The sequence below is a fragment of the Anopheles coustani genome, chromosome 2 (assembly GCF_943734705.1).
Source record: "Anopheles coustani chromosome 2, idAnoCousDA_361_x.2, whole genome shotgun sequence".
NCBI classification, from domain to species: domain Eukaryota; kingdom Metazoa; phylum Arthropoda; class Insecta; order Diptera; family Culicidae; genus Anopheles; species Anopheles coustani.
Window position 1 is genome coordinate 86,105,164 of NC_071289.1, and position 232,166 is coordinate 86,337,329.

The 232,166-nt window shown below is 43.6% G+C and overlaps 12 protein-coding genes and 1 non-coding gene across 14 annotated transcripts; 7 read left to right on the forward strand and 6 right to left on the reverse strand.

Moving 5' to 3' along the window:
* Positions 1–1,459: 1,459 nt before the first annotated feature.
* Positions 1,460–111,847, reverse strand: LOC131266317 (neurocalcin homolog). Its single transcript, XM_058268782.1, has 5 exons — positions 111,704–111,847; positions 9,657–10,381; positions 4,650–4,768; positions 2,696–2,884; positions 1,460–2,544 (listed from the first exon to the last, which is right to left on the reverse strand). Exons 2-5 carry the CDS (start codon positions 9,724–9,726, stop codon positions 2,350–2,352), a joined length of 573 nt encoding a protein of 190 aa, XP_058124765.1. The 5' UTR covers positions 9,727–10,381; positions 111,704–111,847; the 3' UTR covers positions 1,460–2,349.
* LOC131266318 (neuronal calcium sensor 2) lies at positions 18,003–111,797 on the reverse strand. 2 transcript variants are annotated; one of them, XM_058268783.1, is made up of 6 exons: positions 111,704–111,797; positions 78,542–78,600; positions 51,406–51,519; positions 40,080–40,223; positions 24,906–25,034; positions 18,003–18,751 (listed from the first exon to the last, which is right to left on the reverse strand). In XM_058268783.1, exons 3-6 carry the CDS (start codon positions 51,514–51,516, stop codon positions 18,575–18,577), a joined length of 561 nt encoding a protein of 186 aa, XP_058124766.1. In that variant the 5' UTR covers positions 51,517–51,519; positions 78,542–78,600; positions 111,704–111,797; the 3' UTR covers positions 18,003–18,574. The 2 variants fall into 2 exon arrangements, with proteins under 2 accessions (XP_058124766.1, XP_058124767.1); XM_058268784.1 differs by lacking the exons at positions 78,542–78,600; positions 111,704–111,797 and adding an exon at positions 105,190–105,267.
* A 1,668-nt stretch (positions 111,848–113,515) lies between the features above and the next one.
* LOC131262889 (probable small nuclear ribonucleoprotein Sm D1) lies at positions 113,516–114,289 on the forward strand. The gene is made up of 2 exons (XM_058264980.1): positions 113,516–113,657; positions 113,792–114,289. Exons 1-2 carry the CDS (start codon positions 113,644–113,646, stop codon positions 114,156–114,158), a joined length of 381 nt encoding a protein of 126 aa, XP_058120963.1. The 5' UTR covers positions 113,516–113,643; the 3' UTR covers positions 114,159–114,289.
* Positions 114,273–114,799, reverse strand: LOC131262890 (uncharacterized). Its single transcript, XM_058264981.1, has 2 exons — positions 114,691–114,799; positions 114,273–114,627 (listed from the first exon to the last, which is right to left on the reverse strand). Exons 1-2 carry the CDS (start codon positions 114,715–114,717, stop codon positions 114,364–114,366), a joined length of 291 nt encoding a protein of 96 aa, XP_058120964.1. The 5' UTR covers positions 114,718–114,799; the 3' UTR covers positions 114,273–114,363.
* A 900-nt stretch (positions 114,800–115,699) lies between these two features.
* LOC131265217 (anoctamin-1-like) lies at positions 115,700–119,039 on the forward strand. The gene is made up of 6 exons (XM_058267479.1): positions 115,700–115,746; positions 116,218–117,257; positions 117,321–117,553; positions 117,628–118,246; positions 118,318–118,523; positions 118,584–119,039. The coding sequence occupies exons 1-6, from the start codon at positions 115,700–115,702 to the stop codon at positions 119,037–119,039; spliced, it is 2,601 nt and encodes an 866-aa protein (XP_058123462.1).
* A 293-nt stretch (positions 119,040–119,332) lies between these two features.
* On the forward strand, positions 119,333–120,795 carry LOC131266882 (26S proteasome regulatory subunit 8). Its single transcript, XM_058269557.1, has 2 exons — positions 119,333–119,387; positions 119,450–120,795. The coding sequence occupies exon 2, from the start codon at positions 119,456–119,458 to the stop codon at positions 120,665–120,667; it is 1,212 nt and encodes a 403-aa protein (XP_058125540.1). The 5' UTR covers positions 119,333–119,387; positions 119,450–119,455; the 3' UTR covers positions 120,668–120,795.
* A 543-nt stretch (positions 120,796–121,338) lies between these two features.
* On the forward strand, positions 121,339–124,589 carry LOC131262859 (cleavage and polyadenylation specificity factor subunit 5). Its single transcript, XM_058264942.1, has 7 exons — positions 121,339–121,416; positions 121,509–121,655; positions 121,881–122,019; positions 122,089–122,214; positions 122,816–122,981; positions 124,029–124,143; positions 124,222–124,589. The coding sequence occupies exons 2-7, from the start codon at positions 121,528–121,530 to the stop codon at positions 124,241–124,243; spliced, it is 696 nt and encodes a 231-aa protein (XP_058120925.1). The 5' UTR covers positions 121,339–121,416; positions 121,509–121,527; the 3' UTR covers positions 124,244–124,589.
* Positions 124,590–124,596: 7 nt separating this feature from the next.
* LOC131265218 (neurogenic differentiation factor 6-like) lies at positions 124,597–125,292 on the reverse strand. Its single transcript, XM_058267480.1, has one exon. The coding sequence runs from the start codon at positions 125,290–125,292 to the stop codon at positions 124,597–124,599; it is 696 nt and encodes a 231-aa protein (XP_058123463.1).
* Positions 125,293–126,397: 1,105 nt separating this feature from the next.
* LOC131265780 (enkurin) lies at positions 126,398–127,357 on the forward strand. The gene is made up of 2 exons (XM_058268090.1): positions 126,398–127,038; positions 127,107–127,357. Exons 1-2 carry the CDS (start codon positions 126,427–126,429, stop codon positions 127,296–127,298), a joined length of 804 nt encoding a protein of 267 aa, XP_058124073.1. The 5' UTR covers positions 126,398–126,426; the 3' UTR covers positions 127,299–127,357.
* A 274-nt stretch (positions 127,358–127,631) lies between these two features.
* On the reverse strand, positions 127,632–130,232 carry LOC131266711 (uncharacterized). The gene is made up of 3 exons (XM_058269324.1): positions 130,111–130,232; positions 129,833–129,938; positions 127,632–129,768 (listed from the first exon to the last, which is right to left on the reverse strand). Exon 3 carries the CDS (start codon positions 129,762–129,764, stop codon positions 127,761–127,763), a length of 2,004 nt encoding a protein of 667 aa, XP_058125307.1. The 5' UTR covers positions 129,765–129,768; positions 129,833–129,938; positions 130,111–130,232; the 3' UTR covers positions 127,632–127,760.
* On the forward strand, positions 129,847–131,077 carry LOC131266712 (acyl-coenzyme A thioesterase 13-like). The gene is made up of 2 exons (XM_058269325.1): positions 129,847–130,079; positions 130,587–131,077. The coding sequence occupies exons 1-2, from the start codon at positions 129,993–129,995 to the stop codon at positions 130,929–130,931; spliced, it is 432 nt and encodes a 143-aa protein (XP_058125308.1). The 5' UTR covers positions 129,847–129,992; the 3' UTR covers positions 130,932–131,077.
* A 392-nt stretch (positions 131,078–131,469) lies between these two features.
* Positions 131,470–160,573, reverse strand: LOC131265219 (peroxidasin). The gene is made up of 11 exons (XM_058267481.1): positions 160,356–160,573; positions 153,344–153,559; positions 152,970–153,041; positions 149,447–149,685; positions 148,540–148,926; positions 148,234–148,419; positions 146,690–146,890; positions 138,398–138,601; positions 137,984–138,156; positions 135,333–135,508; positions 131,470–135,265 (listed from the first exon to the last, which is right to left on the reverse strand). The coding sequence occupies exons 1-11, from the start codon at positions 160,571–160,573 to the stop codon at positions 132,514–132,516; spliced, it is 4,824 nt and encodes a 1,607-aa protein (XP_058123464.1). The 3' UTR covers positions 131,470–132,513.
* Positions 160,574–193,195: 32,622 nt separating this feature from the next.
* Trnas-cga (transfer RNA serine (anticodon CGA)) lies at positions 193,196–193,277 on the forward strand. The gene has a single exon. It is a non-coding gene; the product is annotated as a tRNA-Ser (tRNA).
* The last annotated feature ends 38,889 nt before the right edge of the window (positions 193,278–232,166 follow it).

Genomic DNA, 232,166 nt, shown 5'->3' on the forward strand with positions numbered 1-232,166 from the left:
GGTATGAACGTAAACAAACGTCCCACATGGTCCGTTGGATGGTGAACCAGTTAGTTCGTATAATTATAATGTACGCAGGAGGGAAGCAGCAAATACTTTCTGTCGCTAGATCGTTCATATTAGTTTTTGAGATAGGCGGTCCGCTCAATTTGGATAAACTTTCAATTGGTGCCAGAACCAAACAAGTTTATGTCTGTGTGCGAATTAGGAAGAAGAGATGCAGGAGAAATAAATCTAGCTTCCAGCTAAACTTGCCATCGGAAGACCGGATCGTGTACCGACGCTGGCTGGTTTGTTGGTTTGTGTTCAGTCCATTATTTTTTTCCATTGTTTTTGCTTTGTCCTGATCGACAAGCTGTGCCAAGCTTTGCATTTTAGTTCGCTTGAAATTAAACCCTTTCGTCTTCTGATCGCATGTTACGCATGTGTAAGCATAGAGTCAATTCCGTAGGAGTTGTTCATTCCGAATCGTCCTCGTTCGATCTATAAAAAAAAACACAAGCCTTCGAAGACAAACTAAACTACACCACGTTGGCGTTTCGACGTTGCTAAACAAATGTTTTTTCTTAAAATCTTTCACACACGAATTCACGCATAACAGTCACGCATAACCAACGATTAGTTATTCAGCTCAACACTCAAATGTTCCGTTTCTTAACGCTAGCTAGATCCCTTGTGACATAAGTGACACAAGTGAGAGTGAGACGATTTCAGCTCACTTGAATCGTCTCACCGGGCGTTTGCTACGTGAGTTCGCGGGAGCAGCGAAAAATTCCATTTAGTTTTGTTTTGCGTGTGGAAAGTTCGATCGTTTTTGGTTTGGTTAGTTTGAGTATTTGTGTGCAGAGAGTGTGTATCGGGGGGGCCTGTTGTGTAGTTCGATCTCAGCTCACTTCCCTTCCCTCCATCGGGCGAATACACCTTCCTCCCAAGGTTATCCGGAGGGGTGCGGTTTTAATTCTGTTTATACTTCTATTTAGACGCTTTCGTTTGTTTCTGTTTGTGGTGCTTTCGGTAGACACGATGCGATTGATTTGCATTTGGACAGCGAAACGGTTTGATGGGCTCTCGCGGAGGATTGCGGAGCAGATAGCGTAGGACGCCGTGTCCCATGAAACCGTTTCGGGCCAAGCATAGATGGCGCACACTGACAACCTAGACCGAAGCCGGAAAGAAGTGCAAGGACAAGCGAGAAATGGAAGGTGGGATCTCTGGAGCTTAAATCACACCTCCCAGACGCTCGAGGCACTTACGTTCCTCTTCGGGGCCGTTCGACATCGTTCGGAACCCAAACTTAAGGTGGCTGGAAAGCAGCGGCAAACAGAAGAGAAGGAGGGTTTACACCTGCAGGAGAAGCCATCTTCTGAGATCTTGTGTGCATGTGCGTATGTTAGTATGTGATTCGAGGCAATTATTTGTGGTATAGAAAAAAAAAACATTTGAAAGTGGTGTAGGTTTTACAAAAATTGTATCGATTCAAAGCATTCTAAAGTTTGTCAACAATCTTTCAACGCAACTGTAGCTGACTGAGAATAAAAAAACTATTCGTAATGAAAAGAAGTACAGCAAAAAGAAACTACAATAATTTACGAAACTAAATGCTATGTAGAAACCGATCGTTATTAGAAACGAACGTTATCAGATGTTTAGAAAAAAATTCAATTATATACATGTTTCGAGCGTTGATTCATCTTCCATCGCGTAAAAGTCGAATGGTTTGCTTTTGTGGGGAGTTTGTTTTGTTTTTGTTAAACGATACGTTTTCCTATTTAGCTAGTTTTTCATCCATCAACGATTTACGATTTGGAAAACATAGGAAATAAGATTCAATTTTTTTGTCGTCGACTTGTTTAATTTTCTTCCCATTGCTTGTTACAAACATTTGCTTTCCAATTGTTTTTTTTTTGCAAGAAAATATAATAGTTTGATGTCGAGAATTACTACTTGTGAAGATTAATTTTAAATTCATTTAAATTTTAAGGAAGTTTCATTAGTATTCACGCGTCTCCCAAGTTCACCATGATGCTTGCCTTTGTTTGTTTGTTTGTTTGTTTGTTTCATATCAACTCGCAACTTTAGATGCTTTAAGTCTGAGTGTCTAAAGAAAATAAAGGGAGATATTTATGTTTGTATATATATTTTCTATAAGATTGTAATATGTGTGTTTGTATCGTTTCTGTTCTATCTCGTGTGTGCGTGTTCTGGATACTGTTCTCGTGTGTCTGTGGGAGCAGATTATTGCGTTAGTGCCGCTTGTGTTTGTCTGTTGCAAGCCGCCCTTCCGATGCAGCGCAGCGCTTGCAGCGTGTTCAGTGTTGTGATGTGGTAGGAGTGTCGGCATGGAATTGCTCACTGCGCCTGCGGATCACATTGCAACAGCCGCACGATCGACGGGTCGCTTTTCGCTCCCTCGATGAACTCCTCCAGGCTCAGCTTGCCGTCCTTGTTGCGGTCCATCTGGCGGAAGATTTTGTCCGTCCGCTTCTCGGGCGTACTCTCGTCCTCGGGCATCTTCATCACGGAGCCCACCATTTTGTAGATGGCCTGTGGGGAAGTGGGAGAGGAAGGGGGATGAAGAAAACACACACACAAAAAAATGGAAATCGAATCAGAATCGGAATCAAATTGGGCTGGCGCATCGGTACGGATGGTCGAATGGTGGACAGCGTCGGCGTAATTGTGTTTCCTGACTTACGGTAACAATTTCCAGCATTTCCTGCCGCGAGATGTATCCGTTACCGTCCAGATCGTACATCGAGAACGCCCACTTCAGCTTCTGCTCCAGTTTGCCGCGCGAGGTGACGCTCAGGGCGCACAGGAACTCCCGGAAGTCGATCGTACCGTCACCGTTGGCGTCGAACGTCCGGAAAACGTGCTCGGCAAACTGCAATGGTGAACGTACGCGCACATCCGGCGACGAACACAGGAAAAACGTTTTCAAAGGATAAAAAGACAATAAGCAATGGTATCAATTTATTTATTTCAAAATGTTTTTTTCTTCAACCCGTTTGATCAATCTTCATTACGGAAGGCTATTATAGTCGATTTTCTTGTTTTCCATCACCCACCGAAAAATGGTACGGCGCCTTCGGGCGATTTTGTGCTTTCTGCATCGGTGGGTAAAATAATGTTTCATTTAGCGAACATTTGTGCAAAAATTAATGGACGATACTTGGGGCTCACTCATTTAGCGAGCAATCACATGAAAAACTGAACGGGGAAAATCAAAGGTCAGCCTAGTGAGTGAGAGAGAGCGAGAGAGCAAAACTACCAACCTTAGTACGTTTGTGGCAAAATCACAAGCCATTAAAATACAAAAAGGAAAAAATATGGAAAGGTGGAATCGAATAGGCCGAAACGTCAAACAAAGCCTCTGGTGGGAAGGCTGCCAATGACCCGAGACCATTGGCGGATTTATGAAGTTTGCCCTTTTGGCTAAATCATTCCCTTCCTGTATCGCAACAACGCAGGGGGCAACGCTAATGACCGGCGAGAATTGCGTGAAAAATGTTGTGTTTCCCTTTCATCCACCTCGAGAGAGGGAAGAAACAAAAAACAACCAAGGGAAAACGGAGAAAAAGTAATGACTCCGTACGCACACATTTACGCTATCAAATCGTTTCTTGATGAGTCTACTTTCCAAAAAGTGTGGGTCGCAATGATTGATTGTCCGCGATATTTCGTTCGTTCAAACATTATGCGGAGTGTCGTGTACAACCCCAAAAAGTAAATTTTTTATTTGTTTTTTGTTTGTTTAAAAATGCTTGCACGATAAAAAATCAAATTCAAAATCCAAATGGAGACGCCTGGTGTTTCATGCGAAGGATGGAGACGCCTGGTGTTTTACAAAAATACGTTAGAAACAATATTTTGTAAATCAAAGCTACTGTTTCGCATACGAAGTAGATCCTGGCTGTGGGCTATCGTCCCAAAAATAAAAGGGACACCGCAAATCATGATACCTTCCACGAATCGTTCGAAAACTCAAGATTAATTATCCTGTGAATATAAGCTTTGTAGGACCCTTCCCGATGATACGTTCCGTAACCAACTGGTAGGCCCAAGAGGCGATAAGCAGCCTTCCGGGGCCAGGAACTCTCGAACATCCTGTTGCCATCGTTTCAGCCCCAAAGTGCTTCAAAAAAGAGACCGCGCGTTTTCTACCTCCTAAAACTCTTCTATAATCGGTGGTCCTAATCGAGTGACTGGGACGAGAGCTTGTATCTTGGTTCTCCAGAGAGGAAGAAAGAGGGGTCGTGGAAAAACAGGAAAATTTGATTCAATTTGCAGCAACTCCGGACGAGAGTCTTGCGCACAGGTAACTGATGTTGCTACTTTATAAAAGGGATTTTGGTGGCCGTACGGATCAAAGGCCTTGAACGCTGGGAATGAGCGGGGGGTTTTGAAGTGGGGGCGGGGTTGCGGAAGCAGCACTCGTGGTAATGTGGGAAGAAGTTGCCATTTGCATATTTCATCGGTTTGTTTGCCAACATTTCAACACCGTCTGGGCTGGTGAGAGATGGTGGTTGCGTTATTTACTGCAGATGTGATGATATCTTTGCCGTACCTTTTACTTTGTCGAGGGCAGAGGGAAACAAAAAAAAAACGCACAAAAATGTGGAAAATGCAAAGAAAGGAAGGGCGCTTACCTTGCTGGCGTCGCCGTAGGGGAAGAAGTTGCCGTAAATTTTCTTGAATTCCTCCACCGACAGGTGACCGCTCGGGCAGTCTTTCAGGAACCCTTTGTACCATTCCTGTATTTCAGCGTCTGTGGTGGAAAAATGAGAGGAGAAAGAAGAGGGGGAAAAAACAGAGATGAGGATAAATGTCATGCGTGTGTCTGCCCGATCGCCACGTGTAGGGGTCGAAATCCATTAAAATGTGACAATAAGCCAAACGACGAAAAGCATCAGAGACGACACACGTCGTTAGCGTCTTGAAGGCGGCTGGAGAAGACGATGAAAAAAGCATTGGCCTCGATCGGAAAAGCGCTCCCGAGAGCGGCACTATGTCTGGAAAAGCGTAGGACGCAGCGACGTTTCACCGAAATGTCTAAATCTAAATATGATTTCCGGTGTTTGTTTGCGTTTCGGCGAAAGCTCCAACTACACGCTTGCCTTTGGATGCCAAACATCGTCAAATGCAATCGAAATCAACATCTCGTTTCGGAGCAAACGGAGCTGGTGAGACCAAAGACAGTATTCGTGTGACCCCGGCTAGGAACCGGGTTTGACGGCTGCATGGATCGACGTGGCGGAGGCACATTAAGACGTTCGGGAAATCGTTTCGAAGCGGAAATTTATTGTTTCGAATTCGATTATTTATTTATCCGCATTCGCAAGCTCGAAGAAAATAACAAACAAACAACGAAGAAACAACTCCACCAACACCAAGTCCAAGCTTTCGGCCGGCGTGCTATAAAGCATCACTTTTCCATCGCTTGTCCCAGGCGGGCCGAGCTGGAAGGGGCAACATTTCCGCTTCCGAAAAGGCTGGAGCTAAAACTCGTCCGCAGGAAGTCGCAAACACACGGCGAGGAACAGGGAAAACAAAATGAACCAGCAAAGTGGCGGTGTTCTTGAGCGAACATTTTTTACTTTTATTTTCGCCCGCTTCACTGAGTTTGCGTCCCGATTCGAACATGCTACCGTTGGTGCTGCTGATTTTTAGTTTTATTTCGATGCCCAATCCAATCCCACATCGGCTCTACGGAGCGTAATCGAATTGCCCGAATGTCGAGTGAATGAGAAATAAATATGTTATGCCGTTCGTCACGATCCAAGCTACCGAAAGGTAAAAGCCAAGCTGCTAAATGATGCGCTTACTGTTGATGGTAACTGGCTTATGGTGCTGTTGTGCTGGCAAAATGTTGGAGAACTGTACATAAATCCAAAAGTACTTTAACGTAAGCTTTTATTGCAATTAATTAAAAATAAAAGGGGATAACAAAAGGATGAATGAATAATGCAAGTTGCATAAATCATACTGCAATAGGTTTTGTGCAGCAACTATTGATTTTGGATTAAATCGGGGCATTGTGACATGTAATTTTTTCCAAAGTTGAACGCCATAAATGACGACCAATTACTTTCTGGTCGCGTCATTTTTCAAAGTGAAATGATGTGAAACATTTTAACGCACCCTCACAAAGAACATGGGAAAAGGATTTACTTAGGCATTCCATAGAAATCGCAAAATTAAATCGACCATTAAAATGCCACGGAACATAAAGGCTTGATGATGTGTACGTACGGCCGGCGAAGCGGAAGTGTAATCCACGCGATCAAACATTACCTGCACTCGGCGCAACAACCGAAGACAAAGCGCTCGTCGGGTTGCTTCAGTCAGCGCTTTTCGTGCACTTAAACAAACGGCAAATTAACACGGGGATCCTTGAGAGCCGCGTTGTGAAAAATGGTGCTCGGAAGTGGAAAGGATTAAGAACAAGAACCAAAAAAAAAAACCGAGCTGATATCGGTGGTCTTGAATCTTCGCTGCAGCCGAACAAAGCGACCTTTTCTCGCAAGCGGCTGGGCAACTCCCAAATTAGTATTGGTGAAGAAAAATAGATGCCAGGGCGTGATTTATCCTCTTCGTAATGTAACGGATTTTCGGCCGGGGAAATTGCAATCCTACCGGGAAAACCGGGCCAACGAACGAAGCTTCTCGGAAAGGCAGCTGCTATGGGGGGGACGCTACACGAGGGACGCTATTTCCCAGGCTCAGATTCATTAATTTTGGCTCCCACCATTAGGCAGGCAGGCAGGCAGGTTAATTTACCCGCCGTCTCCCGTGGGAAGCCTTCACTTACCGTCCCTTCTCAGCCCCCAAACTGGGCTTTTGCCGGAGCCCGAAAAAGGCAGATCGTCTTCAAGTGGGTCAAATCCGGGCTCAGTACGTCGGAGATAAAGTGAACACCTTGGGGAAAGTGTGCGGAGAATGGTGGCAAAGACAGAAAAGTAGTCTCCATATTCCTTCGGAAAGGAGTTACTTTTTTTTGCTGGTCGGTCCCTTTTCCAACCGGCTTCTTCTCACGGCGAGTCTTACAAAGCAACAGATGCACAGTGCCCCACTCTCTCAATGAGGTAATTAAGTGCCAAAAGTACGACCTCTCGAGGGTCCCCATCGTGATCTTATCCGACAGCGCCGGCATACCCATTGTCCGGCTGGGTCGGGGGTTTTTGATCCTTGTTTTAACGGCACGATAAGATGAGCCCCATTGAACTGCGGAGTCAAGCGGAGGGGTGGCCTCCAAAGCGCGTTCAAGCTGTTGCACAGAGTCGATAAAATCTTTCTCCCTTTCCGGGGGGGCAAGTGTTTGTTTGGGTCCGTGGCAAAAGCCGCCATCCTCAAGCCAATCTAGGCGGTTCCGTATCGATGGTGGTTCCGTGTTTGATGTTGGCGATAGAGATCGCATCCTGTGTGGGACCGAAAAACCGAGCGCGCTGAAATAAAGAAAGTTGATGGATGATCAATAGGAAGAGCAAAATGAAGTCATTAAAGGCAAATCAATACGGATACCACCCTTGAGGATGCACAGTCCGAGCCGGGCCGAGCATAATCAGCAACAACGAAGGCACTTCAATTATTGCAACGCTTACGTTGAGCATGCGGATCGAATGATTGGCCTTACGCCATAAATAGAATTGATAGGCCTTAACGTTGATCCCGACCAAGCGAAAAGGAAGCGAAATGAAAGATGGATAGTATCCCAACGGCCAGGCGGGGGTTACGTTTTCGCCCAAGAATGTAATAATCAGTTGGAGTCGTAAACTACGCGCCAGCTCCCAGGGGTAAGAAAAAAACGGAACACACTACAGAATGCTTCCAGACGATGGTTTGGCCAAGGACGGACGAAGTGACACCCACCCAAAAACCAACACCAGCCCTGTGAGGTTACGGTCGTCATTGTGTCGGCTTTTATGAGGCCCCAAAACGTTCGATTTAATGAGCCGTAGGTTGGGGAAGCCGCTCGCACGTCGGACCACATCACGACCCCCGGATTAGCCAAAGGGTGCGCAACCAAAACCGAACCCAGAACTCCCCGAGTCGGTGTGCGTGCGGGAAAGGCATGGAGTGGAAGAGCCTATGTCGGTTGGCCGTGATTGATGACCGGCTACGGCTAAGCCTTCCTCTTAGCGCTCGTCTTTCTCGCTTGTGTCTTTGCTTGAGACACACGCGGGGTGTTGTGTACGGCCGAAAGCTTTTAGCCGGTGTGAAGTTACTTCCGTTGGCCGACGGGGTTGGGGGCACCCTGGTCGCCCATGCTCGTGGGCGCGTTCGCTTTCACCGCAACGAACGGAAACCGGATTTATTTGATTGGAGAAGAAGATGTCGCTTCGGAGACGGAAACCTCCGACCTGATGCGATACCGATATCGGGGGGGCGAAAACGAATCCCGGTGGGAAAAGGGACAAAAGAAACGGGATGTGGTCAACGGGTTGGGGAGGGAAAATGTATTTCCTGTTGAACGAGCCGTATCACGTTGTGCCGTGCTCGGCCGTGAGGATTTCTTTCCCATGTTGTTGATTTTCTATCGAATCGTGTTTTTTACGGCCAATTCCCGGACCTTCATCTTTTAAAGTGTCCATTAAAGATGGCCATTTGCGATGGACGGGCAGATGCGTCACATCACACATTGGAACTTTTTAATTACAAATTGATGATCAAAATGATCAACTGGTCGATTCAATTACGATGGACCGGCTTTATGTACATACGGTTCCGTGATTTCGTACAAACAGTCAATTATGCGATCCAATCTCGTTGATAAACACAAATAATATCTGAACGAGCTCAACAACGTGTATTCCGGATAATTGTAAAACAAGTCCAGTGATGTATTGCTGAGGAAAAACTTTGGCAAAATCGGGTATGATTGTTTTAAATAGTTTCATGTTCAAATGCGCAGCATGAATTCTGTTAGATTTGAGTGAAGGGATTGTCAAAAACATTACGGATGGCATTCCCAAACAGTATCCTAACAAATTTGATAACATATAACAATTAATACATGCGAATTAATATTCAAGAAAAGTTACTAAAATCAACGTTTGACTCAAGCTTTTGTACAACAATTTGTACAAGTAGGAAACCCCTGGTGAGATTTCTACCTGATTCGATACATCACTTAATAGCTTTTAATGTGACGTGAAAAGCCCGCATTGATGTCTTCCATATTTTTACACCCGAGGTTTATGAGAATTCAATACATAAATGACAAAATGAAAAGTATTGACAAAACCAGCCGGATGAAAAACATTGGGGTTTATCAAAGCTATGCTTTAAATCCGTTCGCAATCCGGAATTCCGATGTTTTTTCAATCTCCCATACTGCGTATGTGTGTGTTTATGAGAAGGTGATTGCAGACCAGGTACCAAACCAGATGGTTATCGTTTCAAGGACAATTGGTCTTATTTCCAACGCCTGCCAAGACCGGTTCCTTCAAAATACGTTGGAATGCGAAGCGCTTGAAGGAAGAAATACTCGCCAACTAGGATGAATGATAATAATGGCCCGAAATGAAAGCATTTTTTTCTCTAGGACGAATTTGGGAAAACCACCACGCAACGAAACGCTTACTACTGTATGGAATGTAGAACAAAAAGAAATCGTGAGAATCAACCACATCATCATCGTCATCCTCGGAACCTACCTGAGAATTCTGTGTTCTGCTTCAGGTCCTCCAGCACCTCCGGCTTCAGTTTGCTGTTTTGCTTGCCCATTTTATGTTTGTGTGTGTGGGGGGGCTGGAAATTCGGGGGACGGGGTAATCGGAGGCGAAAGGTGTACCACGTTCACGCTGAGCACGAGTAAGCCGCGTCCTTGTTCGTCTTCGGTTGGATGCAGGAAGAGAGAAAATAAAGAAACAGCCGACCGGACCGCTGGCTTGGCTGGCCCAACAATCACCTCGAGACTGTTGCTGCTGCCCGCCCTAATCTAATACAGCACAAATAAAAATGATTAGAGCACCCGGAGCACGGTTCAGATGCGTTCTGCGGCTAGCGTCCTTGCGCTGGGTTGGTGCTCCAGTTTGTCCGGTTTTGCCTCTCGTAGGTTGTTGTCTTTCAACGAAGTTTATGCGTTTGCACTGGTTGTTTTGGAGTTGCCCGTGCGTCTTCTTTCTCTCTGCCTTACGCTGACGGAACCAACGTTACACTTTTTAATTTCTTAATTAGAACAGAGCTGGATGGGGCTTATCTCGTCCGCTCGTCCTTCCAGTTCTGCTTCCAGTCGGTTGTGTGTGTGTTCGGAAGCGCTTCTTGGTTCGCCTTCCACCAATCTCCCGATTGTATCGCCGTGCGATGTGTAGCGTAGATGTGGAGTTAATCCGCGTCACGGGCTAGCAGCTTCTCGTAATCGTTTCCAGCAATTTCCTCGCTGCTTGAGTTTAGCCGACAATGATGGCCGACGTTCCGCCGAGCAATGACCGGAAGCGGTAGAAAACGAAGAAAATAAAACGAGGAAACGGGAAGAAAGAAACGAAATAAGGATAAGAAAGCTTGCTTGATTGGTACTTTTCTGTTATTATACTGGTTATTAATGATTTTCTTTATATCCACTGGCAGCTCTTTATTAGTGGGTTTTTTTTCTCCGTTGCTGGATCCTTGGAAAAATAAAAACTCCATCTCCAGTCCTTGGCGAACAACGGTTTTGAACAGGTTTATATTTTGCCCTTCCCCGTTGGTACTCATTACGTTCAACGCGTTCGATTCGGTTCGGTTTGACCTCGTTCCCTCTCCCTCAACCCACCCACGCGAACCGAGTGGCATGATTGCTGATTTTCTTTCATCGTCCATTTGGCTTGTCCGGGAAGCTTCCGTGAGCTTCACGTACTTTACACATCCACTGGCAGAGGAGCTGTCGGTAATTGACCTTTTCGCGTTTAATCATCGTTCGTTTGCGAGATAATGGTTTTTCGAGGAGTGCTCTCCGAGCCACACGAATCCAGCTGGCAACGGGACGCGGGGGTCGGGCTAACGATTTGATTCGGACGATAAGAAAGAGCCAGAAGAGGAGCTAGAGTTCAGGAGTGAATTCAGTGGAAATTATTTCCGTTTAATCTTTAAAGTTGTAACGCTTGCCGGAAAGTAGAAGGCGGAAACGCTTGAATCATTCGAGTACTAAATAACATGGAACAACGGGGAAACTAGAAAAATCCATTAAAGCTACTTCCACGTGCTTTAATGAGACCCTCGCCAGAAGCTTATGACACCATTCCGGTGAACCAGTTTCTAAAGCCACTCTAGCTGCATCAGACGAGAAGTATCTTGGAATGAAAAAGTGTGGAATAAGTATGTATATATTCTGTCATTTCTCATCATCTTCTCCATCATCCCCATGGTTCGGTCCATCAGGAGGACAAAAACAATGACTAGAGCAGGAACAGGAAAATGTCATCAGTTCCTCACCCTCTCTCCCACGATCCACCGTTCCCTGCATTACGCAGACAGCGACCGATGATGGATCGGATGTCGCATCCGTTCGCCGGAGGTGTCGTGGTTGTATGGAATCGCTCCCTACATCATCCGGCGCCCCGCAGGGAAACATGACGGATGCTGTGCGTTTCCTGCACTCTCGCCATCTTGGCCCCGTCATTCCGATTTCCGGTCCCGGGGCTAATATCTCTCCCTAGGCATGCGGCTGCCGATGGGTAGGTTAATTGAATCTTCGCTACAATTCTCTCCCCCCGCCACGGGGAGTACTGACACTCCACCTCAGCTTGTTTGCCCCCCCCTTTGCCCGGGAACCCATCCAACTATCCACCGGTGGGAAGTGCAGCATCACAAATAGCTTCGGTGGGCCTTTCCCTACCCAGGAACGTACACAAAACAAAATCAAAGACCTTTTCTCTCTCCCTCCCTATTGGCCGTTCATTAGGTTAGTAGTGGGCCGGGCTTTGAGCTTTGTGCAGTTGAAATTCAATTTCCACTAATAACAAGGGACACCTCAACCGGGGGGGAGGCACCCAATCAATTGCTAATGCACCCACCCGGGGGAGAGTTGGTGGTGGGCTTAAGGGAAATGGTCGTCCATTCTTTGCTGCTTCAAAGCCCGGCCTTGATGGGAACAACAAAGTTTCGCAGTTGAGTCTACAGTGAGGTACGAACTAGGTGGTAGGGGATAAACTCGGGCACTCGACAAAAGAACAGAAAATGGTAACCTGGCAACTCCCCTTTGGCCGTTAGGCAAAGCAAATCCTTTTAAAAATCAATTATTTTACCACCACCCCCGCGGGAGGGGCGGGAGTTTCACCCGGGATAAACTGATAAACAAACACACGACGAGCCGGCGCGTACAGGTTGTCATTCGATACTGACTACATGTATTTCTCCTCATAAGCCATAAACAGTCGGGGTGTGTCCATTTGGTTTGTTTCCTTGTTTGTTGGTTTGATTAGTTTGTTTTGATGCTTGCCTGCAACTCCAGCGCCCGGGGCGGACAAGAGGGTTTAAGCTTTTATCGCCCCTGCTTTCAACCGGTGAACGATACGATTGATTAGATTTAGTGTTCGCTTTTCATCGCGCGCCCCCCGTGTAGCACCTTTTCGTCGGCATGCCTACCTTTTGCCGTCAACTAGGCTTTCCTCCTATCCTTCCTGGTTGTTTCTTGTTTTTCATTATCCTCCTAGCTTGCCCCATCCCTTACTAATTGGTTTGTATTGGTTTTCGTTTGTCGTAATTTAAATAAAGCATAGCATTACTCAAAGTTTTCGTTAACTATTGGGTGTTATTGTATAACTTATTGTTTGCTCTTAAACGTTTGCCACAGTTCCCGGTCACCATTTAAAAAGAATGGATTACTTTTGCCTGAACATTTTCTTCGATTGCAAATCAAATCGATACAAAACAAACACCATAAAACATGTCATTATATCCCTCTTCCCAGGAAAACAAAATGTAAAACTATGGAAAAACAATCTAATGTGTAAAGATTAAATTGTCTCGTATGTTCTTGTTTTTTTTAGTTAAAACATGTACTTTATTTCGAAAAACGATTGAAAACAGGCATTTATTCGGAAAAATTTGTGGGGAAGGGGAAAGGGATGTCCGTACAGGCGTACAGTAACGAGTAAGTTCCGGAGCGTAGGAATGCTGTATGATTCGAAAACGCTTCATTACATTTCTTTATTTTTTTTTGCGGTTCCTGTTGCTGTTGTGCTGCTTTTTTTCGGGCAGGCGCGAGTTTGCGTTTTTGGTTGGTTAATTACAAGAAAAAGAAAAGAGAGAAGACAACACAGCCAGTAGAAAAATGTAGAAATCCAGCGAAAGCGCGCTTTGTTTTAGGAAAGACTTTCCTTACCATTTTAAGCTTGTTTGCTTAGTTGTATGATTTTGTATGTTTTTTGTTTGTTTGTTTAATGTTCTTCTTTTACTAATGCTTGAAGTTTGTTTCGTTTGTGTACCTGAATGCAGTAATGCTCTGTTCTTAATAGAAAATGAAAACATTCCACGAACGAGTGACAAATCTTTTTTTTTGCTCGCTTATCGCAGGTTATGCACTCTATTTATGATTTTAGTTCACAAAAGGGACTCCGGTGGAGTTTTGGATGCGATTAGTTGTCTCTGGTTTTTTTTTGTTTGTTTGTTACTTCTTTTGGTTTTGCATATTCGCGGTTGACGCTAGCGGTTTACTATTTAGTTACGTTCACACTCCCACACTGCTTACACATACCAACACTAGCAAAATGTTTCGTTTGTTTATCCCTCCTCACACGAAGCTCCACAGTACAATCTCGAATGGAATTTTACACATTTAGAGTGAAGAGAGTGTTTTTCGTTATAGCTGTATGGGTGTGTGCTTTTTTTTTTGTTTAGCTGGGTTTTTTTCTTTTCCAGGAAATGTATCCTGCTGATGCCGGCGTGTTTTCGCTCTGCTAAGTGCTGCCAACTATCGCACCGTCAAATGACTTGCCCTGTCTCAAACGGGAATAAGGGAAATGTTTATCTTTTTTTTTTCTTCTTTTTGCCAGCATCGGGAAAAGGGTATACTGGGGGAAAATATGTTTGCAGTTGCTGCTGCCGCACGCTCATATTATGTTTCTTTGTGCTAGTAGACACCAGTTAAACTTGTGCAAAAATGAATATTTTGTCTTCTCTTGTTTTTTTTCTTTCGTTTACCTTAGTATGAGTTTGCTCTCGAATTTGACATCTAGTATTATCTTTTCATTGTTTCTTTACTGCTTTGTTTTGCTTTCGTACGTGAGTGCATATTTTCCACCGCAGCGTTGTTTTCTAATTGCGTTTTCGCTCGTGACTGTAGGTCGTTTTTTTTCTCTTCTCATTCCATCTCCGGCTGCCTCTCATCCAGCTTTACACTCTATGTTTACACTCTACTTTTTTTCTGCTTAATATAAATGTATCAACAGTAGTGCTCTTAGTTTCAATCTTCGTCCTCCTCTCTGGTGCAGGTTTCTGTTGTTGTTGATGATTACCGTTGGATCTGACTACAATGTTACTTATAAACGTCGGGTGGCTGCTGTTGGATGAGGTGGATGTATTTTAAATGTGGTTATTCGTTTTCGTTTCCATGGGTTTCATTCGGTTTCTACAAAGCTCTATGCGCGGTCGCGGCGGTCCATTTCTCATATCATTGGGGGAACAAATGCACCTTTCGTAAACGAGCGAAGGGAACGGACCGAAATCGAAGCAAATGGTAGTAGTACGCAGCCACAGGCAGCTCTTACATGATACAAAAGTTAGACTAGATTAATGTATTAAACAATCAAACGATCTTGCTTGGAGCATGGCGCTCATTGCTGAAAAAATATTTACATCAAACAAGTGGACTCAAATAATGCTATACACTTGGACTAGTACACCGGCAACTTCCAAGCGCCGAATTACGGGCGCACGGTTCAAAACAATGTCATTGTCAAAACCCAACGTAGTCATTGGGGGTTTAAAACGAAAATTAAACATTACCCACACGCCAAAGGTCGGTATTTCTTGTTTGATTTTTTCTTTCTTTGATGAGGGGCGCGCAAAAATTGGACGTTAATTTTATAACTTCGTCATCACTCAATCATCGCCGTCGACCAAAGCTCGTTAACTTCTCCGTTAGTCCAGAGAGAGAAGAGGGATGGAACCCTGCGAACGATGTGTATGCATATTTCTTTTTAAAAAAATATGAAACACACTATGGAAAATGGAACAATCAAATCAGCTTTTCTTAAGCTCTTCTCGACGTGCACCACCACAAGGGTATTCGCACCGACAGGATCGACGGCCAAGTGGCCACAATTTACAAAATGGCCACCATAATCCGATTACAGTTAACTGCTCTGGGCGAATAAAGAAAAAATCCATTTGGTATGTTCCGCTCTTCAATCTTCTGCGGTGTGGTGAAGTCTTTTTTACAGAGTTATTATTATGAGTAAAATCAATGGCAATCAACAAAATGTAGCAGAAAAGGAGCCGTTCCTCACAGATGTTTACCCTCGCGAAAAAAAAAACTGGCACCCATCGGAAGGAAGGCCCGATTCCATGGGGGGAGGAACGCGCTTGGCAAATAATCACGGTCCATTTTCGCAGTTCCGCTGATTCATGACGATGATATACTTCGGCGGTGCGGTCTTATGCGCCGGGTGGTTCGGAGGGTGGGAGGCCAAAAGTGCGCAATGATGGCTATCGTCCGTCGTCGTAAGGATACTTTCGCATTTCGCGCGATGATTTGTTTGGTTCGCTTCATTGCGCTTGATTGGGTGCGCTCGCGTATTATTTTGCTTCGGCGAAATGACGGGGCCGTTTTATTTTCCTAAACAGCGAGCGCCAACCACATCCTCCCCCTTACCCTCACGATGGGTAGAATTTCTGAGTTAGGGGTTGTTTTTTTGTTTCGAAGAAGTACTCACTCCGAAAGTCGGGCTGCGTTTTCATGCGCTGACAAAACAAACGCCAAAAACCATACATGCTTTTCTAGGCAATTTTCTACTTTTTGGGATATTCTAAGGAGCCAGCATTGTTCATAACGATTTACATTTAAAACATGTTTTAAGAAAAGAAAAACATATTATTTGTATGTAACATTCGTAAAATAATGAAATGAAACAAACAAAAATACAAGTGTACTTTACACAATAGCATACAGATCAGAGTATGGAAATTTTGGCATTTTTATGTCAATGCTCCGTTTACGAATATATAAATATTAATGAACTACGTCCTTCAGGCCGCGCGGAACGAGACAGATAAAAAGTACACAATTATTATTCCCCAGTCACGATCGCCACACACACACACACAGAATTCCGAGCGCCAAAACGAAATGACTTTCTTTTCTCCGGGGCCCAAGAAAACACCCACGCTGCTTCGAAAGGAGTCATTTTGTTTAGCAAGCAGTCACTGTGGCAGAACGCATGCCGTTTCTTTTGTACCTCGAAATATATTGACAGCGAGTGTGCGACAGTCTGGAGCGCCGTGGTGGCGGAATAAAGCAATTGTATATGATTTTCCACCATTTTCCTCCCGTTGGGTGCGTGTGGATGCGGTACATTTGCGCTTATTTTCTCCCAACCGAAGATATTTTCTTCCCATTGCTACCGCAGCTGGAAAAGGAAAACAAAAATTTGGTCTTTATTTTTCCATTGAAATGATTCGAATTCTTAGAATCCTTTTTACGTCCTTCGGTTCTGTTCGTCCGATTAATCGAGATAACAGCCGCTGGCAGGCTTTTGCCGACAGCCTACACACTGCTACGTGGAATGTGTTTTTCACGGCCTTCTGGCCATCACTTGGCGGTGCAGCCCAAAACACTTTTCCTTTCGTGTGGCTGGCACCCGTCCAAACAAGTACCGACTCACGGAGAGCGAAAAGAGGATAGGGAAAACATATGTTTTCACCCTGGGACGACAGTTTGGTCTGGTATTGATGTTCTTCATTCGCTCATTACATGTAATGCCACGATTATCACCACGTTTCGCCGCTGATAAATATCATTCTGATCGATAACGGAGCAATCGGATACCATGGTGCCATTATTTTGTTCCTTTTTCTTCCTTCGCAGGATCCACCCCTCGCCTTCCAACTCACGCAACTAAAGCGATGCTTCGACGAGATGCTTTAAAAGTTTCGATCCTTCATTTAATTCTTCGACACGAAAAGGAAAAACACGTCCACGGTAGGCCCCTTATCGTGTGGCTCGTCCCAGAAACAATTGCGTTCTTTTGTTGATGCCGTTCGAACGTTTACCCTAGATAAGATCATAGCTCTTGTAGAGAGGCATTTTATACCTTTCGATTGACGTACGCTGAAATGTTGTGTACGTGCGTCTGTGATGTTGAATGTGGTGAAGATGTGGAGGGAACAAATTTGTTGTCCTTTCCCCACCATCGACGCACAAACACGCACATACACATAGTTAGTCAGTTTTCTGTATCAAATTCTCATCAATATATCATTACACCGTTGCTCTATCGCCATCATCGTCATCATCATCGTCATGAGCAGCAGCAGCTTTTGGTTGGTTGGTTGGTTGAACGCTTGCTGGGGCAGGAGACGAAAGGTGCCATGACAGCGAAATGGTACGCATAAACTCCCTAACGGACGTCTAACGTCTTCAGCCACCGACCACGGTTTCTCTCTCCTTCCACCCGAAACTTAACGGCCATCAAGGGGTAACGGTTGCATATCAAATGCTTGCGTGTATGTGTGTGCCATGCGCGTCTCCGCGTAGAACACCGAGCGTATAAGCAGTACGGCAAAATTGTACCAATTTTACAATCCCCATCCTCCATCCCGGTGTACATGGGGGGGGGGAGGATTTTTACCCTAATAGCTTATAAGGAATCAGATTGTGTGCAGTTAAATGTTTCTTTCTCCCCCCCCCCCCCCCCCCCCCCATGCTCCTCTTCCCTCTATCGATCGCTCGTCGTCGTTTCGTAGCAGCAGGTTATGCGAGGAGGGATAAAGCAGCAGCAGGATCGCCGCACACAGGGCAGGGATAAGACAAGAGGGAACGATTCTAAGCATCTAAGAGAACAGTATCCGCTCCCGCACGTTGATCGGTTGTTTCGGACGCATTTCTGAGTGTTTGAGTTCTCGCGACGCCCACCCAGCAGTTTCGGCCCATTGTCGTAGGCATTCCTTCTGGTGCGAGTCGCGCGCACTGGTCTATCATTTTGTATGATGTTCGATCGTTTTGCTTCGCTAATTTCTTCTAAATATATATATATATGTGTGTGTGTATATATATCTATCTTTTATATATAGTACTTCATCTCTTCTTTTAATTATGCTTTGCTTCGCCTCGTCGCATTTCATCATTTCACAATAATCTATCGTTTTGCTCCTGGATTGTTTTACTTTTTCCCGACTCTTCTTCATCCCTTATATTTATTTCTTGTTCTTTCTTCACTTTTTTCCGCTTAGCCAGTGCTGTATGCCACCGAGAATGAATGTTGCTTCACTGTACGAATTTCTCCGCATTGTATGTTTCTGTCCGCTCGTTTGATCGTGTTTCGTGCGCTACGATGTGTTGTTGTGTGCAACGACAATTGAAAAACAAAAAAAACAAGAATGATTGTATGGTGTCTTATGTATGGCAATGATGGGTCCGGTACGCAAACGGCCCGCCTTAGGGTGCCAGCATCTTGGAAAGTTCCTCATCCTGCAGGCAACCCTTGAGGAACTCGTCCTGCGTCAGCTGACCGTCGTTATTTTCATCCATCTTGGCGAAGATGTTTTTCGCGCGCTCCTCCGCCGAGTCGGCCGGTTTGTTCGACGAACACGCGCCCAGCATGTCATATATTGCCTGTGGTGAGGGAGAACAAAAACACAGAGAAAGAAGGGGAGAAGGAAAACGTTAGAACATTAGCTTTGTTGTTGTTTTTCGTTGTATGTTTATGACATCATCTAAAAATTTGCTTTTGAAAGGACCATTTCCATAAGAGACGTTGGCGTAAGGTTTTACTTCTGCTTCGAATGCTGCCGCTATCAATCAACTTCCAACTTTTGAATTCGCCCAAACGGTGTTGACCTTTGCGCGGCTAAAGCCGCCCGTTACGGCGACCGAAAGTCAAATGTTCGACATCGAAAACACTATCAGCCCGGTGTTCGCCGATCATCAATCATGGTCGCCATTCGTTCGGTCGTAAGGCAAAATGCTTGGAAGTCATCGAACTGAGCACCCTCTTGTCCTACGGTCGGTCAAGCCTATGGGATGGTAGTCGTGGCGTTCGCGAAACTTTTCTTAACCATTCAACCGCAACCAGTTTCCAGTTGATCCTCCCGGCCCAAAGTCGCGAAAAGTGATGAAAATGAAAGCAAGCGTGCGCAGTACATCATCATCTCCCACCGCTCTCGAATGGCATGTCGGAAAATGTTGCCAAAAGTTTTCCCTAACATCCATAACGTTCACCCGACTGCACTTGACGTTGGCGCCCGTGTCTGAGAAGATGATGCCTTGGGACGTTCCGTGTGAAGCAAGGGAAAAGTATGACTCGATATCGAAGCGTAAGCCCAAAGTGCATTCGTTTGGAGCGGATTTAAAGTGATTTTGAGTAGCAAAAAAGGAGAAATGATGAACGTAGCAAGGAAGCTTATATGTCGTCTCTTGATATGCCCCTCTTATCAGAGGATAACCAATATAATATAGTTCAAGTGAATGGAACTAAAGCCACCAATTGTAGGCAGCCGGGTATAACATTCCTCGCGTGGAAACACGGAAAACCACCGACATGCAGGAAGCACAATTTGATTCGTTGCTAACGGTGCCGATTACCAGCCGGAATGTCGACTTACACGCAGATTATCCCTGCCGGGATAACCACGTAGGGTACCATCGTACACCAATCGATTGGTCGCGTCGTCGTCGTCGTCGCGAGTTGATGGTTTGACATAAAGCATATCCAAACTGGCATAATATCGCGTTCCGTGATTCCCACGGCGTGAGATTCCAAAAATAGGGAAAAGGTATTGATTTTTTGAAATTATTTTTACGCCCTAAGGTAACCAGCGGGCATGTTTTAACGTGTCCAAAATAAACCGAACCCCCCTCCAAAATCCTTTCCGGCAAAAAAAAAAACAAAAACAATGGGATCACTTTCACGAATCATTCACGGAAAACGCTCAAGATTCCGTACATGTGCGCAAAAAACCAGGTCGATATGTGCTGATGTGTGCAAGTTGCACGGAAAATATTGAGGGGCGCTGGAGGATAGGAGGTGGCCGGGTTCCGGGCACGCCAAAACGAGAACCATGATTTATGATCGCTGTTTGTCTTAATTACAGCGCTGCGAAGTGGGGCTATAAGCGAGTGGCAGGCAACCGGTAGTGGGGAACGCCCCACTCGACGTTCATGCCGCTACAATACTTGCATATGTTGTACTTTATAAAAGGGCTTTTTGCAATAAATTTTCATCGTCTTCATCGATACACGTCTTTGCGGGGGGGAAACGGAAGGAGACTGTGACGTACCGGAACAGTGTGGGTTTGCTAAAATGAAGTACATGCTACGAATGTTCCTTCCCGAAGGGAGGTTTCACTTTCCGGAGCCAGCCCGAACTACTGCGGCAAACGAAAAGAGGAGCACGATGTTACAAACCTCCCCTTTTGAGGTCTACAACGCTGAGGGAACAACGCTGGTGGAAGGCGCATTGCTCTAACAACACACAAATAAGTTCTGAGGTTAAATTACAAGCCATTAAAATGTTCGCCGTTCGGAGATTCATCCCTTGAGAGTGCCGACAGATAGACGAATGGATAGGGACCTACACACGTGCGCGTAATGATGACGAACGGGAATACGAGCTGCAGGGCAATGCAACGGACTGGGAGGACACTTTGAAGTGTGCGGGAATGCGATCAGTTTCTTCTCAGAAGACATGCTCACTGACGCTCAAGGCCTATGTACAGTTGGTGATGTCAGAATTCGCTATAACTAAGTTAAATAACGACTGATCATAATTCAAAGACACTCCACAAAAATTCCAAGTAAATGAAGATATCATAAAGGCATTTAAAATCTTGATTTGTTTGCGTGCTTTTGTGCAGTATTTCATCGGTTGGAAAACACGTACCAGGCATGCATTGGACCTACCCTCCGCATTCCACTAATTGGATGAGATGGCACACAGTTAGCAAGAACCACGAGGCAAACGTAAGTAAAGTGCTTTTATTTGACTACCAGCCTCATTCGTTTTAAAAAGTAATTTCCTACGCTCGTTTGCTCGAAAGCATTTATGTACGGCCAGTCACGCAACCGAGCGTGCAAAATCCGGGAGAGTACTTGCCGATTGATCGTATGGATTAAGTTGTTGTCCTCAGTGGTGATAATAGATTTCAACGGTCTTCCCTTTCCGTTGAGGGTAACATTTATTATCAAATTATTATTTCAGTAAGCTGATAACGAATCAACAACACTAACTTATGGATCTCCTGAACGTTCTGAGGAGAAGATGGTATCAAACATCTAGACAATCAGGTGAATCTATAAATCAAAACACACTCCCAAGAAAAAGGCGCCATTTTGTTTTCTATTCCATGATGGGGTTAATAGTGCCAACAAGGCGTGTGTTTGTGTTTTCTTCCAAAGGCCAACCGCAATTTAATGAGTTTCTGAACATCCGGCTAGCGTCACAGTGTGAGTAACGATTGATTTTATTTCTCATTCTAGCTAACTATTCCGATATACCTAAGGTGTTAATGGTGATACGATCGTTAATGGTAAACGATAAAAGACAGATGAGTACAGTCAGCACCAAGCGCCAACGTATGTCATTGGACCATTCTACAGGGATTAATTTACATTTGATAAAGATCGCAGTTCGTGAGACGTCATAAAATGAACAGTCCTTTTCCAATTGAAAATAACGACTTTGTCAACCCGTGTGACGGCAGAAGCGCCATATTACGCGTGGAAAAACAAACCCCAAAAAAGTTTTCATTCCCTTCGAAAAGGGATAGATTCGTTCCGCACAAGCACGTAGAGAATACTCCGCCGGTTGAACCAATCATGGTGGTGCTGTCGTGAAATTCTCCTTCAACCCATCCCCTCTAGGGCCACCGTGCAGAATTGGCCTCAGAAGGGTCCACTCAGTGGCGAAGCTTTTTTTTTCGACAGTTCACAGTTGATTTTATTCCATACTCTCATTTTACCATTTCCTGGTAGGTGATCCGGAGGAGGAGGACCGCCGGAACGGAGGCAACAGAAATGGGACCCCGACATGCCGACATGCTATCTCGCATGGCCGGTGCAATTACAGCCCGTTAGCCTCGGGGTTTTGGTTCTCGGTCCATTTTGCGAATGAGAGTTGTAGCGGATGCCCCCGCCATCCACCGGACCGGCAACGGCGGATCGCCCTCCGATTGAACGAATGTCTCCGTAGTCGAAACTGAAAAATTGAGGTTAGCCCACAGAAGAAACGATCGGGAGAAGTGGGAGGACTGGCGGTTGTGGAGTTTTCGAAAGGGATAAACCCTCACGCCCTTAGGGCAATCTGTGTTTGTTCGCAGTTCAACGAGTTCATGTATGTGTCCAGCGATAGGAGGTTGATGATTTCGGTAAGATGTTCGAAGATTTCCTCTCATCCCGTCTTAAACCGAACCAAAAGTTGCCGGATGGTTTAGAAGAATACATTTGAGTCGCTTTCAAAGTTCATTAATTCCTTGAAACACTCTAAAATAATATTGAAACTTTGAAATAAGATGATCTCAAAAATATATACATGTTGCAAACAGTAAGCTACAAAAAGTAAGCGACCTGTTCAAGAGTGAAACACGTAAAATTATGTATGAAAAATGTTTACCAGCCTCTAGCAGATACCATTACGTAAATTGGCAACAATCAATACATATCCCCACAAGTTCAACGATCTTGCAGAAGAAACAAGATATCGGACCTTTTTCCCATCGGCTTTGTCCCGTCAATCTGTGTATCTTTCCAATACTGGAAGCATATTAAAAGTAATGTTGTTCCCCATAAGAAGCATAAGCTCTCGACAAAAAGTTATGTGGAATGTGGAAAAATGTTTACACAAAAAATACCGAGTAACGAAAGGGTTTGGGTTCTGTTTATTTAGTACCCGGTAGCCTGTGGCTATACATCGGTGCGTATTTTATTTATCAATATTGATTTTGTTTTTCCTTTCAACATGCAACAGGACGACTGATTTGACAGAATTATATGGTATTGTAAACATTTTCTCGAACATTTCACGGGAAATATAATTTCAAGCCGAACATAACAATATTTAATTCAATCTCCGTGTCCGCTCGCTACAAATGACCAGGCTTTGAAGAGAATTTAATTCCAGCATTCCCTCAAAATCTCTGCACAAAACCCGGGACCCATACGCAATAACCTTTCCCGCGTTCGTTGAAGGTCAACAATAAAAGATTCCATCAACGGAAAGGTAGCAAATGCTTCTTTTTCCAAATCGACAACCCCGAGATGCCGGCACAATAATGCCGGAATGAAATTATCCTTTCCTGCCGGGGGTTGAATTCCGCCGAAAACATTTCTATCCCCGCAGCAAACCACCACCCTGAGTAATGGGTGGAAAGTGAAATCCGCAGAAAATGAATTTCTTTCCCTTACCTGGACAAAGGAATAGGAAGGAAGTTTGTTAGTGCGGCGAAATGAATAGTCCTGGCCCGGGTACGACGAGCCGCAGTCACCCGCGAAGCGATGAATTTCAATGAATCCCATTCGATAACGACCGCGTTCGATTCTGCGTTCGTCAGCAGATGCAGTTAATGGTGAAAAAGTAATAAACTAATGAATATTGTACGATTCCAATCGCGTTCTACTTGGATCTTCGAACGACAGAGCCATCGATCGGACTGAGAATTCTGGTCGTTTGCTTGCTTTAAAAATAAATCTATCACCAACCGTCTGACAAACTGCCAGCTGATGTTTCTTCTTTTCTTTTTACGGCAGCCATGTCTAAAGCAACGAAACCTTTAGGGCCCACACGGAGCAGTGGAAAGTGCTTACATCCGCTTTTCCGCACCAACTTTCCATTTTCCATCGCCTCCAGTCACTAGCTGCTCGGTTTTTCACCGGTCGAGGTGAATAAAAATTTACTTCCCTAGATTCTAGATTTATTTTTTTTCTCTCTTTCCCCTTTCTCCTCTGACCAGCCAGTGAATCTCGTATCTTCTTTCACATCGGCACTCTACAAGGCAACGTCTCGCCTCGGGAAAGCAATCACACAGGACTTACGGAGCGGAAGAAAATTCAATAAAACCCATTTTCTCGCCGTTCATTGCTCATGCTAATGTTATGCTAAAAAGTGCATTCTAGCGTACTCGGAAAGTCGCGCTCAATCCGGGAGCTGGGCCTTACTGCCTGCCACTTGGGGCACGCATTCTTTGTGCAGGCCCTTTAGCCGTGATTGCTTGGGGCTCCCCAGTCCGCGGATCGTGCCCTACGTACTACATTTACAATCGTGCGCTCAAGAAACGAATGCATAAATTTTGTAGCATAATTTTGCACGCTGAAGAAAAACGCGAAAAGGGAAATAGGAATGCATTTCTCCACAAAAAGTTCCTTGGGGGATTGGGAACATAATAACTCTTCTCATCGCTTTCACTCCGAAGCTCATATAGGAAGTGAACAAAGGTGAACAAAAGGTACGAACAATTGTTCGTACTAAAGAAGAAAAAGTAACATGCAACAAAGCATAAACAATTATGTCCAGCAGTTGATTGGGTTTCACCTATTATTCGTTCGTAAAAAAATGTTAAGATGAATATTCCCACTCTTTATTAGGGATACAACAACAACGAAAACAAATCATCGATTGGTGCCAAAGTGTTTCCTCGACTATGTTTGTTAACAACTTTTTTGTTCAGTTCTAATCCCTAACGATCGCATGGCTCCAGGTACCATTCTTGATCGCTTGTTAACTTTTGGAAGTGGTCCTTGAGCAAAACAAAATAGATTGCGGCGTTAACATGCTTACCTGTACTATTTTAGTCATTTCTTGGATGTCTATTACGCCGTTACCGTCCACATCGTACATTCTAAATGCCCATTTTAGCTTCTCTTCCGGTGTGCCGCTTGAGGTTACATCAATAGCTAACAAAAATTCCTGCAAGAAAAATGGAGAAAGAGGTTAATGATGAAGAGAACATTTTGCTATCCGTTTCTTAAATTAATTAGTCGCCAAGTAACGAATCCATCCAGGCGAACATACATCACAACGTTCGCGAGTTGTAAACAAAAACCCCTGGAGGGGGTTGAAAAATAATCCACAGAGAAATGAAAGAATGATTTTAATGTATAATCAGGAGAGAGAAATCCAATTAAACGAATTCGCTTTCCGTTAATTAGAGGCAACCACTCAATTATGCAAATGTTACATCTTCGTTTTGTATCTCTGATTGCTGTTTTCGCACAACGCTACGATGGGGCGAAAAGTGGAAACATCGCTTTGCATACTACTTGGGCCGCTTATGGCCTGCATAATGCGCGAGTCGATTTGTTGTTTGTCAAAAACCAAGCCCGTCCAATTCTTAAGCAACGTTTAAAGCATGCAAACCGAGTGGGTGTGATTCATTTAACCCCTCAACTCCTCGTTCTGGCATCTCTCCGATGGTTGGGCGGAGTGTTGTTTGAAAATCGTTGGCAAGCACAATCGAGCAACGAATCTGTGCAAACACAAACTCCACGACCAAACACTCCGGACGAGCATCAAAGAAGATTTGGAAACGTTCTTCCCGGACGACGTAGCATGGCTTCATCCTTAGCCGAGAGGATCGCCCGTTCTTGCCAGAACGCTCGTTGGTTTTCCACCAGACACACGAAGAAACGTTGATTCGAACACGAATCATCCGTCTGTTGTTTGCCATCGAGGTAATGGGCGGCTTGCGGTTGGTTCCCGGCTGCGACGAAAGGCAACTCAGCGAACCGGAGCGCACCAATGGCCCCTTTCATTTGGTTTTCTTAAATTTTCCGCCTTTCTTCATTCACTCAACCAGGCGTAGCGGTGCCCGCAGTGGTTGTCTGTGTGTCACTTCTTCAATATGCTAATGTGAATGTGCTTTTCTCCCGCATCTCCTCCCCCCACCCACCCGGTGCGGGAACGGAGGATAGTCTTGGCTTTCGTCGTAGATCGACTTTTATTCTCCGAATCCTCGCAATGGGGTAATGTCACGGCCATTCGGAAGCATATTCCAACCGATTGAGATATTTGTATGGGGGGGGGGGGGGGGGGGTGGAGAGGTCGAAAGATCGAGCAAATTTGATGTCAAAGACTGTCGTAGAGAAGAGCTTCGACGTCGTTGCATTGCTGGTTCGGGTTTTCTTTCCGCCGAACCATCGCGCGGTGGTGGAAGATAGATTTTTCCAATTTCCGAACAAAGCGTCATTGAGGGCGAAGCGAACGAGGTAAAGTGAGTTTTCGATGAGATTCGATGGTGTGTTATGCAATTTCGATTTGACGATTGCTTTCTCGCTCCGAAACCGTTATGGTGCCGAGATAAGCTGCCGTCTGTTTAGAGGAGTTTTGTTCTAAGAGTTCAACCTGCGTGTGTGTTGGAAAATAAAAACCCTCTTCTACGACGACGCTAAAGAAAATGCAATTTCTTCTACATCCGGATGAGCCGACAAGTGTGTCAAAGTTCATCCGTTTCCCATATGGTGATATTGGTCGAAACACAACGAATGTGTATCGTGGAAATGTGGAACTCAAACATGAATAACCGGGGCTGTAGTTTGCACACCGCTCACCCGTGTGCACACAGTCTCAAGTTTAACGTTGCATATTTAACATTCACATTGCCGGATCATGGAGCATTCTTTCCCGCCTTACTAACTCATACGCCATACACACCGAACGATGGTAGTTATTCGCATACAACGAGAAGCGGGACGAGAGCAAACAGAACGGTTCACAGGACACGCTCGATACAAGATAGTGTTCTGCCATCTGAACGATTCCTGAGGATTTTCCCACCGACGTGAGAGGCATGCCGTCTGGCAAAGGCTGGTCTCCACCAGATGGTGGCAAGCTTTGAGTATTTATGTTTATATTTTTATGCACACATGCGCCTGCATCGGTGGGGGGAAAATACGGACGGGCTTGAGATATTTCATAAGATCATTCTCATATCGGTACCGACGTTATGTTTTTCCAACGCTCGAATGGCGGTGCACGGTGGCCTCAAGTGCTAGAAAAGGAAACCGAAATAAGCTGGGAAAGTATTAAGCCAACGACAACTAATCCAACACTCCCGCCACACTCCACCGGCCGGTGGGAAAACTTTACTTGTTATGTGTGTAGTTCCATCGGTTAGGTTTATTGACTCACTTCTCTTTCACATTCCACCGGACTGCTGGCAGCGCACCGAGCGAGCGTTGACTGTTGGCCCTGAGGATACGTTCCGGATCGAAATATCCGTCCATTCTATCCGACCAATCTTTTTCACCGGGTGCAGTAGTATCGTTCTGGAACATTTTTCACAAACTACTCAGGTTCGTAGGTTCCACACGAGGTAGATATTTTTTTCCCGCCCGTAAGTACAGGCACCCGGAATGTTCGCAGCTGTGCGCTTCGGCCGTAGGTCGTACACGGAAAATAGTTCGGACAGTTTCGGAGAAGCCCTTTCCCGAGTACGGTGCTGCCGGGAAGTTTTCCTCCCATCTCCCAATGAATATAACTATGTGCCACATACATGACCTGCACGTGAAGAAAAGACACAACAGCGTTCTCACTCGTAGCGAGTGGATTTTTCCCCGTGAATCCTTGAGAGCCCGAAGGCATCTGCAAACATGAGCTACGATGGCTTCTCCTCAGTGAAAGGCAGCTGATTCGTGCTAATGGTGGAACCCGTTTACAAACTATTTGGCCATTTTCATCACATTTGGATCGGGTTTTCCACCCACGCTTTCGGAAGGCAAACAAACACGATGTAAATTTTTGAGACAGTTTCCGATTAAAATATATTAGCTTGAACAGGCACCAAAAAAGGAGGATAAAAAACGAGGAACGTGACTTGACTTTCCCTTCCAACCGACGTCCAATGCAAATTGCCCCCTCTTGTTAGCCGATACACCAGCGTCCTTGTCACCTTACCCTCATCGGGTTTCACAGGCGATATTTGGAACCAAAAACTCTGCACCCACAAAGATCAAGAACTCGTGAGAAAAAAAACGGTAGGCCACAACAACAAACCAACGTGTGTGTGGCGCGTGCTAGTTCGAAAACAAAACGTAACTACGCGAACGGATAACAAGCATGCTCAAGAGGGCATTCTCCCGCTTGTCCCGAGAGCCGTGGTGTCGTCTTGTTGCGAGTGAATTTGGAGAATGACTACACCCATCCATCCATCTTCACCCATGCCCCGCCTTCATTGACACGGTCGACCGAGGAACAAGATATGGAACACGACGCCTCAAAACCCCGGCATGCAGACTGCCGGGTGTGCAGCAGAGATTTCCACTCAGGGGCTTTCCACACCCAGAAAGAAAAAGCCCACCCATACCCTGCGCTGGGCTGGGGGATGACTGCTTATTAGCGTCGAGTTGTTGGTTGGACCCGATGCGAAACAACGAGGATGAACCTGACTTTTCACGGTGCCTTCTGACACAGAGTCAACCCCCGAAGCGAGTGGGAGAGGACACCACTCTCATGCCTACACCAAGGGCCGTGGGAAAGCTGGCGGAAATAAAAAAAAAATGTGCCCGCTTATTTGCTAAGAGTGTAAAAATGCTCGAGACACTAGAACCTACCTAGCTCTTCTGAACGGCAGAATTCTTTGGCTACTCGAGAACTAAGAAACGAGAGCATGACCGAGAGGAAAAAAGGCATCCATCACAAGGGGAGATAAATGGAGGTGGGTGGAGGTAGGCGGGAGGGCATTTGTTTTCTTTTGTACCATCGCTCCACACGCGGACGTGGTTTCACTTGTTTTGTTTGACTCCTCCGTTCTATTCTGGCCCGTGACTTGTAAAGACCTTTTAGAGCCTTGCTTGTTATTTGTTGTCCAAGGGCTCTAGGTCGCGGCACTAGAAAAACTGTGTAGTACTGGGAAGGCGAATAATAATAAATATGGTATGTGTACGCCATTACGCAGGCAGTTTTGCTTAGTAACATTCCTCTTCGAGTCCTTGCTTGTCGACTTCTGTTAGCGGATGAGTTTTAAAAAATAAACTGCGCATCTACTACTTCGAAGGCACACGAAAGACCAGAGAGAGGGCAGTGAGTCGGTGTAACATTTTGTATTAAATTGAGTGCTCTGCAGGAGGCATCATCATTAGCCCGAATCCAATCCATTCAACACCGCCGTCCGAAAGTCGACAAGTTCCTAAACGAGGTCCCTTTCCCAAAATACCAATGCAAATTTTTCGGGTAAAAAGAAAACTTTTTCCTTATCAGCAACATAGACGAACACCGAGGGAGTGTTGACTTCACCATTATGCCACACGCAACAACACACCAGCCTGGATATGAATGTCCTTATCCGTCAGGCACGGAGGGGCTCATCGGTGAGGACACATCGGTGCCGGGGGGCGGTCAGTACAAAAACTTGCCGGAAATCCTTTTTGAAGCAAATCTCTTTTTTTACCACCACCACCTGTGCCGTAAATTCCCAATCTACGCGGTAAGGAATTTCAATCTTCGGTCGTGTGCTTTTCCGTTTTTTCGGCTGACACAAGCGAAGAGCATGGCACAAAAAAATGGGTCATCCTGAAAGGTCCTCCCTCACCCAGCGCCAGTGAAGTTAACACGCCATTACGATGGCACACCTTTTCCCTTTTTTTTTTTAGTTCGGATGGAAAGAACCTTCGACTTTTCAGGACCGGAGGAGAGTTTTGTTGAATACTGTAGCTTTGTGGAAGATTATAGAACATCAAGAACTAGAAAGTCGCCCATACATAGTCTGACATGGATAACGCACGTGTGCTACTTTGAAATGAAGGCTGATGTAACGCCGGTCAATTTTAATCCATCTTGTGAGCTTTTCCTCCACCTGAACACAACACGGTGAACATGAACATGGTTTCCTAAACCCGTTGAATACATGGAGATAATTAATTTTGCGTACAGATCAATCCCGGGTAGGAAGTATCAATCTCATAGGTACGGTAGGAGAACTTCCTCTCCAGGACGCTTGTTAACTTTATTTTCATTTCATTCATATGCCCAAAAAAGCAACATAGGCTTTAACATGATTTTAAGCATCCACCAGATGTCAATACAAGGCACAGAAAGTAATAAAAGGAAGTAAAACCTTCATTCAAGATGATCGAGCGTATAAAGCTAGTTGTCAAATCATTTGTTAAATTTTAAATCAGCCAAGAAGAAGTTGATTTTTAGCCATAAATCAATACTTTGATAATTTATAAACTCTGAATTATGACACATAATTCAGAGTTTATAAATTATCAAAGTACTTTAATTAAAACTAGTTTTGTGGTGAGATTGCAATACTAATTTAAAAAATGATTTTTTTTCTACGTAAAATCTCCTCAAAGTAACACGCTTAAGTTTATCAAAAACAAAATTAACTTTCAATTTTAAGAGATTAAACTAACTAAGTATAACGATTGTAGATGATTATATTTTTATTTAAATAAAATATAATAATAATTATTATTATAAAATAGATGATTATATTTTTATTTAATTAAAATATTTCTTTCATATGCCTAAAAAGCAATATAGGCTTTAACATGATTTTAAGCACCCAAAATATGTCAATACAAGGCACAGAAAGTAATAAAAGAAAGAAAAATTTCATTCAAGATGATCGAGCGTATAAAGGTAGTTGTGAAGTCAAAGGATTTAATCACCCAAGAAGAAGTTGATTAGTAGCCATAAATCAATACAATGTGTCATAGTTTAGAGCTTTATAAATGTTCAAAGTGCTTTAATTAAAACTAGTTTTGTGGTGAGAATAGTTCTTAAAATTAAACTTTTCCTACGCAAAATTCTTATTTATTTAAAATATAATCATCAACACTACAAATGTGTACCATTTTTGATGTTTTTGTTTGCAACATCGTACCGTTTGTCGGGCTGCTAGTTTTCTGGAAAACTAAACGATGGTTTCGCACTGAAACCAATCCCACCTTTCGTGCCGTAGTAAGCAGGCGGGTTAGCGAAGCTTCTTTGCCGGATAAATAAACAATCCTTCCCAAAACCATCCGGCCCGAAAGTCGAAAGGGCTTGGCCTTGGAAAACGCCATTTGAGACGCGACCTCTACACACACACACACACAATCACGTCACCTCCAGCAATCGGTTGTGTGATCTATATTTATGAGCCGCGTTTGTTCCTCAAAGGCCTCTCGAATAAAGCAATAACGCACCAAATGTGCGACGTCAGATTGGGTGACGAACAGCGTGCGTGCGGTTGTTACCGATCCCGAACCTAAACCCTCGCGCACATCGAATCGTGGCCGATCGAAAATGGTACTTTTATACGTTCCAAACTCGAAGAAAATATGTCACGTTACGAGTCCTCTTCCGCTGGGAATATTGCTCCTGTCACCAGAAGACACTCACACACGTAGACCACTCCTGGCTACCGACCTCACCGGGGGGTTCCGCTTCGAAGCTTATCGAAAAGTAATAAAACTTTCCTAATCTGCGATTCAAACAGAGGCCGCTGAAAGGGGACCCGGGAGGAGCGCCATTTCTCGAAAAAGGGAAAAACTGCTTCGTTCCTTCGAGCTCAGACGGTACACGATGTGCCTGTAAAAGTTGCTCTTTGTCACGATCCATTACGAAGCCTCATCCAGCCGGGGGGGAGGGAAAGTGCAAAGAAAATCATTCCCGGCCATGGTTATCATTGGCATGTGCTGGATGAAGCGGATATGCTCATATCCTATATCGTCCTTACAACAAAGTGCTTCACCGTGGAGTCTCATTGGAGACCATCATTTTTGGGCAACCACTTTTGCCGACAAACCCCTGGGAAAACTAACGACAAAACTATTGAGAAACTTGGTAAATTTTGATCAGTAACGGTCAGGAAAGTTAGCAGCAATTGTTTAACATTGGTGAGCGCGTTAGGAATCGATAGCGAGAAAATGAGGAATAATCATTCCATAGAAGATTCTAACGCTGAAATCCAATTATTCGTATCTTCAAATTGGACGTTTTCGGCTTTTGTTTCCTGATTGCGTTTGCAGGTATTTCTTCAATAATTTATTTTCATGGCTCATTTTTATTTTTCAAATATGATACCAAACCTAGATACAGAGTTTTTCAGATGATATCATAACTTTAGCAGTATTTATTCCAACTGCAGCACATGATATTCCAACAGCGTCAGTTGATTTAATAACGCAATCATGTCTGTGTCAGTTGAAATCAGAATCGTATCAGTTGATATTATAATCCTCCTGGTACAGCAGCTTGAGCGAAGTACGCAACTAGCGAGTGTAAACGTATCTCGCACGAACGACAGCCCAAGGTGGATCTACATAGCAGGTGGGTTCATAAAGAATTAAGGTTTTCGATTTCATTGGAACGAAACTGCTCACAAATATAAGTAAAAAAAAATGACATGCAGTCAACATGAAAATTAATCAACACCGGTTGTTTAAAAATTCCTTTCGTTTTCTGATGAAATTAAAGCGACACATGCGAGATAAACTCACCTGCTATGTTGAACTACCTTGGAGTCTCATTCGTGCGATATACGTTTATACTTGCTAGTTACGTACATCGCTCGACCTGCCATACCGACTTTATAATATTAACTGCTACGTTTCTGATTTAAACTGACACAGTTATAATAAACATGATTGCGTTGTTAAATCAGCTGACGCTGTTGGAATATCATGTGCTGCAGTTGAAATAAATACTGCTACAGTTATGATATCATCTGAAAATCCCTGTATGTTTTTACTCCATGTCCAACTTCGCGGAATGCCATTTGGCGAACAAAGCACAACGCATAGATGTACCTCTCATGGGTAGGTATTTTTCAGTATATGAACCACACTCTACGATAACATAAAAAGCTTGTCTGGTGGAGCCGGAAAAACAGTTATGCTCCGCGAACACTCTTCGGGCGAGAAAAGATAATCGTCTGGTACGATACCCGAAAAAGTCGTTTTAACCGCCACATTTATTACAGCATCCAGCGAGCGAGCACGATACTTTGCACCACATCGCGCCCCATTTGTCATAATAATTTGTGTAGCTTTACGGGAAGAGTTACGACCAGCGACAGGCTCCCGGTTACCAACCCGGCTGGTGGTGTGTCTGTGACAATCGCGAGTCATCGAAGTAGAACCGGGCGGCGGTGGCGGCGGCAGGCGGTTGTTCGGGGTCATTCGTTTCCATTCGTTTGGACATTTATTTGAGCTTTCCCAAAAAATGGGGGAAAAAAAATAAAAAAACACAAGCGACCAACTCCGGAACCCACCTGGAGTGAATGAGTACGGGGTTTTTGGTGTGATGATGAATGGACGAAACGAGACCAGTCGGTGAGAGTGGTTGGCGAGGGGGGAAAGGATGAAATTGGGACGTCGTTGGGACGTCGTTGCCAAGGGGGCGAAACCTCCGCGGACAAGTCCACCGAGTCATAATTTTCCAATGCCTAACGGCGACGGTCCAACCGGTTGCCCCGAGATAGGATCACGGTGAAAAGATAGGCGGTTCCTTGCGTCCTCCCCATTTCCCACCGTCCGGCGAGATTATTTCCATCAGTTTCCATTCGGCCTAAAATGCGAACATTAAAATATTGTCTACACAACAAGCGCCATGTCTTTCCCCGTCCGCTTCACAGACGCTTTTTCATTCCTTTTTGCAAAACCTCTCGGTTTGTGTGTGAGTGTCTCCATCTTCCCCGCTCACAACAGAGCGTGCTCGCGTTTTCCCTACCGTCGCACAGCGAATTGAATAAATTAAAAGCCCATCCTGGAATAATAAATGGTGATGCTTTTCTGATGGAGCGTTTTATTTCCCGGCAGGCGTAGGCGGACGGGCGATTTAAACGATCGAGAAAGCCGACAGCAGCAGCCCCAGAGCCTTTCCGGTGAAGCATTTCTTCCACCCCCCGGGGCCGCTTGCAAATGGGGTGCGGGAGAGGTGCGCTCAAACAAGAAAACAACACATGGATCATAAAATTTCCTTTGATGTTGTTCCACGAAGCACGGCCCGGCCGGATGCCGAAAATGGGAAACCGATTTAGGCGCAGCGGGACGCTGTGCAGCATTTAGCGCCACGCGCCACACCGGAGGGAGACCAGAAGGGCGGGCTTTTCTATCTTTCTCTCTCTCTCTCTCTCTCGCTCCGCCATTGCAACCCACGGAGTGTCCTTGTCGAGTGATGGCTTTTTGATCGATGTGTCTCAGAGCCACATTATCTTTCAAAGGCACACGAACGTCCCAACCTGGAAGGTCTGGGAAAACTTATGGCGACGGGGAGCGGGGGACAAGCATAGCATAATTGAACGGGGCGAAAATGGGTTGGAAATCGGCGGGCGGAAGGAAAAGCTTTTCTCATCAACGGAATGTTGAGAAAATGTGTTTCGCGAAGCGGTTTTGTGCGTAAACAAAACATAAAAAAGATTTTCATTTACGCTAAACAATTTATCATTAAATGATTTTTTTTAAATATTTCTAATTGAAAAGAATCATTGCACAATATTTAAATAACACATCATTTGCTAAACTTCAATTCAAACGTCGACGAAAACAAATACTCAAAATGGCGGCTATAGACAAATGAACTATAATTCTTTATGGCAACATGTACGACATGCGACAAAAAATCTGTGGAATGTCATTAAACGTTCAAAAAGCATGAAAAATTTACAATTCAAACTGTAGCACAGACTTTTCCGCTCGGATTGAAATCGATACTAAACAAAGCGTCCGCCAGCGACCGGTCGAGTCGTTCGTCCCATCGTAGCTAATTGATTCGTTTTTAACAGACAATGAATTATTTATGGATTATTAAATGAAGATACTGCGGCAAGCCCTCCGGTACGTTGAATTAATGCACCGAGTTGCTCAGTGTCACGAATAGGTTGAACTCCGCCCGGCACTGGTGATGTAAATGCCACCGGAGCAAACAATACCGAATAATGGAAAACAACGACATTGACATAAAAATGCGAGTAAATAATGCCACCATGTCGTCCGTCCGTTACGAGGCGTCGGGAGAGGAGAAGGAGAGGGCCATAAAAGGGGAACATCAACATTTTTCATCGATCGATTCCCACACGACATGATGTCCTGATGGTTTGTGGAGGATAGCAAAAGGACTCCTCTTCTCGAAACATCCTTTCTTTGTGCTGATGTATTGGATGTTTACAAAACACTGTGGGTGTTGCAGTGATCGTAGAAAAAAAGATGGATTGTTGTCGCGTCCCATTGACTTGCACTACCAAATATCTAAGCGAAACTTCCTTAGCATTAGGAACATCTGTTTTACTGCAAAAACCTTACATATAAACTAATGAATATTAAGCTTGTTAAAGTTTCAGACTATCTGTATTCGATTTTATAGCTACTATTACTGAATTTTGGGCACTTGCACATTTCTTTTATCAATTTGACTGCCAATCTGTTTTTGTACATTTGTTTATTACAATCATTGCGGCCAAAATTTGTTCAACACGTTGATTGCCAAGTGTTTTTAGCACACTTTTATAGTACAATCTTTTTTAATAAAATTCTTTTATAACATTTCTTAAACCAACGGTTATTGAAGGCTAAGAAAAAAACTTAGCTTCCCAAGGTATTGATATTAAATATTGCTACAGTTTTTATGTTGCATTTTCATTTATTTATGGGGCTAAAACTTGTTAGAACTTATGACAGCTGGCTATCAAAAATGATAGCCATGGCAGTCAACGTGTTAAAACATTTATTAAACCTGCGATTTTCGAAAAGCCAGTAAGGACAATGCTTTCTCAAGGATGAATTTTTGTAATTATTACATCTTTTATGCATCATACTTTTTCTATGTTACAACATTTAAAACCTCATTTAAAATGACAGCCATGGCAGTCCACTTGTTACAGACACTTATCTTACTTTCGTGTTTTTTTTAATCACCAATTCAGAATATGTTTATCTTGTGTAAACACTAATATTTAAACGAGTTTGGTTTGTTTGGTTCATATCAATTTCTTCATTCCAGAGAATGATCTGAAAAGGAGCGAAATGTGACACTGTCAGACTAAAGTGTCCTTCGGTTAGTTTCTTTTTTACATCCCAATCCATCAGCCAAAACCCCTTTTCCCACATTGGACCGCACTCCTGGCTGCGCCCCCGAAAGTCCAGATTGCGCACTCGAACCTTCCCTTCTTTCCCCGCAGCTCAGAAACCACGAGGGTGGCTCGAGAGCGAAAGATAAACAGCCCAAGTTCGGGCGAACGGAGCGAATTATTATTGTTATGTTGCAGCCGACCACAAAATTAATTAAACTTCTCCTTGAGAGAACTCTCGAGGCAAGATTAGCTTTTGTCGTGGACTCCCCCGCTCCTCGTCTGCACTCCTCCACCATGTTGTTGCTGTCACCCGCCCGGTATCCCATCAATTCCGAGTGCGGGCCCCAAAGTTAGCCTCCTCTCGAACCGGGGCGACGAAGCTAATGGAAGCAACTTTTACTTTCACCACAATCCAGAACTCAAAACGTTGGTTTCTTTTTCACCGTTGTCCGTACCGCCCCCTCCCCTGTCTAGCTTACCACTCTTCTGCTACTAATCCACGCGGGTTTTTCCTCGGCTTGGTGGTTTTCGAAGCACACATCCGTGTCGGTATGTGTGCGGGTGTGGGTCTGCGGAATATGTTGCGGTGGAAAACTTCAGATTTGCGCTCCATCCACTTCGCAGCGAGCGCAAACAACAATGGAAGCGATGGGGAAATAAGTCGGGAATTTTTCTACGAGAAAGCCCTCCACACGCCACAAGCAAATCTCGGACTGAAAATGTCCCAACAGTAGTCTCATACACCACTGAAATGGCTCCGTATGACACAGGCCGATGGTGAGTCTTAAAAGTGTCTGAAGCGGGGAAAAAGTTGGGCTTTTAAAGCAACCATTCGGGGGCAGGCAAAACGTTGAATTAGCATATTTACAGTTGTTTAACTGCCCGCATTAAAGGCATGCTTGGAAAAATTAGGGCTCGAGGCAAGGTGATTTCAATGTTTGAAACACTCTTAACCATTCTTAATGCGTTCCATATTTCGGTTTCGTGCAGTGACGAACAGTAATAACCGCAAACGATGGGTGGTTTTCGGAGGCGTCAAACGAGAAATGGGTACCTGTCACAAAAGAAGGAACACAAAAAACGCGCCATTTTCCGGGAATGAAAAACTCACCGAATCACATTCATTTCACGACCGCATTCGTTAAAAAAAAAAAGGAAAAAGGAAGTAAATTAAAAGGCTCCGAATGCGTGCTGTCAAATTTCGGTTGCGGGCGCGCTCGTCCTAACGCCATCCTATCGGCTGTTCGCAGTTCGTTACCATTAAAAAACCGAGTCGGGAATAACCACATGTGCGTTTTATTTTGTCCAAGCTGCGCGTTCATTTTATCTCGGATGTCATAAAAACACACTTCCGCGAACGGAATTGGATATATTGACAGGGGGATGCCGAGCATTCAGTGCTGCATCTGCGGCTCATCCTTTTCTGTTCATTTTCATTTATTGTATTGCAATTGCAACAGATTCTTGTTTTATTCCGCACACAAAGGCTTAACGGAACGCAACTTGCACACAAGCTGTCAAAACAACTTGTCGTGGTGTGTCCGATAGATACGGGCGCGAGTTATCCACATTTTCCGTCTCCAACTAACGATGAAAGTTTATAAAGAATATTAAAGTGAAAATAAAAATCTCGAAACGCTCGCTCGATGTGACAGGATTTGCAGGTTAGTTTTTATATAGAAAACACTCGAAAGTATCCATTTTCTTCCCGTTCCTGGTTAGGGTTCGTCCCCTCCAATAATTTAACGCCTGCTGCCGTGTACGTCAACGGCAAAAATGTCGCATAAACTTTTATTGCATTTCGTTCCGGCGAATACCACCAACTCCAATCCAAAAAGGCGCGTTTGGCAGCTTGTCACCTTTTGTCCGGTTTTTCCTATTCGCTTCCACCCTCCTCCTTGACTACGGACGCGAGGAAAATAGGACGCGGCGGGACGCGAGAAATACGGTTAACAAATTTTATAGGCCTCAACACCGCCCCCATCATCCTCCTTACCCCCAAAAAAGCTTGATGTAGAGCACCTCTCCCCGCGTCGAGGAAATTGAGGAAGTAAAGAAAAATGGAAACAATTCCTAACCCGATTATGAATAATGGCAGAACAACGATGGTGGGCCTTTGGGGCATCTCTCCCCGATCGCGCTTTCGTCCTCGTGGCCATTTTGAACTCACACACCCACAGGCACCGTGTGATATCATTGCGAGGGGAAAAAACAAATCCCAGTATTGCTTGGGGCTTTTCTACTCCCACCGTTCTTTCACTTGCGGAGTGGTTTTTCTTCCTCCCGCACTCCACCCCCCCTTCGACGCAATATGTATTCAAATTATCCTGGGACTTTGGCAAGGTGTCGGCGTGGCCGGCCGTAGTATCCGATAGAGCGGGTGGAGTTGATGAATTTGCAACTCGACGAAAAATGGTTCCCGTTAGCGTGTCAGCACAATTGCAGCACCGTTTGCTGGCGCCGGTTAGCGCCATTTGCTTTTGCTTTGCCGCCTTGATGAAAGTCATTAATCAACGTAGACGACACGCCGTTGAGTTTGCCCTCGTTCGCAGCGCGGTTGGCGTCAGCTAGCACCAAAAGCCGGAGGTGTCGAAAACAGTTTTCCCACGCTTGTTGCGTCGAAGAGGGTTTCCATAGAAATATTTCATCTTTCTTCAACACAACTTGTCGGTTCTGTATGCCACAAGTACTTTGAGCGGAGGGGAAAAACTGTGTGCGTTAGGACGGGGAAGTTACAAACTACATGTCATAACGATGCAAAATAAACTTTGATGACCAACAACAATATAATTTCTACGTAATTTAAATTATTCATTAACGCCCTTTATTTCGTTTCCTGACATGGAACGCATACTATAAAGATCAGTTTAAGGTAAAACATAAAATTCCATCCACTCACACCAGGTGGGTACCGAATGTAGCGTTAACAGTATGTCGCACACAAGCAGATAATTAAAATCCATTGCGTGTAAGAAAGGATAACATCCCATAGTTCAATCCATTTCCTGAGCACGTCGAGGCGACAAAAACAAGTGAATTGAAAAGTGGAAAAAATGACGCATACAAATACAAATTGAATGGAATATGCATGAAAAATTCAACACCGTGTTGGTAAGGAGTTTCCGTGCACCAAATAGAAAGGAAATATTTTACAGCGAGCATATTGATTTTTTACGATGATGAGTTCATCGCTGTTTTATGACATTTATAATTCATTCTTATGTATCCGTTTCGAATTTTCCTGCCCGGGGTGGAAAGGAAAGTGTCACAGACGGCGACTACGAGGCGTTCGCTGAGGGGTGAAAGTTTTCCCACAAACACACACACAAACAAATACACACAGTTCAGCCGATGCAACCACCACCTGGTCGAAGGATGGTTCGGTGGATTTTTATGATCGTTCGCACCGATACACAAACATCGGAAAATGTTGCACACTTTTATAGTGTCAAAAGAGCAGGAGGAACCTGCTTGGAGGTTTTAAGGGGTGGCGGGCGCGGAAAACATCTTCCATTGTGCCGTCACCTGATGCCCACCCCCCTCCTCCTCCACCTTCGCATCCTTCCAACACTTCCTGCTCACGGCATTTTCGTGCCATTTTATACTGTGTATCCATTTTTATTGGTCGCCCATTTGCACTTCTCGCTATTCGAATAGCGGGAGGAGCAGCAGCAAATTTGCCGGTGCGAAAGTCGTAAAAACTTTCCGGATCATGTGTTCCGCATGTGGCCAAACACTGGCGAGCTGCATTGGCAGCAGGATGTTATGTCGTTTAAAATGCAACCATTAAGTGCAGATGGTGCGCAATCTTTTACGTCATCGTGTTTTGTTTTCTGTTTTCTCTTCTTTTAAGGTGAAACGTTGCAAGGAAACATTGTTTTCCAATTGATCATTCACACAATAAAAGCGTTGAAAAGGAAGCTGCAAGAATAAAATTTGATACAATTGTGACTTACCTTAAAATCGATATAACCGTTTTTATCCATATCGAACGTTCGAAACACGTGATCGCAAAACTCTTCTGCATTTCCAGACGGGAAGAACATTTTGTACATATCTACAAACTTCGCTGGCGTTAGCTTGCCATTTGGACAATCTTGCTGCAAAGAGAACCGTGGAGAAGAGCAGAGAGAGAGAAAAAAACACATTAAACACGATATTACCGCAGGCAGAGTACGGAAGGCGATAGCCATCATCGTTATTTTCTAGATGCTTGTGGAAATTCGCGTTGTTTTTCTTAACGGTCATTGGGCGCGCAGCAGCACAACGTTCTTCGTGGGGGTCGGGTAAAATTCCGGAAAGACAACAAAACCATTTACAACCCCCCCCCCCCCCCCCCCCCCCCCCCCCAGAACCGAATCCGTCCAATTTTCTCGCGCACTGTATACACTTCTCAGTATTTGTCCAATTTCGCCTCCTGCTTCTTCCAAACGATGCAACAAAACAACGTCACTCGAAACACTTTCGCCGGTAGTGGATTGCGCTGGCGGAAAACTTTTGCCTCCAACACTGCCTCCAAACCCAACCAGCACGTAAAAGTTGCGCCACCGACAATAAAACGAAGCAAAACGGACAAATTATTGTGAAGGAAAACGAAACGATGGGCCCGATGATCGAAAAGTTTCGCCCGCTAAAACAACATTTTCGCAACAACTTGCAAACTCTGGATGCGCTGTGTCGGACGGGGGAGGGGGGGTTTTATAAAATTCTTCTCCAACTCAGCTTTCCTGAAAGCATATTCTTGCGCGTTTTGCTCTGTGTCTTTCTTGTGTCGAGCTTTGCTCATGCCTTTTCCAGCGCGGTTGCGCTGTAAAATGAGCCCGAAGGAAATGAGCAGCGTTAGGGTCCAACAGTTCACCGCGCGTGGTTGGGCCCACATTTTACTTTTCTTTACACGAAAGTTTTGCGTCACGATCGTTTGCGGTTCGAGGGTTACCACATCGAAGGGGGAAGGGAGGAAAACACATGGGAAAACACCGCTGGATTCGTTTCGGCAGCGAGTGGGGTCTTGCTCCGGCATGCTGGCGGTTGATAAAAGCGTTGTTTCCAAAAGTTCATAGTTTCCCGCTCGGGTGGTGCTAGGCAAAGAGGTAACCCGCCGTAACGCCTACGGCAATTTTGTAGAACAACGACGAGCGAAGACGCTGCCCTTCGGCACGATACTATGATTTCACAGCCCGCAGGGCCGCTTCCGATGGGGGTGGGCAATTATCTTCCTTCACAATGTCATAATAAATCACAAAGTGAGCAACAGACGCACCCGAAACGACTTAAATTTTGTGCTCAAGAAAATAAACTGCCAAGTAATTAACGAAGAATCCGCCGAAATCCCACTTCCACACGGTGGCAACACGCAACATCCCCCCTCGACGGAGAAGTAACGGTGGAGATAAATTCGATTGGTTGATGTACGGAAACTTTACTGTCCCCAAACTATTTACGTTGAGGAACTTTCGAGGCGCTTCGGATTGTTCGCAATTCCGTGCCTGGCGTTACAAAAGTTGCGTTTTCTTCCTCCTTTTTTTCGTCTTCCCTTCGCCCGCCTGCGCACCTGTACCGATTCACCTTTGCAACAGGGCAGAAGTTGAGTTTAATGTCATTAAGGATTACAGCGTTCACAAAAGCCCGCAAACCGGGAACGTTATGGGGTGATCTAAGCGAACATAAAGTTTTTCTTGTAAGCCAAAGATTGACCTTTTGTCCCGGTCGCAGGGGAGCAATTAAGTTACGATTTTCTTTTGTTTTGCTCCAAGAAACCTGAGCCAGGAAAGTGGAAAACTTTTTTTAAATATATGACCAAACATTCAGTAACGAAAGAATAAATTGACGATACAAACGAAAACAGCCTTAAAAAATCGATAGGGATGACAGCAGAGCAAAATCGCTTAGTGAATGTGTTTTATAATCGAAACATCGACAAAAAGTCGTCTAGTTTATGTTTATCCGATTTCAAAATTGAAATGATAAAACCCACGGAACACTGATAACATTATGTTAAGACAAATGAACACAGATCGATTCCCGAAGTACACACTACCGCAACAAATGTACCGATCATGTTAACAATTATTTAAGCACACGCAACTACAAACAACGGTTTGCCACCAATAACCTCACCCTACGTCACGAATCAAGGACGCAATGTAGTTGGGAACCATTACCCATTACCCTTCCGAGTTCGTCACCCGCACAAACACACAAACAGTAATCCAACCCGATGAGCAGCAAAAACGGACCGTAAAACAAAGCATACATTAACGTACACTTTATTGCGCGGTAAACAACCCGTTGCGCGGGAAAACAGCACATTTGAAGTACCTGTCGGGGCAAATAAATGGAAGCGGTTGGTGTGGAAAAAGGCATGAATCACCTTCCAAAACAAGCGGGGCTAAACACGTGTATGGGGCCGTACAAGAGTCATCAATCAATTTCGGAGTGGATGGTTCGGAAGGCTCACGTTTGCTTTATTTTTGCTCGGATGGAGTTAGCTTGCGTGTTACTTGTTACGCTGTTTAATAAAACTCTAATGTTGGCACAAAATTTAAACGAGCCTTTGTACTCGTTCTAAAAATAGGTTGTTTACGGAAATGGTTTAAAGAAGGATTATTTAGGAAGATATCCGAAAAAGTCAATCACCGAAGCGGACATTGTTGGGCGAGATAATACATGATATATTTAATATATTTACATTTAAATTACGCTTTGATGAAATACCGCTCCCGTCGAGTGAACCCATCAAACCCTCGTCATCGCCCGGTGAGACGCTTCAACCACGTCAATCACGCAATTATGAACAAATTCATTTTTCCTCATCACCACCAGGAATCTGACCTCCTTCGCTTCGCCACCACAAAGCACCCCATCCGCGTACGCAAACAGCGGGAGGGTTCGGTAATGAAAAGTCGGTAGCAGGTTGTTCATCAACTTGCCGAAAAAGCTCATCTCGAACCAGTTTTCGCTTTTGTGGTTCGGTGAAAAATTGTTCGAGAGGGAGCGACAAATAAAATTTGAATAATGTTGATCGAAAAATCCATCTTATTTCTTGTTTTATGCTTTGTTTCGAAAGTATCCATCGCCAATCGTTTCAAAGCGTGAAAATGAGATTGATTCGCACTGGGAACGGAAAAAAATGGAGAAGCAACAGCGGCCGATCCTGGACGGCTATATTTTATTTTCGCACCCTCCGTAAGACCTCATCAGGGCCGTTTGAGGTGCAGTAGCAGTCAATCTACAGGTGCCAACTGGTCGCATGCGTGTTACGCACCCGATCGAAGCCACGAAGAGGGTTTTCATCGCCATATTCCGGAAGCAACATAATCGTCGTCACTCTCGTCGTGTCGTGCCACCGTGCAATAGTGTCCTTCTTCGTTTCGTTGGTACTCCGGAGAAAAAAACAACACAGGTCGTTGGCCGAAGGAGTTCACGAATGCGTTTATCAAAGCGTTCCTGTACCCTTCGGTCACGTTATTGACGACACGCAAACAACCTGTGAAACGAAAGGAAGAAATGCAAACCTTCCTTGCTAGCTTCCTAAGCATCAGCATCGATCGTTTCAGCTCGTGGTACACAGCAGTTTCACTCCACCAACATACGTCATCCGTTTTCCACGCTACTTCATCTGCTTTTCTCACGCACAGAAAATTGAGCGGTGCGAGCGTTTTTCGACCGAAGGTGATTTAGGATTTTCGATTGTGACCTGCACTTGGATACTCAATACATCGATTTTCATTCTAATTTTCTTTTATTGGTCTCTTCTGTCACAATCATTATCTACGAAATTACAAACTTTCATCAACTAGGTAAACAAATTAGTTTTTCCTGCATGCAGCAGATAAATGATAGTGAGTCCATCGGTAACATTTGATGAGCAATGAGATAGGCAGATTCGAACCGACGATTTCTTTAACTACAAATATACAAATGCATCTAAAGTTGCAGATGAAAATGACAGCAACTTGCATGCAACAGAAACTTTCAGTCGACTTCATTTCAGTGGACTGAAAGTTTCTGAACGCATCACGCGTTTACACGACTAACAACAAATTAACGCTTTAACTGTCAACCGGCAATAATGAGTCAATATACAAACTTATTAAAGAATTATAAATGAAATGTATTATTTCATCTCTAAAACTACTAATAATACTCATTTAGCGTTGTGAATCATGTAAGTGAACTTAAATCGCATAAAATGACTTTGTTTATTTCGTTTAACGATCATTTTAAATTGTTTTATACTGTTGACGCCTTCTAAAGCTGTCAGTTGCACGAGCTATCAAGCTACTTTCATTGCTGTGAAATAAATTTCTAGCCCGGCTACATTAAGTGACATTTTAGTTACGCAACTAAAATTGTTTGTTTATTTCACGTTTAGAAGCAGCCCGCTTGAAAGTGCAACCGTTTAAAACGCCTTTAATACTCATCTTAACTAAGTTTCTTTTAGTTGCAAACTGTGTGCAGTTATTATGACCTTGTGGTTTTTTGTAACAAATGCTTGATCAGTTAATCTTAAGTAAAGTAGTTGAAAACCAAATTGTAGCATGGACATTTGTAAGCAATTTGATTCGACAACCACTTGTATCAAAACTTTACAATAATAATTTTAGTTAACAAAATCAAAGCGAAATCCTATTTAAGAGAAGATCCTAATATCCTATAGAAATTCAACTGTTTTATCGTATAATGAATTTATTTGTCTGAAATATCATAACTGCTTGACTCTGGGTGCCGTTCAACGTAGTGTTCAACATCCATCCAATGATGAAAGCACAATTTTAAAACGGGAAACCTCACAAATTGTTCTCAGCATGAAGCGTGATATAAATTAAGCCAGTCAAGTCTGTATGCCGCAGCCATTTTGTTCCCGAAACAGTTTGACATGGCTATTTGGACATTTCCGTTCCGCATGCCAAAGCGAATCCCAATGTGACAGCGACGGTGGAGGGGTGAACAGTTCACAGTGTCGTCACACAAATTGGATTTTGAGAAATGAATATAAAACAAAACGTGAATGTAAGTGTGCAGAGAAAGTTTCACTTTCCCAACATCCGGCCGCCAGCGTCCTAATGGAATGAAACGATGCAACGATGTCCTCCTCCTCCTCCCACCCGAGACAACGTGAACGATGTTCGAAGTGTGAGTGGGCCCGTCGGTGGGCCGGAAACACATCTCAAAGTGCAAATCGAGCATCATGTGCTTCCTTACCACGCCACGTCAAGCATCTCTATCTCTCTCATGGAGCGGTTTAAGCTAGGAAGGAAAAGCCCGGGATAAGGTCCGTGTGTTTCTCCGTGTGTTTGACAACATCGAACCAGTTGGGGACAAAGTTTGCTGCCACCGGCCACAAGGACGACTCCTTTCGCGCGAACCCTGAACGACGGATGGAACGGTCCACATTCAGCTGCACGCTCCCGAGAGCAGCTTTGACGTTTATGATTATCATTGTTTTCCCTCCACGCTTCCGGAGAGCCGGATGTGGCATTCTGCAACCCCTTTGGCAGAAGGGGAAGCGTTAAATGTGTGATGTAAATTAAATAAATCTAATAGAAGCGGTAACCCAGCATGGGACGTCTTTGGAGCGGTCGAGAGGGCAGAAAGGATGTGTGATCGGTGTGGTTTCACCAGTCCAGTGGAAATGTGTCGGCCGACACAAGAGCAAACCTGCGTACGTGTGCAAACTGTGGCAACTGTGTAGGAGAGAGTTTTCCTTTCAAGGAAATATTGCCCAGTCCACATGTCACAGTAAACTTCTTGCCGATTGGCACCCGGCATCCTGAATTTTTGAGATGCAATCCGAACTGAAGAAGACACACTTCGTTTGTGGAGTACCTTTTGATTGAAACCGCACGGACGGAGACCAACAATGGACCTGAGAAAACTTTCACCGAAATTGTCCTTGAACAGTCCTCCACAACAACTAATGGACAAAACGGAACCATAAGACCACATCTCCCAAACCATCTTTTAGTACGGTACGGATTCGATCAAACTTGTCGCCAGTGTTGTAAGTGGTTAAAGCTAACGAGCAAACGTTATAAACAATGTGCCTGCCCAGACTCACACTTGAATAATCCGAAGTTTCTTCGAGTGCGCTCTCCAAACTCCTGATTAGACAACGCCGGTCGTTGTAAGGGTTTTGCAATCTACCTTCCGACACCAGACAACGAGTCGTGTCCCGGGTGTGTGCAGCCAGTTTGAGGTAAGCAACTATGCAATTACATTTTACACCAAATTAACGAGATGGGAAATGCCATCCATCGACACCGACGATGTCCTTGGGTGATACTCCGTTGGGATTCGGTAGAGATAATCCTCTATCTCTCGCTTCGGAATGGTGAAACCCTTGGCAACTATGCAAATTTTATCCTGTTGCATGATTTGTGCAGATTGACCTTAACGAACAATTGGTTTCTTCGTTCTGACACCTCCCAACCCCTCCCAGTCCCAGCGTGTTTATATTGCCCACGTGCGGAACAAATGTTGTTGTGGTAATGTTTCACCCGAGCCATAAATTATTCCATGAAAAGCCATGACCAAATGCAACGGAGCGCATCGACGTGTGAAGCGCCCAGCTGCCAGCAAACCGAACCGGTGGTTTACCAACACAAACAAAAGACCAAATGCCCGCAGATGCTTTTTAAAGTACCATTAGAAGATCTGATGTCACCACCAATGAAATACGAGGTGTACTTTAATTGCAGTGAAAAATATTTAATTACAAAATATAAATCTGGAAAGAATCTTATTTCACTCAGAAGAAATATGTTGGGCTTTATGTAATCTAATTCATTTTAAAATGTATAATCTCGATTCAAAATATACCCCACTGGTTGTAATAAATTAGCCATAAAAGCACTTTAAGTCAAAATACTAAAAAAAGACAAACACCCTCCCCAATAGATAAAACCGGCGATCGTGCAATAATGGGTGCCCTAACGTTGGTCAACTCCGGTTGAGCGTGGCGGCGTTTCTTAATTAGCATACCGTAACATGAGCCCAACTTTGGCTAAATAAATTAAACAAGCAAACCGTTCGCCCCTTACAGAAGGGTTGAACATTAAAGCCTTCGGGTAAGGATAGGAACAAGAAAGAAGACACAGACAACATGGCGGCAAGTACCGGACGGGATGGTTTAAACGTGGGTTTTTTTTTGTGTAGTTAATCATTAAACATTTAACTCACCCAATCCGCGCTTCGCCCGACCACGAAGGAGCGGCCCTAAAGCTGGCCATGCGACTCCGGGTGCTATTGTGGTATCAAATTACATTTAATGCCTTCAACAAACACTTTTTGTGTCGTCGTTTTTCGCCGATCGACGGGTACGGAGGGGGGAGGGCAAAAGATAGAGTTACGCTGAAATGCGCGATGCAAAGTTTGAGTTTAACGCGAACTGCCAGTTAAAACAGGAGGATCAAACCAACTTTTAAACACCTCATCGGGCAATCGATTCTACTTTCAACCATCAGTGGTGTTTTTCTTGCCTTTTTATCCATTTTGTGAGAAACTTTTGCCCGTAAAATTTGCCTCAAAAAGTCCACCGGTCAACCAGTCACTCGGTTGGGCGCGATTAAGGACTTAAGTCTTTACGCTGTGTCTGTGGGTTTTCATTTTCCGTTCCGTTGGCTCAGGTACTAAGGGATTAGTTAAATTGATCCGAAATTGCATTAACGATAGCGTACGAACACAGAATGTTTTAAACGGTTCAAGGGAAACGAATATTCGGTGTATTTTAACCTATGCCTAGAGAAGAGGATTAAAAGAATTGAATATTTCGATGTATGTTAAGCAAATAGCTTGAAATATAACCACATTTTATATGAATTCAATTGAGTTTCAACGGTCAAAGCATTTACCTCAAGTTTTGAAGGTTTTTACTTCAGTTTACTATTGAAATTCCACTCGAGTCTACGACAAACAATGATGAATTTTGTATTTCACAAAAAACAAAACCCCCCCATCGTCAATCATCGACAGCAACAGCTGCAAAAGAAATCCTGAATCGACCGACGCAAAAAAAAAGTATCCCAACCTGAACAGGTCTGGGGATGGGATAGGGAAAAATTAAATTTTCATTATTGAACAGAACGAGTATCCGGCAGCAGTACCACCAGCAGCAGAGCTCAACAGTTTGCCATCTGCTATATGTGATTGCTCTGCCCAACATTTCAACCGTCTGCTTTGCCACTCGTCGCACGTTCCCGATCCGGTTCGATTTAGCATCGCCACAACGGGGCGATCCGATAAGACTCCCCGAACACACCGCCATCGATCGGTTGACATGAAAATTTAATCACCACCTCGAGTACGGCGAGTATCATATCACCATCACCGGTTTGGCGCTGATGCCTCTAATGCCTCTGACCCGCCGTGGAAAACGGACCAACGCGCGCCAGATGTGACGAGGAGACGATGTTGGGATAAACACTCACATATGGGAGTGTGTGCTCGTATGTTCCGGAATGGTTGAGGAAATTTCTGACGACGAGTGACATCCTGCCAGACAAGTGGAGTTTTGGAAACCTCTCAATTAGTAGTTTGTTTGATTTGAAAAAAGGTTTTAAATCAGCTCACCAAACTTAACGTGTATCATAGAAAATAAAATAATTAAATTCGAATGCCAAAAGCTATCATTTTGATCGTTCATAGCTGTGAAAAGTATAAAAGAAATTGCAAAAAAAAAAAATGTTAAGTGGGTAAACAATATAACATCGAAACGGAACAAAAAGGATGTAAGCGAGAATGTCGGGAATTGTAATTAAATCGATTGTGCGACTGTCAGAGATATGAACGCTTTATTGACGAAATGATCAATCTACTGAATTAAAAAACACAAAAAACCATAAAATGGTCGCCGGATACAGATCAAACACAGAAACATCAAGTGGTTACACGTTCATGGTGCGATATACGTTCAATTTTTTACCAACGGTAAAGCGTAAGCAATGAAAGATGAATCAATGAAGAAAAAAGCGTTAAAACTGTTTGCAAAAATTGATCGATGAGAATGAGGTTCAAAAAATTACTTAAGTCCATCAAAAAAGAAATCTCCAACAGAGGGGTAAAGTTCGTCGAGGCATTGCTTTTCATCAAAATTCCATTACAGTTTTTCATTCACCCCGTCACCTTCTTCCACGATTCGAGTGGTAAAGAGTTTGTTCCTGTGAGTTTTTCACGTAAGAAACCACGGACGAGCTGTAAAGCACGGGTGTGAATTGAAAGACTCTAAACCGTGAGGAGAAAAAAAAGAAACCGATCGTGAAGACGACGAAATGGGAAAAAGTTTAATCTTCTTCCCACACCACACTTGTCACCGTACGGATCCTGCAGAGGGTTGCAAAAGTTTTCGATGCTCAGCAGCCGCCCATGTGTGTGTGTGTGTGTGTGTGTGTGTGTGTGTGTGTGTGTGTGTGTGTGTGCAGTGCCCCAGGCAAAAGGATAGTCAAAAACGAAACTTAAAATCATCAGTGCCGCTGCTGCTGAATATGCAAGCAAAACTTTTTGCACCGGTTCCTGGTCTTTCCATTTTAAAATTTAAAATAAACAGAAAAAACTCCTTTATAAAGCTATGTACTCTTCGAGATCGACCTTAGGCCCCTGGCTGGCGTTGAGGTAGGACCAGTCGTACCTGCAGGATATGGAGTACCGTGTTTCCACGCTTTTATGCCGACCGGAAACTTTTACTCCATAAAACCAAACTTTGCGCAACACAAAGCCCAACTCCCGGCGGGATTTCCAAAGCCTGCCGACGCCGTACAGTAATGAACATACTTTTCTGCTTAACCGGAGCGTCCTCACACAGCGTCCCGGGGACCGCAGCCGAGAAATTGCAATCGTAGCGGAATGCGCCTCGCCAGGTGGGAAGGCTAGCCTTCACGCGCTGTAAGCTAGTTAGGTGCGCCCTCTGGTAGCCTTCCGTGCGAACTTTGTTAATTGAATAAGAGTTCTTCTCGCTTCGTCTGGCGAGAACGGATGCGGGACTCTCTGAGCTGGGACTGGCATCATCTTCACATCATGGCTCTACGCTGCTCCTCGCCGGGTTTTGGTTGATTGTGGCTGATTATGTTTGCGACGGTGCACGGGGCCCCTTCCCCGCTGCCAGCGTATCGACACGACACTGAAGGGAATTGCGCAAATAGGATCCGAAGCCGATGCCGAAGCATAAGCCTTTCGCTACCAGCACTTATGGAGAGTCCTCCACGCAATGGAATTACGTTGCTGCGGTTTGGAGCGCGAACTCCGTCAACCGTCGACGACGGTGCAGATGAGAAACGGTGTTCTGCGTGGCTGAAGAGGCCTCTGACTTTGCACAAGAGGACCAAAACACACATCCCCATACGGTGATGTGCGTACATCCGCAAGGAGCGAGTCGTGTAATTTGATTTATGGTTTCAATTAAGTGATATCGAAAGGATTAGACATTTATCGCTGGGATGCTGCGGGTTGTATCACCGAGTCCCGGGGGTTGATATTAATTATTGCGGATGCGCAACTACCAGCTTACGGATATGGCTTCACTTCTCTCGACGCGGCGAGAAAGTTTTTCATCCGTTTGCCACAGCCATACGAGTGCCTCGAGCTTGCTGGTGATGAAATATGACAACCAAATCCCAAACGGCCCAGGCCAACTTCATGCCATACCAAAGGAAACCGACGACACCAATAAGGCTTCGATTAGACTCTTCCCGGGACAAGGAGGAAGAATAACGTCGGTAGCTTCCTTCAGCGCCCTCTATAAGCGAAAAAAAGGCCTTGGATGGGGCCCCAGCTGACGCAATTCACTGACATCTCCGTTAAATGAGGCCGGCTAGCTAGGATGTACGCATCAGGACGTCCTGTATTTGTCCCTTTGATGAAAGACAGTTGCTTCCGTTCGCGCGAAATTCAATTACGGTCGCGACCGGACCGGAGACCGACGCAATCGTTCGTTTCATCTGGCACACGAAAAACGAATTCAAATACAATCTAAATCAAATGAATTTTCATCAGCCAGCTTCTCGAAGGACGGTAAACTCGAACGTACCTAGAAGGACCGAGGAAATTGTAACACAATGAAAGCAATGGGGTAGAGCAAAGAAACGATTACAACACTGTTATCTAATAATGCCTCCAAAGGTTGACACTACGAACGGTTTCTGGAAACGACGAACGTCTACTAGTTCGTTTTTTCCAACGAGAGAAGAAAGTTCAAACACAAAATAGATTAATTTTTAAAAAAGTCATGTACCTAGAAATAATGTTCATTTTATTTTATTATAAAGGAGGAAATATAAAATAGTTACATACCTTGAAGCCTTTGTACCACTCCTTAATCGTAGACTCATCGTATCGAGTGTGCGATTTAAGAAAGTCCATGTCCTCCTTGGACAGCCGGTCTTTACTACCTAAGCAGCCCATATCCTGTGGCATAAAAGGAAAGAGATAAGAAAACCGAAACACGTTAGAACTCAGTTTGTTTGCATTGATTTAAAATACAACAGTGAACAGTACGAATCCCAAAAAAAAAAACTGGTAGCCGAATATATGCCAACAGACACGGTATGAAGAGAAGCAAAAGACGAACTGAGGTAGTGAAAACATAACTTAGTCAAAAAAAAAATCCAAATAACCCAGATCACCAGAACTATTCTTCCTCGGTTTTGGTATAAATTCAACTGAATAATTTCACTCTTTTCAATTTTAGTAAACGCAAACTAAAATAAAACAAACTGCAAAGAACAACCCGAAAGTGCATGCCAAATTTGCAAACGGAAACGAATGCCCAGCATTTTCCGTTAAAGCGTCCGTACTGATGCGATGTTTTTCCCCACCTTCACGCAAAGCAACGAATCATCGTCTTCGCGTGTGAATGGATTCGTGAACGGATTGCCGACCGTCGGCTCGGCGGTGACGTCCGCGACGGGCACGAAAAGAATTGCACGATGGAGAAGCAGAACCACGTGCGGCAGTAACGATGGCAGTAACGCATGTAACGCCGTCGATCGTACAACTCGTCTGGTCGATCCCAGTTTCCCTCCAATGAAAATGTGCATATTGTGCGTAGTAGGCTGAGGGCGGATGGTGAATGTGGTGTGCTGTGGAGTGGTGTGTTGATTATGGTGCGATGTCACGACGTGCACTGGGTTCGTTCGTGTGTGTGTGTGTCTGAGCTATCTTTTTGCTTTGGATTGCTTGCTTGATCAGTTATCGTGTTCGAGGGAAATGGTGAAACGGTGAGCGTGTGTTAAGCGAAACCAAAAACCATATCACTGCAAGAGGACAAGAAAGAGGGAAAGATAGAAGAGAAGAAAGAGAAAGGTGTCAAAGTAAGAGAAAAACGAATCTTCTTAGATCAGGTTAAGCATGGTGAAGGAACAAATACAGTTGGCAAATAAAAATGGTAAAGCAAAAACGGCTCAGGCAAATCAAGAGAATGCGAACAACAAGCGAATATGAAACGTTTTTTAAAATTGCAGAGAAAGTTTATAGCTTTTTTATCACAACTCAACAAAAACACTTTTTGTTTTGTCTAGAATCAATTCAATTTCTTTTGTTCAATGCACATAACAAATGCTCCCTTGAGGCGTTTCTGGCACACCTGCTGGAAGCTTTTTCATTTCCTTTTCGTTCCATACCAATGAACCGGACGAAATGAGGACATTTGAAGCGATAGTAGCCAACCCATCTCTCCCCCTTGCATTGGGCTTACCGAGCAACCAAGATTGCTTTCCCGCCCCCAAAACGGTACGATATCAAACGAAGCGCAACAGTATAATGGGCCCGCTTTAGTGTCGGCTCCTTGGAGACATAGAACAGAACACGTTGCTACGACAAACGAGATCGGATCAGTTTCAACGTGTCAATAACGTAAGTTGCGTGACGTGGCGAGAGGGTACAGCGTTTGCAACATAAACGAGGTTGACGAGGTAGGAAGAGAGCAAAACAAAGCCCAAGAAAAAACCATCTTTGGACAAAGATAGATGTTTTCTCGCCTGCCAGAGTTCGTTCAAACACAGCTGGCTTTCGTAATCGGATTACGGCGGAGATACACAATGGTGTGTTCTGCGTATGCCGTGTTGATCACCACTTTATAGCTCGATGGAAAGAAGCGTTAAAGAATTTGATCGGTGCAGAACAGTGCAGAACTGTTGAAAAGAGTTAAAATAATAAAATAGTGGAAATATGGAGAAAGTTATATTTATGAAAGTAAACTAAATCGCATGCAGCGTAGTGCTATACAAATAGACACACATGTCGAAAGAACTGAAATAATTTCTAGACATCGGAATTCAGAATCATCGCTGCCATTTGCATCTGCATTTTAGACATTTAAGGCATTTTAAATAAAGTTTTAACGCAATAAATAAAGTAAGTAAGTAGTATTTATTTTTATTATTCCTGTCGAACTCGAAATTTTAATGCTTTCAATAGTATAAAGCTTGATTTGATCAACACAAATTGGTACAAATCAAATTAATTTGGCAACAGAACTGTTACTCCACTTTGTGGCATCGTTAAGAACCACATCGGTTCTGACTAATCATGATTTGCGTGGACACAAACACACACACCAAAACAGCTGGAAAATGGAGGAGCAAAATAAAATATTAATCCACTACAATTTGGCTTTAGTTGCATAAAATAAACTCTCTGACACACCAAAACCACCACACCGAGAGAATGATGGTAGTGCGGTGGGTGGTTTTCGGTTTCGATTTGCACTAATGACCTCTGTCAGCATAATGAATTCATCTCGAGCGCCAGCTTTCATCGAACCGTTGACGAAGCGATCGAAGCGGGAGCCGTGATAGATTAAATGAATTACGCAAAAGCAACAGTAGCACACAAAACGCCAATCGCAACGCAAGGCGGAGGGAAAACTAGCACCGCACCGAGTTAGAATTTTCCCGGGAAGGGTCCCCGTGGTTCGAGCGAATGGAAATTAGTGAAAAACGAAAATCTGCTGGGATTAGAGCGAAACACGAACGGCGTGCACAATTTGCGTTTCCAGCAATCTGTCCAGCTCGGCAAAAAAGCACCCGTACCGACTCGGGTCGACCAAACCACAGCCGCAAAAGCTGTCCCAAAGGGGAAACCCGGGCTCGGGCTATGGCGCCGGTTTAAACGGCCCGTCGCAAACCACGTCAAAATGGAGTATGTTTTGAATGAAAAATCGAAACGATTCGTAACGAACTACAATTCATTTTTCAATGGGTCTCCCGATGACCTGAGGTGCATTCTGGAGGTTCGTTTATGCATGTGGTCTCGGAAAAGTCGTTTCGGAAACCCCTCCGGTATCGACGAATCCAGTTCGGAAACTGTTGCAAAATTGAAACCCCTTTCCCCCCGACAGTCCCATCCATGTTCACATCCAACCTGCAGCTGTACATTCAACCGAATCGCCACCAATCAGTGTGCATCCCGCCGCCACCGTCATCCCCCCTCTTTCCACTGTCGATCGAGCGTGGTTGAACCTCGGTCAGCCCATTTGGGATTATCGTAACACGAACGCAACCAGACGCGTCCCTGCACGAGGAAGCACTATCCAATTTGCAAACCGTAGGTAGGTGGACAACGAAAGTTGCTGGTCGATGGTGAAATCAGCTGGGATTTAGTGCAGAACAACAAAACTTAATCTAACCACAGGCTAGAGCCACCTTGACAAGGCGACACTCAGATAGACAACTCTCACATACAACAAAAAATATGCTAACTAACTCTACGTCGAGCGGGGGGGTTTTTTTGGCGTTCCACCACTTTTAACCATCGAAAGCAACTCGTTGTATCGCCCATCACCATTCAACGCACCGCTGTTTTCGATGGTTGATGGCGATAAAAATTCAATTTACTCTCACCTGTAAGCTGCAGCGGCGATCGAAAAAAAAATACAGTTTTCCCTCCTGCAAAATGATATTTTGCTTTGTACGAACCGATGCTCAGTACATAAACCTTATCGAAAAGGTGTATATTTTACTAACTTGGTGTCAAAACCACGTTCAATCCAGATTTACTTCCGTAACAGTAATAAAAACCAAACCTAAATGTGAACCACCAGGCGTCTCCATCACAAACCGAAATGAACATATCAGTGCCAAAGGACATCTTTTAACCAGAAATATTATGAAACGTATAGATTCACCTGTGCTTTATATTAATTCTAACCAACCGCATCTCCAATGTATAAAACTTTGAATTGAAAATAAATGTTTCTCGTGAACGACTAGGCGCCTCCATTTGGATCAAAGTAAGCGTGGCATTTTACTTAAGTTTAATACCCATTTATCTCCCCGAACATTACGAATTTTTAACAACGAATTAAAACAAAACAGCAAATTTGTTGTTAATTTTTGTCTAACAAATCTAAATATAAAACTAAAGCTATTGGATTGAAGGATTATTCATTATCGAGAATAAAACGTCATTTGCATCTGAAGAATAATTTACTTTGCGATTCTTTTAGAATGAAATGATATGCTCTGACAAAATCTTAGCAAAGCTATTGATATGTTTTTCATCCTCTCGATTTGTGGTAATAAACAACCGGCTAGATACTGAAGAACATTTTAGGTAACATGGAATGAACGGAACAATTTATTCTAAACTGGTCCAGGTATCCCCGGTGAGTATCTACAAAAACCTTCTCTTCGCTTCAAACCGAACTCGACCAAAGCAGCATGACCCTATACTTCTCATTAGCATAGTAAATAAATAAACCATCTAAATATCGCTTACAAACGGCACATCCATCTTGATTATCACCCATCCGTAGGGACAAACCGAAAGCAGCACCGGTGTTCGTACCATGAAGCTTTAGCTTTTTCGGTTTAAATAATTCTACGGACCAATTTCGCCTCGATACACCCCGACCCCCTTCTCCCATCGTCGCCTTCGGAGTTTGATCAATCTGAATTGTCGAAACCACGTCGTCCCATGGTGACTTCGAAGGGTTACGCTGTCCGTCTCAGATGGGACCAAGGGTTCCTCCTAATGGCGGGAATGGAACCCCAAACGGCCCCACAATCATCGGGGTTCCAGCGGTGGAAAGGGTGATTAGTGGTAGGCAGGGGTCGGCGGCGGCCATCGAAACCGAAAACATAAATAACCGACACCAAATGGAGCGTACGACCACCCTCTTTCCAGTGAATAGCATATTCCTGCGGTTCTGTTGGCTTCTTTCGACGTTGAAACCAAAGACAAAATGGCCAACTAGAGACCAACTACCCTTTTCCATCGGTAGGTACGCACCCCGGAACATCGTTATCGTGTAGCCGATGATGGTGTTGTTGCTGGACTTCGAAACGGGAGAGAACGGGGTTTCTTCTTGAGATGGCACTCCGTTCCAGAACGATCTCGCATCATTTTCCCGTTCATTTTTCCCGCCGATTTATGCCGATCCCAGCGACCAAGTGTCAATGATTGTACGTGAGTGGAATTAAGCAAGCCACGGGCATGCAAACCCTTGTACTACGAGGGTTAAGTTCCGCATCCCTTCAACTATGTTCCAAGCAGCTCATGAAAAGGATGAAACCGGAAACCAAAATTCTGGCGCCGACCCGTCCTTTGCGGCTAGCCAAGGCTCATGACGGCCGAAGCGTCGGGAAATTTTCTGGCTTAGCACTTGACAATCCACTTGATCGTGGGTACGCCCGGGCAGCCCTTGCTTATTATAATAATGTTCCACTGATGTAGCCGAATGGCGTGGCATCGTAGAAAAAAAAGGACGCAAAAGTGAATACTAAAACACGTCGGATGAGTATTATGTGCTGAATTTGTTCTTGAGCAAATAAATAGGCCTTATCTATGGGATCACTCGGTTTTGAAATAATAATTTTCACTAAAAGGCCCTAGCCATTACGGCGGGCAGGGGGGAAAATATGCAAAAAAAAACTTTGTCCACGTGATGCAAATAAAATAAAATACGTTACGAAACGAGCGGAACCGAGAACGGGCACAAACAGAAGTACCCGGACGTGGCGGATGGTTTGCCCTTTGGCGGTTGTCTGTGTTTGAGCATATTTCAAATTGATTTACACGCGCTACAGTTCCACCGTTCCATGTACGGGAATTTCACGGAGCGGAATGTGTAAGGGACTATCATAGATTAGGGACAAAAAAAAAAACAGCACGTCTCGTGATGAATAGTCGACGGTAAAATACAGGCCCCTCCTAAACGACTCAATGTGGGCAACCCCGGACAAGTTGCTATTTGCATTTTTAAGCAAGCGACGCGCTAATAGTCGAGGATGATTCAATTATCGATGCTGCTCATGTAGTTTCCATAAACATTGGATTTTCCACCAAACAACATGAAACGTGTCTGGATTGGTGGACGTGGATAGAAAACAAACCCGTTTTGTAACCCGTTATAAAATGTAACTAAATCGATAAAATAGTTTTCTCTTTGCAACACTTTTCTATCTCCAGATCATGGCTATAAATATAATCACGTTTGTTTCATACATTGAGGGATTTTTGTGAAAATTTGCTACTTATGGTGCACAAAATTTAATTTCGGAAACATCTGGAACCGAACGGGAAAATATAACGATAACGAACCGAGCGCCATCATATTTTACCATACGACTAGAGCGCTCCAAAGGAAGGCGCGAGCATAAGGTGCATCCGCCCGGAGGCTAAGGTTTCGCATTTTGGATGCATCTGGCAAGTATCGATCGTCGATTAAATTCAATTCAAGTCGATTTTCGGCGAGTTTTCCCAATGGAAACCACCCGGCGAGCGCGTTAGAGAAAGAGGGGAAAAAGATACTCTTGCTCTTTTGGGGGCATTACTTTTTTCGTACGCCACTGGAGTGGAGTTCTTTTTTCAGAAATAGCTTTATCCTGTTTCATGCAATTGTAATCCCGTATCGCACTTCATCGAAGCTATACCATCGAGCGCGGGAACAAGCAGGCACAGTAACGTTGTCTCTGTTGCTCGGTTTCTCTATCTACTATCTTCGATCGTTTCCCTTCCATTTCCACCTGCTCCGAACGGAACATGGTTTTTCCATGATATTTATTTTTGAAACTCACATCAAACCGTGTTTATGTTTTACCCATATTCCAATAAACGATACGGTATGCAACAGAGGTCGCTAGAGTGTGTGTTTGTTTTTGGAAAGATTAAACCAATGTAATCGACCGTAAACGGGTTTCGTTTTCGATCAAAAGAAAAGAAAAAAAGGAGTACAAGCGTTTATGTAGAGTAACATTCAGCTTTCAAAATTGAGTACGATGGACGGAAGTGGGAAAATTCTAGTGGATTAAAAAAATCTAATCTGGTGTGATATAAAATATTAGTCTCAAAAATATCAAAGAAGATTTATTTGAAACGGACTGGCTAAACGTGTTTTTTAGAAAGCAGCGCTTTCATTTCGGCTCTCGCAGTTTCCCTTCACAGCCTCACGATGGTTTGTCGTTTACAGATTTCCGACCAACAACTTAAAACGTGTTGAAAATTTTCCAAAATCCAACCCACGCGAAATGTGTTTCTCTTACTTTTAAAGGCACCGATCAACATTTATTCAACGACTCACGCTCAGATGGAAACAGATGAGCACTTTGTAATGTCGGCGGGCCCGAGTGTTGTGTTGATGGTGGATCGACATCCACTCGTCGTCACCTTCTCTTGGCCGAACGCCAGTGACGAAGGGAAAATATGTATGCCAAGCCGCAATTTTAGAATGCGGTTAGCCGACGCCAAGGTGTTGATTCATTGAGTGGAGTACAACATTTTGCGGCACCACGAATGAATGGTTGTTTATTTCCCGAATAACGTGAAAGCATGAGGGGAAAATACAGAGTAAAAAGTGATTGAATTGATGGCCATTCACGAACCAAAGTTTGTATTGCTCGATTGAATTAGAATGCAACGACAATGCTTCGATGACGCCAGGAGAAAATCTGCGCAAATAAAGCGGGATTGTTTTCCCACTGAACGATTGTTTGGACAATTGGACGGCAGGTGGCACGCCGTCCGAAAATGGACAACTTTCCAACCGCGACCCATGGAAGGAAACTCCCACACCCGCTACCTACTCTCGGCGGGATTCCGTTTAGCGGGTTCAGATTTCTGCTTGCCCACCGTGTGGAGCACTTGTTTACAAAAGGGAATAAAAAGATTTTTCTCCCCAAACGGCAAGAGCCACTTCAAACGCCTCGACCTAGCCAAACAACGTACCAAGCTCACGCAAATGGGTTCGCAGCATAAACAATCCAACATTCGCCACGCGGCCAGTGCTGTGTTGCCTTTACCGTCCCGCACATGCTCAAGTACCGGAATGGACATTTTGGAAGGAACTATTTTATTTGAAAGTACAGTAGAACGACCCAAAAAAATGGCTCAAATAAACGCTGGAAAACATGGTCCAGCAAAGTTTCGTAGCGGAATTCATTCGGAAAAACTGCTAAGCAAACACTGGGTTGGTCGGGTCACGGAAATGTCCAAACATGGACAAAAAAATACGCCGAACGGAAACCTCATAATTGCTCCATGCAGCAGCAAAAACCCCAAACGGAAAAGATAATTCCATCTTTATGCTGCAAGAGTTCGTAAAAATTAACCACTCAGCCTAATGGAGCCGCCGAACAGCGGGAGAACGAAGCACGTAAACATAAAAAAAGTACCAAAGAAAGAACTTCGACAACCATCGGTTGCAATTAGCAGCACGACAGGCAAGTCGTCGACGTTGATGGTGGTGAAGTTATTGATGTTGATGATGATGATGATGATAGTGGTGGTGGTGATATTAATAATATTAGCAATGAGCATTGCAGGCGTACACACCATTGCCGTGTACAGGTGTGGGCCGAGCATGAAGGAAAGTAGACGTCCAAAGGACTTCATTTATTAAACGTTGCTTTTGGTTGCGTTTTTGCAACGAACTATCTGCACGGCAACCAACACACATGATGACGATGGGCAGAAGGACGGGTTCGGTTTTTGTTTTTCTAAGCTTAGTAGAAATTACATTTATTTCTTCCTTTCCTAAAAGTTGCCCAACGTTCGCTCGGAAATTCGCTCGCGCCCACCGGCGAGAAAGGTGGTGCCGGTCGACAACACCGACCCTCCGAGAAAATGGGCCACCCATTCGCGTGAAGTAGCGAGCGAAAGCCACGGTAGACGTCATTTAAAATTAATTATCCACTAGCCTCCGAGCCTGGTGCACGATATTAAATTAGAAGCGCGCAAAAAGTGGATGCTTAGCGCCCGAGAACACTTTGCGGACGCGACCCGGACAGTGACGGACGGCTCGGAAGGATGTTCAAGCCGGTGCTGGAGGGGGGCGCACGAGGACCTGATGAGGGTTTTGCTACGGAAAACATCATGTCACAGCTCCCCAACCGGCTGCCTGACCTCGGATCGGATCGGTACCAAACACCAACACGGCGTCCGACAACTTCATCAACAGGACCTCTGGTAGGGGTACATTTCTCGGAAGGACTACACCACCCGGTTTCTAAAACTCCCCTTATGCGTTACACTTTCACGCCGTTGAGTGGCAGTTCTGGCACTGTGGACAGGTAAAGTTAGTGCTAACGGAAACAAAAACCACACATGTCGATCGTCGGTCGGTCTGGGAAGAACCAGCAGAAGGCGCTTTAAAGGACCCAAACACCTAGAGGAACTGCCGAGAAGGATGTCAACTGGTTGAGTACATCGAGAATGAAACTATTAATAGAATTATTTTTAATTTCTATCACCAACATCTTGCTTACAATGATTTATCAGGGCAATTCAACAGCATCTTGTTTCCATCAGTTCTATAAGCTTCATCCAGGGAACGTTCTGCGCTTCATTGACTTCCCTTTTTTTACTTCATTTAAATTGTAATCTTCATCGGAAACCCTCAAATGTTCCATTATGCATCAAAACCTAACCCAAACCTCCATCCCAACACGGAAAAACCCCAGGCCGTACTTATTCCCTAAACCAACACACTGCCGCCTCCCAAAACCAGAGCCCACCTAAAGGCAACGCGGCGTAAAATTGTCCTCGACAATTGAGGGAAAACTTTGCCAGCCCGAAACCACAAACCACGGCGAGGCGTCGGGGCTCATTTGAGGAAAAACTTTTGCCAACCTCGCAAAGAAAGGGATGAAAAAAGGCACGGCGCTGTGGAAGGATTAAAATGAAGAAAAACCAATCCATGTTCCTTGTGGCTTCGAGTGGGAAATTCGAGTTTTCCTTCACGACATAATTGAAGCTTGGAGAGAGAGAAAGTGCGCGCAAAGTAATTGAATTAACGTACCGAAATTGGTTCATCCCTTTGCGGTTCGGTAAATATTTATCTTAAACCCTTTCCCGCAGCGAATGCTTTTGTCCATTCCCCCATTGGCCTAACCACCCGCACAACTAATTCGGAAAGTGTAAAAAAAGAGCATTAAAGTGGCATTCTAACATCCCATGGCGTAACGCCAGCAGTTTTCCGCAGACTAGCCCCGGCAAACAGTCCGAATAAATTTAAAAATTCTGATTGCCCATTTTCATAATGACTTATCCCGGGTTAGGGTAGAGCTTTTCTTCTCGTTACACACGCCACAAAGACTGACGTCAATGTCGTCCAGACTGTGATCGAACATCGTAAAGGTCATACGGCCGACGATGCCCAAAACTTGTCCCTCGACGACCTGGGCGGTTATGTCGCTCGCCTCAAGCAAATCATAATCCAGCCTTTAACCGGGGACTCATTATCGAGGGATTTTGCGTACGACCGACTGTTTCGTTTTATTTCTTTCTTCTCAAGACTTCCACAGCACTTAAACGAGATTCCCAAGCGTGCCGTGTGACAGTAAAGCAGAGAAAGAACAATTACTTATATATTTTTGGGATTACAAAGTACAAAAAAAAAACGCTTGTAACTTTAACGGCGAGAAAAGAACTGGACAAACTTGGAAAACACCTTCCATAACCCGAGTGACCCCCCGGTAAAGGAAGTGTCGAGGGGGGGTGGGTTTCCCATGAAAAGAGGGAGCCGAATGGAACCGAAAGCAACAGGGAAACGGTGCGAGCAAAAACAGGTGGGAGAATAGAGTTGTTAATTACGAAACACGGTCGAAAAGGCTCGTGCTGAAAAGTTGTGCACGACACAACGAAAACGACTCCTCTCACGGCGGAAGGGCCGGGGGGGGACGAACGGCGCCACGACGCCGGCGAGGCTTCGTAGGCGAAAGTTTATTTTGCGTTCAACCGGGAGGGAAAAACAAATTAGACTAATGAGCCTTTTTTCTCTATTTGCATTTTGCGCCCGAGGCAACTTATTCGTGCGTCGTTGCAGGGGCTAAAGTTACATTGGCAGGCGAATTTTATTCGGTTGCCGTTTTTCCTCTCCATCTTTGCGATCAAAAAACAACGCCTAACGGTTTGCATAAACTCCACGAGGCAAACACATTGCTTATAAGACAACGCAATTTCTATCGGAAGGTGCCATGAACACAACCAACTTAAGTTAAAGAGATTTAATGGATTTAAAAAATCTCCTTTTATAGCTACAGTGAAAATATAATGGGTTTAAAATAATAAAATTAGCAATTGAATTACAAATTACTAAAGGAAAAACATAAAACATTAAAGATTAAGGTTAAACAAGATCAATAACCGATTAAATATCAATCACCAATGTGTTATCAACGCGTTTGAAAGGAAAACATGTAATAGCTATCAATATATCGTTCGTTAGTGGTTGTTTGCTGAAAATATATTACCGATTTGTAATGCTCACAGGACAGGAAGCAACACGATGCTTCGAAGAACACCTCTAATAATGGTGACTAACACTCGCGGGCTCGGCCGTGGAAAGGTTGCCAATAAGACAACACTTGCGTTCTCACTGCACGTTTAATTCAACCCGATAGCAACTTTTTGCATAAACTTTCACGATTTCACTAAAATGCTGTAAGGGAAACAACTAACATGAGTCACTCGCGCTTTTCAACCTCTTCTACTGTGATTTTTCATTGTACTTTGTATAACTGTCATTGCATTTTCAAGGGTCTCAAGTCATCGTTTAACTGCACGATTTTTTTTTCCTAAATTCTTTCCGATTGCGTATCGTTGATCGCTAGGAAAAATTCTTCAAATGCATTATCCAGGTCGTTCTATTTTAGCACAAAAAAAAGCGCCAGTTCACCACCGTTCACCGCACCAACAATCTCGTCCGTCTCGCCGCAGAGCGTCGTCCCGATGTTATCGAAGATTTATTTTTGCACCTTTAGTATTTATCCGACGACCGTACGCCACACAGCCGAGCGAATTCCGGGCACAGGAACGTTCTCTTTCCTTGCCTAAGACGGTTGTTTTTTGTTCGATTTTGTTTTTGGAATGGAAAAACGAAAAGCAGGAAATTGTAGTCGGCCCGTCGGCAGCCCAGGCAGGCTGCAGTTTGGCAAATTGTTTCACTTTTCCGTTCCTTCCGGCCCAAGGAGAGCATAGGCCCGATTCGTGCAGTTTCCTTCGGCACGGAGAAGAAAGCTTGAGGAGGTGAGATTGGGGGAGGGGGGCTGAAAACTCTAGACACCAGAACGCAAACCGGTCGACAGTATGGCGTCGAAAATAGATTAATACCCGCTGCACGCTCCTTGCTTGCCGGGCTTGAGGTGGGGACCAGGCAAAGGCAACGCGCCCGAACATTCCCGGCCCCAAAACTTTTGAGGCCAGTCACGGTTTATCGAATCGCCGTCGCAGTATCAACCTCTGTACTTCTGCCTGGCCGGCCAACCAGTCGGACGGTCTTGGCAAGGCTCCGGATCGTCGTGACCTCATCCTGGACCGGTCTCCTGCGGTGTGCCGGAGCCAAACAGAGATGGCCAGTCGAGGGCACGCGAGGGCACGTTTGGACACTTCAGATGCAATGAAGAGGAATAGAAAAAAAGAAAGCCAGGGGTACAGCAATGCCCAACATGGCTGGATTTACCGCTGGCATTTCATTTGGTAGCGAAGTCTTTGGATATTAACTCGACCAACCACAAAAAAAAACAAGAGCGAAAAGGGAGCTGAATACATAGTTCCGCAGCAATCGAACATGAGTGCAAACAAGGGAAAGCAATCCTTGGGAAGCATTTCTATAGCACGAAAAACGTTCCATCCATTACCTCTGCGCGTCCTAGTTTTGCCAGCTTCAGTGACTTTCCTATTAGTGTGTGGCCTTTTCGGACACACAAAAATTGAAAACGCTGCTTGTTGGCCCAACCGTTTTTACGAGCCTTCTGCTTTGGTTGCAGAGGAACACAGCACGCGAAACGTAGGAAAGAAGACAACATTGTTAAACCCGAAAGGAAGAAAAACAAAAAATACCGAAACGCTATTGGTCGAGTTTGTAATACGGCACGATTCGGAGATAAATTGAGTTCAGCAAAACGGCCCAGATAACGATTGGAGATTAAGAAACATTCTATGGATAGAAAGGACTGCAAAGATAAACAGTTCGGGGGCAGAACCTATTCAATTTCCACTGGCTTTGACAAGGACTCGATTATTTCGAGTTGTTGATCGGATTGAGTTATCCCGAGCGAACCAAACAAAGCGTTAAGATAAATGGAACAAAACGATACAGGTGTATTCGCTTCATTGGTCGGGTAAGTCAAGGTTCATTTCACATGAAATTCCTTTTCGAAAACTTCTTAGAACTAGCTTCTGTAAAGCACCAGTTTATACAATGTATTACCAACACGGAAAAAACCATCGCACAGGCGAATGGAATCACGCTATCCTTGTATACCTCTGCCTCTCTCTTTCCATCAGCGTAGGCGTCACTCTGAATGGTACTCGAAATTAAAATACCTTTCGCTGAGCAATTCAAAACGTCCAGGTTCACGATACGTGTCACATGAAATTTTCGCCATTAAAAGTGCGCGTTGTCCATCACACATCAGCATCCCCTCGGGGAAGTTTGCAGGAGACCACACCAACACCAGGACACAACGCGGAGAATCCTTAGTGTTTTGTCAATCGTCCATGTCTAGCGTACGCGACCCGAGGGGGTTTGCCACCAGTGACGTACTGCTTCCGATATCCCTTGTACCATTTTTTTGTATTTAATTTTTTTTACAAATACTTTCTCTTGTTTCTTGGATCACTCAACATTCTAGATTTTTAATAGTAAAAAATTGACAACATGAATTTTGTTTTTCAATTATTACTTTCTACTTTGTTGTACAATCTACTACATATTTTAAGCTTTTTTATGTATGGAGTTCTGTGTACTCTAAAAACTCAACCAATACTGAAACGTCGCTTCTGAAACTTTTCACACATTAAGGTTAAGTATTGCAGATGTTGTCGAAGGTTTGTTTGATCATTATTTTTTGATAAAATCATCAAAATTTTACAATTTAAACGCAGTTTTAACAGAAACAAAACAAGCATGTAAACAAATGTCAAGGTGTATCCAACATAGTTATCCACAACTAAGGTTTATATATGATGGGGAAATTGATGAAATATCAAACATTTTAAATATGTCGTTATTGTAACTATTGAATTCAAACATATCTTTCAAGTATTAGTTAAAACCATAATTCTTCTCTCAATCCCTTCGCCACCGAGCAACGCCGGGGCGTCAAGCTAGTTTATAATAAATTTTAGATATTTCATAAAATGTCGTTACAAAAAGATATTCTATAGCCTTTTTCGTGACCCATGTACTTTTTTGTAGCGTTTTATTTGATCGATTTTAGATGACGACAATATAATATATTGTTTTCATTTATTTTTTTGTCGTACATCAAGAATATCTAAATCCCGAAAATTCCATTTAACAGCGATACCAAAGAAACCGATTCGGTACATCACTGATTGCCACCATGTCCCTTTTCGTACCGATCTCGCGAGAGGATACGGAAAGCGAGCTAGTTTCGTCCACCGTCGTGCACCGAAGCGTTACAGCAGTTACGTAAGTGGCAGCCCTGGGGCCTCGGGGGCCATCGTGAGTCCCGCACCGTGTTCGAGGCATTCCACAACACGGCACGACACGGTTTTGTCGGGAATAATCAAGTGAAAAGAGAGTGTACGACCCACCTGGCTGCCCAAACGCCCCCCACGAAACGGCACAAGTATGCACGAAGGTGGCGCAATCTGGGTACACTTCAAAGCCTTCTGCACACTCTCCGCGGTCTCTCACTCGCTCTCTCTCTCTTTCTCTATCTCTTTCTATAAAGTCCTGCTGTGCAACGATTTTTGCCTACCGGGTCTTGCGCAATAAATCTTCATCGTGTCGCAAAAGTCCTTACGGTAGTATCTTGCGGGTCCCAGTCGAGCCCATTAGGGAGAGGGTTCCTTGACGATTGGCAGTTGACTTTGGGCGACGCTTACGTGCGCCGAAGAATTTTGTTCAGTGGAACGATAAAAAAAAGAACGGTGAAATACAAAATTCTTCACTGCGCTCTTGCGCTCTTCTGCCGGTCGGACCGACGATGATGAGGACGAATCCATCATCATTCTCCGGCAACACCTTCATGCCGCTGGTGCGGTACGTGCCAAAAGCGGTGACTTTGTCACACCGAAACGAGGCGGAGATACATGCACAAGCCCACGACGTTCCATGCAATAAGGACACGGGCTTGACGGACGGGAAAAAATGTCCCTCACAGTCCAAGAAGCCGGCATACTTTAGCGTGAAAAATAAAGCAAAAAAAGCCCCCGAGAACTGAAACGCCACCCTCGGTGTACATGACGTCGGCGTGCCTTCGGGTGAAGAATGCGGTGGAGGTATTAATGCAAATTTCTGATCGTACCATCCGCCTGCAACCGCTCGGGACTTCGGTATTGTTGTCGGCGATACGGGATTTTAAAACTCCCACCTCACTTCCTTCGTTCGCCGAGGTAGGAAAAGTAATGGGGAGTTGCTCTCCGGTTCCGTTTTGGTCCACATTCACACTGCGCAAAAATCCCATTTGAGAAGGAACCGCAGGAAACCAGGTACCTTTGTTCAAAGACCATCAGGGCGACACAGAAATGGGAATACGCTGTTCGAGACACAATCGTCAACGGCGATGTCCGCGCTTCAGAGCCGGTTGGCCATCAAACGTCTCAGCTTCGCGTGACGGGATTTCGGAGTTGGGAAAAATTGTGTGCCCACCCTCCGGTAATCGCAAAGCTGGAGCAAAGGGTGGGAAGGCTGGGGGGGAAAGCCTGCAACAAGATCGATTTAATTTGCACGCCCGGCTGGTGTTGAATTTTTCATCCGTTTCCAACCTCCATGACCGTGTCCTCGCCACAATAATTTGCTTTCATCGCGAGGTTCTCCTGTTCGCATCTTGATTGTTTGTCCAAAATTAAACAAAAATGCTTATGCTGAATTCCTCCGCATGGAAGAAAAAAACAAACAAATTCACTCAATCGGTCAACGAAACAGCACACTCATTTGCCGGATCAAATGGGCGCGAACCTGATAAGGCACTCAAAAAAAAAGAAAGACGTCGAACGGCGCGCCAAAAGCAATAATTTAAAGTACACAAACAACATCGCACACGTCATGGTTCACAATCGCGGGCCAATCAGGAATGTTTACCATACATGCTCGAAAACCCGAACAACCCGGCCGCCGTTCGCTAAATCCATAAGGTCACGGCAGTGACTCCCCGCTTCTTAACCGGTCAGGTGAGTAGCAGACGAGAGAAAGAGAGAGAACGAGAGTGGGGGCAGAAAAAGTAAAAGTCCCAATCACCCCTCGCACTGGAAACTGGTCAGTAGAGTATGACGCGAAACGTCAAGGGCGAACACAACCAGGCTGATGTAGCGCTCTCCAGGCCAGCCAGTCAACTTTCAACTGACCGGGAACTCACTCCAGTTCCAGACCAGAGAGGCTGACCAGAGGCCGCCGGTCGGAATTGAACCTTCATCGAATGCCAACGACGAATGTCAACTGCGGGGCAAGTTTGTGTGCCTTCCGATTGGCCAGCTCCTGTTACACCGGCTTCTATTCGGTTGGGTAAGAGTAAGACGTTGGGGCACGAAGTTCGCGGTCGTAGGTCAATGGAGCAATAAGCTTATTTCGTGTCGTTGCCTAAAAGTCGTAACCAATCTAGGAACATTGTTCCCGTGCGTGCAGTCACCACCACCACCGTTACGTAGTTAGGCTGCGCGATGGAAAGCAATCTTTTTAAAGGCAAACCGATCCTGCCGATTAACCTTTTGCCGAACTTGAGGGCGGCGGTCCTTTCTCCCATTTCGCCTGCTTGAACCAAAGAGTTCAAGAAAGAATCGATCGGAATCGAGCGCTTCCGTGGCCCGAGGAAGATATTGATAGCGTAGTAGCAGGGTCGTATGCAGGTACACTGGACCTAAAAATAGTGTGCCCTTCCGCGTCACAGCCTGCCTTCTCTTCGAGCTTCCAAACCAGGTCCGTCCCCCTAGAGGAACGCATAGCTTCGGGGCTCCCATTTGGGACATCATCATGCCCTCTCTCAGCCCTAACGGCGGCTTCATGATGTAGCCGTGCTGGGACTTTCTTTATAGACTCCGTTTTCACCATCCCTACCGTTGCCTGACTCGTTGCTTCGCTTCTTCGGAACGTCTTCGATCGATTCCGCGACCGACCAACTCCAGTGTGGACCAATTCACCTGTTCCTACCTCGCCCTGGACTCGGAAAAATATCTTTTATAGATGGAGCCTACACCGCCTTCGAACGTTTTTTGGCGATGGCGCACACATACCCTAACGAGTCGTGCATTAAAAATGGCAAAAGGAACAACAAAGAGGGGGGGTATGAAAAAAAAAACCCACCAACACGAGCTCACTAATCACGAGCGAGCGAAAGGACACGGCGTCCTCGCGCTTACCTTCATCGAAGGTTGTCAACGTTCGATAGGTATCTTCGGTTCCGCTCGGTTCTGCACAGTTTACAAAGCATGACACAAGCTGCCTATAAGGACCACGAGCAATGCGGACCGAAAGTGTGTATCGAGAAAGACAACGGACCGACGAATACTGAGAAGAAGAATGGTATTTGGTGAGGAGATGCTGCTGAGGCGGTCGGTGGACTGAGCTGGAGTAAGAAAAATCAATTTCAATAACTTGATGTAGTGACGCCCGCAGCACGGGACGGTTACCATTCCGAGTGAAACCACGTTCGGAGCGCGGGCGTTCATGTTTAATAGCAGGAGGATCCGCATAGACGATGACTTCAGGCACTCTTTCGGTCCAGCGACATTCCCGTGGGATGTGAAACACAATCGCCGGCACGTCGGAAAAGTAAGCTTCTGCCACGGCGTGGAACGTGACAGGGATGACAGGCTTCCGATTTACCACCACCAAGGACGACTGTGTGCACAGAAGCAGCGCCAACGCAAAGAAGGAATAACGAATACACTGCAGAGTATTTTAAAGATGCATTGTTGGGCTCATACCGACAATAACAAATCACAACAAACCGTTCCCTAGCTGTATGAGGATAGTAACAGTATTTACCATAAGACTTTAATCAAAATCAAGAGGAACAGGAACATCCTCTTCCGACCGGTTTATCCTTTGAACATAGGCTGAAACATTCTCTGATATTACTCCGAACATATTTAAATTAAAGTAATATCTTTAAATAGTATAGGCCGGAAAAAAAGGAATCGAAACGATCCTTCTGAGAGGTACGAAACCTAACATTGGACTTGGTTAGAACTCGTCCCACTGTTCCAATTTGAAAGGCGTAGAAAACATAAAAGTCAACTTGGAAAAAGTACTTTTCATTTCACCACTGAATCATCCACTCTCAGCCTGTTATCTGCTCGGGTCCCAGTGTGACCGGACAGCATCCCTCTCTACGTGGAAACCGAACAACTGTCCGACACCGGACACGAATACGACAGCTGGCAGTACACGCTATTTGAATAGCGCCCCATAAGCCTTTTATCTGCCTAGGAAAGTATTACAGCTGCATGGCATGCAGGCAGGTGGCCATTATCGTCGCCGACCGAATGCCCGCATGAACAACCGAGTTCCAACCTCGGCAGCTGATCAGAAGAATCCAAACCAATTCTGCAAGGGCAGAATGTGAACATCGTACCAAAAGCTCCGTACGGAATGATAACGTCCGACGTGTTCGTCTCCCGGAACCAAAAGGTTGGTGATGATGATTACGTACTCGTAAAGGGAGAAAAGAAAAAAAACCCTGTTCAGAACATGTGAATGTGAATCGAAATGAAGCCAGCCATTTCGAGGTCGTTCCACATCCCGAAATGAACCAAATCAAAGGGAGTTTCTGTTTGATGGGTTCGAGTCACCCCCTTCCCTAATGGCGTTGTTCTGGAGGAATATGGATATCAATCAACGACTGATCTCTGAAGATGGTGGAGAGAACAAACAAATGAGTGAAGGATTATAGACGTCCACCATCAGCGCCGCCACCGTTTAAGCGCGCCGACGTAATCTAAACGCTACCGTCCAGAGATCCAGATCGGAGAGTGTTGCGTGGGCATTCCGGTGCGTTGGGGGAGCCGCTCGGGGAGAAGAGGGAAGACCGCCGCTACCCAATTGCCACGCGCAATACCACAGACAATAGCGCGGAAAGTGAGGTTAATTGAGGGCACTTTTCTCAGCCCTCGGCGCGATAGGCCGGAATCGGGAAGAGGCACTCTATATAGCGCGCGCGCTCCTAACCTCGAACCTGTCTACTATCGCGAGCCGAAGGCGGCTAATTTATGGTCGGTGGTAGCGCAACGAAAACAAAAAAACGGTTTAACGACCGTAACAAATCGCCGATATAATGCTGCATGTGTTTCGCATTCATTCAGGTTTGGTTGGGCGGTAGAGCTTCTCGTCGGAGTGCTATCAGGTTTGACCTAGTGAAGTTGCTTCAGGTTACCCGAGGAAGCCTCGTTCGAATGTCACGTACTCAGCACCGAAAGTACCTGTGGGCACCCCGAAAGGAGTATTCAATTATGCATGGCACACCACCATCCACCCACACACACACACAGTCCGTGCCGTCATCCAAGGGTAAGATGTAGCCGACACCTTATGGCGAGCCAGTAACGTTCGCCTGTGGTTATTTTTAGCCACCAAAGACCTACATTCGGACACTTTGGAGTACAGCAGAAAAATAAAACTTGGAACCATGTGCGTACTTGATCGACTTGGAGGTGGGTAAAACAATCGACATACACACACACACACACACACACGCACATGCACACACCTGGTGAGCAAGTATGTAAATTGTGGAGGAGATCGGTGTTCGATTGGATTTGCGATCGATGCACAAAACCGATAGCAACACATGACCGGGGTAGAAAGGGTGGGTGAGCGGCGTGAAGTTGTTTATGATTCGGAACCCTCCGTCTTCGGTGGTGTGGGGGGTGGGAAATGGATTCCACTTCCGACCGATGGGGGTGGCCGTGGGATGCACACCTTTCAGTGGCGATACCATCTGGCGGAACGAATCGAAACAGATACGTCACCCTCGGGTGTTTATCGCCGGCCCTCGTCGGTCTAGTGACACATCCGTCAAATCCGGCCCGGGGAAGCATTGGGAGCACCATACCATTACCATTCCGCAAAAACTCTCTCTTCCAGTTTGCGTTTGATTGATAGTATCTTCGAGGGCGGGACTACTATCAAAAGGTAAACCCGTTCCCGTCGGCTCAGGAAAGGAGAACCGCGCAGTGAGGGTGGGAGGGTGCACTTGAACTTGTTGGCTGTGAACATCTCCAACGTGCGCACCGATCAAAAAAGGGGAGCAACAAATTACAGTGAAAAAGCGGCAATCATACGCCATCCGCAAAACGTTGATCGTGCCATAAATCACCCCCTGCTTAAAATCCAATCAGGGAATCCACAACGTGGTTTTCACTTCGCGGGCTGGGAGGAAACCGGACAGGAGAGGAAAATTTCGAGCCAGCAGGTGGCCGAAGAAAATGCTGCTGCTGAAATAAACGGTGATAACATCTGCCCATTACAAGAGGGTGCTTTTGCAAATGGTAATGGCGAGCGCTACGCGATCTATCATAATAATTTTATTACAATTTACTCGCCCCAAGTCCGGTTGATCACATTCAAATACCGTCGTGCTTAGGAAAAAAGAACGAAAAGGTTATCTAAAATCAATCATACTGTAGAGTCACAAATCGTGGCTTACAAACGTGAATAAAAACCCTTCATTCGCAATACTAGAAATCGTGCATCATTTACATACATCTCTGTGGGTAAAAATTAAGTGCAATTATACCGAGCCAAGCGCAAGATACCATCGGAACGCGTAATACGTCATCATTCCACCCACCACCCGCTCTCGATGTGAGGCGACCTTTGGTGCAATTGCGGAAGGAAAGGGCACCGGTCACTCATCGACACTTCATCATATTACCGCTCGGCAATCAAACGTCAAACGATAGCGGTTTAACCCTTTCACGACCAAGGGCAATATGTTTTCCCATCTCCAAACTCGTTACTGTTTGTTCAACTATTATCAAAACGATACTTTTGAAACGAAACATCAAAGAAAACATTATGTCAAAGGTGGCAAATGTCTTTCTGAACGAATAAACAAAAAAGAACTATCAAAATGAATTGCTCCAAAACCAAACCGTTCGTGCGATCAATCAACAACAACAACTTAGTATTTGGGAAGTTTATTAGACTTGATTTTTATAGAAATTGCTAAAATCTTTTTTTTTTTAAATTTTTTTTTATGTAATTTTTATTGGAAAGCAAATAACAAAAATTCCGATATCATCACTATACTCGTCATTTTTTTACTTTTATGGTTCATAGGGAAACATATTTTCCATCAAATTATAAAAAAAACCTACACAGACTGCTAGGTTTTTCCTGCTGACATTCTCTTATTTTACACTCCAAATAGCCAAAATATTGTGTTTTATTACCAGTTTTAGTCTTCAATAGCTTTTGGTCCTGAAACGGTTAAACGACAACAAATTACGCTGGGCTTTTGGTCTTTTTTTCCTACAACCTACCGACGGTCGATAGATAGGGGAAAGGTTGTTTGCGGTTGCGACGGCTGATTCAGCATCGGTTACGCCATCGTTGGAATTTTTTTTTCGGCGAACCACCTTCCCTTATCTACGCGCGGATCGGAAGCAACCCTCCGATGTATTACATCTTAGCGACACACGACGCGCGCGGGTTTGTTCGATTTTTTAACAACACTCCAGCTACAACTGTCTGCACCCCAAAAATACCGAATCCGGGCAGCGTAATCAGAACGTGTGCTCCACCATGGACCAATTTCGGGGGGTGAAAAAGAAAGGAAAAACCCTCCCTATCGCCAGGCACGCAACATGATAGTTGACGATAGGCAGCCGATAACGATGCGTACTCCGCCGCCTATCAAAGTCGAAATCGCACACTCGATTTGTCCGCCGAGGCTCATAAAAAGGTTCGCTTCGGGAGGGGGTGGGTGCGGGACGTTTCATAATTAACTTATTCCGTGTTTTCGGCTGGCCCTTTATCGCCCAACGGGGAGCTAAGGCTAAGTGGAACGGAATCGGTCCCGTTGAGCACGAAAGGCAAATTAAGTTTGCCAAATCTGTCAGTGGCAGACCAGAAGGGAAACTTTCGGCCCTCAGGACACTCCCGGGGAAACGAAATAGGGAAAAAGAAATTAGATGTGATCGAAAGTATTCGCCGAATGACGGTTTGGTGTCGAACAAAGCATTCGCATTCCAAGAAAATGGTATAGGAAAGAACACAAGACAACAAAACACTTCATTTTTCATGGATTGTCCAAACAAGACGACGGGATGGACCAAAAACGCAGAACTTTTATGCGAACAGCGCCAAATAATTACTTCCGGCATTGTTCGGGCGTAGCATTCCTGTTTTTTTCCGAGACGTCTGGATAAGACACAACCCCTCAATGGTTGTGATAAGCATTGTGTTTCCCAACACCAACAACCGTTCCATCGTCGATTTTCGAATCGATCGAGCTAGACGCGGTGGTAAATGGGCTTTGCCGAAACCCCGTTTCGATTATCGCGCATTTCTTTATCAGACAAATAGTCTTGGGCTGCTTGTGTGGTAAGCAATCGATTGCTCAATTAACAATCGTACTCAAATTGAGTAATGTTGTCGAATCATTAAATAGGTTTCCTTGGTCTAAGGTGAAGTTGAATACAAGTTCCCAACATTCCTAAAACAAAACTTTGTTTCGATAAAAAAGGGGCCTAGTGAATAAAATTAAAAATATTATGTAAAGGGGAACAAAACACAGAAAACATTTACATCATACACACACATACAACCTATGAGGCCATAAACAGCGGGGCGCGTGTATCGACCCTTCCGATACGAAGGAGCAGAAAATTAAAATATGCCACAGGACGGCCGAGCCTGTTAGGGAGCCGGTCGCGGAGTAATTTACACACAAAGTGATTTAATTTTGTTTTATGTATTCACCACCACCACCATTTCCCTCGCATTTCCACTGCATGTTATACCACCGGAATGAAAAATCGATAGAAGAAACATTAATTTTCTACTTCATTGGCGATGGCTCGGTGGGCTCGGGGGGATCCCGGAGGGAATGGGAGAAAGAGAGCGGAAGAAAAAAGAAAAGAAAAATACGAAGGGGGAAAACCCCAGCCAACATATCACACCCGCCATAATTAACGGCACGGGCGGGCAAAGTCCTGGCAGGTTGAGCAGGTCGAGGTTTGACAATAAAATATTTATCGATGTCCGACTGCGCTTTCAGTTATTTATAATGAACCGTCGTGCGGTGCGGGTGGGTTTCCACCATTTTGTCTGCTCGTCCGGCGACAAGGAGAAAGATTTATCCACCCTTCGGGGTGCCCTTCCCGTATTGTAGACCTCCTTTTCTCCGTCCGGCTATCGACCCGGGCGAGGTACCACATCCGGTCGGAGGCAAGAGGTAGAAGCACACATCACAAATCACTCTCGCACACACCAAGCGCCTCCATCCATCGCCAGTGGCCTCGGGCTGCCAATAATCGTCAAGAGGGCAGCGGCCAGCAGCGATGAACAACGTTTTTTTTTTTTTTGCTCGGTTCTTCCAATCGCTTCGGAACACGTTTCACTTGTTCGTTTGTTTTCTTTTGGAACATTTTCTCCTTGCTCGCTTCGCTGCCTTAAGGACTTTGAACGGAACGGATCGGCACATACACAACCAGGGCTAGAACTAACGTACACGAAGGCACCTGTAACAAAAAGGGACCAACAGGACGGAGGAAAACACCACACGGCGACACAAGGATATTTGTTGTTCCAGCGTGCCTTCGCGAAGAAGGCCAACAGTTGCTTTGGAAGTTTGTGTGTGCGGGTGGGTGTGTGTGAGTTTTGTTTTCCTTTGCTTTGTACGTCCACGAATCCTACCAGCAAACCGATCGGTTCGATGGAAATTCGATATAAACGAACGAATTCAAACGATATTCAAACGGTGCACACCTTTTCCTTTCTTTCAGGCGTTTTCACTCCACCTGGCGCTGGAATGAGGCGTCGGTCAACGACTTTTCCGCCAAAGACTGGTCGCTGGGTCGAGAACACGGGGGAAGGAGGTGGAGATCGGAACCACTTTGCACAGAACGCGCACCGAAAGGAAAACAGACACACGACGAACGAGCAGCAGCAGCACACACCGACCGACGGGTTTCACCGACTAATGGACGCTCCAGGCCGACGCGTACAGCACAACGCTACTGTGAACACAGCTCCGTCCGATGCGAAACCTCCTCAAAGACTAAAAATAAAGTGCGTACCGTCGTCGGCGGCCTGCCGGACGGCGTCGCGGCTTTCTCGGAACCGAACCCGCGTGTGCCGCCACATCGGTAGGTGTGTGTGTGTGAGTACGTTCTCCCGCTCGCGGTTATCGGACGCTGGAGGGGGGTAACTTCACACAGAACAGCCCTTTCAAGCGAAATTGAGCTTTCCGAGTAGTAAAAGAGTAGAAGACCGCGAGAGTGAGAGAGTGAAAAGTTAAGTGCACGGCGAGAAGTATCAGAACAAATCGAGCGGAGATTCGTAAGCTTTCGCGAACTTCTGAGTACTACTCTCTGTAGTACATTTCGCGTGCCGAGAAAACGGCTATTGTTTGTATGCTCTCTTACCTAGCTACTTAAGGGAGCAGGATAATTGAGCACACCAATACACACTCACAAATGACCACCTCGGCAGGAGAAAACTTGGAGAAAATATCCTGCCTGGAAGGATCTCTCCACCAAAGTCTCTCAAACGTAAGCTAGGTTTTCCTCGCCGTTTTTAAAAAGCTTTTCGCAAACAGCAAAAAAAAATACACGGGAAAGGAGAAGCATTTTCCCCACCACCTCAAAGCGAGGGAGGGAGGAGAGGGGCGGCACGGGAAAAAGCGCATGCAAACTAGCAATGAATCACGAACGGCTAACCTTTGTGGAGTTTGGCGATGTATGATGATTCCGTCACCGATTCCGTCTTCTGCGATCCGAACTGTTACTTTGACTGGTTCCGTCCGGATTTTTCACGTCTACAACAGTTGCTTACCCTCGCAGAATGTCGATCGCAGATGTGCTCTGTGCAACGGAGATTGAAACGTGGATGGTAGCTAACAAACCGAACCGTCGTAACCGTACAACACCAGACGAGCCGAGGCGTACTACTGAACGCGGGCTTGTGCTCACGAATATTTCCAACACGTTCGCCACGAACCCTCGACACACGAAAGCAAACTGTGCCGCGCCAAACTGTCGTCGAAGATGTACCACACACACACACACACAACAACGGCAACAGAAACTCAGTGTCGGCTGTGCAAATATCCAGCATCTGGGCGCATACAACTACCACCGTGCCAGCGTAAACAGGACGTGCTTTTGCTTCGTTGCCGAAAGTCTCTCACGAGAGCAACGATTCCCCGAACGGAAAGGACGAATTTTCCCCCACCGCGTGAAAAGCGTCCCCGATGTGGGAGAAGCTTTCCGGGTTCGCGTAAAAGCTGTAGGAAAATCTTTCTGCCTGACGTTTCGCGCGACTGCGCAATTCCAACGTTGAACCCCCATCCACCACCTCCACCCTATCGTCCTTTCGATTCGAGTTCACTCGTGCGAAGCCGTGTTTGACGAATGTCAGGCGAAAGCGAAACTTGGAAAAGAAAATGACCAGCTTTTTTCTCCCTATTTCGCCCTTTTTTTTAATTTTTCCCCAAACACAGAATGAATACCTTGAGCAAAATAAAGATGGTGCCATTTTTCGCCGGTGAAAGCTTGTCCGCTGTTGGGAAAAATGAAAAGCTTTCAGCACCTTTCCTTCGCAAAAAGCCTTTTCGGGAAAAGGCTTTCTCTGAGTTCCGAGGTTTTGTTGAGCACCGATCCGTTCGTGGAAATGGAAAACGAGGAATGTGGTTTTGGTAAATCACATATTTCTTCTCTTGTTCAGCTTAAAATTGGAACATTGGAAAAACCAAACAATTGATTAAATTAACAGAAGTCCATTTGCGCTCGGAAAACGTTGTTAATATAACCATAAACCTCCAAAGCAAGTCATTTTTCATCTCAAAACTTCCCAACTCAATTTAAATCCATCTGTTTTGTGTCACGTTTCGGGTTGGTGATTGCTATGAGTAAACGGAACCACAACTTTACCAGCACCTCCTAAGCGCCCGGGCAGCGTAATTATGAATATAATTATAAATTCAATTCAAATGGTACCACAAGAAAAATGATTCCAGCTACACACTTCGTTCCTACCGCTTCCCTCCCCCCCACAGCACGGGCTGGTTAGACACTTTAGCCAGAATGTTAATTATACGATATTTGCTGAAGTAGTGCAGCTTTTTAACCAGTGGTTGCGCAGCTGGGCGAATGACCAGGCACCTCCACCATCGTCCTTCGTCAGCCGACCAAACCAATCTCGCTCAGCCATTCTACGGCGCTGTAATGAGTCGGTCCGACCGAGGTGATGATATTTCAAACTTTGCTAATGTGTCTCCGGAGCCCACTGGCGGTATTAATTTTATTAGTGCCCACGTGTCCGGCACACGGCAGTAACGGGACCGTCCAGCGGTTTGACTTGACTTCGACGTGGATTCGTCTGCAGACGGATGCTGGGAGCGAGAATATTCTCCCCGGGGTGAGTTCGATCGGGCACCCGAAGGTCCGTCAGAAATTGTTCAACATTTTCGAACCGAAGCAGCCGCTTAAAACGACTCAAAATGGCCGTTTGGAAAGCAGGACTTTTCAAACAGTATGGAGCACAAATGTGTTTAAAAAAAAAACATGAATGAAACCATTAGTGGGTATTTTTCTGTTTTTAGTCGAAAACTTGGACAACACTACAAATACAAACAAGAAACCAACAGATATGACGCTTAGTTAGGATTTGTATGCTTCGATTTTGAACTGGAATACTTACACATTATATGCATGAGGTCAGTAGAAAATTTTCAATATACACATAACGGACAGTTCCCCAATATTTAATAAGCACCTGAGTCTGCATTTGATACAAAATTGATTATAAAGCATTCACATTGCAAAATTTAAAGAATTTTCTATAACCAATAATATTTACCGAACGGGAACCAGAAAAGATGCATTTGGTGTAAGTGATTCATCATTGTCGGGTCTTACCTGAAAAAAATGTAAAAATATTTATTAAAACCACTTGTTTAGACCACATGAAAAGAAAAACTAAGCGAAACAACAGGATGTGTGTGATGGACAGATGAATCAGACATATTTATACATTTTTTGCAGAAAAGAAATAAACCAGTAAAATATTTCAGATTAAAATCGCTAAAATAAATTCAAACCAAAAGGTTTTCAATGTATCTGAAATAATCGATTAACCTGGTGATAATAAATATGATTGGAAAGAAAAACCATACACTACCCTAAGCTGGTATCAGTGCATCTAACGTTGAATGGAGATTTAATGCAAGCACCGCCGAAGAGACCTTCCGTTCTATTTAGATAGCTACAACACAGCTCGATTGACCAACAGCTTGTTGGTTGGTTCGGCCAACCGCAATGATAATGATGTCATCGAACAGTATGCACGGTATGCATTGCTGATGAATGCAGCACACGACATAACACGTCGCAATGCCGCCAGCATGCACAAAACCCACCCACAACCGGGCACTGGGTTTCAATGCTTACGCCAACGACAACGACCAACCAACAATGGTTGCCGTGAAAGTGTCCCTGGCGAAGGTTGGATGTTCAAGGCACTGATTGATATGCAGCGGGAGGCGCCTGGAGAGTCGTTGATCGTCTGCCCAACACCCTCACCGTCTTCCGTCGCTTCCAACTGTGCATGCGGTCAGCCATCAAACAACACGCGTTCTCTAATTACGATGCGTGTCACCAACCGACCGGCCAGCTGCCATACCATGCCCGAATCAAGACTGACCTCCTCCACTATGGAATCGTTCCCTTGCCCAATGGCATCCAGACAGCGTATGTAAACCATGGCTGCATTTATAACATGATGTAATTATGTCCGCTCGAAGAAACTATTTTACGGCCCGTTAATGGATTCTCTTCCCCGCGTCCCCGACCAGCGTAAAACCAGCGGGAAAAATCAGCAGGCCATCAGGCCATGCCACGCTGGAAACTGTAAACCACGTGAAATTTTCTTTTTATTGAACATAAACGATCAAACATCAACGAGGACATGAAACGAAAGAACCGCGATGACGTTTCGTCAACCAACGACGGGGCTTTAATGTCTCGCTTTTGAACTTCCCTTCTTTTAGTGCATTTCGATTTATTCTCGTTTGTTATGCAACAAAACAAATATTTTTTGTTCAAACCATGTTATTGGCATGTTTGATAAATTGGTTTAAACAAATGTATCAACGTAGTGTACGCACACAAAAATAAAACAAATCGAACAAATTAATCAAAACATTACATTCACTTAGAGCCAACCGAACCAACCAATCAATCAATACAACTAACGGACATTAATAAATGGACGGTACAACATTCAACTACGTCACCAATCCCCACAGATCCCCCTTTCTCCATTCCCTTTCCGATAACGCACCGGCCGACTGCCAAATAGGGAAAGCATAAAGAAAAAGTCACTGGCCACTAGGTTTTTTTTTTGCTGGCAATTGATCAGACGACCGCCGCTGTGACCATGAAAATGGAAAACTCACAGTAAATCTCCATTCGACAGCGCCGACAATGGAGCCGACGGGGCGAAGCATAAATCGTTGTCGATAAATTTTGTTTTACAAACGACAAGCTGAAACAAAACCACAACCACAACACTATACACGGCAGGGTTTGAAGGTGTGCAGCGGAGCGAGAGGACGCCGCTTGCGGAACCCATCGATCCTGAGTCCTGTTGTTTTTGTTTTGGTTTTCTTATTGCTCGTCCACCGCAAGGTCCGATTCCGGCACATGGTGAGGAAAAGTGTATGAATGAATAAAAGAGTGAAGCTAGCAACTCTAAAATATGGGTGTCCATAATCACACGAGAAGCAAGTCTCAATAGTTCTTTTAAACTGAAACATCCCAGAGTACGGAGTGCGCAGTCGAAAGCGAACCCGCCTTGAAGGCTGGCGTAGAAATCATGGGAAAATAAATAACCGGATGAAGGTGGCTTTAAATGTCAGCTCCACTACGAAAACAGCAAGCAGCCGGGGAGGAGGACGGCAGGAGCCGAGTGTATTCCCATCCATAAATCGTTATTATAAACCCCATGAGTAGTTCCAGAAACGATGCAATTACTTCACAAAAGCGAAAAAGGGCAGAGCACAGGAGGGGAGATGTGAGAGGCGACAATTAAGTGGAATCACCATCACCATCATCAAAACCGACACCGAAAGGAAACGGCCAGGAAACGAAAGTGACACACACACACTTGGGAAAGTTGCGGCGAGGCACGCAAACTATAAACTTTGACAAAACATTGTCAAAAACAGGAAAAATTAAGTGAACATCGAGGATTTTCCACCGTCTTGGAGCATGGGCTGGTTTTTGAATGGAAAATAAATTCACGATGGAACAAACTTAGGAGCGAATAAGGAAGAGGGAAAAAATCCCCAAGTAACTTCCCCTAATTCAACCATCACCAATTAACTTCCGCCCTCTTTTCACCCTCCCCCCCCATTCGCATCCCTTTTGCTGGCCGTGATTTCTAGTGACTTGCACGAGAGCTTAATCAAAACTGTCCACCAGTAATCCTTCGGTTTGCCTTCTCCTGGGGCCGGACCACCATCAAGGTTTACCCATTTTACAGCGCTAATTAACATTCCGGGCTGTAGTCGTTCTAGGGGGGCTGGCGTGGAAAAGCCTCTCCTGAGTGACCTCTCCGCGAGGGAGGTGCGTGCCTCAAGGAGAAGGTTGAAGAAAGTTCTCAAGGATGACGGAAAACCGCGCGCCACGCTGTCCATCATTAGTGAGCAGTAATAATAATTTAAATCAACCTCTCCGGTGGTGGAAGGATTCGCTTGGTCGCCGGTGGAACCGTTTCTTTCTTCCCGTTTCTTGTTTTTTTTTACGCACGGGACACACAAAAAAAAACCTTCGCTGAAAAAACCCTTCCCAGTCCCACAACGAGCTGCCATCTTTGGTGCGTTCGTTCGAGGAAATCCGCTTTGGAGCGAATGTTCCTACTGCTAACCACAATTAATCCATCAAGCAACGCGTTCCATCGGTCCATAACAATCGGCCCGGTTTTTCGGAGGGAGACGATCAGTCAGGCGATGACAACCGTCACCCAACCCATCGACACCATCGAACAGAGAGAGAAAGAGAGTGGGGTTTGTAGAATCCAACACCGTCGAAGGAGCCATGATTGTTCTTTGCTAAACCGTGCAACCACAGGACCTCCCCGCGGCACAGTGGTTCAGAGTCCGGTCTATTGGTTTGACATTTCATGAAACCAATTTTCAAAATCTTTCGTCTATATGAAAAAATAATAGTTCAATGAGAAATTTCCAGAATATTACTAGTTTTAAAGCACAATTGCGAGAGCTATCACCCGCGAAAGTTGCGCAAAGTGTGAAAAATCAAGTTTTCTTTCAAATATTTGCATCATTTTGCATATTCAATTCAGATTATTTATAAAATGTTTTCTCACACATTGTTGCAAAGGAAATTTCGTAGGTTTTCTTATAAAATTATAAAAATTAAATTTATCAAAATATACTGTCATTTTTTTTTAAATAAATGAAAAACTCACACAATAGGTGGAATCGCATACGGATTTGTTTATTTAACCATGGTTAAAACTGCCGTCTAGCGTTCATTTTGGATGAACCGCGTTCATTTGTCATTCATTTGTGTCAAATTAAACCATGGTTTAAAACTAAACAAACCATTGTCACGCACCCTAGGGTTCTGCGGGTAAAAATTTCGAGCAGTATAATAAACCATCGTTTCTGGCATCGCATACGCTCTGACTTCAGCGTTGAAGATGGTTTATTATATGATGTGTCTGGGGTAGTTGTTTAATAAACAAATCTTCCGCGCAAGATATTTTATTGTAAAATATCCTTAGGGAAGTCGATATTTTTGTGAAACTAGGCACAAGAATATACATTTTTAAAATTGAAGAGGATGAAAAAGCATTAATAAAAAAGTAAAAACACAAATAAATACCGGTTATGTCGCTGATGGGCAAATGAGTGTTTAAAGAACATTTGGCAATTTAACACCTAAGTTACGAGGGGTAGGATTAGTTATCGAGCATCTTTTTTATATTTATTAGCTTAACGAAAAACACATGAGTTTTTTTTAAACAGATTTGGTTGGATTACGTGGCTTAACGAACCGAACTATATCCGGTTGTATGGCGAACGAAGGCAAAAAATGGCGTATTCCTCCTAATTTTTATAATAATTGAGAGATGTGTATGTACGTTATATATTTTAGCATTTATTTATAATTTGAATGCAGTTTACAGTTGAGCCAAATGCCTTGCTTCGATACGAATCAGTCGTTATAATTTTCTACGATATGGAAATTCACTAGAATATTTTCTGTGGCTAGAATTAGTGGCAGAAGATTTACTTTGCATTAATTCCCGTTGTAAAATGTCCCACCTCTTGTGGGTCAATGGCCAATGTTTTACGAATTACACTAGGTAAAAGATTTCACAGGTTTGTGTTTTCCTTATCGTGTTGTTATTTGTTCATTTGTAGTCAATAAAAATGTACCAATGCCAAGAAAAAAACTAGTAACAATTTTAATTAATCGCCGCTGCCACACAGACCGCGTTCCGCAGCGCGTTGTCAAATTTGACAACGCAGAAACTACTCGATTTGCTTGATCCTAGCGCGTTTTGCGTAGCCGCGAAGCCTCTCGCTCTATCTCAAAGATGTCCCGTTCTACCGAAAGCTCTGATTTGTCTTTTCAAAACAATTCAAATATTCAACGTTAACTATAACGGACAACTAAACGAGTGTTCTAATATTCTCGTTTCAATGATAGGGAAACTGTATTAGGTCGTTATAAATTTACACTTATATATGCGACGTTATATTTTCCATTCTAAGAAGACATTCTACAACGTTTACTGATAATGGTTTTATTATATTGGTAAGACGTGAAGGAAAGGAACGGATGGAGACGTTGTAGTCAAACAGGTGGCTAGAGCTATTGAAGGAAGACATGGTGCAGACGAAATGGATCATTCTGGGAGAAATGAGTACGGCAGGTGGGAATACCTTTGGTGTTCCTGGGTGGGGTGACCTTTCCAGAAGGATATAGGAAGGGACAAAAAGAGGAATATTGGACAGGAGTTTCGGAGCGTCAGGGGAGTGCAGGAGAAGTTGGGCGATGAAAGTAGCTTGAGTGTTCCAGTGGCGAGTCTGAATCGTGGATAGCCCCAACAATTGACACCGCGACTCGTAAGCCAGAAGGGAGCAGGAATTGCAGCCGAGAAGACGCCTTACGGCTCGAGGCATTGCAGCCGAGAAGACACCTTACGGCCGCCTCTGAACCCCTCACACCGTCCCAACGCAATGACACCTGTTGGGGTCCATACCACGGAAGCATACTCAAAGATCGGTCTGACCCAGCAACAGTAAAGCGCCAGCAAGCAGCGCGGGTCCCGCACCTCCGACGCTAGCCGAGAAATAAGCCGCAGCGTATGGTTGGCCTTGAATACCTTCAATCTGCACGCAGAAGGAGAAGGTGACGTCCAGCCATACCCCAAGATCCTTGATAGCCGACACCCGCGACAAAGCTACGCTACCAATACAGTAGTCGTGGTGGGTCACCCCAGCGAATCGACTGAAGGATATGACACAACACTTCGATGTGCAGAGAGTCAATCCATACGCGGAGCACCAGTCGGAGAAGCGGTGGAGGGATTCTTGAAGGAGTAAGAAGTCGGAAGGAGAGGATATGGGAAGGAATAATTTTACATCGTCAGCATACAGCAAGTGCCTGTTATTATGCACCACACCAAACACCCTCACTGATCTCCAGCAGGTTGCAAGTGAGAATGTCACGGGAGGTATGAGCAAAGCCCGTAGGGCCAGGGGCCGCCGACTAAGCCTGGCCAAAGAAAACGCTAGGAAAGTGCGTGGCGAAAAGTTTACAGAAGCCTTGAGGAGAGAAAGCGGTCCCTGCGGTGAGAGACATGGAATGGGAAAGGCGGGAGGAACCGCGCTGGGTGCCGGATGTTAAAGTATCCCCAAACAAGAAAACACATCGAGGGAGTTAAATAGTTTCTAGAAGTATTCCTTCCATCCTTTTCACCATTGTCAACACGGGAAAGTAAAATCAAATTAAGAAACATTTATTATTCACATGGAATTTTGGAATAATAAACAACTAAAAATATCGCGAATAATGAAAACCATCTTAACACGAACAATAAACAATAACATGGTATCGTTTATTGAATAATTAACTTCATATCAATAGTTGTAACGTCCCTTTTTTTTAAATTGAAGGCATTTCTGGCGTTCAAAAAAGTGCTCGGTCCAAATTTTTTGACAGCGCGCTGCGTTGTCATTCCCATACAAAACGAAAAAACCCACCATTTCTGGGTTGAATACTTGACGCGGTTTAAAAAGCTCTGGAGCGGTAGAGCTTGAGATGCTGCGGCAACCGCGGTGTGTGTGGCGTGCCCGAATAATGAATAACAAAAAAGGAGTTTTTTTTTATCAAAAATTGTTTTGAAAACGTTCAATTCAAATTGTTTGTAATCAAAGCGTCAAAGTAGGCTTTGTATCAATGGTTTAACATTTAACCATGGTCAATTGAAACAGTACGCGATACCAAATTCGAGCGGCTAAAATAGACCATTGCTTAATTTAAGCCATGGTTAAAATTAAACAAATTCGTATGCGATCCCACCTAATATTTTTGATTTATAATGTTTCATAAGCCAGTACTTTCTTGGAACTAAACGGAACTCTATGAGACCATATCAGGGCATAGATATAACATCTTAAGAAGACCCCTTCCCACTCTTTCTTATCATTAAACTATCCCATGATTCCAAACTTTCCCAAAAATGTAAACCTAAATTAAGATAGAGACGAATGTCGCCCTTAAGGCGCAAAATCTCTTAAATAAAAAAAACATCTTAGGAAGATATGCTGAAAAAATTTACAGCGACTATTTGCGACTCTGGGAGATATGGGTCTTTAAAGTTATAGGTATTTAAATATTACACTTCAACTGTGTTCTTGCATACAAAGCATTACTGTATGTTATGGAACGTTGTACGGGTGCAGAATTGACGCAAAAACGTACATGAAAAAAATATTGTCAGGTGGATGTAGTAATAAGGTTGTCTGGCGTAAAATTCTTGCCAAAATCATAGTTAAGTGGACGGTAGCTGCAGGCTTGGATCCAGATTGGAAAAATTTAATTCACATTCTTGGTTAATTATTTTCTTGAAAACAACGAAAATCTGTATACAAAATTTGGACGACCGGATCGCCGCTCTAGCCTGAACCACTGTGCGCCGCCTCCGTTTTCACACCGAACCCGCGCGCACGCGAACGTTTCAGCGACGATGATGACAATATTTATCGTCACCCAACATGAAACATCAATAATCCCATCCTGTCAGCGGCAAACCGTGCGAAAATGGCGTGGAAAGGACGTGGGGCGCGACGAAGCGGGAAGGCATCAAAAGACTTACGTGGCGTACCAAAGCTTTGTGCTCCTGCTTGTATGGGGGGGTCGCTCTGTTCGAAGTTACACTACCATGGACTCGCTGTCCATTGGCAGGATAAGGACAATCCTTCCATGCCTTTTACAGCAGGCCTTTTGATAACTAGAAGGGAGGTTAGGTTAGTTCAGTTCCACTGACATGGATTGTCTTTCCGTTTGGTTCCGTCAGGCAGGAAGAAATAAAACGCTGCATCGAGTACTCCCCCGTGAAAGCCTGTCAGTCGATTGGCGTCGGTCCGATGGGTTGTGATGGTTTAATTGGTACACCATACTGAATATCATCGTCCACTGCAGCCCGGAAATTGACAGCGAACGATGGTCCCCCTTCCATCTGTAGATAGTTCCATACTTTCAAGTGTTCATAGTGAACGTTAGAGTGCACCCAACCTGGGTGTCAGTTATCCCTTTTCATGCATTTTTCGATGGCATCCCGGGCGCGTTCGGTCCATTCCTTCCATCATCCTGTCGGCTCAAATCCTAGTGGGATTTGTTTCACACTCCAAGTTGCTGGACCAACTGGAGCTATACAAACAGCGCGCCTTGTGCACCTGGGCCTAACGAACGAGAACGGGAGCCATTACAGCCAATCCAATTGTGAACTACCCTAGCAGCCCATTTTGGCATTCGAGTTGACGAGCGGATCTTCATTTTGATTGCATTATGCCAAAATCAATCGACCTCCCGGTCCGATTCGTTCGTTCGAACCTCGTTGAGCCAATTTCGACCGGAGACTCGTGAAAGCGTAACCGAGGTGCTCACTAGAGACGGGGGGTTGGCGCCTGCAACCGTAGCTGTAAACACAATGGATGCAGTCGACTAACCGAAGCCCAACGCTTCCCACCCAACACGTTCCTCGCGTTCCGTTGCATAATGCGCTCCCCCGCGAGGTTAAGAAAGGGTTGGTTGCTCGTACGCAAGCAAGCAAACAAATGCGCACGTCTACGTACGCGCCAATGCTAATGGGCGTTGCACCTTCCGATGGACTGCGTGACGTCGGCTTGGAGGACGGATCACAACGGTGGCGTTGGAGTTTTGGCTACCGAAGGACACTTTGCCCTCCCATGACGTAAGCCGATCCATCCGCCATGGACGCAGAATGGAGCGATTAAAATACATCGAATAAAGTATGATAATGGATGGGGTTGATGCCAACCCATAAAGGGCAATCGGTGGCGCATCCGTTCGGGTTGGTTTGTTGTCATCATCCACATCCCGGTGACGCATGCTTCGAACGTGGAGGAATTCGCATTCAGACCCTGCCAATGGAAGTATCTAGGTGCGGGTGATAGTATCGATGTCTAAAGTAAACTTTTAATTGTCCATTTTACGCCACGTTTCACCTGCCCTGATTGAATAATCGGAACAGACACAAGCAAAAGTGGAAAACAAATGAAACACGCATATGATTTAGGGGAAAACCAACAATAATTCAACGCCGGAAACCAACTACATGACATGGTCAGGTAATGACAATGTCGAGAAATTAGCTACTTCCTGCTTACCCTAACATTAAAATTTGATTTTACTCTTTACAAACTAACTCAAACAATCATTGAAGTCATTTTTAATTTAATCGCTTTTATCACACAAAACTATAAGGAAGTACAAAAATGCATTCGTTACTCGAAAATAAATCGACGAACTAACTGTTGCATACATTACGGCGCATGCATTTAAACTTCGTTTCCATATTTTATGGCCCTTTTTGAGTTTATCGTCAAGATTTAAGTTTAAAACAACCTTATTTATAGCTTACCATGACGACTGGAAGTTAAACCAATCGGGTTTATTCGATGATCGCAAATACCAAAAAGAAAAACTGGTCAATTAACCCTACCCAGGAACGATCCGTTTTCCAGCAGCTTTCCGGTTCGCAAAAAAACGAACAACGCTAAAACGGAGTGTAATTGATTTCTAGCCGGGAAACTTTCGTTTACAACCGTTGCGCCAAACTCACTGGTCAAAGCAAACAAAAATCGCACAAGATAAACACACAAGTTAGCGCGCCGAAGAGTGGATAAAAATGACGCCGAAGTCAAGCGGAGTGTGAGGGAGAGAGAAAATGCTGAACTTGAACTGTCCGATCGACCGAACGAACTGAAGCCCGGGGAATGGAGAAAGATTTACATGTACGCTGAGCAGAAGTTGGAAACTTGACTCGCGCACACCCATACACACACACACATCGATGTGACCCCTGGGGGTTGGTTTCTAGAGCACTCGCTCATACTTTCCCTCTCCTTTTCGCGATCTTTATTTTCCAGCGCGGTGTGTGTGGGTTTTTTTTTCGTGTTTTCTCTAATCGCCTCGTTGATTGAGGAAAAACGGAGTGAACAAGGCCATTCTCCAGCATCTGGATCCCCCCCCCCCCCTCCCGCTTCCTTTTCTCCACACAGGCGACGAGAGGGAACGGGGCTGGATGTGTGCGGTCGTCGGGCGGGGAGACATACTTTTGCCATTTTCCACAAACCGCGAGCAGGCCGAGGCCGCCGGCGGGGTACAAATGACGCGTCGCGCACATACACAACAACGAAGAAGGGTCCGCACGTGGGAGGAGGATGTTGCTATCGGGCTTTTATTTCATGTTTTTGTGTTTTTTTTTGTTGTTTGGTTTTGTTTTGCCCGCGCTGATACACATTACTACTATAGGTCCGATCCATTCGTTCGAGTGACGAGCGCAAGCTCCCATGCCCCCCCTCTCCCCTCGAGCCCAGCCACTGCCGGCGCCTCATCATATTAACGATTGTTTCGGATGATGTATGAGATGTGAGGTTGCCGGTTCATCCGCCTCGGGGGATGATGATTTGGCACACGATAGGGGTACACGGGGTCCCTTCACCCCCTCCTCCCCTCGAGGGCCCAATAAATACATCATGGCAAATACGACGAACATGAACAAACGATGATGATGATGATGATGATGTGGTGGGATCGAAAACGAAGTACGGCGGAGGACGGCAAGCCTACAAATGAGATAAATTTAATCATCAACCACAACCCGTTACTGTGAGTTGGTAGTCTTGAAGGATCGACATAAGAGCACGCGGCCCTGGGAAATGGTATCGCCAAACCCAACTGGAAGTCATGAATGCGCCACATCCAACACTCACTTAGCCGCGTGATTGCAGTCGACAAACGGGAAAGTCGTCGATTATGGCGTAAACGTAATAGCGCGACCGGACTGCGGAGGATCCTCCCGACTAAACTGGCTCGTAATCGGCACCTGATTGATTGGCCACTTTGTCGCTACACTGGAGAGGAGCAGCGCACTAATCGCTACGGTCGCATGAAGTTGTCTGAAAGGCGTCCATTAATTATCGGATTAACCGCAGCGGAAGATGAGTCCGCGGGGTGCGGAAGGGGTGACACATTGGTCTTCGCAAAGCCGTTGCTCATATGAACCGGATATGAGATGATCATTTTCCTAACCGAACCGGGTAGTGAAACCCTCGGTATAGGTCACAACGACACGCGTACCGAAGTCCATCCGAACAACTCCTAATGCATGATTAGTTATCGGATAGTCGGAGGCCAAATTGACCTTCATTTCCTCCCTCCCCGGGGGTGGTTGATACCGAACGTGTTCTTCAAATGAGTTAACAAGATGCGAACATATCCGAACAGAAGCATTAGAGCGACCGGGCGTAACATTTACGTCGTGTAAATACCAATCAGCGATCGACTAAAACTAAACATCCGAGAACAAACTCGGTCGCAAACTATATCCCTGCTGGGACAATAATCTTCCCAGTTGCTGTTTTAAAGTGAAACAAAAAAAACCGTTGGAACCAGCGTGAACGAGTGCAAAGATAAATAATGATAATGTTCTCTTTACTCGGTGTACTAACTGGAAAAAGAATGGCAAAAGATAAGCCGCTCGAGTAATTCTCCCATCGAATAAAGAAGGCAGGAAGCTTGGCATTTCAAATGTGCAAAGTATAACGACATCGGAATAGAAAACATTAGCAATTTCATTCACGATGTAAGAGAGTGAATTTCCGTGACGATTCGTAACTCGGTGAGTATGTTCGTGCAGTAAGAACGCATTTTCGAAATTAAAATTGCATTAACGCAAACAAATCGTAGATTAACGATATCGTCACGCAATAATTCTTCCAAGAAATGTTTTGAATCGAAAATCCGTGCCTAGTAGGGTAAGTGCTCCTATAGTGGTGCTAGTACTAATAGTGGATGTAGTGGAATAAAATCTTAACTCTACGACGAAATAAGTACAATGGAGATATTTGTTCTTCTATGAAATGTTCTTTGATCTTTTGCGGAGTGTTCAGAAGATGAACCATCCCATTCCATTCCATTTTCCGAACAGGTTGTACTAATATGCTGGATTTCTTAAGAATTTATCAGCTATGCCATGATTTCCTTAAGGCTATAAATCACTGCCAAATGCATTGGTTTATGAGAGTTCTTTGAGGCCAATGCATTGGTCTATGAATATTTTGGCCATTCTGTTTTAAATATTCTTCAAAAATAAGTCACAGTCAAAATATATTCAGTCATTTCCAAGTACTACCACCACTATAGGAACACGATACCACAACTATAGGAACCAAAACCACCATTATAGGAGCAACCAACTCGGAAGAAATAAACGCTTTTTCGTCTATTTTTAATGTTTTACGGTGAAAATTGATGTTTTACAGAAGAAAAGTCGTGTTTCGATCATAATTGGTACAAATATGTAAAATATTGTGTGCTTAACACTTATAAAGCACATCGTATTGTTAGTTACATTACTAAGTGCACCACTATTGGTACCGTTACCCTAAACGACTTTTGAGATACGATAAAAACAGCAAAGTAAAACAAAACTATAGGCAATGGTAATTTCTAGATGCCCAATGTATGTGTATCTTTACATTTTTGGTATGATCATCTTTCTAAACCTACTAAAATCCATGTTACATCTTCTAGCCTTGTTAATAGGCCATCTTTTTCTGGCTTAACAAAAACCGCAATACAACCAATAAAATTACGGTGACATAAGACCCGAATATCAAATCGTCTCTGGATCGTCGTCGGCGAGCTCTAAAAATAATATTGCGCACTCCACCGTGTCAATGGATGCACGGATGAGAAGTCCGACGGTAAACCATTGTGGTCTCGTGATTGGAAGGAGGTTATTTTTGTCACCGAGCTTCGGCCCCGTCGGGTTGGGTGAACTTCGCTATGACCAAGGGGGGTTGAGGTTCGTCAGATCGGTGCAGTTGCACTTTTCATGCACACTTCGACACTGGCGTTTTAAGAGCAATACAATTTTAAGTGGGATTCCCCAAGAACTGCGTTTATTTTGGAGACAACTTTTGTTTCCACACAACGTACGTATCTTTCAAGTCATTTATCGCTCAACGGACGAACCTAACCTACATCCACGAATTCGCCCATCTTCTTCACGCGGTGGAATATTTCTTATTCCGTTGTTAACTGTGCCACAAACCGATCTTTCTGCACCATCATTTGCTCATGTTTTGATTTGTACGAAACAAATGCATTTTTTCCGAACCACGTCTCCCCTTCACTTTCACACACACACTGCTGATTTTCCTTTGTGCACCCCCCCTCGTACTTTGTTGGGGAAAATATTTGCAGCAAAATATTTGCCCCGCATTCGCCGCACGAACTGCTGCAATTGGTGAAATTGCAAGTGTTGTGTTAAAAATAGTTAACAACGATTTGTTGTTGATGATGTTGGTTCTTTTTTTCTCTTTTTCTTACATTTTGCTTTGGTTTATTGCGAGCCGCATTTTATCGGTCCCGCTCCGCGCCGCGCCCGAACCGCCCTAAAAATAAATCCCACCACGAGCTCAATGAACCACGGGGTTTGCAACATTAACCCTCGGTGGTGTTCCATCGTGTTGGTGTTGCGCGGTCGAAGAGAGGACCGGAGGCAAGCGGGCAGGCAGGCATATCTGAAGTGGTAATAAAACGGATTTTATGCCGTGGTTTTGTAGCATGCTCCATTGTGGAACAGTTCGCGAAAACAAGTGTTTGGGAAATAGGTTATTACTTCCCCTTTTTTTTTGCACTTCTATGCCGTACTTCCGGTACGGCCAGGGCCAGTTATCAATGGCGCAACCCTCCGGCATCGATCGGTGAGTATTTAGGAAACATTATGCAGCAAACTAATGAGCTAGAACGGAAGAAAGAAATTCCATTGTCCGCCGCGATAACCAGCATCCGCAATCCGAACTGCGTACGAAAAAACTCGAAGGGAAAGTACTTTTCCGGCGTGTCGCGATCGAAGGCCCGTTCGGACAAGCCCAAACGCGGCGCCAGCAAAACTAACCAAGAGCAAGAGAAAAGAGATACGGCAGATTGGGTGCGCGCGGGCCCAGATGCCAATCGGGTCGCCGTTTGTTTCGTTGCCGGGTTTTTTTTATTTTGCGTTCTGTGACTTTGGGTGGCGATAAGAGGAAGTGCTTTTAGGAGTTTCAAGGGAGTGTAGGGTAGGAGGACACGATCGTACCATTAATACCGGAGCAATCGTCGGCTTAGATAACGCACGTAAAGGCGATAAATCCCGGGGTCAGACCCCTAGTGGTTCCCCTTTCCAATCCGCCGCTTTATAAGCTGCTTCACAACACTCCGAGAGATAGGCTGGTGGATATTCTGGCTTTGGCCAGGGGCTCACAAATTTAACTTTCGATAAAATTACAAACCTCCCCGGGGAGGGGAATTTCTCCACAACCTTCCTCCATCCATATCCACCGAGTCAGTTTATGTGTGTACGATTTATCATTTTAGGTAATTTCGATTAGCCCAAGTGACAACACAAATTGGTTGTGGAGCTCGCGGCGCCTCGACCCCTTTCCCGGGGGTAGCGGAGTTGGCACGGGGAGGCACGACCGGAAGAGATAACCGAGGCCGGGAGTAAATATCTCTTCATCAAATAGAAATACACACCACCCCACCACCCTCGAGAACCAGAACGAACCTTTGAAGGGACTGAAGGCTAGCGAGTGGTTACCTGTTCGAGGCAATACATTCAAAGTGGTTCCATCAGGTTACGCAGTTCTTCACGGGAAGAAGCAGCTTTGACGGGCCGAACTCCATGAACGTCCAAAAACCGATGACAGGTGTGCTGGTCGTGACCGCAAAGCCTCTTACGGTGGGCAGAATCACAAATTGCTTTCCACTATTTATATCCGGCGGGGTTGGGGACCGGGCGTTGTCCCAACGGGAACGTTAGGGGAAGCTGTGACAACTCAAGGACACACACCCGTCCTCAACTTCTGATACTGAAATTGTTTTACCAATCTGGGAGACGTTTCGGTGGTCGACCGGAGAACCTCCGATGTGCAATATTGTGCTTCACTACTTCCGAGAGGTCCAGAACGAAGACACCGTTAGGCCTATCCTGATACTGCAGACATCAGGGAGCACGAGCCACAGGACGTCGTACGTGCCCTTCCACAACTAGTAGTAGTGTGATGGCCGTCTGCTAGTGGTTACCAATTGGATTATCGACCTCCAACATCATCCAACACCACCGGATGTCCTTGACATCGCAGTCGATGGTCTGCATTGACTACATCGCTTAAACCACTACAATCCCAACAATGGAAGCACTCTAGAGGGACATTCTTCTGGAGCCTAAATTCCGTATCGTGTATTCTCGTCTCTCTCACTTACTCCCTATCTCTCTCTCTCCCACACACACACTCTGTGTCCTTTCAACAATTTAGCAACTTCAAGCGTACGAGCTACGTGTCCATAACATCCGGCCAGAGCCGGTGCGCCGATGCACGCATTGCTTCTGGGGATATTTCTGATGAGAAATTCGTATCTTCACATGCCATCGATGAAGGCTGAGGCGATGCTGTTAGCGACTGGCCATGAACGCAGCCATGTACATGACAGATCCACTAACCAGTACCACCCCACCAAACCCCGCCGGCCAGCCTGTCCTCGGCTAAGGATTTTGCAAATTTTCCGACCAACACACGCACGCACGCAAAAGGACAAAGCGCAGCAGGACGACACTCTGCTCTGTTACTCCACTCCATCGCCCCCACTCCCGTTTGGCACCAAGGTGGTGATTACGGTAATGACCGGGGGGGGGGGGGGGGGGGGGGGGGGGGGGGGGGGGGAGTTTAAGGATCGGCTGGCCGAGGAAAAGGTAGAGAGATGGTAAAGGCCAGCGCGCGATCCGGAAGACCGCTTTCGATTGCTGGCGATTTTAATTAACGATACACGACCCGGCCACGTACTGCGCGACCAAAAGGGTAAGGATAATTTATCGATTGTTGAAACTGTGCAACAACCTCCCACGTCCTTCCCCATGTGGCAATATTAGGACAATCACGTTTTCGGGGGGCGGCAAACGAACGGTAAATATAAATAATGCTTACCGATGCAAAGCAGATCCCACAAATCAACGCTTCTCCATAAAACGTGCAGCCCCAAAAAGGCATTAACGCGTGTTGTGATTTATGGGAGCGAAAGGATGCAACATTCAAATAGCCGGGATAAGCACATAGGATAAGCCGGGAGGTTAGATAATTGCAAACAATTACATTCTATTCCGTAGCGGGTTGAAAGAAGACTCTCTCGCGCGCACGTTTGCTTATGTTGCCGTTTTTCATTGGCATTTGGTGTGGCTTTTCAATAACGTCCTTTCGACAGCCATTTTCTCGACAATTTATTGGTATCGAAGTTAGTTTTTTCTTTGGCTTTAGAGGCTGCACATAACAGTCGAGGGCCCTTTTTTTGCGAATCGATAATCGAGTGATTATTAGCAACACTTGAAAGTGATCGGCTGTCGGCGCTTTCTCCAATTGAAAGCGTAATCAAACCGAACCATCAACACAACGCTCTGGACGATTGTGACGGACGGTGGCAAATCTAATTTAAGTCTAACAAATGCGAGACACTTCACGTTGGTAGGCCCCCGAACGAGTTGGGAGGCGAAGAGCGGGGAAGCACTTGTGCAAATAAACGAAATAGACAACACACTCGACTCGACTCGGGTGGGCGGGGAGAAGGCACGGTGCTTACTTTCAAGTACGGTGCCCCCCTTCCTCTCCACACTTTGCTGGGAAAATGAAATTTCCTTCCGCCCCAAAGGCAATAAAAACAACACGCATGCACCAGCGTCATTTCAGCGTTCGTGGCCGTTTCTAAATTACTCACTTAAAAATTCATTCGTGACTGCCTTCGAAAACCAATGCAATGACGAGGTGTTGTTTGGTGACGTTCCGCCCGGCCCCACACGACGCTCCAAACCCTTCCTAACGGTGGCAAGTGTATGTGCAGAGCATCATTTCGCGTGCCATTTCAACCCCGGACGGTATTCACACATTAGCGCACAGTGGGGAATCTCCATCCAATAAACGGACAAAAAACTAATCGTTTTTTTTTGTTGGCATTTTTGGTTGAACATACCGTATGCGTGATAATGTATGCACCATTTAGCAATTACAAAATTTGAAATAACCTTAAAATTGTTAGGATGTAGTTTTTTTCATTTTTTTTTCTAAAGCGACGTGTTTGTCGATATTGTTAAGCATGTAAGTCTTCGATTGAGTTGCCATTCGTGGCCAATATAGTCTGCATGCGCTTGCGGAATGCACAGCAGGTCATAAAAATGTAGGTTAGATCTAATTCTCTCCAAAAACTGGTCAATGTTTTCCGGAGGCTTGTCATACATACGTTTAGAGTAAGCATTGACCTTCATAAAGCGCCATATTGAGTAAGCCGGAATCCAGTATGGTGGTCACATATCTTTCATCCAAAACGTAAGCTGGTCCTGACCCTAAATTTGGGTGACTTTTCGAGGGATGAGACGGAGCCCCATGAATAGTTATCCAAACTTATCCCTGTCCAAGACCTTTTCCACGGTCCACCGGGATATTCCTATGGCATCGACAATATGGTTTTACGCGTGTAACAAATCGCGAATACACTGCTGCTTGGTCATGGTGCGGGGACTATATTAGTACGATGGTGCAAACATTATCACACATACGGTAAGTAAGTTTGTCAAATGAAAGTTATTTTGAAATTACAAAATGGAACCCGACATTTTTTGTAGTTTACAAAATTAAAAACTCTAATATTATACTGTTAGTCATAAATAGTTGGAAAGTCCTGATCAAACGCGCAAGTACCCCTGTAAATTGAAACTAGCAATAAACATAAAGTTGGAGTGAATCAGAAAACTGTTACTCATAAAGCCTCCAAGATTCGTTTTTCTTCCAGACAATGTAAATATCGCCACTTATACTTGTTATCAAAATTCTTTGTTTTTTGTATTTTACTCCACCAATCAATCCCACTGTTCACAGTCGAGTGTTGTGTGCAATAAAATATTTGCAAAAAAGTATATAGTGTAGTGATGAAGAGAGAGAATGCCGTGCCCTTCTTTTTCTGTTGTGCTACTGCCATTGTGACGGTACTGTGTGTGTGTGTGTGTGCCACTCGGTCAAGTGTCGCGTGAAGCAGTGGTGCATCGCAACCACTTGCACTATCATCGGTCCTTTCTCGCTCAGCGACAGTTCTCGTCAGCCCTCGAGGATCATCGTCCGTCACACACACACACACCAACCGTTTCGGAAAGGGTTTAAGCCAGCTCGAGCTTTCGAGTGCTATAATTGCCACCCGCCTCACGTGAGCCGAGCACCAAAGTGCCCCATTCTGTGCCCCTTCCTTCCCGCTTCCCCATCGGACGGGAACGAGAAAAGATTATAAAGTAGTAAATAGAAAGCCTTTCGCTCGCGTGACAGTCGCGCTTTCGTCATTCGTTTCGGGCCGTGGGAACCTTCCCCCCAGGACCCAGGGGGGCAGGGCAGGGTGAGATTTGTTTTTCACAGAAAACAGTGTCCAGGACCTGCTTGTGGCCTACACTAGAGGGCATGCCGTTGCAAAGGCAAAAAGAGCACGGATTTGGGTATTCGGATTCAGCGACCCCCTTTGGTTTGTGTTGAAGAATTTTTTTTTGGTAGTCCAAAAATGTCATTCTTAGTTTCACTCACACCATGCATACAGTTTAACGTGACGTGGAGTATCCCGAGTTCATGACAAGATTATTCCAAACAACTGATCCTGCCCCGGTCCGAATCCTTTCACTAGTCCACGCCGTACGTTCACTAAAGAGGAATGAAGTAAAACGTAACTTCTGCATACGTGCAGTGAATATACGTTGAGCACTTCGCATTCATGTAGCAGAGAGAAGTTCTGCGACGAGGGACAAAACCCTCCGCTATACTTTGTCGTCGCACCATCCTTTCTCATCATTATATTGTGCTGATGATTCAAAAGGTTGTGAAGGTCCTATCGCAACAAAAGTTCTGCATATTCTACCAGTATTTGTGGGCAACGATTCGGCTCCATAATTCCACTGGAGCGAGCTGGTAAAGATCAGCGACCAGCTGAAGAGAACCGCGTCCTGGAATCCTACATTCGCCCGAACTCCTGGGGTAGAAGATCCCGGGGGAAAAGAAAATCCAGACTGAAACCAAAAGCCTCCCCGTGGACATTCGCTAGTCGTTCCCTGTGGGTTGGCTATAAAACCGACCAAAGGATCTCTCCGGCTGTCCCGCTCCCCCCCCCCCCCCCCCCTTAATCCCGATTCCATTGATTCCGTTTACCATGCCCGGATGTTTTAAGGCAAAACGACATACCGTTGTGCTGTCCGTTGCTAACGCGCTTCGCTTCATCTTCCCCTTCGGCAAAACGAACGGGAAACCAGCACGGGAGTTCTCGGGCCAAACCGTACGAAGCAATATGCTCATGAATAACGATTATTAAATTCGGTTTTCATTTGCTTGCTTTATTGTATCCTTTTCGGTTGGAGGAGCAGGTTTTTTCCTGCCAATAGGACGACGATTTGCATTCGACGACATAGCAGCAACGGTCATAGCGCTCATGGGCGGAAATATGACTTTCGTGTGGTTTCCTTTAAAAATGCTGCTACCTTAGAGCGCCGCCATTTTTGCGTTTTATTTTCAGAACTTTCTCCGAGGGACTTTAAACTCGTTGAACTTGTTGTTTTTGAAATGGTTTGGGACAAATTCGGTTGTCGAGTCATCCGGACTTCATCAATCAAACCAATTCTTCAAAGGTCATTCGCTAAAAGTATATTTTCACAAACAATTTATAGGTACATATCAACATTAGCAGAGTAATCAATCTGGTACACGCAGATTTAAGTTTTCAAAGAAAAATGTTACAGTATACTACATTTATGGAAATTTAAATCTCCAATCAAACGGAGCGGTACTAAGGCTTCAGTCGAGAAGTTTTACCCCCATTTTGTTTTGTTCTCTCGCCAAGAAAGGCCATCGCAAAAAGCATCATATATGAACCGCCCAGTATTAGCGTACCAGAACCAAACTAGTCTAGCATTTTTTTTCTCCAAAACCGTTCCCAGCCAGTTACTCGCAGAGCCTCCATTTCTTGCTGTCGACGTTTTTTTGCGGGGAAATCCTTCTTGGCCACAAACGACCTCCCCGACCGAATGCGGGAAAGTTTTTTCGATACACATTCCGGTAACGAGCGTCCTCGTCGTCGCCATCAAAGTGTTTCGATTTGAGTTGAAACCAAAAAAAAAAAACAGAAAGAAATACACACTACAAACCCATAGAGCGGAGCAGGGATTATCTATTTGTGCCGGCAGAACACACATGACAAACATTGAAAACAGCAATTTGGTGGCGCCCGGGCTTATACACCAAAGCACTGCTGCAAATATCCTTCGCACTCGAATGTGGCAAGGCGGCAAACATGATTGAATTAATCAAGTGGTGGAAGTTTCCCGCTTTATCCGATTCGAATTCAAATCATGCCACTGGTTGTACTGCAATGCACACAACAGCGCGTCGATCTCGTCCGATCGCTAGGACTTTTGCCTTTACCGTTCGCGAATTTTTCCAACATGCTGCACAGGGTGTTTGAAGTCGATGTTTGTAGAACGGACCAGGGACGAAGCCCCTGCATAATGTAGCGATATTTTTAGACATCACCAGCGATAGTGCAATGCCAAGCGTTAAAAGCTTTCCCCCAGCAGCTCGGGGAGAGATATGGAAAGGGGTGAAATAAAATTACTCCTATGGACCAACTCCACCCCGAAAGGTCCACAAATCTCGCCCACAACGGAGAGACCGAAATCTCCCAATCCATAAGAAAAGTGAAGATGAAAACAACGACCAAAAGGAGCATCCTGTTTCTTTATTAATTGTATTCGTCTCGCCATTCATAGCACGGTTTGTTTGCTACGTATCCATACACACGGGGGAAAAAAGATTGGTTATGCGTTGGCATGGTTCCTGAACCGAGGTGGTACAACATTGCCCTGGGCACGGAGAGGAACGCTCGATAAGATACGCCTTGGAAGTTCAGCAGTTGATCCCTATTGTCGCAGCCATTATATGAAAAGCGCTTGCCTCTCTCTTGCGAAGGTAGCTGGAGCCAAGGCATCGGTTCGCCAAACAATGTTATTCGCTCCGGTAAAGTCTATCGAATCCTCCTCGCATACACTTTACCTTCGACAAAGAAAGTTCCCGCTGCCAGCGCCGCCTTGAAGCACGAAAGATAATACAATGCCTAAGAAAAAGGGTTAGGAGAATATAAGGGAGTCCACTGCCAAAAGTATTGCGCTCACGAAGGTGGCTCACAGTTTGGACCGAACGACTTTGCACATCATCGACGCCGGAGAAGAGTTTGCAGCGCGCACTTGCCCGAAGAAATTTCCTTACCTTTTTTTTAAGGACTTAGTTAGGATGCTTGCGGGCGCTGAAGTGCACAACACACACGCGTACGCGCGGCCGTCATACAGGGGTTTTCGAAAACAAAACTAAAACTTTGGCCACCATTGGTGCAATTTTTGGACACACTCCAACGCGATGGGAAGGCCAAAGAAAGGGTTCCAGGACAACAGCGGATGAGAGGACAAGACACGCTCGAACGTACGTGCAGATTACCTTTCGGAAGCTGTATCAAAGTCAACCGGGCGCCAGAAAAGGCACGCCACAATGTCGCATAATCTGGCACCAAAGGCCATCAACAACGGGACGGGGAAAAAAATGGAAGATGTGACTTAATAAAACATCTATCAACTAAGAATCTTGGGTTTGTTCTATATCCTTTAGCTACAAACAACATATTAAGATAAAATATTAGAATCAAAAACAAAATAAAATCAAGACAAATGATCATGTTCATTTTATCATCGCATGTCTTAAGGTTAAAAAGATTTGGAACATTTAAACAAATAGTTTTCTTATCAAAACCTCAAGCTCGTAGTTGAACCTTTTAACAGATGAGTTAACTTCTGGAACACGCCAACAAATCGATACTGGAAAAGTGAGTAGGCCAAAGGGTGATGCAAACCATGCGTGTAAAATTATAAATGTTGTTTTTTTAATGTTTGCTGCAAACTCCATTAAAACTAAGCTCTCGTTGGGCTTAACGGTTTTACATGCGCACCTTCTAACACGCACACCTTCCAAAGACCAAGCGGGCTAAAGGTCATATGTGGCCACCAAATTACCCTACCAATCAACACGGAACCTACCCCCGGGGGTAACCAATACCCGCCCCAAGTCATCGGGAATTGTAATCTACCACGTGATGTCGTCGTCCAAGCCCAACGGAGCCCTACGGAAAGTAACCGAATGTGAAAGAAATTGCTGCACCAAAGCAAATCTCACTCGTCGTGAGGATCGTGTGCAGGGGCAAAATTATGCAAATAACCAATCACCAACCATTCGACTATGCGCCGATTTGTATGCTGCAAAAAAAAAAGAAAAAACGGGACCAAGTGGGGTGCGTGCATGTGGGAGCGGCGAAAAAAAACTCTCCGCAAACAATTTTCACGCACCTTTCCAACCGTTTCCCCACACACGCATGGACGTGAAACAAAGAAACACTTACTTTGCGGCGCAAACTTTGCCCTTTTTTGGTTTGGACTTCTTTCTGGCGCACGAAAAAAAAACACTCCACACGCGGAGTAGGTTTTCTTATGTCGGCTCCACCCGGTCTGCTGGAGTTTGGGGTGCGTTTCGCTGCGAGACGCGCGCTAACATGGCCTCAAGGATGTCAACGCAGCAGGACCCCGGCCTGAAGCCTTGCAGAAAGCAGCAGCATCAGAAGAGAAAACCCCAGAACGTTAATATGCTGCAGCGAAAGCAAAGCGCGAGTTGAGAACAAAAAAGGGAAGGAAACAGAATCTAAAGCTCAACGCTAAAGGGTTGCCTCTCGCCCGGGGTAAGGCAATTCGGGCAACACACATGCGAACATATCGCCCTTGACCGGCTTACCGGAGCCACGGAAGGACTTTACTGGCTCCGACAATGGCCCCTCCCGATGCTCCGCAGGATATACCGTCGTGCTTCGACCGTGTTCCGGTGGTAAAAAGTTGGATTAATTTTCTGAATTATAGCCGCCATTAATTTCCATATTACGTAATTATACGCAGAGGATATGGAAGCGAGCAGTGAAGGAAACATTGGCATATTCGCACGTACGAGCATATCATCCTGCCCAAGAACACCCTCCCGGAGCGTATCTCGGTATCGGTATGTGAGCTGGGAACCGGCAATTTCTAAACTGCATTCTAACTGGTTCCGGTTGCTGCTTTCGGTTTCGAATCACGCTGCGAAAACATTTTGCTGCGATGAAGTTGACTTGAACCCGTGGCAAAATCGCACGATACCGCGATATTGGGATGGGGAAATGAAACCATAGAAATACACACACGAACACGCCACAACAATTATTTGCGTGATAAGTTGGCTGAGAGGGAATAACATTTTCGCTATTGCTAGGGATATTATTGGGTTATAAGAAGTGAGAGCGGAAGAAAAGTAACCATAATAATAGCTCTGAAGGAAGCAATAAGTTTATAACCTTCTACTTTACGACTTAAGATTTTTCTTTACTTACAAGCGTGAGTGTTTTATTTAGTTCTTTTTGTTGACGAATTGAAAAATTCTATCCATTCGTGAAGTGTTGTACTCCGAGACACATATTTGCACAATCAGTATGTGGAAATAATAATAGTTAAGCTCCCTTCTAAGCTAACTTTGGAACAATTGGTTTGATAAAATCAGTAAATTTTTATAAAATCATTAACAAGCTGTAAAGGTGCAGATAAATCACAGCAACTTCCATGCAACAGAAACTTTCAGTCGTCTTCATTTCAGTGGACTGAAAGTTTCCGAACGCATCACGCGTTTACACGTCTCACAACAAATTAACGCTTTAACTGTAAACCGGCAATGATGAGTCAATAAACAAACTATGTAGAATTATAAATGAGCAGTATTATTTCATCCCTAAAATTACTAATAATACTCATTTGGCGTTGTGAATCATGCAAGTGAACTTAAATCGCATAAAATGACTTTGTTTATTTCGTTTAACGATCACTTTAAATGGTTTTATACTGTTGACGCCTTCTAAAGTTGTCAGTTGCACGAGCTGTCAAGTAAATTTCATTGCTGTGAAATAAATTTCTAGCAAGGCTACGTTAAATGAAATTTTAGTTCCGCAACTCAAATTATTTATTTATTTCACGTTTAGACGTGCTAAGTTGGGTTTCACATGAGTGAAATGAGTGTTGCTGTTAAATGAAAGTTGCAATCGTTAAAAACGCCTTTAAAAGTCGACTGCTAAACAGATAAATATGCAAGTACTTGTTACACACAATTAAAACTACTGTAATGTTTGAAAACAAATGTAGAAATATGTATAACACCGGTTAATTGGACTTTAACCCATTCGCCACCGTGTGCTAAATTAAGTTCCGCTTCATCGAAGCACATCCTTCCGTTTTAACTTATCGTCTCCAATTGGAACCGACTTTCGATATATTTTTGTGTTCCTAACACATCCCGGTCACCTAATTCTGCAGCCGGAAGCAATTTTCGGATGACCAACCAACATCCAGTAACCGACCCGACATGGGTTGTTGCCCATGCTAATGAAATTGTCATTCAATTAGAAATGGAATTCACAATAACTATACGGTAGCATACACAGAGGAAACGACGATGCTTGTTTGTGTGATAGGAGCATCGAAGTCACAGTTCATCGCTTCCGTTGGTTCACCAAAGATCAGTTTCGGATGTGAGTTCATTGAACGACGTTCGGTTTAGGGAAAAAAAAAAAACTTTAATATGAATTATTTCCGAGCGAGTAGAAAACCTGCAACGAAGCGTATTTTCAACAGAGCGTAGTAAAAACTTCGCATGATCCACGATTCCGCTTCGCATGGCATAAATCGAAAATAATACCGTTAAAGCATGAATGTCTATATTTGAATCCAAAATTATTGACTAATAAACCTTGTGGGCGGAAAATTATTTAACCACTGGCACACCCTTCGGCTGCTCGGATCGCGAACAAACTTTTCTCCATAGAACTAGAGAACTTCGCTCCGCACGACGGGAAACCATGTGGAGCATTCGAGGGGGAAGGGAAAGCAAACGATGGATTAAACTATTAAACCGTCACACGACTCCCCGGGCCGGCCGTGTAAGGCTCTCCATGTCCTTTCATTCGTCCTTCATCGTATCATTAATCAACATCCCTCTCCGCTTTTTTCCACCCTCTACCCGCACCGCGAACCATCGAGGAAAAAACTTCGCCTAAGGAATAAATATAAAACAGTGCCACCAGCGGCGGAGACAATCTTGATAAGCGACACGCAAAACTTCCGAAAGCTTCCGAAGCTACGGCGGAACAGTAGCATTTTCCTCCCATGGGTTTACCATTTCCCCCCCTTTCGCTTGGTTTTCTCGAACACACTCTCAAGGCAGGCTTTTCTCCAACGTCGGAAAAGCAAGAGAAAGGCGATGGAATTTCCATGCTTGCCGAAACTAAAGCGAGTCATTTTTTTTTTTTTGGTTCAGGGAAGTCCTCCCTCCGTTGCGTCTTTGCCCTTCACAATTAAGCGATGGTTGGGGAAGGGCAACGGAAGGACGCGTCGAGTTTGCCAACCCACCCCAATTTATGCGTTTCGGCAATGTTTCCGTTCGGGGGCTAGATTTAAGAACCCGATAGACACCAAACATTCTTTGGGAGAAAGCAAACCTCGGCCCGGAAAAGGGGGAAATCCCCGAGTCGAAAGTTCACCGAACAAAAGGTTTTTGGAGGTTTTCGAAGGGAAGATACTACTCCCCCCATGGCACGTGGTTTTCATTAGCATATTCCAGAGTCAGAAGCTTCTTGAACCGGCGAGACATGGGACAAAGAGACATACTCCAACTCTTAAGCAAGGCAGTACTTTTCCGATGTTAAAAGAATTCAACCGAATTGTTAACACACAATCCACTTCTCTATTAGTTTAGCCGATTCAATCAAAATTCTTGTTCGTCAAACATGTTCCTTTATCCGCCTCATCGATGTTTTGGCTAAACCAGAGGTTCTCAAACCACTCTCAGGTGTTAGTTTAGCATATGCCTATGCAAATTTACGAACCAATTTACAATTGATAAAAGAGACGTCTTCTATCGGTCGCCTTGTCATTTTCAGATCGAGGCTTGACAGTTGTCAAGTGTCACCTGTCGTTGGAGCAGCTCCAGCGGGTAAACATAATTTACTATGACTACTAACAAAACTAATGGTTAATTACACAGTTCTAGGAGCAAAATTCTTAACATGCTCAATATGCGAGATTTCACCCAGTAAACAGTAGTATTTTCACAGCATTTGTGGAAAATGTTTTAGAAGACGTACTCCTATTGGGAACCGCTGGAACCTAGAATGAAGAAAACCCTCCAAAAATTCATAAAACTATAAAACAACAGATCTCCAAAGAGTCTCAACCGAAATTCTGGCACATTCCACACCTCACTATATCACTCGTTAGCTGAAGAACAAGCCAAACCAAACCGAACCAAGTGGACTGTTCCCAACGAGAATGTGCTCTATGAATTAAAATAAATAAACCGTCTTCCGAACCACCCTCCTCCCTTGCAGAATCGGGCTGAAAAATAAAGGCCCGGCAAGGGCGTGTTACGAATCCATTCCATTCGAAGCAGAGAGGTGGTGCGAATAATGAGCGCGATGAAATATCGTAAGTATGTAAAACTATTAACTCACCTGCGAGGGATCGATGGGCTTCGGCGGCGGCGGCGGCGGCGGCGGCGGCGGCGTGTGAAAGGGCGATGGCGTAACGGAGGCGACGGTAACGGAGACGGGCGTGCAGCAGTCGATGATGTGGATGGATAAAAATAAACGACGGTCACATAAATCACGAGCCGTGAGCCAAGCCGTGCGACTTGGCCCCCTTCCGGTTGCTGACGGCGTCGGTGCATCGTTAGCTTCACGATAACGACGACGATGGCATCGTCGCGAGCCGAGATGAGGAACTTTGCAGCAGGATGCAGCGGCACGCGGAGTGTAATGTGTTTTATGAATGCTTGGTGGAGAAATTTCGTTTCTTCGGCGTAACTTATCGTCTATGTACGGAGAAAACATCCTTTTTTTATGCTCTTGATATCCCTTCTTATGCTTGGATAAATTTCCTCTCGTTCTTTTTTTTTTTGTAGCAAACCATTCGTTTCAGAATAATATAAATTTCATTTTCCTTCTTCAAACTTCTGTTTCCTGTTTTTCATTCTCTTGCCTACCTCTCACTTATGCTTGATTGATCCCTGCTTTTCATCTCCACTCCTCCCCGAGACAAGACACTTCCGACTCGCCCGGTCATAATCCATCACGGATGGCGCACATGGCAGCTAGTAAACCCAGAAATGGAAAAAAACGAACTACGATCGTGGAACGCGTTGGGTCAAGTGAACGAGAAAAACAAAACGGAAGCAACCGTTGATGAAGTATTTTAATTGGCATCAAATTCCACCACCGCACACGTCCTGGGTGTGGGTGTGTGTGTTACGAGAGGACGGAAACGGGACAGTACCGCCCTGTTCCGAGGGTGATGCTGCTGGCCACGCCAGCAAGGACCGCAAAACGCACAGCTGATGTGCAAATATGGAAGCGCGCGAATGGAATTTAGAAGGAAAGCAAAGGAAAAGAAAAATATAGAATCGAAAACCACCACTTACGGTATTTGAAAAATTAAACCAAACTGACTTTCAATCCGGCCTTCCGACCGGTGGGGTGAGGTTACTCCTTGCGGGGGAATGTATTTTAGATGTTTTTTGCTGATTTTTCTTCCTTCACTCGCAATTCCCTTATCCCACCGTCGTGCTCAGATTTATAATCCCGGTCTCCGCAACAAACTGTGCGGTTCGTTGCCAAGGTCCGTCGTTTCAGAGGCCTCGATTGGCCCAGGGCCAAGCTGATAGAAAATTTGCGAAAAAAGAAACACTCCAAAAGCAAGCAAAAGGCGCGCAATGAAACCCACCTCCCCTCCCACCTTCGATGCAAGTTTGGGAGGGAAATTTAAGCCGAAATATACGAAGGATCACCAGGAAGCAAATTAAAATGCACAAGTACGGTACGGACCTTCGCGAGTGGGAAAAACGAGTAAATAAAATATATTTGTGCATCGAACCGGAACAGATGAATCGGCGTCGGTAAGTAAAAGACTTTTGGATCAACCAACCGAAAACAAGACAAGACACCAACAATTTAGTGTCCGTGAGATATCTCGAAAGCTCGAACGGGATGAACTTACCAAACCGCCAAAACAATCGAATCCCGACGGGGAGTGTGCGGTAAGGTTTAACGCAATTAAAACATTTCACGCTACTAACTCGATAATGATGGCGGACGGATCGGCTTCGTTCGGCCTCCACCTGGAACACCGACACCACCCTCCGGTAGGGCGCGAATGCAATTAGGTGGGAGTTGCTGGTCCCCCTCTCCCCGGTTGGACCAAGCAGCAATTAGCAAAGTTTTTATTCTCCCGTTATATTTTGTCCTCCAACCTGTTCCGGTTTGTCGCAAAGACGGTACGATCGACTGCAACCGAGCGGAAGGGAATGGAATGAGATTAACCATCGTGGAAATAATATTGAACAATTGGCACTAATTGTCTTTCGATTGGGAACTTTTCCTTTTCCGCAACGGAAAAGTCACGATGGTAGACATTCTCCGAAAAAGCCCTTCCATGCAAAGATTTTTTTTCCCCCTCGAAATCTTCAAACGGTTTGAAGCCGGGCGGCAGAGGATAAATTATGGGAGTTTCTCAAACTTGTCCCCTGTCCTCCCCCTCCCACCGAGACTGATAGTTCCGGAAGAAATGGAACAAACTGAACCTAAAAAAAGGGTTTAACCGTGTGCACGTCACCTTTTGCTCGAGCCCCAGACGTGGACGGGGAGACTCGAAACACTTTTATCGGAAAGGAAACACGGAACAGAGCATACCAATTTTTGGCAATCGGAAAAACCCCGGTCCACTCGAAGGAAAAATCATCGATCGGACATAATAATCAACAACAAAGGAGAGAGAGAGATATATTGGGAGAGGGTGGGAGAGAAGAAAAATGGCTCGCCGCCAGCTAGCAAAGGAGGAACAGTGGCATCCCTCCATTGTCGGACTACGCCGAGGGTCCTTACACTTCTCTCGTGATGGGGGGGAGGGGGGGGAGCTCGGACGCCCGAGCTGAGGGGTTCGATATGGCTCCATCATGCAGGATGACGAAAAACGGGCACAAACGTTCGATAAGGCCGGTCGAAGGGAAAAAGGCGGCCCAGGTTTTTCGTTTTCTCGTTGCTTTCTTTTTTTTTCTTTTACTCCTGGCGACATTTTTCCCAATATCTCTTCTTCTTTACGAGGGGCATGCGGAGGGGGGTGGTGGGGAGGGCTCTTTCCTTCCGTGTCTCTCGCGGTGACTCCGGGACGGAATTAGAATGCCACTGATTGGAGCCGGATTATTGATGTTAACTGGGGGTCGTCGTCGTCGTCGTCGTCGTTGTTGTCGTCGTTGCCGGGCCAGCGTTTTTAGCTGCTCGTAAAGATGATAAACGGAAACGGGCAACGTCGGCCCGGGCAGCTTCTCACTCGTTCGCACCGACCGAGATGATCCCGCGCGAAAACGAAACACAAATACCATCTCATAATCCAGCGGGAGGAGTGGAGATTCCGGACAACCCAGATCCGTCCCAATCCAATTCGTCCTCGGAACGGTGAGGTCCTCACCTTCACACACACACACACACACACACGTGCGCACACCGAGAACTGAAACATGACCTCCGACCCGTCTCCCCTCCGACGGGGATCGAAGGCGAAGGACGGATCGAACCAAAAAATCAATTCCCTTTTCACACATGTGATGTGATTTACGTGCGTGCCGCATTTTCGAGTCTCTAGTTAGGACCACCCCCTCCCCTCCCCTTCCCCTGCGACTCCAGCATTGACCCAAACGCCATGGCGGTTCTCTTTTCTTTTCTTTTTTTTTTTGGAAAATGCCTAAATAAGCCCTAGATTTGGGGTGGCCCTTTTTGTTCGCCCCCACCAAGGCGGGATGCTGCGATCGTAACCACATTCGTATTATTGATTGATTATTTAAATTCGCAACAAATCTTTTCGCCCTACCACCTGGGCACCGGGTCGACGTCAACAGCGGTTATATCTTTTTAGAATGATATGTTGGATTTGTCTGTACTCTTTTTCTTTTTGTACAAGAGCGTGAAGTCACGCCTCGTTCGGAGTTGGAAAAATGTAATGCAATATATTTTCTCGAATTTCCAAAGCACAAGATTAACTATATTTTAAAACGCAACCAGCTGCGAGCACCAGAAATGTTACATGTATAATAATTAGGGAAAAAATGAAATACTTATCAAGCAACAATAAATGTATAATGTTATCAAAAAAGTTGTGCATTTTTTAACAACTAATCAAAACACTGTAGACGCAGTATTTTTGAAGTTCCCTGAACAAAAGAATAACAAAGGAAAGTGTTTTGTTTTACGTAATCCGATGGGCATAGTAGCAACATGCTTTCAAACTTTGAATTCCGATGGAAGCTAATCTCCACCACTTTCAACCTATCGAATCGAATCGGGGATATCTCGTTTCCATCAGCGGTGTTTAATACAAAGTTAGCTACTCTCGGCGTGGAGTAAAGATGAAAGGATGGTAACCCAAAGCCACGAGGGAGAGAGAGAAAGAAAGCAAGAGAGCCTGAGTGGAAAGATAAAGAACGTGGCGGGAAGGGATGATTCGGGATCCACGTCCACTTACGGACCTAATTATCCAGGGAAAACCCCATTTAACCGTTAGACCGGTACTAATGAAACGTCAACATGCGTCCCGGGGCACAAGCGGAGGGGGTTCCAGTTCACTGGCGGGCGTTTTCGGATTCCAATCGCATCCACTCCGCCGCCAGACACGGTGGCACTTTTCAGCGGTTTTGCACCATCCGAATCAGTAAAACATTGATGGATAATCCCAACAGGGACTGGCGCTTCAGTCGTGTTCTCCTCCAAAACGTGCACACCCCCACGGCCCCTCCCATGGGAGGCTGATTTTGGGGGCTTCTTCTATGACCAGCGTGGCGTTAATGCGAACCCTTCGGTTGCTTTTCCCGTTTTACTCACTTTGACCGATCCATTCCCAATGCAGTGTTTCATCCATTTCCTTTTCTTGATGCAGTGCGAAGTTTTTGTTTTACTTTCATTTCTTGTAATCACTCTTGTGGTGTTTAATCTTTTGCTTCAACTTAAGCCTTCATTTAGCAGCGATTACTCGTTTCGCTTGTACATTTTTTACGACTATTACTCATTCTCGTTTTATCAACGTTCTGTTGTTTTTGTGTACTGTTCGTTCTTGTGTACTTTTCTTCTACATATAGCTGATGTGTTTATACTTTCTTTTTACTTAATCGTATTTTTTTCTACCACGTCATTTCATCTCATCGGTATTAGATCTCATATTCCACTTGCGTTTGATTTGCCCTAAGCGAGTCGGTTCGAGAAATGTATCTCCTTTCCTTTTGCATTGCCGGCAGGATTTCTTGTTTATTATCCTTCGGTTTGTTTTTTTATTAATACACTTACACATTTTCCATTTCCCATTGCCTCGTTCTAAAACCGCGCTTCTGGTACCCCCCACACCTTTCCCCCGAGAAGTCATCAGAGTTGGGTGGCGCGCGCTCATGTGACTGTCGCCTGCGGCCCGAGAAGAAAATTACTCCATTCACCCAACGCACCCACCCACCCTCCCTTTACCTGCGGCGCTTTCTTCTCGCGCGAGTTCCAACACCCGGGCGGATGTTTCAATATGTGCCCGGCCAAGCAGAGCGCTATGCCCTCGCGGAATTAAATGGTCGAAACGAAAATTTGCTTTTCCCACCCTCGCTGCCTTCGCTCCCTCCCCATGCGGAGGGGCAAACCCAAGCGGGTGGTAGTCGTGGTGGTTGTTGTTGTTGCTGGTGGTGGTTCTTTTGCACACGGGGAAAACCCCACTGGCTGCGCTCTCATTCTCACCGCAGTCATTTTTGTCGCCGCCGTTTGCCGGCTAAGTTTAATGTGCACTCTCATTTTTCCGCCACCCCGCCACCGAGTGCGGCAGTGCACCGCGGCCACCCCGGCCCTCCCCTCGTGCGACTTATTGGAGTGAGGTTAGGGAGGCATATTCTTCGCTCTTTTTTTTATTTATTTTTGTTTGGCATGTCACTTCCTTGGGGCAAACTGCTGCACAAGACGAAACCGGCGGACGAACGACGACGACAAAAATCGACTATGACGATGACGATGATGATGATGATGATGATGATGAGGATGAGGATAAGGTCGAGCAGGGAGGCAGGGTGTCCCGCGGCGGCATGCGCCGTTCGGAATCGGAGGTTGGAGGTTGATGTTGCTTAAAATGAAAAAGAAATCAACCTAACCGACCGCTCCTGGCCAACCCTCGCCACGACTCCCTCCGGCAGCTCCCTTTCTGCCAAACACCCAATAGGCACCCACATACATACACACACCGAACGCACACATACAGGCCGCCGTAGAGTAGTAGCAGGCGCAACCAAAACACGAAATTTTCCTTGATAATTATAGAATTGAGCGAAAAATTTCTCTGTGACATTTTGGCATTTCGATAGCGCGACACCGAACCCCCCGCGACCGGCGACCACCGGTAGGTTCTGGGGCCGTTTTGTTTTGTGACCCCCGTGTGAAAAATTCGATAAACCACTGGGCCCCGACAGTGCGAAAGGAGGCGGTATACAGATATACGCCAGTGATCTACCTTGCAGAGAGGATGGAAAAGCTGCCATGGTTCTCCATAAAGCAACCCCGCGTATTTGGGGAGGGCGGGATGTCGGGCGCTATTATAGTATTGTAGTTTATTTTGGGGTTCTACCCACACCTACAGAAACAGGAAAGTGCCCCAACGCGGAATCTTTACACATGCCACCGGATTTATCGAACATAAGTAAACATGTGTCTTTGCATTTATTTTAACGTAGTAATTCGCAAGCGGTTGATTTGATCGCCAACAATTAATGGATTTGCAAGACCTGTTTTTGTAGAGGACTTTCGATGTAATACTTAACCGAACCGAACCGAACCGGACCCGGAACCGGAACCCGAAACAGGACCTCGATGTGGATCCAGCAATGGAAATGGCCCGGCACATAGTGTTATCCCTTTTTTTGTGCCGACGTAAGGGAAAAGTAAAGAAAAGCCGCGAAAAACTTACGCTGCAGCTATGCATGCACTGACGCATACACACACACACACTCACGCTCACAAATGCGTTTTGTTTGTGTTGTTTTATGTTTCTACGCTCCTCCTTTTCGTAGTCGCCGTTGACTTCTGGCTGCTGTGTTTGCTTTTTATTTTCTATTTTATGTTTTCGTTGATGCTGCGGATGGTGATGAGTTTCGCAATTCGGCGGTGATAAGACGGCACACTACACTTTACACACAAACACACACGCACGCACTCGATGCACGGAACAATACGCGAACCGAACAGAACACCCTGGGACGAGAAACGCGCGCGCGACGATGGAAAACACTTTTCACGGACAACAGGGCGGACGAGGGTTCACACAGTAACGCACTCTCACTGGGCTGCAGGGGAAGAAAAGAAAAAAAACAGGATACGCAACGTAAAATTACACGACTCGAGCAGATACACAAGCCCTCCTCCGGACCGTGGCTGGTACGGGCAATCCTGGGCCTGGGCGGGCTGGTGCCGCAGCAAACCGAGGTCCCGCAGACAGCGAACCGAGCAAAAACACAAATCCCCGGGCCGTACGGTGGTACGGGACATCATCTTGAGCTGGTGCAGCCAGCAGCAGCAAATCGAGGCCGCCGCGAGTTGAGTTATTTCGACGAGATGTTTAGCTATGTCACCGTTTTGCGACAGGCAGCAGCCGGGCTAGTTTTTTCAAGATGTTTCTAAAACTAAGTAGCCCGGATTTCACTAATGTGGATTTGTTATGTTGAACGAATTTTGCTCCACTTGGTGGAGTCTCCCGCAATGGCCCTACTTTTGCTTTTTCCTCACAACATCTGTAACAAATGTGTTCAAGTAGGACCTGCCTTTAGTTGTTAATACGAAACAAGTTGATTTCTACATTCGAGTGGTACACAATTTAACTGAGCAAGGCAAAACCTGATAAGGTAATGGCATCTTTCATGTCGAAAGGCCACCTCTCTTCCGGATGGTTTGCCAGTAATGGGCGAAAACTCGATATAACACTTGCCCCAGAACCCACCTATGAAACGACACAAACCACTAGACACTGAGACACCAGAATAACTAGCGTAGATTTCTTATTTTGAAAGAATTTCGATTGCAAATGCACATTTTCTGCTCCGCGTTATCCAAGCTTCACAACGTTTATGTGAATCCCACTAGTGTTGGCAGAATGGGGATTCGGAAGATTCGAAGATTCGATCCCTAGACGGATTATAATGATTCGAATCCCTTTTGACAGATTCTAAAGATTTGATTCGATTAGGATTCGAATCTGATTTGAGTCCAAAGGGACTCGATTTGATTCGATTCTGCTTGATCCTAAACTCTTTGAATCGACTCACAATGATTTGAGTTGAATTAGTCACATAACTAGTCGATCTAGAGACAATGTAATTGATTTAAGTTTACTCAAATCGAACGCTGGGTAGAATGGTTTATTGGACAAAGATGAAGTTTTTTGCGCGATTTGCAAGTTAGGCTCCAGAAAAATTCCTGGTACCTATTTTTTACAAAGAAATACAGTAGAATGTCCATTATCCGTGCTATTATACCCAACCAAACCAATTTAGCTCACGGAATCACAATGGTTCAGACCAGGACCGGACCATTTTTACTGGATTCTGAATAAATCTATCACTCAAAATTGCTAATCTTCTTAGGACAGTGTTATATACAAAAATAACTGTGCCCGATTTGGGAAATAAATAAGAATTAGAATAGCAAATAGAAACGTCAAGCTAAACAGTATAGCCCAACCTCGCGAAACAAGCATTGCTTCTTTTAAGCAACCTTGCGCTGGTGATATGTTTATATTCTTGTGTCAAAAGGAACGCAACATTTCGCGTTGTTTCTTCCCGCTTGGAGCAAAAATCTAAATAGCATACTTTTGGATTGGTATAAGCAATTGAGCAGTGTTTAAAACAATACAACATGAAACTAGTGCGGTAAGTAAAGCAAAGTTACTACTCTACATCGTGTCGATACGTTAGTTTGGTGGGAAATCAACGGGCAGGGATTGACAGGACGCTCGCTATAACCTCAAAGAGAAGCTAATATACCGGTGATTTTTATTTTGCAGCTTTTTGATGAAACTCAGCCATGAAACGGTAACCATTGAGTTGAAAAATGGAACACAAGTGCATGGCACTATAACAGGTGTGGACGTTGCTATGAACACTCATTTGAAGGCAGTGAAGATGACGATTAAAAACCGGGACCCGGTTACACTGGATTCGTTAAGCATCCGCGGGAACAATATCCGATATTACATTCTGCCGGACAGTTTACCATTGGAGACACTACTTATTGATGACGCTCCAAAGACACGCGCCAAGAAGCGTGAAGCGAACCGCGGAGGCCCACGAGGACGAGGCAGAGGAACTCGTGGAGGCCGCGGTGGTCCGCGCGGAGGCCGTGGCGGTGGACGCGGACGTGGACGGCGTTAAATGCGATGACCGCGGTGCCGATCGTAACCTCCTCAACATCTAGCCATAAGCAAAAGTTTCATTTACTTTAGGAATTTGAGGCATTTCCAGTGGACACTAAGAATGCAGCGGAAATACACTTGTAAAAATGATACGACGAATTACTCATTTACCGGTTATCAAATGGTGAGTTTGGGTAGAGGTGTTTTAATTTAATGCTCAATAGTCACACTCCGTTTACTAATACGTAAAGGCCGTACACAAGAAAGCATATGAAAAACAGGCAGGCAGCGACAGCGAATGACTTCGAATTTTCCTTGTGCATCTTCTTCAGCAATTCCTCGTTCGTTTCAAGTAGTTTCGAAATTTCCTTCAGCTCCAGCGAAAGTTCCCGCCTGCGGTCTTCTGGTAAATTTGGGTCAGTCAAATTTTGTTCCATACGCCGGACCCGTTCACGCAAACCTGCTATTGTTTCGTTGGTAGTAACGATCTACGGTACGGTAAAGAAAAATATATTCGTAGTTATGTAAAACGGTTCACTTTAACATACTACCTCTTGTTGTATAGGACACGGCTTCATTTTTAAGTTCAGATTTTGTTCCAATATTGAATTACTCTGTGATTTCTAAACGTTGTACTGATTGTTTACGTGTTGGCCAAGGTGCTGAATCGTAACAATCGTGCTTCTGAAGGTTGGATCATTACAGCTTTTGATGGCTTTTTAGCTTGATTTTACCGATTTGGCGGTTTCCTCTGTTCGAATCGTCAGTTGATATAGTTCAGCGGATAGTAATATATTTGGGAAATATTCTTCTTCTTCTTCTTCGTGGCGTAACGACCTCTTGGTCATGCCTGCCCGTTAAGGGCTTACGAGACTTGTTTCCCTGTTGTACATGGATAGTCAGTCCTCTCGTACAGGGGAGGGGGGGAAATGGGAAATATTAAATATTCTAAATAGACTGAAACTCTTTTTTTAGCACGAAGCCATGAATTATTATCATTTATACCAATTTGACGACCAATGCTTGAAGATGTGTTGAAATCTTATCATACCCTTGAGCGCGAAATGCCCATTCCTTACAGACACTTCCGAACCTGTTTCTCTAAACTGGATGATCTAATCAGTGCAGATCATTCACCTAGGTTATAGTAACCGCTTATATCAATAGATAAGCAAAAATCATAGATATTGTGGAGTCAGTGTGGAAGTCGATGAATATATTTATCAGCATTTTATATCAACTGATACCGCGGAGAAAGATAAAATCCACTCCAGGAGTAGGTGCTACTGCAAAGTAAGCGGTCAGTGTTAAACAATCTTCCAGCGGTTGTACAGTGCCGGAATAGTGTTATTTACAAAGTAAAGATATTTTTGTACAACGTTTCTTTAGTTTATGATCAAACAGTTCCAAACGGCTTGAAGCAGAATAATTCTCTACCTCATAGCACGAGCCTACCATACTATACAATTTATTGGGCTGACAACTCTTCTATTTATTAGGTCACTAAAAGAATTATGTTTATGTCAAAGTTAGAAACTGCTACAAACGGGGAAGAAACCTATGGCGCACGTGAATGTTTCACAGTGCCACAGGATTACTGTCGAGGGGTAAGTAACTATACTTAGACGACGGTTGTTTCAATAGATTGTAAATGGGATTCGTACATAACATACCTTAGCATGGCAGTCGTATCGTGGTGATTAGCCAAAATTACTATCCAATGAAGGAAATAGTAAAGGTCTCATTGTATCTTCTTGTAATCGTCGGATGAAGCTTTTCCAAGCAAATAGTTACACTGTCCCAATTGGTCGGCAGCTAATGGAATATTCAGCATTACGTCAGACCACGTTGTTACAATGTAGTCACGAATAAGTAAAATGCGTTATCATCGTAATCTTATCTTTTTTTGGAGATAACGATTGCAACGAATTAATCGAATTAAAAAAATTAAACAAAGTAATTAATTTGTTGTCGTTTATTACGGTTCTCAGTAACGATTTCGTTTTATCTTTAAGCTGATCGTGTATCTCTGCTTCTTATTTTCTTTCCCTTCCAAATAACAAATATCAGTGTTGTAGATATTTCGACGATCAAACCACCATAGTCGACTTTGTGCTAGCGTATAAGCCACAGAAAAATTCGATCAACAATGAACGACGGGGGAAATTCATTGATAAATTAACCAAAGCCGGCTTGATAACAGAGAGAGATACATCCCAAAATGATACTCACTACGTGAAGATCAACGTGCCCGATAAAATTCTCAAGAAGTATTGTGAGTTTATGAAAATGAAAATGCCAATGAGAAAACTCGATGGCCAAGACAAAATAAAACCAAAGGTTTCCTATCGAGGAACGCTGGAAAGCATGATACCGAACTGCATAACTAAACGGTTCAATCACACAAAACCCGCTCATGTGGAGTACCGTTTGTTGCATGAGTACTCTGAACCTAAATCGTACCTGTTCGAAGAGAAAAGAGGAAACTTTTTTTCTACTGGCATTCGTATAGCCGTCGTAAATTTCATCCTGGAAAGATCGAGTTTCAAGGAAAAGCCCAGCCTCGATAGTAATCTCTTCATACCTTGGGCATCAGAACAGCATTCTGCAGGAGCGGATAATGCGGAGGAAGTGAAATACTTTGGCATTCGCCAACTTTTGGAAGCAGTAGACGGAGAAGGCGAACATCCTTTCTATGCCGCATATCCGCTTCATGATGGCTGCGTTAAGCACAAGGACACAACCCGGAGTATACGTGCACGGTTGCTGGTCGATTGGGCGTCGGTTAAGCAGTGTCTTATGTACCAACCACTCGATGATATAAAGGAATACTTTGGTGTGAAAATTGCGCTGTACTTTACCTGGCTCGGGTTCTACACGACCATGCTTCTTCCAGCGGCATTGGTTGGGTTCTTTTGCCTTCTATACGGGATACTTACGTTTTCTACAAATCGTATCAGTCAGGAAGTCTGCAGCGACAACACTACCATCATGTGTCCGCAGTGCGACAAATATTGCGGCTACTGGCATTTGAATTCGACCTGCAAGATCTCAAAGATCGCTTACATCTTCGATAATGAGGCAACTATATTTTTCTCCATTTTCATATCAGTTTGGGGTATGTGAACCTTAAAGCCATTTAGTTGTTGATTCATTGATTATGCTCCCTTCTCGTTTAAAGCGGCACTGTATCTTAAGCTGTGGAAGCGATATGTTTCACGGATCCAGTACCGTTGGGGTGTATTGGATTACTGTTCGATGGCTGAGCCGCCGCGTCCTGAGTATTCGGCCCGTGTGAAGGATTACAAACGGAGGAAGTACAACTTTTACACCAAAGTTGAAGAACCATCACCGGCGTTCTGGACTCAAAAATTACCAACCGTTATTGGCAGCTACTTTGTGGTGTACCTCTTGGTATGTATTATTTTCATGTTCAAACTTTGCCATCTTTATCTAATCGCCGTGGTTTTATTTCTTTCAATCGGTAGATATCCATGACAGTGGCTACAGTTTTTGGTATCATAGTGTATCGTATGTCGCTAAAAACATCGGAAAACTTGTACGGTGATAGTGCTAGTGTGTCGGGTAAACTGATAATTTTCCCAATGACTACCGCCACGATCAATCTGCTCGCCTCGACCGTTCTCACGCAACTGTACAACAAAGTGGCCAAAAAAATGACCGACTACGAATACCGGCGTACGCAGTCGGAGTACAACGACAGTCTTAATGTGAAGCTGTTCCTGTTTGATTTTATCAACTACTACAGCTCCATCTTCTACATTGCGTTCCTGAAAGGAAAACTTCCCGGTTACCCGAAGGAGTACAATCGGATTTTTAGCCTACGGCAGGAGGAATGTAGCACGGGGGGATGCATGGTCGAGCTGACCATTCAACTAGCGACAATTATGATGGGAAAACAGCTCATCGCAATCATTAAAGAATATTTTATACCTTTTCTGAAACAAAAGTATAAAAACCTCAGTACCTGGTACTATACCAACCAAAAAGAAATGGAGTTGCCGCAGTCCAGTGGCCAATGGATCAGAGACAATAAGCTACTCAGTTGGGGAGAGCTCAGTTTGTTTAAAGAATATCTAAAAATGGGTATGTAACTAAGAAAAGAGTTTTGTTTCTCATATAAATTAACGATTTTACGCACATGTTCCTCGTTGCAGTCATTCAATACGGTTTCATCACCATATTCGCCGTAGCCTTTCCACCCGCATCCATCTTTGCGTTGGTGAATAATATGATAGAAACTAGAGTGGATGCTAAAAAATACCTTCAGTTTTACAAGCGCGCGGTACCAACACGTGTACGGAACCTTGGCATGTGGTATAATACAATGCAAGTGATCACAAAAATTGCAGTTATTTCAAATGTACGATAACTCGCCGAGGTTTGTACCATTATCGTTGATGCTAAATTTTTTTATTTTTAGGCTTACATCATAGCATTTTCATCCAACATCACCCATCGACTTATCTACATGCTGTTTGTAAATCCAGCTTATACCGACGAAGGTTTTGTTAACCACACTTTGGCCTACTTCAATACATCCCACTTCGAAGCGGCTGCTAACCCCGATCCTTCCCTGTACAAAAACATTACGGTAGAGATTTGTCGATACGCTGAATATCGTAACCCACCAGAGAGTGATAATCCGTATGAACGGTCGTTGCTTTACTGGAAAATACTTGCCATACGGTTAGCATTGATGGTGATCTACCAAAATCTAGTCGTTGTAGTACAGGCGCTTGTCTCTTGGGCAATTCCGAACATACCAAGGCAACTGCAGCTTCAGATTAAAAAAGAGCAGTATTTTACGAATGAATACATCATCAAACAGGAAAAGAAAAGGACTACCGCCATTACCTATGTGCATATGGAAAGTTAATGACGCTAGGCCTAGCCAAACAAAAGGATCAGTTATGAACTTTAGTTAATTTGGAAAGTTCAAAAATGTACCTAATTTAACGCGAATTTAAAAGATTTTATTTGTTTTTCAAATATAAATAATTGTGTCAACAATCACAACCCCTTTTTGGAATTTTGAATTCAAATGGTAGGAAGTGTATGCTAGCTGATGGGTACGTTACCTTGTGTTACGCCGGAACCAAGGTGGATGAATGTACCTCCCAGGACTCGACTCACCTTGGTCGTAACTTGACGTCTCTACTCGAGCTGTCAAACAAAAGCAGTCAACTTGATGAGTTGCATTATTTGGTACTGAAACGGAAAACAAGTAAGTCGTAAAAACTGCCATGAAAAATACCCTTTTTCAAACAAATTTTGTGTTTTCTCTAGTATAAAATGCGTGAAATTAGTACCATGGAAGTAGATCCCCCACGGGGAGAAGGATTTCGGTCGTATTATGTGCAGAAGATTGAAGAGCTCCAGCTTATCGTGGCGGAGAAGAACCAGAACTTGCGGCGTCTGCAGGCTCAGCGTAACGAGCTGAACGCCAAGGTAAGGATGCTCCGCGAGGAACTCCAGCTCCTCCAGGAACAGGGCAGCTACGTTGGCGAGGTGGTGAAACCAATGGACAAGAAGAAGGTGCTCGTCAAGGTGCACCCGGAGGGCAAGTTTGTGGTAGATATTGATAAAAACATCGACATCAACGACGTCACACCCAACTGCCGTGTGGCGCTGCGAAACGAAAGCTACACCCTGCACAAGATCCTACCCAACAAGGTGGATCCGCTGGTGTCGCTTATGATGGTGGAGAAAGTTCCGGACTCGACCTACGAGATGGTCGGTGGTTTGGACAAGCAGATCAAGGAGATCAAGGAAGTGATCGAGCTCCCGGTGAAACATCCGGAACTGTTCGATGCCCTGGGAATCGCTCAACCGAAAGGAGTGTTGCTGTACGGTCCGCCGGGCACGGGTAAGACACTTTTGGCCCGTGCTGTGGCACATCACACCGAGTGTACCTTCATTCGCGTGTCGGGTTCCGAGCTGGTCCAGAAATTCATCGGTGAAGGTTCTCGAATGGTGCGCGAGTTGTTCGTGATGGCTCGCGAACATGCACCCTCCATTATCTTCATGGACGAAATTGATTCGATCGGTTCGTCCCGTATCGAATCGGGAAGCGGTGGCGATTCGGAAGTGCAGCGTACCATGCTCGAGCTGCTGAACCAACTGGACGGCTTTGAAGCAACAAAGAACATCAAGGTCATCATGGCGACCAACCGCATCGACATTCTCGACCCGGCACTGTTGCGTCCCGGACGTATCGATCGTAAGATTGAATTCCCGCCACCAAATGAGGAAGCTCGTCTGGACATCCTGAAGATCCACTCACGCAAGATGAACCTCACGCGTGGTATCAACCTGCGCAAGATTGCCGAACTTATGCCAGGAGCATCGGGCGCCGAGGTGAAGGGCGTCTGCACAGAGGCCGGCATGTATGCTCTCCGCGAACGCCGGGTGCACGTCACACAGGAAGACTTCGAAATGGCCGTGGCCAAGGTTATGCAGAAGGACTCGGAGAAGAACATGTCCATCAAGAAGTTGTGGAAGTAGTTTTCTTTCACAGTTTTCAATAGATTTAAATCACCTCTGGCAAATTCCGCACTTCGTATGAAATAAAGTAAATTTGGCGGTATATTATAAGTACGAAAAAGGTTTTTTGTTTCATTTACTGTGGTAAATGAGTTCATAGGAAGTAATGTTCACAATTTAAGTCATTTGGTAGACGACGTAAAACGCTTTGGCATATTGTCTAATTTTAGTGCATATCCTTTCGAAAGTAAATTGTATCAGATTAAAAATTTAATTCGATCTGGATATAAACCGTTGGCACAAATAGCTTTTAGCGCATCAACGAAATCTATGAATTCGGTGAACAAAAATTCCCTACACAATCTTCAAATCCACAATTGAAACAGCCAATTGTGAAAAAAAGTAATATCGCTAGCAATTCAACTGATATTAATATCGCCAAATATGTATGCGTCGAGTTTGAGGATTATTGTTTGAAAAATGATAGCAAAAATAAGTGGTTCTTAACTAAAGAAAATGAAATAGTAGAAATGAAATATGGTTTGGAGTCCAATGATACTATTTCAATTCACGGAATACCAGTCAACGATCAGAGGTTATTTTTTGAAAAACTAATAAGATGACTGTCAAATGAAGTTTGACAGCTTGTCATTCAGCGAACCTGACGCATAAAATAGGCAGTTTTGGTTCTGTGCTTTACAAACAATTTGCTGCTGCAGAAAAGTGGAGTAAATTATATTAATTTATATCTTCACAACACACACGTCTCGGTCAGTTAAAGTGCAATACCGCACACGCGTTATCAACGTTTCATTTCATGCGAATCAACGCAGCTTTCGTGTGGATTTGACTTGGTGCTCAGGTAGACAACAGCAGAAACAATGGCATCACAGGCAGTAAACAAAACCGGCTCCGGTTGGCCACGCCGGAACAGCCATGGCACTGGGCTGACGGAAATGAATAAACTACAAACAAACCAATCCATGACATTAAACCGCACGATAAATCTGTAAGTATTGCGCCCGGTCACAGCGTTTCCGTGGCTCAACTTTTACCGTGTTTCCTTGGTGGGAAGTTTCCGTTCCAATATGGCCGACTCGAAAGAGGAGCAAGGGGCATTACCTTCCTCCGGGGCAATATATTGTTTATTTTGAAATTATTCTTCGCGCTTCGATAGAACTGAAAAATATGCTGATGTGTTTTAATTTTGATGTATGTTTTCTTTCCTACATAGCTACCCACTGACTAACTATACCTTCGGCACGAAGGAACCCCTGTTCGAGAAAGACCCATCGGTGCCGGCCCGGTTCCAGCGGATGCGTGACGAATTCGAGAAAATTGGAATGCGACGTTCGGTTGAAGGTGTTCTGCTGGTAAGAACGAACTAAATCCATTACCGGAAGTCATTGCAAATCAAACAAACTCACTCCTCATCCGACCAGGTTCATGAGCACGGTCTTCCCCATGTGTTGCTGCTGCAGCTTGGTACAACGTTTTTCAAACTGCCTGGGGGAGAGCTGACGGCCGGAGAAGATGAAGTCGATGGACTGAAAAGGCTTCTGACCGAGGTAAGTGAAACTTTATAGACTAGAGAAGCGCACTTGCTGAGAAAATACAACGAAGTTTGTAAAACGGAGAGCAAAACCGTTAACCGAACATAGTCGTGGTGAGATTTTAGAAACAGAAAAGAATCGAGAAACATTACCATCATTGTATTATTAATTTTAATATCATACTTATTGTAAGCAGACAATGTTCAAATTTTAAAAATGCTAAAATATTAAACACAACTGGTGCAAAAATCAAAATGATACGGTTGGTGGGTCATATGCCGTATGAATAAGTACTAAATTTAAATCGTTTTCATTCATTAAGAATTTGATTAAAATGTATCGTTACGACGTTCAGTGAGCATTGAATCAATTGCGTCGAAAGGTCGCCATGTTTCATGTATCTAGAAGATTTAATATTAAACCCTTCTTATCCTTTAAAAGGATAACCATCGACGCAAAAAAAAAAACATAAAGGTGCCAAAACAAAATTGAAATTCCCACCTAATAAGCTGTTGTTCAACTCTGTTTGTATTTTTGTATCCTGTGTTGTGTGTATCTGCAATATTTCCACACCTTCCAACCCCAACTCCGGCCCCTCTCACAACCTATCTATTAGACTCTAGGGCGACAGGATGGCGTAAAGCAGGACTGGATTGTAGAGGACACGATCGGCAACTGGTGGCGCCCGAACTTCGAACCCCCGCAGTACCCGTACATCCCGCCGCACATCACGAAGCCGAAGGAGCACAAGCGTCTGTTTTTGGTGCAGCTGCACGAGAAGGGTAATGTGTGACTAGAACCATGATGATCTTACGCCATATGTTGCGAGTAGTAGTTGGTATTATTGAAACCGAACACTGTCGAAGTGTTCTTTCCCTATGGAATGTGTGTAGTGTGTAATGCCACAGAGAAAACAGAACAATACTATTTAATTGTAAAGGCGTGTTTTTAAGTTTAAGAACCCCAATACCAAGTCCAGTGGACTTTTTTTTACGCAGCCAAAGCCCTGAAGCAACAATGTTTAGAATACCAAAGATACAGTAGTTAGATAGGCAGATTGAAGGAAAAAGGGGCTTTCAAGATCAATTTGTAAGTGGGCGTTATTGGGGTGAACTTCTTGCCCTCACCGCACGCGCATACAAACGCCTAGGACGGAGGATACTGCTTTTATCAATCTTGCCCAAATTGTATTGTTTTGTGTACGCCGAGCTCAACATGTAAATTGATAATGCTGTCCTCGAAGGAACCTAGCTGAGAGAGTGAAAGTCTGTTAATTAAATGTTAAACGTTTACTCTATTTTGTAAAGCAAAATAAATATGATCCAATAATTTTGTAAACCAATTGTAATGCGGATCATCTTATCCCCCGATTCGTAACATGGATGAGCTTAAGTGTAACATGGGCCACCAAAGTCCAATTTGGTTGGTTGAATTTGTCATTGTTTGCCTGGTAACCAGTTTATCCATGTTGCGAACCTTGGATCAGGTTGGGCTATTGTAAGGCACCAATGAACAAACGATCAAAGCATACTGCGTCAATACTAATGCTCCCTTTGTATACGGCCCTCCGAGATTGTACTGTTTTGGTTGTATAAAGATGTAAAACCTTTCGAATCCAATTCGGTAGAGAGAGTGATTCGTCGCTTGTAAATACATTTCAAAAGCTAAAACGGAACATCTATATCTGTTAAGGACATAGAAAAACGACAATGTAAACAAAAGCGATGGAAAGTGCCAAAATGTAAATTGGTTTACCCATTTCCCACCAACTTCTTGCACATCCCAGTACAGCAACAGTTGAATCATTTTCAAATTTCTTTGTCTTGTAGCATTATTTGCCGTACCTAAGAACTACAAGCTAGTGGCGGCACCTCTGTTTGAGCTGTACGACAACTCGCAAGGCTATGGACCGATCATATCATCGTTGCCGCAGGCGCTTTGCCGGTAAGACCGTATAGTTTTGTATGCTTTTCATATGAACATTTTTTGAAATATTTATTTTCTTTTTTTGCGTTTGAACAGATTTAACTTCATCTACATGTAAGGAAGCTGGTGCACTCTAGTCGAAGTTCTCGTGCAGGATCAGCCCGGCGGGCGTACCAGTACTGCACAATGGGGCTAGTTGGTCGTCACTGGTGGAATCCGCCGATAACTGATGCCGGGCAGTCCTATGGCCGATGACGTCGCGAACGAGCCTCCTTTTAAAATGGTAGAAACGAACGGGAATTATATTTAGTGAGGACATTATTTTACAGTACGTACAAGAAAGATCTTTTTTGTCGGCTACTTTAAACCTAACTTTAACTGATAACAAATGTAAACACAACAAACAATAAAAGAAAATAACTCACCCATGTATTAAGTAAAATCTAACGAATGAATTCTTTTGGACTGTTGTTAGAATTCGAACATGGCGTAGCTAAAGCTTCGAGGGTCCTCTTCCTCCTCGTTGTTGTATCCGCACAGAGAGCAACCGTAGCTGGTGGGCCACGGACTCTCTTGCGATCGGTAGGGCACGGTGACCTGTTCGACATTTGACCAGTTTGAGGGGGAACACAGATAGCACTGGAACGAACGATGGTGCTCTTCATGATCAGTCCGCGAGGAACGTATCTGGTGATGACCGCCGGACTTCTCTAGCAGACCCTCACGCAATTCACGATCAAGATTCAACTTGGTCCGCAGCAAGTTGACCGTGTTTTGGCTCAAGCGATTTGCCAGTGCCGCTATCAGTCGATCGACCCGCATCCCACGGCCCCCGTGCAACACCTCCAGTAGCACCAGGATGTAGTTCTTCGCCAGTCGAAGCGTATCAATCTTGGACAGTTTCTGGGGAACCGTCGAGGACTCCGTGCGTTCGTCGCCGTCAGCGCAGCTTTGCGTTGTGTTCGCACTGGTTAGATTCAGCGGAAGCGGAACGCACATACGCAACCGATCGAGAGCATCATTTAGTCCGTGCATACGGTTCCGTTCACGCAGGTTAGCCTTCCTTCGCTTGACCAACGAAAGGACCCCACCACTGCCAACACCACTTGGGGCATTTCTTCTTTTGCGCACTTTTTCACCAACGGTCAGCGATACTTTCGGTGCCATCGTGGCGCTGCTATTAAACGCACCGTCGACCCAATCATGGAAATATATGGTCGCATATATGGCCAATTTTCCAGCTAATCTAATTTCCTTTTCCCGTAGCTGATAAGGTATGCTGATTGTTCATCGACAGGGGGTATGGAAAAGCGATGCCATCAAAAGCTTATCGTTATCGTACTCATTGTCAATATGGTTAAGGTAATTTGCCTCGAGAGTTTTCCCGCAGGCAACGGGGCGCAGTGGATTTCTCGCTGGCAAAGTAATTTGCCATCAGATATATCTATTTGTATTGATTTTTTCATGTGAAAAGTTTGTTGAGCGCCTTTCAAATCTTCAATTAAAGTTCTCCATTGGAGGAAAGAATGACGAAAAGTTTGTCATTTGCTTATTCCTAAAAGACACGCTCGAATGCGCCAAAGTATGCTCTCATTTTTTTAACCCATAAAGGCACACGATGAAGTCGTTTTTAGGGAGCTTACACAATTTAAATTATTTTCTCTAAGATACTAATTGCGTATTTATTTTTTTAAATTTTTAACAGCGTTGTGCTTATTTTTTTAAAAATAAAATAAGGTTAATTCTTGATAAGGAAATTATATCAAGCATTTATGCATTATTAAAAGCATTCTACTATTCTCATTCATCAGCATTTATTCAATCCACGTGGAATCTAAAATCAGCGTTGAAAAGTCGTTTGAAAATAATATTAAGCCATGAGGGATTAAATTCCCCCAGAACAGGGACTAGCGCAATCCATGCGATACATCGCTACTGGTATTTTCCATATCGACAGGGGATTTTCCAGGATTCCCCAATAACCGTTCCTCGGAGTCGGCGCAACCGTTCCTCGCAATCGGGTTTCTTCGGGGCGGTTGCGTGCGGGAAAACCATCGCACACGTTGTTGCCGTGGTGTTCGCTTGCGGTTTCGCATGCTTGGAATGTTCGCAACAAAGGCACCGGTTGCTACGATCGAATTGCAGGTTGTTTGTATCAATCAAATAGTTTGACAGCAGGACGTTCACAGAACGAAACTCGTTCGGCGCGTTTCAGTTGAGCCTTCGACGCGGTCAAGGATTCCAGTCTGTGTTAGCCAGCGATTCCGTCCGTTTTGCCGTACTAAACTTTCCTACACCGTCATGTCGATAGTAAATATCTACTTTCATGACGAGAACATCTACAACGTCGAAAAGAAACCACCGGAAAAGCCCCCAAAGCCGCCCCTCTACCACTCCCGTTTCGAGCGCCAGGTCCGCCAGGAGACCAAGTCCTGCAAGGATGCTCACCGCACCATGGGCTTCTCGAAAATTCCCCTCCAAACGCCGAGCGAATTTTTGAAGAAAAACTGTGGACCACGGTATCGGGCCACAAAATCGGCCCCGGTGCGGCTCTGCACCGGCCACAAACCGCCCGTCCCGAAGCCAAACGAAACGGCCAGCGGGGAACCGGTCGGGCAGGTGATGAAGATAGTCGACTTCAAGAAGGAGAACATAAAAAAGGTCGTTACGGCCAGCCCGAAAAAGGTACGCCCACGGTATGCCGATACACGCAAGGGGGACTTTCACGATCTGGAAAAGTCGGGCCTGATGCCGATCTACGTGTGCAAGCCGAAGTTTGGCAAGGTGCCGCAGTATCTGACCCGACGCAAGAAGGACTTGACCGCGCAGAAGGAACGGCTGATCGAGCAGCAAGCCCAGCAGAAGCCACGCTGTTCGTACATCTCGCAAGAGGAGCGCGTCGAATTGCTGAGGGTAAGTAACGTTCAAGTTCCATTTGAACATTTCATTCATTTTTCTTTTCCACAAATCTTCCTTCACAGGGTTTGAAACAAAATTGGGAGAAATTACAGCAGGAATACCAAAGCCTTCCACTACTGACCGACACTGTTCCAAAGATGATCCGCAAGGCAAAGCTGGAGAGCACTCTTAAGCGGCTGGAAAAAGACATTCTGACGATCGAGAACAACCCGTACATCTACATCTATGACGACGATCACAAAGAAACAGCATAACATCCCTAAAACACAGCGTGAACTACACTAGTATTAACGGCATCGTGTGGAAAATACTCCCCTATCTTCCTATGTTTTCGATCAAAGCCAAAACCCGCTCTTATTATTAAACCCAACGTTTGACCAGTAGCTAACTAGTAAAAGCAATAGGTGCACTATGGTATGATAATGTGTGGAAATAAATTGTGTGTGTGTTTTATAAAATTATGTGTTGATAATTTGGTTTCAGTTAGTTAAAACTTGAGAAGGTGTAGCTAACATGTGAACAAAAGTAGATTGGGAATGTGTTTTCGCATAAAAATGAAGTTTAATGTTGACTCGTTACAATTATTTTTCCTCCATACCTTGCTTTTGGATTCGAAAGCTTGGTAGACATAAGAGTTAAAGATTGTTTTATTTATCTTGAAAATAATTCGTATGTAAAATAAAATTATTTGATCTCAGGTTTTTAGATATAGACACCTAGCTAGTGCTCCTAAACGGAACATCACAAAGGCAACAATTTCGATAATCAATGGGACACTTCATACTCCAAAGCTTTTGATCTTCAAACACCAAACTGAGCATGGACAACTTGAGCGAATACCGTTGACACATTTCGCACGTAATCTCGTCCCCGTCCAGGGGGATTTGGATTTTTGTCGTTACACACCGGAACACCGGATGGTCCTTCCGGCACGTGATTCGGCCCGGTGCCATCTCTGCGTCGCAGAAATTACATACCTCGTACGGAATCGTGGGAAGAGTGGACGTCTTACTCAGTACATTCGATAGCTTCGCTTTCAGCCCCTGGTGCACATACTCGTAATCGCCCGGGAAAGCATCTTCCACTATGTTGTCGATGAAATTTCGTAAGCACAGTACGGCATTCTGCTGCAGCGGATTCAGTGACGATTTACACTTGGCGATCTCCGCCAAATAGCACAGCACGTTTGCGGCGTTGATAACTTCGATCATGGTGCACAGAAACTGTAGCTGATTGTGCAGGATTTCCGTGGTTTGCTTGTTTCGTCGGCTCTGGTGTGTCATTTTCGCACCGAGGTAAATTAACTGCAGCTTCAGCTGGTAGCAAAAGGCCGTGTCCAGCTCCGGATGAAGCACGACCGATTCGAGCTGATTGAAAGTGTCCGGATTTTTACTCATATTGTAGCGTGCAACTTCTGCCGCATCGTAGTGGTCGGTCATCTTGAGCGTTTGGTTGCTCTGCAACACTTCCAGTGCCTGACGCATTGTAAACTTGGTGAAGAACACGCAAGTGGGCGTGCGGAGTGATAAATGGTCGTATCGTCTCGAGGGAAAACCCAGGAAAAGCCAGCAGGCGCGGGTGCGCGTCGCTGTTACGCCATACAGCGCGTACGAGGCGACGTTGATATCCGTTTTGATTTGCTCACAGCGAAATTTTAACTCTCCATGGTGCGTACGATCGATGACGACCAGGAAAATGGCCCCTTCCATTGTGCAGGCGATATATCTTCCCTTTTCAAGCTGCTTCAAACCGGTAATCATAAAGTGTTCCAAATTCAATACTCCTGTGCCTAATATTTTGGCATTTAAATTAATATGCAGGGCCAGTAGAAACGAACCCTTCACAACGAGCAGCAGTAGATGATCGTTAATACTTTCCAGTTCATATTCCAAAATGGAGGCTGTGAGATCTTCGTCCAAGAAAGTGGCAACGCGTCGAATATTTTTGTTGCATCGGAACAAAGTTACCTGACCACTTCGTCCACCCACCAGAAGGAAGTTTTTTTCAGCGTTGTACTTTAGCACAGACGCTGCTTCCTCATACTGATAAACATCCTCTATCTGAGGCCCTGCTTCGGACAGAGAGCAAATCACAATCTTTCCAGACTTAGTACCGAAGGCAAAATATGGCGCAAATGAACTGTTTGCAGCGTCCTGCCAGCAGAAGGACGTGATTATGATTTCCGATGCCATCGTTCGCAGTTGCTCAAACTGTTCGATTGCTTCTCCTTTGTAAATATGCTTAATCCATGCTGCAGAAACATCGACATACATGTTCCAACTCGATATCCATTGTTCATCTTGTCGGTAGATCGTCAACTGGCCCATGTTGGTAAGGTTCGCTATAAGATGTCCGTTGGCGCTGTCCGGAATTGCTCCCGGTGGTGATATCCATGATTGCACGTTGTTTATGTAAACTTTTGTAATGTTCGGAATGAGCGTTTGATCGAGCATAATTATTTTCCGCTGCTCAGTATCACTGGCATTGTAGAGGTTGGTTTCGTGTGTCAACAGTTGACCGGTTGGCCGGGCGGAGGAACATTTGAATCGTGAAAGCACATAGTTGATGGCACCATCCTCCGAGAATGGTTTGTACTTCAGCCGCAACACGAACGTCTCCTCCTTGCAGCTGACCACTAGCATATCCCCAGCGCAGGATATTGCGTATGGCTGGACAATTTCATCCGGCAGTTGGAACGTTGTCATCTCCTGCATTTCCATCTTGCTGTGAAATATTTCTCGGTTAAATTTCATGCGCGTAAAGTAAACACACTCATGTACATGCTTACCCCGTTGACAAGCAGGTAGTGAACAATCGAAGCAGCCGACAAGAGGTTTTGGCGGTGGATTTCCTTACTGTTTCATACGTATTCCTTACTCGAGGTTCCGAAGTCACTACCGGTAGTCCTTTAAAGATCAGTGTTTTGTGCAATCAAACGAATTTCGACGATGAGTGGAAAGAAAGGGATCGATTTACTGCGAACCATCGCCAGCGTCATGACCAAAACAAACGGCTACGATCGATGTCTGCAGCAGGTATGTACGATTAATGTGTGGCCATATTTACCTCAAATTCGAGTGCGCAGTGAACGAATGAACTAAACACTTAATTCTCTAACGCGAATACCTGATGCAACGTAGTTTTACAATAGAAACTAGCAGTTTTTGGTTACATAAACATTGTTGTTGCGTCCCGCAAAACACCGCAAACTTTGACAGATGCATTAGGAAGTGTCTCGCCAGCTTGGAAGCGCATCGATTTCGTTATCCTTGCTGCAGTAAATATTTGAATTGACCGTTGTCCTTACTAGTTGTACATGTTGTGTGGGATGCATCTATTCAATGAATCGCTTAACTGTCAATTCCTATTAAATTGTACAATTAAAATGGTATTCAGCCAATAGATGGGCTTAGAAAAGAATATTATACCTACCATTGATGAACATCTTTTGTGATAGGGCATTACATCATTGTAAGATACGTTACAGGCATAAGTAAATCACATGTACAATATAAATTCTCTTCTTCTTTGCCTCATTCCAGCTGGTTATGGTCAGCGGTGGGGACGGTCGCTGTTTGGCCGAGTTCAAGGTACAGGAAGAGCACCTCAACCGGGCCGGAGGATTGCACGGTGGGTTCACGGCCACAATTGTGGACGTGGTGACTACGTATGCCTTGATGACGAAGGAAAACGCCGTCCCCGGTGTGTCGGTTGACATCCACGTGAGCTACCTAAAGGGCGCACGCCAAGGTGACGAGGTTGTCATCGATGCAAACACCGTACGGGCGGGCAGGAATTTAGCTTTTCTCGAATGTGAATTGCGGCACAAGAAGGATAATTCCATCATTGCCAAAGCCTCGCATACCAAATATATAGGTAGTAGTTAAACGGCATATAATGCTAGAAATTTTATCTAGAAATGTAGGTGTTGGGGAGGCGGTGTAACTTGTTTTAGTCTTCGTTTTACATTCAAAGGCTCTTTCGGATAGGGTTGGAATTGAAATACAATCGCAATAAACAAACTTGCTCGACACATACTATTCAAATCCGTTCAACACAAGTAACGTTTCGTTTGAAAAAGAAGAGTAGCTATTAAAGATCGATTTATTTGTCCTCCAGTGTTCTCAACCGCTTCTCGTAATTGTTTTGATTTTCCCCTCAAATGTAACCCGGCTTTCAATAATACCCATCAAGTTTAAGGACAGTTTTTGTTTCGAGTAAAATTTATTGTAGAGCTTATCGATTCCACCTGCTATCGCTCATCACTTCCGACCTTTTTCTTCGATTCACATTTTCCGCCGTTTCCGATCTTTCGGCCGAACAATAAGATACCGAACCGATTTTCCCATCTATTGTAGACCTACAAGAACGTACCTGGTGCTTTCGCTAGTTGGTGAAAAGTATTATGTCCCTCTCTCTTGCTCCGGATGCCGGTTGCGGGTTACAGTTTCTAAGATTTTTCTCTTTGTTTTTTTTTTTAAAGTTAATGGTAATTTGAACGTTTAAAAAAGTATTTACAGTAAGTAGTTGTCGAGTCGATAGAGTATGCGGAGTTCTTGCAGCCGGTACAGTCCTACGATATGCACTGTGCCACAGTGGCAAGGTCAATCGTCCTCATTTGGCACCGAGATGCGTATCGGTTTAGTGAGTGAATAGGTTTTTTTCCTGTCCTCTCCACGCACGAATGGCCACTACTTTCTATCCTCACCACTGCCTTTATATCCTAAAAATTTGACTTAATGTCGAGGACTGCGTTCGTTTATCTGGGTTTGTTTTTAGTTCCCCACTGCCTCATGGTATGATGGATAATTAATCCGCAAAAATGTGTATCATCAACGGAGAAATGTTATCACTAAAGGTTGACTCCAAAAGGTACTAATATTGCTAAAACCTAGTTTCGCAAAACTGCAGTAAATTGTTGGCTACGTGTTTACTTGGTTTAACTATGAACGTACGTGAATTGGATGCTGTTTTGTGCTCAATCTGTGAACCGGCATGGTCACAATACAAAAAAAGAAAGATGAAAACACAACTATTAAACGATGCATGTTTACAGGAAACTTATTTTTGAATGGAAAATAAGGAAAAACTTCATAGTCGAAATTTAAATAGAAGCAAGGGCAAGGGAGAAAATCAGATTTCAAATTAAATACAGTTTCAACCTACGGTTGGGAAGGGAAAATACTTGTTTAAATAACACTTTTCTAGAGCGAGTGAACTAAACTTTACGAATCACGAACCATGCATCATGTTTGGAGATATATTTTTTCGTATCTATGAATTAGTTTGTCTAGTTTTCATGCCGACATTCGGACCTGGGCCGGAACGAGTTTTCGCTATTACCAGCTATATAGCTTCCACTCGTGTCCAAGCGGGAAGGATGGTCCATGGCATCCTTCGATGGAAAGAGGTTTGATTTGATCAATTCTTCCAAACTCACCATAAAAGACCCGAGTGAGTGTTATCGCCTCACTGCCCATCCTTACTGATCGTGGCCACGGTGCCGTTATCATCCGCGACGGCACAGGCCGCGCAGCATTTGCCCTCCTCCTTCACCAGCACCAGATTGTTCTCGCAGATCAGCTCGGCGCACTTTTCCGTCTCGCAGCTGATCTGGTGATGTTCGCACTCGCACTTGGTGCAATCGTCTCGCATCCAGATTTCGTTGTTCAGCCGCTTGATGCCCTTGCTGTCGACGCAATGGCCGTGCGGTTTCCCTTTGCTCGGGTTGGCTGCGCCCGGGGCCGCGTTACCGTTTGTGACCGCCGCCACCGCGAGAACCGCGGCCGAGCACTGCTGCTCCAGGCGTCGAATTTTGCGGCGCATCTGTTTCATCGATTTCTGGAAGCTTTCGATCAGCGCCTCCAGACCCTCGATCCGCTCCTCGTTCATGTCATCGTCCACGAACGAAGTATCGTCCACCGGTGGCTCGAGATGGTTGTCGTTTAAGGCGTAGTGTTCCTGCTTCGAGCCTTGCACCTGCAGCTCGTGATCCCGCAGTACGTCACCGCCCGTTTGCTTATCGTTCAGAGGTAGGGCACGTCGCACCCGTGCCACCGAGCGACGCTTCCGTTGGGAAGGAGGCGTAGGAGTGCACTGGTCGTCCCGCGCGTCAACCCAGTGGTCGAGATTGAGCTGGGGAATGTCCTTGCACTGCTGGTAGCCACCCTGTTGGGCTGGCAGTATGAACACGTTGCCGGTGACGGTGGTAATGTTGTCACCATTGTCACAGATGACACGGGCCAGCGATGCACGTTTGATTTCCGCCAACTGCTCCGGCCGGAACACGTCGTTTTCGTACCAGAAACGATCGCCAGCACGGAGCGCCCGGAACTGGCGTACCAAGATGCACGCGAACAGTGGTCCCATCTTAGCGCGGGGAAGTTGATCTTCCAGAATTCCACCCACCCAAAGGTCAATGTTACCCGGGTGTCCGTACAGCTGCTCGAGCTTCTTTCGCACCGCCGGGTCGGAAATTTCTTCCCGCAAATCGTCAAAATCGGTGGCCACCTTTAGGCCGCACAGCTTCCGGTACTCGTTGTAGCCGGGGATGGCGTGATCGCGCGCCCGCTGGATGTTGATGGCTGCCAGATCGAGTGCGACAGCATGCGCCACCTCGAACAGACGTTCCGTGAGGTCGGTGTTGAGATTCTGGTCGGGTTTCTTGAGCTTCGCCGCCACGCTGTAGAGTCCACGCAGCAGGGGGTCCACACCTCCCTCGTACATCAACCGCCAGGGGGCGAAGAATGCCTTATGCAAGGGCAGGTGACCCTGCGGGACGGGTTGGTAGGATTCATTCAACCGGTGCAGTATCGGGTTGATGAGACTATGGCCGAAACGGAACGCGGCCGTTGCGAACTCGTTGTAGATAGCTGGATATACGGACGGATCGTAGCCTTGGTAAGGGCCGAGTTGGGCCATACCCCGATCGCCAATCACCAGCGGCAGCCAGTGACTGTAGGTGATGTGTTGCATCGTGGCGCCCACAATCTTCCGTGCCTCGTGGTACAACCGATCGCCATCCCAGTGTGGATTGACCCGATGCAGCTCCTCGGCCAGTCGGTTGTGTTCACGCATCCAGATCACGTGCATCGCCGTCAGCCCGAGCTGTTCATTCACCCGGATATCGCCGGCGGTGAAGCAGTTGATCTGACTCTCGTCCAAATCTCGCCGGCAGTCCATACCGTCGGTCGGTGCGGAGAACGGTAGCAGTGGCTTCTGGCCGGGGAAGTGGGCACCATCACGCAGCAACCCACCGTCCGTGGTGAGGTTCCGTAGTTCCCGGGCGAACAGTTCCGTGTAGCCGTACACTTGCGAGGCGTCGATGAACGCGGTCAGCTGGTTGATCTGCTCGCGCGGTTGTACACTCCCGAAGAAGATGGATGTCATGCCGGAACCACAGACGGCACTCGAGCGCACGAAATCGATGCACCGCCGATTGCGGATGCGTGGGTCATCGGCCGGAACGTCGATCGGATAGCAGGGTGCGGCGTACTCGCACGTCTTCTTACAGTCCACCCCGTCCCAGCTTTCCGACGTCACCGAGGGGATGGCATGGTCGAGGTCGTGATCGAGAAACTGGCCCCACTGCATCACCATGTGCGTGATACGGTCGTCCGGTGTTACGCTAGCCGTCGCTATCAGACTGGTCGAGATGAGACGGGCACTCGGCTTCGGGTGGCCATAGTACCGTGCCGTTCGGTTCCATCCCACCGGGCTGTTGAACCCGTTCTCGTACGTCGGTGGCAACAATCGCTGGAAGCCGGTCAACGAGGATCCCCAGGTCGGATGCTGGTAGTTATTGCACGTACCGTCGAGCGAACGGAACTTGCCGTGGAAGCATCGTTCCGAGCAGTTCGGGGTAACTCGGTGCGCCATACACCCCGACAGTTGCTCTAACAGGTCCAAATATTCCGGCGAAAGCAGATCCCGGTAGTTGAAGTCCGTGGTGTTGGTGGTAAGATTGGCGCCCGCTTCCACCTGCCGCCGGATGATGACCAGCGCTCGCTCGTACACCTCGGCTGCCCGCGCCAACTCCCGGGCCGGACCCGTCGGGAAGCGCACGATGCGGAACAGATCCCCATGGTAGCGGACGGTAGCGTTCGGGCCCGCCCCAAACATTCGCCCGATGGTTTGATTTATGGCCATATCCACCTCCCGCGAAGCCTCGGCAATTGCTATGCGCACGTACTGATCTCCCGGCAGCGCTTCCGCCTTTTTCCTACAAAGAACCGTACACACCAAACGCGTTAGGGCAGACATTTGGCGGAAAGCTCCTATACACTTACTTCACCGTCAGCATGCCGCTAGCCGTCGCTCGGCCATATTTGTTCAACAGCGAGCACTCGTACCGTCCGACGTCCAGCTCGGTGATGTTGGAGACGAACAGACTGCCGGCGGATGATATACGGTACTTGTCCTTGTCCTTCGGCGTTATCGTTCGACCTTCCTTCTGCCATTTGATCTGCGGGAGAAACGGGAGGTAACGGGGACCGAATGTTAGCCGGGGTGAAACTCGAACAAATCGGTTCATTTCGAACGCGATAAGGATACACGACGATCCACAGTTGTTCTCTCTGTGGAATAAACCTTGATTGTGGTTGTTCTAGTCTCGCACAGTAGCGCTTAGTGTTGCCAATGTGTGGACATCTCATTTGTTTATCTACTTAACATAAATAAATGCATAAATATGTATTTTTATTAAGCCTATTATAAAAAAAAACAACACGTAAAATTGTCTATTAAGAACAATGTAAGAGCCTTGTAACAATACAGCTTTTGAAACGCAAGTATAAAGGAAAACGATTTTCAAAAAAAAAGGTCTACAGAAAGTTTGCAGACTGTTAAACATATTTTACATTGGGAAATCTTTTTACAAATATCGCACTATTAAGTTGAAAAAGAAATATATAATGATAATTAGAATAATATAAACGTTAAATCGACATAATTCAAGATGAAAATGTACACCAATTTTATGTTTTGTACGAATTTTAATTTGTCAGGTGAAAATTTCCAAATCATTTCAAATTACTTTGGAAAAAATAATTAGTTAAAACATCTACTCATTTCAAACAACTTGCTGTTAGAAAAAAATATGCAAATTCCTTCATTGAAAACCGGTCATTGAAATTTAAATGTTAAAACCAAATACTATACTCTCCCACCGTGCGCTGGACGGTTTCATGTTTTCCATGAATGCAGTTTATTACAAACAGGTCTTCGACCGAATCGACCGTTGGGTAATCTGCGAATGAAATTGTATTTTCGTGGTTTTCCGGCGACCCTCGGGCGGGCACATTCTGAGTCCCTTGACTCGAAACAACTACCCGGCGGGGCAATACCGACAGCGCAATTTACAATTCCCATTGGACTCACCAAATGATTCGTTGCAGTTGTTGTTTAGATAAGCGAATATAGGTGCTTCAAACCAATGGGTATGAAGATTTTACCTCCTCCGGCGGGTAACTCGGAATCGAGTTCAAACGAAAGGCAGTTTGAAGTAGCACGTATTCATGTTTAAAATTGGCCTCTTGCGCTCAAAACACTGTAACGCACCACTCGTCGGGCAGAAATTCTGGTAAATGTGCTTTAATCATGCATTCGGGGGGTTTTAAATTTTGCAACCATCTCGGTTCCCCGAACCGGATGCTCGACAGACAGGAATTACGCTCAAATGGATCCATAAATCTCCCTTTTCCATGCCGGCAGAATATTGCCAACCTACCAGTCGCCGCCTTCCGCCCATCGATCGATCGAAAGGCGTTCACACTTTGCTGCACCGACCAAGACGGAGGGTGAGAAAGGCTGGGGGAAATTATTTTCATCGAAAATTTGCATAATCTCCGTCCATCTCAGAAGGAGTTCCGCATGGGAAGGGGGCAGGATGGGATGTAGAATGTTGTTTCCAGTGTTCGGTTTTGTGTTTTCCGGGTTTTCCTGCTACACACGGTATTTGCGGGCGACCTCGAGAGAAGGTAAGCGATCGGAAGCGAAAAGATTAGCACGTTCTAGCTGTTCCTCTGGCTATTTATACCTCTGTTGCTGCTGTCCTTCACGATGATGATGATGATGAGGATGATGCTCAAGCCTGGACGCATCTGAACACTGATCTCGCTACACTCAACACCGTCCAAGAGAGCCACAGATTAGCCCTACGTCCACCATTAGACCTTCGGATCGATTGAGTGGATTTTTCGATTTTCATGTCGTACCCGTTGTAAAAAGAGGCTGTTTACAGATGGGCGGATTTGCAGGATTTCGATCCGGTCCATCAGGTTACTTATTTATGATCCCTCCACTCCTTTTCGGCCGAGAAGGGATAGTGTACGGGTGCAAACTAAATACGGGATGATTGATTTAGGAAGTTGAAGAAGGTAGCGAATTGTTTTTCAAGTTAATATTTAAACATGTGTAGTGCGACCGGCAGTTTGTTAACCAACGATAGAGTTGAAAAACAAAATTCCTAGGTATAACCTGGTAACTATGGTGACGGGTATGGGAAATATTAAAATGGTGAGATTTCCATTTGAAAATACTTGAATAAACATGCAAACCATTCGAAGGGTTTACGAAAAACTTTTGTTAAAGCTCGAAAATCCCGCAGTACAATGTATAAGATAAAATAATAATTCTATGTGGGGAACGGTGGAAATAAAATATCTAATTTCCATATTACTTCTCAACATCCATCGTCCGTTTTACAACAAATTCCGTAAGTGTTTTAAAACAAGTTCCTGCTCGTGTTTCTCTCTCATATATAAACATACGAAAGTAACATGCATTCACTAACTTCATGCATTTTTGCACGTTGTTGGGGAACATTATCACGGTTTAAAAATAGATGCCATAAGCCGCCATGTTGGTCATGTTAATCTAGGAAAACTTCAAAGAAACGGTGCATGTGCATCCGGCCAATCAGGTGGAAAATGGAGCTTACCTGCAGTATATCGTCGTTCTCCGCCTTGCAGGGCATCTCGATGGTGGTGCCCTCGATGGCGTCCAGATCGTACGGCTCGAAGAGAAACCGTGGAGGACCCTCGTTGATGACGACCACTTCAGCCTCGACCTCGGCAATGCCCAGCTCATTCTCGGCCACGCAAACGTACGTACCTGGATGGGATGGAGAAGGACCAGGACTAAGTGAAACTCCGAAAGGCTGCCTTTAGCGTTTAGATCAATTAAAGATTACAGTAATATCCCAGCGCCATCGTTCGGGAAAACAAAGGGAATGTGCTAAGGGTGGTGGCCGACCCGTGCGCAACAGATTACATTCCGAACTGACCGCCAACAAAACCCCGCTACAGGCGAAAGGAAAAGGGCTTAGTGCACCGAGCGTACATTGCAACCTTACCTGAGTCCGACTCCTGCACATGGTCAATCGTTAGCTCGATCGCATCGTCGCTGAAGAAGACTTGGCTCGTTTCGTTCACCGGAAGGCCGTCCTTTTTCCACCAGATGTGCGGCAGTGGGTTTCCGTCCGCCTCACACTCCAACGTCAGGGTGGTGCCGATTTTCACGTTTTGATTTTCCGGCCCGAGGACGATTCTCGGTGGCGCTAAAGGAAAAGGAAGGAAAGGATGGAATGAGCACCGCAATCACACATAGAAGTACAAGCGGGAAGTATAATATTTTTCCCAAACGTCGGACTGCTTGGTCAGTGCCAGCAGACGGATTTGCTCGGAGGAAACCAATAACCGAGAACCATTTCCACAGCAGCTAAAAGAAATTGCTTTGTATTGCAATGTTGGTCGGACCGGCTCCTTCTCAGGATGCAACAGCCCGATTGTGGTACTTGTGGTGTTGGTAATGGTGGTGGCGTTCGTACGGTTGGATGCCACAATCTCGATCGTCTGCAGTTTGAATTGCGTTTGTGTCGGCTGGTTGGTCGGTTGGAATGGATTAATGTCTCAGAGAGTTTCCACCAGGCGCCCTGTTCGGTTTGCTTGGAAAACCGGATGCTACAAAACCGATCATTGTTTGTTGTTGTGGTTTTGCTCGAGTTGTTCCCCCTTTCCGGTGTTTAAATCATTTGGTTCGGAGAAAAACTTTCTCTCGGTTAGATACAGATGGCGCATAGCCACATCAGATTAGGCTTTAGCTTGACACGGATAATGTATATAGGTCTGCAAATCGCAAAAAAACGAAGTCGCTTCTCACGCTCATACTCGTAGTATAACAAAACCTTTTGAGTCGGAGTGGTTATATCTGAATTGAAGGCTTTCGTCTTTCAAATTCGAAACGTGTCGCAATTGTTGCACTCGAACAGAGATACCACCGAAATATGAATCAAAAATGGAAGAAAAATTACACAAGCATTCCTTCTTCTTGGAACTTGCCAAACGCATACCAAAGAAAGAAGTTTATTTTGATGCAATTGCGGGTTGTTTATTTTCCAGCGCTATTTTTACCTCCAACAGTATAAGAATATTTCAAATTTCGATTCGAAAAAGGTTCATTTGATACAAACACCGTCCTGACATTCATTGTTTTACCCCCCGGTGTTTGGACCGTTGTCGGAATGGCAGAGAACACTGGCGGTAGAAATATGTCATGTTGGACTATTATTTATTATGTTGAGGAATTTTTTCCTACTTTTTTTCTTGCATTTTCTGTTGGTCCAAATTCCACAACTTTATTCTACGGACTCGGAATTATGGTAGCGTCTCTTAGTTTGGCCCACCACCCCGGTAATTGGACTCCTAGAGGTTGGGAATTCCCGATGAGAATGTTCGAAATGCAAGCCTTGTGCTTTCTTGTACCGTCAATATTGCAATGATGTTGTGTCTCTGGTAGCAGCCTTCTTCAGCTCCTAGGAAGGAAACCAAGGACTATTTGTCAATGTTGGAGGCACGAAGGAGTGAAGGGGCAAGCGGTGTCTGCTTTCTTTTGCTCAAAATTGAACTGCAACAACTAGAGCTTCGGTCCCGGGGACACAGCCCGTCTTACCGGTTTCCTGCAATAAGCTCAGCACCAGCTGCCTCGTGGCACAAATCGTGTCGACTTGCCAAACCCGCCAGGAAGTGCCAGGTGATGTGCTGTTCCGAGATTCCCGGCATCGGACCGGGAAAGGTACCTCGGAAGGATTCGATGCGCGTACGTGGAATGGATTGCGGTTCGGTGCAAAAGGCACTGGCTTGACTTCGATTTCGAATTTATGAGAAACAAAAATGGGTTTATCTCGTCCGTCTAAGAGCCCGGCATGACTACGCCATAAAACCGGAATGTGTGTTTTTCGAAACGGATTGAACCGGAGATGCATTTTCTTTCCCCAACCAATATTGCTTCCCTCTGTAGAAAATATTCTCGATCAGACGTTGGTGGAAACCGAAGAAGAAATGGGTTTCGAGAGAGGATAGGATAAAATAGCAAATGGGATGGTGCACCGTTTGCGGGCCGCACTTACAGATTTATTGGTAAACATTTTTCCTTCTCGAAAGCATCGTGGCTGCCCCACGTTTTCGATTTTCCCAGCTATAGAACGGTGCCGGAATCACGTCTTTAGAGTTATACAAACACTAGGAACGGGGATGAGATGCTTTAAGAAAATTTAAATTTAATCCTTAAGCGATTGTCTCTTCAGTTGGCTTGACATCTGTGTTTGATTCACTTTTGGATTTAGTTGTTGTAATGTGAAGAAAAGGCACGAAATGGAAATTTTTCTGTCACTCTGTTTCTTTTATGTGTCTTCTTTTCGACAAAGAAATCAGTTTAACTTTGACGACTCCATTGATTGAAACAAATTTTCAGACGAATGGAAAAGTTTTGAACAACTTTTCAATGATGAAATTCGCTTGAAACGCGTAAAAGACCTAACTTTGGGATTAAAAATGAATCGACTTCAGAAACCGGTATTGATGGAAATAAATTACCTTTGGAATTCCATTTTCACGCACCATAACTTCCAATTAAAGCATCCACCGTGGGAAACCACAATTTGTTATGCAACAAGTGCCTTTCTCGGATGAAGAGAACCATCTTCAACCAAGGAACCAAGGGAGTAGAAGACGTTCCTCCTCATGGCAGAAAATGCAAATCAAACTTCAACAGCATCGGAATAAGATATCAGACCGCCTAAATTTGGCCATCAACCGGTAGAAGATGGAGAGGAGGGCAGAGAATGTGGGTCGTGAAGCCAATATATTTTAGTCCCACGCTTTTTATGTGGTTCGATATGTAAAGTAGAGGTCTCGTGTCTCGTTCCTTCGTTCACTCCCTAAAGCTTGGTAAAGTACAAATTCTCTACCTCAAGGAACACTCCAGAATTTACTGTTGAAAAATTGATCGCAGAATATGATGAAGCTTTCGTGCAAAAAAGTGTAGAAAGCTTAAAATAACCTCTCGCAGGAAGCGCTCCAAACGCCATAAGCCTCACTTACCGAACATTATCCCAGGTCGTGGCCGACACGTGGAAGAACATCGTGTTAAATGGCCGACTTCCGTTCTGGGCCACAGTGCCCCTAGGGAAACCGACAACCCTTAGCAACTGGGAGACGGGATCAAGTGCAAATGGCAAGCGTCGGTGATCAAAAAGTGTGGGTGCTTTTTTAGTGTGTTCTCAGTTCGTTGTAAATTATGCATTCAATATGCCAACGGCCGTCCAAAGATAGAACGAGAAAGTGCCAGGCGGAGGAATAGAGCTCCACGAAAGATTTCGTCTGGTTGACCCTTTTCTCATTTTCCAGCGCCATACGACGGGCCAGAATATGTCATTGACGTTTGGCAGTGAACTCTCGGTGTTCCGGATATATCCTCGAAAATACGCTCAGCTCTACGGGTCGGACGAACGACGGATTCGGAATGGAATTAAATGGCACGACAAGGTGGAAGATAATTTGATTGGATCCATTTAACCGTCCACCGGCAACGGGGAAGTTGAATATTGTATGCCATTGCCAGCCGTCACCTCGTTCGCAGTCGTCTTTATTTTTTGCCCGAATCGAATTACATTTCTAGAACAATTTCGAAAGGCGTTGCTCGCATCGTATTTTAAGCGGGTTGAGCTAGATCCTCGATCGGATTAAAACGTAGAAAGCAGCTTCTGGCGACTCAAACTCTGTGAAGAAACTGAGAGTGTCCTCAAGTGTTTATAAGTACATAGAAACGGAATCAGCAAACTTTAAAGCTGTCTTCATTTAGTTGAAGCTATTCTAGATGTACGATTTCGAGTTTGTTAAACACGAGCTGTCAGAGGAAATACAAAATAATTTCTACTATTTGATCCAAAACCTCAGTAATAATCTCAGTATTAATCAAGACTAGATAACAAATTGTTAGGGAAAGCACCATCGTCAGACCCTTGGATTAATTCATGTTTTTGGTCCATCTCATTCGTTCAATTTATTTCTTTTATTCAGTGATCGTGTCCATTTCCATTTCCATTCCCAACGCCCAGTGTCAGCTTCCGTCACCGTCAATCTCGGAACTCCCCAAGGACGGAACGGATTTGACAGCCCAGCGTGGCCTAAACTTCCTCCCAGGCATGTCCATACACACACACAGACAGCCATCGGGCAAGCAAATCGAGGGCGCGAAAGCAAATCGGAAATAAAATTACATTCCATTCATTACAAATCACAATCAAACGGTAATTTCGGCGGACGTGCTATCGCTCAGCTCTGGGAAAACACAGAAGGTCCCACAAGAGTGTGCCGAGTGGTTGGGAGGGAATGAACAACCGTAGGCCACATGTATCCTGACCGTCTATCCATTTCGCAGCAGCCGAAATTCACGCTGCTTCGAGTGCTCGAGCATCGGTTGAATGGTTTTTCGTTTTCGACTGAAGCACGGCCAAGTCGGGTTTTCTTTTTGTAGTCCGTCCAGATGAACATCAGGAACATGTGCGATGCATGTGTAGTTTTCACGCGGCTTTTCCTTGCCCCAAAGCGTGTCGTGTTCCACCGTCGTTTCCGTCAAAAACAAACTCGTCGAAATGTCGGTTCCGTTTTCCTAGGTCCGCTTGTCGACGTTGGGTGATGATCTAAATCATGTGTGCCAGATATCGCCATCCGCCGTTCGTTGTGGCGTTTGAAATTCAAATCACATCTTCTCCCCACCCCGACTCTCCGCCACACCTATCCTTAAGTTGAAGAAACGATTCGGCAAGTTCTGCCATTCCTTTGACTGACTGACTTCGAGCAACGCTATGATATGGAACCGTTGGCGCCGGGTTTTAGTGGAACCGCCATCGGTGCGTGAAATTTGTCAATCTGATTATCGTGGTATCGAACACTCAAGCCTCAAGGGGTGTCCAGGGATTCCGCTGGCATCAGTTGATTATGGAAGCCGATCTAGGGCCTTGGGTAGAAGTGTAGGGATGTACGCCGTCACCGTCTACTCATAGGAATGTCAGGTTCATTCGAACTTTCGTTGAGCGACATCATCACACAATCTCTTTTTCCCAATTTTCCGCCACGTGTGCTTGCCTAGAAAAACCATTAAACAGCGTCGATTGAATTTTCTGCAGGAAGGGATCTTTCGCATGCGGACTTTGGGCACTTGGAATCGAATTCCGGGAAGTCTGAATTGTAGCCAGGGATACGTCCACAGGATTGCAGCATTATGTCAAGCACAAGCATTTTCTCGAAGTTTCATCGTTGGTCCGAACCAATTGAAAATTTCCGTCAGCAATCAACAATCGGATAAATGTGGGTTTGACGAAGCTGTTCGATGTATTAAAGACATTTGACATAGTTCTTGTTCTATTTAAAATAAATATCTGATGTAAAAGAACCATTCCATCCATACTTCTGTGCTTTCGTAGTAGTGCAACTGCATCCAATCAGAAATCCACTTAAATAGCGGACACACTGTCCCGGGATACGAAATCCTAATCAAACAAGTTTCTGGAAGGTTGATGAAGAGCTTTTGTTTTAGCAAAAGCGCCAAAAACGATTCGATGGAAAAACACCATTCGTTAAAATCCTGATCCTTCCCAGCAGAGCCGCGGACAAACAGCAAAAAGCACCAGCAACATCTGATTGCGCTTCAAAGATACCCGAAAGAGTGACAATCTGTTTATCCACCGGCGATCGTTGATTAAACACTCCATAATGGATGCGTCAATTTCATCTTCTTTTTTCAACGAGAATGACGATCGTTTTTGTGGATCCGTCCAGCATTGAGTTGGAAGGTTTTGCTCGCAGAGGAAAAAAAGGACAAGGGGTGGTCTGTGCTTTTTTCCGTGTCGAAATCTACAGTCCTTCAATCAAACTGGCTCGTGCGGAAAAGAATGTCTTCGTGTACGTTTCGCGTTGGATGACCAAACACGGTGGATACAAAGGAAGTTCGCGGAGATGCTTATCACTTTTTCGCGATGTTTTTCGTTCGCTCGATAAAACTGTTTTGCATAAATTCGCTTTTGTACGCAGCCATGCTAGCATCTTTTAGTCTTTATCGCTACATGCTCTTTTGTTTTCGGAATTTCTTCTTCATCTTATAATTTTAACCACCAGCGGAAACAAATAAATCCCATTGTCAGCATTTAAAGAATCCAAACGAATCTACGTTTTCCGAAACGGAGCGATATGGTCAGCGAAACGTCATCAAAAGCAAACTGTTTTCCAACCATTCTTTCTCGGGCGCATCCGAAAAGACGAAGCAGGAAGCATATAAATGTGTCCGTGAATGACGTAGTTACTGATGATAAGTAGCAGACAAGCCGCATAATGAGAACAATTCATTTACTTATCATTCTTTTTTCATTTCCTCTTGTGGATTGGGACTAGTTTAAGCTTGTTTAATTGTTTATATCCTTATTTTGACCATCTCTTAGAGCATCATTTAATCTCCTCTCTAACGGTTAGGTGGCTCAATAAGTCTCACAGGATTTGTTTTGTTATTGAATTCATGAAAACAGGTATAGGACTAAATGCACTTCAAAAAGAAACGTGTTAGTAGACTGAACTACAATATTTGCTCTGCATGCACCATGTTGTTCGTCAGCTTTTGCAAAACCTGTAACATTTGCGTGGTCCATTTGCCAAGGCAGGTACGATATTTAATTAAATATCGATTGTGTGTACTGCGCCAGGTATGTACGAAAAGCTAGAACGTTTGTGGTTCGATCGTGTATGGCGCATACAGCATGATGCACGCTGCCAACTTTGCCCGGATCCGTGTTGTTCGGTTCACTTGAAATAGCCCATGAAACACACATTGGTACGGATGTGTTTACATCCTCCGTCCTTCCCGTGGATTTTATACCTGCGTGCGCAAATACTAGCATGGACGCATTGATAAATAACTGAAATGGGCAGCCAGCCATCAAAACACCGGTTGTGGGAAATATTTAATGACAGGTAGCCAGAGAGAAGCAGACCGGCGCTGGATAGGATATATTAATTTGTCGCAATGCTCAATGTCCTGTAAATTGAATGTTTGTTTTATAGTACCAATGAAAACTGCATTTAGTTATTATTTATTTATTATATTTGGTACAGCATAGTATACTTTTGGGGGAAAAGGAAAAGCGTGTTTCTTATTTGAGGAACACTGCACATTAGTGAATATAGTTTATAGTAAGGCTTTTCGACATTCGTAGTAGCATTTGCATAACTATCGTTCAACGTATGAACCAATTGGTCTCTTCCTGTCACTTCCAAGAAGGACACATGACTACATGACACATTAGAAGCAGCTCGGTCCTGAGGAATCTCATCAATCACCCTGTCGAATAAATTACATTCCTTGGCGAAAGCCGTGTCGGCTTAGCCACAGTAAATAGTTAGCCTATTTTAACCCACACTGAAACCAACCATAGCTGGAATGGGATATGGGAGATCCAAAACGAAAATTAATCACACGCATGCACTTGACAGCACCAGGAACAAATCGATGTAGCAAAAAGCATCAAACAAGAGCTCATCGCAAATATTCGTCGGTTAGGAACGTTCGTGGGATGGATTCTGATCCCAAAGCCAAGGAAAGTAGATTTACCGACAGCTCAACTAGTGCAAACACGGGTGGAATCCGTTAGCCTGCTTTAATCCATAGTGCAATAGTTCTAAGTTTTTACCCAAACCATTATCGGGTTGTAATGTTGGTTTTGACTGGAAATGAACCACAATGAGCTTTCAGAGTTTACCACCACACATAACCATTTTACTGTTCAAAGTGATAGAGCAAAGCTTAGTTAGTGTTGCAACATTTCAGAGTAAAATATTACTTTGTAACGGGGCTTTTCAACAACAACAAAGGTCGGATTAGATTTAAATGTTCACAATCAGCATAAAAAGCAGTTATATTGTATCTTTCATTATATCTAACTTTTGCTAGAAAACATTTAAATTATCTTGGACCGTTTAAGGTTTAGTTTTGTGGTTACCATTCGACTAGGGATTGGTTTAGTGTAGTTTAGAGCATTATCAATTCTGTAAACTAATCAAATTAATGCGGCAATATTATTCCTTTCAACAGTGTGGGTATTAATATCGTTGATATCCTTGTTTAAAGATGTTTAAAGATATTCTGCTCAAGGCTCGGTATTTATTATGTATCAAGCAAATTCGCGAACCCACCATCAGTACCGGGAGCCCTCGGGCAAACTCTAAATGCGTCATCCTTATTTTACAAAACCAGCAAACACGCATACAAACATTTCCTGCGAGATGGTGCGCGCTTGCAGGAAGAAATGAAGCAAACTCACCTTCCGGTTCTGCATTGGCGGCCCCCGTCGGAACGGGTTGGCCGGCGTCGGTCGGTTTGTTCGTCGGTTTCGGAAGCGGGGTAGCACTGTTAGTGGATGGCGTCGATGTGGCGGCGGCGGCGTGGTCCGGCGGGCGTACTGTTACCGGGGAGTGCGTTGTTGCGGATGCTGCAGGCAAACTCGTGCTGGCAAGCGGTCGAGCTAGGGAGTGAGTGTTTGTTTGTGTGGTACGCATTTGTGCGAGTGTCAGGAAAAGTGTGTGCGATTACATTAGCATCCGTGAGAACTTATTCTTGGGTTTCGGGGCGTTAGCGCAGAAGCGGTGGAAAATTAGCGCCGGTCCGAAGGGATGTCGAAAGCAATTAGCGATTTGTCGGTGTGAAATGTCAGACATGCTTAACGGTTGTTTTGAATGGTTTTATTGGTTGCGGGGAAAATGTTCGTGCTGCAGTTTCTTTTCCTCTGACAATGTTAGGAGGTCTCTTCAAAATGATCGCGCAGGTGTTAGAAGAATTTTTCAAATCCAATTCAAAATATAAAGTCGCACGTTAGTTAAAGAATTCAATCCAACATTTTTTTAAACATTCGTCAGATTTAAGGGCATTACAACATTGAAATAGATATACTTTGACTAGTACTTTGTTTAATCTCTCAACAAATAGGGAGCTTTACGTCACTTTCACAAAAGATACCTCAGAAAAGTGGTGTCTTTGCCTGCAGCATACAAAAGATACCTCAGAAAAGTGGTGTGGTCTTTCCAGTGTGTAGGACATTTCCAGTTAGCTGGGTCCTTATGTTTCGTAATTCGTATCCTAAAAGTTCTTCCACTGTGTTCTCGCACCAACCTCAAAGACTGAGGCGAAAGCCCTTGAATCCGTACCAAGTTCAAAATACCAGGTACGACCCAAGTATGGACGGAAACCGGTGCGGATGAAAAGTTTCACCAGCTTTTGGGTGGCGGTTTGCCCTGCCAAACTTCCACCAGGATTGTGTGCCCCGTGGCCGTGTGCGATGGCAAACCACTACACATGCGGTATAATTCGTTTAATCGAGCAAGAGATATCCTCGTGTACGGTTGGTTAAACGTGAAGAGCTTCGAGCTGCCGTCGGTTTGGGGAGCTCTCTTTGGAATACATTACAGTGCCAAGGATATTTGGGTGAAATTGTGGAGAAGGATGGCGTTAACTGATTTGAACGGAAATGGACCACACCGTCCGATAAAAGGTGTCTCGTTCAGTTGAAGACAACGAACATGTTCCTAAGTTCTACCGGCGTTGTTCCCAACTTCTTGAATTTGGGAAATGTCGCTTTGTAACACGATTATCCTAATTCAAAGATGTCATTCGTAGAACAAACTTGAATGCCTTCAATTCGACAGACCGTGAGAAAATCACGCGTGAGTCTTCTCTTACTCAGCGCAATGAAAATCGAATCAAAGGCATTCAGGCTCTTCAATGTATAATTGCAGATATAGGGAATTAGTCGTCGTCATATAACTGTCCGTCTAGTGGTTATGTTTGGTTGCCCACTTTGGTCGTACCTACCGTTCACTATGACCGTTACGTTTACCGATATGTTGCCGAGAGCGTTCCCGGCATAGCAAGTGTAGACGCCACCATCGTCAAGTGTCGAAACCGGTAAAATTAGAGACCCGTTGCCGAAGAGTTTGATGCGTCCGTTCTGGATGTTGTCGCCGTTGAATTGCCATAGAATGCTTGGCGTTGGGGCCCCTTAAAGAGTGAAAGAGAAGCGAAGAGTTTTAGATTAAAGCCAGCAGGTTGCGATACCTCTTCTACAAATTTGGAACTGGAGCTTTCGATGTTGGGTTCCAATTTGGAGCTCAAACCTACCGGTAACGACACAGTCCAGCACGATCGGGTCATCCTCGAGCAGCTCGAGGTGGTCGGTCGGTGTGCGGAGGAACTTCGGGGCCTCGGCCTCACTCTCCATCACCTCGTTGTTGACCGTCAGTCGGGCGACTCTGGAACCTGCCTCACCAAGAACGTTCCGTGCGTTGCACCGATACTGGCCGGCATCGGACGGCACGACCTCGTCGATGCGCAGCGAGCCATCGGGCAGAAGTGTTATCCGGCTGTCCGAGTCCGGTCGAAGCTGGTTGTCGTTCGCCAGCCACACAATATCCGGCCGGGGATCGCCCGATGCCTTGCAGCTGAAAACGGCCGTCTGCCCGTAGCTTATCTCGATGTCCCTCGGTTGGGCGACAATTTCCGGTTTGGCTGTGGGGGGAAAGGGGAGCACATTAGCTTACAGGGCCAACAAAAAAGATACACCGAAGGAAAATCTTCGTCGTGATTTAATCGGATAGAGGGGATCTAGTTTAATAGAATGATAACATCTGGTAGGGGCATCGTAAGAGCGGGTTTACACTGAGAGTTAGTGAGAAAGCATATTACAAAACGAAGCTAATCGTGGTTCAAAGGCTAATCATTTATAAAAACCTCAAAATTTTAAAATACCTATTAGGACACAATGACAAATGGAAAGAACATGAAAAGATAAACACCAATGGAAAATAGTTAAATGCATCTTTGGTATGTCATGGTATAATATTTATCTTTCTACAGAACAGAGTTTTCTATTTTTTCGCAGTTCAGTAGTTTGCTTCGAACGAAAACAGAACTTGGACCCATCCGAATGAACAATTGTTTATCCGAAAAAGACGGGTAATTTGTGAAATTTTAGAACCTCCTTTTTATGCCTTTTTACCCCGATCATTAATAACGAAGCGAAACTTACCGCATTGGAGATCCTCCTCCTTGATGGTGCTAATTGGCCGGGCCTCGAGGGCGGGTGGCGTAGCGCAGGTTGCACCGGCCACCAGCGACTTCCGGTTCGGTTGCTGCAGCGTCCGGAAGAACCAGAGCAGCGAACAGCCGCACTCGAGGGCGTTGTCGTCGAGACGAAGGCGCCGGAGGGCCGGCAACAGACCGAAGCTTCCCTCCGGAATGTGCTTAATTTGGTTACCATGCAAATAGCTGCAAAAGGAAGGGGAAGGTGTTTAGGGGATGATGCATGGGACGTTCTTTTTCCACCTCTAATTCTACTGCAGTTCTCTGCTTCGTACGGTGCAGGCGCAATCAACCTTGTAGTTCGTCCGTGGAGGAACATCTTTCCACTCAACCGGGTTTGGTATCGGGTGAAGGAAGCAAGCAACAAAATACAAATTATCCTGACCGAACTGAAAAATCGGAGAAGCGAGGACAATTTACGGCAAATGCATCTTGCCCAATCAAACAAGGATGGGGGCCACTCGGACGTTGTCGTTGTTGATTGTCACGTTGGCACAACGAACGATAATTGGAAAAGGAACACAACAATATTATCAGTGGCACAAATAAAAATATAACATAGCAGACGTACAGAACGATGCTGCTCTTTTGGGAGCGAACATAACATAGCAGACGTACAGAACGATGCTGGGCGGGAATAATGACGCCTACTCGATTGGAAAACATATTCCTGACATTATTTGTCCGTTTTGACATGCCCTATCATCGGAGGGGATGAAAACTTTTTGTTGTCCTCCATCGAAACAAATGAATGATAAATATTTGCAGTGAAAGTTTATCCTCTCGCCGGTGGCTGAACGATGTAGCAAAATAATGTTTCCACCAAAGTTGTAGTCTAATTATCCATGTTCATTAAAGTTGATTATTTTTGCATTACCTTCCTGCTCGAGAACAAAAATAAACGATGAAAACACATCCACAGCAGCCGCAAAACAATCCAAACCTCGACGAAATGGCAACGATACGGAACAGAGTAAACAGCAGTCAGCAGAAGGTAAATAAACATTCGCTTTTCCTTCCGGAGTCCTTCCGGGGCAAAGCGAACCTTAGTGTTTGTTTATAATTGCGCTTCATTCTTCGTCCTGTAGCGCAAAGTTTACCAACACAAACACGAAGTTCTTCGATTTCCCTTCCCGATAAGTCAAGAAAATTTCTTGTCGTGCCTTGGCCGAAATGGCCAATTTGGACAATAAAGGAGTTTTTATGAGTTGATCGGTTATATCAACCACAAAAGTATACAACCACGTCCGAGTTTACATTGGAATATGGAAGCGACAATTATCTCTAATTTTGATTACGGAAACGTTTTTAACATCTTGCTCGAATGTATGTTTTGTACATAAGAAGCGTGCTTTTCCAGCGAGCAACGGATATTGATCGATCAGAAATCATTTTCGATTGATTGAAAACGATCCTTTTTTATCCCTGGCTTGGGCACGATGACACATTAATTTTTCATTTCCTCTCCATAGTTTTCCCGAGCAGCGCTCGATTGTTATTGCAACAAAGCGGACATTTTATCGAATAAATTTCTACTATTTCCGGTCCACTAGGTACAGTTGCGGACATCTCTCTTTTCTCTCCGTTGCTTTCCGACTGGATAGCCGGAAGATATAGTTGTCCTGACTTGCGCCAAGCATCCATGGTCCTTTTTTTTAAACAAGAAAATCCTTGTTCTGTTTCCATAAACAACCAAGCAGTGGGGACGCTGTTGTTTGTTTCGAAACATTTCGCTCAAGGCTCGTTGTTTGGCTATCGTTTTGTTGGAGGAAACCCCCCCCTCTGATCCGTCGTTCATGCCGACGGAGACGTCGACGTAGCCATGGCGGACGCCATTGTGGCGCATGGTACGTTCCACAAAAAAGGATTAAAACTGAACTATAACTTTCCTCTTTATTCTTCATAATTTCCACTTTTCTCTTTCGCTGTGCTTCGTGAGGCTCGTAGTAGCATCGTCAAACAATCTGTATGGTATATTCCTTGGTTAGATCCATCCATCAAGGTGGATATACCCACGACACCGTTCGCCAGGCTGTGGTAGATTCTCCAGTTCAAAAGTCGAGTTTCGTTTTATTTTCAACTTTTTCTGCTCGCAATCCTCGTCGGTTGGACGAATTCAAAGCAAATGCATCCGGTTTTAATCAAAAGGTTGATATGAAAGTACCCACGGGGCGTTTCGATTAAATTTGAAACAAAAACCAATTTTTGAAAGTGAAAAAGTTTTCATACATCACATTCACTTCATTCACAGGAGAAAAAAGCGCTAGCTATCGGAAGCCACATTAGTTAAACTCATTCCATCTGTAACAGTTAAAATTAATTCAAGACAGGCAAAGTTTGCCGAACAGCAGAGCAGGCCGGATGAATCAACCAAGATAGTTGAGGTAAAAGTTTAGGCAGTTTTAGTTTTGGTAACCCCTAAAACTTTCGCTGCAAATTAATCCCTTTCCAATCAGGTAGCTGTAGCGCTTGGCGAAAATTCCACAAAACAGAGGTGGAAAACTTGTGATAATTGAAAGTACATTCTTGAAAAACATCCGCACATCCTAGAAGGCTTATCCACTAATTAATTTTCCACCCAGTTATGATTCGTGAGCGGAATAACGATCTAACCCGGCCATCCTTCACCGAGATTCGCTGCGATGTGAACGATGTTTCAAGAGAGTTTACCACGGAAAAAATCAGCTGAATCGACATGCCACTCGACCAACACTTGTGTCGATGTGGAAATGCGATGCGATGTTGTTGCGCTACCAGGCGCAATGGTGAAGAAAAAATTCGGCCTCCCCTTGGCGCGCGAAATGCCGAAATGGGTTCGTTAGCTGAAGGAATCCGTCCACCGGCAGCACCAACGAGGTGTCGCTGTAAGCTTGTTAAATTAATTATCCACCCACGAGCGTACCGGCAACGTGACTCCAAGAACGTTGGCGTCGCTGTAACGCTAATTAATCCGGAAGTAGAATTTATGTAACGCTCTGTGCAAGTTTCTGCCTTATTACCCGTCCTATTTATTCGAGGTGTTGGTGCTTTCTGCAGCTCGGTGTGGTAGGCAATAACACAAATTATGTTTTTCTTGAGAATCTGTACTTTTGTGTGAGTAATGGTTTGAGTTGAAAATTTTATGAAATCGAAATTAAAGCGCTGTTGCTCGTTAATTACAGTTGAATTTTTAGTAAGGGGATCAAACAACAGTATGCCTTTACGGAAACCTCCTGAAGACCTCCTGGCCTTGGGAATGCGATAAGTAAAGTGAGATCTCAAATAATCGGAACACATTACACAAAACACAAACAAGGTTACATCACTGTTAGATTAATAAATAAGACTGCGAAAGTTATTTAAGTAAGAGTATGAAGAAGGTTATTTTCGCTCGATTACTTTTCAAACAGATTTAAATTCAACCAGAGTTTAAGTTGAACCATCAATGACAACAAATTTACACATAGTACGGCTTCTCCTCGTATACTTACAGGCGTTCCAAGGTCGGCATATCGGTGAAGGTTTGTGGTTCCAGGCTTGTGAGATTGTTGAAGTGTAAGTACCTAAAAGATTTCCGTTTTGTTAGTACTCTATTCATGTGCAACATGCATCGTTACTCTTAGGTGTATGAAGGCAATTGAACCGAACGGCATCCTAGTGAAAATAGTTTACAGTCAGTGGTTTAAAAAATATTTCGATTCTCAAGAGTTTTCAACAACCGGTTGGAAAAATCAACATGCCAGCCCGTTGATGCATACAAATGTGCTTTTCTCTTGGAGTGAAGGCTTAAAAATAACGAACCGCAGATTCGTACACTTACGCAGCCGTTCATACGTTTTACGCGTTACGGTATTTGCATACTTACATGCTGTGCAGACGGTTCAGCGAAATGAATGCATCCGGTGCAATGGCGGCAATACGGTTACGGTTGAGATACAGATACTTGAGCGATGGCAGCTCCCGGAATGCACCGGAGTGGATCCTCGTCAGCTGGTTCTCGTTCAGGAAGATCGTATGCAAATGCTGCAGTCCTTCGAATGCACCGGTTGGTACCTCTCGAATGTGATTGTAGCGTAAGTCTCTGTTGAAGGGAAAACGGAATATTGAAACCAATGAATTTTAACTTGAGTGACGATTAATCATTGGTATGCAGAATGTTTGCAATAGGAGATTGCTATTATTGAAGCCATATGATTGGCACATTTCATTTTATCCATCGTTATCAGCATTTTAATTACATTCGATAAAATATTCTATTTAACAGTCTAATAGTTGCGATTGTTACATAAACCATTTCACATTACATCCACATCTTCAATACTATCCAAATTTTCTGTTGGAAATGGAAAAATGATAGCGGGCAAAAAACTTATCCCATGACGTGTCTGGTTCTGAAGCTGCATCGTTGGAAAATTAGGTCCGTTCTCTTATGGCACTTTTTGTTCAACTTCCCGTAGGAAAACCTTGTCGGCAGGAACTCATCCGAACGGTAAGTAAAAGCAAATCTAACTTTGCTAACGAAATATTCATATTTTCATTTCGGCTGTGACGCAAGTTATAGCTCGAGGACGAAACGGCTGCTCGTTCCGTGCCGCTTGTGAAGATGAGTTCTTCGAGGACCAACAATTGCAAACGTCCGTCAGTAGGGTAAAAAAAAACACGAAAGTGGGTTTTGATAAAAAAACACGAAAGTAGAATGAGAAAGATTTACCTACGATATCAAAGAGGAAGCGACAAAACAAACGGAAAGCAAGAATAGCAACGTAAGAAGATTGAATACATAAGCCCCACCAAGAGGAAAAGATCGATCTTAAGAGAGCAAAAAGTTAGGGTACCTTTTCCCATCTTCTTGTCCTGGTTTTTTTTATCGCAAACGAAAGCATTTCCTAACGTTATTTGACGCTTTTCCGTCCAATACCAAATGTAGTGTAGACAAGGACATTCCACAGGTAGGCAACCGATGTTATCACTCTCGCTCTCTCTTTTTCTCTCTAATAGTTGCTTTTCGGAAACAGTTTTTTTTTATTCACAGCATATTTCGATCACTACTGTGTATGTTTTTTGCACAAATACTCGGTTTTCATCAAACGTGAATCGTGATGTCCCGAACAAAACTAGTATATGAACATCGTTGCGAAGCTATTCGAGCGCAACGAAGAAAACTCCTGTTGATGATAAACTTTTCTTGGAAAATGGAATTTGTTTGTCATCAAATTCTATTCACTAAAGATGGAGAAAGATCATCCTGGAACTGCGGAGAAAGTGATAGCAACTGCAATCTGAATACTGTGCCGTTTATTTACTCTTACCAAGAAAACGCTAAACGTGTGGGCGGTGGGCCCGTGGATTGGGAAACTCCTTTCAATATGGCGCCCAAAGGCTACTCGGATGGTTTCAACATGGAAAACTTGATCTCATGGAAGGAAAGGAGGAATGAATTTCGTGTTAAACGCAGCATGATTCCTTCTTTGCTTTGTTTGGGTCATCTTTGGATTGTGCAAGAAGTTTCTACCGGAAAGCGAGTTATGGTTTTCAGTCAATCTTTGAGCAAAGTTTTGGAAAAGTTTGCATAAAACGAATGGACTTAGGGGAAAACTTTATAGTCACAGCTTGTTGAATGGAGATGGTTCCTCGAAGAAAAACAATTGTTGAACTGAAAATAATACGTGGTCGGGTAACGAAGCAGAATCTTGCCAAACGGAAGGGGCAGGATCGCATTTCAAATTTCACATCGGAGCATTTTCCGCGAATCGCATCTGAGGCCTTTTAACTTTAAACTTCTAAAACCACATTGGAGCTATCTTCCGTACTTGTGCTGCGGTTGGAAATTGCATAAATATGTCGTACCTAGACAAGTTTATGTTAGGAGGATAAATTATTTTAACTGGAAACTCATAAAGGTATTCTGCTCTTTCCGCTGTATCGTGGCCTTCTGCGTTTCCTTAGTGTAGTGTGGAATTTTGTTATACCATCGATGGATTTCTATGATAGCATCAAGCTACGGTGGCCATATAAGGCTTCCGTCCGTTATTCTCACGGGAGCATTCGATGGTGAAGGGAAGAGAACTTTCATTACGCCTGGGCCGCCTCTTGATAGAACCAATAAGTCCCCCGCTTGGCAAAGTGGTTCCGATGAATGGAAGAGGAGCTTCTGGCGGATTGTACCTCTTCACAGATTTTACCATCTTCAACCAGCAGCAACGCGGCGCACAAATTGCTCCTGGTGCTTTAGGGAAAAGAGTCGTCCGTAAACCTGATACGATGTGGAACTCCACGGTGGGGGAGAGATGAAGTGGAATCTCTTTGTCGTTTCGTGGGGAAGAAATGTGTTCGCTTTCTGCTTAAAGAGAATCTCATGGTCCACGACGAGGGAAAGGACGCTGGCACACGATGGAAAGTGCGAAAGAGTTAGAACTTAATTTACGCTTGCATAAATAATTAACTTATCGTTTGCCGGGTTTTGAACTCCAGCACTCGTGTTGCATCGAGGGAGAACTCAGGAAGGGATTTATCCCCTTGAGAGGGGGCGATGCCGATGTTCATGGATTGTATATGTTCGAGAAGGGTCAATGTTGTGTGGATTGGTGGACGTGTGGTGCAATTATGGAATCACTCGCTTATGATTAACGTTTCGAGCGAGTCTCTTGTCGTCCCAACATAAAGAACGTCACTGTTGTTAGGAGGGAGAGGTAATGAAGACTGAGGAGATAGGGAAGTAGAAATGATATCGCACAAAAATTAATTATTTTGCAGTCATTGAAGCAAACTCTGTGACGACTGACTTTAAATTACTTATTCCCTACTGTCTTTTTCGTTATACTACTTTGTTAGTCAATCTTCAATAGTCAACGTTTTAAAAATCAGTAAGTATAATATACTGATATTTTTCTAGAAGTGTACAGAATTATGTTGCCATAATAAAAGTATTCTAAGATGTATTAAGTTAGACGAAATACTAAAATACTGTTCTGTTGTCCAACAACTTGGCGTTGGTGGAAATCCGTTTCTACGCTACTCAAAAGTACTAAATTCCTTGTCATTGCAACACTCGTTTGTGGTTATTAATCCCTCCAAATTTGCATAAAGCCATATTTGTTAAGCTGTTGAAAACGTGTTCTGCTTGTTTAGTACTTGTATATTTTAGTTATATTTACCCTCAGCAACCCAACCTCGGCATTAACATCAAAGCGCAACTCACGATTCTGACTTGGAAGTAAATATAAATTCCTTTGAAGAAACAATTTCGAAAACCCCTTTGAAATGGCAAATGCGATTGTGTGTGTTCCGTTTTCAACCCTTTTAACACGAGCGGGGCAACAGCTGAATCAATATGTTCCGGCTGAAAAGAGTAAAACCAAATCTCCTACCTCACAACATGCGCTCGCAAAGGAGCTGGGATGATATGCAAATGCAGCGAATGCAAAGAGAATTGCTACTCGGTACCGTCCCTTTGAACAACAACCAGAACTGCATTAATGCGGTTTATCTCATACCGATTGCCTGCATAGCGAAGGAGAACAATTCGACCAAACTACTCCGGGCCAATCGAGGACCTATGAGTACCTTCGTTGATTATTTACAGTCGGGTCAACCACTGAATCGGGCACAGTGTACTAAAAGGCGAGCCAGCTGGGTCTCCGGGGTCATTTGTTTACTTTATGGCAGGGCAAAACAGGGGGTGAATGCCTGCGAGACAGAGAGTGAGAGTGGACAAACATACCCCAAAGTGTTTGGTTACGCCGGTCGGCATGCTTGTCCGGTTCCGATAAACAACCGGCACCATCTCTCTCTCAGGCAACGATAAACATTACCACAGACTCCCGTGTGTTCGCCCGGGGTGCTGTAGGGATTCGGTTCCCTTTTTCCGGACGTGCAAAGAAGGATGGAAACACACAAAAGTAACGCTCCAATACCTAACCGTGTGTCACCTCGTGCGTACGTGTGTCTGTGTCGAATGGGTTTTGGGTGACCGGAGCAGTGTAAATGTAATTAAAATTATCCTTTAATTTATTGTTTCCCAACAGACTCGCCGCTGGCCATGTCTGGAATGTTCCGGAACGGTTGACAGTGCTTTTCCCCTCGTAACGGGAAGTGGGAGAAAAATGTAGTGAACTACAGTTATTCCGAACAGTGTAGTACACCGTTTCTCGTTATTGAAAGCTTCCTAAAGGGAAGGCTTACGACACCCGTAATACTTTGTCGGTTTTTCTGGCGATGGAATGGTTTTACCCACCAAATGACAAAACTATTTTACGACTTTTAGGGGTAGATGGTCTAGATTTTATTGCGATATTTATAATTTCTGTAGGGAAGCGATTGCTCAAAAGCCCTTTATAGATTGCTGTACCTATTTGTAAATAAAAATGACGGAAATATGTAAACTCACTGCCTTCCAACAGCTTGTTATGTTACTTTTACGAAATACTGTGATTTCAATAAGTATTTAATATTTGTATATTAAAGTTACTGGTTTACATTTTATGAAATAGCACAACCGATTATGTACATGATAAAATATATGCTATAATTGAGAAATTCTACTTCGGGTGGGCTTTTTTTGTTATCAGCCAAAACGTGAAGATTAAATTATGTTTTCCTAGTCTAACTTACGCACACAGTTATCTCAATTATTTATTTTTGCACCTTAATTTTTCCATTCCCGCTCGTGTCTCCTCATGAGAAAATTAATCACTACACGTCAGACCATACGATCATAAGCTCTTCAAAGCTTAACTAATCGGCTTAACGACGGAAAAAATAACGTTGAATAATGTACATAACGTGTATCCTTATCAACGGTCTATCGTATTTTTCACACTCAATCTCTTTCCCGTCTTCCTCAATGCTCGTGAAACACATGCAGTTGAAGTGTCGTTGTAAAATGAGTATTATTTTCCAACGTATTCTGTGTCATTCGTCAACCTCTGGACAACACACGCCCCTGGTGCTGACACTGGCTGGCAAGGGAAATCAGGCTACCCATGTGGGAAAAGTCGGGCAGCGTTACGTGAGTGTAAACATCAACAATATCGAGGTGGAAAACGATGCTTCATTTTGCACCGGATCCCACCCAAGTACAGCTCCCTTTGCGCAACGTGAGAGTATCCCTCATTTGACGAAATGCCAACGTGTCATGCAAGTGGCATTTGTTTCTTGCCTCGAACGTCAACTCGGTAAGGATATTTTCCAGCACGAAGAAATCGACAAAAGCAAAATTTAAAAAAAAGGATAAACCTCTGTAAACAGCAAAGTAGCAGGTACTTCGTGTAGATAAAAGCCAAGTTTGAAATTATATCGGATACCAGCGTGTGGGTGAGTGAACGAGAAAGTGAAAACGTGGAAAAATGTCATCAAGCAGGCATTTGAAAATCTGACGATGCCCATCTTGTGAGCTGGTAACAGTGAGAAAAAGCACGCAACAATAAGATCTCTTAAGCCAATTTCGCTTTGAAGCTTTTATGTAATTTCATGAACAGAGGAACAAAGTGTTGGTGATACACTTTTGTGCCGCGCTGAATTCAAACGAAATTACCTTCATTCACAACTTCACTTTGACGAAACATAGTGAAAGGTAAGCAAAATAGTATATAATAACAAATCCTGAGCGGATTAACTTGTGTAGTAAACTATTGAAACATTCGTAGTACAAAACACCAGGCGCCTCCTTCGTATCAATTCTAAAGTGCACTTCGAAGAACTACTTGTCGTGTTCGTATAGTGTTTTGTTGGACGCTAAAAAATTGTTTTGTTCATTTGAATAAAAGTTTGTGAAGAATTTTGGAAGTTTTAATTGAGGTTTAATCTTGGAAATATGCAAAAGAAAATGTTTGTTAGCAAAGTGATGCAATTGATTACGAGACGTTATCCATGGTCAATTTTCGGTGGCAACATACATACATGTATGTATGTCAAACTATAAAACCCTTCCTTCCCAATTCAAGTCCATGCTGCTATTATGCTCATCCTTGCATTAGTTTTCTGCACGCATTAGTTGCAATTATTGATCTTGTTGAGCAAATGACGGAGCCTAATTTTCCAATTCCGCCCGCATAAAATCACGTTCAACGTTCGAATGAGGCCACGATTGACGCAATTTTCCTTAATCATCCGCTTTGTGCTCGATGATACTCAAATTGAGGAATTTTAGCGCCCACCTCTCCAACCCTTCCTTGCGTCATCTTGCTATCCCCTTCGTATAGAACGTGGTAACGATTGATGAAAGAAAATTAATAATGTTTGGCCGAACGCCAAACACTAACGAGAGACGACGGCAGGAGAGGAGAATCACTTTGATCAAATTGTTCGAATGGAAAGGCCTTCGCTGAACGCAGATTGCATTATGATGAGTTTAGTTTCGATACCATTTCGATTGAATTAATCAAATAAGTGACGAATGAATGCACACGAACATTTTTGGGAAGTATTTTATGCAAGTTTTTCTTAGTGTAACACATAAATTATAAAAATTTCAAAACAGAAAAACGACACATCTAACTTGATCAAGGCATATTAAAAAGCTGTTAGCAAAATGGTTCTTCGAAGAAAAAGTATAAGTCAACATGAAAACATTTCCGAGGCAAACGACGTTCGTTAAATTTGCATAAACTCAAACCCCTCAAAGTGAGTCTTAAGCCGAGGTAAAAAGCTAAAAGAATACAACATCTGTCAGCGGGATTTACATGTCGACACATTAAGGCTGACGATAGGAACCTAATGGAGGTTGGGTTTAAAGAGGAGAAAAAAATCACACATAAACAGAATGCCAAAATAAGGTTTCGTACCATATGGCGTTCAAGCGATATGCGATGCGTACCGCACACCAGAACAAGAAAGAACCTTCTACCAACCGCAACGAAGGCAAGTTCTTGGCTACTCACATGATGCTCGTATCGGGCGGCATTTCCGGGACGTTATCGAGCTGCTGCTTGACGCACCGCACCGTCCGCTGCTGGCAGACACATTTCTGTGGACAACCGAGCCCTTCGACCGCCGTCACCATGACAACGAGGGTCGCAGCGACGATGGCAATTAGCAACAGCCTGCTGCTTCCGTCGGCTCTAATCAGCCGAGGCACTCGACAACGCCGTCTATCCATCGTTGGTGCACTTTCCTTTATTTCTATCCACCGTACGCAATCACCACTATCAATCTTGCCGGCTTTCGCTTTCTTCTACGGTCAACACTCTATCTTTCTGCTTTTACTCTTTTGTTTCACGCACACGTTTCTTCACTTGGCGATAAGCATATGTCACTGACATTTATACCAATGCACGTGCCGTAGGGCTGTCGGAGAACTTGATGCTTTAGCCTGGGCTGATACGCCCACACACACTTCTAGGTCTGATTAGTTTAACACATGCTTTTCACACTGCATATTAAGGAATCATACTTTTAGCATCATCACTAAACTATTGCATGGGAAAGATTAAAAGCATAACAAAAATATAAAAAGGAAACTATAAACACACGTTTCTTGACTCCTTTTTCAAACAATAAACCATTAAACTAAATATTTTCTGAATCGATTAAATCATGACTTCAACATATTAAATTGAGATTCATATTGATGAAACAGAAAAGTGAGAAGATTCCGAATGTAGTTATCTTTCGCACGACCTATTACGAATTTGTTTTAAGGATTACAAAATATTGGTTGAAAGTATTTTCAATTCCGTACAACAAACTTAATTTTGCTATTCATAAGGTAAAACTCTCGTGAAACTGCATTCCGTTTGACAATACTCCCATTATATATTGCTCCACTTTTCCTCATGAAACATTTTAGTGAAATTAATTTAATTAGCAAATTTGGTTCGTTTGTTTCAGCTCCTGCCTTACAGATTTCACCAACATTGCATCATTTGTGCATTGTCTAACTCCCACACAGCCATTTTGTCCTTGTCCGGGAATTAAACTGCAACCTTCTCTAAATCAGCGACTACGGCAGGAAAAGTTGTCCGGTTGTTTTCTGCCGATTTGGTGGGTTGTTTTCTTCTTTTTTGAGAGAGTGTGGCTTATTCCTCGACGGTCACGTAGCATTTAGAATGGGACGCATAATGCGGGTGGTTTAAAATCCACGCTCCAAAACTCAAACCCGACCGAATCGCGACGACAGGATCAGTGTGGAGAGGTAAAAGTTTGTCTTTTTTGTCGACCTCCTGCGAAAGGCAAATATTTCGGGCGACCCTTTCTTGCCCCTGGAATACTTTCAATGCTTCTTGCAGGCGGAAGCGTTCGTTCTGTTCGCTGTTCGTTTTTAATTAGCAAAGTTTAGGTGCAGCAAAATTGGATCCTCCACCGGGATGCGAGGATTGCGATCTGCCGGGCCGGGGAATCTCGATAAGGTGGACTGCACGAAAATAGGAAAATTGTCGACGCTGTGTCATCGGATGAAACTGATGGAATGGGGCCGTGGCGAGGTAGTTTTTTTTTTAAACATTAGACGCTGACTCCGCTTTGTTTGATCATCTTGATTATTTGTTAGAGGAAATTGTTATTTGGTCTGGGAATGATTTTCTTCATCACAACGACCATTACTTGTTTTGTTTCAAAACTTTCAATTACCCCGTGATACCAAATAGATTTGGTATGATTGTAATATACATCCGCTTTGCCCATTCCACATATTTAATACAGTGGTCACAGAGTACATTAAGATAACACAATTTTAAATTTACTTATCTTATGAATATATGAGCTCAAACAAAAATTCGTTTCAATTAAAGAAATCGAAACCAGAGTTTAAAGCATATTTAGGGTTTCTTCACAAAGCATTTCTCTACTTTCGGCTAACTCATTCCCCTCTAATGTACACGTGGTCACGATTGATTGGACTCTACTCCTCAGAGGTTTCCATGGTCAACCACAAGCCATCTTAATACCGAAACGCTCGACTGGAGCCACTCTCATCAGAACCCTTTCAAGGGACACGAGTTCAATCAACGCAAGAATGACTAAATCAGAACGAGAAAGACGACCCCAGCATGGCGCATGCCGGAAGCCGGGCCGGTCGGAGCCTTTGCGACGCCATAGATCTGGGGCAAACACTCGACGACAGCAAGCGTACAACTAAGTATTTTTTCTGTCCTCCTTCTTTAGTTATCTAAAGCGACGCGATTGTCAGGAGCTGAATGATAAAAAATATTTTCATTCTGCATGAAGTAATGCATAACGAATCATGAATGAGTAGAAAAGAAGCTTGGCATTAGAAATAAAATAAAATTAAGAATGAAACTATTAGAGTTTATACGCAATATCCTACAAAATCAAGTTCCGGCATTTCGTACAGAATCAATTCCTCCATTACCTAAGTTTCTTACACTTTATGCCAAGCTCGATACGGATACTAAAATTTAAGAATGATTTTTGAAGAAATAGTTTTGATCGCCTCTTTTCTCAGTATCGTAGTAAGGAACTGGAAATGGTACGGCTTTTACTGATATCAATCATATCCTCACCGAGTTCACATGCCTTGTCTATCACAATGGGTTTGAAGTTGATCACACTGATTTTCAGAATTTCTTTCGGCTTTTCACAGCACAGGATTATTTTTTCAACCGTCTTCAAGTTGTAGGAGTTTATCCGAGAAAGGTTTTCAGTCACTAAGCAATCCACTTTACCTTATCCACATTGGCCATCGTTGTTCAGGATCGAGACACAAGTTTTGCTTAGGAATAAGTTAAAATCTTATTCATTATACACTATCATAGAACTGAACCATACACAGTCAGGATTCGCTTCAGCTTGCGAAAAGACCGCACAATTTTGTTGACACACACGCTCGCATAGAAGCTCCATCCACAAGCATTCCATCCAAATGAGGTTAATTTCTTAGCTACCTCGTAAACAACTTGCTCCACCAGATTTAGCTCTTGATTGATGGCCGTGGCCCAAAAACGGGTAAGCCATCCGCTCCGGAAGGCACAAACTAACACACACATGCACTTAAACACCCGACCCGTGTGACAATTAATTGTGATGATCTGGATCGTTTAGTTAATTTTGCTCTAACTGCCACTTGGAGCCGCCGTAAACATTCGCGTCTACGACATTCCGTGCAACTCACCACTCCTTGGCAGCTGCTCGCCCTTCTGTGATGAAGGAATCCTATGGTTAGAACGAGATGGACTTAGCACTTCATTTTTCACACCTCACAAAATGTGATACACACGCGGGAGCCTGCAAGGACTAACGTCCAACTGCTGCATCGGTTCGCGACGAACTGCCGGCCGGAGCGCAGTCTCAAGGAAACTTCCCGTGTCCCAGATGACATCAGCGCTCTTTCTCAGCGTCTTCATCTCACTCGCGAGCTAGACATGTTGGGACGGAGCACTCTCATATTTCACCGGTCATGTGAAGCGAGCAAAGCAGCCGGCAAACATATCCGGAGCAAAACAACGTCCAACTCCGTTGAAATGATGCCTAAATTGCATCCCGCACGACCGAGCACAGTCAGCTGAGAGCGTCGTGTGCATCTCGAGTTTTCAGTGCACCGGCGCGCGTGTCGCCATTCCGGCCGGGGCTCCAAACCCAAACAACTCTTTTCCATTTTTCTCCCGGTTTTGACACATGACCGGTTCCAGGGTTGTATGTTGCAGCATCAATACGATCCAGTCGGCAAATTTATTCGGTATCGTTTTGTCTCACCAACCTTTAATACTGTGCCTCACGTCTCAAGGAGAACGTATTTGTTTTTCTGTACTATATCATTTTGTGTACCATAGATTCTTTTAAAATATCTGCTTTCAATTCGATACTTTCAACAATATTTATTATCATTTTTATACTTACCAAACTTATTGAATTTGCAATTTTTTTAAAATTTTTGTGGTTTTCAAACATACAAGCATTTTATATTCAGATGTTTTGAAAAGTTAAATCTGTCTTGATCTACCTTAAACAAATAAATTGTGGTTATTTACACCCTTATAGAAGATCATATACAATTTAAGTAAAAGTTTCTGTTGCACTGGATCAAATATGAAATTTAAACTATAGCTTTCAAATTACTTGAAATGCAAACCATAGTTTCCAGTACGCTTGGGCAGACCAGGAGCAACGCAAAGATATGTTTATTCATGAAGCTTACACTTTAGACAAATGAGTGCACAGTTTTGTGCCAACGGCAGTCGCCTGGAAGAGCTTTTCCTTTCGTTTGATGTGCATTGTGGCAAGTGAAAATCGATACGGTGTGCGGAGAATGGTGCAGGCGTGCATATCAGATACCCATACCCACTCCAATTTATGAATACGCTTGCACGGGACCGTTTTAACCTCTTTTTCTCGCAGATTATTGCAACCAAGGTTGTCTTCGTGTTGACCTTTCGTTATTTTTCTGCGCTTAGGATAGCGTGCTTCAAAACTAAATCAGATCTGAAAATGTGTTAGATAGTGTAATAGCACAAAGGAATCTAATTTTGCGTAGTAGTAAATAGAATCCATGTTTGTTTATTTTAATGCATCACTTTCTCGGTACCAAAATAATTCGTGTTCCATGAGTTAACTTTTCTTGTTTATCCCTTTCCCTTATTTACTTGCCTTCTCTTCTGCCGTCTGTCTATAAAGCCGTTGGTCTGGTTTAGTCATAAAGAATTCCAAAGCGATATTAAATTTCTTTTCACTTACTTGTTTTTGATCCAAAAGTGAAGGAAATCAATCTACAGGGCTATGGGGAAGCGACGCAACTGGTGTTAAAAGCCAAGAGTGTGCGTGTTCTTAAAGAATCTAAAAAGAATGGAAAATAAATTTGCTTCTCTTTGTTGCATCCGACCAAGGCGTTCTTTTGCATTCCCACGCTACAGCGAACATAATTGGTCACTGGTATTTTGATGGAAATTGTTTTCTTACCCAACGTCGAGGCAACTGATACATAATAAGGAGAATGGGAGTGGAAATCCATAGATGTATAAATTAAGCTAACATCATAACTAAATAAATCGCATCATTAAAATATACAACACAGTTATCTCAAAATTCATTCAAGCAACAGCAAACGCAAATTTTCACATGGCAGTTAAACTAAAGTTTACATTCTATCCAGAAATATAAATCCTTTCGAGTAAGCTTTTCGTTATTCTCTAAAAATTAACGAAAGCAAGAGCTCGCCGAAAATACATCGTGGTAAACTTGATAAAACTTTCATTGACCAACTTTCGTAATCGTGGCGTCAGTTCCGCCTCTTGCGTTGCTGAGGGACTGTTCTGCAGCAGTTGAAGACTGCCAACTCCTACCGGGTGGTGTTGGTGGTGGCACTAAATAAATTATTTACATTTGCTTCAAATTTCATTTCCAAAAGAGTGCTTTAGCGAAACTTTTCGCTGCGACTGCACTCTTCTTTTGCTGTTGTGCTCATTTTGTATATTTTTCCTTAGCGCTTGTTGCGCAAAGTAATGGAAAAGTTTGCTTCCGTAAATTGTGTCCGACGCTAGTGTTTGGCTCTATATTTTTTTCCACGTGATAAACAACTACCGAAGAATGTGCGACTATTTTCTTGCGACACTTTCAAGTGTTAACTAACTTGAGGGTATCCCTTGCCAACATTATCTACGACTTTCTTGTTACAATTGCTTAGTTGATTAAACGTGAGAAAAATTGGATACCAGTAGTGTGAAATAAATAATGAGAAAAGAAAGGTAACATCGGTTTCCAATCTGCTTGTAGGTAGTAGTACCATAATATTTTAGAAAGAGAAAGCAGTTGAATGGAAGTGATCAATGACCCAGTTTTCCAGTACAAATATGTTGGGGATATATAGGATTATAGCGAAGGGTATATTTTGATCCACTGTTTTGTAAGTTTCTGATCGAGTTTATGAATATTTGTCCAAAATTCTAGAAAGTTATGCCCTTTCAGAACCTTTAATACATTTCGGGATTGTCCCGTTAAATTATATTTGTTTGCTTAAATATACACAACCAAATACATTATCAAATAAATCCTTTTGATTCAATGACGCACGTCAAAACCACAGAATTGGAGCCAATTGGGTAAATTCGAGCCGTGGTGATCGGCTGTGGCCGTCCACTGGTTTCCTTAATTGACCAAACCACATAAATACTCAAAAAGGGGGAAAGCGAAATTCATTAACGGCTGCACGCTTAAAGGAAAGGAATTTGTGACCGCATATCAAATGCATTCAAATTTCAATAGTGTCAAAATAACATTTTTCCAATTTGAGAGTGGTTTTTGGCAAGTGTCACGTAGGCAGCACCGGAAAAAAGTCCAATCGCCGCAGATGCAGCGAATAATTACCACTCCTGACCAACTCCGACCACTCTCGCGGTGCGTGAAAATTCATTCGTACGTGTTTAATTTTTATCGTTTTGCAACATTAATGCAGTCTAGTCACATACGCTCGTTAGCGGACCCCGAGAGGGTGCTTTTGTGGGAATAACGCATAAATGTGCAAGCACGTGCAGGCGAACGAAGTGAGTAATAAACGCTCGTGTCTGCCTTCAACCCCAAGCCTCGTCCATTTCAGTGAAGCAAGCCAATGTTGTGAGGCAAATTGCAACATCAAAGCGCAACCAAAATGCTGTTGGTGCTGCATGCAGCTCATGCGTTTTTAATGTGCACTCGGTGTAGATGGTCCTCCGTGCAACGCAATTGCAACGAGATCCGCCATTAAACATTTATTCATTATAGCAATGTCAACCGAGGTTTCTGATTGCTCCAGTATCCATTTGTTTGACTCTTTCATTTTCCTCTTTCATTCCATTTCGTATTCTTTAAATTTCGTTGCGTGTTATCGACTTAAACCGTTTGTCGTGTGAGTTGATGGCATTGAACAATTAATTACCAAAATCGTGTCCAAACTAATTTATATTACTTTTATGTAGCATGAAATTCACAACGATTGAAAATAGTGCGCCAATTAGTTAAAACAGTCAGTAAAGTTACTTTCAGTTCAAGTTATTCATGTTTGTGTTTTTAACCAAATCGTGTGTATACTTTAAAATTTGAAACGAGTGTTGTATTTTGAATCAAAACAAAACTTTTGTGTTAAACACTAAGCAATTTTATAGCTTTGATGTTTTATCAAATAGCATTTCTTTGGAACATATGTTTGAGTTATACCCATGAATGGCACATGGCGTCAGATTGATAGCTATTTTTCGGCTCCAAAAATTCCCGGAAATAAAATCCAACCATTACCAACTTTCACAGTTTATGAAACTGCCATTCAAAAGTGTTTGTTTTTATACCCACACATGACGTTTAGGCAAGATTTAAGGTCTTTTGGAAAAGGTTATTTTGAGTTACCATTTTTTAATGGTGTAATAAACCCTACCAAGAACTTGAGGTTTTGGCCCCGTGAGGAGGGACTTTTTTTTTAACTATATAACGCAGAACGAAATGGGATTCAGCCATTTAAATTCCAGAATAAATATGCCCACTAGTCCTTCGAAATTCTAACCATCACACGCGCACCCATCGAGTGCGCCGTACTTGTGGGTCTTGAAAAATACAAAAATTCCACTTGAAAACTTTTCTCCACGAGTTGCCTGGTCGTTGCTTGAAGTCGCAAGAGTGGTAGGAATTTATTTCCAAAATAGCACAGGCCATGCAACCAAAATCAAACAGAGACTTCCTTGAGTGGGACAGAAAACCGCTAGACGATGGAGCTCCAGTGCACATTGCAACAGTGCAGGTCTTCCTTCGCTCAACGCACGCAGAAGGATGCTTAAGGAATCTGTCTTGCATGCCATCTGGTCGACGGAAGCCAAACGCGCCCCGTTCTAAAGCCAAAACAATTCAACATTCCCATTAAAACCACCGAACCTAGCCCAATTCTTCAGAGTCCGAAGAGGCTGGAGTAGAACCAGAAAACCACAGGCGGTTTCTCGTGCGGGCAATGGCGTTCCTATCTTCGTTCGTCAAGGCGAACACACTCGTGCGGTTTGGATTTTGGGATAAAAGGCAAGAAGAATGAGTTTTCCCCATTCCGGCTGGTTGACGTTGAGGACTAGTTTTGCCCTGGGTGGTTTTTCGAATGTTTGGAGAGGGCCATTCTTTTCATTGCATGAGTTCCATCTAGTTTATGTTCTTTTGGTGAAACATCTATATGACAAATAAATAAATAAACCTTTCCAAGCGAAAGCCAACCTTTGAAACACTGGGATGAGTCAAGCACGATGTTTGAGGTGAAAACTTGTACAATATTGCAATACATTTTCTCGTTCAACAAGGGTAACCGGCGTTACGTAATGTAACGTAAACATAGTTTCGTGTTGCATCTTTCCCTGCCCTGGGATGAGCATATTTTACATATAAAATTTAATATACTTAGCAACATGCTAACACAAGGAAGGTTTTAGGTCTTTATATATTTCATTTGAAATAAATCATTGATCATTGGTATGACTATCGAATATTCTTTATTTACACACAGCCCTTTCCGGCAAGAAAATATTATTTAAAAAGCAAATGATTAAACCATTTTTTTTACAAAGATGGATAACGAACATCAGCTACAGTATGTCCCATAAAAAAATGCGAAAATTTTCAATGCTTATTTTGGGTAACTTTAAACGTTATTTTTACGGTGGTCATGTGTGTGTGTAATCATCTGGTAGTATACTATGAGAAGATGTAACCAAAGAAGTGATTCTCGAATAATAAAGTTGAGAAAAATGTACGTTAATACATTGTGATTAGTTTACTGCTCGCCCAAATGCCCGTAAAACAAATTGTATCGATCGCGGGATGCCACCTGGCTACTGTTTACCGTATCCAACGATCACTCCTTGATGGACCACATCCCATGATGCCAGGAAGTGGCCATTCACGGTCCACTCGCACGCCAAAGGGCATCAGATCAATGAGAGGTTGAGTGAGACAAAATCGTAGCAGATCGATTAGAAAATCGGCTAAGGAAGCCGATATTTCAAAATCTACCATGCATCGGTTGATCAAACATGACTTGAAATGTTCGTCCAGAGTCAGAGTAAAGCGTCATCTTGTAACAGACCGAATCAAACAACTACGGCTGGAGTTCTCGACACGTTTGGTGTCAACATCAAAACAAAAGAATACCGTCGTCGTATTCTCTGATGAAAAAATGTCCTTCGTCGATCCCGTGTCTAACACTCGTACAGACAGGTTTATAACACCCAAGAAGATTGAGGATGTTCCAGAGACCCTGAAAATCAAGTTTATAACCAAACATTCGGCCGGAGTCATAGATTTTGAGACCATTTCGCCCAATAGCTTTAAAATGCCATCAGCATTCATCAAAGCTGAATTAAAATTTAATACCGAGGTTAATATGAACATTTTGTAGGACCACGTTCTGCCATGGATAAAAGCAAACTTTGGAGCACAAAAACACATCATTTTTCAATAGGTTTCAGCCCCGTGACGTACTTCAAAAAGGACTCAACTATGGCTGAATAAAAACATGGAATTTTGGGCAATTACATTTGACCTCCCACCAGTCCGGACTTGAATCCTTTGGATTAAACAACATGGGCACATGCTCAGGTTAAAGCCTGTGAACGTTCTAGCACCATCGTTGGATCCCTGACAGCTACAATTGCCAAGGCGAGGATCTCGAAAACTGATTCATACATTGAGAAGATATGCTCTCGATTTTGTCCCCGTATGGACGAGGCGATCAAGAAAAATGGTATACCAAATTATTAATGTAATCATTTAAGGCTTAAAAAACGATTCCCTTCCTTAAATTACAATTTGTTTGATTATTTTGTTTGAAAAAAATTATTTGAATCTAAGGTACCGATTTTCGCATTTTTTTATGGGACATACTGTAGTGCGAAAGGTACGTTCTTTTAAACCAACTTGTCTTAATTGTATTCTGGTTTCTGCTTCTGTTGCCTCCATGCTCAAAGTCAAGCCCTCGTCGAAAGAATGAAACATATTCGTCATTACGAGCCATTTCAGGAAGGCAGCTAACGTCGCGAACCGTAGCTTTTGATTTACGAGCCGCTAGTACCAGAGTGCTCAGGGTTGTTGGGTTATTTTGCCGCGGGTTTCGTGCCATGTTTGCCTTTCTGACTTGTAGGGCCTTTCACATCACTCATTTTTTGACATGCAGCCACAATGGTGGCCGTCATTTGAAGCTCTAGAAAATGGGGTTTGGCTTAATATTGCAAATGAGAAGCTTTGAATGAAATCTTTTCGCAAGAATTGCTCTTCTTACGGAAAATACATTTGTGATATTTACCGATTAGTTTTACTTCGCGATTGTCTTTAAGCTCTTCATTTATTAGTAGTTTTTTTTCTTCCAAGATCACTCTTTAACTATTTAAGGTGAATTTCAAAGCATAAATTACAATGGCGGCAAGTCAATGTGACAATATAAATGTATTTCAGGTGAAACAATAAAAGCTATAATGTATAAAGTATTTGTTCTTTATATATAGTAAATACATGTAATAGTCTCACATGTTTGAAATTTAATCATTTGATTTCGAAGAACTCATAAAACAAACTTTGGCTGTGAAGGCATGTTTCCCACAAGGATAACATTCTAATGATTTGAAGTGAAGTTTAAACTATTTCTAGGTACAGACTTGCATATCCAAACCATTTCGCGTCATCCTATCACTACTTTGCTCGGTTTTGGTGAACATACTTTCATGATAACATCCTTCTAATCCTTGTGGTTGTTCCATTGAAAAAAACGTACTAGGATCAGGAGGAGCTGAATTGTGATCGGAAATTTAAGGGTTTCAAAAGGGTAATTTATTCAATTATGTAGTTTATAATTCCCTCACCAAAACCATACTATGATACTGAAAACCAGAACTGTAGAGGACGACACCATTGCCGAGGATTAGATGTCGATAACGATTGTGATGATGGTGATGAGGCGGATAATTTCCATGGACCTCCACACGAATGGAGTCGGTGAACTATCAAAAGTTAATTGAACAATCCATTCCGGTGATGTCCGAAAGGTTGCGCCGTGCGGTTTTCTTTTCCGCTAGTCCGAAAGAGTCGCCTTCACCTTTGGGTAATAACCAATTCCATGAGGAAGACATGGTTTAGATATTGCGGGAGACAAGCATACATTTCCTATGACTGAAATGAGGTTTTCCTCTCGTTCTTCCATTTGTCGATTGGTTCACTTTCCTTAATTATCCCGAGTTGTATCGCGCTGAAATTGGACACGGAACAGTGTTTCCCTACGGAAACGGGCACATTCTAGTTGAATGTGGAAAACCTGACTTTGGAATTTAAACCAATCAGGCTTTAAACGTTATCCATATAAATGGATTATAACGCAGGTTTATATGATCTGCATCAAAACGTACAGTTAGGAATATTTTTAAAATGTATTGAAAAAGATTCATTTTAATTTTAAATCTTGTCAATCAATGTTTCATTTCGATTCATTAAAAAAAACTATAAGACACCAAATCAAAAAAAAAAAAGCAAATGTGTTAAAAACCATCGTTATCGTCCTTTTCCCCAGTGTGATTGGGGTGCGTTTGTTTCTGTCCGAGGCCCGGACGTCATGCTTCAATTTGATGAACCTTCTTTCCATCAAGTCATAGGTGGCAGACAAAGGCAGGAAGTATCTACTCAACTCTATGTTTCCTAGCTCCACACGAGCGCGACCTGGTTTTTAGTAGAGAAATCCTCCCGCAGGCATCGATTTCGGGAGGTTCCAATCCCAACGGGACGGCGCCGTTCGATGGACGTGCTATAGCAGATTGTGTCGTTCTGCGTTCTACAGTTTTCCGTGAACAAAAATACGATCCTCACCGTTAAGAGGATTGATTGAGTGGTAGAAAATTGAAGTAACTTTCCAAACACACAAAAGATTTTCGTTTTCCACTGAAACTACGCATTTAAACCACATCACACGTATGCTACGAGTGGTGTTTGCATTTTGTTCCCCGAATTTTGTTTTTGCCTTATAGATTATTGGAAAACGGTATCTCTAGAAACGATGGCGTTGGGTTAAGGTTCTTATCTCAAATAGAGGATATTAGTATGCCTTTCATTGTGGGTTATGGTTCCTTAGAAAGTGTACGTTTTGATTGACCTAGTTAAAGGTTTCGGGCACTGAGATTTGAGAATCGAAAATCAGACCCATTCCTCCAGTTTATTTGATGTGAGCTTGAATCATAGTTTTATTTATTTGTTCTATTCTACGTATGCTAAAAGTATTTTACTCTCTTTTCTATTGTCTCCATTTTTTGGTTAAAGTCAGTGTATTATGTGATATGGTTTTGTTCGATTGGCTATCATCTAGCAAATGATCACATCTGGATGCAAACCAAATGCAAATGGTCTGTCTTGTTGACGCGTACGTATGATGATTTTCCTCTGGTTTCCCGAACCTGACACTTATCTGGTAACATTCAATCCTCTTATAGCCTACCATTCTGCTGTTGAGGCTGTTTGGGTTGCCTGTTCGAAGAAGGCCCGTCTATTTGATGCGTATGCTAAAATGCTGGGAGCTGTGAAAAAGCATACGAATCGCATCTCAGTAGCTCGTGGCTTTTCACGTTTCGAATGTTGGCCCCGCTTAAGCTGACCGAAGTTGACAGATGAGTGATGAAAAAGCATGGTCTGCTTTTCGGCTTCGGTTTTGATTCCTACTCACTTCCAATTTATTTGATGTTCTAGTCTTTGGGTTGCAGTTGAGCTTTTTTACTTTGCACCAGAACATGATTGGTCAGGATGTGATTTTTAACAATCTAAATTATCAAAAATGTCTGCTTGTGTCTTGCTTAAATTTTTAGGAAAGATAAGACCAAGCCACTCCATTAATAGAAAGAGGTTAAACCAACACAATTGCAATTGTAGGATTCTAAAATTTACGGAGTGGTGTTACTTTTTGTACATTCAATTATGAATTTGATAAGGAACAAATAACCAGTTTACCAGCACTTAAAGTAAAAGCCAATACTGTTGAATCGATCTCCGAAACTATTCTAAATTCACATGTCGCAACAATGGCATGGCAATAAACCGAACCCTTTCAAGGTTCAACTGATTAAATCAGTTCATTTGGGAAGTGAAACAATCAACACAATTCGGTCCCTTTCCATTTACCTTTGTTGGCCATTTTATCGGCACAATAAAGTGGAAACATGTCGTCCTTGCCCTCTCTTCGGTTATGTCTTTTGGGTTCATATTTGGCATCAGACTCCACCCCACCATTGCACCGTTGGCTATCAACAGACACATTCAATAAATGCCGAAACTTAATCTCCTACCATTAGCACGTACCCAACACTGGCTTAACTTTTCCTTTGGCAGACGTTTGGATGAAAGGTGCGAATGATTTTCCTGACTGAAACTTGAACCACTTCCAGCCGACTAAGCTGTATGATTCCAGGTAGAAAAAGGGAAATTTTCTTATCTTTTGTTGTGGTCGTTGCATATCATAAAATGGCAAAACGTGATATGGGCTTCAAAGTCATTTAGATCTTAGATAGCAAATAACTCGTTCAATAAACTGTTCTTGATTCTTACAGATACTACAATATAGATATTCTCTAAGGATATTTTATCCTTTGATTTGAAATCAAATATGTATGTATCTATTTGAAATAACGCCACAATGCAATATTCCGAATGAATGATACAGGTGTTAATTATTTATTACCTCTCAAACAAATATTTCCTCTTCCAAATATAATCCTTCCTCGTTACCCTTTGCAAACATTCAGTTGGTGAACTGAAAGCGCAAAAAAAACACGTAGTAAAAAATGGGACACGTATGAATATTTTAATTAATTATGCATGTCTTGAGCTTCGCTCCGGAGCTCTTTCCGCGGCTCGAGGGTTAAAGCCACCACATTTATGACACCGTACGAAAATTGGATGAAAAAGAGACCGTGATCACTACAAAAGCACTCTGGCAATGCATATCTTATATTCATAATTGAAATGCACATCACGTTTCGTTTTAGCGCTTGACTGCTTTGAGTGCATTCATCTTCTTCCTGCATTCAAAGCCGGAGGAAACAATATGGGAAGATGATGAAGAAATAAGTAGTTAAGAATTTTCAATGATTCTTTCGCATATTTCAACAATATGAAACTAGTTTAAAAACTCCGACTTTGAAAATATTTAATCCATTATTTCTGTACATAAAAAAATTATTTGTTTCACTCAGCGTGGAACATTTTTTTTCTTTCCCGCTTCATCAGCTACTTCTGTGCACTCTGGTGAAATTGATGCATTACGTAATTGTTAATGCAACACTGATCCAAAGCCATAGCCAATCTACTAAATGGTGATGCCACTGATAGCACATGTGTTTCTATTGGAATTCTTTAACCTCTTCTTGTTTGCATATCAATGCGTTGTGCAGAATTTCTAGCGGGTCAATTACGATAATTGGCACGCGCAACGGAATGCGGTAGCCATTCATCATTGAAATGCACCACATTCCGCTTTTGATCATTGCAAAGCAATTAATCTAATCGATTGTGCTTCTTTTCTAACTGATGAAAATAATTCTGCATGTCGATAGCTAACTTTACATCAATTTACGTATTGATTTCATCCGATACACTTGCTAACAAGCAACCCATGTTTAACCATAAAAGCAAGCCCACATATTTAGAGCACCAGACCTCAACCAAAGACTATTTCTCTCTTTAATTTTCTAGCACTGACTAGAAATTGTTGCATGTTAAAGACCATCCCCAATGAGGTCCGCCCGATTGTGTCGTGTATGATTAATTTATCGTGTCCAATTTGCACAGAACCCCCTCTCAACCAATACACACACACACAAACACCAATGATGGTAGCTTCCGTGCCTTTGCAGCTCGACTCTGCGGCGAACTTAGATTGGAACTTATTAACAACTGCTTCCACGTGGACGGTCTACAAACAGAGCTTCATTCTACTGGACGTGACTCCGGCACCTGGTCTGCATCGGCTGGACGGGCCAGATTGCTCTTCATCGTCGGTGTAGAGCTCGAACGCGCTTCTGAGTACGAACTTCCACGAAGTTCTTTCACGCGTGGTAGCGGAATACCGAGAACCAATCATTTCCAATGTATGTTGGAGGAATGTCCACAGCGACGGTGTTCTAATTGAAATATATTGCAATGGTTTTATCGTTGACTGGTTGGTCTAACAAGGTAGTTCCACCAACAGCCAGCATTTGAAAGACTACTTTGAAGCAGTTTAAGAAGTCTACAGCCTGAGGCGCGTACAAACCGTCAAAGATATGTATCTTCTTTGCATACTCATTAATTGCACGAGAGGATGTGAGACAAAACAGAACGTCGATTTGGTCGATATAGTGATCGCACACAATGTCGAAAGTTGACTCGTACAGAATGATCCCATATTGAATATTGTAGCTGGCCTAGCCGGAAACTCCATTCTTGGGATGTAATGTAGTTCTAGGTATGTTCCAGAGAAGTATGTTCCTCCAAGCATAATCTCAATCATCTTGATGCAACAACTCCTTCGAGAGCTACCAGTCGATTGTATTGTTATGGTACACGCTTTATAAAGCTTCTTTGATTAAGCATTTATCCGCCTACATCCTCCCTGAAAGCAAAACATCACCCGACCACTGCGCTTTCGCTGCAGTAGTGTAAGAGAATAAAGGTTATCCCCGTAAAAGTACTAAAAATGTGACACCTTTCGGATTGGGAAGTATTTAAATTGCCATCAATGTGAACGTAAAGTGTGTTCCCAGCAGTAAAAGCGCTTATTTTATGTCTACGTCTTGTGCCGGCATCGGTTTCCAACAGTTTTCACTTTACGTTGAGCAATGGAGGCGCCCAGTCGTCCATAAAATGAAAAGTGAAAAGATACGATGAAATGTGTTTTTAGTCTTTAACGTTTTAGGAGTCAACCATCCAGCCTCTGAATATTGCGAAGATTCATCATTCTTTCGCGTGTTTTGTGACATGGAAGAGTCGAGATATAAGTTTAAAGAAAGCAAGCGATTTATTGCGAACCTGGTGGTTTAAACGAAAGGTGAATGGGGTGTGAAGATTTTTAATATTATTTACTGGAAACTTCTTTTTCTGCTGGTTGAAGACTTTCTAATATTAAATAAAGATAATTTTAATAGTCCAATCATGGTACTAGAAACAGTTCCTAAATTTATCGGAATTTATCGCATCCCATCTAACTTGTAAGTTTCTCACTCTCAACAAAAACTCGTTTCCGGATATCTTTCGGTTGCTATTATCTGCCAACTGAACCCTGCTTATATGCCATCGATGCATCCAACTTTATCGTTATACTTTGAACGATTGTTCAAAATTGCATACGTCTATTCTTCTCAAGATAGCAGAAGAGACACTCACTTGCTCCATCAAACTTAGACTTTGTCTTTTGGCACATTGTTGGCGACCCGCCATGACACGTTGGCACGAGTGGATGCAATGCATCAAACTTTGACGGGGTGATAGACAACAAGAAAAACCCAACGACAGGGGATGAAAAATGGATCATCATCGCTATAAATATCATCAACTTTAGTGACGATGGTAGAGGATGACAACAGAAGAAGGTACAAATATTAATTGTGTATCTTGAAGATGATGGAGTGTTTATCGTTTTTGGTGACAAAGTTTCTTAATACGATTAGTCGAAGGAGAGAAGTTTAATAAGGTGATGAATTGCACTCAAAATGATAAAACTCAACAGCTCGCGGTGTCATCATAATCGTTGTCGAATAAACACTACGACCAATCCTCGATTAATATCTGAAATGGTTGGTATCAAAGGTCACCTATAAAAAGATTCCTAAAAGCAACCATTAAAATGGTGGTGGAAAACGGTTTGTATTATGCAAAAACATTATTGCAACTTTACATACTTTCATGAGTGTGCGAACTCGCTCGAAAACAATGGAATTTTGTGCCAAGTACGAAAATCATCTGATCCTTGAGGCACACTCTCTGAATTTGTTGTTATCCAAAACAGGAAATTCATCGTAGTCACATTGCAACTTCGCGCTGTTGAAGAGTTGTTTTTCGGTGACTAAACGTTTATTTGAATGGAAAATGCGACAGAACACCGAATTTGCTCCGGTGAACGCCATGACGACACCACGCAATCCCTTCGTTTATGAAATATTTATTCATTATCGTAGCAACGGTCATTTGTCCTCATTATGGCGTTGCATTTGACTGCATCTGCAATGCAATCAACCGAAACTACATTTATTTGTGAATCCGAAAAATAAGTATACGCACCACGTTCCGTAAGGACTCGTTTTGAATTATTCATACATCTAACTGTTCTGCCCGATGGTGCGACGAACACTCCTGGCTTCGAATTTAGAGAGAAGTCGATTCAAAGTCACCCGGGTGCGAATTGATTAGTGGATCGTTTATTCATTCGAATGCAACCGATTGATCCCGGGGATATCGTACTATGCTCGAACGGATGGAAATTGTTCAAGCAATTTTCTAGCAATTGCAAGGTGACGGAACGGTATAAAATAAGACCAAACTGCTAGACAAGCGTGTATAATGGCCCCATGGAAGATGGGAACGAACATCAACAATACGCAATGCAAATCTAATTCTGATTTTCAATGTGCAAGCATTGGTTTATAAGTAAGTAAACTTATTAAAAATAAAACTATCAGTTTGCTTATAATTCGCTTAGCGCGAAGCGTTAAAAGCAACGCTAAACACGTTGCAAGTCTTCTAAATCCTTTTCAACACCTTGCGGAGAACTCATGTTCTAGTAAGTAGTTAAATCCCAAGCATCCTACTAAGCTGGTTGTTCATAGTTTCAACGGTCAGATGCCCGAACAGATAGGAATCCTTTCCTTCACTTTCCTGAAAAAAGAATAGAAAGAAATTTCCCGGGGGCGATAAAACAGCCATCCTACTCTCCACAACCATCCAACTCGTGCCTTACGTTAACAGCTTCCTGTGGTTACGCAAAACTGCAACACAGCCGGTTCAGAACGCCCGGCACGAGAACGAGGAATTACTGTCCCGTGGTTGGTTTTCTTTTATCTGACCATCGGTCTGCTTTGTCCGAATCTTTAACTACTGGAGCCAATGAGCTCTACACACATTCACACATGCACACTCACTACCGACAAGCACCCACCGCGAAATGGTGAAAACATAAGCCAACATATTTCACTTAGCATCAACACAAAAGTTAATGAAACGTCTGCACCTGGATCACACCAAGCATGAGGATGTGTGTGTGTGTGTATGAATGGCTTTGTATACTACCCAGGCCAGCATAGGCAACAACAGCTGCAAAAGAGAGTCCATAAACCCGCCGGAGGTGACCGAAAGTGTGAATTACTTGGCTTTTTATTCTCATCATAACGTACGGTTGGAGTGTTCGGACTCTGTCCTGCTTTTGGAACACACAAAGGAAGTGGTATGTAACCCATTGCACCATAGCTCCCTCTGGCCGGAAAACAGAAAAAAGCCCCACAGTGTCATCCCATACATGGAGTGCTCGAGTACTGGTCATAAACCTGGGAGGAAACGGCATGATAGTGTACGGCGTCATGTTATACGATTATTTATTGCGTAATATTTTCATATTTGCCTTCGCCTTCAACACATGCCTTTATCCTTCAGGTCATTGCATTTCCCGGATTCTGAACACCATCATCAGGTGCTGCCGATTCTGGGGAGTTCAGACCACGAGCGTCGTAACCGGATCTTATCGTAGTATTTTTCAAATCCATATCGCTACAGACATTCCAGTATCTGTCAGGACACCTGGCCATCGATGCCAGGATGTGAGATTTCATATTGGATTCAACAGCTTCAAACTTATATCTTCAGTTATTCAGATGGACATTATGAAGTGTGTTCGATAAATATGCGCTTCTCTCGCAAACTAACTTCACTTTTTCCACAGAATCGAGAAACCCCCCAATATCTTTCACACATCCTTCCTTTCTCTTCTGTTCCATGCCTTTTCCCAATTTATGTACTTCCGGGTGGCCATAAAAATCATTTTTCACACCATAAAAGGATTCGTCGCCAACGAAACACACATTCGCAGACGCTGTAAATCATCGATCTGATGCTCCTCGCAACAGGTACTTCCACTTCCGACCAGATAGGACAAGATATATCCTTCCCTTAACAAACTTTTAATGTTGTTTACCTCCATCGGTGGCAACTCATAAATTGCACATTTCGCACGCCATACGAATGGCATCGATAGTTGAATCTGGGATACGGGATACCTCCAATACATCCGCATGAGGTCGTTTTGTAGTAGTTCCTGAGAACGATATGCAAAATTGGATTTCTCTTATCTTCTTTTGGGTAATACCTTACGATGAATGTACTCTACGTGGAATGCAACCATAAGATCTCTCAATGCAAACAACGTTTGGGAACGGAAAAGTTTGTGAAGTACGTCTAAACCATATTACATTTCCAGTACCGTTCGCCATAATTGGAAGTCATAAAGTCGCATAGCATTCCAGGTGCATCTCTTATCAATCTTAACCGAGGTGCAATGTTGGACCGCATCGCCAGCATGACCGTGCAGTATTGGATTATAGTTTTCATATTCACTTTTCCGTCCTCATTCATACACTCAGTTTGAGTAGACTGTTGTAAACGGGGCAACGAATATGCTTTAGGAGAACACTCTGTTTAGAACAATTGCACTCAAATGTTTCCTATCTTTGCTTAATGTTTCCATATTTTTTTACAGCCAAATGCACAAATCCAAGGCCTGATTAATCATTCATCACATGCAACATTGCGATGACAATCGAAGAATGTCTTGCCCGCGTTTTCCGCTCGATTTGTTTTCGTCTCCGAACAAAAACTGTGCATCGTGTAGTGAGAGATGCCAATCAGCATCGGTAAACCAAGCGGAAAACGGAGAATGGCAGACGGACTCGGAATCGGAAGTTTATTCCACTGATCGCATGGAACAATCGGCGGCTTTTGAACTTTCGTTTCCCGGGGCGACATTAAAAATCGACGACGATGCCAACGATAAGGGAAAGAAGAAAGAGAATCCAAAGATGTCTCGACCCTAAAAGCATCGATCAATAAAGGCTTTCGCCAGACATCTTAGATTTTCATGTTTTCATTCGCGTTTTATTTGTAGACCGCGCTCGAATGCTCAGAGGCCGTTCCCCGACCGGGGGGCTTTTGTTGGAGTTTGGGAAAGGAGAAAAATTCTAAACTTTTCCACACAAATCGAAAAAAATGTCATGATACACCCGTCTTGATATTTGTGCAACCCTCAAGGGTGACATTTCGGGAAGAAACAGGGAATATCAAACTTTAACGATAGGAATCACTGATGTTTCAATGTGGCTGCCTACCTTCCGGACACAGAAATGGTGAATAGTACAAATATGCATATAAGAAACATAAAAACATGAATCATTAATTATTATAACTCAAGTTACAGTCCTGTCAGTTTTTTCAAAGTGTCAAAAATATTTTAGTAATTTTAAAAAGATACCTTAATATTTATTTGATGTTTGATGCACGTAACCAAAGCATTCGTTTATTTGAAGAAGTGTATGACCGATAAGTGTTTAAACATAGAAAAACTTCAGCAGATGAGTACCGAAAGATACATAATTCTGTCAACAATGTCTTTGATTTACTATTTTAATTCATTTTGTTACTTCTCTTTGAATCTTTAATTTGAATAAACTCAATCTTTCATTACCACTTCGGCTTCCTTGTATCTTTTTCTATGGTATCAATGACGAATTTAATTCGCACAGATACTAAAACTTTATCGTTGGCCTTGGCATGTGCCCCAACTTGAAGCATCTCGCTGCTGACCAAGCTTATCTTTGGAGCTAACAGTGCGCTCTGGAACCATCATTCTTTATGCATTTACTCTGGATAATCTGGCTTCAGAAAACAGTTACGAATCAGTTGGGTTTTTTTCTTTTCTTAGCTATTCATCCGAGACCTGCGAACGGGTTTTGGCACAAATCTCGATTAGTATCAACTTTCGACTGGTTACTTTGTAGATGAGGTTTTCCATCGCTTTTTGATTGTGTTTGAAAATCCTGCTGGAAGGTATGCTTAGCTTTCAGCTGAAAATTCGCTGAGAATTAAGTTTCGTGGTCTCACCAATTAAACAGAACAAAATCGAGGAGTGGACCTGCATCAATTTAGTAATCAAACAAAATGGGCTGGCATCCAATATTATCCGACAAAAGTGCACCAAAAATACTTTCAGAACATTAAAGGTTGGAATGCAGTTTGAATTTTATAGTTCTTTACAATGTACCTTAAACAGGTGAAGTTGATGTATTATTCTGTAAAATTAAAAAAAGAACTTCTCATTTACCGTTGTTTACTTAACAGACCTTGAAAACATTTTTCCATTCATGTGGACGAAATACCAACGAAACTAACGGTAATGTTTTGCCCCACCGGAATAAGTAACTTTCTGAACCTTTCGAGCAACACAAACAACAATCAATCGTTACGATGGTGCTGGGAAACATGGAAGCTGCATCACAGTGCATCCATCAAACGGAAAAGAGTAAACCAACTCGTAAATAACCCACATTGGAGAGAGCGAAATAATTGCACAAGAGTGCACCAGTCATTCATTCACATCAAAGCTTAGCTTGAATGGTCATTCGATTCAAAAGGTCGCAACATAAATGTACCGTTAAGCTCGGTACCATACATAGAGCCATCTGAATCTGTCCTGCATTGACTTAAGCCCTCCTTGAAAACATGGCAATTAAAAACCACTTCGAATCGTCAGTGGCTCTGGAGCGAGTATAGAAATTTAAACCTTTGGAATCCAAAAGGAACAGTAAAACATAAAGAAAGTCGTGATAAACAGCACCCTAAATAAAATAATTACTAATTTCAAAGAAATTAAATGCTTCCGGCGTTTGCTTTTAATTGGGCAATTTTCGCTCATCCGTGCTATGTATAGATTTGGAACAGACGTGGTCGATTAGGGCTAGCGGGAAGAAGTGAAGAGCTTCTTTTCTGTCTTCTTATGACTTCGAAATTATTCCTCTTAACAGAAAGTAACAAGGAGAGCATTTTGAACGTAGAAGTGTTTTGGATTCCCATTTTAATTTTATTTTTTCTCTATTCCAATGTGTGTGTCCAATATACAACATATTATATATTTAGTCTTTACAGCGTTTAGATTCATTAGGCTTAGTTCAACTATTCTTGATTTCTTGCATAATAGGCTTTTTGGCATACTTCCTTGTTAAATGGGAACGAAAATAATATCCCCAATGTTTATTACTTTGGCAAGTAAATAATTGTCTCATTACGAGCACAGTGTATTACGACTGTTAATTAATTATCCCACAGTTATGGTGAAACAATTAATCTATTCGTGAAGATTAATCCATGCCGGAAGATATAGATGGACTGCCTCCGAGTATCGCGAAGTCGTTCATTTTTCCTTGCTGGGCCATTCGTCGTTCCCCAGTTTAATTGCTGTCCGTCCATACATGTTACTCCCCAATCGATCCCATCAAACGTAAGGATAATTAGACTCATCTATTTAGCGGAAACTCTCCTCATTTGAATCAGGTGTAATCGGATTTCCGCTAGGGAGTTGATTGCACATCTTCTTCAGTCGGATAAAGTGTAGGATTTTCGCTACAAATTTGTGTTCTTATTAAGCAAAAGGCTTATGAAGTCCTCTTTTTCGTATGAATCTAGTTTTTGGACTTTATTAGGAGGCAACGACTAATGGCTATGCGAATTGCTCTAACGAGCACATGACAAAAATCAAATTAAAGGTAGAATCTAATGCACAAACATAAGCTCTACCCATTCTGAAATACATTTCCAGTTCGCTCCAAACTCTTTCTTTTTGATCATCTGGAGCATAAGGCTTGTCCCGACGTATGGTTGTTTTCCTTCGACAGCAAAATGTCCAGCGAATGTGCTCTAATTTGTGATCGATTCAATCAAATTATCATCACTTTTGAAGAGCTTCGCTCTTTGATCGAGTACACTCTGTCTCATTTCGGATTTTCCGAATCTTCGAACGATCTGCTGCACGACGACACTCTTGGATGATGTTCAGTTTCAAGGAAAGCACGACCGTCGCATAAGTTTTGATCTTCCTCACTTGCAGGATGAAATAATTCTATTAGTCTTTGTTGGAAACTGTTCCAACGTTGTGCAAAGAGAAGAGAAGAAAAAGAATTCCTTAGGAACCGCTGTGGTGCGGAACCAAAAAATTAGTCTTTATTTCACTGCTAATGCTTGCACAATCGCTCATGGCGCCCAAACGTGCCCTATTTAAAGCCTTCCACCGGCGAAGCCGACGCCAAGGGTCATCGCTCCTCTCGATCAGCCGATCCGTCAGCTGATCGATGAAGTTCCCTTTTGGCTTATCAATATCATCAGACTGCCTGTTCTTAGCCGAATTGACAGCTGGCGTTAGAAGCAAAAGTGTTTCTAACATTCTCTTCCCCGAGTTAGACACGTAGTTGTCTCACTCTTTCTCCAGCTGTCAATTCGGCTCTATGTGCTGACTAATCTTTTGTTATAACCAAATGTTTAGAAGTTAATGTTTGTGTCAACGAAAGCCCTGTCTGTTGGTAAGTATCCATCGTAGATTACTTTTTCTAATCTAAACCTTTCTAAACAGAACGATCGCAAATCGATGCGTTTAAACACGCAAGTGGACCTATGGAATTGGCCGGACAACAACCACATCGAAAGACGATTCGATGGCTACGGCAACGGTCACAGCTGGGCTCCATAGCTGGCTATCCTTCGAAGGATCTTCGGTCATCGTTGGCGTACGACTGGAGACCTCGGACAGCAACAAAGCGAAGAATCGTTTCCGATGATTTCCACCGTGAAACCAGGTCCGCAAACGCTGCGCATTCCTTTCGTGCTGCCGACAATCGATGCTCTCCGGAGCAGTGCGTTCGTTGTGGGTGTGGAACGGCTGAATATGTCGCCGTTCGCGAAAGGACGCCGGCAGAACCGCACCGCAATAATCGGACACCAATTGCAGAATTACGGTACCATACCATTCTCTTAGCTCAGCAACCACTAGCATGATATTGATTTTTACTCGTTCATCCACAGCTTGCATCGCCTGCAAACGTATCCGATGATACGCCGCGTGCCACCACTCCTGCCGTCGCTCGACGTTCCGCGTTGCCGCCAATGCTGGAATGGTGGGATGTGCAGCACAATTCGTCGACTGAGCACGGAAGCGCCGATAGTGCATCTGGATGGTCCGGATTGCGCCGATCTTCCTTAGGTAGATCGCTCGCTGCTTGCGCATGGCAATCGTTGACCTCCAGTGAGCTTGTATCGAAATCGTAGCTTCCCGAAGCTGGAGGTATTGTCCCTTTGCCTGCACTACAGCAATGTAGGCTCGAAAGCGCTGCTGAATCGTCACTGCTGCTTGCCGTAATGCAATGAATCGATCGCGTGCTTCGATCATTGCACGGTGGCCACGAAACCACTGCTGGATGACGGTTGCAGCAAACTTTTGACGACGGAATTCCGCCTTCTGTCGCTCCATCAACCGGTTTGCGCGAAACCGTCTTTGCACGAAAACGGTCGTCTCGCGCAACCGCGCGCTTGTCGCCAAATCAAACTGCTCCTCCTCTTTCAGATGCGGGATGATTTCAGGATTCAAGCAGTGTCTCGTTGCAGCCGTTTGTGAATAAAGTGTCGTGTGCGTAGAATGTGCCGAGTGTCCTGTGGTTGAAGCGTAGTTCGTTGGTGCCGTAGATCCGAAAGGTGCTGTGTGTGCCGTTCCTGGTGCATGTCCTTTTTCCGTGGCGTAGTTTTCCGGTGATCGATTTGAATACGCCATCGCTGGCGTAGTTGACGTGTCCGCCATCGCGGGGTGCCTCTTGTTATGATCAATGGCGTAACGCCATTGTTCGTACGCGGCCATTTCGTCGCGGCCGTGCTCGATGCCAGAGAATTGTACAGGTGGTTCGCGGGGTCGCAGCTCTTCCCCGTGAGAACCTGCCGTACAGTAGCGGGTTGCTGTTTGCATCCTCGCCTTTATCTGCATCTCTTCTAGCTGCAATAGCTCCATCTCCATTTCGATAATGGCCTTCCTCCTTAAGAGGATCTCCTGTTGCCGCTCCGTGCGATACATTCCGCTGCGGCTCCGCGTGTCTCCTTCGTGTCTTTCAGCGAAACGGATGTCCTGGGCCGCCAGTCCACCTTTTTGCACCAGTGTAGTGCCTTGTGGAGGGGTGACCATCCTGTCGCTACGCGCCCATTCCGGGATCCAACTCATGTTGGTGTATGCCGATAGGGTAGTGCTGTGCGACGAACTTGGCGTGGGAAATTGACCGGTTTGACCCCGGCGCGGTGTTACGCCACCGATTGTGGCTGCCGCTGCGTGGGTATTCGGCCACACTTGCCCGCCAGTCCCGTGGGGGTACAGCCCCCAAACGGGCATCTCCTTCATCCGAAGTGACGCTGCTTCCATCACTCACTCGCGAACACGAAAACGCGGATTACTTTCGACCCGAAATGATGGATTTTTCGAAATCCTTTACAGTAACAGAGTTTTATATATAAAACTCTAAAGACTATAATTTTTTGGAATGTTGGAAACTGTTCCAACGTTGTGCAAAGAGAAGAGAAGAAAAAGAATTCCTTAGGAACCGCTGTGGTGCGGAACCAAAAAATTAGTCTTTATTTCACTGCTAATGCTTGCATAATCGCTCATGGCGCCCAAACGTGCCCTATTTAAAGCCTTCCACCGGCGAAGCCGACGCCAAGGGTCATCGCTCCTGATTCGGTATCGTGCACTCGAGCTGATCGGTTGTGTTTTTGGTGTGCTCCACAACGAGTAGAGATTTACCGTTAACCGTGACAGCTGAAAAAATCGGTGCGTGGGTGATCGGACAGGTGCGGTGATTGTGTGATCGAAGGTGCACCGAGTTGATAACGGTACTTGGGGCAAAGTGTGTGGTGATTGTGTGATCGAAGGTGCACCGAGTTTATAACGGTACTTGGGACACAGGTTGTAGGTGGATCGCATGGGAAAGGGGTGGTGAAAAGAACGAGCCGACATTCTAACGACGGCGTTCTACTAATAAAACTGTGGGCGGCTAGGAGAGAGCATGCCGCCAAAGAAAGCGAAAGCTGCCGGTACCGGAGAGGGATCCACCTCGGGGAAGCGCACCACCAGGGTGTCTGCACGAACACCGGAGGGGACCTCTGAAGTGGAGTCAAGCAGCTCAGACTCGGACTCCGATAGCCACAATCGAACTGTCGTGGCAAACGGGTCCCCGGCGGCAGTTAAAAAGGCCATTACACTGGCAAAGAAAAAGTGCCGTGATAATGCCAGCGTGAAAGAGCTGAAAGAAGTAATCAAGAAGCTCTTGGAGGTGATCGAGCGGGCACAGGGTACCATCGAAGAGTTGAAGGAGGAACGGGCCGATCACGCGTGGGTGATGGAGCAACTGCGGGCCATGAGGGAGCTAAATGAGAAGGGGGTTCAGCGCTTCATGGAATCCCAGACCCGACTAATTGAACGCGTTGAACAGGTGGAGAGAGGGCTGGAGAAGGCTAAACCGGCAACGAAGGGGAAGAACGCGCAGGAGAGAGAGACGACTGAGCAACCGGCGAAGGAGGAGGCTTGGATCATGGCAGGGAAAGGTGGTAAGCCGAAAAGTATCAAGCCAAAAAAGTTGGAGGTTTCGGAAAAGAAATCCGGAGGCAAAGAGAGCGAGAAGCCACGAAAGAAGCGCCCTACCAACCCTGCGCTTCTTATCAAAGCGGGCACGCGCGAGGAGCTGACTAAGGCGCTCTCCGATGCGCGACAAAGTGAGAATTTTGAGGCGGCGATCTTCCCCTTTGTCAAATCGTTGCGGAAGTCCCACAAACAAGATGCAATGGTGGTGGAGCTGAAAGAATCCACGGAAGCGGTGGAGGAAGTAGCGGAGGCTCTTAGAAGTATTGTCTCTAAAACAACGGCAATTCGCACCTTGGTGCCGATGCGGGAGGTCGCATGCCGTGGTATAGATGCGTCGGTAACCAGGGAGGAGATAGTCGTAGCACTCGAAACGGCAACCAAACTGCGCCTCACGACTCAAGCGGTATACGTCAATACAGCGCGCGACGGATCACTGAATGCGTTCTTCAGGGTGCCGGTATCGAAGGTAGAGGAGCTGAAGGCACATTCAATCAGGATTGGCTGGACAGTGTGCAATCTGGTTGTATCGGAGCGACGGATCCGATGTGCCCGTTGCGGCCAGCTGGACCATGTGGCCGCCCGGTGTCAAGGTGAGGATCGCACGAAGCAGTGCTTCCGCTGCGGAGAAGACCGCCACATGGGAACACCATGCCGTCAACAGGTGGGAGGAAAGTCCAACACCACAGTATGCAAGTAATCCAACAGAATCTCCGGGGTAGCAGTACCGCGCAGGACCTGTTAGTGCTGACAACACGAGAGGAGCAGTGTGATGTGGCATTATTGTCAGAAGTGTATCGGGTCCCGACAAACAACGGGAACTGGGCGGCGGATAGAAGCGGCACAGTTGCAATAGTAGCATCGGGTAGGTACCCAATACAGAAGGTTATCCCTGTTAGTTGCGAAGGAGTGGCCATAGCGGAGATCAACAGCATCACGTTCGTCTGCTGCTATGCTCCACCACGCCGTAGCATCGAGGAATTTCGTGTCATGATGGACGTCATCCAAGCAGCGGTGCATGGAACGGAGAAGTTGGTACTTGCCGGGGACTTCAACGCATGGGCGACCAACTGGGGAAGCAGAAGGACAAACCAACGGGGCGAAGATCTGCTGGAGACCGCGCGGGAATTAGGCATGTCGTTGCTCAATGTCGGTGATACCCCAACCTTCACCGGGATAGGGGGCGTAGGCCCAACGTCTATAGTCGATGTGACGTTCGCCAGCCCAACCATATGCGGGCATGCCAACTGGAGAGTTGATGAAAGGTTCAATGCTAGCGACCATAATGCTCTCCGGTATTTTATTGGAACGCCGCAGCAGGATCAGACTCGTCGAACGAACGAGAAGTGGTTTAATGGTAAGCGTTGGAATATTGCACGCTTCGACAAGCCGTTGTTTGTTGAAGGGCTAAGGTGGTCCGAGTTACTGCAGGAGAACCCAAACGCCAGCACGATGGGGACACTGGTAACGCAGGCGTGTGATGCAACAATGCCGCGCAAACGTTCACGCTCTCGAAGAAGACCGGTGCACTGGCACACTGAGGAAATTGCGGAACTCCGTCATAGCTGCCACAGGACTCGCAGATGGATGAAACGAGCGAGAGACCAAGCAGTGAGGCAGCAGCGATTGATAGTGCACAGGGCAGCAAAAAAGGCGCTCTCGAAGGCGATCAGGAAGAGCAAGCGAAGGTGTCTGCAGGAGCTGGCGAATCAGGCAGAGGACGACATCTGGGGGCAAAGCTATCGAATAGTCATGTCTCGCCTGAGGGGCAGTCAAATTCCACAGGAACGCTGTCCGGAGAAGCTGCGGTTAATCGTCGATCATCTATTTCCACAGCACGAGGAGGTGGGATGGCAGAGGTCGAACTCGGACCAAGCAACAATGCGACCGGTGACAGAGGAAGAGCTGCTAGCCATTGTCTCGGCGATGCCAAAGAACAAGGCGCCGGGCACTGATGGTATACCGAACATAGCTGTCGTAGCCGCCGTCCGCGAAATGCCGGAAGTATTTCGAACAATGTATCAGCACTACCTAGAGGAAGGCACGTTCCCTGGAGAATGGAAAAGTCAGCGGTTGGTACTGCTACCAAAGGGAGGCAAGAGACCGGACGACCCCTCTGCGTACCGTCCCCTATGTATGTTGAATACGTTAGGGAAAGTCTTCGAGAAATTGATCGTTAACCGCCTGACAGACCATCTGGAGCTGACTGGTCGGTTTTCGTCAGCCCAGTATGGCTTCAGAAAAGGGAGATCAACGACTCAGGCGATCCAACTAGTAGTAGATCAGTGCAAGGAAGCGTACGCCATTGGCAGAACTCACCCGGACCGTAATAGAGTTTGCCTGATTGTGGCACTTGATGTCCGAAATGCATTTAATTCAGCGCGATGGGACCGGATTGGAGAGAGCCTACGCAGCATGGAGGTACCACGCTATCTGTACGAAGTCTTACGTGACTACTTCCAAGATCGGCTTCTTGAGTATCACACTGAGCATGGCAAGGTTGTACGGCGAATCACCGCAGGAGTCCCGCAGGGATCTATTTTGGGACCAACTTTATGGAACGCAATGTACGACGACCTGCTAAGATTGACGCTGCCGGCGAATGTGAAAATGGTGGTCTTCGCTGACGACGTCGTTCTGACAATAGCAGCGCCAACAAAACAAGCTGCAGGAGTCGTAGCTGAGGATGCCGTAAACATAGTTCACCAATGGATGAACTCAAGATCATTAGAGCTCGCGCAGCAGAAAACGGAGATGCTGGCGGTAAGCAGTCTTCGAGATAGGCATGCACCTGTATTTGTCACCCTCGATGGGGCCAACAAACGCTCGGCACGAACACTCAAGTACCTAGGAGTGGTGTTGCACGACAGGCTTTCTTGGCGCCCGCATGTCGAGTATGTAGCAGCAAAGGCCCGTCGAATCAACGATGCAGTTACTGGACTGATGCGTAACCACAGTGGGCCACGAAGCACAAAACGGAAGCTTCTCGCCAACGTGGCAAACGCTGTGATGAGATACGCAGCACCAGTGTTTGCGGAGGAAGTGGCGGATCGGCAGTACCTTCGACGGAACTTCGGACGAGTTCAGCGCCTGGCAGCGATACGTATTGCCAGCGCATTCAGGACGGTGAGGTATGAGGTGGCGTGCGTTGTTGCAGGAGTTATACCCATCGCCTTGTTAATCGACGAGGACCTTCGGTGCAGCAAGCGTAGGCAGAGAGAAGGGACGACAGCTACGGCGATCCGGAAGGAGGAGCGGATCACCACTATGCGGTTGCTCCAGGCTAAATGGACGGAACTGGGACAGTGCCAAAGTGCCAGCCGGTACGTGAGGTGGACGTATCTTCTCATTCCACAACTTGAGCCCTGGTACAACCGTAGCCATGGGGAGATCGACTTCAGCCTGACCCAAGTGCTGACCGGTCATGGTTTTTTCCGGGAGTATCTCCACTTGAAGGAGCTTCGACCGACCCCGTGGTGCCACTCCTGCTATCGGCGACGAGGCACTACGAGGCATGCATTGTTCCAGTGCCGAATGTTTCACGCCACACGCAACCGGTATCTGAGGGATGGCCGAGGCCTAGTGCTCGCACCGGAGGACCTGGTGCCGGCGATGTTGCGGGACAGCGAGACATGGGCCGGCATCAAGATCGCGGCGGGGGAGATCACCGGGGAGCTTGGTCGCTCATGGAAACGCGAGCAGGAAATCGCCGCGCGTGAAGAAGCTGCAGAGAGGGCAGTAGGCCGCGGACCCAGAGCGGGGTAGGTTGTAGGCTGCAAAAAGTCGCTGGAGCGCATATTACGGGGCATGAGCATAACACCATGCACCCAATAGTCTGTCGTTAAACAAATATGCTGGGTGAAGGCTATAATCACCAGAGTGCAGGCACAGTCAGGTCGAACTGACTTTGGGCAATCCCCCTCGTCCTGTAGTAATGCCATCCGGTTAGATCCAGGCGAGGAATCAGGGGCCAATAGACGTCGGGGGTTTTGGCCGGTAAAAATCCGGCACTAACCGTGGACCCTTGACAGGCGGGGACCGGTTGTCTATCGAAGATTTCCTCCTCATCCAAAAAAAAAAAAAAAAAAAAAAAAAAAAAAAAAAAAAAAAAAAAAAAAAAAAAAGGGTCATCGCTCCTCTCGATCAGCCGATCCGTCAGCTGATCGATGAAGTTCCCTTTTGGCTTATCAATATCATCAGGCTGCCTGTTCTTAGCCGAATTGACAGCTGGCGTTAGAAGCAAAAGTGTTTCTAACAGTCTTAAAGCGGCTCGCAGCGGGAGGCATTTGCCACATTTGTTTTCCTTGATTCCTACTTTATCATAACTTGAATTAAGGTACGGCGTCGGTGAAGAACGGGATAAGAAGTGCCAGAGAGGATAAAGCTGCCAAAGCTTCGGTCGAAGTAAACCAAAGCCGACTGGAGCCACGCGAGTACGTGATTGGAGTTCATAAAAGTCTCCCATCATGTGCGTGAAAATGTCCCAGCTTCATTTATCTGCTTTATATAAACCCATTTCGCGGCCGTTTAACCCTTTTAGTTTTTACTATCAAATTTCCAAGCTATGCTCAAGAAATCTCCTCCGGAGTTATAAATGTATCTCACGAGATCGCATGCCAGTTGATGAAATATTGCTTCAAAATGAAGAACGTTAAATTTTCGATTGCAAGCCAGTTTCGTTGGCGGTGACATGGCAAGATGCATTTGGTTCATTCTCCGGATGGAATGTTCAAACTTTTCGTGTGCTATTCTTATGCCTTCGGGGCTAGATTCTTTGGCCAACGGAAGGGTGCTTTCAACAGACAAATCACCAATAGTTCTATAGTCCGGAGGTAAAACTCCTTTGAGAACATATTTCTTTCTAAATGTAACCAAATTAAAAATAAATAAATTACAAATACATTTTTCGCTTATTAAATTAACTGATTATAATTTAAAACCACAATTTATTTCAAATACCTTTTAATTTACTGTAAAATATTTTGTTCGTTCGTATGTTCGATCAAGTAGTACTTTTGGCATAATTATTTTTTCTACAGAACATATGGCCAAGACAGGTTAATTCTAAAGATCTTCAATGCAGAATTGCTATGAGTGGCCTCTGTAAATCCATTTAACAGTTTAGCCAATCTCAAACCTGAAATTCTCGTGATTTCAAAACGCACACAAGCAAACCGTTTCAGAATTCATGAATATTATATGGAGGCAGATTATCGTCCTTAAGGGTCGCTGTTGGGCGAGCAACTGAATTGTAAATCATAATCGCACCATTTAGTTATGCGTTGATGCACGGTATATGAACTCTTGCCGAGCCGACCCTCTGGGGCATGTTTTGGTGCACGGGATTCCCACCGGTTTCAATCGAAAAGGGCCTCAACGTGGGATTGGATAAATATTGACATCGTGGGTTCCGTTTGTATTTATGGAACAACTCAAACAACCGCTCCCGGAGTCGGCTGGAAAGGGAAGTCGTCGAGAAGGGCAGATTCTGTACTTGTGGCCTGCACACAGGAAAACATGAAGAACATTATTCTCCATCTACATTCAAGCCGTGATGGGGCGAATATTTCGCAAACCGGCGTTACAAGGCAGTCCTTTTCGGGTTCATGGGTTGGTAAACTGGTTTCTGCATCCCGCATGGTTTCTTCACCACATTTCTCTGTTTCCCTTAAAACTTTGGGCTTCAGGACTTTGGACGGATTCCACTAAAACCGAGATGGAGAAGAAGACCAAGTTTCGCCGACACAGCATGTTGTGCTAGCGGCTTAGTTCAAATATTATATTTAGCATACATTACCGCATCTACTCTCTCAGTTCAGCCCCTCCCTCGAAGTGAATAAAATGCTGGCCTTGAAGATGCAGCCGAGTATCGTGTGATGTTGACCAGAAGCTAACATTGCAGAATCCAGAAAAGGCAATGGGATTGCTGTAGAGTTTTGAAATGTACCAAAAAAGAATGAATGGACTTGAACTGCATAACCGACAACTAATTTTAGCTCACGATTTCAAGTCCTATACAAAGTGCGTACGAGTACTAGAAAAATTATTAATAACTCACTTCATTGATGTTGCAGCCTTCCTTTTTAAATGTAGGAATGTTTCTAGCAACCTCTTAGCATTGTGTAATCCAAGGTGTATACAGCAGTCGTGGCCGAGTGGTTAAGGCGTCTGACTCGAAATCAGATTCCCTCTGGGAGCGTAGGTTCGAATCCTACCGGCTGCGTAATGAAAACAATTTTTATAATATTCGAAATACATCAGTGGTCAAAAGAGATGGTTTTAACTTGAAGTAGGTAAAAACTTAAACAACATATGGAAATATTTTGTTGAATTGTACAACAACGACAAGATTTAACTTCTATAAACGCCATGCATAATCGAATAGTAGGTAGGCGTGCAATGGCATTGGTGCACTCTGCACTGTCTTCCATGCACTTATCAATACATAAATCCTTCCGACGATCGTTCAACTTGCACCAATGCACCGGATGACGGTTCATTTCATTGCTGGTCGATATGTTACGCTTTTTGGTGGCCATAAATTTTGCAAACAAATAGTCACAGCAGTGGAAAGCGTTTCGTTTGCTTGACTGTTTGTGCTCGTTTGGTTTGGGAAGGGATTGAAAAGTAATTAATTTCATGCAGCTGCTCACCCATTGCATTTGGAGAATTTATTTCCATAAAATCAATATTTGTGAGGTAGATGGAGGCATTTCATGTGTTTGCTATCCATTGAAGTTGTGGGTGACATTTACACAGACTCAGGTGGTCCAATTGTAAAAAAGTCCATTTAGCCTTTAGGATAAACACTAGTAGTTTATTTACATCACTATTAGTATTATAGGAAAATAATATTCAAAACCCGATAAAGATAAACACCTGTGAATATTTCATTTGAAATAGTATAAAACTGTAAAAACAACTATTTTACGACAAAAGCACTAGTAATTTAAATATCAACATGTCTCGCATAAAATATATGATATTTGAAGAGAAACTAGAGCACATAATGATACATCTTCAAGATTATACGCGAATGCGGTTGACGTCAAACCACAACACCGCATCCAAATAAATTATATTCGCTTCGTCTCGGTGCATAAGGTGATCTTAAATATTCTTCCGTGCCGTTTCTACGCACGGTGATTTTCCTTTCACGGAAGTTTTTTTTGCCGTTCGGAAGAAGCGCACAGAGTCCTCTTTCTGGTGGAAGTAAATTTATGTTATCTATAGAAGGTGCAGAAAGGTATGGAAAATGTAGAAAAAGTGGAACACGGCACCCTAGATCCATGCAGAAAGATTTTCACTTCTGGTGTACATTGTACAACAAATGCAACCAATTTGTACATGTCAGTCTACTTGTAGCGTCAAACCGACGATGGATGTTTCTTTCTATTCATCATCCCTACTTCCGCGAACATGTACGACGAATATTCAGATTTCTTTAACGCTTGGAATGCAAAGTGTGTTATTTATTTACAACGTGTTTGCGATATCCCGTTCGGGTTTAGTTGATGCTTGTTTTCCCCTTATATATTATGTTGATCGACGATTTTCAACTCGTGTCTCATTAGTGTAGATATTCGTGTTCTGAAGTCAGTTTGTTGGAGTCAGCTTTTTTAATCAAATTTGACCATGCGAATGTTTTTTAATAGACTGTTCAATTTGAGAGTTCCATCAAAAAGAAAAGCAAAGTTCTTTTGCGAAGTGAAAGGAAAAGATAAAAATGGCTCCTTTTTGCGGCGTAGAACTGTTTATTGTTTTAATTTCCGGTTTTGTTTTCAATTCTGGAAGGGTTTATCGGAGAGGATTTCTTGATATCTTTATTCTGGAGGTTATCTTTGCAAATGTTTTCAACTTTCCGTTTCCCTTGAATCCCACGATCCCTTCTCTACTGCTGTATACTCGTCTCGTTCATCTGGGTTAGACAGGAACCGGATGAGCTTTATTACTGTACGGATGGTTTTCGCTTATCGATCTACCGCCGAGTTAGGATTCGTTCGTCACGGGTAATCATCGAGATGAAACGCGGATCCCTTAGAGAAGCGAAACAAAAGCTAACAATTTATGCGAATGATTTTATTGGCAGTGGATGAAAAACCTTTCTCCATATTGTTTGAACAGAACCCTCCACACCGGTTTGTTTTCAGCGGTTCGTTTATTTTCTTTCTTCTTTTTGCTTCTCCATTTGCAGTTTCATAATCATGCTCTCGTTTTCACAACCAAAGAGGGTCAAATCAAATGGGTTCAGATTGTGTTTTCAGGAGAGAAGTTTATAACTTACTAAACACTTTCAATGTTTTTATGTTCTACAAATGCCTTATAGTCTGACCCATTCTATAAATTCATATCCATAAGATGGGTTAGAAGCGATACGCTTCTCGACGATTTTGAAATAAAACTAGCCTGATACAATAGATCAGAAAAAAGCGAGGAGTAATCCTTTGATCAATTCATCAATTCAGGTGTCAACATTTACGGCAACATAAAATTTCTTAATACTTTTGCAACTGGAAAGAGGATTTCAAACCTTTTTTTTCTTCTCAAAACTCTATTGTGGGCGTTGAAAAATCATCAAAGTTTGCTGAACAAATTTTCTGATGAGATCCATTTCCCGGCAATCAAAAGCTATAAAATATTCAGGATAGAATACTGAGGCTATTCGTGTAGTATGATGCTCCATACTCCAACCGCTTTCACTGCTCTTAACAAGTTTTCTTGCTTCTGCACGTTCGTTAATATAACACACAAAAAACAGTTGAGCCAAAAAACCTTTCCAAAAATAAAAGATAATTACATCAACGTATAAAAAAAACTCACCCTCGGGGTAAACCAAAAATTGGAACAAAAATTGTTTGCCACCCTCCAATGGTCGAACATCCTCATCCTCACTGAATCGAAGATAAAAACACCGAACCACTTAAGTCGTGCCATGTCGAAGGAAAGAAATCCAAGACTGACAATTGGTCATCGAGCTTGGGATTAATTGCTTGGGTGATATCATTCTGGGTTCGGTTGGAAAGTGCAACCAGAAAAGCCTTTGCTTTTGTGGTGGACGACCGGAACCAAGATTCCGAGAAACTGTCACTAATTAATCTTATACCACTGATGGGATTTCCTTGGCTTGCCAGAAAATGAACGGAAAAAACAGAACATTTCCTCACTAACTTCAAGAAGTGAAACGGAGCATCAACAAATAATTGAAAGATTTTTTCCTTCTTTCTATTTCGTTTTATTTTTTTTCTTACTTCAGAGGTTCGAGCTATTGGAAAACAAACGCAAATTAAAGGATGAGGTAAATTGTCAAATCCATTTCATTTGAAAGCAACCAATCTCTGACAAACCGACGGGAGAAAACAATTAATACTCCTAATCTCCCCAACATCCTTATTTTACCCCATTTTCTCTTCTATTAATACGTGACAAACTCATTTTCACTAACAACGATACGCTAATTTCCACGTCGCATGCATTGTGAAGGAAGTGCATCAAAATAGGAAAGGATACGCTTTGAAGATTTCTTGACACCAAACTGTCGGATTCAATGTGATCGATGTCAGGCGGTTTTGTTTTGCGCTACCCACGGATATTTTGAATGTTTCAGAAAGAATGTTTTGGCCAGTACTTCAATACCTATGGATGGTCAGAGAAAAGATTGGAGGTAGAAGCTTATGAAATCATAACTTTTACCTGCATTTTAGGTTATCCAAAAGAGGTTCGTTGCATTAAACTTTTTGGAAATAGTTTTGTAGACCTACTTTGGTTTATTGACGCATGACAAGGAGTCATTGTGTAGAAATTCAAAAATGAAGTCGAAAATCGTTGCATAGCTACGGAAGGAAGCGAAAAAACTATGCCTAACCTTATTGAAACAAAAACAGAGTATCTTAGCCCGGGTTAAACTTTGGTGTTTCATATTTTCAATGAACCCTTTGGAGCCTTCTTTCCGTTGGTTGTTTCGAAATTTTGTGTCGGTGGTGTACGGTTGAATGAAAGCCGAGTGTTGGGAATAAAACATACCGCTGAAAAATACCCCGCAGGAAGTCCTGTGAAGGGTGAAAAATGGAGGAACTCATTGTTCGAACCGGAACCCAACACACCGACGGCATAAGAGCAAGCGATGCATGAATGTGCAGTTTGTGAATGATGCAAGATTTATGTGCACTCCCGTTGTTCGCATTGTGGTGACGACGACACCTGCGAGCCCAGCGACGATCTAGACGGAAAAGCGCACGGTGTGCTTGAAACGAATCGGACGAGCTTTCCCGGGTTCATATAAGCGAGGTCCCTTGGCTTGTTGGTGCCTGCGTCCGCTTGGACGACCGACTGCATCGAGGTATGCACGAATGCATGCATCACGTTCGTGCATCGAGCTGCTGATGTCATCACAAATGCATTTAAAGAATAGTCAAAAAATTGATATTCAAAGTAATTTGCATAGCGTCATGCTATTCAGTACAGACGTCGGGAACCGATTTCGAGAGGAAAGGAAAAATATAAAAAGTAAACAAAAAGAGAAGATTGAAAGCGTCCGGGGAAAAAGAAGGAAATGCACCGTTCTTTTCCCATTGATTCTGTGGGAAAGTCATGCTGTGCGCAATCCTGCCGTTACTGTCTGACGAAGCTGGCGAGCGCATGACGAACAATCTCGTGTCATCAATCACGGGAAAAGTCGGAACATGTGATGTGTATTTTCGGAAAATATTTGAATATGCATTCTTCCGACCGTGAGTCTTTGAATAGAAGTGAAGGCAAAGTGGTTCGGAGAGCGGGTCGTCCCAATAAGGACACGCTCTGTCCTGTTCGGCGAGTTGATGCATTGTGGATGAAGCATGTAGGCTCGTTCGCACGGAAGCATGAAAATTCCCTTGAAGTGCTCAACGTTGTGTAGCACCATACATTATCCATTCCACATAAGCTACTCTGTGGCTATGTGTGGCTGTGGCAAGTTTTAGTGTCATTTTGAAAGTTAGTGTTCACTTTGTAGTGTAAGTGATATCGTAAATCAAACTTTTTCGCCCACAGGAAAATGTTGAACTTATCGAGCAAAATAATATCATTTTGAATAAAATAAGTTGTACGTACGTTCTCTAATGTCTCTAATGACGTCAAAAAAATCGGACGCTGTTGAGGTAAAAATACTCAATCCGCTCAACTATACTCGATTTAGCTGCAATGAATAATGAACATTCTCAACATCCGCTAGTCACCCAGATTCTTCTTGATCCTCAATTCGTCAAATGTCTACATCTAACATCGCCCAAAGCTAGAGAAACATCTCCTACAAGACTACTCTGAGTGGCACAAGATCGACTGCTCCTAACAAGGAAATAAGGACCGAGCACATCTCTTACGAGATACCATTTCTTTCGCCTAGGTCCGATGTCACTCCGCTAAATGACGTAGGTGACTTGACTTAAATCGACCGGAAGCAGGTTCCCAGAGGCAAGCAACATAAAGCCAATCGTTGCTCAAAGAATCTAGTCCCGGAGGGACAAGAATGACACACGAGATGTTGGAAGATCTCATCCGGAGAATAAAACCACATACATCTTGTCGTGTCACCGGCGGCCAATGGGATAGTCATGCACCAGGAAATTGAACGTTCCAGATTTTTAGGAAATTTTCCTTTGGCTCTTCACGCTGCCATGTGCTCACGATGGATACATATGAAAGTCCGGAGGGAATTTCTAGAGCGTTGGCTGGAATTCTTAGTGTGAAACAGCAAGGGTTAAACGGTCGCAAAATGGATTTTGTTCCGGAAATATAAAACAGAGCTGGGGCATACACACTCGCACAAACACATGCCGGCAAACTTTTATGAACTCCGATCACGTACTCGCGTGGCTCCAGTCGGCCGAGGACCGGTGCTTTGACAGCTCGATCCCCTCTGGCGCTTCTTTTTCCGTCCTTCACCTACACCGTGCCTTCATTCCAATTACGATAAAGTAGGAGTAAAGGATGAACATGTTTGGCCAATGCCTCCCGCGGCAAGCCGCTTGAAGACTAATAGAATTAACTCACCCCGAAAGTGAGCGACAACTAAACTTATGCCAGGGTCGTGCTGTCCTTGATGCAGAATAGCATGAGCCTCAAAGAATTAAAAAAAAAATATAGAAACGCTGTTTCAACGGGTAACATTTATGCAATCCCAAATTTACCCCGTCGTGCAGCTGATATTTTGCAGCCAGATTCTGGGAATTCGAAATGCGCCCTCTTTCTGCATACGGTTCCAGAACATGGGGTTCATAAAGTGATAGTAATTCTATTGATTTGGTCACAAATTAAAGCTCGAGATGATGAACAAGAAAGTACATAACATTCTACCTTTAATTAGAATGTTTCGTCTACTCGTTAGATCAATTAACATAAGCTATTAGTCGTAGTTATCATAGGTCCAAAAAATCATCTCATACGATAAAGAAGAACTCACAAGACTTTTGCTTAATCAGAACATTAATTAATAACAACAATCGTACACGTTGCGCAAATTAATGAATTGTGCAATCGATGTGCCTGGTAAAATCAAATAGGGCCTGTTCCAATACTAGGGCACCCGCCAATAAATGAGTCTAATTATCCTTACATTCGTTGGAATCATTTGGAGTGAACGAAAAGACGATTGGAACAGAATGGCAAAATGAACAACTCCAACACACGTCAGATTTATCTATATCTACTGGTAGCATTAGTCTCCACCAGTAGATTAATTGTTTTGCCATCTCTGAAGGATAATTAATTAACGGTCGATACATAAGGTTCGTGCTATAAGGCTATTATTTACGCTGAAATGAATTGGTAGGCGTGCGAAAGATGTATCTGATGGAAATTTAATATAAATACTTCTCTCTTATGTAACTAACATCAAACAATAGATCGAACAACAATCCAGTTTATCAAAAACTACCTATTACGCCGAAATCAAGAAAGCTTATCAAATCAAAATGTTGTAAAGAGCAAAAATGTAATGAGTCAATTTTTGAATTGATAGAACTAATTCAAATAACCATCATCAATCAGTGATGCTCGTGTGCAGTCGAAAGAAAATGATGCATGTCCGTTCAGTCCAGAAAAAAATTCAACATAGCATTACAATTTCCTCCCCAAAGTCTATCACGAATAGAACATTTACCCCATAATGATCCCCGTCGTTGTTTTTTCCCAAACTAAGAAGCAAAACAGCAATCAACAAAAACCCGCTCATTTCTTGGCACACACATTGGAATTGAGGAATAAACAGAACTCCAAAACGTTTCTGAGCTAAAATTACTCTTTATGGTACTTTCCGGTAAGAAGCAATATTTCGAAGACATTGCTTTGGGACAAATACAAAAAGGGACTCCTCACTTCCTCCCGAAAGACCCAATCGATCACCTCTGTTGCAAACTTATAAATAGCATGGTTGAGAGAAAATTGCCCAATTAAAAGCAAACGCCGGAAGCATTTAATTTCTCGCAAAATAGTAATTAAATTGTATAGGGTGCTATTTTTGTCGATTTTCTTTCTCGCTCCAGAGCCAACCGACGTTTCGAAGTGGTTTTTAATTGCCATGTTTTCAAGGAAGAGCTCATGGCACTGCGGTAGAGATTCGGAAGGCTGAATGTAGGGTACCAAGCTTAACGGTACATTTATGTTGCGACCTTTTGAATCGAATGGCCAGTCAAGCTGAGCTTTGATGGGAATGAATGACTAGTGCACTTTTCTGTACTTTTTTTCGTTCTTTCTTGCAGTGGTATCGGTTTACTCTTCTCCGTTTGATGGATGCACTTTGATGCAGGCTTCGTTTTTTTCTACCACCATCGTAAGGATTGATCGTGGTTCGTGTTGCTCTACAAATCTTCGGAAAGTAATTTATTGTCCGGAGAGCCAAAACACTACCGTTGGTTCCAGCAGATTTTCATCTCCATTGGACAGATATTTATCTTCAAAGGTCGTTTTTACATGGACAAAGTTAAGTCGGCAGTTCTTTTGAATAGTATTTTAGTTGGAAACATCACCTTCTTCGAATTGGTGAAGAACATTGCATAGAACTATAAATTACAAGTCAACTTTTAGCGTTTTAAAAATCTTGTACAGTACACTTTTACTGTACAACATTGATTTGCAGTCAATTTAGCTTTTGACAAAATTAAGAAAGTCTCCGACCACGGCATCATTATGTTTTTATTTGTCAGACCATAACATTCCGCCACGATTCCCAGGAAAATTTCGATACTTAATCAAATATACATTCCAGGAACTAGGAATTGCAAACTCAAGTAAAAAGGGATAGAAAGCCAGAACCTGCGGCTCCATTACTGTCCGAAGCTCATCCGTAAAGCAGCCAGTCGAAAGTTCATACCACTCGGGATTCATGCCAAAAACCCGGTCGCAAGTTAGGGATCAATAGCAAAAAAAAGAAAAACCAGTTCAATTTGTTATTTGTTAAATTTTTCAGAGTACCTACAAAAAGAATGATTGTGCCAAAGGAAACTGTTGGCTCAAGAGATAAGCTTGGTCAGCTGGAACATGCTCCAAGTTGGGCCACTTGCCAAGTGCAACGAGAAAGTTTGGGTATCTGTACGAATTAAATTCGAAATTGATACCGCAGACCAGGACGGGCGGAATTGGTGAGTATTTGTTTTGATTATTTTCATTGAAATTTAACCCGTTTCTAGTTATTATTTGATGAGGATTTGAAGAGGAGTAGCAAATTTAATTAATATAGCGAATTGAATGACGATCTGACACATTTTTTGTAAAATTAAATTTATCTTCTCGTACTCATCGGCTCAAGTTTATCCATTTCTCGAAGGACGTGCATGAAACTTCTTACACAAGCGTACAACAAAATATAGTTATTTCTTTACTTTTTTCTTTGGGTATTTGGTTGACTCTTTCGCCGAGATATGTACCGTATCAGCTCCATTTAGAAAACATTTAATTTATTCATATCAATTTTAATATTTCATATTTTTATGTGTATTATTTACTTACATATATTACACACCATCTTTGAGCCCGAAAGGTAGGCAGAAACATAGAAACATCAGTGATTCTTATCGTTAAAGTTTGATATTCCCTGTTTCTTCCCGAAATGTCACCCTTGAGAGTTAAAAAACATCAAGACGGGAGTATCATGACATTTTTTTTTTCGTTTTGTGTGGAAAAGTTTAGAATTTTTCTCCTTTCCCAAACTCCAACAAAAGCCCCCCGGTCGGTGAACGGCCTCTGAGCATTCGAGCGCGGTCTACAAATAAAACACGAATGAAAACATGAAAGTCTAAGATGTCTGGCGAAAGCCTTTATTGATCGATGCTTTTAGGGACGAGAAATCTTTGGATTCTCGTTCTTCCTTCCCTTATCGTTGGCATCGTCGTCGATTTTTAATGTCGCCCCGGGAAACGAAAGTTCAAAAGTCGCCGATTGTTCCATGCGATCAGTGGAATAAACTTCCGATTTCGAATCGGTCTGCCAGCCTCCGTTTTCCGCTTGGTTTACCGATGCTGATTGGCATCTCTCACTACACAATGTACAGTTTTGGTTCGGAGACGAAAACAAATCGAGCGGAAAACGCGGGCAAGACATTCTTCGATTGTCATCGCAATGTTGCATGTGATGAATGGTTAATCAGGCTTTGGATTTGTGCATTTGGATGTACAAAAAAATTGAAAACATGAAGCAAAGATAGGAAACATTTGAGTGCAATTGTTCTAAACAGGGTGTTCTTCTAAAACATATTCGTTATCCCCGTTAACAACAGTCTACTCAAACTGAGTTTATGAATGAGGACGGAAAAGTGAATATGAAAACTATAATCCAATACTGCACGGCCATGCTGGAGATGCAGTCCAACATTGCACCTCGGTTAAGATTGATATGAGATGCACCTAGAATGCTGTGCGGCTTTATGACTTCCAGTTATGGCGAACGGTACTGGAACTGTAATATGGTTTAGACGTACTTCAATAACTTTTTCTGTTCCCAAACGTTGTTTGCATTGAGAGATCTTATGGTTGCATTCCACGTAGAGTACATTCATCGTAAGGTATTACCCAAAAGAAGATAAGAGAAATCCAATTTTGCATATCGTTCTCAGGAACTACTACAAAACGTAGTATTGGAGGTATCCCGTATTCCAGATTCAACTATCGATGCCATTCGTATGGCGCGCGAAATGTGCAATTTATGAGTTGCCACTGATGGAGGTAAACAACATTAAAAGTTTGTTAAGGGAAGGATATATCTTGTCCTATCTGGTCGGAAGTGGAAGTACCTGTTGCGAGGAGCATCAGATCGATGATTTACAGCGTCTGCGAATGTGTGTTTCGTTGGCGACGAATCCTTTTACGGTGTGAAAAATGATTTTTATGGCCACCCGGAAGTACATAAATTGGGAAAAGGCATGGAAATGAAGAGAAAAGAAGGATGTGTGGAAGATATTGGAGGGAAGTACGAACGGGTTTCTCGATTCTGTGGAAACGGTGAAGTTAGTTGGCAAGAAAAGCGCATATTTATCGAACACACTTCATAATGTCCATCTGAATAACTGAAGATATAAGTTTGAAGCTATTGAATCCAATATTAAATCTCATATCCTGGCATCGATGGCCAGGTGTCCTTACAGATACTGGAATGTCTGTAGCGATATGGATTTGAAAAATACTACGATGAGATCCGGTTACGTAGACGCTCGTAGTCTGAACTCCCCAGAATCGGCAGCACCTGATGATGGTGTTCAGAATCCAGGAAATGCAATGACCTGAAGGATAAAGGCATGTGTTGAAGGCGAAGGCAAATATGAAAATATTACGCAATAAATAATCGTATAACATGACGCCGTACACTATCATGCCGTTTCCTCCCAGGTTTATGACCAATGCTCGAGCACTCCATGTATGGGATGACACTGTGGGGCTTTTTTCTGTTTTCCGGCCAGAGGGAGCTATGGTGCAATGGGTTACATACCACTTCCTTTGTGTGTTCCAAAAGCAGGACAGAGTCCGAACACTCCAACCGTACGTTATGATGAGAATAAAAAGCCAAGTAATTCACACTTTCGGTCACCTCCGGCGGGTTTATGGACTCTCTTTTGCAGCTGTTGTTGCCTATGTTGGCCTGGACAGTATACAAAGCCATTCTTACACACACACACACACATCCTCATGCTTGGTGGAAACAGGTGCAGACGTTTCATTAACTTTTGTGTTGATGCTAAGTGAAATATGTTGGCTTATGTTTTCACCATTTCGCGGTGGGTGCTTGTCGGTAGTGAGTGTGCATGTGTGAATGTGTGTAGAGCTCATTGGCTCCAGTAGTTAAAGATTCGGACAAAGCAGACCGATGGTCAGATAAAAGAAAACCAACCACGGGACAGTAATTCCTCGTTCTCGTGCCGGGCGTTCTGAACCGGCTTTGGTGCAGTTTTGCGTAACCACAGGAAGCCGTTAACGTAAGGAACGATTGCGGAGAGTAGGATGGCTGTGTTATCGCTCCCGGGAAATTTCTTCCTATTCTTTGACTTTTTTCCGGAATGTGCAGTATGTGTGAAGGAAAGGATTCCTATCTGTTTGGGCATCTGCTCGTTGAAACTATGAACAACCAGCTGAGTCTGATGCTTGGGATTTAACTACTTACCAGAAGATGAGTTCTCCGCAAGGTGTTGAAAGGGATTTAGAAGACTTGCAACGTGTTTAGCGTTGCTTTTAACGCTTCGCGCTATGCGAATTATAAGCAAATTGCTGGTTTTATTTTTAATAAGTTTACTTACTTACAAAACAATGCTTGCACATTGAAAATCAGAATTAGATTTGCATTGCTTATTGTTGATGTTCGTCACCATCTTCCATAGGGCCATTACACACGCTTTACTACCAATTTGGTCTTATTTTATATCGTTCCATCACCTTCCAATTGCCATAAAATTGCTTGAACAGTTTCTATCCGTTCGAGCAAAGTACGATGTCCCCGGGATCAATCGGTTGCAATCGAATGAATAAACGTTCCACTAATCAATTCGTGCCCGGTTGACTTTGAATCGACTTCTCTCTAAATTCGAAACCAAGAGTGTTCACCACACCATCAGACAGAACAGTTAGATGTATGAATAATTCAAAACGAGTCCTTACGGAACGTGGTGCGTATACTTTTTTTTCGGATTCACAAATAAATGTAGTTTCGGTTGATTGCATTGCAGATGCAGTCAAATGCAACGCCATAATGAGGATAAATGACCGTTGCTACGATAATGAATAAATATTTCATAAACGAAGCGATTGCGTTGTGTCGTCATGGCGTTCACCGGAGCAAATTCGGTGTTCTGTCGCATTTCTCATTCAAATAAACGTTTAGTTACCGAAAAACAACCCTTCAACAGCGCGAAGTTGCAATGTGACTACGATGCATTGCCTGTTTTGGATGATGACGAATATAGAGAGTGTTTCTAGGTCAGATGAGTTTCATACTTGGCGCATTTTCCCTTGTGTGCAACGTGTCTGCTCAACCGAAAGGGTTCACCTGCAGCTGCATTAATGTTGCAACGTTTTTGCATAGTACAAACACCAGCATTTCATTGGTTATTTTTAGCTCAAATGCCAACCAGTTCTGTTTATAGCTTTAAATCAGGTGTGGTGATTATTGGAGTTTAATTTAAAAGAGTGGTTTAGTAATTGTTGGATGTAGTTGTAATCATTCTCATATCATAAATCCTCTGAAACGATCGAATCCACCTGAAACACACCTTTACGCGTTTTTATGTCGGAAAGCTGTTACAAAGCAGCATTTTTTGAAAGCCTGTTCATTAATTATTTTTCTTCCAACTCTTTATATCAAGAAACTCTGTCACTACGATACGATAAATGCTTCATCATCTTCTCGATGTGCGCTTAAAATGTTTATCCTACAATACTGTCACTCTCTTACATCGTCACAAAAAGTGATGATATTTATGGCGATGATGATCCATTTTTCATCTTGTTTTTATCACCCGTCAAAGTTTGATACATTGTGCAAAGTTCACCCACTTGACTGAACGTGTCTTGGCAGGACGACAACAATGTACCAAAAGATAAAGTGTAAGTTTTATGCAGGAAGTGAGTGACGCTTCTGCTTTCTTGAAAAGAATAAACTTTGCCTTTTGAACAATCGTTCAAACTTGATCGGTAAAGTAAGATGCATCGATGACACATAAGCAGGGCTCAGATAATAGGAACCGAAAGATATCCGCAAATTAGTTTTTGTTGAGGGTGAGAAACTTACAAGTTCGAGGTGTTGCGATAAATAGATTCCGATACACTTAGGACAAACATTAAAAAGGCTAAGCCAACAAAAAATAAGTTTCCATTGATAATCTCACACCTCATTCACCTTGCATAAACCACCAGGTTCGCAATAAAACGCTTGCTTTCTTTCAACTTATATCTCGACTCTTACATGTCACAAAACACGCGAAAGAATGATGAATTTTCGCAATATTCAGTGGCTGGATGGTTGACTCCTGAAACGTTAAAGACTAAAAACACATTTCATCGTATCTTTTCACTTTTCTCTTTATGGACGACTGGGCGCCTCCATTGCTCAATGTAAAGTGAAAACTGTTGGAAACCGATGCCGGCACAAGACGTACACATAAAATAAGCGGTTTTACTGCTGGGAACACACTTTACGTTCACATTGAAGGCAATTTAAATACTTCCTAATTCGAAAGGTGGCACATTTTTAGTACTTTTACGGAGATAACCTTTATCCTCTTACACTACTGCAGCGAAAGCGTCCTAGTCGGGTGATGTTTTGCTTTCAGGGCGGATGTAGGCGGATAAATGTAAAATAAAAGAAGGCATAAGATTTTTGACTTATGAGATTATGCTTGGAAGAACAAACATCTCTAGAACTTACCTAAAACTCCATTACATCCCAAGAATGGAGTTTCCGGCCAGCCACAATATTCAATATGGGATCATTCTGTAAGAGTCAATTTTCGACATTGCTTTCGACTTCAATTGAAAATTAATTAGGTCCAATTGGATGGCAGCTTTTCTCAGCGAAGGAAATCTCTCCCTTTGTGCGATCACTATATCGACCAAATCGACGTTCTGTTTTGTCACACATCCTCTCGGGCAATTAATGAGTATGCAAAGAAGATTCATATCTTTGACGGTTTGTATGCGCCTCGGGCTGTAGATTTCTTAAACTGCTTCAAAGTAGTGTTTCAAATGCTGGCTGTTGGTTGAACTACCTTGTTAGACCAACCAGTCAACGATAAAACCATTGCAATATATTTCAATTAGAACACCGTCGCTGTGGACATTCCTTCAACATACATTGGAAAAGATTGGTTCTCGGTATTCCGCTTCCACGCGTGAAAGAACTTCGTGGAAGTTCGTACTCAGAAGCGCGTTCGAGCTCTACACCGACGATGAAGAGCAATCTGGCCCGTCCAGCCGATGCAGACCAGGTGCCGGTGTCACGTCCAGTAGAATGAAGCTCTGTTTGTAGACCGTCCACGTGGAAGCAGTTGTTAATAAGTTCCAATCTAAGTTCGCCACAGAGTCAAGCTGCAAACGCACGGAAGCTACCATGATTGGTGTTTGTGTGTGTGTATGTATTGGTTGATAGGGGGTTCTGTGCAAATTGGACAAGATAAATTAATCATACACGACACAATCGTGCAAACCTCATCGGGGATGGTCTTTAACATGTAACAATTTCTAGTCAGTGCTAGAAAATTAAAGAGAGAAATAGTCTTTGGTTGAGGTCTGGTGCTCTAAATATGCTGGCTTGCTTTTATGGTTAAACATGGGTTGCTTGTTAGCAAGTGTATCGGATGAAATCAATACGTAATTTGATGTAAAGTTATCTATTGACATGCAGAATTATTTTCATCAGTTAGAAAAGAAGGCACAATCGATTAGATTAATTGCTTTACAATGATCAAACGCGGAATGTGGTGCATTCAAATGATCAATGGCTACCGCATTCCGTTGCGCGTGCCAATTATCGTAATTGACCCGCTAGAAATTCTGCACAACGCATTGATATGCAAACAAGAAGAGGTTAAAGAATTCCAATAGAAACACATGTGCTATCAGTGGCATCACCATTTAGTGGATTGGCTATGGCTTTGGATCAGTGTTGCATTAACAATTACGTAATGCATCAATTTCACCAGAGTGCACAGAAGTAGCTGATGAAGCGGGAAAGAAAATAAATGATCCACGATGAGTGAAACAAATTATGTTTTTTGTACAAAAAAATAATGCACTTCAGAGTCTGAGGTTTTTAAATATAGCATTCTATTTTCAAATTGTTGAAATTTACAAACGAATCGTTGACACTTCTTAACTGCTTATTTCTTCATCATCTTCCTGTATATATATCCTCTGGCTTTGAAACCTACGAAAAAGATAAATGCACTCAAAGCAGTCAAGCGCTAAAATGAACCGTGATGTGCATTTTAATTATGAATATTTGATGCATTGCCAGAGTGCTTTTCTAGTGGGCACGGTCTCTCTTTCATACTCTTTTCGTACGGTGTCATAAATGTAGAGGTTTTAACCCTCGAGCCACAGAAATAGGTTCAGAGCGAAGCTTAAGCCATGCATAATTAATTAAAATATTCGTGCATGTCGCATTTTGTATTTGATTTTCTTTTTTTTTTCATTCTTCCACTTCACCAACCGAATGCCTGCAAAGGGTAATTGTGGAAGGATCAAGGAAGAAATTCAAACCTGGGAGGTAATAACCACTTCGAAAACAGATGCATCCAGAAGAGATTTCAAATTGATTACAAAATGATAGTTTAAAGGATACCAATCCAGAATCCGACAAAAAAAAGCATAAAAACGGTTTTCCACCTGAAATCCTTCGGTCTAGTCAACTAAAAATGGTTCAAATAGGGTTAATGGAAAGAGATTGGACTGTGTTGATGGTTTAACCGAACGTATAAAAACCTTGAAAGGGTTCCATTTATTTATACATCATTGTTGTCACATGTGAATTTCAAAAACAATCGTTTCGTAGAAAGTATATCCACATTCAATGGATTCAATAATATTAACTTTCACTGAGAGTTGTTAAACTATTTAGTTGTTGTATTACATTGTTTGAATGTGGATAGGAAATTGTCGAGTGCAGGAAACCAGAAGGAAATCATGGCGGCATTTTTTTCACAGTCGGAAAAATCAGTATTACATCGCTAGACGCAGTTTGTTGACTGTAACCGGTAAATGAGGATAATGGAAATGAGCATAAAATAATCATATCAAACATCGAGACATGGATCTGATATTTGATTTTCTACAAAGGCAAAAACCTTGCCCTAGATTAACTAACACGTAAACAACTTTTTATTCCCTGATGGAATCTTAATATCAAACAACAAAATTCGACCAACGAAACGCAAAGCAAAAACCAGGCTCAGCATGATTTAAAGTGCAAAGATTTGGATGGGGTGGAGGATTTTCAGTGGAAAGCAATAATCTATTGTGAATTTGGAAAGCTCCTTCAATCCTGTACCAATCAATCAATCCCCGCAGCATGGGAGATAGTGTTTTCCTCTATGCCAGATTTAGACCGCAGAACCGCAACCCAGCCCCATCATAGCATCTCCTTTGAATAGCTGTAACTGAGCCCAGAACTTCACCAGCCAACCCGTTGGGATTGGAACCTCCTGAAATTGATGGCTGCGTTAGGATTTCTCAGCTATAAAACAGGTTGCCCTCGCGTGGCGCTAGATATAGAGTTGGATGCACACTTTACGGCTGTGACTGCTGCCTAAGGTTTGATGGAATGAAGGTTCATCAAGTTGAAACATGACGTCCGGAGCTCGGACAGCATAAGCCCATGGCACACCACGATCCCATAGCAACCACTCGTGAGCAATGAGATGTCAGATGCGATGACGAAAACGAAAAAGGTGATTAGTGGCGTGTTGCTCAGCATCGAAACGTTGTGAAAATTTGGTCCACCCCAAGAACATTCTTTTATCGTCGTTTTGTTCGATTTTTCTATAAAATAAGTCTTGAATCATTGCTGGCAAAGAATGCAGATTTAGTGAGAAAGAGATCAAGATACTTTGCTAACATGAAACACAAATCTATTGATTAATAGTAAGAATAATGGAGTGAGGACTCCTGGAGAGCAATAGAGACAGCTGGTTTTTCCCATGAATTTTCAGTGAAATCAAAATTATGAAATTATTTTCTTTGGATTGCAATTCTGGCTTCTAGTAGATTACATTCAAATTCAATATAAAAAATAATCCGAAACATGGGCAAATCAAGGACCCGGTTCGGTTGGAATTCAATAGCTAAATACTCCGCAGCTAACTAGAGTTTATGCTTTTCCGAATGAAAGCGCTGTTCCATGTCCATTTTCAGTCCGATACGCTAGGGACAATTAATGAAAGTGAACCAATCGACAAGAGGAAGAGAAGAGAACGAGTGGAAACTTGCCTCATAGTACAGTCATAGGAAAAGTAGACTGGTCTCCCGCAATATCTAAACCTTGTCTTCCTCATGGAATTGGTTATTACCCAAAGGTAAAACCGACTCTTTCGGGCTAGCGGAAAGGAAAACCGCACAGGGCAACCTTTCGCACATCACCAGAATGGATTGTTCAATTAACTTTTGATAGTTCACCGACTCCATTCATGTGGAGGTCCATGGAAATTATCCACCTCGTCATCATCATCACGATGATCATCATCCACATCGAATCGTCGACAATGGTGTCGTCCTCTGCAGTTCCGGTGTTCGGTACTACAGTTAGGTTTTGGCGAGCAAATGATAAACTGCATAATTGAATAAATTACCCTCCTGAACCCCATAAAGAGGGCGACGACGGTTGTAGGCTAGCAGAGACAAATACGGTGAAATTTCCGATCACTATCGAACTTCACCGACCAGTCCATCTCCAACGGAATAACCACAAGAGAATGTTAGAAGGATGTAAACATGAAGGTATTTTCACATATCACAAGGATGAACCAAAGAAGGACGTTAATGGTGTACGATAATGCTGATGGACGAGTTTATACCTTGAAATAGTTTACTTCACCATTAGAATGTTAACCTTAGGGTTAGCATACCTCTATATAAATATTTTATATATTGGGATGGCATATATTTTCCTTAACCAAATGCTTAAAAACTAGTCGTAGCGTGGCATACCTGTATTAAAAGAATAGGAAAGTAACAATGTAATTAAATTCCACATAATAGTAAATATTATACTTTGATTTTTTAAGGAAAATAATTCTTTCAAAATGATTCCATAAACACTCATTCCTTTCTCGTAAGCAGTATTAAAAGCCAAGTCCAATTTCCTCAAGCGTCGAATTACGACCGCCATTGTACCTTCGAGTAAGAAATGAGTGATGTGAAGGGCCCTACAAGTCAGAAAGACAAACACGGCACGAAACTCGCGGGAAAATAACCCAACAACCTTGAGTTATCTGGGACTGGCGGCTCGTAAATCAAAAAGCCACGCTACCTTCCTGAAAAGTAATGATGAATATGTGTGGTATCATTCTTTCAACGAGGGCTTGTCTTTGAGCATAGAAGCAACAGAAGCAGAAAGCAGAATATGATTAAGACACGTTTGTTTAAAACGTACGTACTTTTCACTATAGCTGGTATTCACTCGTATTATCGCTGTCTTTAAGAAATGACATTAATCATTCACCTTTATGCTTTAATTACGAATACTAATACGTAATACGAGAGTTAAGAATGTTTGACATTCGTGAATCAATTAATTATTCTGCCCGACAATTTTAAAGCACTGATTCATCTAATTTTTACTTCATGGAGCATGTTGCAAAATATGTTAAATTTAATATGTCTAATGTGCTAATCTCAGGATAGGAACATGCTAGAGGAACATAATCTATGTTATGTAATGATGCCTACTATCTTTGTTAGTTCAGTGTGCCAATGCCGCAAGAAGGAACCTTCTCATCAACCGTCCGAAAGCCATCCAGCCCAAAACTAGTCCACGGTTAACCAGCCGGAATGGTGAAAACTCAATCTTTCTTTCCTTTTAACCCAAACTCAAACCGCACGAGTGTATTCGCCTTGACGAACGAAAATTGGAACGCCATTGTCCGCACGAGAAACCGCCTGTGGTTTTCTGGTTCTACTTCAGCCTCTTCAGACTCTAAAGAACTGGGCCAGGTGCGGTGGTTTAATGGGAATGTTGAATTGTTTTGGATTTAGAACGGGGCGTGGTTGGCTTCCGACGACCAGATGGCATGCAAGACAGATTCCTTAAGCATCCTTCTGTGTGTGATGAGCGAACCTGCTAATTCTATCCTACTTCAGGTAGCTTCTGCTTGGCTTTGGTTGGGTAGCCTTTGAAATGTTGAGAAATAAAGTCCTACAACTCCTGCGACTACAAGCAACAACAAATCAACTCATGCAGTCAATATCAATACACAATAGTGTTGAACTGCAACATATATTTCAATAAACTTGATTTGAATTCGTTAAAATTTGGAAAATGATTGAGCAACAAACCCTCTCTTTTACTCAAAATTTATAAATTTTATAAGAAGTAATATAATATGAAAAAATGTGAAAATGTAAAACATGATTGACTGTTAAGATAAAACCACATTGATAAGAACATATTTTCATCACTCCAATCAATTATATGGTTTGGCCCGCGAGCCTATTTTGGGAGAAAATGCGGCCCGCGAACCTATTTTGGGAGGAAATGCGGCCCGCAAGGTGAAACGAGTTTGACATCACTGGTTTAGCCCAATAAAGATCTAAATAGCGCACCAGAAGAGTATAATGGGGGTTCGCGTCAATCGAGCGGTAGCGCCGGTTAGAAACTCGGCCCATAAGCGCCAGGGCTCACAACCTTGACAGCCTGGGTTCGAATCCCAACCGAAATCGGACCTTCCCTTGTACGAGGGGACAGCCTATGCATGTAAACAGAAGAGGAAAAGTCAAGTAAAACCTTAGTGGGCGGGTAAATGACCTCGACGCTTGTTAGACCAAGAATTACAACAACATAATAGCATAAACGTACATCTCATCTTTATTATACAAGTAAGAACAAGCATAATAAGAAACAAAGCTAAAAAGCGATCACCCGTAGCGGGCTTGTATTATAAAATACAAATTATCAACTTGCAGAGTCTCACTTGACGTGATTTTTCTTATATTGCCAGAAATAATCATGACAATTGAGGTAGCCTCGACTCTCATTGGCGCGGGTATTTCAATGCATCAAAAATGCTCTTGGGAGGACTCATCTTCAATGTCCAATAAATATGACCTTTTGTACGGCGGTTATCATCACAAATTCTTCGAGTAGATAAGCCGATCGGTTGGACGATGCACGCGAGTAGCAATTTAACGCAACCCAGACCGGTCAGTTAAACGCGAAACACGAATCGAGAAAGACGTGTGAGCGAAGATGGTGTCCGTACAAGTCTTTGGAGTTTTATTTTTTCTTATAAGGTAAGAAAAAGTGTGAAATGATTGCTGCCTCTCTCTTCAACGTAGTTTTTGAATTGGTTAAATATACATGGTTCGAATAGCTTTCTTAGTAATGCAGAAATTTCTCTGTTTTATTTAGCATCACAACAGTAGTTCAGAGCCAGGTGTATCAGGTATATGAGACAACTAGGAATTCTGGAAACTTCAAGATCGAAAATGTTGTCGACGGAGATTTGAGGAATGCCCTTGCGAGCTTTAGAAATCCCTGGACTGTCAAATCACTGGACTTGAGCGGCAATGTGCTGAGTATGATAGATGTTCGTGACTTCACGCGTTTTACCAATCTGCAAGAGTTGAAGCTGGCTTCGAATGTCATAACCGGAGATGTGGATGTGAGCAGCCTATCTCGACTAGTAACGCTCGATGTGAGCAATAACTATATCAGTCGTGTGGCAGTGGGCTCTTCATTAAAGGATTTATACGCCGACAGCAATAACATTACAAGTGTATCCTGTGCAGGTTCGCAGCAAGGGAAGAAATTCTTCTTGGCTAGCAACAAATTCGACAATTTATTAGATCTTTCGGATAGCTGCCGGCGAGGGTTAGAAGTGTTAAATTTGGAGTTGAACGACATCGACGTAATAGATTTTGATCATCTGCAAGAATCGAGAGGTACATTGGTAACCTTGAACCTAGGTTTAAATTTTATCTACAATGTGTACGGCTCCAATACTGCCGTGTTTCCACAACTGAGAAAGTTGGATTTGCAAAACAACAAGATCGCATTCATGAGTCTCGCTCTAAGTGCAGCAAAAAATGCGGAAATCAATCTGAGCAACAATAAGCTGGTGTTGATCGACGAAAAGTTCACTGTTCCCGCATCTAAAATTGATTTGAGGAATAACGAATTCCAGTGTCAAACGTTGGAAAAGTACCTGGCCCGAACTAAATCTACTCCATCGCTTGTGGATGCGAAATGTGACAATAAACAAGGAAACAGGCAAGGTATCTGCTGTGACCTCAGCGTTTCCTTTCATGATCGACTAATCGCTCTGAAACGCCGAGAGCATTTGTTGTTTGCATCATTTATCGGCGCAGAGGACCAGAAACGGTGTGAAAAAGAGAATGCGGTAAGATCGCAAAGACTTGCGGGCATCCTAAAGAAGTACAATACGCAAGTTGATTTGGGTGCCCAACAAAGGCGTGAACAAGCAAGATTGAATGTGACCAAACACGAACTCGAGAATAAATTGAACGATAAAATTAATATTATCCGTGGACTTAAGGACTTGTTGAAAGGGGAAGCCCAAACTTTGAGTCTTAAGTACAACGAAGATACTCTGCAGATGACCGATGAGATTGTGGAATATTTTGAAAATAGGTACAACGAAGAGCAAAATAAGCAAAGGCAGGCAATTAAAGATCGAGACAGTTTCAAAAAAATGCTCGAACAACAACTTGAGGAAAGGGAACGATTAGAGAAGCTGAACGACGATGCAGATATTACCCTGCAAAAGGCCAACAGCACTTTGACGGAATTGAAGACAAAACTGGTAGAGTTATCCGAAATCCTAACAACAAGGGTTACGGAAAAGTAGTATGAAACATTTAGCAAAGAAATGTTGAAATCTGAGTGAGTAAAACTGAAATCATAGGAGCATAAAAAGTTGTGTTAGAAATTCTGAATTTGCTATGTTATAAAACATTCTCTCGTTTATCAATGTCATTTGACTGATGAGCATACGATTGCGTCTATGTGAATCAACACACTCGCTGATAATGGATTGCACTAGTGCTTACATGATGTTCCAAATATAACTACATGAGGGGACAACAAGCGGGAAGAACATTTCTATGTTGAAAGCAATGATGGCATTGGAAGCAAAACACACACTGACCAATGGCATTAAGATTCGTTCAGCTCCTTATCTGGTGGGATTCCCCGCGATGTGGCAGTTGTCGATTGCTTGTGCAGCACCAGTTAGATGAGAAGAGCAATAAAGAGGAATTTTGACGTGAATCGTGAGGGTTACGCCTCGAGGTGTCTAATTATGATAATAGGCGAGCATGATGTAGTATAACATCCTGTATAGAGAGTAATTTGATTGATGGAATAAGAACTAATTTGGTAAGAAGGTAGTAGAAAGTGAGTCCGCGACAGTCAAGCGGAGCACCGAGGGTTACCACCTCAACGACGTGGGTTCGAATCCCAACTGAGACCGGACCCTTGCCTGTACGAGAGGACTGACTATCCACGTCGAAAAAGGAAAAAGTCTAGTTAGGCCATAATGGCCAGACATGACCAATATGGTCGTTACGCCAAGAAGAAGAAGAAGAAGAAGAAGAAGAAGAATATAATGGGCTCAAAGAAATTTCTTCCAGTTATACCTTTATTTGTCCAATTCATCATATCAGTACGTAAAAAAAAAAACCATTGCAGTTGAATGGGACTTTCATAAACTACTGGAGTTTATAATGATTGGATTTTATTGCACACCAATATTGTAGCTATAAAAAAGTCATCAATCATAGTCATTGCGAGCCATGTGGCATTGATGTGTTGTTCGCGACAGTAATATTTTCAAAAAGGTGCCATTTTATAAAACATCAAATCGTTTGACATACTTTATGATTGCCAAAACCCAACAATTCTGGAAACATTGACATTTTATCAGCAAAGCCGAAAGGCGCACAATCGTATCGATCTGTGATGGAGAACACCCAGAACATAAACCGAAAACGCATCTTTAACTGAAATTCATAAAACTTTTATTAACACTTTTTCAACCAAACAAACCATTACGTTGTATCTATACCAATTTCAGCATGATAAAAACTATATAAATTTATTGGAAGGTGATTTTTACAATTAAATATTAAATGCCATTAACTCAGGCGACAACCTGTTTAAGTCGATAATACGTAACGAAATTCAAAAGATCCGAAATGGAATGAAAGAGGAAAACGAAAGAGTCAAACAAATGGATACTGGAGCAATCAGAAACCTCGGTTGACATTGCGATAATGAATAAATGTTTAATGGCGGATCTCGTTGCAATTGCGTTGCACGGAGGACCATCTACACCGAGTGCACATTAAAAACGCATGAGCTGCATGCAGCACCAACAGCATTTTGGTTGCGCTTTGATGTTGCAATTTGCCTCACAACATTGGCTTGTTTCACTGAAATGGACGAGGCTTGGGGTTGAAGGCAGACACGAGCGTTTATTACTCACCTCGTTCGCCTGCACGTGCTTGCACATTTATGCGTTATTCCCACAAAAGCACCCTCTCGGGGTCCGCTAACGAGCGTATGTGACTAGACTGCATTAATGTTGCAAAACGATAAAAATTAAACACGTACGAATGAATTTTCACGCACCGCGAGAGTGGTCGGAGTTGGCGAAGAAGCCTTTTGGAGTGGTAATTATACGCTGCATCTGCAGTGACGGACTTTTTTTCTCATGTTGCCTACGTGACATTTCCCAAAAACCACTCCCAAATTGGAAACATGTTATTTTGACGCTATTGAAATTTGAATGCATTTGCGATGCAACGCACACGCAGATGGATTCGTATAAACGTGAAGCCATTAATTAATCCCGCTTGGTCCCATTTTGGTGTTTGCTTGGTTTGGTCAATTAAGGAAGCCAGTCGAGGGTCGCGGACAATCAACACGGCTCGAATATACCAAATTAGCTCCAATTCTGTGGTTTCAATAAACGTTGGACGTGCTCCATTGAGTCCTGAGTTTCATTCGAATGTGTGTGTGTTTTTTTTTATCATCCAATCTTATTATCCTCAATTCTTGAATAGAAATGAATGAAATATAATTTACTGATGCGCTTGAAGAACATTGGTACTAATCATTAAATTTCTGAAACAAACGTGAAATAAAATAAAACAAAAACAATTTAAAATACAAAGTTGTTCTAACGAGACGATGGTCAAATGCAATCGACTGAACCGACTGAATTATGTCCTTCTATTGTTGGTAAGTTTTCTTCTTAGCTAAGATCACATTTGGCTTCCGCCAAAGAAAACTTTCGATGCCAGCCCTTTTTCTTTTACGTCCAACATCGCTTTACGGTCAGGTAGACAAACTTTATTCCGTTGTAACCTTTTTCACTTTTGTACTCTCTTGTCTGTCATTCTTTATTTCAAACAACTGAATCTAACTTTGGAAAACGGTAGGTTCAAAATAAATGTTTTCGTTCGAGCAAGTTTTCCATCCGTTTTTCAGCTCAGCTCTCCCGGTCGGTTGAGAGTGTCACGAGAAAATAGTTTCACATTCTTTGGCGGTTGTTTGTCAAGCGAAGAAACCGCAACAAAGCCAAGCAAACATTTAAAAGACCTGGACACCATTTACGGAAGTAAACTCTGGCATTTTCTTCCACAATTATCCAACGCAAAATAAAAAAGGAACTGCAACTAATGGCGTCCAGACAAAAATAAATAACAAATAGAAGTAAAGTGTGCAGTTCTTTCGTTGGAAAGTACGTAGTACTTTTTGAAAATGACATTTTGATGAAAATTTCAACTATTAATTCAAAGCCATAACCAAATGTTAAAATCGGTAAGCAACCATATTATACGTTCCATAAAAGTTTTATCATTTTTTATCAAGGATCTACTTTCTTGACTACTCATTTTCCCACCTTTGATTATTCAAGAAAAATGTGTTGTAAAATTTGTTTGGTTAGTGTGTGAAATACAAACCTAAGCAAAATCGAATGAAAAAGATGATACATTTTTAGATTTTGTTATAAATTTTATTGTAACAAAATGTTTAAACATGCTGAAGATACTTTAGTGCCAAGTTATGCTGTATAAAAATTTGTTAAAAAAATTCGTAGGAAATGCTTGAACTTGGTTTGAGAAACAATTTTCATTAAATTACGGATGTATAGAGCGCCCTAGCTATCCACAGAACCAGTATGCAAAAATACACCATATCAGCATTATGGTAGCCTCGGAAAGGCGTTCAAAGAATAGGAAAAGAAGTTTAATATCTTTTTAAAAAGCTGTGCGATGCAAAACAACAGTTGAGAGCCTGTAGATGCTCGGATGCTTAGTATACCGGCCATGACCCCAAGAAATTCAGAACAAACGAATACTTCAGCACGAAGAAAACGATGCTTGCAATGCAATAATCAAACAGTTCTCCTCGTTCGTCCAACTTGATGCTGCTGAAAAGAGAATTCCATCGCAAATGAACTACGAGCTGTTAAACTATCTAAAACGTGTTCTTATCATTACACTTTGTCACTTTGTCGTGTCCCATGTCACCAAGTAGAAGTTAGCCGGCTGGGGCGAATTGCAACACATTATCATAGTCTGAAGAAAGACGTGGAAGTGAAAAAAAACTGAAAGGTCAGAGCGGCGATACCCTTGCCTGCATTGTACTTGTATAAAATGAAATTCAAACGGTCCCAATGGGAGCGTTCAAGGGGGTGCATTAATTTGAGTGGGTATTTGATATGCATGCCCGGATCTTTCTCTGCACACTCTATCGATTTTCACTCGCCACGATGTACATCAAACAAATGAAAAATCCCTTCCAGACGTCTGCCGCTGGCGCACAACTTTGCACTCATTTGACTACGACATGGACCTCATGAATGAAGCGTCCATTTTGATGATAAGGGACTGTACAGCAAAGCATGCTGGGGACTGTGGTTTGCATTTCAAGTTTTCAGGCTACAGTTAGGATTGTATCTTTTGTCCAGTGCAGCAGAAACCAGTCTAACATTAAAGTGAATCGGGAAGAAGAGTGCAAGTAACCACAGCTTTAAATTGGGTTAACGTACAAAGTTTTTGCAAGAAAAGAAACAAAATGAAAAACTACAAAATATAACCATAAACTTTGGACTACATTTAGACGGTTGAGTAGACAACAAGAAAATGAAAAAGAAGTTTTTTGCGAATAAATGCTAATTGGATCCGTTGATATAAAAATAGCGAGACGAAATAAAATTAACCAAAACACCCCACTGAAACATATCAAACTTCAACCCTGGAGCCGGTCAAGTATCAATTTGAGGGGAATGAAAGAAAGAGTTGTTTGAACCTGATACACCGGAAACTCGTGGTGCATACCACGCTCTCAGCTGACCGATATTTTACTCTGGAAATTTTTCTCATTTCACACAAACAGTGAGCTGTCAGGATGCCCCTACTCGATATGAACTCCCACACGAGTGAGATGAGGAAGCAAAGAATGAGAACATGCTGATCTGCTCCGGAACATGAGAGCTTTCTTGGAGGCTGCGCTCTACTGCTCTGAGCAGTTTGTTGCGATCCGATGATGCAGTTGAACGTTAGTCCGGCGAGTTCTAGCTTCCGTCTCATTCGGTCCGATTTTCCGTCTTCTCGATTGAGGATTGTTTTCCCGAGATGACCGAAAAACTTTCAAATGGTGAGTTAGAATGAAGGAGGCGCAAATGTTTACGTTGTTTTCATGTGGTAGTTCAAGTTAACTAAACGATGCAGATCATCACAAAAAGTTGTCGCACTTCCAGCTCTTGTGCACGTGCGTGTATTTTACCCCTGTATTATTAGTCACACTCTTGTTTTTTGGGTCTCGGCCATCAATCGTTTAAAAACCGCCCGGAGTGCTAAATCAGTGGAACATGTCTTTTTATGAGGTTGAGTAGAAATAGTCCGTGAGCACGTGTTAACGAGCATAAATTCAATTAGTGCGTTCTGTTACGAAAGATGGTGTTAAACGAGACTTTTATTAATTATGGAAAGCAATACCTTTCCTGAAACAACATATTTATTACGTTCGTACCTGTTATCCACAATGGTTGCGTTGTAGCAGGGTGTTCCACAATAAAGATAATTTTTAGGATATAAAGGGTTTATCCACTTGGTATTGTAAAAAACTTCTAATTTGCTTCCTACGCAAATAATCATTCTTGGGACACCATTTGTTTGACGCCTTCGTTACTCTCTGCCTTTGGCAATATCTTCAATTTTGACAAAAGACCAGATTTAACGTTGTCTAGACATTCGATTAAGCGTAAAGAAGGTGCATTGGAATGGAATACCCGAAGTATTTTCACTTTTCCTATTCTGTGAAAAGCCGACAAAAGTTCCAAGAATCATTGTGATCAACAGTAAATCCGTTGTGATGGATGAAGCATGTGAATTCAAGCGAATGAAGAAATATCCCTCGTATAGAGGAATTTCCATTTCACAGACAAGTAAAATGCCAAGACGGATTGAAAATGTGTGAACTGGAAATGAAACCATCGATAAGGAATCAGACGAAGAAGGCAATTGGAGCCCGGATGATGAATCATCCTTGAAGCTTATCGCTCATACCGCACGTGACAGAACGTTGGGCCAGGTTTGCCTAGAAAACGTGACGAGATATTGAGAAGCATTGAGGCATAGCGTAACTTGTGAGTGATGGAATTCTATCAGGCTTGCCAACCGGTACACTACGGACAAAAAGTAAAAGAAACTGGATAAAAAGATTGCATAAGAGAATTCTCTTAAGAGTTCTTTTACTAGGATTTAAAAAAACCCATTTTTCCATTTTTTTAAGAAGCAATCATCTTTAATAAGTGTGATGGAAGAAATGAGCAAATACTAATTTCCTGAAACAAACAATCAAGTGCCTAATGCATCCTAAAAATGACCTTGTCTCGCTTGTCGTTAGTTTCCACATTTCCCTCCCGCAGCTTGACGCATCCTATCGTAAACAGTATTCCTATCTTCGTGCAATGAAGCTCATCGAGATATCCCGGTACGGCAGATCGCAATCCTCGCATCCGGGTAGAGGGTCCGATTTTGCTGCACCGAAACTTTGCTAATTAAAAACGAACACGCGAACAGAACGAACGTTTTCGACTTCCGCACGCAAGCAAAACCGAGCTGCATCCCGGGAGGCAAAATGGTACCGTTGAAGATATCCCAGAGGCAAAAAGGGGTGACATAGCTGCATTTGCACAAGAGGTCGACAAAAAAGGCAAACTTTTACTTCTCCTCACAGATCCTGTTACGCGTTTCGGTCGGGTTGAGTTTTGGAGCGCGGATTTTAAACCACCCGCATTATGCGTCCCATCTCGCAAGCTACGTGGCCGTCGAGGAATAAACCATACTCCCTCAAAAAAGAAGAAAACAACACACCAAATCGGCAGAAAACAACCGGACAACTTTTCCTGCCATAGTCGCTGATTTAGAGAAAGTTGCAGTTAAATTCCTGGGGACACGGACAAAATAGCTAAGTGGACATTGGACAGTGCACAAACGATGCGACTGTTTGGTGGAATATGTAGGGCAGGCGCTAAAAGCAGCAAATTAAATTCATTTCACTGCCGAGTGATTTCACGAGAAAAAGTGAAGCAAATCATTTGTGCAAAGTGGCGTGTTAAATATCCGAATGCACATTCGTTTTAGTAATTTTTAGCAAAAGTTGTTTTGACGAGAAAAATTCTTTTATATTCCCCATTGAATAGTTTTTAGATCATATAAAAAGTATAATTCCTTATTCTGCAGTGAAAAGCATTTGTTAAAAAAAATCGGCTTCAGATTTGTGCGGTCATATCAGCCCAACGGCACGTGCATTGGTATAAATGTCAGTGACATATGCTTATCGCCAAGTGAAGAAACGTGTGCGTGAAACAAAAGAATAAAAGCAGAAAGATAGAGTGTTGACCGTAGAAGAAAGCGAAAGCCTTTCTGATTGATAGTGGTGATTGCGTACGGTGGATAAAAATAAAGGAAAGTGCACCAACAATGGATAGACGGCGTTGTCGAGTGCCTCGGCTGATTAGAGCCGACGGAAGCAGCAGGCTGTTGCTAATTGCCATCGTTGCTGCGACCCTCGTTGTCATGGTGACGGCGGTCGAAGGGCTCGGTTGTCCACAGAAATGTGTCTGCCAGCAGCGGACGGTGCGGTGCGTCAAGCAGCAGCTTGATAACGTCCCGGAAATGCCGCCCGATACGAGCATCATGTGAGTAGCCAAGAACTTGCCTTCGTTGCGGTTGGTAGACGGTTCTTTCTTGTTCTAGTGTGTGGTACGCATCGCATATCGTTTGAGCGCCATATGGTACGAAACCTTATTTTGGCACTCTGTTTATGTGAGATTTTTTTCGCCTCTTTAAACCCAACCTCCATTAGGTTCCTACCGTTAGCCTTAATGTGTCGACATGTAAATCCCGCTGACAGATGTTGTATTCTTTTAGCTTTTTACCTCGGCTTAAGACTCACTTTGAGGGGTTTGAGTTTATGCAAATTTAACGAACGTCGTTTGCCTCTGACATGTTTTCATGTTGACTTATACTTTTTCTTCGAAGAACCATTTTGCTAACAGCTTTTTAATATGCCTTGATCAAGTTAGCTGTGTCGTTTGTTTTGTTTTAAAGTTTTTATAATTTATGAGTTACACTAAGAAAAACTTGCATCAAATATTTCCAAAACAATTAACAATTGCTAGCTAAAATGTTCGTGTGCATTCATTTGTCACTTATTTGATTAATTCAATCGAAATGATATCGAAACAAAACTCATCATAATGCAATCTGCCTTCAGCGAAGGCCTTTCCATCCGAACAATTTGATCAAAGTGATTCTCCTCCGAATCCATGGTCTCTCGTTAGTGTTTGGCGTTCGGCCAAACATTATTAATTTTCTTTCATCAATCGTTACCACGTTCTATACGAAGAGGATAGCTAAATGACGAAAGGAAGGGTTGGAAAGTTGAGCGCTAAAATTCCACAATTTGAGCATCATCGAGCACAAAGCAGATGATTAAGGAAAATTGCGTCAATCGTGGCCTCGTTCGAACGTTGAACGTGCTTTTATTCAGACGGAATTGAGAAAAAGGACGTACATCGTTGGACGTTTAAGGTCGATAATTGCAATTTATATTTCATGCGAACAGAAAACTACTTCAAAGTTGAGTCCAACATCTTATGGGTGATGTTTGGAATACAATTATGGCTAGTTTCCCATAATACGATAAATTTATCAACATAACATAATATAACAAATATGATATGGCGATAACAAATTTATATAAGTTTTACTTTTAAATGAAAAATAATTGTACAACATTTCAGCTTCGATCTTTTCCACAGCTTGTTAATATAAAAAAGAAACAATCTTTATTTCTCTCCTATGACGAATTCTTTTGCGATAAGAGAAAAATAATAACGAACTTCTTGACCCGGCTTTCAATTGCGTCCCTTTCTAACACAGATTTCCCTTAACACAATTAAGAGATTAGACCTCAACCAAACTGCTAACATTCTTCCCGACCGCTGACCTGTACGTCCCTTTTGGGAATTCCTCGTTTCGTCGTGCCTGAAGCGAGGAGTGATCCCTTTTCGAGCCACCGATCCGTGTCGACTTTTATGAGCTTAGCCGGCTAACTTCGTAAAAGCCTCATAACACCTGCAGCAAATTAGAGCACTCTTTGGGCAGGCTTTCATCGCTTTGGTTCCAGTTGCTGAGCAGTGTTGAAATGGGGATAAATTGTTCGTTCTTTTCGTTTTTCTGTTGTTGCTTATCGCGAGCAATAAATGTAAAAAAGTTGGGGGAAAAACTAACCGTTTCATGGACGCTGGACAGTGTTGTTAAATGTGTTGTCTCGTATTAAATTTGAATGTGATGAAATTATCTAGCGTATAAGTTACAACTATATCTTGCTCATAACAACATCGAACAGAAGCACTTTTTGGGTACATTGTTTTTAAAGCCACTTGGGAACCTTATTCAATGGATAAACATTGCAATTAAATGGAGGCGCCTGGTGTTTTGTACTATGAACCGTTCAACTGTTTAATACACATTTCATAGCAATTTCATTTCAATTCAGTAAGGCATAATGTCGAAGCGCTTTCATTTTGAACACATTTTCTTTAAAATACATAAAAGATTAGCTCGCTTCAAAGAAAAATAGGATTAAGAAAAAATTAACGTTGCGAACTATATCTTGCTTTTGCTGGCTCCAAGGCTTCAATGAAATTTTCAAATGCCTGGAATTACATTTTTTACATTTTTCAGTAGCCAGCCTCTAGACGCCAACGTTCGGTATAATTTTAGACCTGTTTTATCTTGACAATGTACCCACGTAGCCGTTTAAAGAGCTTCTTACCTTTTTAAATTTTGCTTTTATAACTTTCATACGCTGGAAAATATTGTCACCCAGTTGACGCACGTGGCAAGAAACAAATGGCTGCCCGGAGCACTCGCACAACACGTTGACGTGCTATGGGAAATGCAGCATACTCTCGTGTTGCACGAAGGAAGCTTGTGTGGGATCAGGTACAAAGTGAAGCATCGTTTTCCTCCCGGGTTTTGTTTATGTTCACAAACACACACACCTAACGCTACCCGACATTTCCCAACGGACTGACCCGATTTCCCAAGCATCAGACCAAGGCCAGCATGTCATCGAGAGGCTGACGAATGACACGGAACGTGTTGAAAAATAATGCTCATTTTGAAGCGACATTTTGACTGCACATGCTCGTCATTTCCACGAGATTTAACTAAAGAAAAAGAGAGTGCGAAAAATGCGATGGATCGTTGATAGAGGTACACGTTATATACATTATCCAACGCTGTTTTTCACGCCGTTAAGCCGATTAGTTGAGCTCTGAAGGGCTTACGCTCATTAGGTCATGCGTGTAATGATGAATTTCCTGTTCTCATGAGGAGCGAACGTTCGTCACACGATGGGATAAAATAAAATGAGAATAAAAATGTTACATGATGAGCTAGGAAGCATAATTGAAACCATTCAGAGAATAGAACTGACGAAAGACATTTGATTTCAGGTACCTAATAAGCTACAAAAGATTGAAAACTGAGTTTAAAATTGCTCAAATGAGAATTTACACACCATGAATAATCATTTCCACATTTCCGTAGTTTTTTCCAATAAAAGGATAACACAAATTGAACACAATGTTTCCTACCAAGACATTATAATTGTCGCAATATAATCTGGAATATGTTTCCGTTAGTATGTTTCCAATATTTGAAGCAGCGGGAGCAGCTGAAAGTAAGAAATTTGGTTAGTTCGCTACACAGTTTCTCTCACTTTTCATTACAAAGATTCATGCAACCTTTTCGAACTATTCCAGACATGGCCAGCGGCGAGTCTGTTGGGAAACAATAAATTAAAGGATAATTTTAATTACATTTACACTGCTCCGGTCACCCAAAACTCATTCGACAAAGACACACGTAGGCACGAGGTGACACACGGTTAGGTATTGGAGCGTTACTTTTGTGTTTTCCATCCTTCTTTGCACGTCCGGAAAAAGGGAACCGAATCCCTACAGCACCCCGGGCGAACACACGGGAGTCTGTGGTAATGTTTATCGTTGCCTGAGAGAGAGATGGTGCCGGTTGTTTATCGGAACCGGACAAGCATGCCGACCGGCGTAACCAAACACTTTGGGGTATGTTTGTCCACTCTCACTCTCCGTCTCGCAGGCACCCCCTGTTTTGCCCTGCCATAAAGTAAACAAATGATCCCGGAGACCCAGCTGGCTCGGTTTTTAGTACACTGTGCCCGATTCAGTGGTTGACCCGACTGTAAATAATCAACGAAGGTACTCATAGGTCCTCGATTGGCCCGGAGTAGTAGCTTGGTGCAGTATGAGATAAACCGCATTAATGCAGTTCTGGATGTGTGATCCGAAGGGACTAAGTAGTATTTCTTTTCCATCTTTGCATTTGCGTAAGTTTCCAGTTCCAGTGCAGTGAGAACCAGATGGAAAAGACTTTTTTTTTGCCTTCTACTACAGAGTCGAACAGATGTTTGCTTATGGAAATAGAAAATGAAATGGCTAACAGTAAAGCTCGGACTACAATATTTAAAAGCAGCTCATAAAGAGCAGGTCCATCAAAAAACAGGCTTTCAAAAACGTTTCTATACTCGTCAACGCCCATTAACTGTTCAATGCATTGTTGTACCACATGTTAATTTTAAAATTACATAACATGATTATTTTGCAAGTGTTAATAAACCAAGTAGCTGAAGCCGTAAACCAAAATTAAGTTTTACAATCAAAGGGAGCAAATGTATTTATGAGTTCATGCTTATTTTGTTTTAAACAAACTCTTATTCCGAAGCATATCAAATAGCAATAGCGGAAGCTTATAGGAAATATTTCAATACTGGATTAAACAACTGCCAATCGATGATGATTTTTCAAGCTCATAATTAATCTTTCCCTCCATTGTGACGACAGAGATCGTAAATCATAAGCGACTGATTCCATAATTGCACCACACGCCCTCAAGGCACACATTGGCCTTTCTCGAGCATATAAATTCCAGGAACATCGGCATCGCCTCCTCTCAAGGGGATAAATCCCTTCCTGAGTTCTCCCTCGATGCAACACGAGTGCTGGAGTTCAAAACCCGGCAAACGATAAGTTAATTATTTATGCAAGCGTAAATTAAGTTCTAACTCTTTCGCACTTTCCATCGTGTGCCGGCGTCCTTTCCCTCGTCATGGACCAGGAGATTCTCTTTTGGTAGAAAGCGAACACATTTCTTCCCCTGGAAACGACAAAGAGATTCCACTTCTTCTCTCCCCCACCGTGGAGTTCCACATCGTATCAGGTTTACGGACGACTCTTTTCCCTAAAGCACCAGGAGCAATTTGTGCGCCGCGTTGCTGCTGCTGGAAGTTGGCAAAATCTGTGAAGAGGTACAACCCACCAGAAGCTCCTCTTCCATTCATCGGAACCACTTTGCCAAGCGGGGGACTTATTGGTTCTATCAAGAGGCGGCCCAGGCGTAATGAAAGTTCTCTTCCCTTCACCATCGAATGCTCCCGTGAGAATATGGGACGGATGCCTCATATGGCCACCATAGCTTGATATTATCTTAGAAAAGCATCGATGGAATGCTGGATGTAGGAGAATTCCGCTGTACAGCAAGGAAACGTACAGATCTTCGAGTATACGACGTAGAATAACTTTATGAGTTTCGAGATAAAATAATTTATCTTCCATCCATAAACTTGTCCAGCCATGACATATTTATACAATTTTCAAGCGTAGAGCAAGTCCAAGAGATAGCTCTATTGGCGTTTTATAAAATAGAAGCGAAATACTCCTGATGCAATTCGCGGCTAAACACCCATATTGTTTACAGTTCAAGACTTTTTATTCTTCGAGAAACCATTTCCATTCAACAAGCTGTTGCTATAAAGTTTACCCTTTGTTTTATGCAAACTTTTCTAAAACTTTGCGCAAAGATTGACTGAAAATCATAACTCGCTTTCCGATACAAACTTCTTCCACAATCCAAAGATGACCCAAACAACAAGAAGGAATCATGCTGCGTTTAACACGGCATCGTTCCTCCGTTCGTGCTCCGAGCTCAAGTTTTCCATATTGAAAGCATCCGAGTAGCCGTCGGGCACCATATTGCAAGGAGTTTCCCATCCATTTACGAACCCTGCCCACACGTTTAGCGTTTTATTCGTGAGAGTAAATAAACAGGACAGTGTTCAGATTACAGTTGCTATCATTTTTTTCTTTTCATCTTCTCCCAGTTTTGGTAAATAGAATTTCATGACAAACAAATTTCATCTGCCAACAAAAGTTTATCATGGCTAGAAGATGGAAAAAGAGTCTACTTTCTTACCCTCGAGTTGTTTTCGAAAAAGGTTCAAGTACTACCGGTGTTTTGTGACAGTTAACACTATTTGAATGTATGGGAGATCACGATTTTGCATCATCAAGCTATGGATAAAGTTCGAGAAAATAACTTTTCTCATCATAAGAAAATCATTTTTCTTCGTATTAACGGCAGGGTACGGTTGGAATCTTATAACTGGTGAAAGTTAAGACAACTACCATGCCAAAGAGCCTGGGTTCAAGAATGCACTACACGTCAAAGAGTTTGGCCTTTTACCCGATTTCAAAGAGAGAAAGATAAAAAAATGAGAATAGAATCAGTTGTTTACCTGAGAAATTTTGATGAAAACGTTTCAAATAACATTAGAATTAACAACATAACAAAAAGAATTCAGGTGGAATAAAAAGGTAAAAATCAAACACAAAGATGCTTTTTAACGACAACCCGAACGTTTCTTACAGTTCATGCGTTCACTTTTCGTTGTCTTTCATCTTTCAGATGCAACATTATTATGTTCTTCATTATATTACTATTTTGTACGTAAACCTTTCATATTATCTTTCTGTACCCTTTCTGCAATTCCCTCAGACAAACGTTTGCGATTGTTGGTCAATGAAGAACTTATCTTCACAAGCGGCACGTGGCATCTTCCTCGCGCTCAATCTTGTGTCATAGGCAAAATGAAAGTATGAATAGTTCGTTAGCAAAGTTAGATTTACTTTTCCTTAGCGTTCCGACGACTTCCTTCCAACAAAATTTTCCTCCGGGTAAACAAAAACTGCCAAAAGCAAACGAGCCTCATTCTCCAACGATGCAGCTTAAGAAACAGACTCGCTATGTATAACTATTATCTTAAGATATCTTTTGAATAGTAATTGTTTTGCGCGATAGCATCTACACTTTTGTTTTAAGTGCGAAAACTTAATTGGGAATTTAATTTGAAGTTAATCAAATCAACGGATTGAATATACGTTAATAATATGGAAAGCGATGAACTTAATTATAACAATATGCAATTGCAAAAATTCGAGCACGCAACATTTACCGGCACTCAAGACAAATTTTGAATGGTTTCAATATTCTAATTTCTCTTTTCAGTAATTTATGCTACAATCACATCCGTGAGGTTCCTTCAAGTGCGTTGGAACGACTGCAGCGTTTGCATCCGATCTTTCTGAACGAGCATCAGCTGACGAGGTTCCACTCAGGTGGATTCCGGGAGCTGCCATCGCTCAAGTATCTTCTCGATACTCGATGCAGCATTCATTTTTTGGAACTGCCTGCTCAGCATGTAAGTATGCAAATTTATGATGACGAGTCCTACCTATTGCTCCAAAATACGTTTGAGAATGAGTAAAACATACGAACGGCTGCGTGTTCAAACCTGCCGTTCGTTGGTTTTCAGCTTTCCCTTCTAGAGTGAGGCTTACTCGTATGCATCAACGAATTGGCATGTTGATTTTCCTACTTGGCAGATTTTACTCGGTTCTAAAGCCAACGGAGCATGTGAATTGAAGAGCCTGCAATCAAAGCAGGAAAAATTTTACCTAGAAAATAAAGTGGGGAAATCTCTTGAATCAAACGAATATTTGATGAAACGCTAATTGTAAGCTATGTTCACTTATGCTACGGTTTTATAAAAAAAATTGGTGTTTATCATACCGAAAGAATACTTCAAAAACCCCTTCATTGACAACTGCGCCTACAATAAAAATAACAAAATGGAACGATCCTTCAATATTCGCACGAATCGAAGATTTAAACACACGTTCAATACCAAGATATTCCGTTTCGTCCAACTATCGGGAAGGCTAAGATTGAATAACTTGGTGTTTATGTTGGTAAACTTTGCGCTACAAGACGAAGAATGAAGCGTAATTATAAACAAACACTAAGGTTCTACTTGGCAAAGTCGGAAGCACTCCGGAAGGAAAAGGGAATGTTTGTTTACCTTCGACTGGTGTTTACTCTGTTCCGTATCGTTGCCATTTCGCCGAGGTCCGGATTGTTTTGCGGCTGCTGTGGATGTGTTTTCATCGTTTATTTTTGTTCTCGAGCAGGAAGGTAATGCAAAAATAATCAACTTTAATGAACATGGATAATTAGACTACAACTTGGGTGGAAACATTATTTTGCTACATCGTTCGGCCCCCGGCGAGAGGATAAACTTTCACTGCAAATATTTATCATTCATTTGTTTCGATGGAGGACAACAAAAAGTTTTCATCCCCTCCGATGATAGGGCATGTCAAAACGGACAAATAATGTCAGGAATATGTTTTCCAATCGAGTAGGCGTCATTATTCCCGCCCAGCATCGTTCTGTTCGTCTGCTATATTGTGTTCTCTCCCAAAAGAGCAGCATAGTTCTGTACGTCTGCTATGTTATGTTTTTATTTGTGCCACTGATAATATTGTTGTGCCCTTTTTCCCAATTATCGTTCGTTGTGCCAACGTGACAATCAACAACGACAGCATCCGAGTGGCCCCCATCTTTGTTTGATTGGGCTAGATGCATTTGCCGTAAATGGTCCTCGCTCCTCCGATTTTTCAGTTCGCTCAGGATAATTTGTATTTTGTTGCTTGCTTCCTTCACCCGATACCAAACCCGGTTGAGTGGAAAGATGTTCCATCAAGGACGAACAACAAGGTTGATTGCGCCTGCACCGTACGAAGCAGAGAACTGCAGTAGAATTAGAGGTGGAAAAAGAACGTCGCATGCATCATCCCCTAAACACCTTTCCCTTCCTTTTGCAGCTATTTGCACGGTAACCAAATTAAGCACATTCCGGAGGGAAGCTTCGGTCTGCTGCCGGCCCTCCGGCGCCTTCGCCTCGACGACAACGCCCTCGAGTGCGGCTGTTCGCTGCTCTGGTTCTTCCGGACGCTGCAGCAACCGAACCGGAAGTCGCTGGTGGCCGGTGCAACCTGCGCTACGCCACCCGCCCTCGAGGCCCGGCCAATTAGCACCATCAAGGAGGAGGATCTCCAATGCGGTAAGTTTCGCTTCGTTATTAATGATCGGGGTAAAAAGGCATAAAAAGGAGGTTCTAAAATTTCACAAATTACCCGTCTTTTTCGGATAAACAATTGTTCATTCGGATGGGTCCAAGTTCTGTTTTCGTTCGAAGCAAACTACTGAACTGCGAAAAAATAGAAAACTCTGTTCTGTAGAAAGATAAATATTATACCATGACATACCAAAGATGCATTTAACTATTTTCCATTGGTGTTTATCTTTTCATGTTCTTTCCATTTGTCATTGTGTCCTAATAGGTATTTTAAAATTTTGAGGTTTTTATAAATGATTAGCCTTTGAACCACGATTAGCTTCGTTTTGTAATATGCTTTCTCACTAACTCTCAGTGTAAACCCGCTCTTACGATGCCCCTACCAGATGTTATCATTCTATTAAACTAGATCCCCTCTATCCGATTAAATCACGACGAAGATTTTCCTTCGGTGTATCTTTTTTGTTGGCCCTGTAAGCTAATGTGCTCCCCTTTCCCCCCACAGCCAAACCGGAAATTGTCGCCCAACCGAGGGACATCGAGATAAGCTACGGGCAGACGGCCGTTTTCAGCTGCAAGGCATCGGGCGATCCCCGGCCGGATATTGTGTGGCTGGCGAACGACAACCAGCTTCGACCGGACTCGGACAGCCGGATAACACTTCTGCCCGATGGCTCGCTGCGCATCGACGAGGTCGTACCGTCCGATGCCGGCCAGTATCGGTGCAACGCACGGAACGTTCTTGGTGAGGCTGGTTCCCGAGTCGCTCGACTGGCGGTCAACAACGAGGTGATGGAGAGTGAGGCCGAGGCCCCGAAGTTTCTCCGCACACCGACCGACCACCTCGAGCTGCTCGAGGATGACCCGATCGTGCTGGACTGTGTCGTTACCGGTAGGTTTGAGCTCCAAATTGGAACCCAACATCGAAAGCTCCAGTTCCAAATTTGTAGACGAGGTATCCGGAACCTGCTGGCTTTAATCTAAAACTCTCCGCTTCTCTTTCACTCTTTAAGGGGCCCCGACGCCAAGCATTCTATGGCAATTTAACGGCGAC

Excerpts from the sequence above, each read along its gene's own strand:
- LOC131265219 (XM_058267481.1), bottom strand. The coding sequence starts at position 160,573 with ATGGATAGACGGCGTTGTCGAGTGCCTCGGCTGATTAGAGCCGACGGA. Across the intron at positions 153,560-160,355 it reads CCGCCCGATACGAGCATCAT|AGACTTACGCTACAATCACA; the intron begins GTGAGTAGCCAA and ends TCCCTTCAACAG. Across the intron at positions 135,509-137,983 it reads AGAACGACGATATACTGCAG|ATCAAATGGCAGAAGGAAGG; the intron begins GTAAGCTCCATT and ends TTTCTCCCGCAG.
- LOC131265780 (XM_058268090.1), top strand. The coding sequence starts at position 126,427 with ATGTCGATAGTAAATATCTACTTTCATGACGAGAACATCTACAACGTC. Across the intron at positions 127,039-127,106 it reads AGCGCGTCGAATTGCTGAGG|GGTTTGAAACAAAATTGGGA; the intron begins GTAAGTAACGTT and ends CTTCCTTCACAG.
- LOC131266712 (XM_058269325.1), top strand. The coding sequence starts at position 129,993 with ATGAGTGGAAAGAAAGGGATCGATTTACTGCGAACCATCGCCAGCGTC. Across the intron at positions 130,080-130,586 it reads ACGATCGATGTCTGCAGCAG|CTGGTTATGGTCAGCGGTGG; the intron begins GTATGTACGATT and ends GCCTCATTCCAG.
- LOC131262890 (XM_058264981.1), bottom strand. The coding sequence starts at position 114,717 with ATGAAGCCGTGTCCTATACAACAAGAG. Across the intron at positions 114,628-114,690 it reads CGTGTCCTATACAACAAGAG|ATCGTTACTACCAACGAAAC; the intron begins GTAGTATGTTAA and ends ACCGTACCGTAG.
- LOC131265218 (XM_058267480.1), bottom strand. The coding sequence starts at position 125,292 with ATGGCACCGAAAGTATCGCTGACCGTTGGTGAAAAAGTGCGCAAAAGA.
- LOC131266711 (XM_058269324.1), bottom strand. The coding sequence starts at position 129,764 with ATGGAAATGCAGGAGATGACAACGTTCCAACTGCCGGATGAAATTGTC.
- LOC131265217 (XM_058267479.1), top strand. The coding sequence starts at position 115,700 with ATGGCGCACGTGAATGTTTCACAGTGCCACAGGATTACTGTCGAGGG. Across the intron at positions 117,258-117,320 it reads CATTTTCATATCAGTTTGGG|CGGCACTGTATCTTAAGCTG; the intron begins GTATGTGAACCT and ends TCTCGTTTAAAG. Across the intron at positions 118,247-118,317 it reads TAAAGAATATCTAAAAATGG|TCATTCAATACGGTTTCATC; the intron begins GTATGTAACTAA and ends TCCTCGTTGCAG.
- LOC131266317 (XM_058268782.1), bottom strand. The coding sequence starts at position 9,726 with ATGGGCAAGCAAAACAGCAAACTGAAGCCGGAGGTGCTGGAGGACCTG. Across the intron at positions 4,769-9,656 it reads GCAGAACACAGAATTCTCAG|ACGCTGAAATACAGGAATGG; the intron begins GTAGGTTCCGAG and ends TTTCCACCACAG. Across the intron at positions 2,885-4,649 it reads CCTACGGCGACGCCAGCAAG|TTTGCCGAGCACGTTTTCCG; the intron begins GTAAGCGCCCTT and ends TCACCATTGCAG.
- LOC131266882 (XM_058269557.1), top strand. The coding sequence starts at position 119,456 with ATGCGTGAAATTAGTACCATGGAAGTAGATCCCCCACGGGGAGAAGGA.
- LOC131262859 (XM_058264942.1), top strand. The coding sequence starts at position 121,528 with ATGGCATCACAGGCAGTAAACAAAACCGGCTCCGGTTGGCCACGCCGG. Across the intron at positions 122,215-122,815 it reads TGAAAAGGCTTCTGACCGAG|ACTCTAGGGCGACAGGATGG; the intron begins GTAAGTGAAACT and ends CCTATCTATTAG. Across the intron at positions 122,982-124,028 it reads GGTGCAGCTGCACGAGAAGG|CATTATTTGCCGTACCTAAG; the intron begins GTAATGTGTGAC and ends TTTGTCTTGTAG.
- LOC131266318 (XM_058268783.1), bottom strand. The coding sequence starts at position 51,516 with ATGGGCTGCTTAGGTAGTAAAGACCGGCTGTCCAAGGAGGACATGGAC. Across the intron at positions 40,224-51,405 it reads AGTGGTACAAAGGCTTCAAG|CAAGATTGTCCAAATGGCAA; the intron begins GTATGTAACTAT and ends TTCTCTTTGCAG. Across the intron at positions 25,035-40,079 it reads ACGGTTATATCGATTTTAAG|GAATTTTTGTTAGCTATTGA; the intron begins GTAAGTCACAAT and ends TTTTTCTTGCAG.